This window comes from Microtus oregoni, unplaced genomic scaffold (assembly GCF_018167655.1).
Source record: "Microtus oregoni isolate MIOR12 unplaced genomic scaffold, Mior012 000019F_ref0000042, whole genome shotgun sequence".
Taxonomy (NCBI): Eukaryota; Metazoa; Chordata; class Mammalia; order Rodentia; family Cricetidae; genus Microtus; species Microtus oregoni.
This window is the reverse complement of record NW_024543078.1, coordinates 29,328,561-29,610,616: the sequence shown is the minus strand read 5'-3', so window position 1 is coordinate 29,610,616 and position 282,056 is coordinate 29,328,561. Positions and strand designations below refer to the sequence as shown.

At 44.3% G+C, this 282,056-nt stretch overlaps 4 protein-coding genes and 1 pseudogene across 14 annotated transcripts; all 5 read right to left on the bottom strand.

Moving 5' to 3' along the window:
* Positions 1-24,834: 24,834 nt before the first annotated feature.
* On the bottom strand, positions 24,835-31,898 carry Fignl1 (fidgetin like 1). 4 transcript variants are annotated; one of them, XM_041669571.1, is made up of 4 exons: positions 31,533-31,654; positions 30,255-30,418; positions 28,908-29,024; positions 24,835-27,432 (listed from the first exon to the last, which is right to left on the bottom strand). In XM_041669571.1, exon 4 carries the CDS (start codon positions 27,420-27,422, stop codon positions 25,401-25,403), a length of 2,022 nt encoding a protein of 673 aa, XP_041525505.1. In that variant the 5' UTR covers positions 27,423-27,432; positions 28,908-29,024; positions 30,255-30,418; positions 31,533-31,654; the 3' UTR covers positions 24,835-25,400. The 4 variants fall into 4 exon arrangements, with proteins under 4 accessions (XP_041525505.1, XP_041525504.1, XP_041525503.1 ...); XM_041669570.1 differs by lacking the exons at positions 28,908-29,024; positions 31,533-31,654 and adding an exon at positions 31,842-31,898; XM_041669569.1 differs by lacking the exon at positions 28,908-29,024.
* Positions 31,899-36,654: 4,756 nt separating this feature from the next.
* Positions 36,655-123,650, bottom strand: Ddc (dopa decarboxylase). 2 transcript variants are annotated; one of them, XM_041669141.1, is made up of 15 exons: positions 123,503-123,650; positions 104,315-104,523; positions 100,141-100,254; positions 97,171-97,290; positions 89,050-89,184; positions 87,638-87,781; positions 69,154-69,220; positions 60,514-60,608; positions 56,840-56,907; positions 50,863-50,939; positions 47,102-47,121; positions 44,000-44,098; positions 41,540-41,641; positions 37,932-38,149; positions 36,655-37,061 (listed from the first exon to the last, which is right to left on the bottom strand). In XM_041669141.1, exons 2-14 carry the CDS (start codon positions 104,513-104,515, stop codon positions 37,949-37,951), a joined length of 1,443 nt encoding a protein of 480 aa, XP_041525075.1. In that variant the 5' UTR covers positions 104,516-104,523; positions 123,503-123,650; the 3' UTR covers positions 36,655-37,061; positions 37,932-37,948. The 2 variants fall into 2 exon arrangements, with proteins under 2 accessions (XP_041525075.1, XP_041525076.1); XM_041669142.1 differs by lacking the exon at positions 123,503-123,650 and adding an exon at positions 115,320-115,450.
* Positions 123,651-135,844: 12,194 nt separating this feature from the next.
* On the bottom strand, positions 135,845-136,861 carry LOC121459649 (non-histone chromosomal protein HMG-14-like). The gene has a single exon (XM_041669568.1). The coding sequence runs from the start codon at positions 136,853-136,855 to the stop codon at positions 136,562-136,564; it is 294 nt and encodes a 97-aa protein (XP_041525502.1). The 5' UTR covers positions 136,856-136,861; the 3' UTR covers positions 135,845-136,561.
* Positions 136,862-145,244: 8,383 nt separating this feature from the next.
* Positions 145,245-266,683, bottom strand: Grb10 (growth factor receptor bound protein 10). Of its 7 annotated transcripts, none has more exons than XM_041669411.1 (17): positions 266,491-266,683; positions 212,661-212,739; positions 192,566-192,806; positions 188,870-188,953; positions 187,703-187,859; positions 169,328-169,484; positions 164,665-164,780; positions 163,876-163,944; positions 163,409-163,546; positions 162,670-162,780; positions 161,957-162,055; positions 152,919-152,996; positions 152,218-152,334; positions 151,453-151,519; positions 151,179-151,266; positions 148,633-148,726; positions 145,245-148,365 (listed from the first exon to the last, which is right to left on the bottom strand). In XM_041669411.1, exons 3-17 carry the CDS (start codon positions 192,778-192,780, stop codon positions 148,219-148,221), a joined length of 1,737 nt encoding a protein of 578 aa, XP_041525345.1. In that variant the 5' UTR covers positions 192,781-192,806; positions 212,661-212,739; positions 266,491-266,683; the 3' UTR covers positions 145,245-148,218. The 7 variants fall into 7 exon arrangements, with proteins under 7 accessions (XP_041525345.1, XP_041525344.1, XP_041525340.1 ...); XM_041669410.1 differs by lacking the exon at positions 266,491-266,683 and adding an exon at positions 256,043-256,139; XM_041669406.1 differs by lacking the exon at positions 266,491-266,683 and adding an exon at positions 255,339-255,827.
* Positions 266,684-281,591: 14,908 nt separating this feature from the next.
* On the bottom strand, positions 281,592-281,746 carry LOC121459926 (annotated as a pseudogene).
* Positions 281,747-282,056: the final 310 nt, after the last annotated feature.

Below are 282,056 nucleotides of genomic sequence, written 5' to 3'. Positions count from 1 at the left end.
GACTATAAGTGAGACAATGGGACCACCTCTGCAGCCCTGGCTCCATCAGGATGGTAGACGACCTCTGTCTAGCTGTGAACAAGCGATTTCCACTGGAGGCATAGAGTATCCTTTTGTACGCATTTCGTGTTTTTTCTGTAGTGAGAGAACAAATAAATTCTACAAACACTCTGTCTGCCCCATCCAGTGAAGTCCACACAAGCATAAAAGAAGCCCCGCCCTCAGAGTAGTCTGTTGTAGTCTCTCAGAGACGAGAAGGTAAGGAACACAGGCCTGGAGATGAGAAGTGTGAGTGATGGATGCACAGGAGGAGGCACAGCCATTTAGCCCTTCCCAGTATTCTGGAGGTAGAGGCAGGGGGGATCAGAAGTTGAAGGTACTTTTTGGTTCCGTAGGGAGTTCAAGGGTAGATACCTGACACACCCGGTTTCATAAAAAGAAAGAAACACACACACACACACACAAAAAAAAAAAAACTGGCTGTTACTGGATGTTGCCTTTTGCCATGGCTTCAACTAAGACACAGATCTGGGAGAAAAAGAGGTAGAGCATTGAGCAATTAGTGAGACTCAGAGGAAGTTCTCAGACAACCAAAGTGGGAACTCCATGTTCCTCCATCATTCTGGAAACTCCTGGCTCCTCCTCTGCCCCAGAACCTAAAGCAGCAACCAGCCTGGCACAACCCCCATGCAGAGGTGGGGTCAGATGTTGCTGTTGCCTCACAACACCCTCCTTTTCCCAGGCCACTCCCCTCCACCAAGCACACGGAACCAAAAGGGTTCCACCAAGCACACGGAACCACCTCTCACGGAACCAAAAGGGATTCCCATGGCCCCTAGAACAGCACTGCCTCTGGCAGCCCTGTATTCTCTATTCCACCAGTAACCTTCATCTCTTTGTTCTGGGATTAGCACACAAGAGGCCCAGCTCCTAATCAACAACAGCCCATCGGGTGTCAAGACTCCTATGTGTCCCAGAACTGGTCTCTCAGAAGCATCTCGGACCCCACCCTGCCCTACCCATATTGTTCAACTATAGCTTCGAGGGTCACTTACTGAGCATTCTGGAGCTGAAGGTATCATGGGACAACCCTCCATCCCCAGCCATGAGGCATGGGGACAGCCCTTCAGCTTGCTAAGCAGATAACCAGTCAATCCTAGTTCACTGATGACCGGTTATAATATAGCCTTGACTCTTCTGAGTCTGGACTTCCAGTTGTCTAGATAAAGGAACAATATCTCCCCACGTGGGTCTGAAACAGCTTAGACGCAGACAGAAGAATCGGGTAAGAAATCAAAATGTCCATTCTGCTACTCAGAAAAGCCAGGCTTCAAAGTGTGACCACCCTGCAAGAGGGAGGATGCCCCGCAAGATGCCAGGATGGGAGGCTCACATGGCCTACCCTCAGCACCTAATCAGTTCCCTAGGGAGAGCTTTGCCATTCTGCCTGTCTCTACAGAGACAGAAGGCCTCATGCCAGCTATCATGGGTTTCCCGAGCCAGTTTAGGTAGAACAATTTGGTCTCCATCACTGCCCTCCTGCCTCCTGAGTCTCCTTACTGCAGTCCCGCCTTTATGGGGTTCCAAAGTGATTTGTGAAAATGGGGACCTGAGCAAGTTAAGGTCCCTACCCACAGATCTGCAGGGATTCCACTGAAGTTTCAAAGCGGAGAGCAGTTTCCTCAGCTAGGAACATGAGGTGGGCTTTTCCTTAGAGGGCATTTCTCTGGGCATGCCCCCAAGAGTATGGTCTGGTCATTAAGAGCAGAATGGATTCTGGGGAAAACCAAGCCTATGTTTGAATGTTTGCATTACAGGTTAAAGGTGTGTGACAGTGGACACAGGGGCTAAATGTCCTGAGGCCCCTTTCCTTGTCACTGAAGCCTGAAGGGTTGTAAAGTTAAAATCATTAAATTTGACAAAATTTGAGAAATGGGCTGGGTCATTCAAAAACTCCTGCTTTGTCTGACATGTGTATACACTGTCCCCTCCCTCTTATTTATTCCATCTCTATGACAACCAGGCAAGCCAACAGTCCACTTGTATCCCCAGAGACCAGATAGCTGTAGTCGGGAGGCAGCAGGCCTCTCCTCACATGTAACCAGCCACACTGATGAGTTCTCCTTACCCAAGTCCTCACAATTGCCCTGGGAGGTGTGAGCCACGCCCCATTGGACAGATGAAAGACAGCACAGCAGGGCTCACCTGGGAGTCCAAGTCTTACAGGAAGGTGGTGCTGGGCAGAGGCAGAAAGGGCTGTAGGCCCTGACCCAGACCCCTTCTCCACCTGGCTCCTGTTTCATTCTGGAGTGTTCCTTTTAAGGAAAAGTGGATAAAGTCTGATGCTCTTGAGAGTCTCTCCCAGAGAGGGAGGAAAATACCTGCATCTAGAAACCTGCCTTCAAAGCAGCCCTCAGCCTGGTGCTCACCATATTTGCCCACAGGTTGCATCTGACATCAGTTTCTCAGTCTTGACCTTACTGAGAGTCACTATCCCTGAGACTTTGCCCAGAGTGGCATAGGGCCGGCACACTGACCCACAGAGCCAAGAGGAAAAGAGAAAGTGGGTAGAGCCAGAAGTGGGGAGCCAGGTCTTGCTTAATTAAGACAGCTGTGGAACATCTGTCGGTGCCAACGCACAGTGGTGTATCTGGGCAGCACTGTCCTCTCAGACTGTCATGGAAGTTGAGAGCGGTACCAGGGCTGTTCCTATGGAGTAGGAAACAACTCGGGGTCAGGGAAGAGGAACGGAAAGAGCAGGCAAAGAAAATGAAAATGACCCATGATGGAAGGAAAGCCAGTTGAGCAGGCATCCCCAGTTTTCATCTTCAAAAAAAAAAAAAAAAAAAAGAGACCGAATTACAAATCTGAGGAAGACCAAATGAGGAGCGCAGCTGAGGAAGGCCTCTGAGCCAGGTGGTAGGATGCTCCAGAGGATACCAGGTGCTAGGATACTCCAGAGGAAACCAGTTGCTAGGATGCTCCAGAGGATACCAGGTGCTAGGATGCTCCAGAGGATACCAGGTGCTAGGATGCTCCAGAGGATACCAGGTGCTAGGATGCTCCAGAAGATACCAGGTGCTAGGATGCTCCAGAGGATACCAGGTGCTAGGATGCTCCAGAGGATACCAGGTGCTAGGATGCTCCAGAGGATACCAGGTGCTAGGATGCTCCAGATGATACCAAGCAGAGAGTGTGTAGGGAGAGAGCATGTGGGCAGAGGTAGGCTCTGACCTCAGGAAGGCATCTAACAAAGATCAGGGCTTCAGCAACATGGTGCCAAATCTCAGCCGGTGCCAAGCTCTTGGCCAGATTGTCCAAAAAAGGAAGGAGAACCTTCCTGGATGTCTCCTGGCTTTTCCCACTTTCTGACAAGGCCAAGATCAGGAGCAAAGTGGACATCCTTGACCTCTGACCCTGTCTCCAATGACTACAGACCCTGCCTGTGTCTGGGGAGAGAGCTGCTTATATCAGGATGCTTCAAGCTCCACCTCAAAGAACAAGTCCGGTGGGTCCATGTAGAGCCATGAGCCCCTGGCCCATGCTCCCTTTAGCAGCAGACACTTGGCCAAGGACAGAGCAGATGGGCCCTGGAGACTCAGTGAGTCGGCACCAAGGGAAGCAGATGTGCCTACCATGGTCCCCAGACACAACCAGGAACCAGCCACAAGGGGAGGAAATTTGCATAATAGGGATAATTTGGTACCAAAACTGTCCCCTGAAGTAAACTGCATGGATCTCAGTATAGTTCACAAATTTCACTTCTTCTTTCCCATGTTTTCTCAGACTAACTAGATCTGAGGTAGAGTGTGTGACTTGTCCAAAGGTTTAGGGGTGTTGTTTCATCTTCACCATTGTCTCCCTTCATGAGTTGGTACCAAGCCTTTTCTCTCTCTACTCTGTCACTCCCTTGTGCCCAAGGTCAGCTTTTGACACTCCTGCAGAGGCCTCTCCCATGCATATGCCAAGTGAGGACAGCCTTGGGCACAACCATGTGATATTCCAGACTCACAAAGAACATTAATGGTCACTTGTCTCTTTGCTGGTATACTTGGCCAATGGGATCTCACTCTGCTGCTTCCCTAGAGCCTCCTTGAGCTTCCTCATCGACCTAATCCCTGTGGCTTTCTCTGTGCAGAGGGCGTGTGGTTTCAGGGCTCCCCACTTTCATTCCCCTTTCAGGCCCCCTCCTTTCATGGTAACACCCTTGTCCCCACCCACAGATGGGGTACAGCCTTTCTCTAGCCCTTCCAGGGACTCCCTGCTGCCCCCATAAGTTCCCATTTCTGCAAGCATCATGAGCTAATTTTTTAATATTCATTTTTATAACACCTCACAGGAAGGCGGTTGTGCATTTATAACCACTGATACTGTCACCAAATTTTGAGGTGACAAATACTCTAAAATAAAGCATTTATAGATCTGCACAGGTGCTAGCCAAAGGAAAGACTAGCCTGAGACAAATTGCCTAAGTCACCAGCAAGATGGTCAGATGGCATTAAAACTGTCCCCACCACATACACACTCTAAGCAGCCGGTATTTTATATCAAAATTTGGGAGAGAAAAACCATAAACACACTCTCTGCAGATGGTAAGGACAGGCAAGCAGAGCCTGGGACAGGAAATCAGGCCTAGAGAGCTTCTGCCTCTTCCTGGTTGGTTGATTCCAAAAGCAGAATGTGTAGTGACCTTCAGCTCCACACTAAAATGGAAGCCTTTTTTCTTGTAGCTGCTGCTGACTTAGATTGTGACTGTGGATGCAAATGAGTTAAAATGGGCTTCGTGTCTTCCATAAATTTTTTAAAAATTTAATTTAATTTAAAATAATCAGGGATACAAAAATCAAGCAGACTTTTTTATGAGTTCAACCTCATGATCTGAGGGACCATAATGGGCAGGTGGCTCTTCTTCAGGAAAAGCTCCTTCTCTCCCACATGACAGTCCTCTTCCCAATCCATCCCTTCTAAACCACCTAAGTCCCACACAATCTCACTACAAGAGCCCTGCTTGCCCCCAGAGTCTTCTCCTACTGCACTGGGTGCTACAACAAAATTCACAGCACCTGGTACTTGGAGCATCCCCAAGATACAGTCTATTTCTTTTTATTTGGGCATTCCTGGTCCTGGGCATTAAGTGCTGGACTCTCCCCATCAGACTGTGAGGTTAGAGAGGGGGAGCTGAGCTGGTTCCAGGCTTCCCAGACTCACCCCTCACAATAGTGGTATCCAGTGATGTGGGTTTTCCCAGTGTCCTAAATTCCCTGACTCCAAGACGGCTCCTGCTTAAGGTGATGATCTGGGCCCTAGCTCCTGGCTTTCCTTCTGGAAGCCCCTTCTCATCTTTGTGCTTGCTTCAGCCTTCCCCTGGGGAGAAGAGTGGATGCAGCAGCACTCACCCTGGGATCTCCAGGTGAGGCCTTTCCTTGTCCTGGCATTCAGACGCATCCTAGGACTCATCCTGAACTATGCAGTGGCCCTGAGAAAAGCAGAGAGAAGGGCCATGAGGCAGAGAAGGTAGGAGCAGCTAGCTACTGCAGGAGCAGGTGAAAGGGAGAGGCTGTCACTCAGGGATTCGGACTTTTATTTTCTAACTTAGGCAATCGTTATTACTATCAGAGAGTAGTGGTATAACGCTGTCCTGGAGCATGGTTGAGTTTCATCCCATTGACTCTGAGCAGCCCAGCCATTGACATCTCAGGACCCAAGGCCAGTGATGGAGATACCAGAGGACAACAGATCAATGCCAGAGTTTTACCAATGACTGCAAGGCTGAGTTAGGTGTCCAGAGCCAAGTCCAATGCTGTACAGACAAGACCCAGCAAGCAGTCAGGATCCACAGACAAAGTACATCTCAGCTGACTTTTGAAAAACAGGCAGCAAAAACAATGAATGATGGAGGCATAAGAGATAATTAAAACCAGAGGTGCCAACTAGAAAGGAAGACAGAAAGAAAAAGAGATAAAGAAAGGGAACAATAACAAAACAGTGACAGATGTAGGCAATGCTAATCAAATTATATCAACGATCATGCTAAGTGCCAGTAAACAAAATGCACCAATTAAAAGAAAGTCACTAGCCAGGCATAGTGGTACATACCTTTAATCCCAGCGTTTGGGAAGCAGAAGCAGATGCATCTCTGTGAGTTCAAAGCCAGCCTGGTCTAAAGTGAGTTCCAGGACAACCAGAGCTACATAGTGAGACCCTATCTCAAAAAAAAAAAAAAAGAAAGAAAGAAAGAAAAAGAAAAGAAAGAAACCAAAAATAAATAAATAAATAAATAAATAAATAAATAAATAAAAGACAGACAGACACTATCAGAATGGATCCCAACTAAGACTTGTCTACAGGTTGTCCATAGAACCTTCACAAGTATAAAAGTTTAAAAAAAATAGAGGAGAAGAAAGAAAGAAAGAAAGAAAGAAAGAAAGAAAGAAGGAAGGAAGGCAAAGATTTTTTGATTGAACAAAAAAGCATGGATGATCCGCTGCTCCCAGAAGCCATCAATTATTACATGAAATTCCCAGAGCAGGTGTGGGGTTCTTCTCTGAGTTGTTAGAAGAGCCCAAAGCCCCCCAAAAAAACAGGAAAGGCTAATCCCATTGCTTTGGTCACCCACCAGAACTAAGACCCTATGGGTAAACACACACACAAGTTGTCTATAGGACACAGAAATTAAGGTAGAACTCAGGTGACATCGCCCTCCCCATGAGCTCTTCTCTGGTGCTGGCGGCTACTATGTAGGTCGTTAGGTGAGAAAAGTCACTAATGGCTTTACCCAGCTGTGGACCCTGTGTACTACAATACCAACCTGCCAGGAAAGATGCGCGCACTGGTGTAAGAATGACCATGATTATTGCAGTGATAACCACTTTCTGGTTGGATTTGAGGCCCAGTCCATCAGAGGGAAATAGTGCCTGGTCAAAAGCCAATAGCTAAGAAGGTCATAGGCCCTAGTGAAGAACCAATTGAAGAACCAGTGAAGAACTTGATTTTATCAAATGGATCTGTTTATACCCACAGATTTTGTTTATACCTATAGAGCAGTGTTGCTGCTTTCAGTCTCGATCAGAGACTTCATTTTGCAGTGGGTGGAAGTAAAGGCAGAAATTCATAACTGGTCAAACCACTAGGAATTGTTGACTGTTGAGTTCTGAGCCTTAAAGGGGATATCTAAATCACTCCTTGGGGCTGGAGAGATGACTCCATGGTTAAGAGCATCGCCTGCTCTTCCAAAGGTCCTGAGTTTGATTCCCAGCAACCACACGGTGGCTAACAGCCAACTGTAATGAGGTCTAGTGCCCTCTTCTGGCCTACAGGCATACACACAGACAGAATATTGGATCCGTAATAAATAAATAAATATAAAAAATAATAAATAAATAAATAAATAAATAAATCACTCCTCAGTGAATACCTGTTGGGACTAATTGAGTCCTGGCTTTCAGCTGCTCTACCATGCTAGAACCTTCTAATTAAAGTTACTAGAAGCTGTGCCTAGCTTAGAGGATCAGAGGATGGGATTATCACCTGTTGGCCATTGACTGCAGTGTATTTAAGCCTACATGGTGTTAATTAAAGGAGGTCCGTGTGTTGGTCTGTCTCTGCCTGTGTCGGTCTGTCACTGCGTGTGTATTCTCAAACCTCCAGCCCCCTTTCCTGAAGCTCGTGAACTGGGTTCTAGTGCACAGAGCGTAGACACGGGGGCGCGGTGCACGGCAAATACCCTAGAAGAGGAAACACAGAGAGAACACAAGGATGGAGGGAAGTGCGGTGAAACTCTCTTCTGGGATGATGGGACTGTTGCATACTCAAACGTGCAGAAGCTGTGCTTAGCCTGAACAAGAGCTGCTCCTGACTGGGCCCGTCAACCTAACGTCTTGCAGTTGGGAGTGGCTCATAAGACCCCATCTCTCCTTGAGGAGCCATAGGCCATTAACGATTGCTAGGAGAGGAGTAGTCATGTTCCTCATTGGTGTGCCCTCTAAATTGCCCTTGCAATGTAGTTAACAATCCCCACCTGTGTCTCTGCAAGCAACCCTAATGAGATGCAGTGGGCCATGTATACGTACATAAAGGACATAAAAATAGACAGCCTTGTTGGGAAGAAAGGGTTTGGGGGAGTGAGAGAAGGATAGGAGGATAATGAGGAAAATATGATCAAAGTCCGTATTATATTTGTATGTATATAGTTGTGAATGAATAAATAATAAAGAGGAAAATGTTCAAAATATTTTAAAAGAAAATTGTTGACCTCTAACTAACAAAAGCCTATACATTAGAACATCAGAAGCTGCAGAACATCACAGAAATGTATTAGACCTTTGAGGACAGACTTAATTCAGCCCAATCGTATTAGCATGCTCATTTCTGCTGTACCTTCTTTATGTTATTAAAAACATGAACTCTCAAAAAGAGAGAAAGAAGTACGTTGTTAATTTGAAAACATAAAGAGAAAGCAGGAGTAACTCTGCTAATGTCGCATAGAGCTGACTTTGGAGTGAGGTAAGTTATTGGGAGTTAGGGGGGCAGCATATAAGGAACAAGTAGTCAACACAATTCTGAATATGGACATGCCTAGCAACAGAGCCTCGAAACACAGAATAGAAAACAAAAACGCATAAACTATTTCTTATGTCTTCAGTGAAAACTATAGGTCAGCAAGATGGCTCAGCTATTGCCAAGCCTGTGTGGAACTAAGTTCCATCCCAGGGACCTACTTAATAGAAGAAGAGAACAGTTCTTAGAAGTTGTCCTCTAACCTCTATGTGTGTGTGCGCACACACACTGAAGAAACAAGGAAAGGAAATGTTATTTTCAAATCTCTCTCTCTCTCATCTGTCTCTTTCAGTCTTCTTTTGTGTAGCCCTGGCTGTCCTGGAACTCCCTCTGTAGACCAGGCTGGCTTCGAACTCATAGAGATCTGCCTGCCTCTTCCTCCTGAGTACTGAAAATTAAAGGTGTGTGCCACTGCTGCCTGACTCAAATCTTTTTCTTAAAAAGAAGTAACAGATTCAGAAGGCCAGAAGTCACTAAAGATGTACCTAGCCTGAGAAATAAGAATGACTTAGGCAAAGAAAGATGGTGAGGAAATTTTGCAGCTTATACCGATGTGAGCCACGTAGTAGGGTTGGAGTAGGCCTACTTCCCAGGCCTGCTGACTTCAGTGGTCCTGAGCAAGACCAGAAGAGGCAGCTACCACTCAGCTGCAGAAACATCTCTCAGCATCCCAGCCAAAGATGAGCTCCTGGCCTGTACTGCAGTTGCTGGGCTGTTCTGGGTGGCACAGCCCCTGGAGTAAGGGTGGAAATGGGTGTGATCCCTGGTTTCAGGTAGTGAAACTAAGGTCAGGGAAGAAGAGAGTCTTGGTCAAGGTCACAGGGAGTCACCCTTGAGCCACATTTCCTAAAGCTCATAAGGCACAATACAAAAAAGAGGAATGAGGCCAAAAGTCTCAGGAAAAGTCATGCACTCTTGTCCCCACAATGTCCCTGTGAACGCCTAAGGAGAATAGACTGAAATTATTTACTGCAGCTTTCCACAAATGTATTTAGTCTGAGAAGTTCCTACGACAGTTTTTCCATTGTTTTCAACATGCATGTCACTCTAGGCAAGGAAACAATTTAGGTAAATGGGGCCCTGGAGGAAGAGCCCTGATCCATGACGGACCCACAACAGCCTGGTCCTAAATCCCAAGCCTGACATACACGACTGCCCTCAGGACATAAAGGTCCCAGCACAGCCTCTCCCTTTCTGGAGCACCAGGCCCCGAATCATAAATAAAGACAAGTTCTGTTCACAGGATGACTTGGTCAACGTTGGGGTAAGGTCCGGTGACTCTTAACCTACTCTATCTGTGGGCCACTTGGCATCTCTGTTCTCAAGAGGTTTAAGACATAACCGCCTCCTGTTTTCTGTTTCCATTTGTCAGCCCACAGTGAGAAGGCTAGGCTAGTCCAAAGTTGAGATTATACATATGGAAGACTCCTAAGGCTTGTTCTCCTTATGACAGGGAATAAGAGGCAGAGTGACCTATAACTGCTGTTTCTATCTGGGCAGGGACTGACTAGGTCAAAACAGATATAGGTTCTAAATATCTGAGCTGACCACAAGAAGTACTAACATACCATTTCTACAGATGTGTTCTAGTCTGCACTTAATGAGACATATCATTACATGCCCAGAGACGAGAATAAAAAAGAAAAGCACTAGCATTCGTTGAGTTGCACCAGGCTAGCAGCCATCCGTAAGGGCTTATTGTACCCACTATAAATGCGGGCTGCAAAGGCTCAGATAGGACAAGTTATTTTCCCGGAGCAGGCATCCCTGATAGGCAGGATAACGCCCTCTACAGTAACAACAACAACAAAGTAGAGTATACCAGTGCAGAGGTGGTATATGGTATTAATAACATCTCTCCAGTTACTTTCAGAGGAGAAACAGTATCAGTTGAGCGGATCAATTTCCTGTTTTCCAATTTACATTCCTTACAACTTAATGCCTCTAGTTAGGATCTGGGTTTAGTTATTAAAGTATGCAAACTCTCCAATGTAAAATCAATGATTGCAAATCCCGAATCCTCAAAACTGTTTCGCTTGGGTGGTGCCAAGCCTACTTACAATACTGTTTGAGAGGAAGTTGCGGCAGGTGAGAGCGGAGTGGGCTGGGGAAATGGAAACGTGGTGAAGAACTCTGGCTGGGTTTCTCCATGAGAAGAAATGCCCCAGAGTACCTGTGGCCTGAGACTGAGTTAGGCCACATGCTTCAGTGCTGTGTGCCCAGGTTCTAACAAACGAAGGAGGGCATGGGCCAAGAAGCAAAGGCGGGCATGCTGGTTAGTTTTTCACCAACTTGTCAGAAGCTGGAGTCATCTGGGAAGAAGGAGCCTCAATGAAGAGAATGCTCCCATCAGATTGGCCTATAAGCAAGTCTGTGGGCATTTTCTTTTTTTTTTTTTAATTTTATTTTTTTAAAGGAAAACAAACTATCTTTCTTCATTTTACATACCAATCCCAGTTCCCACTCTCTTCTCTCCTCCCATCCCCTCTACCTTTCCTCTCACTCCACTTCCATCCACCCTTCAGAGAGGGTAAGGCACATTGCTTTGGGGAAGTCCAAGGCCCTCCCTACTATATCTAGACTGAGTAAGGTATCTATCTAAAGAGAATGGGTTCCCAAAAAGCCAGTGCAAGCAGTAGGGATAAATCCTGGTGCCACTGCCAGTGGCCCCTCAGTCTGCCCCAGACATACAACTGTCACCCACATTCAGAGGGTCTAGTTTGGTCCTATGCTAGTTCCTTCCCTGTCCGGCCGGAGTTGGTGAGCTCCCATTAGCGCAGGTAAACTATTTCAGTAGGTGTCTGTGGGGCATTTTTTTTTTTTTTTTTTTTTTTTGGTTAATGGATTGATGTGAGAGGACCCCAATTGACCACGGATGGTACCATCCCTGGGCATGTGGTCCTGAGTTAGCTAAAAAAGCAAGCTGGATGAGCCACAAAGAGCAAGCCAGAAAGCAGTGTTCCTCCATGGCCACTGCTTGGGTCCTTGCCTCCAGATACCTACCTTGAGTTCTTGCCCTGACCTCTCTTACCAATGGCCTGTGATGAGGAAGTGTAAGTCAAATAAAGCCTTTCCTCCCTCAAGCTGCTTTGAGTCATGATGTTTGTCGTAGCAATAGAAAGCAAACTAATACTAACCATTCAGGTGGAATATCTTTCCATGGCCTCAGAACATCCCCAAAAGGCATATGTGTACCTTGCATGTACTGGCAACTAATTGTTAGAAAGAGAATTTTTCAGCCCTCCCTCCTATGCTTAACATAACCCTGCTAACATTACCACGTGTCAGGCTGCCCACTAGGTCCTTGGGGTGACGAAAGGTGTGGCTTCCACTAGAAGGGGGAGCTCAGATGTGATCCTCTTCTCTCTAAGGAACAAGGGTAATAGCTCCCTTGTCACGAGTTATTGTCATCAATGTCACAAAAATGCTACACTTTTCTCTGTGTTTGTCCCAGACAGATGTTCATGCTGTGACTGCATCAGCGTCCACCAGGAAGTGTTCTGATCCTCCAGATGGTATGAGACAGGGTTCACCCCTGGGCAAGGCTGTGTTAAGAAGGCAGGGCTGGCTGGAGAGACAGCTTGGTGGTTAAGAACACTGACTGCTCTTCCAGAGGTTCTAAGTTCAATTCCCAGCAACCACATGGTGGTTCACAACCATCTCTAATAGAATCTGGTGCCCTCTTCTGGCATGTAGAGCACTCATACATAAAATATAAATAAATGAAGTTTAAAAAAATACAGAGAGCTGAGAAAATCATGCCTGACAGGAGCAAACAGCAATCCTGTCTTGACTTCATGTCGGAAGATAAGGATGCTATTCGTCCAACCACTATAACACGGGGTACCAGAATGACAGGGAAGAACATTTATTTCCTTCTCCACATAGAGCTTCTTTTATAACAATGCTGTGCCTTTGACACGAACCATGTGTGCTATTTAAACTTAATTAAAATTAATTGGAAGAGAAGATCCAGCCTCTTGGCTGCAAACATTCTGGGTAATCAATAAGCTGGATTTGTCTCTGGCTATGACTGCCATCCACTCTTGAATCACACAAACAAGGGGCGCGCCCATCCATGAAGCAAGCTTGCCTTGCTCCTTGGGGTTCCCCAGTGTCTAGCATGGTGCATGGCACAGGAGGTACCTGTAGCTGTAGAGCCTGAGTTTCCTCCTGAAGAAAAGCATGCCCTCTCAGTGATTCCCCGCAGGCCATTCCTGAGCTACTGTGTGAAACTCTCACTTCTGTCTGTGAACGGACTCTTCCCTCTGCCTGGGAGGAAAATGGCATTTGCTTAAGGTCCTGTGTTTTGCCAGCGTGTTCACACTGATCCGATTCAAAGTGCTGATGATGGAGGCAACCCGGGGATAGCCCAGAGTGCTGCATCTCCCTTTAAGTCTGAGCCCTAGTGGGTTCCAGTGACCTCCAGTCCCTCCCACAAGCTAGCAACTTGCAAAACAGAAACTCTGATGGGCAGCGGGCGGAGGGTGGGATCTCCAGAAATAGGGAAGAACAGGCTACACCCTCCTGGCCAGTTCTTGCAGGATCATCCTCCTCCCAGGAGAGTAAGAGGAAAGGAAGGCAAATCACTTTCCACTTGCTTCTGCTTCTCCTAAATAAACTGCTTGCCTAATTTCCTCTGCAGCTAGAGAAATGATCCTTGTGCAAGCCACTGTTTCCACACATTCAAACCCTGTGGACCTCACTGGCCTCCCAGAGGCATTTGCATTTCCAGTCTCCCTGGGTCCCTCCTTCCCAGAAGCTTTAGCTGTCCAGGAGCTTTGTTGGAAGACAAAAATCAAGAGCAAGTCACACTGACTGCAATCAGCAGATCCTTTCACAGAGAATTCTGGCTCCACTGGGCTGTAGAGGAGGGCAGAAAGAGCTCCTAGAAGGTTCCATCTTGAGGCTCAAGCGCCCCTAGTATGGCCACAAATGCATCCCCGAATGGTGCCGGTTTCTTGGAGGTCCTGCAGCAAAAGGATTTAAGAAAGTCAAATCAGTAAAGCCTGCCTTCTAACCCAAGTCTGCACCTGGAGAGCCTGTAAGCATCGCTTCTTTCATGGTAAAAACACATCAAATACACTCAGGCTACCGAAGATTAGGACCCTTCCACCTCTGGAGGTGTGAAGGAAGTGTTCATGAAATACCTGGCAGGGAAAATGCAGTCTTGAGTGAGGTTTATCTGTTGGCTGAGGGCTGTGCTGTCAGAGAAACCTTGAACATGTGTTTGCTGAATTAGCAGGCCACTCCCTCCTTCCCACATCACCACAATCCTATCTCCTTGACCTGAAAGAGAACAATTCACTCAGACCGGATTCAAAGCACTTTTCGGCGTTTATAGAAACAACATCCAGGGAAAAGCACAGCAGCTGAAAAGCTCACATGGAATAAACACAAGGTGCATGCTGTTAGGGAGGAGGGGACCTGGGTTTTGAGCAAGTTCTCCTCTGCATCACCACCATTGAAGCAATCCTCCTGCTTCAGTCTACCAAGCAACTGCAATTACAGACACTTACAATTTCACCATAATGAAGGACAAATGTAAAAGCTAGATGGAAATCCGTGATCTTATGATCCAAGTAGAAAATACAATTAGGCCCTGTGTGGTGGTGAACACCTTTAATCCCGATACCTGGAAGGTAGAGGCAGGAGGATCTCTATGAGTTCTTGGCCAGCCTGGTGTATATAACAAGTTCCAGGCCAGCTAGGATTCCATAGTGAGACCTTGTTTTTCAAAAAGAAAAAATATAATATAATCAGAGGGAGTAATAGGCCAAAGGTAACAGAACAGAACAGGAGCTACTCCAGGTTCAAGTTTTAAGTGGGGATGGGGACAGGGTGATGAGAACAGAGGAGACGGGAGAAGGATGCCTGAAGAAGCCTTATGAAAGTCCACAAGTTTGTAAGCTAACTAAAGAATAAAATAAAATACTTTGCTAAAAAAAATCTTTCCATGATAAAAACATATTAAAGGAATTTGTGACCAGCAAGCCAGCTCTACACAGGATATCAGAAAGAATACTTAGGTTCAATAAACCCACCTCACCATCAAGTAAAAACAGTACCAAGCTGGGTGTGGTAGTGCATGCCTTTAATGCCAGCACTCAGGAAGCAGAGGCTGGTGGAGTTCTGAGTTCAAGGCCAGCCTGGTGTTTGAAGAGGTTCCAGGGTAGTCAGAGCTACTCAGAGAAACCCTGTTTTAGGGGGCAGGGAAAGGCAGTACCTTAGGGAAAAGGAATGGCAAAAGGAATTCCAAGCAAATGGAACTAAGAAACATACAGGTGCAGCTATTATAATGTTTGACGGAATGACTTCAAAGCAAATCTAGTCAGATAAGGGGGGCCACTCCACACTCCCTAAAGGAAAGACCAGCCAAGAGGATACCACGATTCTGAGCCCATAGACTTGTGCTGCTCCCAACTTTGGTTTCTTTTAGCAGTGAGTAGTGGTTAACACCGACTCTCATGACGTGTCAGAGTACCTCAGATAAGTAATTGTTAGGTTCAGCCTCCTCCATCCAGGGCTCAGGGACCATCACAGAAGAGTGGGCAGCAAGAATGTTAGAGCTGATGGGTGAAGAGAGCTGGGAAATATTGGCTCCTGGACACGCCAGGGCTGCCAAACATATCAACTAAAGCAGCTGGGGTTACCTGTGCAAGACCTACCCAAGATCAAGCCAGCAAAAATTCCAGCAAGGAAGAGACCCCCGAGGTCCCACCTTAGCGGGGGAGCTATTAGCAGCTGATGGCTGTCGGAGGTAGCAGCACGCTACAGAACGACCCCACCCACTTGCATGTGGACAGCAGAGTGGACTCAGGAGCTCTCAAAATAAAACAAGAACAAAAAAGAGTCCGTGAAGTTGAGAGGGTGCTGGGGTGAAGACCACTAGGGAGAGCTGGAGGAAAGTAACAATGGATGGATATGGTCAAAATGCATTGTTTAAATGTATAGAGATACAATTATTTTTAAAGTTTTATGAGAATTTTAAAGCATCTAAATTCACTGCTAAGATACGAAGAAACTCCCTAATCTGAGTTTTTTTTAGCAAATCAATGAACTGAAATTTTCCAACGTCCGAGTTGGAATTCCTTGCAAGGGTACCAAAACTCAAACTTTTTTCCAGGGAAGGATGTATAGACCTTCCGGAGCCTTGGCCGAGCCCTGGCGAAAATCTGAGAGGCGCTCGCCCCCTAGTGGCAACGGCAGGCAAGACCAGGAAGTCGATTTCACTGACCGTCCGAGTTTCCAGAGATCTTAAAGGTAGGGAGAGCACAGCGTCCACCACCAGGGGGCCGACACAGGGTTACCACCCGAAGTAAATGTGTTTTATCTGCGACCTTTACTTGTGGGTTGATTTTGAAACGACCTTTAGAACTCAATAGTCGTGTCTTCTGAAACCAATTCTGTATAAACTCTGATAATGCTAAGCCCACAAGGGCTATGGACACCCTCACTCTGAAGTCCAGAGGCCTCTTGTTCCCCCAACTCTCACCTATGGACAACACTGACCTCTGCTGGTCAGAGTAGGTGGAGTCGGCCTTCGGCAAGAATTTACAGCTGGCTGCTTACCACAATGCAGTCACTGGCAAGCTCCCCTGGCCAGTGACACAGACGAAGCCATGAAGAATGACAGGAAATGAAAAGATGTTAACAGATCTGAGCTCAAATTCCAAGCGAGCAAATCGTAGCTTAGGTGAGCCGTTAGAGGGTTTCACTGCTCCTCTGACTCCAGGATGGCCTTAGGGACGCTGAGACGCAGTGGTGTAGGAAATCACAGCCAGGTGCACAGAAGTCCTTCTGAAGAGTCGCTCCCTTCCAGAAGTCATTCAAATCCCTTTCGCTCTTAGCACTGCTCAGTCTGTCATATAGTTATCAAAATGAACTTCACAGTGAAGAGACCCAGAAAGTTAGGAGGAAGACAAACACCCACTTGGAGTATTGGGTACCAACACTATCTTCTGGAAGCATTTTCTTGTCATGTTACCCCGTTTACTCAGGATGGCTCTTGTGCATTTTTGAATAGGCACCTGAATTTACACTAGTCATTCTGCTCTGTTTTTACCAGTTATGTTTGTAAGCCGGAAAATCCCAATATCCATCAATGTGGATAGATTTATTTAAAAAGAAAAAGAAACAACCAAAAAAAGCTGTGATCTATCCATATCGTGGATACTATTCATCAAGAAAAATGAACTACTCTACATGCACCAACGTAGTAATTACATTCCCTTGATATGTCAAATAAGAGAGTATAGTGTCTAATTCTATTTATGAGAATTTTTTTGTAAGAGGAGAGCCACTTGTTTGTCCCAGCCACTCAGAACTGAAATAATCACACAGAAATTGTATTAATTAAATCACTGCTTGGCCCATTAGCTCTAACTTCTTATTGGCTCTTACATCTTAATTTAACCCATTTCTATTGATCTGTGTATCATCACAAGGTCGTGGCCTACCAGCAAAGTTCCAGCGTGTCTATCTCTGGCAGTGGATCCACGGCGTCTCTCTGACTCCGCCCTACTTCCATCCAGCATTCAGTTCCGTCTTCCCTGCCTACCCTATCAACAGGCCAAGGCAGTTTCTTTATTCATTAACCAAGAAAAGCAACATGGAGACAGAAGGACCTCCCACACCAAATTTTAGCAAATGCAAGCTAATATTTGGGGATTTTTTTGGCTTGAGTTTTTGTCTGTTTTTGGCCTTTTGAGACAGGGTGTCCCTGTGTAGACCAGGCTGGTCTCGAACTCACAGAGATCCACCTTCCTCTGCCTCCCGGGTGCTAGGATTAAAGGCGTGCATCACCACTGTCTAGTGCAAACTAGCATTATTTTTTTTTATTTTTTTTTTTTTTTTGGTTTTTCAAGACAGGGTTTCTCTGTGGCTTTGGAGCCTGTCCTGAAACTAGCTCTGTAGACCAGGCTGGTCTCAAATTCACAGAGATCCGCCTGCCTCTGCCTCCTGAGTGCTGGGATTAAAGGCATGCGCCACCATCGCCCGGCTCAAACTAGTATTTATTATGTTAAAGAGCAGTTCAGTAGCTGCCCGGTGTTGCTCGGAGATTGGGAGCAGTGAGTAGAATTACAAAAGAACACACAGGTGCTTCTCGGAGTGGTGATGTAAAGGTAAGCTTGACTGGATGAAGAACACGTCTCGGTGCATCTGTGAGGGCATGCCAGGGGTATACACAGGCTTGGCTGGATGAGGAGCACCTCTCGGTGCATCTGTGAGGGCATGCCAGGGGTAGACACAGAGAGGTCAATCTTCCCTGAGTGGTGCATGGAGGGGCTGGGCCAGAATGAAATGAAGGAGAGGATTAAGTCCATTGCTTTTCAAGCATTCTCTCTTTCTCTCTGTCTCTCTGTCTCTCTCTCTCTCCTTGCTCACCTCCATGAAATGACCTACTCTTTCCCACCATGTCCTCACTGCCATGACAGACTGAGACTTCTGAAACTATTTATCAAAATAAATCTTTCCAGCTCAGGTATCTGGTCACAGTGACACAAAGTCTCACTATTATGTGTGTAAATGAGCATTCAAAAAAAAAAAAATACCTGTGTCTGCAAAGCCTAATTGATTGGTTGAAACATAAATGGTGGGGGTGCTGGAGAGATGGCACAGTGGTTAAGAGCAGTAGCTGCTCTTCCAGAGGTCCTGAGTTCAATTTCCAGTAACCATATGGTGGTTCACAAACACCCATAATGAGATCTGGTGCCCTCTTCTGGCCTGCAGGCAGACATACAAGCAGAACACTGTATGCATAATAAACGATTTTTTTAAAAAAAGCATAAATGGTATAATGGTGTGAAGAACCCGGACTGTTGCTGTTTGAAGAGGCTAGGGACAATTTTTTCTAGGTGTTCTCTGGCCTACTAAATAGCTATTCCCTGCTCCCGTCTGTGTTGGGCCTAACATCCTGACACTTTTTAAAAAATTAGAGGGGGCTGGAGAAATGGCTCAGAGGTTAAGAGCATTGCCTGCTCTTTCAAAGGTCCTGAGTTCAATTCCCGGCAACCACATGGTGGCTCACAACCATCTGTAATGAGGTCTGGTGCCCTCTTCTGGCCTGCAGGCATACATGTAGAAAGAATATTGTATACATAATAAATAAATGAATATTTAAAAAAATTAGAATGTATTAACAAAACCATAGTTTTTCAGTGTTCAAAGGGTTAAGAATGTTGTCAGTTAGCATCCACTTCATGGCCTATGGCAGAGTTCTGCCCACCTTGCTATAAGCCCCTACTTGCTATAAGCTGTACCCATTAATGTATTAAAAAGTGTCTTCACAAGATCTCCTGAGTAAGTTGGGAGTGGTGTGGGGTCATGGGAGAGGACAGAAGTGGAGAGGGGAGGAAGGAAGGGGAGTGGAGAAAAAAATGTATAGCTCAATAAAAAACAATTTTAAAAACAAAGTGAAACAAACAGAAAAAGAAAAAATGTCTTGATGTGTGGCTTTCTTTGTTCTAATATTTAAAAAGTTTATGAAATTACTACCTCCTTAGAACATGGTGTTTGGGGATTTAACTCTATGTTCCCAGGCCATAGTCACTCATATTTGCCTCCAGAACAAACCATATCTTTTATTCATTTGAGGTAAAACTATTTCTTTCCTCAACTACATACATCTATTAAAAGTAATTAAATTGTACACTCTGTGTATGTGCAGTTATTGTACTTCTATTTTACCTTAAGAAAGCTGTTTTAAATTCTAAGAAGGCTGGGATTAAATTATTTTGAAACTCCCAAATATTTTTAGGAGTTCTACTCCCAATGCTACCGGATTTCTAGGCAGTCATGGTGATTATCGATACCTTTGTACCATGATCTGAAGAACTCGTAATGGACTTTAGTGGCCGTGTGGTGCATTAGGAAGTACATCCACTAAAAGGTGATGAGGCCATGTGTGTTCCGTGCTCACAAACTCTCAAGAGTTCATTCCATTGCCCAGGAGCAGGACACGGATGTCCCAGCCCTGTGGTCCTCATGCTGTCATCCACTCCCCAGGGCTGTCCAGCCCTGTCCGGCCTTCTACAGTGCTGCCGAGCCCCTAGAAAGCTCTCGCCAGAGGTGACACTTTCATCTTGGATTTCCCCTTCAAAAATAAGAGAAATAAATCTTCCATATGAATTACTGTAGGTGTATTCTATTACTGCACAAGGAAACTAAGAAACCACGATGTCCTGGGAGCTATTCAGAGGCTAACAGTGCACAGCTATGAAGCCCTCCCCAGTTCCTTTTCTCCTTACCCTATCTCCCCTTTTCCTCTCTCCAGTCCAGAGAGGCCCAGGCCTACTCCTCCATATTCCCCTCCGGCATGCCCCCTTCCCAGTCCTTAATATTTTTCTCTCTTTATCAGCATAGGGAACCTGTTTCAAATACCGTCCCAAGAAAGAGAAACTACAAAAGAAAGCTGGCTGGGCGAGGAAATAAACAACTCACTCTTCCATCTGTATAAATATTGGGCCAGAAGACTGGCTCAGCAGGTAAAGGCATTTGCCACCAAGTGTGATCCATCCCGAGGACCCACAAAGTTGACAAACTGATTCTTACAAGTCGTCCTTTCATCACCACACACATCATGGCACATGTACGCCCACGTGAACACGCACATACAATGAAATAAGTACAATAATAAAAAGTTTTTTTAAAAAAGGAAGTATTACAAATTTTAAACTTCAATATCAAGACTAAAAAGCTAGATCAAAAAGTGAGACAAGTACACATCACACACACATATCCAAACAGATGCAGATATGTGCCCACACACATGGGTATACACACAGGCATACACACACACGCATACACACACATATCCAAACAGATGCAGATATATGCCCACACACATGTATATACACACAGGCATACACACAATACACACAATGAATACATGTGCACATATATACACAAGTATATACCCACACATATATACACGCATGCGTACATACACATGCACACATATACACACGTACACATTCATCCTCATACATACGTATACATACACACACACACACACACACACACACACACACACACACACACAGGTGTCTAAGCTCCTTAGCAAATATTTCCAGTTCCAAGAGTTCTTGAATTTAAAATTGAGCATACAGAACACTTACAGAGGCATTCATTTCTTTGGGGGGGGTCTTCAAATCAGAGGCCTGTATATGTTTAACACTTGAATTTCTAGCCCTACTTGTACATTAGGATCCACAGTAAACATCTATAAATACTATAGCTTGGCCTGAGGGTGTAGCTCTGTGGGGTAGCATTAGCCAGCATGTCAGGTCCCACATTCTATCCCCAGCACCCAAACCCTAATGCTAAGAATCCATGCGAAGGCAGTTAAAGTTCAGGTTTATCAATGATTACATTTCTTTTTGCTATTTGGAAGCTGATAACCAATTCTAGAGGGCCTCATTTATCTTAAACTGATATCATTGACTCATTTTCTGGAAAACACGTTTGGTTTGTTTTTTTTTCTTTTTTACTTATTTAATAAAATGTTACAGGATTGATTTATACTTTAATTTTTCAAAATTTATGTGGATGTATCTGTAAAAATTTATGCCACCCAACTGCAAGAAGCCAGAGACCACCCAATATGGGTGCTAGGAACCAAACTCTAATCCTCCCAGAGTAGCAAGCATACTTACCACTGAGCCAGCACTCCACCCCCTTGTTGGCTTTGTCAAGTGGAGTGTTTTCTCTATAGCCTCATAAACTGCACACATTACAGGACAGCATTACATAAAGGAAGCATATCAGAGACCCCTAAACTTGCGGAGGAGTTTCAGCAGGTCCTTGAGCAATCTATTTTAAATCTACCTCTTTTTAATCTCTCTGCGCTGTAGAGGTTGCAATAAGTACACATGTCTTAATATTACTGCTCAATAAACTACAGATCATCAAGTTGGCAAGTACCATGGCCTTGTAAGGGAATCTGGGTTGGGCTCATCACCATTGCTCTTTTGACTGGGCAACAATGTCAGTTTAGTCTAATGTATTTTTTAAATGAAATTACTGACTCTACTATGAAGGGATTCATTCATTCAAAAGAGAACTGTGAACTCCATCCAGTGGTGAGCACTGATCGCCTAGGCAACGCCGGACAAGAATGGTGCAGAGGAGATTATGTGGTGCAACTGAAGGAGTACAACAGAGCCTTTGAAATCAATTATACACTAGGATCAAGCTTTTCCAAGGTCCTAGCTTGGCTAGGAAAACAGTTTTTCATTTCTTTGTATACAGCGCTGGGGTAGACAGTGTGCATTTTTTCCACTTTAATTTGGGCAAGTTGAGAGGAATAAATAATGAAGCACTGACATACTTATTTTGCATCAACTAAACTTGTCCATTAAAATAGATTTATCTGCATCATTTCCCTTAAATTGTAATAATGCCCTCGTTTTTACAGCAATTTTTGATATTCTGTGAAATTATGTCCACAGGTGCTTATCTTGCATTGGGGGTTGTGTTGTTGCTCTGGGTCAGAAGCTTGCATACAGCCAAGACATTTCTCGCAGGCGTGAGAGCTCACAGAAATCTGTATCCAAACTTGGATGAAATAGAATTTATCCACTTCTGTAGTCACAGATGTAATGTTATGCATATATGTTGCTTGCTCAAATATTCCTTTGTAAAATGGGTTTCTGAACATTCAATTTCTTAAAATGCAGATGAAATCCATCTTTGCCTCACATTTACTTTTTAAAGCCGGTTTGATTGTTTTGCTCAGTTTGGAGCTGGATGAATGACTCTCAGCTACAGATTCTGATTCTTAGGTTTACTTTAAAATACAATATTATATATGTGCAAAACATAGAGACTTTAAACCTGCTTTTTAAAAAGATTCATCTTCAGTTCAGTCAACCTTTTTCCAGCCCTATTTTCTATAGGTAATGTGAAATGTTCCTCACTTCAACCCCCACTTCTCCCTTAGGTATCAACATGCAATGCTCTAATTTTAAAAATTATTCATGCCCAATAGTTTAAAAATAACCTTGTGTGATTTCCTTTTTAAATGGAGCACATTACCATTGTGAACAATAACTGCACTGTGTGTGTAAACTCAAATACTGCTCCCCTAGAGCTGGGATTCGAGGTCTGCACCACCACTGTTGCTGCTGCATGATCTTAGAATTGGGTAAGATGCACCCAGGCTGCAGTACAGTGTTCAGTGATGGTGGCTGAGTTCTAAATGCCAGTGCCCAACTCTGTAGAAACAGCACGATGACTGGCGTGAGGCTGCTCAGAAGTCAGCCTGTTTCCATGAAGCTCAGTTCTACAGAGCAAAATCCAAATAATTTCCTGGTTAAAAGTAACAGGGTACAGTGATACAGATTCCCCAAGCTCATTTTCTTAGCTGGACAAACAACTGGATAAACAAATGTCTGGTAAAGACAGGAGACTGAACACTGGAGAAGGCCAAAGTTTTGCAGCAAGACTGCAAGTTCAAGTTCAGTAAACTGATTTGGGGTTGAATGCTTTTTGTTTTTGTTTGTTTGTTTGTTCAGTTTTGGTTTGGGGTTTTTTGGTTTATTCGTTTATTTCTTTTTTTAATTTTTCAAGACATCGTTTTTCTGTAGTTTTGGAGCCTGTCCTGGAACTAGCTCTTGTAGACCAGGCTGGTCTCGAACTCACAAAGATCTGACTGCCTCTGCCTCCCACGTGCTGGGATTAAAGGCATGCGCCACCACCGCCCAGCTTCATTTTATTTCTTTGATATCTGCCTGCCTGCTGCCTCTGGGATTACAACCATGTACCACCATGTCCAGCTTTGTTGGATGTTTTATAGAACCCTTGGATCCTTCCCTTTCCCCTCCTGGTCCTGTTTTGATCCCCACTGCCAACCCATCTTCCCACCACTTTTTTCTTGCAATGTCCTCTGGGAACAAGCAATGACCACCTCACTTTCTTTGTTTACCTATGTCTAACTCTTCCTCAGAAAGTCTGCCATGATATAAATGGACCAAAAGGAAACCGCTTTGCTTCATTATAAATACCACTGGTTGGGGGGAGGGGGTGTTTTGCTTTCATGTATGTCTGTGCACTGCCTATCCTCTTGTATCCTCAGAGGCCAGGAATCCCGATACTGGAATTACAGATGGTTATTAGCTGTCATGTGGGTGCTGGGGATCAAACCTGAGTAAGCCTTTAAAATGAAGTAGAGGCCTTACCTCTTAAAAGTTTCTAGAACCTTTCAAAATAGCACCACTATCTGGAAGCCAGTGACTGAACATATGAGCCTGGGAGGGACATTTCATACTCAAATCCTACAAGGATAAAGTATTGGATGTTAGGAGACATTTAAAGACGTTAGAAAATAAAAACTGCCGGGTAGTGGTGGTGCATGTCTTTAATCCCAACATTTAGGAGGCAGAGGCAGCTAGATCTGAGTTCAAGGCCAGCCAGGTATATGGAGCTAGTTCCAAGACAGCCAGGGTTACACAGTGAAACACTGTCTTGAAAAACCAAAAGAAAAGGAAAATAAAAATTGAAAACAGTAACTTAAGTTCTAATGAGACAATTATACATTTCACAGGGGAAACTAAAATCAAGTTTTTAAAGCAGCAATGTATAAATAAAAGGTAAATGAAAAGGATGATATATACTCTATCAAAGAGTACAAACTTTTAAAAAAAATTAGATTTTATGTATAAATAAAATTATTGAATTTCTTTGCCTGCATGTGTGCATATTCACCACGTGTGTGGATGCTGCCAGCTGAAGTCAGGAACTGGAGTTACAGATTGTTATGAGTCACCATGAAGTACAAACTTTCTAAACTCACTCACTAAAAGTGTTTCAAATTCCATTTTAAGATGCCATGTCACAAGACAAAAATATCAACTCTTGTGTTAATTAAAGCCCATCTATAACATGGGCTCCCAAACAGAAAATTACTGTAGATATGTATGATGACATGCAAAATTATGACATACTTTTAGAAAAAAAAAAAACTGGCTAACTGGGCATGGTGGCACAGATCTGTAATCACTGCAGTTAGAAGAATGAGACAGGGAGATTGCTTCATGCCAACATGGCTGCATACCAGTCAGAGGGGAAAAGAAAACAAAACGAAACAAGACTACAAAAGGAAATGCATAGTAAAATCACAGTACTGTATAAAACAAAATGAGTTGTCCCCCTCAAAGTAGTAATAAGCAAACAACTATTTTTATTCTTTTTGCTTCTGTCTTCTGAAGTTTCCACAACGAACATGTTTTACAAAACAAAATGATAACAATTTTAAAACATCTATTAGTTTTGAAAGAGGGTGAAATAATAGGCTTTAAAATGGTATCAGATAAAATATTAAGGGAGAACATTCCAGACCCCTAGAAAAAAAAACACACTGTCTCCTGTTTGGAGCAATAAGTGATACATCACTGATACCAGATTACATCTTGCTATTTCTAAACATGTTTTTATCAGTTAATTTTAATAGAAAAAAAAAACCACAAAACAGGTTACAAACCAGCACAGGTTAATGTGGCTTAGTTTCTGGTGCCTTTGCTAAGATCTTAATTAATTGTATCTAAGCCAGACCACACTAGCAATTTATTATTACCAAACTAAAGTTCTAATGTGAACTCACTTAGAAATAAATGGTCATTCTATTTAAACAAAATGAGCTTACACACCACATAACAAATGGAAGGCAAATACAAGATACTAATATAAGATATAACAATCGGGAGTTAAACTGTTATCATTCTAACCTGAGGCATAGCATTCAGGTGATACACCACAACAATGAAGTAGCACACCCGAAGCTTCCTATGCTAAAGGTAAAAGAACTGTTACTATTAGATGCCAGCTTCTCGTTTCAATTGCTGTGTTCACTTTCCACAACCAAATGTTTCATTCCAGTTTTCATAAAGCTCTAAGTCTTTTGGAGACACACTGGGTCGCACAGTTCTAAAAGCACTTTCAAAATCAACATAAGCTATTGCTCGGACTTGATCTGGGCTTATGGTAGCAATGTCAGCAGTGCACAAACTGCGAATAGGACCAAGAGAAGCCTCTCTGCAAAGCTGTGTCATATCTGCTCCAGAAAACCCATCAGACTGCTGCACCACCAGTTCAATTTCTTCATCACTAAGGCAACATTGCTCCTTGGACATGAGATTAACTACTATCTGTTTCCTGGCTGAAGGTTCTGGGAGGGGAATATAAAGTCTTTTCGCCAATCTTCTCCGGGCAGCCTCATCAATCTCTTGGGGCCGATTTGTGGCTCCCACCACAAGAATACGGTCTTCAGAACATGTAGTTGCTCCATCTAACTGAACTAAAAATTCTGTTTTTATCCTTCTAGAAGATTCATGCTCACCATCTCCTCTTTGAGACAATAGAGAATCAATTTCATCAATAAATATCACAGCTGGCTGCTGACACCTTGCAACAGCAAACAACGCACGGACCATTTTCTCCCCCTCACCTACCCACTTAGAAGTCAAAGATGAAGCAGAGATGCTGAAGAATGTCGCTCCAGACTGACTAGCAATGCACTTGCCAATCAGAGTTTTACCAGTCCCTGGAGGGCCAAAGAGAAGAATTCCTTTAGGGGGCCCTCGTAATCCAGTAAAGATATCTGGCCTCATCATGGGCCACACAACAATTTCCTTTATTGTGGCTTTTGCAAATTCTACTCCAGCAATATCTTCCCAATGTACTGGAGGCCCATGGTCCATAATTTCATTCATAATAAGCTCAATCATCTTTGGCTCCACATTCTTCAGACGGTCATCAGTGGGGTGTACTGCTGACTCTGCCCTAGTAGGCTTGCACTTCACCCTTTCATTCTGCTCATCTCCATCTTGCTTAGACACTGGAGGAACAAACTTTCCAAATATTCCTCTCGATTTCCCTGCTCCCAAAGACCTTTTCATACCACCATATGAAGATTTTGATATATGCTGGGATTTGTAGCACTTTTTTTTTTGATCTGCCCATAACTGTTCTTTTGCAGTTTTAAAGGAAGGTAAGCTATTGTCGTCCCTTTGGTCACCATCTTCTGTTTTACTAGAAACCTTTTTCGGTATTGGGTTAGAAAGCTTGTCAATGGTGCCAGAGTCAGATAAAACCTTCCTTTTTTGTGGAGTCTCACAGCCAGAAGAAAAACAAGACAGATTGGATACAGACATATTTGGTCCTGTGTTGGTTTTAGGAGAGCTGTGATTTTCATTTCTGGTATTTCCAAATAATGGTGTAGTGTGAAATGTTGCAGTGGCTGACTCACCTAAAGGAGTTGAGGAGGTGGGACAAGCCTTAGTGGTACTAGCTGTCAAAGGCAGCCGAGCACTCTGAAACCGCGAATGTCTCAGACTGCTGCCTGAGATGGCTTGAATCCTATCTGTGTCATTGGATAGAAGGTCGCCCTCTCCAGAACCTCCACAAACACTAAATTTAGAAGGCTCAGAGACAGTGGGTTCTTTACCGATGACTACTGATGATGCATCAGCAGGTTCCAGCAGAGACTCCTTCCACTTCTTTCCAGCTTGCATCATCTCCTGTACCTTACTCATTTTAAAAATATTATTTACTGACAATCCAGACTGCCACTTGTTACTGTCAGCCTGTTTAGATCCTGCCAAAGCTAAAATGCTCTCTGCATAGTTATTCAAGCCAGTTTCAACATTGTCAGAATCAATAATTGCAGAATATTTTTCTGTATACCTTTTAAACAGTTTGGTAGCACAGACCTGAGAGATCTCAGCGTTGGCCCATGCATACTGAATGTGTAGTATCTGTGCACGGTATGCATCTGCCTTCTGTCCTGGTGTACATGTGCCAGATGTAACTACAAAGTAATTCTTCTGCCAATTGTCCAATTTCACAGACCTAGAACTGGAACTCTCCATGTCAGAAATTCTGTAACACAAGACAAAATTGAAGACAAATCAGTATCAAGAAAAAAAAAAAAAAGAATAAAAAACCTCTGTTAAGAAAGGTACACTAGGCCTGGCAGTGGTGGTGCACGCCTTTAATCCCAGTACTTGGAGGCAGAGGCAGGCGGATCTCTGTAGGTTCAAGACCAGCCTGGTCTACAAGAGCTAGTTCCAGGACAGGCTCCAAAGCTACAGAGAAACCCTGTCTCGAAAAAAAGTATTTATTTACGTTTCATTTATAAAGATGTATTTGTAAAAGAAATATTTATTTAATCATATATTTCAAGTACTAATGACACAAAGATACACTGATAATAGTTTTCAAGATTAAGGACAACCTAACAATGACTTCTTAGATGTTAAAGTGTCTTATTTATAAAATAATTTTTTCTACAAAGAAAATATTTACCAGGCGGTGGTGGCACACACCTTTAATCCCAGCACTCAAGAGGCAGAGACAGGCAGATCTCTGTGAGTTCAAGGCCAGCCTGATCTACTAAGTGAGTTCCAGGACAGGCTCCAAAGCTACAGGGAAACCCTGTCTTGAAAAAAAGGAAGAAGAAAAAGAAATAAAGAAACTACTCATGGGTTTTAGCAGAAAGGACTTAAAGGTAATGAAAGAAAGGGGTTGGGAAATGTGACTCAGGTGGTAAAGTGCTTACTAACATGCCCAAATCCTTATGATTAATCACCAGTACACATATACAGGGTATAACTGCATGCCTAGACTCCTAACATTTGGGCGGTGGATTCACCACCCTCAGTTACAAAGTTTAAAGCCAAAGTCAGACAGTGGTGATGCATGCCTTTAATCCCTACTTGTGGCAGCCTAGACAACCATCAACATATGAATGGATATGTAAATACACAATGGAGATGTATGCAGCCATAAAGAAAAATAAAATCCAACCTTTACAGAAAATTGGAATCAACTAAGTCATACGCTACAGAAAATAAGCCAGACTCAGAAAGACAAATACCTCATTTTTCCTCCTGCAGAATTTAGATTTAGAAATTGTGTGTGTGTGTATGTGGTATGCATGCATTTACATCTATTTTTTCAGAACATGGAATAGAAGATGATCATGAAAGGAGGTAATCTTTAGGGAGGTGGGAAATGGGCTAATAGAACATGTAATAGGAAAGCAGAAAGGATCTACTGAGAAGGAAGGGAACCAGGGGAAAGGGTAGAGAGCAGGAGGCAGCACTGAGGGGAATATATCAGAACACAGTTTAATGATATATATATATCTATGAAGATGCCCTGATGAAGCTTTAAATCTTAAGCATGCTTTCTAAGAAAAATACTAAGCAAGTCATTTACAATTTCTGGGTCTTCAGATTTTATCTGAAGGAACCATGTGAGAATCAAATCTGTTGATCATGAAAATAATGTGGTAACTGTTATCCCTGCTGTACAAATGTAGAAACTGAGACTAACAGAATAAAAAAACTTACTAGCGAGAACTCAGCTGATTATGACCAATGTGAGAAGTCAGGTCCAAAGTTCCACATTAGATACTGTGTACTTTACCATGTACTGAATACTACTTGATGTTGTCAGTGCAGATTGAGCTGCATGAAACATAAATATGAATGATGACATATTTAATATTTTTAATGATTTATCCTGCATAAACACTTGAAACATGATGCCACAAATCTTCCAAACTTTCCCATTTCTCACAGTGTTAAAATTTAGTATTTATGCTGAGTAGTGGTGATACACGCTTTAATCACAGAACTAGAGAGGTAGAGACAGAGAGATCTCAATGAGTTCGAGGCCAGCCTGGTCTACAGAGTAAGTTCTAGGACAGCCAGAGCAACAGAGAAACTGTCTTAAGAAAAAAATTAAAACTTATGAAAGATGAACTGCAAGAACAAGCCAAACAGTCTACTAGTAAAGGAGTTTTATGCCAGGTTTTCCACAAGATATTCTCATAAACCCTTCACAGTTTTATACAAGAATCTTAGGAAAATATACAATTGGGCTGAGAGATAGCTTAGTACAAGAAGGCACCTGCTTTCAAGCCTGAAAACCTAAATTCTCAAGACTTACACAGTTTCTGAAAATAGTCCCCTGACATCCACATGCACAGTTGGGCACAAATGTGCCCCCACTCACCACTAAATAATGTAAAAACTATTTTTGTAATGTAAAATCTGCCTACACACTAGCAAGAAAAAATCTTAAGAAAACCTTTTGGTTTCCTAAGATGTATTATGATAAAGTAAAAAGACCAGCTACATTTTAAATTTACTTCCAATTTATCTGGAAGTATAGCTTAATAACCAGTACTTTTTATGTATGTGAGCTATATTTAATATAGCTCTGTGGGGGGTGAGACAGGGTTTCTCTGTGTAGCCCTGGTTGTCCTGGAACTCAACTCTGTAGACCAGGCTGGCCTTGAACTCAGAGACTTGCTTGTCTCTGCTCCCAAGGGCCATCACCACAACCTGGCTTAACATAGCTTTTTATGTCCCACAAGGCTGTGGAAAGAATTTACCACATTATAGGTAGGCATACATAAATCTTTGTTTATAATAGGAAACTTAACATCTAGTAAAACTATAACTTAAACCTAACCTAGTATCAAAACTAGAACAACAGTTCTGGGGCAAGCAGCCCTGCTTTCATCTGTTATAACCCTATTTTAATCTCCATTATACAACACCAGAAATAAGAAACTTAACAGGAGGTGACCTGGAAAATATGAAAACTAAAGTCACCAATTCTCGTCACCTCCTCAAAATTATCTCTTCCACCACCATCTTTCTAATCAATATTCATCTCCCAAGTTTTACCTCTTTTCCACTTGGTCGTGTCCTGACACTGACACAGACAACCAAAAACTGTCACCACTGCTCAATGGTCTACCACTTCCAAGTTATTTCATGGGACTGGGGATTTAGCTCGGTGGTAAAGCACTTCCCTAGCAAGCGCCAGGCCCTGGGTTCGGTCCTCAGCTCTAGAAAAAAAAAAAAGACAAAATACCAAGTTATTTCAACAAGTCTAGTCTTGGGACAACCTCTTAATTATGGTGAATGGGTAGGCATCAGAGTTGCATTTCAGTCTTCTTAACTTTTTAAATTTTCTAATTAAGCAAGCTAATTGTTCAAACTGGACAGTTGGCTTCTGCAAGCAAGAACTATTTTTTTTATTGTATTTAGATATTCTTCAGTACCTAGACCATGGCACCCACTAATATATGATTAAAGACCGAGTGCCTACTATATACCAGATATCATGTTTAACCTTTACATAACTCTAATGTATTAGTGGGAAAGTAGCAAAGGAATTTAGAGGACAGGATCTAAAGACAGAGCCTGGACATACATGTTTTTACTTTTTTAATTAATTGTATTTATTGGGAAGGGTCCAGGTCTAGGTCTGAGGGCAACTTGCAGGAACTAGGTTTTCTCTTTTCACATGGGTTCTCAAAGATCCTAGACCTCAGGTTCCCAAACTCAAAAGCTTTTATTGGCTAAGCCATGTCCCACTAAACCATTTCCCTGGCCCGCTAAGTGGATGTATGATCTGTTCTTTCAGCAGTGACTTGGAGTCTATCTCTTAAGCTATGTAGGTTTTCATTTGAAAAAAACAACAACACAAAAAACAGCAGCGTGAAACATTATTTAGCTGAGAAGTTTGTGAAATCACTGGAAGCATTAAAGAACTTAGAAATGTCAGATAAGAGATTGTGAATTAATATTCCTTTCCTTTGGAAGGTTTCCTCATAGTCATAGTGCATGGCCTGGAACCAGCTACCTAGTTACACCTGACAAATATCCCTGTTCCAAATGCTTGGAGTCAGAAGCGTATCTGATTTCCTGATATTAACACGGATATTAGGTAGGGGACTTCATTCTAAACACAAGATTCACAATATTTAGTATATATACCTTAGCCACATAACCGGAAGGTTAATTTATATATTTTAAATAATTCTGTACAGGGCTGAATGATTTAAAAAAAAAAAACTATAAGTTTGACTAAGTGTAATTTCCCCTTGTGATGTTACATTGGGCTTCGAGAAGTTCAGATGTGAGGGGAGTTTGGATTTTCGGATTAGGGAAAGTCACCTGTGTTAGCACTGCCGAAAGCACGCTACTCAACGTGAGGAAATTCGGGGGGCAAACCTGCCCCGGCCTTCCTCACAATCGTGGCGGGAGGCGGCTGCAGCCGACCTGACCCCAGGGCCGTCCCGCCCACCCGCACGTCCCTCAACCCGGGCAGCCGCCGGGAGCGAGAGCAGCGCCCTCGGCTTCGCAAGCGCCCCCCCCCCCCCCAACAACAACCGGGGCCGACAAAACGAAACAAGACACCAAAAACACGGCCGAGCCGGCGTCCACGGCCTCGGCCCGCGGCCCTGACGGAAACCAGCCGCCTACCGAGGCCCACCAGCGCTGCCTGCTCCGCCCGCAACCACCGAAAAGCGCGCCCTTCGCACTGCGCCTGCGCCGCGAGTGACGCGCTCGGCCAGCGCCGCGCCTGCGCGTAGGAATAGGGGCCGAGGGGCGCGCGCGCGCTGCGTGAGGGCGGGGCCTGGCGGCCTGGCGGTCTCTGGCCGGACCCTGTGGCGGGAATTCGGTTTTCCCGCCCGCGGTCTGGGAGGGAGGGAGGCTGATCACGCGCTATGGCGCTATGGCGCTAGTTTTTTCCAAGCACGCTATTGGCTTTCGCTTCACGTCAGGTTTCTGTCGTTCTTTTTGCAGTGCTAGATGCTGCGAAATAGACAGAGGCAGTGAGAGAGGAGGAGAACTAACTGTTAGGGATGGGGGAGAGCAGGACTCCCGCTGGGAGGCCCAGAGCACCCCCGAAATCGGGTCCGCCCGCTTCTGCGTTCTCCAGCCCTATCCAGTTCATCAGCAGCTATCAAATAATAAGTCTCGAATTCAGGCAGCTTTGGTAAAGACGACAGCCAGCGTCAGACGTAATGCCAAAATTACCAAAGCAGTTGCTGGCGGGGATCCAGTATCAACTGAATAGCTTATGTGGTTACTCATCATAGGTAGCTAAACAGATAGTGACAAGCTTGGCAGTCGCTGATGGACCGTCCCCCCTCATAAACAGCTTCGGACCCCACCTCCCATCTCCCTATTACCAGCTAAAACATCTTGCAATTTGGGTGAGGTCACTAAAGGTTAGGTTCTTAATTGATTGTTTAGGGCATAAGCCACTGGGTCAGGCTCCAAGCAGTCGGGAGCTGATTGTCAGAGAGTGGGGTGGGGGAGTGGGGGTTGCTCTTTATTTTTGTCTCTTTGTCTACAACCCTCATTGCTAAGCCCGCCTGTTTTCACTGAGAAAACTTATCTTTTCTTTCCTTCATTTTATCTCCCTCTTCAGACACTGACCAAAATCCCAGCCCTGCTCGCCCTAGGGTTCTGGGCATTTTCGCTCTGAAGACCTTCCCTACCCCTACGCAGCCGTTCCCAGGCCTGCCTTGCTGAGCCTGCTGCTCTTCTGACCTTTAACTCCCAAAGCATGGCCTTCCCTTTTCCTCTTAGCCCTCTCCCTCCTCCCAGAGGCTGCCGAGACGTCTAGATTTCTTTATTATTTTCTGCTAAGCTCAAAACTGTCTTCCAGTTTCCTACGGAGTCTGTTTTTAAATTCTTATGTTTTTTAGACCAGGAACCCTGCAAAAGGCAACATGATTCCCCGATGCAGTTTGAACCCTTATGCTATGTAAAGGCTTCCATCTTCTAAAAATTGTCTTTGTTAGAATTACAACCCAGGGCAGAGTGTGAACAAGTTTAAGGCTTAAGTTATGCAAGGAGTAAATTTGCTGAGAGCACAAACTGCTTGATAGACACTTTCTCGTGTCAGATGCTGCATGTGTATTTGTTTTGAGCAGAGAGAGAAAATGATCCCAAATAATGTGCATCCTTTTTGCCAGGGAAAATGTGTTTGGGGGGCTAGCAAGATGTCTCAGGTAAAAGTGCTTACTGTATAAGCCTGGTGGCCTTTGTTTGCACTCCAGAACCCGCGAAAACATGGAAGGAGAAAACCGGCTCCACACAGTTGTCCTTTGACCTCTTGGCACATGGGCCTTTTCTACCCATCATAGACAAACACGCATTAAGAATTTTTTTAAAAAAAAAATATGTTTATAGGCAAGTGTGAAAAAGTAGGAAAAAAGATGGTAAATAATCAAACCTGGCTCTTTCTGAGATTTCCTGAGTGTGGTTGGATTTTAGCCAACTGCTACATCTTTCCCCTCCCGGTCTACCTTGGTGAAAGAGGCCCAGGGAACATGGGGGAGGTATCCAGCCATCCCGTGGATATGCAGTCTATGGCAACCTAACGTGAATGGAACACAACAGTTCCGGTGAAGTTTTAATTAGATGGTGCTCTCCCCTACGACCAGAGGCAGGATTTTAACAAGTCTGAGTTCTAATTATATTTAATTAGCCTTTATGTTCATGAACAGAGCAGCCGCCACTCCACAAAATGAAATGAGAACCTGTACTGGGCCAAAGCAGAAGGGTGAGTTTTGTGAAGCAGGGAGGCAAGACTCTTGGAGAGGAGCGGACGGGTGGATAGCCGCTTACTTCGGGTCTCTTTGCTTCTGAGACTGAAACAGAAGGACTTAATCAAGGGGAGGTAGCTTGGGCTCCGGCTGCTGTGAATTTCCTGTGTTTGGGGAAAACATGTTTGAGCTGGCTATGGGGTACATTCCTGTAATCTTGCCCTGACTGTCCATTGCATGTCTGCTTTTGAGAACCATGCAAGTTTCTTTAAAATGATCGTTCCAGATATTCCCAGTTTATGCAAGCGACTTGTATAACTCTCAAGTGTTGTAGCACTTTTTCCACTCCTTATTACTAGTTTATGTATGGCACACACAGAGAGGTGCCCAGGAAACAGATTTCGATACCAAGGTAGTGAAAACTGTTAATATTTGGGAATTTATATGATTCATATAAAACCATAAAGCTATCCTTAGGCCAAAATGCTACCGGGCAAGTACCATGTTCCCTTAACTGCAAACTTTCTGGATAAAATGCTAGTAGGACCATTTTCCAGCTTTTGCCATCAATTGGATTCCCTAGTTAAAAGCTCAATCCTGCCTTCCCTTGGGGTCTTGTCCTTTATCCCTTTCCCGTGTTTCCCTTAAGATGATGAGGTCCCATCTGTGACATCTCCCTGTCCTTCTGCCGTGGGGTTCTCTGCATGCTGACTGGTATGTGGTCAGCCTGACTCGGATCTCTGGTTCCTGGAACGCTGCTCTTTGCTGCACTCTAGACAAGAGATGTTCCCAGACAACATCTGCCTGCTGTGTCCAGATAAGTCTAGGGCTTGCCCAACACCAAGAGCAAGTGCCTGAAATCAGCAAAGACCCGAGGCCCTACAGGCAGCATCTAGTACCAGTGCCACCAGAGGTCAGTGTGCTCTAATATGATACTGTATTGGGCACAGATTTAAATACTTGTTGACTATGGGATAGTCTTAATCCAGGCATACTGGATTCTTGTTTGTTTGTTTTTGGGTTTTTTTTTTTCAAGACAAGGTTTCTCTTTGTAGCCCTGGGTGTCTTGAACTCAGAGATCCAACTACTTCTGCTTCCCTAGTGCTGGGATTAAAGGTGTGTTGCTTTTGGTCATGATATTTCATCACAGCAATAGAAACTCTGCTATGATAGTAAATAAACTAAAACTGAGCCCTAGTTAGACAAGATTACATCCTGAGGTCTTAGACTCTGTTCCCTAAGGATTCAGACAGTTTCGGAAAGAAATACTCCAGCCTTTCAGAGAATCCCTGCCTCCCATTTGTACAACGTGTCCTCTGCCACGTGTCCCCCAACGACTTGCTCACACTAACATCTCAACCATCTTGCCCGAGTTAAAGACCATGCTGACTGGAGCTCTTCCTGCAGCAGAAGAGGGGGATGATGTCAATGGCGGCAGTAGCTCCTCTGGGACCCTTCCAGCGTACACAGGGCACACTGAGAAGTGAAAAGCAATCGTTGTAAAATGTAGGCACATCAACCTCGGCTCAGTAATTGGAGTGTTTCATACTCCTCTGATGCTTCACAGATGGTTTTGGTGGCCTCAGTATACTGTCCCTTGCCTCCACATCGGGACAAAACCAAATCTGGCTCATCTATAAACAAAGGTCTTACCCAAATAAGATAGAGAACATGCATGATAAGCACCAAGCTTTCTGAAGAACAGATTGTACCACCCTGGTACATTTACACAAATGTTAGAGGCATCAGAAATTCAGGCTATACCTGCTGCCTTACTCTTTTCTGTTGCTGTGATCAAAACTACCCTGACAAAAGCAACCTAAGGGACCCCAGGTGTGACAGGCCTGGCAGTTCGAGGATGTGGTCCATTGCGGAAGGGAAGCCAGGGTTAAAGGAGTCAACCGTGCTGCATCCAGTCTGGAAGCAGAGACCTGTGACTGCTGTGCTCAGCAAGCCATCTTCTCTTTCTGCAGTCTAGGTCTCAAGCCCAGGAAATGATGCCACCCACGTTGAAGGCAGGTCTCACCACCTCCAGTAACCCAATCAAAATAATTCCTCACTGGCATGGCCACAGGCAATCCTATCTAGAAATCCCCTCACACACAGAGGCTTGTCCCCTAGATGAGTCTAGGTCCTATCAAGTGGACACTCAATGTGGACCACCACACGTGCTAATAATCCAGGGACTCCTTTTGAATGTCATTGCCATTTCTAAATGCTTCAAAGGATGCTAATTAGTCTTGGAATAAAAACATATATGTTGGACCTAGAGAGGTGGCTAAGTAGCTAAGAGTGCACACTGCTCTTGTGGAAGACCCAAGTTTGATTTCTAACGCCCTCAATGAGGTGGCTCCCAACTACAGTCAGTTTAGCTCTAGAGGGTCCAGTGGCTTCTTCTGGCCTCCTTGAGCACTGGATGTGCTCACAAGTGCCACGTGCACACACCCACGAACTAAAAAATAAATCTACAAAAAAAATGTTTTCTAAAATCAGAGTGATTCTATATAAAGATCAGAGATTATTCAAGTAAATGCCTAGAAGCTGAGCTCATTTCTAAGCAGAACTTGAGTGTTGTTAATAAATCTGAACAGTGACTGACATATACCAGGCTTTTGTTAAACACACACTGGCTAAATGAACGTGAACAAAGGCGGCATGTTTGAAAGGGTAAGCCAAGCTCACAAGGAAGAGTCTGATACATTGTAAAACAAGATGCTTACTCAACCCAGTTAGTATTGCACATCAATTGTTTATTAAATGTTGAGTCACACAGAACAAGCTGACTGCCATTGATATAGTCTGAAGGTAAGGCCAAAGACTACCCTGGAAAATAAAACAAGCCTTGCCTGCCACCAATGACTTTCTGAACACAAAGACATCTTATTATCAACAAAAATCACAGCCAAACACAGAACAAAAGCTAGAGCCCCTGGCATCAGCTTTGCACACAGAAAACATTTCTCCCAGGATAAAACAGAAAATATGTCTTCATTGACAAGCCACTGAAAAGTCAATCGCAGGTTTCTGGTTAGTTTTGGAGACACACACGAGGCCACATATATCCATGATTTCACGAAGGCAGGGTGGTGATTGTTTTTCTCTCATTCCACTTTGAAGTGTACTGCTTTTCAACTTTTGATCTCTACAGGGGAAAAAAAATAGCACGAATTTAGCGGCTGACTTAGAAAACCAAGAGAGCAGCAGTGTAGCTCAGTGGTGGTGCACCTGCCTAGAAGGCACAAGATCCTGGTTCCATTCCCGGTACCACAAAAAAGAAAAGAAAATAATAAAAAGAAGAGACTTGTGTACTTCTAAATTGAGTACGAAGAAGGAATATGCTATCTCTGCAGTGAAACAATACAATCAATAGTTTTAACTCAAAATTTAGGCGGGGCAGTGGTAGCACACACCTTTAATCCCAGCACTTGGGAGGCAGAGGCAGACGGATCTCTGAATTTGAGGTCAGCCTGGTCTACCGCAAGAATTACAAGACAGACAGGACTACACAGAGAAACCCTGTCCTGAAAAACAAACAAACAAAATGTTTATGTTGCCAACCCAAGATGTGTAATAATAGCTATCACTATAACTGTGCTGTCTGCCACGCTCTCCCCTCTGTAAGCAGCCTGGAGACTTTGCCCTTCTTTAACATCACAATTTTGATCTTGCCTGCCCCAGTCAATCAGTCACATGACAGTCCCATTTATTGTTATCCTGTATCAAAAGCTTATTCTGATAGCTGCTTTGGTCGAAGCTGTTTGGGGGGAGTCTGAGGGGAAAGCATAGAGCATCTCTACTTCGCCGTGTGTATCGTCACAGAAGTGAATACAAATTCACTCTATGGAATCGTTACGCTTAGCATTGTTTCTGCATCTCTCGATTGAACGGTGCTACAGCTTTCTCTTCCTTGCTTTACAGTGGAGCCCAGCCCCACAGCACCGAGTGGCCAAGCTGGAACTGAGCTGGAATCCTGCGGCCAGGAGGACAGCATGTTCCTGGCATAGCTGCTTACCTGCAGCGGCTCTGCTTTCACTCCTTCTGGGCTCTCAGCACGCTGCTTGCCAGCTCTCGGATGTGTTCCCAGGCCAGCTGCACGTGGGAAGACTCCACCGTGCGAGAGCACACGGCGAAGCGTAGCACGAACTTGTCTCGGAGACGGCACGGTACCAAGTGGATTTTTTTGGCGCTGTTTATTCTTTGTAAAAGAGTTTCATTCAGCTCGTTGGAGCCCTGGGGTAATTAGAAAGCAGATCCACCATATGACACAGAGTCTGGTAGATAACAAAGAAACCATCTTTACTTTTCATTTTCTGTGTAAGAGGCCATAGAGCTTGATGACATAACTAACACAGGCTAATGGAACTTATGGGATCGCTTCTCCCTGTGACCCCATTCCTCTAGGATCTGTGTTATCAGAAATTAAACTTCCCATCCTCCAGTTTAGTTTAAGAGAGATGAAGGTCGCTAGAGGTATTGTCAGCACAAACAGGTGAACGCAAACAACAGAACCGAATAGAGACCTTGGACCCGGCAGCAGGTCTCAACAACGGAGACCCTGGAACACCACAGTCAAGCTGGTGTGCGAATATGCAAAGGACATCTGTAAGCACAGGAACAGGGGGTCAAGGATGATCTCTATACAACCTCTCTAGAAAGAAAATTGTCAACTAACTGGGGACAGAGAGGCCAGAGTCCTCCACTCCCAATGACTGACCAGAGATAAGAAGGCCTTATCAGCCAACACACAGAAAACCTTCGCTTTCCATTAGGGCCCCAAGTAGATAGGCTGGTAGCTGTTCTTTGCCTAGCCCTTCACTCCTCTGTGTATGTTGTCATGAAATGGCTCCCCACCCGCTAAGCCTTTCTGTCTAGCAAAATATAGAAGAGGGCTTGTCATGGGCTTCACTCTGGAGTTCTAAGACTCTCGCAGGGCTGGACCATTTATTCTGGACATTAAGGGTCAAGGTGTAAGAGGATGCATGGGAAGGAAAGTGTCCCCTCTACCTCAACAATGGTAGCTGAACACCTTCTGGATACAGAAAACTGCTCTTCACCTTGGATAGATTTACCCACCTCTAGCTGTGGGTCTGAGTGTGACAACCAAGAAAATCTTAAGTGTACAGTGAAGGAACTACAGGCTATTCAGACTGTTGGTGTAAGTGCCATGTCTGGACAATGGGGTCCTATTCAAGGATGATGGAGACATGAGACGATAACACAGACAACAAAAACCAAGTAGTTAGGGAAAAGTTCAGTACCATTTTCAATTGGTTTGGGTTAGACAGGACTTCCAACAAGTAGTAGCAGAAGGCAAACAGAAATGGTTAGAGAAGCAATAATGAAAAGGCAAGAGTAAGCCAAGGAAAATTAGAAGAGTCTGGCCAGGGAGAAAGGAGCAACTATGTGATTGTGAGGTCACATACTTTATGTTCAATAAGGAGCCACAGGACCAGAAATACAGCTTAGTGGCAGAGCACTTGCCTAGCACATGTGAGGCCGGGGTTCAAATCCCCGGTGACACAGAAATGGATATGGTAGAGTGGATGCTATTGTTAGCAAGCAGAGTGGTTCATGCCTGTAACCTTACCCCTTGAGAGATGAAGATGAGAGAATCAGTTCAAGATATTCCTTGACTACACAGTCATTGTGAGGGTAGCCTGGGCTACACGAGATCCTGTCTCAATGAGTAAGTAGCCACAATACATTTTGGTTGAAGCCATCAAAGATGATGAAGATTGAAAACTCAAACTGGAGAAAATAAGGACAAGCAGAAAAATTACACTGTGCAGTTATATAGGCAGAAAAGGAATAGCATTTGGCTAATGTGCTTCTTTAAGGAGAAAGGTGTAAGCCGGGAGGTGGTGGCACATGCCTTTGATCCCAGCACTAGAGAGGCAGAGGAAGGTGGATATCTGAGTTTGAGGCCAGCCTGGTCTACAGAAGCGAGTTCCAGGATAACCAGGGTTAAAAAGAGAAACCCTGTCTCGAAAAACAGAAAATGAACGGAAGGAAGGAGGGAAGAAAGGAAGGAAGAAAGAAAGAAAAGGGAAAAAGAGAAAGCAAATGTGTTATCATGGGAAGAAGACAGCAAAGAGGGTTTTGCATGTGAGGGCTGTACACACTACCAGGCAAGTAAGCAGGAGCAGAAACTGAGGTAAAGTGTATTTGGTATTAATCTTAAATTATACATACCCAGTAATAATCTCAGCCTTGACAACGTCATGTCAAGACTGAAGACAAAAGGCATTATTATATAGAGGTCTTTGGGGAAGACAAACATGCTCACAGCCCTGTAGTTAAAAGTAAATTCTACCTCAATAAAACAATTAAAATAGAAGCATCCTACAAAACTGAAAAGATCCTATAGCAACATCCTACAGCAATGAAAATAAATACCTACTTGAGGGACAAAGAAGTCAACACAATGCCGACACCAATGTTGGTAGACCTGCCACATCTCATGGTCCACATGTCAAACTCCAGGGGCATGGATACCTTGAGGCATCCCATGTGTGTAGGCTACACATCTCCCCTAGACATTCCATTTCATACTTTCAGAGAGCATGGGGCTCCACTCTACCTCTCTCATCACAACACTAGTGCTTGCTGCTTCTAGGATTTCCCAGGGTTTGGAGTTCATCTTAAACTCTAAGAATCAAGATGAGGGGAGGAGATAGGACATGGAGGTGAAGCATCATGAAACTGTTGTATCCCAGACTGCTCCTTCTTATGATTGCTGTCTAGACTCGGACAACGAGGCCTCCTGGCAAGACCTAACAGAAACTTCCAGTTGAGTGTGGTGGCATGCATCTGCAGACCTAGCCACTTGGGGGAATTGCAAGTTTCAGGTCAGCCAGAGTAACATCATGAGTTCCTTGTCTCTTATTTTTTGAAAAAAGGAGGGAGGGTGGATGGAGGCAGGGACTGTGGATGTAGCGTAGTGTAGGCTTGTCTAGTATGTGTGAAGTTCTGGGTTCCACCGTAGCACTGTAAAAAGGAGAAGAGGAAAGAGAAGAGGAAGAAAACAAAACATAAAACTGTTGGCCTATTAAAAGGCAGTTCTGTAATGGCCAGAGCATCTGGCTTCGTTTATAAGCCAGTGATGAGCAGGGGCCTTTTGAGTAACGTGGCTGTGTCAGTCTCTGCAAAGATAGCTTACTCCCTTGCCGGTCTTGGCAGGCTTCCCTCACAAAGTGAACACACAACCCAGGTGCCCCCTCTGTGCAGGAATCTTGCCGAGGTATATATAGCCAGATGACTGAGATCGTGAGGCTTGTTTATCTAACCAGTTCCCAGATGTGCTGATGCTGTGTGTCCACAGGTGACCTGGTTCCTGAGGCCACAGACAGCTCAGCAGAGGAGTACAGTTCCAGGGGTATTGGATGGACTCTTGGCCTTGGGTCAAGAGGAAAGCATCCAATCACATCTGAGGAAACTGGGCAACAAGTCCACGGAGGAGAGTCTACGGGACTGGTCAGCTAGCCAGCACCGCCTGCTAAGCACCGCGGGTCATGTTCTGTAGACCTTGGCAACTGGTATACAACTTTGTATGTGGATGTCATGAATAATAGTTTATCTCATTCAGTGGAAACAAAGATGGCTGAAATCGGCATATCATACCTTTAACCGGAAGCAGACCAGCCCAAGAATGACTTCCGTGCAGATCTCAAAGCGAGGGTCCTGCCGTACCAGAGACTCAAACTCATGAGACAGTGCCACGTGCTAGAAGCAGAGAAGGAAAACTTGCTGTCTTTCTCACCACAACTTCAGCCTAACCCTGGCCTCCCAGCACCTCAAAGGACTGTACATCTGTTATTCATTCACATCTTCTGATCACAAGCCTGTCCCCTCACCAGCATTTCTGTCCTAAACTACAAGGTACGTCACAGTTCCCTCAGAAAAACACTCATTATCTTCTGTCCACGGATCTATGTTTCCACCCCCATTTCTTAAATAATTTTATAGTAAACATCATAAGGAAGTTGTTGAAGATTTTAGAAGAAAGAAAGGCTACATCCAGTTGCCTTGCCTTCCTCGTGATAGCCTAAAATGTTGTGATCCAGGGGTTTTACTTCACTCATTTGCAGATAGTAAACCGAGACTCAGAAAGAACAAGTGTCATAACCAAGGCCTGATGGCTATGCCTTGGCTCAGATGGGACTCACAGCAGCCGCCTAAGACTGGGACGTCACTTCCGTAGCAGGTTGGGCTGTGGTCTCAGCCTGATACAATGGCTGCCATATTCAAGAGCTATGTGCTCTCTGGCGCGGTGGTGCACAGCTTTAATCATGGCACCCAGGAGACCGAAGTAGGCAGACCTCTATGAGTCTGAGGCCGACCTGGTCTACATACTGAGCCTCAGGACAACCAATGCTGCATAGTGAGACCTTATCTCCTAAATAAAAAAATAAAGTTTTGTGCTCGCATTGAACACATAAGCCTATTTAATCTCTAGATGTTTATAGAACTCGAACGCTGATTAAAACCACGTACGAACTGCAGAGAACACACTCGATCACTGTCCGTGTGCACGGCTAGCTAATTGGAACCTGCTGGCACCCAGCTCTAGCTGCCACAGGGTCGACGCTTTAGAGGAGCTGAAGCACACAAGGCTTGTTGGGACTGAAACACCCGTTGAAGCGACTGTTCCTAGTCGTCACGCCAGGGGGCACCAAAGATTCAGGACTAAAGCTGTCTTCTATTAGCTCAGGCCTAAGAAGGCCAGTTTTGACCGGTCTTCTGTCTCTTGTTAGGGCAGGATTTAGGCCTTTCCAGAAAGAGGTGTGGTGTGTTTTTAACCTGGCACAGCCTAATCTCAGCGAGTTGTCCTGAACTAAAAGTCATCGTCACCTTGGACTGATAAACCACTCTGGGACTTTTTCTCATTACACCAGTTGACTCACTAGGATCAGGGATCCTAGAAATCCGCACACACCCTCGGTTTCTAGTTCTTTCCCCCCACGTAGCCTCTCACAGTGCTCGATGCCTGCAGACATTTCCTCACAACGGTTTTTGTGATCTGACGGATGCCGATTTGTAGCACGTGACGAGCACCCTGAAAATAAGTGCTGTTCTGCACCCTTGTCACAGAAGAGGAGCCTGGAGACATTCGGCCCCTGCCTTTGGCTGCACATCTGGTGATGTAGTGGGTACTGGGACTTAAGGGGAAAGCTGTCACCACCCCAGGCTGGAAGCCACAGGCATGCTTGCCTCATCAAATTGATGCTGTGGCTTACAAAGGACTCGGCTGAAGTCAGGGGGCCCTCTGCTTCTGGCTAAACGGGTGAACAAGTCCTGGCTCATATTCAGGCCTCAGCTTCCCCAGCTGTGTGTGTGTTGGGGGAGAGGGGGGGAAGTAGGGTAGTAGGACTTGGAACCAATCAGTGGTTCCACGAAGTCGCTTAGTGCCTATCGTAGTGATCTGCATGGCTTGTTGAAACAAGCTACGTACAGCCCAGGAAGCCTCCTTGAGACTGAGGGAACTAAATCGTATCTATCTCTCCCAACCAACTCAAAAGTTCTCTTAGTTCGGCTTTTAAAAAAGTATTTATTTATTTGCTTATTTAATTTATTTTTGGGGGGCAGGGGGAGAAAAACACTGTATTCTCACTACTAGTATTGCTCAGTCAAACTTGCTGTTGACTAGATGTGCGGAAAAATAAAATAAAATTTACACAGTGGGTTTAACTAACTTCCTGGAGCTGAAAATCTGTATTCTAATGAAAGTGTCTTAGAAGACACAAAAGGCCCAGTTTGTGAATGCCCTAACCTTGAAATCCCAAACTACGCCCTGATTCCAAAATTAGGCTTTAGATGCTGTTTCAGACAACAACAGACCACATATCCCTCTGTCCCCAAAGGCCTGCGTGTGCTAGGAAACTATCTATCTCAGCTTGTATATAAAAATTCCGGTGTCTTCACGTTTAGGGAAACAGGGAAGCGCCTCACGATGGATTTCTCAGAACGTCCCCATTGTTAGGCAGTGTATGATGGCGTTTGCTCACTAAGACCCTTGAATTCATTTCTGAGTCTAAGACCATTACAACGGTACTCAGATAAACAAAGAAGGCGGTCGGTCACCTTGCGGATGTAGGCCTGCAGTCCCTTGACGCCATACATTCTGAAAACAAACCACATTTTCAGAGAGCGAAACCTCCGCCCCAGTGGGATCTGCCAGTGCTGCAGCAAAATATAAAGAACACGTCAGTGAGGGAGAGGCGTGTTAGTAGCCAGGCTCCTTTTCAACTCCTCCGTTGGCCAGTTTCTTCTGGATACGATGTTTTTAACAGAGTGCCCATTTCCCAGCCCGGATGGCAAAGACCTTGATGTGTGTGTGTTGAAGAGAGGAGAGGCAGGAACCATTTTCTCATCCTGTGGAGATGCGGACAGAAGCCCTGGTTGGGAGGGCCTGATGCTTATTAGGCTCACCAGACAGACCGAGTACACGCCAAAGAAGGTACTAGATTAAGAAATAGAAGAGAGTGGTCCTTCCCTAGGGAGCTTCCATGGGGGCAGGGGGTCATCCGGGCAGGGGGGCGGGGGTGCCAAGCCCCTTGTGTGTCTGCCTTTCTCTGCCTGGCTGCTCTGAAACTGCACTCTGAAGCAGTGTCAGCTCCTTTGTCTCCCTGACCTCTGGGAGTGACCCCAATACCCTTTCACCAAAGAAGCCTTCCTCTGCTTCTCCCAGCTCTCCCAGACGGTCAGCTGACTGGCTGTTCACACTGGCTCCTCACATTCTTCTTGATGGTGATGGATGAGGGTTGGAAATGCAATAAAAGCACGTAGGGAAGGACAGGGATGAGACACAGGCCAGTCGGGAGGACGGCCTTGCACCACTTCCTGGCTTTCTTTGAAATTCTCTACTTGAGCTTATAAAGGGCAGGCTGGAGGAGGGGAGCCCTTTGCTTCTTGTCCCTCAGCTCTGGCTCCGGCTCCCTGCTAGACTGGGAGATGCTGAGATGCTGTTCTGGTTAGGGAGAGCACTCTAAACTCCACTGCTGTCTGCCACCGGAGATACAAGTCACAGTTAGCCTCGAGTCAGGGTTTCTCGAGAAATAAAGATTGTTTTTTTTTTTTTTAAAAAAAAATACAGTTGTTTCTCCCTTAATCAGGGGGTGAGTTACAAAATCTCTCCTCTATAGATAGATGGAATTTGGGACAAGACCAAACGTATATGTGCTGTTTTTCCTAGACATTTATGCCTATGGTGTAATTCCTTTTGTTTGGTTGGCTCTTTGAGACAGAGTCACATTATGTAGCCTGGGCTGATATGGACTCACTTGGTAGGCTAAGTTGGCCTCAAACTCATAGAGATCCTCGTAGTCCTGCCTCCAGAATGCTAGGGATTAAAGGTATGCACCCTCATGCATGACTTTACTTCTTATTTTAATTCCTTACTATTGAATTTTTTCCATTTATTTATTTATTCATTCATTTATTTATTTTGAAGGCAGTAATTTGAGACAGGGTTTCTTTGTGTAGCTCTGACTGTCCTGGAACTCACTCTGTAGACCAGGCTGGCCTCACAGAGATCCACCTACTTCTGCTTCCTACGTGCTAGGATTAAAGGCCTGTGCCACCACCCACCATCTGGCTTGAACTATCTATCTTTCTCTCTCTTTTGATTTTTCAAGACAGGATTTCTCTGTGTAGCAGCCCCATTTGTTCTGGAACTAGCTCTGTAGACCAGGCTGGCCTTGAACTCACAGAGATCTGCCTGCCTCTGCCCCCCAAGTCCTGGGACTTAAGGCATGTACTACCAGTGACTGGATTGAACTATTTCTTGATGAAGGCTCTGCCTTTCCTGAGTTACTATGGAGTAGGCACACAATTGCTATGCATATAAAATAAAAATGGGACAATGAGGCCACAGGATGTGCAAAATTTGTGTTTTTTTATTCTTCTTTAAATTTTGCCTCTGCATGGTTTAAGTATCATTTGGGGAAAAGCAGAGATCTGACCCCGTGCCAAGTTCACTTAAAATAATGGAGGCTATGCTGACGATCGCTCACAGACTTGCCAAACTCCGGTTAGCGAAGATTGGGAGCTCTTTCTCAAAAGTCTGGCATTGTACTCCCACGAAGGCAATGCAAATCCAAAGCCCACGGCAGTGTCAAGATGAAGAGACTGGGAATAATCTTCCCCTCAAACTATTTTTTAATATTATTCTCAAACTATCCCTTAACTAATGCTTTCTTAAAAGGTAATTTGGATCCTAAATGAGGATGTGTACACACAGTTAAATAAGATGAACTATACCCATATCTACGCATGTCCTGGATTTTCCCCCATGGACAAGTTTCCCTGAAACTCTGTCCTGGGGGAGCTGTAATGAAGATTCCCTGGTGACCTGCACCTGCCAGCTTGCAGCTGTCACCAGAAGCGGGAAGGGTACTCTCTGTCTACGAGAGGTAATCCTGCTACCTTATTATCAGTGGCTGACATACTGCCCCAAGAATTTAGACACACTACTTCGGACAAGATGCTTTGATAATGTCCTGTGCTCACCACGCACACCCGCCTCTCCACCCAGCAAATGAGCCGGGTCATTTCTTGAGTCTGAGAAACGGCAGATGCAGAGGGCCCCTCGTGTTCCGAGAGCGGCAACAGATGCAGTGGGCCCCCTTCATGTTCCCGGCCTGCTTGGCTTCTATTCTTGGAAGGAGCCTCCCAGCATTACTTGCGGTTCCAAATTCCTTTCCAGAGTAAAGCTGGGACAACCTGGTGTTTTCAAACTCCAGAAAACATTTGTGGCAAATAAAAAAAAAAAAGGAGAAAGAAGTAAAGCGAGTCGAAGAGAGGCTGCCAAGGCGACAATCTCCTGTCCAAGAATCCGGCTCTTCCCTAACTCTGTTCTAGTACTCTTTAGGGTGATGCCCCAAGCACACCACAGAAGGCAAAAAAGAAAGGCCATGGGCTATGAGGACAGACTCTTGCAGGAGCTAACGTCAAATCTTCTTCCATTGTCTTAGAAGGCAGTTGGGGCTATGCCTTCTAAACTGGGACCTCTGATGGACTTGGCAGAGCTGCTTACCACCAAGCCACCTAATATGTCTGCTGGAGCACACTTAGGAAGTGCCTCTTGTAGACTTCCGCTCAGGAGGTGGGTTTGCAGCAACCCCCAGTAGAAACCCCCTGTCACTTGCTCAGTTTGGATTACAAAGGACAAAACCACCTACTTACCCTGTAGTCAGTGATGAGTCCTGGAGAAAAGAGAAAGACAAAGAGCTGCCTTTAGAGAGGGAGATGTTATAAGTGATGTCTTCTGGGGCAGACAAGAAACTACCCAAGGACCGGCTAAGGCCATGCTTCCTTTGTGGCTCAAGGTAACAGATTCAAGGGAAGTCCCTGAGAGCAGGATGCCCAGGGCACATTTGGAAGGCTGCATTATTAATGGCACTGGTGATACAGAAAAATGCTTCAAATAATAAGCCAGGTGGGGGGGAGGTAGTTCACGGGTGTTGGCTGGCATCTGGTTTTGTGAATATACTCTTAGTCAAATTCCTCATCCTGGACTCAGTGTCCCCAGTTGGTTATGAAAAGGTGTTTTGTACTCTGGTGCCTAGAACCCTAGATTCCACGACAGTGTGAAGAAGACCAGTGGGGAGTTACAAACCAGTGTCCTGGAGAGAGACTAGGGAGGAATGTTGAAAGGCTGTACAGCTGGGCACAATCTCCTCCACGAACACAGGCTAGGCAAAGCAGGATACAGTTTGTAAGGGTCCCTACTTTTTAGGCAATAGTCACTGCAGCATGGCCGTTTCTAATAAACCCAGCATCCACTGTGCAGGAGGATTCGCATCCTATTTACAGGGCATCTAAAGCTGTTACCTGACTTCCATCCGGCCTCAGGAATGTCTAGGTAAAAGTGGCCGTGTCGGGGGCTATGCATAACAGTCTCAGTCTATTTTCTGAATAACTCTGAGACAGAGCTTGCATTTTACACGGGGTCCTCAGCTCCCACCCCACACTCTGACCTTTTCTTCGGAGCCTCTTGTCAGTAAGGGAGCTATTAAACAAACCCAGCGGCGGTAGCGCGGTGTCAAAAATAACCCGATAGTGACTCACAAAGGCCCAAGGTACCTGGTAAGAGCTCCGTGACTCATAAGTGACAATGAAGGGATGACATTTTCCTCCTCGGAGTGTTTATGTCTGAGCCATCGGATAGAGTCCCGCTAGCACATTCGGCTACTTTAATCAAGTTGTTGTGTGAAACCAAAGGAAATTGAAAAGGTGGTTCTACCAGATGAGCCATCTCTCAAGTGCCGTCCACTCACTGGGGGGGTCGTGGTTGCCATGTGGAAAGCTTCCCTGGGTGAAAATCTGCTTCTTCGTGAGTCTGTTTCACTGGGGAGGAGTGAGGACTGGCCTCCGCGCCTGAGCTCCTTGTCCAATCACTTAGGGCCGGCAGAAGCAATGACCGACTCGCCCCTCACTCAGCAAGCTCCTATGGCTATGGCTGTATCCACACTGCGAACTGCTTAATGTGCCTCTCTAAACCCTCGTAATTTAATTCGGTGTGGGCAGCTTTTAAATGGAACATTAAAGCAATCAAATCAGGCAATGCTTAAAACTGTGAGAAATACAATATATTGACAATTGTGGTTTGAATGTCAAATGCCTCCCAAGGGCTCAGAGAGTTGACCACTTGGTCCCGAGCTGGTAGTGGTGTTTGGAGAGGTTATGGAACCTTTGGGAGGCAGAGCCTTCCTTGCTGGAGGAAGTACAAAACTGAGGGCAGGCTTTGTGGATTTATAGCATGAGCCCACTTCCTGCCCTCCCCCCACCCTGCTCCTTATGGGGGATGAAATGTGACCAGCTATCTTTCTGTTCCTGTTGAGCCTTGCCTGTTGTCAGGCCTTTTTCTCACCACCATAGACTCTCTCCCTCTGGAACTGTGAGCCACAGTTAACCCGTTTCTCTTCTAAGTTTCTTTTGTTCGTGATATGTTCTCATGGTAACAGAAAAATAACTAACACAGAAATATTTGCATTTGGAAGGCTGAGTTAGAAAATCTAATTTAGCATTGATTCTTTTCTACTTTGCAAAATGGGTCTTTATTAACACAGATTATATGTGAAAAGCCTACTTAATGAGAGCAATCATTTTCCCTTTTCCGACAACAGAAGCCAACATTTTCTGTTATATAAAAACCTCAGGCTGGAGATACAGGCTCAGTTGGTAGAGAGTTTACTTAGCATGCAAGAAAACCTAGATTTGAGCCCCAGAATCATAAACTGGGTGTGGAGACACATTTCTGTAACCCCAACTCTAGGGGGGAAGTGTAGAGGCAAGACCATCCTTGGCTACACTGTGGAGTAGAACTACTTGTCAGGGAAATCTGGACTTCCACTCTCTTGGAGCCCCTCAGACCCAAGCCTACCCTGACTCATGATTTCGTACTGGGGGCTGTGGCCTACAAGGAAGGATAATAGTCACATAGAATGTAGTACTTCATGTTTTATAAGAATTCGGCTGCGTTGTTTACCAGGGTTTGATGAGGAGACACTGGCAGAACTTCCGCTCTCTCTCTTTGTCTCAGAGAGAGAACGCTCTGCAGTACTATGGCCCCTGCTATAATTTCAGCAGATCCCAGCCTGCAGTGGTGCTATTGGGGGATGCTTCAGAGCCTCAAGAGGCAGGGCCTACCGGGCTGCATTTGGATCACTGAGGATGTACATTCAAAACGAATTGTGATCACCCACCCGTTTTTCTCTTCCTCTCCTCTCCCCTCTTCTCCCCACCTCTGACGTATGAATATGCCACAGTGTGAGCACTTTTTTTTACTATGGGATGCAATTATCTAATTATTCTTTAACAATAAAAACTCTGGAGTCAGATATGGGGTAAGAAGCTGAAAAATGAGAGAAGCAGTGGAATAGTGATCAATGATCTCTCTCTCTCTCTCTCTCTCTCTCTCTCTCTCTCTCTCTTCCTCCCTCCCTCTCCCCTCCCTCCAAAAGGAAAGGCCTGGTGACTCTCTGTAAGTCCCACCCTACTACTTCCAGTGTCTCTCTTTCTGTCCTCAGTCCCCCCAAATCTCTCTGCTTAATTTCGGTTCACTAGTTCCTAGCTCTGCCCTCTGATTCAAAGCAAATTTTATAGGCAGTTTTGAGAGCATCAGAACACAATCGAAATATCACAGAACAACTGCTTGTTCCTGCCAGGGAATGCTTCTCTCACGAAGGCCCAACTCTACGGGGCTGTCTCGGACTTGAGCTTCTAGAAATATGAGTTAAGTGCCTCAGGCATCCCACGGTCGGAACAGGAGGCTCACTTATACAGTCATCGTGGCTCAAACACCTCATTGTGCCTGCTTTCTGTCATGGTCTCTGGAAAGGACATGGCTAAATTAGAGGCCACCCCTGTAACTGTGGGCCTCCTGCTATGGCTTCTGAGAGAAGTCTGTGTGCACGTTCCCACTACTGCTCACGGCGCGCTGGTACGGACACCGAGCCTCCTTAGCCGTGGCGCCATCCGCGCCAGGCACAGAACACAGAACCAAATGCCGGAGGCCCCCCCGACTTAAGTTTTCGCCATATTTTCTCTCCATTCCCCTTCTCTACCCAGCCCTCTTCCTTGCCTCTTGTGACCGTCTTCGTGGTATTGATTGATGCTGTGGAACTCCTGTTTAGGAACGACAGCAGCCCCCTCACTATTGTGTTTTCTTTCTTGGAAGACTTGCCTGTGCCTGTACTGCGGCCGGGCCAGTGGCCGCTCTCCTCCTGTCCCTGCCCCCACCCTGTGTAACTCGATGCTTCCAGGGTGAAAAGGAGCCTCTGCTAGAGAAATGCAGCCGCTGCCCTCAGCACAGTGTAGGGGGAGCTGTGAGGGTAAACCGGGGCAGCATGGAACCCCTCAAGCCCCAAGGAAGGCGCATTGCCAACGCAGCACGCAAGAACACAAAACCCTGACCAGGCAGCAGAGGTGGACAGGCCTCTCACCTGAATCCTGATGGCTGTGCTTCAGATAAACAGGGTCCATTTTGAAGGCGCCTGTTAAGTCAGTTCTCTTTTTCACCCTGATTTGAGAGAACAAAAGAGAGGGCCTCTAAATCACATCAGGAATAAAAATATTCTAGAGACATTTGCACCCTTCCCTTTGGCTATCAGACTGTTAAGAACACCGATTGGAATTTCCCCAGGAATCTCGTGCTGGGAAAAGGAAAAGGATAGAAGCCAGGGCCAGCCAGAGGGTAACTTGTCTCCCAGAAACAGATTTCACTGAGTTCTGAGGACTTGTCAGGCCACTTTTGTAGGGGGACAGTGGAGCCAGGGCCATGATGGGCTGGACCACACATTGACCAGGGCTGCTTAGTTATGCAGATCCCTTGCTCTTTAGTTAAACCTGATTTCCATGTCAGTACCCAGAAAAGGAGGGTGGAAGTGTCGCTGGGCCTCTTTTTGTTTCTCTTCGCAGTGTGGCACACTGAAGAAATCCTTTTTTTTTCTGTTTAACATTACTATGCCTCTTAATTGGCATATTGAGGGTAGGTGGGCAAGCCTAGCTTGTTAGAACTGCCGGAGTCCAGGCTCTGGCCCTAACAACTCAGGGGACACACCTTGCCGAACAGACAGCACCACACTGGGCTCTCCACTGTACTGGCTTCCATGGTCTCCCATTTTGTATGGGGCCTTTGATTTCCAGCAATCGGTAGGGTTTCACTGTGGCTTTCTATGTGTGTATTTCAGCCCTGGTTTTTTGTTTTTTTTTTTTCTGCTATTGGTGATCAAGTCCAGGGCCTCGTTCATTCTAAGCAAGTGCTTTAATACAAACAGCTGGCTACACCACTAGCTCATCACTATGATTGGCCTTCATTTGCATTTCTGATAATGGATGGAACTGATTACTTTCTACTAAAGAGGCCTTGTGTTGGACACTGCATGTAAGCGGTACACATGTGCATCGCGCGCGCGCACACACACACAGACACAATATAAATTAATAACTAATAAACAAGGAAATAAATAAATAAATCTTTAAAAAATACAAACTTAGGGCCAGGCATAGCGTCATGTGCCTTTAGTTTTGTTCTGCAGGGGTACTGAATTTTACCTAACGCCTTTCATGAACCTGATGGGATAACTCTGTTTCTCATTTTTTTTTAGCATGACAAACGACGTTTTCAAACCTCCTAATGTTCTAACACACACACATGTTTGGGGTACACGCGGTCTGGTCCATTATGCTATTTTGTTAAGCACCACTGTGTCTTACTAACATCTGACTTAGAATTCAAACTTTTAAGTTTGCGGGTTTATCCTATGCTTTCTTTCCGGGCTTCTCACCTAAATTTGGAATTGAGCCGAAACTAACATGATGACATAAGAGACATTTGTTGTTCCCTATGAACTAACTGCATTTGTGCTTGGAACGACAACTCCCCTGATAGACCGCAGAAGGGCCAAATTTGATTGCGTTACAGACATAGTGTGCGGGTTTTCTATTTATTCTTAAGTCAGTTGTGGAGGGAAAAAAAGTTTTCGTAGGATTGTATGTGTAGCTGTGGATGTTCTTGACATGACTTCTTCATTTGTGGTGCTGGGGAAGGAATCCAGGGCCTCCATGTGCTGACGGGGAGTCGGGGTTGTTCTGGAGGGAAGTGGGGGTGGGGTGGCAGTTACTGAATCCCAGTCCTTCTTTAATTTCTATTCATCTTTCGCAAGATCGTTTATCTAAGCAGACAGAACAGCAACCCGTATCTGCCTTTGCCGGTCGTCCCTGCGGCTCTGATATGGAAGGGATGTTAAGGTCTGAGCAGATCATCTTAGACTTCCTTCCACGTGAAGGAGCCAGAGCACCAAATGAACAGTAAAAAGCTTAGGCACAAAATAATGAATTCATTAAGAGACGTATTTACTGTGCCTGTAGTGATGGCCAGATCCAGAAACTTCCATCATCTTGTCTATTTCGATATTTGAAGAAGTCAACCGAAGTATTTACATTACGTTATGGGCAAGCCGTTGGAGAAGTCTCATTGGAGGAAAGAGAGACACTGCTGTTTTAAAGATTACACACAGAGCGCAAGACAAACAAACACAGAAATCCTACCTCAAACCAAACTATATTTGCTTCTTGTTTTAGTCGAATCTTAAACCGTATCTGTAAAAAATTATTAACCTGGGACTGCTGATCCGTGTCACATTTTGCAGGGTCTGAGGGTCAGGCACCTCAGAACTCTGGTGTTCGCTTACAGGTTTCCTGACGGCCTGTGCTGTGTTTTGACAGGGCAGATCACATTACTGCAATGATATCAGGGCTAGCAAAAGATTTCTTTCTGTTTAGCAGATAGATGTTCAGGACAGTGCAAAAGACCATTGAAAAAGTTCTCAGATTTCATCCTCTGAGTGACTCCCTGTCACCACCTTACGAGGCGCCATCTTCCCCTAAAGCCCTCTGCAAACACTCAGAAGGGAGCCCCCCCTCCCCAGTATGCTCCACAGAACCCCTCCGTGAAGGCAGCTGGGCAGAGAAAGACAGGATGGGGATGTTATGTCTAGCTAGTGACCTTTTGCCTTCAGGCTGTACTTGCTGGGCTAAAATTCAGGGTCTTTTGTAGTGTTCAGAGAGAAAACACAGTCAACAACTGTTTGAACGAAAGTTGAAACAGAATGGCTGCCTAAGTCTGGCCCTCCCCTTCACCCAAACACAGCCCCTTTCTTCAGCTTCTTCTGGGCCCATGATGAATGACCCCGCTCGGTTCCCTGTGCACATCTCTGCATGGGTCTGTTAGATAACGCGCTGTTTCCTGTATCTGCTCCTCGGCGGCGGCATGCCTCGAAGCGCAGAATTCTGTCTTACTCTTTACTGGGGCCTGCGTTTTAAGACACCAGTCCCCCAGCCCTGATACAGATCGCTATGCGCCCTTTCATAAGAGAAAAACATTCCCCCCAGCGCCCCTAGCTCTCTCTACCTATCTCTCCTTCGCACTGAAGGAATCTGTTTTGCTGCACAAGCTGGTTTCAAACTCCAGGCCTGGCTGAAGTAAAGCTCTTATCTCAACTTCCTGAGTAGCTGAGATGGTAGGTGCATGCCACCACGTATTTCTGGATTAAGCCTTAAGCCCTAGCTTCCTCGCCCATAAAACAGGGAGGCAATTCCTAACCCGCAGAGCTATTGAGAGGGTGAGATAAACTGTGAAGTGCTGGAGAAAGAGCAGGCATTGCTCAGAAGGTAAAACTCTTAAGCAAAGCACCCTTATTGCAGTGACTGTCTGACGTGGGGTTGTTTGTGGCAAGCCCTCATCACTTGGAGCAAGGACCAGAGAAGAGGAGAGGAATTCTGTCCATGCAGCCTGAGAACTCTGGTGTGTGCTGCTTCTTGGCAGAAGTCTGTTATTGTCATCTAACTTGACATTGCCTTTCTTCAAGACAAGGTTTGCTTTTCTGGGAACCTCGTACTTGCCTGGGTAGCTGACTCGTAGGGCTGTGTTGAATCTGAAAGCGTGTGCCCTGCCTAGGGATACTCAGCAGTAACCCCTCCTAACGATGAGAACGACATTTTGAAAAGAAACACATGTCTAGAAAACCACCCATTTTTAAATGTAGTAGCTTATTTGAAACAAATTCAAAACCATCTTCCAACAAGATGATCTGCAACTCTTTCAACCAAATCTGAGCTAGGTGGTGGGTTTGTTCTACCTCAGGGCCTTTGCACAAACTTTTTGACTCCTGCCTGTCCTTTCCCTATTCAGAGGTCTGGTCAAATGTCACTTCCCCAAAGGGCCTTCTCCTGACCTCCCTATCATAAATAACTGACCAGGGAATGAAAGAGCCAATTCATGGTGTCCTGGGCACTTTTTCTTCCTCATGTCAGCTCCCAGGCCCTCCTCACCCAAATATCTCTCCTCATCTTTCCCTAAGAATTCCACTGATAGCATCCTAACCAAAGGCACTGAAGCCACCATTACCTCCATTTTATGTTCTGTCCCCCTCTATGTTATCTAGTTTTTTTTTTTTTAGCTTACACCAGTTATTATTTTATTTCCTGGCACTCGGTGTTTTATTCTAGAGTATAAAACAATTTTGTTCTTGCTCTAACTTCATAATGTTCAGATTCAAGTGCAACTATATTAGAACAATGAATTTTCTTCTAGCTGCAATCTGAATGTTGACTGAAGTGATTAGAAGTTGTCGGAGACTTCGTGGTCACTAGGTCACGGTGGCGACCTTAATGGAATTACCAAACACCTCTCATAAAAGATCCTAGACAACCTCCTCACCCCCTCCACTAGGGGTGGACACACTAAGAAGGAACTGTGTGTGAAGAATCGAGCCCTAAATAAGTCTGATATACCGAGTCTACTGTGGCCTTAGCCTTAGGTTTTCAACCTCCTCCACAACTGCCAGAAGTAAACTTGTTAGTAATCTACCGAGCCTGTAATATTTCGTTAGAGCAACGTAACTCTACTAACGCGCCTGTGATGGTTTGGATACGTGTGCCTCCAAAGGCCCAGAGAGACTGCTCCTCAGCCTGTGGCAGTATTTGGAGTTGGTAGAGCCTTCCAGAGAGGAGGCCTAGCTGGAAATCTTCCAATGGTAAGCTGTGCTCTTTAAGGAAATCATAGGAGCCCAGGCCCTTCCTATCTCTTTGGTGTCTTGGCTGGCTGAGGCACAAACAGTTTCTACACCATGTGTTTCCTCCGTGATATGCTGTCTCACCACAAGCCACAAGGAATGGGACCTATTGACCGTAGACTGAAATCTCTGAAACTGTAAACCCAAACCTTTGTCTTCTTTCTACGTTTATTCGCTTCAGTATTTTGTTCTAACGACAGAAGGCAGGATGGCCGAATGGGTAGAGGTGCTCCCCTACAGGCCTGGCAACCTGAGTTCAGTCCTCAGATTCCACAGGATGGCAGGAAATGGCAAACTCCTGAGTCTTGCCCTCTGACTTCTACACACAATCTAAGGCTTGTGCATGCCTGTATAAACAGACACACACACACACCATACACTAAAATTAATAAATAAAATTTGTAGAAGGTTATTAAAATCTTGGGTGAAAAGACTGTGACAAAAATGAATTTGCTTTTTATAGCTGTTAAAGGATTGCAGATAAGCTAATAAAACAATAAACCGATTATCTGGTAAACTGGGGGACTTGACATTACTTTAATTGAGTGAGAGATGGGTTCCTTCCCTTTTAAGGCAAAGTATCATCCGTTTAATTACATTATACACTAAGTAATTTTGCAAAGCAAGCATATTGAAAACGTTAACCTTACTTGTTATATGAAAGTCAAACAAAGGTTTCCCCTCTGCTTCTATGGAGTAATTAATCAATTTCTCACGCTGATTTTGTTTTGTTTTTTTTTTTTAGGAAACAAGTTTCTACTGTCCCTACATCACCTCCAGACATTATTTCTTAAAGCATCATTATGTGCTACAATATTATTTGATTTTTAAGCTTGTTTCTCTTACTTAAATATAGCCGAAGTGATTACTGCACTGTTACTAAGAATTTCCAGAGAGTTTTGAAGACATGGCCCTTTTATTTGTCCTCAGCAAGTACTTTTAAGCATTTAGGTTGTTTAAACTCAGAGCTAGTCAGAAAGACTGATGATAAAGCTAAGAATAAATACACAGAAGCAAAATAATTAAATATAAGTGCTGAAGTTCCCTTAGATTTGTTGTCCGCTCAGGAGCGATAAGTCAAACGGCAGGTCGGCTGTCTCCACTCTTCCCTCAAGCTAATCTGTTGCAACAATACATTCTAGATAAAAGTTTACAGCCGGAGTGAGGCTGAGCAAGAATTCCAACAGAGGCTCTTGAAATGGAAGTGACTGATGAACTAAGTGATTAGATATGTTTTCTCTGCTCTCACCAGGGCCCTGGATGTGTTCTGGCAGGTAGGCCCCCCCATCTCTGCAGAGCAAGGGTCACCGCGGGCAATGAGTATCTGAACAACAAAGAAACTTACCACATGGCAGAGCAGTCAAAATTCACCAACAGCCACTTGTGGGGATTAAAGTTAAAGGAATCTGCAAACTGCAGAGGAATAAGAACAAAAAAAAAAGAAAAAGAAAAGTCACCGCTCTTTAGGGATAAAGCAAGACCCTGTGCCTTCTAAGAGTTCATTACATACACTAATATCACACACGATTCCCCAGTGTGAGCGTTCAAAGCCCTGGAAATCCAGAATATTTAATTTATAAGTACAATGTCCAGAAAAGACAGATTGGGCCTGCAAATACTTTATGCACACCATTTCTTCAACCACCCAAACTAGCAAATTCCACAGAATTTATATATCATCGTGAGCCCAGGAAAGAGAAAAAAATTATAACTAAATCGACAGTGATTAGACATTCCCTTTTTTATTTAACTGAAGGCTCCTTTGCCAGCCAGACAACAAGATCCTACTTTCCACGTACTTAAGGGTTTTCTGCCTCGATTTGAAAGATGATGTCTAAGTTCCTGAATTCCTGACAGTCCCCGGTTTCTTGACTGGGGGATCACAGCTAACAGCCGCAGCCTCAGAGACCATGTTTTCAGGGCGAAAGTAGGTTTCAGCTACCGACAGCAGCTGACGGCTCCTGGGTTTCAGCTCTGCACACACAAACCCCAGAGCCTCACAAAGGCTGCTTTCTGCCTTTTCCCAAACGCAGGCCCCGGGTTCCCATGTGACTGATGAGAGGCAATGAGTCCTTCTGAATGTCAGGGATTTGGCCTCCGAGCTCAATTTAGATAGAAGCGAGGCTCAGTCTCGCCCAATTTCCTAAAGAGACATTTTTCAAACTTCCCAAGGCTTTGCAGTGGCTCCTCTTTATTTAATTCCAGGGACCCTCACGGAGGAGGCAGCAAAGCCCTAAGGGGCCTGATTGGTGTCAGCGATAGACTTGGGGCCAGCCAAGCAAGCTTCCATATGGACCCAAGCTGGAGGTGCCGATTCATTTCCTCCCAGGTTTCAGAAAAAGTAATTTTGAGAAGGAGACAGGAAATTACAGCAAGTTTCATTTGTTGATAAAAGGAAACAAAAGGTTAAAGAGGAGCATTGTTTGCTGGGGATTTTATTAGTTCCTCCGCTGGGGCTGATCTGTTTAAACTTCTTTCATTACGGTACAGTGATATTTTCCTCCCGCTGACAGAGAGGACGGCCCTTATCTGCAAGGGTCGGGCCACAGCAGGATATTGCAGCCGCTTATCTGACCACGGAGCAGCCAAGCCCTCAGCCAGGCAAGGAGAGAGCTGTACCACTAATGGAGGAAAAATTGCAGCGGCTCCTTGTCCCTATGAGTGCCACGAAAGCTGTCTCCTGTTGATAGGATCTGGCTGCGGTGCCCACCGCTGTGGTGGTCTGTCTGTCCCGCACCCCTCTGTGAAAGGCGAAACTTTGGAGTTGTCGGTTCAGGCCAAAGAAGAGCCCTGGCCGATCAGGAAACCCTAAACCTGAACTCAGCAGCCTTCGGCCTCGGCCTGACTCTGGGAAAGGAGACGCACGGCCCTTCTTCCCTCCACTAGGTTGAAGGACAAACGGGCTGAATGTCCCTTATCTGAAATGCTTTTTTATATTTAAAAGTATTTGCACGTACAGAGTGAAGCTGATTAGCCATTGGCCCCGAAACTAAACATGAAATATAAGTGTCTGTTGGTTCAGCTTGGAGGTAGTTTTACTCAGTGTTTTTAAAATGTCGATGTATGAAATGAAGCTTCACGATATGGAATTTGCCTCTTTGGCATGAGTGCTTGGAAAGTTTCGGATTTTGGACGTTGGAGTTTGGCTTTGAAATGTCCACATATCATCAAGATTAGTGTTCATTTCTGAGACCCAAACACCCACAAAGCGAGCTGTGGGACATGAAAGGGGTTTGGCATCAGAATCACAGTATCAGAACTTCCCACATGTTAACGCACCCCTCAGTCCTTGGTGGTTTCAACCTCTTTCTGCTTCCTAGGATGGATCTAAGTTTAGCATGTGAGAAACACTCAATAAGGAATTACTGGCTGCCTGTGCGAACGAGTGAGTGCCGCACAGATAGAAACCACAGCGCAATTTTGTTCATTAGCAGGAAGGCGAGAGATTATTCTCTCCAAAGATGGGACAATTTGTATTCCGTACCTTTGATGCTCGCTTTTCTGTTATTACAGTCTTATGAGAATCCAAAGTAGTAATTAGAAAATTGATGGGCAAGCCTGATGTGCAAGCAGAAAGAGGTTTAGAGGTAGTTTCCTCAAGCCCTGGTGGAAAGTAGTGAAAACATCTAATGCATGCTCACTTGCCTAAGCAGCAAACTCGTCTTAAACCCTCTAAGGGCGATTAGCACAGCCCCTCCTTAGGAGAAACCCAGGAGGAAATCCATTTTATGCGTGAGTAGAGGGTACCTGAACTGCCCAAGGTCACATGGTGATTCCAATCCAGGCTAAAGCCTGTGTGCTGATTCTGCTTCCCTTAGAAGGTGGGGTCTCAAGAAACCACGTCTTCCACGAAGAAAGCAATTTTTTCCTGGCTAAGGCACTGGCTCTTCTATTTTAATATCGCCTTCCTTGGACACACTTCTACACAAGGCCTCTTGGGGCTCTTTAGTGCATTCATCTGCTAGTTGCCAGGTAGAAAAGTTTCCTATCCTGTGGACTGCCAAACAGGAATTCTGCATGAGTCTGGAACGCTATGGGTGTTACCTGTGGTAAGTCTGCACTGATTTATGTTCTGTAGTCCTGTGGAGAGAAGAGTCCTAGCTAACTGTTTTGATTACACTTCTCAAGGAAAAGTTTCATCTGATATGAAAGGGCACATTTTGCGACTTTTCAGAAGACTCCGTGGGACACTTAAGGGCATTGGTTACTTTCTATGGGATCTTGACTAAGAAGACCGTCTTGCTCAGGTATACGAGAAGAATGTGAACAATACATCGAGCCATATTGGTGGGAATTGCAAGTTGACGGTTTGAATTATTGTTTGGGTGGGATGCGTAGAAATTTTATTTTGCTCAGAAATATTTTTTTCCATAGCTTTATAAGTCTAAGTCTAACCTATGGTACACAGCTCTGTCCAGAACTTGTAGCAACTGGGAAATAGTTGTCAGTCTCGGGAAAGCTTCAAAAGACAGACTGCGTGACTAGAATGTCCCTAGCCCCTTTCCTGAGGAAGTGTAATTTCTTTTTATTAAGTTAGTTTTCACTTTTAAAAATTATGTGTGTGTGTGGGAGGGGAGGCATGGGATAGATACATGTGACCGCAGGTGTGCACAGGCTAGAGACATCAAATCTCCTAGCATTGCAGCTATGGGAGTGGGGGTAGATGCTGGAAATCAAACTCAGGTCCTCCGAGAGAACAGTACGTACTTGGAATCACTGATTCACTTCTCCAGCTCCCTGGGGAGATGTAATTTCTAATAACCATTGCAGTTGGCTAGAAAGTAGTTTGCTAAAAGAAACCAAAGCAGTAAGAGTTTGGGTGTCCAATTCTTACAAAAGCAGAATTCACTGATAACACATTGAGGTTTTTTTTTTTTTTTGTTTTTTTTTTATGATCTTGAGTAGCAGTGCTGCTCAGTGGCTGAACACTTGCCAGGTACACAGGAGGCCCCTGGGCTTGATTCCCAGTGCAAAAAGTCAAAATAAAAGACCTTGTAAAACAGCTTAAGGCATACTCACCTCCACGCCATTGAGAAGATACCTGAACTCAGGACAGATAAAGGCACTGCCCGCATAAGCAGCATCAATGTGCAGCCAAATGCCCTCCAGGTTGCCTAATGGTCAGAAGCAAATGGTGAGATCACACTTGGACACACCCCCACCTCATGCAGAGCAAGAAATGCCTATCTAGAGTCTAGCAAACCTCTTATGTATAGCATATCAATAGTATTTGTGGGACAAATAGCTGGATCTCCAAAAGGCCCCTCCCATCAGGAGGCTGTAAAACTGATGGCAGAGATATTTGCCCAGAGAGCTGTCAGAAAGTGGTGTGTGTGTGTGGGGGGGGGGGGGGGAGGCGTAAAACTTTTATCCCATCATTTAAGAGGAGGGGTAGATCTCTGTGAGTGAGTTCAAGATCAGCCTGGTCCACAGAGCAAGTTCCAAGACAGCCAGGACTGTTGCACGGAGAAACCCTATCTTGAAAAAAACAACCAAAAAAGAAAGAAAGAAAGAAAGAAAGAAAGAAAAAACGGAAGGAAAAAAAGAAAGAAAGAAAAGAAAGCAGAGGGAAACACAAGCAACCACCCAGTAATAGAGGGCAGAGCCCAGCACATGGCACTCCTACTGTGCTTACCCCCTCAGCTGGAGTGTCTTTCCTCATTGTATTCACGGACCCTTCTCAAGGCCTCCTTTGAGAAATATCCTTCACGGAAAGTTGAACACATAATCCCTACTCTGATGGCCTTGGTTGTCAGTTTGAGCAGATATTTGGAATCACCAGGAAGACCAAGCTCTTGGCATGCCTGTGAGACCATGTCTAGGGAGCATTAACTGAGGATGCAAAGAGCCATATGTAGAAAGTGGGTGGTACCTTCCATTGTGTAGGTCTCATAGAGGAAAAACACTGTCACCTCCTTGCCTCCGATGCTGTCTCCTAGCTAGTCACTAGTTAGCTAGTCATTTATTGCTGGGGCTGTTCTCTGCTGACTTCACACTACAGTTTCCTCTCCCTTCCTCTATGGACTCAATACCAGAAACTTTCCAGGTATCTCCAAGCTTACAGCACTGAACTGGAACTCCTGAAGCATCTACGTTCTGGGTTCCTGAGCAGTGACTGAGGTCCTTGTGTCTCTTTCTACATGGTGGCAGCTGCTGTAGATAACCTAATTCATCCTATTTTTATAGCACATATATGTATATATGTGTGTATAGGATATATGTGTATGCAATCTATCAGTTCCATTCCTCTGGAGAACTCTGCAAACCCATACACTGACATTGATCTGCCTCCTCCATGCCTACCACCAAGTTAGGTAATTTATCTTACACTGTCTTAAACTACCCTTGGAGCTGCATGGTGGTGGTGCATGCCTTTAATCCCAGCACTCGGGAGGCAGAGGCAGGTGGATCTTTGTGAGTTCGAGGCCAGCCTGGTCTACAAGAGCTAGTTCCAGGACAAGCTCCAAAGCTACAGAGAAACCCTGTCTTGAAAAACCAAAAAAAAAAAAAAAACCCACAAAAACAAACAAACAAACAAACAAAAAAAAACTAACCTTGGCCCTTGTCAAAAATGGCTTATGTTTCCTAACTGAATCAGTCACTTTCATAGTCAGTTGCTATGAAAAATACCATAACAAAAGCAATTAAAAGTGTGGTGGCGGCGGCAGTGCACACCTTTAATCCCAGCACTCAGGAGGTATGGACAGGCAGATCTCTGTGAGTTCAGAGCAAGTTCCAGGACCGGCTCCATAGCTACTGAGAAACCCTGTCTTGAAAAAACAACCAAAACAAAAACAAACAAAAACAAAAGCAATTTAAGGGAAGATGGGTTTACTTGGCTTACAGTTCAAGGTAGGATAGTTCTTACAGCAGGTGTTTGAAGCAGGTCATCCTGTTTAGTCTATGATCAAACCGCAGAAAATGATGAAGACTTGTCCTCAGCTAGCTTTCTACTTTTTATGCAGTATAAGTTCCTAGCCCAGTGAATTGTGTTACCACTTTTAGGGTGGGTATTTCTACTCAGTTAACCTACTCCAGGTAATCCTCCAAAGGTCTAGCCAGAGGCTAACCTAATCTGAAAAAAGGTACAGGTGTGCCTGAAAGCTTGTCTCCTAGTGATTCTAGACCCCAACAAATTGACAGTCAACACTAACCTTCACTGCAATCATACCTAGAGGGCTTTCTCTGCAAGCATGCTCTCTCAATATGTATGTATCTTTGCTCACTGCTCTGCAGAGTCTGTCCGCACCCATCCATCCTCCTAACCTAAACTTCATTCTTTCACAAGCAAATGAAGGTAAGGGTGGTACCTATAGCTTTGAGTACACACTAGATAATACTCCTACTTTGCCTATACTATCACTTAGAAGTCAGTGAAAAAAACATAATACTGCATACCTTTAATCCTAGCACTTGGGAGGCAGAGGCAGTTGGGTCTCTGTGAGTTCGAAGCCAACCTGATCTACAATGAGAGCTCCAGGACAGTCAGGGCTATCACACAGAAAAACCAAAAGTAAAAAAAAAAAAGAAAGAAAGAAAGAAAAAAGAAGACGAAAAAGAAAAGAAACAAAAATTGGTTTTCATTGTTGCACTGCAACTTTTATACAAATTAAGACTCAAGAAATAAAGAAATCTCACATGTCTCAGGAAGTTCCTGAAACTTGTAAGATTTACAAGACCCCCTACCCCATATTATATAAACAATAATGGCTACTAGGGAAAGGAGACTGGCCAGCAATGCTGCCTACAAGCTCTGCAGGGAGCTCCAGGGTGCAGTTTCTGTGAGATATCACCCAGACTCGTGTGGGCTTCTCAGTGATGTAGCCACCCTTGAGTCATCCATGTTCCTGTGAGTAACCCCTCACCCAAACTCCCGTAAATAACCCCAATAAAGTCAATGGTTCACCAAGTTGGACTTTTGTGGGCTAATTTGGTCTTTCATTGGTTTCCTTTCTGGGATGAGTAATGCTTTCTATCTTTCTAGGAAACTCATACAACATGAAAAATAGCCCAGCCACCAAGTATAGTCATGAGGTGGGTAAGACCTAAAGGTTGAGGCTACAGAGAGAGTAGTAGGCAGCCATTCCTGCACAGGCCAAGATACTGATGTCCTTATATTTATACAAAATGATGGATCCACCACTGATTTTTTTTTCTTACATGATGACCATTATTGTGTGTGCTGCGAGGAAAAATGAGTCACTCTGAACTCTGCTGATAAAAGAGGTAAAAGACATTCCAAGGCTTTGATTCAGTTTTCTCTTCAAACTAAGACTCTTAGGAAATCAAGGTCAGATGAATTATAGGCGTTGTGACTACCACTATGCCAGAACACGGGATTTAAAAACCAAGGTATGAGGAGAAACTCAGTCATCAGAAGCAAGGGTGAAGGTGTCAGTCTCAGCAGCTGCTCACATGACCTCAGTTAGTTGGATGAAGCAAGAGACAAAGCCCTTAGGATAACACAAGACTCTCCCCAGGGAACAGCGGGATCATGACGGATGGCCATCACAGCCATTACTCAGATTAGCTGTGAAGCCAGAAGAACTCTATACTCCTTTGTAAGACAAGACATGCTGTAATTTGAATGTCCGTTAAATCAAGCTGAGGATATTACCTTTGGGAAGTGACCAGATTATCATGGTGGAATTCAGTTAACACCCTTGTAAAGGAGACACCGGAGAGACTGCCATATCTTCTACCACAGGAGCACACATAGAAGGTGCCACCCATTAGCCAGGGTATGAGCTCTCTCCGGGCATCAGATCCACCAGTGCTTTGATGCTGCATTTTCACGCACCGGGAATTTAAATAATGAATCCTGTTATTTACAGCCCCTGGGTGTGTGGACTAAAACAAGATGATTCCGTGTTTTCCAGTGGTGCTGCTTTGGTTCCACTATCTGTAGCATTTGCTTTGCTTTTTTTTTTTTTTTTTTTTTTTTTCTTAGCTCAGGTCCTCTAGCAGAGTTTCACTGATGCCACACTGTTCATGTTTAGTTCAGGTTGTTGAATGAAAGAGTAAAATCAAACAAGTTGGAAAGTCTGCATGGGCCCACAGTAAGAAACACTCATACAGCCGGGCAGTGGTGGCGCACGCATTTAATCCCAGCACTCGGGAAGCAGAGGCAGGCGGATCTTTGTGAGCTCGAGGCCAACCTGGTCTACAAGAGCTAGTTCCGGGACAGGCTCCAAAGCTACACAGAGAACCCTGTCTTGAAAAACAAACAAACAAACAAACAAAAAAGAAAGAAACAATTATACCATGGCATAGGGAAGGTAAGGGTCGGGAAGGACATTTAGGGGTCTCTTTCTCTCTCATCCCTCTGTTGCTCCCCACATATCCTCCACCCTTGAGATAAAGGTATACTGGGTAAGCCAGTGAGACCTTGAAAAGAAAGCAGGACATTCAGCTGCATTCTGGTATCTCAGAGTTTGTTTCATAGCACCCAGATGAGGGACAGCTCAGTCCGAGTCTCACCAGCTAAGGGACGAACAGCTAAGGCCACCCTACAAGGCTTTTGGTACCTTCACCATTAAACCTGGTTCAGTAGGTAGAAAAAGACACAATGGAGCACTTCAAGACTCTATCCTATGTGTCTCCTTGGCTGATTTTAATCCCTATCTTCAACCATCCCTGTGAACTAGTTCTCAGTAAGTTTTGAGTCCTCTAGCAGGAGTCCTGAAGCTGTAGCAACTGAACGGGGGTTCTCAGATGCAAGGACTACCTTGTGGAGACTGTCTTCTTCATGTGGATTAGTTCTAAACTCCAACAAAAAATAACTCTCAAATGTTCCTGAGATGCATCTATATGGAGACTGGAGAGATGACTAGGTGGTTAAGAGCTCTTCCAGAAATCCTGAGTTCCCAGCAACCCCATGGTGGCTCCCAACCATCTATAGTGGGATCTGATGCCCTCTTCAGGCATGCAGGTATTTATGCAGACAGAGCACTCATATATAAAAAGTACATAAACAAATAAAACTAAAGAAGGAAAAAGAGGAGGAGGGAGGAGAAGAAGAAGAAGAAGAAGAAGAAGAAGAAGAAGAAGAAGAAGGAAAAAGAAAGAAAGAAAGAAAGAAAGAAAGAAAGAAAGATTTCTATATGGGCTTCTCCTGGCCCTATGAGGAAGTGAGATGGGATTGACACTGCCTCTGTGTTCTACATGATTGGCTGATCCAGCCCCGTCATCCAGGCCCTTCCTACACATGTAGGAATTGTGTAGATGCAGTATGAACACACACCAGCTAGATATAGGGAGTTACATATCAGGCATATTAGCACTGAGGTCACACCACCTTTGGCTTCTGCAGCCCTTGGCTTCCTCCTCCCACTAGAACCTATTTTCTAAGAGGCCACCTCAGTTTGCAGAAGCCAGGCCAGGCTGGCCATGGTGCACAGCCTACTTACAGCCCTTCTGGCCCTCAAGATGAAGCTATGGCAGGCTGTAATACATCCCTCCCTTCCCAGTTCCCTGAGACTGCCTATCTTCCTCAGCCAGACCCCTTCCTCAGTGTCCCCAAGTGTGTACCCAGCTTCTAAGGCTCCCATCTATCCATCTGCTATAACCTAACCTCTTCTTAATTGACATCTCCTATGGCAATTGATCCATCCAAGTGAACTAATGTCACTATCATCTCTGGGGCACCATTTTCAATGGGGCTAAAAAGAGCCCGAGTTTCCTGAAGCAGAAGCTGGAAGAAAGTCATCTTCTGAGAGATGGTGAGTGGAAAACTCGGTGTTGTCGTGACTAGGTTATTGTAACCAATAGGAGAAGGCCAGCTGGGAACACAGTGCTTGGTGGTGAAGCATGCTAATTAATGATAGCTAAATAAAAGGCTGGAGAGATGGCTCAGCGGTTAAGAGCACTAACTCTTCTTCCAGAGGTCCTGAGTTCAATTCCCAGCAACCACATGGTGCCTCACAACCATTTGTAATGAGATCTGGTGCCCTCTTTTGGGATGCAGGTACACATGCAGGCAGAATACTGTATACATAATAAATAAATCTTTAAAAAAAAATAAATAAAAGGCACCGGTTTAGAGACAGTGGGTTCCAAAGGTCTTAACTATAAGACACAACCACTGGTTATTAATATTGCCCTCCAGTATGAACACTGGCCATGCATGAAAGGGCTTGGTGTTGGCCTTGTCAACACCCCCGACATTGTCCCCAGAGCAATCTCTGGGATTGAACCCAAACCAGCAAAGCACCCATCAGGCTCTGCCACAGCCCCAGACCGGCCTGACAGAGGGAGCTGCAGGACAGCAGGGCAGCCTGAGCTGTAATCACCCAGCACTGAGAGGGCTCATGGCAAGGGCCACCTGCTGGCTGTCATCTTCCTGCTCCTGTGGGGAGCCAGATTGAGTTCAGGGATAGCAGCCCTGTAGGCTCTAGCTGGCAGAAGACTTCAGTGCTTTAAATCCGATAGCCCTGGGGAATGACATCAGCCGGCTGTTGGCCAGGACATTCAGTCCTTGGCCTGACATCTGAGTCAGAGGACTTCGACTAGCTTGGCTGAGCTTGTGAAGGTCTGCAGCTAACGAGGCCCACAGTACAGCCATAGCTGGGGATGGCCAGCTAGTTCAGTGTGTTCTCAGCCTGCTGTGTGTGGCTGTCTTTAGCCAGTAATAATCACAGCTGTGCCATAGCTCATCACAGGTGGGGCCAAATTCCGAGTGAATGGCAAGGCTGTGTCTACCCCACTTTTTCATGGTTGGTGATTAGCCTCACGGTCCTGGCGGTACAAGCATGTTCCACACGGAGTCCACGCCTTTCCTACAGCCCATTGTCTGCATGAACTCCCCTGAGCTGCGCTGTGAAGGAAATACTGTTTTACCATTATGAGAGCCGTTTTTCTTTCCAATTTTTAGATAGGGGAAAATGAAGGTCAGGATTTAAGACATGCAGCTGTAAGCTATAAGCTCCTCTGCTGCTTAAGGTCATGGCCAGCCCCCACCACCACCACATCAGAGTGCCTGAGCTACCTCCATCCCTGTCTCCCGCTAGCCAGGGAATAATGACCCAGGGGAGAAGAACCCAATCCTGAGAAGAGACCACAAGCAAATGGGGTTAGGAGAGGTGGGAAACGTGCTTGGCCCACACAGGCTGACAAAGAAGCCTGATGCCAAGCAGGTGGCGTGATGTCTGGCACCAGTCAAAGGACTGAGGTCAGAGAGCTTGCTAGGGACAGCTCCACCCGAGCCTTCACATCCCCCAAGGACAGAGAGGAGTGAATTTCATGAGCTGATATATCCTTGGTGCCATAGAATGAGTTCCAAGGCCTGCTGAGTTCCCAGCGCGCACATCAAAGGTGAAACTCTAGAAACACAGGCGTTTATTCCTTTTGCAGCTAGCACAGAATTCTAGTCTCAACGGGGAAAGACAAAATGTCCTGATGAGGGAGGAAGGAGAAGAGCACGGGCTCTGGAAATTATCTGAAATGGAGCATTCTCTGCAGAAGTTTAGCTTGACAGTATTGATTTGCTAAATCAATACTAAGAGCTGCATGCTGCTTAATGTCGGGCAGTCTGAGAAATGTATCATTCCTCATGGTGGCCATTAGGGAAGCTTCGTAGAGTGTGCTTGTACACACCCGGGGTGTAGCCTATGCCATCCTAACTGGTGTTTACCCTCACTGAAAACGTTACTGCACATCACAATAATGTATTTATTTGTTTTTGTTTTATTTATTTTTTTATTGGTTTGGTTTTTTTTTTTAAGACAGGGTTTCTCTATGTAGCCCTGGATGTCCTGGATGTCGCTCTGTAGAGCAGGCTGGCCTCAAACTCAGAGATCCGCCTGCCTCTGCTGTCTTAATGCTGGGATTAAAGGTGTGCGCCACCACTGCCTGGTTTACAATAATTTACTTTCTTTAAAAAAATAAAAATTCAACAGGCAATGGTGGTGCACACACCTTTAATCCCAGCATTCGGGAGGCAGAGGCAAACAGATGTCTGTGAGTTCAAGGCCAGCCTGCTCTACAGAACAAGTACCAGGACAGGATCCAAAGCTACACAGGAGAAACCCTGTCTTAAACAACCAACAATAAGAGGAGAGAGAGAGAGAGACATAAAAATGCGCTTGTAGGGGTGGCTCACACTTTTAATCCCAGTACTCAGGAAGCAGAACCAGGTGGATCTCTGCGTTTGAGGCCAGCCTGGTCTACAGAACAAGTGCCAGGACAGCCAAGGCTACACAGAGAAACCCTGTCTAGAAAAGCCAAAAACCAAAACAAATAAAAAAGGGGGGGCATGACAAAAGACTGGATTCAAACAACACATGCCATATGAATGCCATGAACACACAGGACCTTCATGTTGGGGTAATTGCTCCAAATATTGAGGCATTTAGTTTCCTCACCATTTCCTAAGCATTATATTCCCACAAAGTACTTGGACATTTTCTCCCTTTCAAATAGTATGTTGGTATTGTTAAGCTCAGCTGTTGTGCAATTAGTTCAAACTCTGAGTTTGTAATTTAAGTCAATGGGGTTACATTATTGTAAACAGAGAATGAGGCGTGCAAATCAAGATGATTAGAATTAATGAGGAGGAGCACAGCTCGGAGTGAAAGGGTGGCTAAATCCTCTCCTCCACGGGAAGAATACTTTTCAAAAACAAACAAAAAACGAAAACAAAAACCTGAATCCGATACTTACAGATGGGTCCCACTTCTAGGAGATTGTCAAAAGAGCAGCAAGATGTGGTCCCCAGTGTAGCAACCACCTAGGAAGTAATAAAACAATCATTTTATCTCCCATGTTGCCATTTTTATAACCCAGCCCCGCTTCCACAGCCATTGCTAGTGGATAGCCCAGGCACAATGTTAATGAATGTTTATGTGGAGATGGAAACCCATGAATCTGTGTTTAATCTTTTGGTTAAAGTATTTTAGCAGAAAAAGAGAACAAACCTATGAACAACATTCTCATCTGTGGACTGGGGAGATGGCTCTGTGAAAGCAAAAGACCTGAGTTCAAATCCCTTGCTTCCAAATAAAACCTAGGCATGGCCCCGCATGCTTGTAACTCCAGCATCAGGAGACAGACACCAGTGGATACTGGGGACTTTCTAGTCAGTTGACTTGGCCAAAACAGTGGGCTTCATGTTCAGTGAGAGATCCTACCTAAAAAAAAATAATACAAGCGCTGGAGAGGGGGGTCAGCAGTTAAGAGCACTTGCTGCTCTTATAGAAGACACGGGTTTGAGTCCCAGTGATTCCCAGAACCCCCATGGCTGCTCACAATCATCCATAACTCCAGTTTCAGGGGATCCAGTGGGCACCATGGGCACCAGGCCACACATGACACACATACATATATGGAGGCAAAACATTCACATCATATTTATATATATATATATATATGTATATATATAGTGAGTGTTTTAAACATAATGTATGTGTATACATATATATGTATACTATGTGGTGTGAAAAGTCCTTCTGTATATGTGTTGCTTTTATTGGCTAATGAATAAAGAAACTGCTTGGATCTCTGACAGGGCAGAACAGAGCTAGGAAGGGAAAACTAAATTGAATGCTGGGAGAAAAAAGGCGGAGTCAGAGAGACGCCATGGAGCTGCCATGGAGCCGCCAGAGGGGAAAGACACGAGCTGCTAGTTGGAACCTTGCCGGTAGGCCACTAAGTTTGTGGTAAAATATAAAATAATAGAAATGGGTTAACCAAAGATATAAGAGCTAGCTAGCAATATGCTTACATGATTGGTAAAGCAGCGATTTAAATAATATTGTTTCTGTGTGATTATTTCAGGTCTAAGCGACCAGGAACGAATGAGCAGTCTCCCCCAACAACTATTATTCTATATACTTTTTTTGGTATTTGAGATAAATAAGAAAAATAAATAAAATTCATTGGTTCACTATTTTGGATTTTGATAATGTTCTTTCTTTGATCTGTCATGGGTTCCCAATCTAGAGTGAGTAGATGCTTGTTCAAGTGTCCCCATAAATAGTAACACACACCACACACACACACACACACACACACACACTCAACCATAAATATACACCAGTCTGAGCTCTGCCCTATGAGGCTAGGAAGTGCTGATTTTGGCGGATGAACCCACATTTGTCCTATGGTTTTCAGGGAATGGTTCCTTGAATAGAGATGAAGGAATTCAGTCATGTGAATTCCTATGTGTTACTTCATCAGCTTTACCTACTAGAGATAAGAACATAGTTCCCATAGAATCAAGAGTTTAGATATTTTCACCTATTTTTGGTGTGTGTCTGAGTGTGCGTGTATGTATACAAAGCACAGAGCAAGCACATCAGAGGTGACACACACTGAGGCCAGCTGGGGTGTGTGGACGTGTGGACCCACACATCAGAACATTGTTCAAGAGTGTGCCTCAATGTCCTTACTCTGGGACTTTTCTTATCCAGAATTCCATTGTTCTCAAAAATTTGCTTCAGGACTAGAGAGATGGCTCAGTGGTTAAGAGTACTGACTGCTCTTCCAGAGGACCTGGGTTCAATTCCCAGCACCCACATGGCAGCTAACAACTGTCTGTAACTCCAAGATCTGACACCATCACACAGAGATACATGCAGGCAAAATACCAATGTATGTAAAATATAAATAAATTATATTTTTAAAAAAATCAAAGATTTGCTTCAACCTTCAAAAGCTCCGTGAGAAAGTACTACTGGTGCTGGCCGTGACACTAAAGAGTGTTCTGAGAAAACATGGAGTACTGTGAGTCATGCAATGTGAAATAAAACCTGGAATTCACTGTAGAATCCATCCTCTCAGTACCTTGTGCTGCTGGTACCCATGGTGTTCATTTGTGTGACTGTCTCTTTTTCTAGGCCCACAATGTTCTTAAAACCAGGTCTTTACGTTGGTGGGAATTTGTACCTTGCTAGACTTGGAATGGATGCTAAAATGTATTTGCTGAACTGACACGTTCCAAATGACAAGAAAAAGTCTTGTTTATGAAAGCCAAGGGCCAGCTGGATTCATAGAGGCCCTGCTGTCGGGAGAGTGAACTTTCTCCTCAGGCTTGACGGAAACATGAAATTTCGTGCATCCTTGTGTTCAGCACACGTCAAATGTCAAGGGTGCAAAACTGTTCAAGTCTCTCCAGAAATAGTGTCACAAAAAGCTATTTGAACAAAGTTTGCACCCTTGTGTCAAGTCCCCTGCTCCAATAATATCAGCTACACCGCAGGACCCAAGTGTTACTTCGGCAGATCAGAAATTCAGGCATAGTTATCTGGAACGGCCTTTCTGTCTCCATTACACAGATGACCACCTCTCTTTGTTCTGAAAGCCAAACCTACCTCTCGGCAAGATTCTACCGTCTTGCCAGGTAACCCGGCATCTGTGGGTCACTCACCCGACTGCCTGGGCCCTGCTACTCACAGAGAGGCCTGGGTTGGTGGAGATACTTGGCACTATTTCTCCTGGGTAGTACCTTTGAGTACTACGGGGGACTGACTACCACAGACCAGAGTTTTTCTGTTCCCAGTTGTAGGAGAGAGAGGCAAGGCAGGTGCTGGCTAGTCTCTGACAGCCTCTCTATCAGTCTTCTGTATCCACAAAGATCAGCTCCTAACAGACCTGGCCTCAGGCTCAGCAGAGGCAAGCATTTAAATACAGGCTTTGCAATTATGTGTGTCTCTGGTGACTCAGCAGATGATGAAGTCACCCCCCTGAAGGTAGCTTGTTATCTTATTCACAGCCCCAGGGAAGAGGAGCCTGTTGTGCTGTGGGGTGGACTATAGGGAACACGTGCAGAAACTCCAGGACCTGTTGGAGGTGGGGGGCATGCAGCCTTTCCCTTGGTGCTCATGGGAAGTTGCAGTCAAGGCAGGCAAAGAGAAGCTGCTTTGACTAATTTTTAGAGGCTCAGGCTGCCTTTAATTATTTGGAACCTGGCTGTTTCAGAGGTAAACAGGAAGACAGCACCCTGAAGAAAGAACCTCACTGAGGCTCTTCCTTGGCTAGTGCGCATATAAATAGCATATGAATATTGGATTTGCCACTCCGTCTTTGATTCAGAAGAGGAAGGCTCTCTAGGGACATCATTGCATCAGAAAAGCAATAAAGGCTGTGAGCGGTGACACAGGCTGCTATTCTAGCTTTTAGGGGTGGAGGCAGTGACATCTCAAGTTTGAGGTCAGTTTGAACTATGTAGGAAAACCATCTCAGGGCAGGGAAGAGAGCTCAGCAAGTAAAGATTCTTGCCACCCAGCTTGATGACCTAGGCTTGGTTTCCGGGGCCCATGTGGTGGAAGGAGAGAGTTGCTTCCTTCAAGGTATCCTCTGGCCTCCACATATACAAAAAACAAGTGCCTTTCTTTCTTTCTTTCTTTCTTTCTTTCTTTCTTTCTTTCTTTCTTTTCTTCTTTCTTTCTTTCTTTACAAAAAAAACAAAAACAAAAATCAAATAAGAGAGAGAAAGAGAGCCCTGGGTATGAAGCTCAGTTGTATTGCCTTGCTGGACTGCTTACCAGGCCCCATCTTCCTCACTCACAATGTAAAATAATGGACACAGGACTTGTCCAGTGTGCAAGGTACCAGTGGGCTTCCAAGCTCTCTGTTTCCAGGCTTTCCTGGAGCCTCAGACTCCTCTAAATCTCAACCTGGTGTCTTCACTTCATGCATTCAACCTTCTCCACCCTTGCCTCATTTGTACCAGGTGAGTCACACCATGAGCCCCAGGCACACACGTGTGGCTTTTCTCTGGTATCTGTAACCTCATCCTGATATTTAACTGAATATTAAAATGACTTGCTTTAGGTACCTGAATAGCTAGGTCAGTTCATCATAGGACTTTTAAAATGCTTCATCTGTGTTATTCTGGGTAAAACTGCAGTTTCAGTAAAAAAACAGATTGACTCGAGACATTAATAGTGCGTTATCGCCTCCATTTGTGTCTCTTAGAGATGACGTGACTGCCATGGAGCAGTTGCTGAAGCTTCATCTCATTTTCTCATCTAAACACTAATTGGCCTAAGTACAATAATTTCTGCTGTTAAATTCAGACATGCTAAACATTTGCTTGTTAAAATCAGCTTTTATCTATTACTGGGTGCACAAAGAATACAGAGGATGATTTCTGCCAAATATGATTACTGCTTATCACCTGAGATGAGCTTTTGGTCAACATAAATGTTCGTTCTTTGATATGCACACAAAGTATTGATTTATTTATAATGAGCTTGAAACAACGGCGCACAAACAATCACATTCTGGAAGGAGCCTTGCTGGAGAATAAGAAATGAGTGACTGTTTTTAAGGCTTCGCTGGTGAAGTCTGGTTGCTCATCACAATGGCCTGTAATCGTCCAAGAGCGCGTGGCCAGGGACAGACCAATGGTGATACCACTAGCCACACCTTTGGGACACAGTGGTCCCGAGTGCTTGCCACAGACCCCTGTCCACTTGAACTGCGGAGGAGTTGTGAACGAGCAGGGAGATCTAAGATGGCGAGGCATCAGGGGGCTCCATGGACAGTGTTCTAATGGCTTGTCCGCGTGCCACAGAGCTACAAGTCAGCCTGTCCTAATTCTTAGAAGCCATATTAAAGCTAGCACCTGCTCTGCTCCAGGCTCTGATTACCCCGGCTCAGCAGCGCTCAGTGACGCTAACCTGATTTCAGTGTGCTCTGCAGAGCCCTAATCACATTTGTGCAGCAGGAGGGGGCAGGAGCCAGAGCAAGCCTCTATCTTCAGAGCCTGGGGCCTTTCTGCTAGTGACGGAGCCTGGGTGACCTCCTCCCCTGCTGTCCCCACCCCACCAGCCCTTTTCCCTCACGTACGTGCCTTGCGGGCATTGCCCTTTGCTGATGTTATTAGGTTGGCTTTATTGGAGAAGCAAACTATCATGAAGAAAATAGAAAGAGAGACGCTTTATTGTAGGACTCTGGTCCATGGAAGGACAGAGTCGGTGATCTTAGGCAGATCAGACTCTGCCAAATATGCCTCTTATTCTCACTAGTGGGTATCCAGCTTGAGGGGCCTGCAACTCTTGACATATACTGAAGGTTACACACCTGTAACACATGCAAATACTTCTGACCGCCACAGAGCATTAGGGAACTAAGGCAAAGCCTAGCTCCTACTCATTCTTCGTCTGGGGCAGGAGGCTGTGTCCTAGGTGAACAGTCCCAAGCTTGCACCTTGAAATAGCAAAGCATTTGCACTGTCTCAAATATCCTGTGCTCGTTCACACTGATGAATGTTGTCAGTCCTCATTCCTTTAACAAAAAAATGCAATGCACCATGAATCCCTGCCTGTCCAACCTCTAAGATATAGTTGCTATAGTGTTGCTTAGCAACAAGGCATTATTGATCCTCTTCTGCATTGATGTGAGAGTTCCTTCTGTGTGCTGTGATTACCATTAACGAATAAAGAAAACTGCTTTGGACCTATAAGAGGGCAGAACTCAGGTAGATTGGTGGGGGCGGGGGGAACTAAACTGAATTCTGGGAGAAAGAAGGGCGGAGTCAGAGAGAAGTCATGTAGCCCCATTGGAGAAAGACGCTGAAACTTTAGCCAGTAAGCCACAGGCAGGTGGTGATACACAGATTAATAGAAATGGGTAAAATTAATATGTAAGAGTTAGCCAATAAGAAGCTAGGAAACAAACAAGCGGCCTCCTTCAACATTGCATCTTCTCCTCTTGTCTGTATTTGTAGTTATCATGAAATGGTGCAAAGACCAGGCATATCTATTATCTTTGCCGTGAAAAACCATTCCAAGAGGAAACAGATGATGGTTGGTCAGATACCCTCAGGGTTGGTAAAGGTACACTGAGATACAAGCATTTGTCAAATGTTTGAATGCTTGAATGAACTGTGGCACTTTCCTTTGTGCCAGTGTGTAGGACTGGTGATATCTGTGACTTCTGTCTGCAAAACGGCGAGGTTCTTTCTCCTCGAATATTTTCTCCAGTTCGGTTCATTAAAGCACAGTTCAAAAAAATTGCATATTGTTTCTCTCTCCCCTCCTGGATGAAAATAAAATTTGACTCTACTTCCATGAACTGTGCAGTCTTCACTCCAGTGCTTGTGTTTCTCCTTATTTGGTTTCTCCAACTGAGCACACGAATACAGTTGACCCTCTGTATCTGAGGTTTGATTTGAGGTTGAGTTCTAACAACTTGACACTGCTTAGGTGGCCAAGAATCTGAGAGTAAATAGGCCACGGACCTAGGAGAAAAACCAAACACTGCTGCTCTGTGACACGAACATATCAATACAGTGAGCCCTAATGACATCCTGCTCTACTCATAGATCACTGTTTCGCTCAGTCCTCATCAGAGAAGCTTCCTCCTGCAGTAGATAGGAGCTAACACAACTGGACAGTGTGAAGAGAGTGGGAGAACTTGGGACACTCAGCTCTAAAAGGGAGGTATTCAGCCAATCCCTCCCCTATACACAAGAGAAGGCAAAAAGGTTGTAAGAGCCAGAGAGGATGAACTGCACTAAAGACACAGTGTCTTCCAGAAACAACAGGACTAATGCACATAAGAACTCACAGGCAGCATGCACAGGGCTGCACAGGGTTACACTAGACAGGGTCCCCGTACTGGGCTGGGGAAGCACACAGGAACTTCCACCCACGGCTAATGATCTAGCTCTAAATAACAACTGCTTGCAATGGGAAAATTAGTCTCACTGGGCATGCAAACCGCACTTAAGGCCAGGCATATGCGCAGCAGGAGATGGCCAGCGCAAAATCAACTCAAAAGTGTTTTTGAAGTTTTTTGTTTTGTTTTGTTTTTTTTTTTTGTCTCATCTTGCTTTATGTTGACTCTTTTTTTCTTTCTTGTACATTGTGGCTTCTAATTTTGTGGTTTGATGGTATGTGTGTGTAAGTATTTCTTGTGATCTTTCTTTGTTTCTCATTTCTTTTTTCAAATTTTATTAACAGTAGTAATTTTTTTGTTTTTTTTTTGTTTTTGTTTTTTGTTTTCAAAACAGGACTTTTCTGTAGCTTTGGTGCCTGCCCTGGTACTCCCTCTGTAGACCAGTCTGGCCTCAGACTCACAGAGATCCACCTGTCTCTGCAACCCGAGTGCTGGAAATAAAGGTGTGCATCACCACCACCTGGCCCTTCTTTTTTGTTTGTTAGCTTGTTCATTTTATTTTATTTTTGTTTTTATTATTATTATTATTTGTCTGCTTGTTTTCTTAAGAGAAACAATGTGTGGGGTTGGAAAGGTGAGGAGGTAGGGGAACTGGGAGGAGATGAGAGAGGGGAAGCCATGATTAGAATATATTGTACAAAAATAACTATTTCCAATAAGAAGAGAAATTTTAAAAGTATTAGGAAAACATCCAGAAAGTTCTAAAAAGAAACACTTTTATTTGCTGGGCATGAAGTATCGTGTGCCAAATCATGAATAAAATGATGTGTAGGCATTTGCTTTAGACATCAGAAGCCCTTAAAATACATAGGAAGACACCAAGGTTATATGCGCATAGTGTGGGCTCTCATACAAGGCACCTGAGCATCCACAGGCATCCTGGAAACAATATCCTGTGGAGAGTGAAATACATCTGTATGCATAAACCTCTCATTTCTGTACATTTTCCACAAGCCCAATGTATATATTGAATGTAAACATTTTGTTCCAAAAAAATTAAACTGAGCCCAGCACTGCAGGAAATTTGAGAGTGTGCTGGTTAGTTTTTCGTCAACTTGACACAAGCAAGGGAATAGGGAACCTCAACTGAGAAAATGCTCCTATCAAATTAGCCTGTAAGCAAGTCTGTGGGGACATTTTCTTGATTAATGTGTGATGTGAGAGGGCCAAGCTCACTATGGGAATTGCTACCTCTGGGCAGAAGGTCTGGATTGTATAAGAAAGCCGAGCACACCACGAGAACAAGCCAGCAAGCGGGATTCCTCCATGGCCTCTGTTTTCCTTCCTGCCTCCAGGTTTCTGACTTGAGATCCTGCCCTGACTTCCCTTCAAATTGACTGTGATTGGGTTGTGTAAGTTAAATAAACAGTTTCAGCCCCAAGTTGCATTTGGTCAGTGTTTATCACTGCAACAGAAAACAAAATAGGACAGGGGATATTATACACCATCTAGACAGAAATCAGAAAGGCAGAAGCAAGTTTCTTCCTATCAATCATTGCTAGGAAGAACAGACGGACTGGGGAAATCGCTCAGTTGGTAAAGTATCTGCCATGCAAGCCTGAGGATTGGAATTTGATCCCCAGCGTCCATGTAAAAAAGTTGGGCGTGGCGGTATGCGCCTGTAATCCCAGAGCTTGGGGAGGGGGTGACAACAGGTGAGAGCCTGGAGCTCACTTCATCACCTAACCTAGCTCCAAGTTCAGGGAGGAACCCTGTCTCAGAAATTCAGACGGAGAATAACCGAAAAAGATATCCAACACTGACAGCTGTTTTCCACACGTCCACACACAAGGACACTTGTACACATACTACTGCATATACATACATACATGCACACGGACATGCATACACGACACCAAACACAAACAATCAAAAAAAAAAAGACTAGAAACTCTGGTATATGTTACAACATAGAAGAACCCTGAAGACCTTATGCTAAGTGAAAAATATCTTTCATGAAAAGAGGTATTTTAAGGTACTTGAAGCAACAAAATTCATAGACACACAAAATAGAAGCGATTTCCAGGAGCTTAAGGGAGTAGGCGTTACTATTTAATGGGCACAAAATTTCAGTCTTGTGAGAAGAAAGGAATTTGATGCATTGGCAAAGGGTAATGATTGCATATATACTAATCATTTGAACATTTGTTAGTTTAGTAAGTTGCCCACGCAGGTGCAGGGTTGCACAGAAAACTTGTAATATTAGCTTCTAGAGTAAAACAATAGCAATGATTATTTTGAAAGCTCATATTTCATAACAGACACCCAGATGGTTCCTGGCCTACAGTAGTGTGACTCCAAACTTTTCAAACTCATGGCAGTGTGGCAGTGATACACAGCCGAAACCTTAGGTCTAAGGTACTAAACAGCACTGAAAAACACATTTGGAAGTGGTTGATGTATTTTATACTATGTGTGTTTCCTCTAAATCAAAATTTTAAAAAAATTGACAGAGGATAAAGTGGGGACAACATAGCAATAACAAAAGAGTAACTTTTCATGATGCCAAAGGGTCAGTTCCCCCAAGGAAACAACAGCCCTTATTGGTATGCATCCCTCAACAAAATACAGGAATTAAAAATTGATAGCCCTGTACAAAGAAACAGATGAGCCAACCCTCGCAGTTAAAGACTCTTAATACTCTTCTACCAAGAATAGATAGATCCAAGAGACAGAAATTTGATAAAGATGTACTTGAATTCGAAAAGTACCATCAATCATTTGACCTAATTAAATCTGTGAAATACTTCACATAATGATCATAGAATATCTTCTTCACATGTTTACGTGGAACATTTACTAACGCAAGCCACTTTCTGGGTCATTAAACACATCTTAATAAATTTGAAAGAATAGATATTGTACAGGATACAGTCTTAAATTACAGTGGAGTTTAATGAGAAATCAGTGACCAAAATATAGCTAGATTACACCCCAAATTCTGAATAATCATAAAACCCATTTCTAAATGTCTTAAGAAATTCTCAAAAAAATACTAAAAGGTACTTCAGCTCATAGAAAATGACACTACGATTCAAGATAATTTATCACCAAGTGAAATTGCTTAGAGAGAGAGTTATAGCACTGAATGCATCTACTTGAATAAAGAAAATCTAAAATCTATAGCCCAAGTGATCACCTTAGAAAACTAGTAAAGGAAGAAAATTAAGTGCAAAGTGAACATAAGAAAATAAAAAGAAGTGTCAATAAACCAATGAAATGGAAAATAGTAAAAAGTTGATTCTTTGAAAAGATCAATAAATATGATGGCCTTCTAGCCATGTTAGCTAAAACAAAACAGTAAAGTCACAAATTACTAATATTAAAGTGGAAACTGGAATCATCACTGCTGATCTCATTGACACTGGAATGATGATAAAGAATATGATGGGCTCTAATCTCATAGACATTAAAGGAATAATAAGAAATATCATGGGCTCAGTGTCCACAAATTTAAAGACGCAAATGAAATGCATAAATTTCTTGAGAGACTTAATGTAAATCTTACATAAAGATAAATAGATAATCTCAGTAGAGCTGCATGTATTGAAATTGTGTCTGTAGTCAGTAACTTCCAAAAAAAAAAAAAAAACATAGCCCACCATGCCCAACTGGACTCCTTGGTTGCTCCACTGATCAACGTGATAATAGCCACGAGTCTCATGATCGATATTGACAATTGAATCTAAAGTTTATAACCAAGAGTCAAAAACCTCAAAAAGAAAACAAAATTATTTTTGAACAATAATATCAGAGTTCTGATTCCACCTTAGCCAACGTACTACAAACCTGCAATAACCAAGGCAGTGTGGTCCTCTAGAAAAAGAAAGAAAAGGCCAGACCAACAAACCAGAAATAGGTCTACACATGTAAGCCAAGCGTTGACAAAGGAGGAACGGTTGTTTAATGGAGGAAGTGTAATTTTTCAACAGACGACTCTGGAACAATGGCCCTTCACAACACACACACACACACACACACACACACACACACACACCCTCAAAGGACTCTAAACACATTTTCCTTCTTTCACAAAAATCAGCTGAAAGTAGATGATAAATTTGAGGATAAAGTAGAAAACTACAAAGCTCCTAGACTGTAACTCTGGAGAAAATCTATCTGGTCATGGTGTTGAATCAGTTGGCTGGAGTTCTTTTGTTCTGTTTATACAGAAATAATGTGTAGCCAAGGAGACAACCTTCAAGTTCTGCGCGCTTTTGTTCCCCTTGGTGTTTTGCAGCCATGAGTGATGGCAGCAAGCAGGTGGGAGCAGCAGCAGGTGGTACCTTCTAGTGTTACAGTCTTCATGCATGCCTTGGATATTGGGACTCTAAGCCCTGTACGTGCTCCAGCCCTTGTGTAAGCCTAGAAAGCTGGGATTTTTCAGCCCTTGGTTGTAATTAGGGTTGAAGTTTGTGGGCAGCGGGAGAATAAGGATTTCTCAGCTCTTGACAGCAACCAGTGTCACAGATCTTGTGTAGGCCAAGGAAGTTGGGATTCCTTAACCCCATACCCTGCCCAGTGCTACGTGCTAGCCCTGGGGCATCTGAGCCCTTTGGTCCTAAAGATCTGACAGTTCTCTGGAATTCCTCTGGCAACCAGGGCCTGCAGTTTTTCTTTTCTGACACCGTCTAGTCTTTTATCCTCCTTCCGTCTCAGCTGTCCACCCTCTCCTGCCGCCCCTCTTCTTGGGCCCTTCTTCAGCCCGCCCTAGCCGCTCTCAGACTCTTCATCTGATTCTTCCTCAGCTGTCAAGCAGCTGCCTTGCCTCTTTCACAGCCCGGCCTGCCAACTGCTCAGCTGCCACTGCCACTGCCACTCTGCTGCCTCTGCCACCATTGCTGCTCTGCTCTCTCTCTCTCTCTCTCTCTCTCTCTCTCTCTCTCTCTGCCGCTCGGCCACACTGCTGGAGGAAAAAAAAACCACTGGAGAGAATTCCTTTATTAGGCCTTAATATTGCAACTCCAGGGAAGGCAGCACAGGAGAGTACATGGGAGCCGATACACTTAGTGGTCTGGAAAACCTGGGAGCACAGCCTAAAGAGAGCATTTAGGCAGACACTGCCATTTGTTTTGGCCCCGCGTAGCTTGGTCTCTTAGCACCAATCACACCACTGAGACTTCAGTGGGATCAGTCACAGCCTTGCTGTTTTACCACGAGTCACAGTAGTTCCTTTGCTAGGCCGATGTAGGTGTGGTTTCCTTTTGGCCCAAGTGAAAATGGTTGCGGGGTTATATAGAGCTCATGGAAGCATGGGATAGCAAGAAGGCTGCCACAAACGGTTTCCATCAGCCCTTGCTGGAGTAGTCGGGGCAGTCAGCTGAGGCTGGCTGTGTTGTAGTTTTCCTAGGGTGTCTGTGAAATGTTCGCCATGGCTGGTGCTAGCGTAAGGGTAACTGACCACTTGACGGACGGTTCTGTTGCAGCTAAGGCAGCAAAAGGGAGTCTAAGGCTGCTAAGTAGGGAGTCAAACCATGTCGTTTGTCTACGTGTTTAATTATTTATGAGACATGAGCATCACTAGGAGTTCTTCAGGACTTTGTCATTAACACTAACAGTGTTTGCTATTGCTGTGAGCTTTTTTTTTTTTTTTTTTATCAACAGTGTTTAACACTACTTCAGGAAGGGAAATGTCCCTCTCACCATCTTATGTATAACACCAAAGGCCTGGCCTGCAGGAAGAAAAGAATCGATAAATTGTACTTCACTGAAATTAGGTATGTTTAACCAAAGACAGAAGACACTATTCAGAGAGTATAATAACAAGCTACAGGCTGTGAGCAGACGTTTGGAAACCACCAAGTCAGTATGGAAACTTTGTGTTCTATTTTTCTTCTGGGAACCGGGGCTATGGCTGGACTGTGGAATGTCCCTCACAGGCTTATGTATTTCAACACTCGCACAGATGGTCGTACAGCTTTAGAATGTTGTAGAACATTCCGGACATGGGGCCTTGCTATGGGAAATGGGTCATTGCAGGGCAGGCCTTACGGGTTCTTGGCCAGCTCCCTTCTTGCCTGAGCTCTCTGCTTTTTGATGCTGATATGATCAAACAGCTGTCTCACATTCCAGCTGCCCTCCAAGCAGCCCCTGCTGCCATCTGATAGGCTGTGCCCCTAAAACCACGCGCCAGAATAATCCTTTCCTTCTTAGTTATTTCTGTTAGGTATTCTGTGGTAGCAGCAGCCTAAAACTGCCCTATCAAAATCAATCTGTTACTCTAATAAAAAAAAAAATCAACCCAGGTTTGACATTGGTGGTTTTTGAAGGAGAGAGTCAGTGTCTTTAAGGGTGCAACTCCTGGTATGTCAACTCTTCGCCAGTGGATGGTCTCACACCCACGGGCAGCACAGAGTAGACTCAGTGGGTTATTAAAAAAGAAAAAGAAAAAAAAAGACGTAAGTTTAGGAGTAGATAGAGATGTGGGTAGTTCTGAAAAGAATTAGGGAGAGAAATTGGGGGTTAAGATGATCAAAGTGCATTGTGCAAAAGTCTCCGGGAATTCATAAAAATTTTTATTTAAAAAAGAAAGCATTTTAAAAATCAACATAAGGGCTGGAAAGATGACTCGGTGGCGGAGAGCACATACTGTTTTTGCAGAAGTTCCAATTTCAGTTCCTAGTACCCTTTATGGGGCCGCTCACAGCCACCTGTTAATGTAGCTCCAAAGGAACTCAACACCTTCCTCGGGACTCTGGGGATACCTCTATAACCCCCATACATACACATACATACAGATCTACACACATATACACATATTCCTGCACACAGACACACACACTTTAAAAAGCCTTTAAAATTCCATCAACCATTTAGAACACGGACAAAAGAAATGGTTTCACATCTAACAAAAAAAAATGTACGGATGGCACATATCCATATGAAAAGATATTTAACACTGACAGTAATCAGAAAAAATGATTATGTCTTCAGAGATATTACCCTCCTAGATAGAACTAAAATAAAAAATGACTGCACCAAAAGGCTTGCGAGGAAGCAAAAGCACCTATTTTTTTTTCAAGCTAAATAGTGGGTATGCAAAACAAGACAGTCAGTCCAGAGAACATTTTAATTCCTTTAAAAATGTAACCCCAAAAAAATAAGACTGTTTCTCTATACAAATACCTATGCATTGATATTCACAGATATTTGATTTACAGTAGTTGGAAAATGAGAGCAAATCAAAGCATTTCTCAGTAGGTGATGGGCGAACAGGGCGTGGGTTAAACATAGCCTGGTACCAAATCTGTGGCGGAGCAGTAAAAAGGAAGACATGCGATACCTGGTGTGGGGGAGGCCACAAAGGCACATGACTGAGTTAAAAAGATGCTAATCTCGGTTTTTCACACACTATATGATCCCATTTCTATAACATTTTCAATATTGCAGACTCTTAGAACACAAACCAGATTGTGAAGATAATGGGAGACAAGAAGGCAAGAGTAAAAAAAGGAACCACAGGAAATAAGATTATTTCAGGGGGAAAAAAATTCAGTATTTTTGTTTTGGTTTGGTTTGGTTTTTTGAGACAGGGTTTTACTGTAGCTTTGGAGCCTGTTCTGGAACGAGCTCTTGTAGACCAGGCTGGCCTCGAACTCACAGAGATCTGCCTGCCTCTGCCTCCTAAGTGTTGGGATTAAAGGCATGCACCACCACCACCCAGCAAACATTTCAGTAGTTTAACTAACTGAGTAGTTGGGGATTCCATAGTTCTAAAGATACAAACACAGTAAACAAGGGCTCAAAATACCCAAGCAGGACTTTGAAAGGTGGCTGTTAAGAGAACTGGCTACTCTTCCAGAGGACTGTCGTTTGATTCCTAGCACCCACACCGAGGCTCACAGTCATCTATAACTCCGGTTTCAGGAGAACTAATACCCTCGACCACGAGGGACACTACACACAAGCGATGCACAGAGTCCATCCAAGTAAAATGCGAAATAAAATAAAAATCTTAAAAATCAAGCAAAGCAAAAGCACCCTTCTGTCATTAGGTTGTTTTTGCCAGGGTATTCTATCAGTAAAATTATCTTCCAAAAGCAAATGGCAAAGAAAGATGTTTTCATGAAAATAAAGCCAGAAGACCACATTGTCGACTCACTAGAATAAATTCTGAATGTCTTTCAAACAGAAGAAAGTAAGAAATATAAAACATATGGGTGTTAACGGGCTGATATGGTAGATTTACCTAAATTTATGTTGCTCTTGTAAAATTGCAATGTCTAGTAGACTTTAAGCACATATAGATTTAAATGTATACTAATAATCACACAAAAGGTGATGGGAAGGTATAATAAAATAATATATAACCAGCAAGATAAAAAGGAAGAGAATGGAACAACTTAAAAACACTCAATTTTTAAAATGTCAAAAAAGTCGAGAAAAAAATAAGTGAGCCAAACAGAAAACAATTACTAAGATGGTAAATAACATTTAAATCCATCAGTGATTAATTTTGGTGATTAATCGTCAGTGATTAACCAGTGGAGAACTGGGTAGCAGTTGTTACAGAGGAAGGAGGTACTTCTTAACAGCAAGCCTCCCTTAATTAAAAAGTGAGACTTCTAGTTTTTACAGCACCATTTGTTAAAGGTGCGGTCTTTTTTTTTCAGTGTGATTTTGTCTTTTTTTTTTTTTTCGAGACAGGGTTTCTCCGTAGCTTTTGGTTCCTGTCCTGGAACTAGCTCTTGTAGACCAGGCTGGCCTCGAACTCACAGAGATCCGCCCGCCTCTGCCTCCCGAGTGCTGGGATTTTTAAAGGCATGAGCCACCACCGCCCGGCTTGTCTTTTTTTTTTTTTTAAGATTTATTTATTATGTGTACAGTGTTCTGCCAGCATATATGCCTGCACAGCAGAAGAGGGCACCAGATCTCATTACAGATGGCTGTGAGCCACCATGTGGTTGCTGGGAATTGAACTCAGGACCTCTGGAAGAGCAGCCAGTGCTCTTAACCTCTGAGCCATCTCTCCAGCCTTCATGGGGGTTTTGTCTATTTAATCTTTGCCAAAATCAGGTGGTTGTAGGTGTCATCTTACCTAGAAATTTGATCTTTATTTTATACCCTGCAAAAAGATCGATTCTCAATGCACCAAAGACCTCAACGCTGTACTGAAAACATCTAAAGGGAACAATAAAAAGCATAGTTCAGGATATAGACTCAGAGACATGGACTTCTCAGGGATCCTGACTGTATAGAAAATGAGGCCAACAACTGACAAGCTGTAGAGCATGAAATTAAAAAGATTCTATGCTGCAACGGACATCGAGGGAAGGAGCAGCATAGAGAATATGGAGAAAATCTTTGCCAGCTATGCATCTTACCGAGGATCAGTGCCTAGGAATGTATAAGGGGCTAATAAACCGAAACATCAAGAAAACAAACAATCCAATTAAAAGCGGGCTAAACACGGGAGAGAGTTCTCAAATAAAGAAATACACACGGCTAAGAAATATCCTAAGCCATCAGGGAAATGCAAATTAAAACTGTTTGGGGATTTCACCTTACCCGGTCCCAATGGCCTAAATAAATAAATGACAAAAGATACTTCCGAGGCTGTGAGAAAAGGGAAACACTACTCAACTGTTAGTGGGGATACAAACTGGCGCCGTTGGGACATGGGAATCAGTATGACGTTTCTCAGAAAGCGAGAAGTAGAACTGCCTCGTGACCCAGCTACGTCATTCCAGGGCATCCGCCCACAGGGCTCTACCTCCTACTCCAGACACAATTGCTCCTCCATTTCCATCGCCTGCCGCCTCCCTCACGATGGCTAGCAAATGGGATGCGCCGCCTCTCCGTTCATCAAAGGCTAACGAAGATGCGTTTTTTACACACGGCAGAGTTTCCTTCCACTTTAAGGAAAAACGAAACTTGCAAGACCCAGAAAGATTACAGCCACATTTTCTCTCCCGTGTTTGGATCCTAGCAGCCATCTTCAGAGTTGTGTGTTTACCTTGGAGCCCTTAGAGAAGGGTAGTAGGAAGGGCCTGCTGTGGGGGACGAGGGAGAAATAAAGAGCTTAAGGCTAAGAGGTTAGCAGAACACAGGTGGTGTGAGGTGGACAGGAGCCTAATGAGACAGGGGGATTACATGGGGAGAGAGACGGGGGTGTGGTGTGAAGCACAGGCTTGGGGACGCATCACTTCACACGGAGGGTGTTTTAAAAATCCACATGGAATGCAGCCTATTTTATACGCTTACTAAAAATCATAATAATAGGGTTTGGATGTAGGCACCCTACACGAGGAGTTAAGGCGACTCCAAGAAACCCTGGGTTCCTTCCCCGTCACTGGAAACTAAAAGGGAAAAGGGGGTTCTGAATAACCTCCTGAAACCCAGATGCACACTAGAATTGCTATTAAATATGACCTATGCCTGGTTCTACCAACAGACGCGCTTCCAAAATGATCCTGGAGCCTGCATTCCTGAAGCTCCCCTGGTAACACTCTGTAGCCAGACAATATCCATAGAGCCAAAGCCATGACACTCCAATGGCTTCAAACATGACATATTAGTCCCAGGCAGAGCATAGCGCTGTGGCTACGTCAAGAACACAACAATTCTCAAACTCCAGGTGCAACCCCCTCTAGAATGCATATCTAGGCACAGAAGAGCCAGCCTGCCATTTGACTAGGTATTGATATTTTACATCGGAAGCGTAATTCCCCGTTTGCTCACAAGCCTCCCACAAAGGAACCTTCTTAGTATCAGCTGAGAGCAACAAACCCAGGCAATAAAGCCTCAAGTGGTTATTTTTTAAATGTAATCGTATTAATTTTATTCTTTGACAATTTCATGAATGTATATAACACATTCTGGTTACTTCCAAGCCCCCATTCCCTCCAATCTCCTTTCTCCCTCTGACATTCCCCCTTAGATGTCTCTTCCTTACTTTCAACATTGTTTGACTTTGTCATGTGGCCCACTGATTTTGACCGTGGTTGACTGTGTGACTGTAAGCTTCAGGGCATCCTTTGGAGTGTGAGGAGTTGTAGGTAGCTACCTGTAGGTAGCCGTGTATCTTAGTTACTTTCTGTTGCTGTGATCGAGCACCATGACCAAGCGGGAGAAGGAAGACTTGATTTGAGTTCACTGTTGCAAAAGGTTAGAGTCCAAAATGTCGGTTTGACAGCATGCAACAGGCATAGCGGCAGGGGCAGGAAGGCAAGAATTCACAGCTTGAGCCTCAAGCAATAGGCAGAGATGAACTGGAAATGGTGTAAGGCTTTTTTTCTCACAGCTCACTCCTAGTGAAAGGCTGCACCAACAAAACTCCATGTCACCAAATGGGGACCAAGTGTTCAAATGCCTGGCCCAAGAAGGGTCATTTGTCATTCAAATCACTGCAACAAGTGAAGACAATGACTACCTCTTCCTAGAACACACGCGCGCATGTACACACACACACACACACACACACACACATGCACTCACGCATGCCTTGAACTCTACCCTAGACCCACGCAAAACCCAGAGGATCCGATCCCACAGTGTCATATCCAACAAGCATTGAACTTACAAAGAATGGAATCAGGCCAGCAGCTTTGTCTTGCTCCAGGGCCTCCCGAAGGGCAGAAGCTCTCATGGAAAAGTTGCCATCCGAAGGGATTGCTTTTAACTTTACTCCACCAATTAACCCAGCTCTTTCTACAGAGGAGTGTGCCTGCAAGGAAAATAAGTAGAGCTGAGTCTGAGGGTGTGTTCCCATGGCTCTTGAGCGTGCAGAGCGCCTGACCCGGGCTCTTGATGCCCCATGAAGGTGGCAGAGTTGGTTTCTTCTCCTCCTCCTTTATGAAGTCAACTCTTTTCTGTACTGGTTTCCATCCTAGAGTCTTGCTTTTCAATCTAATGAATCAAATACTCCCAAGAGTGAAGTGTTGGCTCTCTATTGACTAAGTTTTTCATTCTTTTGTGTGATTTTAAATATATGTAGATTTAAATATGTAGCAATATGCACATCAAAGGTGGCAGGGCTGTATGATGAATGTGCAGGGCACTGGTGGCACATGTCTTTAATTCCAGCACTTAGGAGGCAGAGACAGGCAGATCTCTGAGTCTGAGGCCAGCCTGAACTACAGAGTGAGTTCCAGGACAGTCAGGGCTACACAGAGAAACTCTGCCTTGAAAAAGGAAACAAACAACAATATAAAAAAATAAACAAACCCAACAACTAGCAAGGTTAAAATGAAGAAAAATGGGTTGGAGAGATGGCTCAGAGGTTAAGAACACTGACTGCTCTTCCAGAGGTCCTGAGTTTAGTTCCCAGCAACCATATGATGGCTCACAACCATCTGTTATGAGATCTGGTGCCTTCTTCTGACCTTCAGGCATACATGGAAGCAGAATGTTGTATACCCAATACATAAATAAAATCTAAAATAAAATAAAATGAAGGAAAAGGAACAATATAAAATAGCTAATCAAAAAGTCAAGAAAATAAAGTAAGTGAGCTAAAACTACTATATTTCTGTCTGTAGAATTTTATGAGCATGATAATGAACTCCAAGTCAGTCCTCTCAAGCCACAAGTTGGACTGAGTGGTCACAGCAAGCACTCTGCTTTTATTCCTTTTGCTAATAGAAAAAAAAATAGGCTTTGAGAATGTACATGATTTACAAAGCTGGGATTTGGCATCAGGTTGGAGCCTCACTTCCAATTTTTCCACAGCGGAGCTTTAAAGGCAGGCCACAGGGGCACAGTGCAATTCCACACTGCAGAGATGGTCCGCAGCCAGTTGTGCGGGCTCACCACATGTGTACTTTATTTCTGACTGGATCTATCAAGCTCCCACGATAGAATAAGAAGTTTCACCCCTCCTGATCCCCGAGGAACTGCTCTTGGATTTGACATGATGCTAACTGTTCCTTGGATTCAGCCCCGGGGTCGGGGGGTAAGGGAGTGTTGGGCCAATGCCCACCCCAGCACACTCACCTGATCAGACGTGTAAGCGACCAGTTTTTCCATGATAGCAGCTTGTGTCAACTCTGGGGAGGCTGCCTGCAGCTGGCGGGTCACTTTGGTTCGAGCAGCCAGTAGGGCCACCAAGGTGGCTTCGCTGGCACTCCCCTGAATCCAAGAGAGAAAGGTCAAATGAAATTGGAAACTCTGCACAAGAACCTCTGTCTAAACTGTTGGAAGACATATTATTGTGTCCATAGTTTCCTTTAAAATCTGAGCCAGAAATTGCAAAATTCACTCGTTTTTGCATCTCACATCTGCAGGGGCTGGTTTAGCTCTTGTAATTAGTTTGACATTGCTTTATCCATATTATGTCCCAGCGAGCTAACATTCTGATCCTGTAGCATATACAAGACTCTGCAGGTGTTCTCTCATGGGCTCTTTAGGCCTGGTCTGGGACACACTGTCTCCACTTCCATCAGAGGAAGAGACTGATCCAGGGCACCCTGCCCAATCCCTGCTCTGTGTTCCTATGCATGTGGATGGAACAATTTGTATTTGCTTATAACATAGGAATGCATTTTCCTTGACACACGGAGGTGGACTTGGACAGTTTCTCCCAATCCTTCATGGAACAGGCTGGGTTGTGCTCTCTCACTTCCTGCACTCGACATATTGAGGCCCTAGGCCTCAGCATCTCAGAATGTACTGTATTTAGAGAAATAAGATCTTTAAAGCCAGCCATGGTCTACACGACATGATGTACACACGTGTAGTCTTAACACTAACAAGCCTGAAGTCTGAGGATAACTGTGAGTTCAAGGCTAACTTGGGTTCCAGCTAAAGCTACAGTATGAGATTGTCTCAAAAATACCCGTGAGAAAAGAAGGCTGAAAGCAAGGAAGATAAGAGGAAGGAAGGAAGGAGGGAGGGACAGAGGGGACCTTTAAAGTAATAATTGAATTTTTTGGGTAGACCCTAATCTAATCCGACTGCTGTTCTGAGAATAAAAAACTAGCCAGCAGACATGATGTACACAGGGGTAAGGCCACAAGAAGACAGAAGTGAGACGCTAGTTAACAAAAAACTCAAAACTGAACTTCAGGAAAACAATCCCGCTGTCACTCTGGTCTCGGGCTTTAGCTTCCAGGACTCAGAGGCAATGGACTTGTTGTTTCAGCCGTCTTTGCTCTGCGCTTTGTTGCGGCAGGCCTAGTGAGCCACTGCACGAAATCTCAACCACCTAGCTCAGCAAAGTAAAAAGGAATTGTACGCAATTCCTCTTTCGAGCCTGAGAGTGATCGAGAGAAATAGTCAGTGCCCATCGTGTTACCCCGTTTAAGTTGTAAGATAATCCTCTTTTTAAAGTTTTCTATCTTTGGGTGGGTTTCTGTAACATTCCCTGGACCTGCAGCTCGAGTCAGGGATGGCTAAAAGCATAGCTCCATTCGGTCTTTCCTGGTACCTCCTAGCATTTGTGCTCAGCTTCCTCGGTAGACAAATCCCAGGGGGGAAACCCATCATATTTTTGCTGATTCTGAAAGTTTATAAGAGCATGGAATTTTCCAGATAAATGTACAGCACAGTGGATTGTGCAGAAATGAAATTTTTTCTTATTAATATTTTTTCTCCTTCATCAATCATGATCTCCCCCTTTGATCTCCCAGCCACCGTTTTTACGTTCTCTTCTGAATCGACTCCTGTTCCCTGAGGAATGGGGTAGGTTTTCCAGCTAGATACGTGTGTTCCTATTTCTGCAGCAGTAACGCATGAGTTCAAATAAACAGATAGACCACGGTCTTCACCCAGCATCTGAGTGACTCACACATCCCCTTCAGGCTGTACTTTCACAAGTGGTTGTTTTGCACAGTCTCGGACCATGTCAAAGAGGCCTGGCTGACCAGACTGGCAGCTATTTCAGGAAATTCAAGCTTCTGAAGGCAGAAGCAGCATCTCCCCCTTCTCCTGTGCATCCCAGTCCTGCTTATCTCTGTCCCTCTGGCCACATTTTGTTTTTCAAAGAAAGTGGGTAGAACCCTTCTGAGAAGTGGATGGGGGTGGGAAGCGGGGGAGGTGAGGGGGCAGGAAGTAAGGGGAACTGGGATTGGTATGGAAAATGAAAAGTAAATCTCTCTATATATATTTTAAAATTTATTTATCTTATGTGCATTAATGTTTTGCTATGGGGGTGTTGGGGAAGGAGGAGGAACTGGGGTTGGTATGGAAAATGAAAAGTAAATCTCTCGCCGGGCGGTGGTGGCGCACGCCTTTAATCCCAGCACTCGGGAGGCAGAGGCAGGCGGATCTCAGTGAGTTCGAGACCAGCCTGGTCTAGAAGAGCTAGTTCCAGGACAGGCTCCAAAGCCACAGAGAAACCCTGTCTCAAAAAAAAAAAAAAAAGTAAATCTCTCTATATATATTTTAAAATTTATTTATCTTATGTGCATTAGTGTTTTGCTATGGGGCTGTCAGGTCCCCTGGAGCTGGAATTACAGGTAGTAGAGAGCTCCATATGGGTGCTGGGAATTGAACCCTGGTCCTCTGGAAGAGTAATCAGTGCTCTTAACCACTGAGCTATCTCTCCAGTCCTGAAAAGTAAATATTTTTAAGAAAAAAATTTTTTTTAAAGAGGGTAAAAAAGAAAAACCTGAAAGTAGTGGCCCACGCCTTTAATGTCAGCACTAAGGAAGCAGAGGCAAGCAGATCTCTGTGTGTTCAAGGGCAGACTGGTCTACAGAGTGAGTTCCAGAACAGCCAGAGCTACATTGTGAGACCCTGTCTGCCGTTCCATCCTCTCTTTAGAGCCCTGGACTTCTTTTGTAATGAATGATTCTGAGTGGCCATGCCACACCAGGGCAAGCCAAGCTCACTATGAGTTCAGTGGGCACTGTCCACATTCTGAGAGAAAATTCTTTATTTTGTCAACAAAAAAAAAAATGATTTAAGAAACAGCAACGAAGTCCAGTGGAAAAAAAATAATCTTTGAATTATTGAGATTATCTTGAGCACTGAACCTCAACGTGCCATTACAGATCGGTTTCGGGCACACTTGAACATCAAGGTGAGTGGCTCTGTCTCTTTCTGCAAGTGGGGATTTGCTGAGGGAAGAAAGAGAGAGCAATTGTTCTTTGTTAAGAAAGTAGTGGCTGAACATTGCGCTTCGTGGCGGAGAAGTGGGGAACTGAACAGACCTGAGCTGCATCCAGCTAAGCCCACACACTCGCTGCCTCCTTTACCTGGAACCACTTTCCCCCGCGTCTTTGTGTGGCTCACTGATGCCTTTGCTTCAGGCAGACAAAGGTTGCCATGGCAAGCCTGCTCTGAGGTGGGAGGGACCTTTTGGGCGAGTGGATGCTCAAGACTGCTGATGGTCTGAGCCGAAAGGTCCTTTCATCTTCTAGGTTTTACAAATGTCACCTCACACAGGGTAAGAAATTGGCAGCTTTTCTTCCACGAGAGCTTTCAAACCCAATTAAGAGACCCATTTTGCAGGTCTCATTTGTCCGGCCTCACAATGATGGTGTGCCTTGGGCTCAGACACCCACTGCTGCACCAATGCTAAGCTGTGATTACAGCTCTGAGGGGATCGATAAGGCAGGCTGCCTCGCGGGTTGTCACTGGGCTCCGGCTCTTTAAGGCTACACAAATTACAGACAATCAACCTGGCGAGCTGAAAAGGGCCAGCTCCCAGCAGCAAACACAAGGAAGTCTGCTTTTCCCCCTCCCCAACCCAAACTAAGTGGGTTGAACTCACAAGGGCTTTGTTGAAGCTTGGTCTGAGAGATGCCAGAATTAGTCCTAACCTAAGGCTGGAACCTTCTACAAATGAGATTGTCTTTAAAGATGGTTTAACCCACGGTAACATTCAAACCTCCACACAATGTCATAAGCAAAGAGCCTGGGCAAGTTGGCATTAACACTCCGAATCACCTTTTACACACTGTCTTTGATTAGTTTCTGCCTCTGTTTTTTTTTTCTTTTTTGCTATGAAAACTATGGTTGATAGTGCAATGAATCCTTATAACTATTTTGAGGATAAAAATTGATTATATAAAGCATAATAAATAGACTAAACACAGGTTTGTTGTGGTCATTCAATATACTTAGCTACTTGTAAAATCCTTTGAGAAGTACCAAACTAGAAGATCCATCTTTGGATACTAAAGACTCAAAAAATTAAATTGGCTTCGCCGTATGACAAGCGACCCCGAAATGCTTTCTTCTGTGGTTATGTTCTGGTCTTGGTGAATGACAGATGTGTCGCATGAAGGAAGTTGATGGTCTTGGAAGACTGTTGCCCCTTATCCTAAAGACTGTCCTCTGAAATCTTACAAGACTGAAGAGTGCAATGTGACATGAATATCTTAGGTAGTATTTACATAAATCGTGACACATCATAAAAAATTGTACAGTAATATTATTCTCAAAAAATATTTGGTCAAGAAGGGGACCAGAATGAGAGGAATAAGAAGGGATAGGTGTTGAAGAAAGGGGGTGGATAAAAATAAAGTATAATACCACGTGTATGGAAATGCCATAATGAAGCCCATTGCTTCATTTTCTAACTTAAAATGCAAATTAAGATAAAGTTTTAGAAAGTTTTAGCTGGGTGGCGGTAGCAGCACACACCTTTAATCCCAGCACTAGGGAAACAGAGGCAGATGGACGAGAGTCAGATGGATCTCTGTGAGTCTGAGGCCTGTCTGGTCTACAGAGAGAGAGTTCCAGAACAATCAGGGCTACACATAGAAATTCTGTCTTGAAAACCAAAATAAAGGGAAAGAAATATCTTGGTTTTAAATGTCTGAGGGTTTGTGAGATGGCTAGGCTGCCCTGCAAACCTGGTGACCCACATGAAGGTGGAAGGAAAAACTGACTTCACAACGTTGTCCTCTGACCTTCCCATGAGAGTCATGGCATGAGTATCCACACACACCCTACATGCACACACACAATGGTAGTAATAATAATAATAGTAATTAATAATGATAAACTAAATATTTAAACGGTGAAGATATAACAAAATAAAACATTGTGCAGAAAACGTGTATGTATCGTATCATCTCGATTTATATAACTCACAAATATAAAGATACTGGATAAGACCTAGAGAGAATTATACTCTAAAATTGTTGCTGCATTTTCCCATTTCTCCAGCGAGTGCCCATTATCCATAAATACAGAGGGCACAATAATTTTTAAAAGTGAAAAAGTGTAATCAAAACTGACATTGAAGATAGTAAATTGGCAATGTGGAAAATTACAGAGATACACAGAAAACCATAAGCAATTATTGAAAATATAGAGGAGAAAATGGCCAAAAAAGGGAGGGGGAACTATTTAAAGAGAGAGGGAGCGAGAGATTATGGAAAAGGTAGAAAAGGTACTGAGTCTGGAAATTTAAGCTCCTGAGAAGCGTGGAGGTGGCCTACTCACTAACAGGGCAGAGGGACTGCCCCAGGTAGACAGAAAGCTCGGTCATGAGGAGGGCTTACCAAATGCTAAGCTCTCAGTCGAGTGTGGAGCTACAGGGAGAGCTTGCTCTGGGGTCAGGCCGACTGTGAAGAATGAGATACTTGCCCAGAAATAAATCAGCCAGAATTCCAGGCCCTGCCTCTGCAGACAGCTCTGCTGGCCTCGGCAGCCCTGACCGGCTGTCTCTTCTCTGGACACTCTGACTTGATTGTCCTTGTCAAGGACAGCAAGTGTATCTATCCCTGGAAAACCAGGATTTCAGCATGGGAGCCTGGTGAAGTCGCCGGGGTTTCACCTAGTGGAAATGGCTCTGATTGCATTTCGGGGACTTGTGTGGTAGCCCCTTCTCAAGCGGCAGCAAAACCTGTACAAGGCCTGTTAGCCAAGGAGGTTTGGCTGCCCAGCACAACCTCTGAAAAGAAGAAAACGGTCCTCAGAAATGATAGTGGGACTTCTCTAGAACATTTCTGTCGCCATTTTTAGTCTGGCCCACAGTCTTCGTTTGTGTTTCTGTTACGGGACGGCATATATGAACATTTAGTAGAATGCTTTTAGATAGGGTCTCAAGTTGGACCAAGCTGGTGTGAACTCCCTGAGGGTGACGAGGAACTCCTGATTCTCCTACCTGAACCCCTCAGCTGTTGGTATTGCCGGCAGTCCCAGCCCACCCGACTCTAGTACTTCATTCCCTACTTGCAGGGCCTCAGCTATGGCCAAGTAACCTAATCAAGGAATGGAAAGTGGTTTGAGCCGCCGTAGTACTGCTGGCCTGCCCACAGATCTCTGCACCGAAAGAAGGAGAATTTACATTTCCCAGCCCACTCCCCTTCTCCCCCCCTCCCCCACCCCATCCCGCCCCCGAGCCCTGCTGAGTTTGACTCTCTCCTGCCTGGCCGGCCGCAAAGGCTAGGAACCCTTTCAGGGCTCTTCTGCAGACAGCGTGCAACACAACACAGACCGCATCTCCCACCACCAAGATGCCAGGCCCCTTTCCCAGGCAGTGAGCTTGTTTACCTTTCAAGCGGAAAAGGGACTCTGCTGATGTGATTAACATTAAGAACCCTGACTTGGAAAGATTATCTTGGATTATCGGAGTGGACCCAATCCTATCACACGGGTCCTTAAAAGTGGAGACCCGGTTTCACATCTGCAGTCAGAACAGGACAGGGGAAGAAAGGTCAGTGAGATGGAACACAGCTGCTTCTGGAGATGGAGATAGGAGTCACAGGCCAAGGAATTCCGGCGGGCTTTAGAGAACTTGAGGAGGTGGGGAAATGGATTTTCCCCTTGGGCTTCTAAGATGACAATCTCGATTTTAGCTCATTAAAACCTAAGTCAGACTTACAGAGCCATAGGAAAAAAAATGTGCTTGAAGCCACTAAGCTATGCGTAGCATCCTTAAGGAAAAGGTCATATGTTGGAAGGTTAAAACGCGGGGTCTTATTGAAGAGTCTCAGGACTAGAAATCGAGGGCCTTGCTTTCTATTTAGTTTGGACACACTAGACATGTGATCTTCCACAAAGACATTCTCCTGTCGGCCCCACGGTTCTCACCCATAAAATACGTGGAGCCATCACTGCTTGACCTTATACTGGGAGCTTCAGAGAAAACAATATATACATCTAAATCCTTCTTTCTAAACTTAAGAATTCTTTCTCAGCATTACAACCATGAACTTGACATGAGAAAAATGCATAAGGGGCAGTGATGAGTTAATGTAGCTCATTGTGTTACTCTAAATGTTTTTTTTTTTTAAAAAAAAAAAAAAAGCTCACATTTGCTGGGGCATGGTGGTACATTCTTTTAATACCGGCCCTTGGGAGACAGAGCAGGTGGATCAAGACCAGCCTGCTCTACATAGTGAGATCCAGGCCAGGGCTACACAGTCAGACCCTGTTTCAAAAAGGGTGGTAGGGGGAAGGAGGGAGAGCATAAATTCCAATCATTCACTCTGAAGATCCTGGCGGAATGGAAAATTCACCACGGCTGTCATTTGCATCTGTTGTGCGCCCTCATGTAAGCCTTACAGTTGTTTGCGTGAATATGGAGAATGAATTAAATGTATGCATAAACATAGCTAGAGACTTAGGTAAGCTGCTGGCTCGCAGACAAACGGCACATACAGCCAAGTAGCACATACAGACGGGGAAGCATGGCTACAGCTGTCACTCGTGGTAAAGACAGGATCCGATGGTGACAGCAAGATTTTAGGTTCTGGAATACACAGACATAAGGTCTATAATCTCCCCGCTAGAATGGTGTGGGGGGGGGGTAAGGTATCAGTTGTCCGGTGCCTCTTTTTCCTCAGTCATAAAATAGAGCACCTAATTCACAGTGCTAGGAGGAGTCAGTGTGTCTGGAGAGTGCTTAGGCGTGGTGGCCGGCCGTGGATAGCCCAACAAAAATATTCGCTGCCTATGTGGTAGTCACTGATTTATCTACCAGAAGGGCCTGTGGAGATAAGTGCTCGCCCACAGCTTGTGGAAAGCCACACCAGGATCTAAATCCAGATTCCCATCAAGTCCTTGCAGACCAGGGTGTCCCAGCTTTCCTGTTCTCTGGAAGAAAGCTAAGGGCACAGCTAGCAGCAGCAGGGGCACTGGTTTCTGTTTGCAGCTGAGGTCCTTTGTGGCGCCCACAAGCCCAGAAGGCCGCCTTCCCCACTTTCCCCGTCTTACCTGGATCACTCCTCCCCCTTCACCAGCTCCTCCAGCCAAAAAGGCCTCTGGCAACTCCAGCATCTTCCCCAGCCAATCCATCATCACTGTCTCCAGCTCTGTGCACGCTGGGCTTGCAGCCTGCGGTGGGGGTGGGGGAAAGTGAGGCCCTACGCCGCCACGGGGCAGCTGGCCTCTGCACAAAACGGTGACACGGGAGAGCATTGTTTCTTTGGTAACTTTTACTTGATCAATTTAACAAAAATTTCACTTTTGTTTTTGTCCCCCCAAATTTACTCTTGGTAGGGGGAATTAATCCCTTGGTCGCCGGTTTTTTTTCTTTTGAGCACGTCTTCCCACATTCCTTTGTTGAAACCTGAGCCCTCTCCAAGTGTGTTGAGAGGTGGGGGATGTTACGGGTCAACCAGCCTGCGTGGCTCCTTGGTCATGAACTGATGGAAAACGGGAAAACGGGTCATCTCAGGAGTGGACTAGATGGAAAAGAGGATGTTCACCCAAATTCTTGTCTGTTTCATGGAAGCCTGCCGCTGGCTGCAATCACACGGCAGGCTTCGCTGCCAGATGCCAGTAGCATGTTCTTCACACCCTCAAGTAGACTTCTAATGTTTATAAAGGATTCGGTCTACGGTATTTTGTTCTCCCTCAGCAAATGGATTGAGACAATGCTGTGTTCTCATTTCCCAGAGATCTGAAGGAGCCTTGGGGGTTAGCTCTGCCAAGAGGCCTGGAAGCAGGGCCTGGGCCTGGCAGCACTGAGAGAACTTTACAAGGAGTTCTCTGCTCTTCCTCAACTCCTTCCAGATATGACACAAGGAGCCATGGTGGGTAGCTCTCTCCGGGCCCCTTCTGACTTACCTCACTATCCCCGTCCCCTCTCCATGACAGAAGGTCTTAGGGTGTAAGCTGAGAACAGTTCTTGGCTACATCAACCTCCCCATCTCCACCACACACACAGCCATGATTCTTTAAGAACCAACGCTGAAGCAAGCAAGGTCCCAGATACTAAGGAATTTGGGGTCAACTCTGACTGAATCCCAGATTAAAATCTCCCAAACTCAGATGGACCTCAAGTGCCTGAACTCAGTCTCAGACTTAGCTTCTTTCATCCAGATTGGCGCAAGGGGACTAGCACCCTCGTGAACCTCACTCCACCATGCCTGCCTGCTGTGCACTGTGAGCTTGATCTATAATAGAATCCAGCAAGGTCTATTTGTAGACCTTCCCCTATGGTTACGAGTGAATTGTAGCATGCAGGATTGAGCCAAGGAAACAGGCATTGGCTACTTTCATCTGCTAGGTAACACCAGACAAGCTACTTGGCTTATGTAGTCTTTTAATTCCTCAGTGACTTGGTGTCTGGCCTCTGGCCTCTCATTGCACACAGGAGGTGATGCTGTACTCTTAAGTCCAGGCAAAGATGAAATGAGTCTCCACTTTCATTTGGGTCTGTACCTAAGGAGCACAAGGTGGTGACCAGAGTTGTGGCATAATTCTGGCATTACGGCACATGGAGGACTAAAAGAATTGAGGACTTTCTCACTGCTGGTCAGATGGTCATCCCCATCCTGGTGGGGTTCTACTGCAGCCAGGATAATCTGAACTCCAGGCATTTCCCGTTATGAACCACAACTATTAAATAATACAACTTCTGAGACAGGGAGGCAGGCATTTCCTTGTTCAAAGCATACGAGACCACTCCGGAGGGGCAGATAAATCAGAGGTTGTTGCTGGGTCTCCAGACAGACATGCAGAAGCAGCAGAACAATCAGTGAAACCTGCCGCTACAGCATCTAATTTCAAGCAAAGGATACCCTCAGCCTAGGCCAGGCCTGTCCCTAGGAGAAGGAGGCACCAGTTGCCTGACAGAAGAGTGATGATGAGAGGGAGGCCTTCATAACTCTTCCCATAAGCCGAGACTCCCACTTGCTCCACTCCTAGGAGCCCAGCTTGAAGGAAAGCAGGTGCCATGTGGTGAAGCAGCCGGCTCAGCTGGACTCTGCTGGCTGCTGAGAACCATGAGTTGCCCTTCCTTCCTACATCCCAAGTCCTCAGTCAACACTAGTCAATATGAGTGGGCTCTGATGCACACATCAGGAGGGCACTCTACAACTAGAGAGTCAAAGATAGTTCTAGGCTTTGGGGAACTCTTCATAGTGTGAGGAGCCCCAGAACCTAAGAGTCAATGGCATCTGCTTTGAATCTCTCCAGAAGCACACAGCTGGGACACAGAGAGCTGGAAGACCTAGGCCGGATACCTTCAGCGTAGGGAACTTTCTAAGTCTTTGCTCCATGTAGGGCGAGACCTCACACAGGGAATGCTGAAGGGCCTGCAGGCAGTCCTAAGCCTATTTCCAGACACTTTTGCTCTGCCTGCTTGCCCATCAGATAGTCTGGGCAGTAGCCTGGTGGGGGACAGATGGAATGAAACAGAGGTGGTAGCATTCTCAGACTTCAGCATGCATAGAAATCTGCTGATCTTAGGGGAATGAAGATCCAGCTTTGGGCTGCAGAAACCTTGAATCAAAATCAATTGCTTATAAAAAAAAAACCCCAAAACAGCCCTGTGCGGAATCTCTTCTCTTCTCTTCTCTTCTCTTCTCTTCTCTTCTCTTCTCTTCTCTTCTCTTCCCTTCCCTTCCCTTCCCTTCCCTTCCCTTCCCTTCCCTTCCCTTCCCCTCCCTTCCCCTTCTCTTCTCTTTTCTCTTTTCTTTCCTCCCCTCCCTTTTCTTCTCCTCCCACCCTCTCTTCCTCTCTCTCTTTCTCTTCCTTCTCCTTCTTCCCTTTCCCACTTCCCCTTCAGAATTTCTCTTCCCTTAGAAACTCCCTCCTGGGGGCCCAGACTCTACTCTCTGCAACGTGGCCCTGCTGCCTACAGGCGACAAACAGAGCCACCCGTTTCTGTCCCGTTTATAAAGGGATCACCTCCCCATGCAAGCACAGACCCCACCACAGGGTCTTGGCAATACTCACCCAGGAGAAGCCAATGCAGCCGATAGCCCCACACAGCATGTCTGCAAGCATGGCTGGGTACGAGCTAGCCGTGGGGAAGTAAGCGAAGAAATAGGGGCTGTGCCAGTGTGTTACCTGTGGGGAGGTGGAACAGTTACTCTGGGCCAGAGGAGTCAGGCTGTACCCGAGGATGCACACAGAAGACAACTTGGACAAAGCTTATCAAATGTAAACGTCCCACACTTCCCAGCTTCGCCTCATCGCCACGGTAGTGGACAGACCCCCTGTTTTGCGCTTGACTATTTTTGCTAGCCAAGATGAAGATGCTGCTTTCATAAGATATCAACTGTCATACCACATGAAGCCTCGAGGCAGGAATGATAGCAATACTGCTTCAGGTTCTTGCTGGGTGCGCTAGGCAGAGAAAGTGCTGCAACCAGACATCTGAGGTCCTGGAGTAAAAAGCTTGGCTTTCCCAAAATGGCTCTAGCAGTTGCTTTTGTTTATTTTTTATTTATTTATCTTTTTGTTTTTAATGCCCCTCTTTTTTTTTAAGAAAAAAAAAAAGGATTTCTTTAATGTGGTCCCTTCTCACTGGTAAATCAGCATCCTTAAGCGGAGCTGCTACCTCTGTCTCCCACAATGGCCACTGCCTCTCCCGCCTCCTCTAGCCCAGAGGGAGCAAACAGTTGCTCTATGCCAAGCCTGGATAAGGGGCAGAGGAAAAGCTCAGGTTGAGCAGGGAGGAGATGCCCTGATGTGGTGTTCCTGGGAATCCCGGGGATGATGGAAACCAGGGCAGTGGTGAGGACACACAGACCCGGATTGGTTTGTGGGTGGAATCTTCCCCTTCAATGTACGTGCTACAACCTTATCGCCAGCCCCAAATGACAGTATTAGGAAGCCTTGGTGAGGGACTTAGGTCATGAGAGTAGGGCTCTTGTGATGGAATTTGGGACCTTCTAAGAAAAGATCAGACTGACTATAGCTAACCATTCCTGAATCTATGGAGGGCAATGACATTGTATTTGTTTGAAAAGTTCTAACACTTCCACCCCACCCCAAACTTTAACCAAAAATGTGTAACTTTGGAACATTGAAAGTTGTTGTTCCGATTTGTCGCTGACTAAAGAAATAGTACTCAGTTCTCCAAAGTTCAAAAGGCTTATACAGTTCTGAACCAAAGATTCTGGAGAAAGGGTTTCTTCCTGATTCCCCAAATCCAGGAACTGGGTTTCTTTCTGCATTGTTAGGCAGCGAGACCATCTCTAGCTTTCTCCTCCAAATTCCAGTCAAGTAAATTCTTCTTGTTCACTGATTATAAAACAAAACTCTGCTGAGCCTTAGGATCTCTGAAATCAGTATGGTTTCTGTAAGAAGCAGCCACATGGAAACTACCCTCCGTTATCACCAGACTCCTGTGATGAGGCCATTATGCACAGTCTTAGGCTGACATTCTTTAAAATGATAGATTTATTTTTTTTAAAGGATGTGCCTGTCCTGGGGAAGAGATTTCACAAAGTGAACTGGGGGCAGAGACATAAAACAAGCACTCATTCTTCACCAGGGTCTAAGGAAAGACGATCCCTGAGAGCAGGAGGGGCTGAGATCCTGTCGCTATAGAAGCTGGGAGCTCAAATCTCTCCGTGTAAACATTGAAGTAAAGATGAAAGGAAGGGTCTGCAGGATGCGAGGAGCCTTGGATGTTAGGAGCAGGAGGAGCTATTGGGAGGAACAGGCTAAGTGTGGTGGTGGGAGAGGAGGAAGAGGAGAAGACCAGGGAGCTAGCTCCTTACCACTGGAGGGTACAGAGCTGCTTGCGATAACCTACAAAGCCCTCATCTGAGCCCAACCTCTGGGTCTTGAGAAATGTTGACGTCACCTAGTCCACGTGTTTTCTTATAACATCTGGCTAGGGTCCAACTCTCAAGAATCCCCAAAGAGTGCTAAGGTGGCACTATTGGGAGGTAGTGAGAGGCCTTTAGGTCTTTGGTGATGAGCCCTCAAAGGAGACTGGAGGTCCCCATCTGGTGGTCCCTTCCTCTTTCTCTGGGTTGCTTTCCAGCCATGAGGCGAGTAGATTTCCTCTGTCTGCCCTGTGCTTCTGCCACGATGCCCTGGCTCACCACAGGCTAAAAGCTATAAGACCAACGAGTCCTGGTTGAACTCCCAGAGCTATAAGCGAAAATGGACCTTGTCCCTGTGTGTTTGTCCTCTCAGCTGTCACGGGGTCAGAGAGCTGACTAACGCGTTGCCATTCTCCATCGTTTTTGCAAAGACGTAAACATGTCTTTTCTCAGTAAAACCGCAATATTAGACATTTACCGGCCAATATGTGGCACGAGGAACCCCGATTATGATTATAAAGATAACCAACCAGGATAGCTCATTAAAAACTGGAAGATTCCAGTAAGACGCATTACATGCCTGTCTCCAGGCCTGGGCGTGGGACAGAGCCAGAGAGGATAAAAAAAAAAAAAGTGAGAGTGAATTAAAATCAGGGTTAGCAAGAACAGGAAGGGGAGGGAGGGAGGGAAGGAGGGAGGGAGAGGCTGACAGTGAGTCTCAGAGGCTCTGGAGAACTTCACAGGCTGAGTGATGTGTTCAGCAGAGCAGGAATGGGGCCCATGAGGCTTTAGAAAGAAAAAAGAAAGAGGGAGAGGGGGGGAAAAAAAAGAATGTTCAGATAAAAACCAAAACATCTGTAGTGGTAACGTGCTTGTCTTCACGGAAATGCCTTGAGAAAGTGGAACTTGCAAGGGGCCAGCAGAGGAAGAGGCCAAAGACTGTACAAATGTATGGGGCCAGGGGGCACAGCTGGAGCCCAGGGCCTCAGTCTCTTCCAGGTACCTGGAGGGCTCCACACTGCCTATGGCTCTCTTTCCTCACTACCCGGGGCCTGGGAAGGCCAGGGTGATTCTTGACTGGAAGGACACTCCTCTGCCTTGCTCTCTATGACTAGCCAGAGCAAGCGGACTGGATAGTCCCACACCGGCTCTGCACAACTCAGAATTTTCATGTAGCTGCGGGTCAGCCACAGGGCTAGCACCAGGCTGCCTGAAACTGTTACCCGGGGAGCTAAGCCCAGGGCACACTCTTGCTCTGCCCAGGAAACACTCCTATAGTGCGCAGACCCCTATAGCTGCACATTTTGCCAGCACCAGCTCCTGTATTCCCCCGTGGCCTGCCATTTGACTGTGCCTCCTTGCACGGGCTTTGTGCTGACTGGCTTAGCTTATTTGTTCAACTTGTAGGCCAGAGTCAGAATTTTTTAATTTTACTCAGAGAACAAATGGCAGGGGAAATCTCATGAAGACGAAACTTGACAGGGGCTGTGAGAGGTGTTCTGGAACAGAGGCGCTGAGGCTGAAGACCAGCTGCCTCCCCAGAGCCTCCATCTTCTGTCTGAAAACAAGAGTGAGTACCTGCTATCTCAGCTCCCTTCCCCCTGCCCTGCAGATCACGTGTTTGTTTCTCATTTTCCCCTTAGATCTGCAGCCACCTAAGTGCTGGGGAAGGGGGCAGAGACCCAGCTCAGACTTTACACGTGATTCGGTGATCAGGGTCAGACCCATTTGGTCAGAATCCTGTTAATGAATAGGCTTTTAGGTAAATTGCTTGATGGGTAAAGCAGTGCTGTGGAGACACACCACTGAGGTTCGCTGCAGCCCTTTGATCCCTCTCTATCAAGGATGCTCAGCCATTCTGTGGCCTTGGGCAAAAGCAGTGGACACGGGCCCGTGCCCAACCAAACTGAAGAAAATGTTCCCTCGGTACATGAAAGTACCTTTGGACAGACATAAGAATGCTACAAGCGCCTTTATTTCTTTATTTAGGATAATTAATTAAACTATTTGCAATCAACCACCAGGAGCTTTTTTTTTTTCTTCATAGGATAACTAGGAACCAAGTATGGTGAAGCAAGTACTGGGTTGTGGGGGCCTTGGGAGAAAACCCTCCCCCTACCTTCGGAGCCCATGTAATTTGGATCTATCATTGACTAGCCCACGAGAACTTCACGGACCACCTAACTTCTCTAAATCTCAGTTGTCTTAGTTGAGACTGAAAAAAAAAAAGGTAGGCATTTCTCTTTAACCTATCTGCTTCCGTGACCTCATGACACTGGAACTGTAGCTTCCAGTTGTGCTATATTAGCATAAACCCAGCCGTCCTCTGACCTCATAGACATACTCACCCCTGGCATGATTATCTTCTCAATATCTTTGATTATGTCTTCATATGCTTCTGGTTCCTGGGGGGCAGCGGTGGGGATTAGGGGCCGAAGGTAGCCAGGCTCCACATCAGGGTACACTGGGCGTCTCTCAATGCCTTCCAGATAGTCAGCTATGTAATCCACCATCTCCTTCCCTCTCCTCCGGAATTCGCTCGAATCCATGTTGAAAACTGAGAAGAGAAATCAACCCACAAAATTTTACAGTCTCTGAACCGGAGGGGCAGGTCCAGGGGGCTGTGACTACATCCTAGAGACCACTCAGCAGCCCTTGCTTTCTTCCACATCTAGACGAGACAGACAGGCCACCGGATCTACCCAGGGCAGCACAATGCTGATTCCACACCTCACAAGACACTCAGTGAAGACCACACAAGCACCTTCATCGTTTTATTTATTTTTATTTCAGTAAAATGCAAGAAGCACACATTCACGGATCCTTCCAAGTTTAAAGGCAAACACTGGCCCACATTCTGCCTGTACCCTGTGTTATCATGAGAAAGAGCTTTGAGGCTCCCAGTCCCCACTCTCATCAGCTGAAATGAAGATAATAATGCCAGCCCCTGAGGAGTGGGTGAGGGCATGATCACTGTGTGAGCTCAGCCCAGAGCCCAGGACAGCATAGCCCTGGCCAAAGTTAGAGATGTTTTTTCCTGGCATCCCATGTCCTGGGGACCTACAACTTTGCCTACAACCTGCTTTTCAGAATGGCGCTTTCTTCGCATCACCCACGCCATATACACAGGCAACTATCACCAACACCACAACAACCTGAATGATGCTGGCTACCATAGCCATTTTCTCCATGGGGCTTTCTGCAGCTTGCTAGGGCTGAGGATCCCAACACTTTGGCAGTCCATTTGAAGTGTCATTTTAAACAGTGAAATCACTAAGGAAAACAGTAACAACATAAAGGATGAATCAAAATAGATCGTGAAAAGAAAAGAAAAAAAAAGAGGACTCGTATTTACATCACAGGAGCTGAAATACCAGACAGAGTATAGCCTTGTCCAACCTCAGAGGGATTGTGTGCTTCTGATGATTCACACAGGTTCCCCAGCTCTGCACTTGCTCAGCAAGGCACAGTAAACCTTAACTGAGGATTCAGATACAAGTTAGCAAGCAGGAGAATCCGAACATCTGGAATTTATGTACAATAAAAAAACAAAACGTATTTGCAAAACAAGAAAGATGGACAACCTCCCTAGAATCCTATCATCCCCAATTGTAACATGTGTCTTTCCTGAATAGTTCCTAAATTTGTGAGAGACAATTGAATGCTAAACAAAGGATACATTTCTAAATCCCTCCCTTAGTCCAGAGCTTTGTAATTGAAGATGGATTTTCCATCAGAATAAGTACTGGGGATGAGTCAAATCCATTGTGATTAGCAATGGGGCTGACCTTCATGTCATGTTCCCAGCACTTCCCCATGCTCCCCATTGTCTGGGATGGGAGGGGGGTTGGACAGATTTTGTGATGTTAAATGCGTTAGAAATGATTCATCAGACACTTTTTTAAAATGGGAAGACAGACTTTTTATTCAAGAGTATTGCATAGGGAAAAGAGTTTGACCTCAACTTTGAAACACCAGGGACAGATGGGGAATTGTAGCCAAAGGGGATTACTCAGGGCTCTCCAGAGGAGTGAAACCCACCATATACATATACTTCTAACTACAAAAGGGAGTTTATTGGATTGACTCACATGCTCAGAGGCTGTTTATTTCCACAATGGCTGTCAGCATGCTGGAGGGAGGATTGGAGAAACCAGTTGCCACTTAAGTCCAGGGAGACTCGGAACGGAGAGACCAATGATGCAGGCCCAGTCAGAGATCAAGGCCCTGAAGGGGCTTCAGGGAGTCATTGGGTGCTGGGACTTACTGAGAGGCCGAAGAAGCTGGAGTCCCATGTCCCAGGTGACTGGAACTGCAAAAGTCTATGCCTGCTGGGAGAAAGCAGTGGAGCTTCCTCCTTCCGCCTTTCTTCTGCCTTTCGATTCATCTAACCCAGCCCATTGGTGCTGCTCAGACTCAAAGCGAGTCTCCCTCAGTTCACGGATCTTGTCTAAGGTTTTCTGGTAATGCCTTTTCAGAAGAACCAAGAAATGGGCTTTCCCAATTTCCGAGGTATCTCTAACTCCAACCAAGTAACAACCAGGGACAATCATGACAGCAGCTGGTAAAAACCAGTGGGCAAGAAAAATTACTGAGAACGTGGGAGTTAGTTTTGGGGCCGGGAGGGGTAGCACGCTCCATCAGATACCAAGGGTGGAAGGAGACGAATCTGATTAGATACTAGCAATATCCGCCCAGTAGATTTAGCCGAGCTTCTTTGTCAAACTCGGTTTAAGCTGACTCTGGTTGTGTTAGGCGGTAGCTGGTTTCCAGGGACAACCTGCTTGATCAGGATTTTCCTACCTCCAGTGTTCTCCCCTAAAGGACAACACACAGGTGCAGAAGGCCCAGCCCCCATTTCAGAGTTATTGTTTGGGTAAACATTTCAGTCATGAGTGCTTGGGAGCCGATGGTGCATAAGATTTAAATTATAGCAACTAAACATCCTGGTAAATGTATTTCAATTGTGTGCCTTCCACACACTGTGACTGGGCTGTAGTTGAGGAATATTACTGTCATTACCTGCTTCCCGTTCTGTTAGTGGGAAGGTGTATGTGTGTGCGCGTGTGTACGTGTGTGTGTGTGTGTGCGTGTGTGTACGTGTGTGTGTGCATGTGTGTGTATGTGTGTGTGTGTGCGCCCGTGTGGGTATGTGTACGTGTGCATGTGTGTATGTGTGTGTGCGTGCGTGTGTGTTTGGTGGGAGTGGGGGGTGGGGGGTGGGTTTCGGGGTTGATGCTCAGGGTTAAGGGCTGACCTGCTCAGACTCAGGCTGTACACTAACACACTACATGAGTTGCTGACGCACTAAATGAAAAATTTCTGTGCCCCGATAAGCCTCTCCGCCAACGCAATAATCCAAATCAGACCAAATCAAACCGAATTAGAAAAAGCCCAGGTTTAATGAATACAAATGCTCCCGGATGGCTTTCCAGGTCCCCAGAGAAGAGATGGGAAAGGAAGATCAGAAAACTAGGAGGCAGTTTAAATATCCGGTGGGTGTGGTCTTGAGCATCTCTGGAGAGGGGTCATCATTTGGCGGGGCTTTCTCCCCAGTAGAGTCTGGACTGAGGCAACTCCGAGGGAGAGGGGACTTGGGGTGGCGCCTCCGCCAGAACACTAACCCCTGTTTTCCTTAACTGAAAACAAAAATGAAGATAATGATAGTACCGCCATAAGAATTTCATTGTGAAAATTCAATAAACACGTAGCAATAGCCTTGAACAGTGGTACGAAATGATCACTCAGGAATTGCCAGCCATAGTAGCGCCCCATAGTAGCGCCCCATAGTAGCGCCCCATAGTAGCGCCCCATAGTAGCGCCCCATAGTAGCGCCCCATAGCTTGCCTTTTCATTTTCTGAGGTTTCAGTTACTTGCAGGCAACGGCAATCAGAAAACATTACATGAAAAATAGGTAAAAATTTTATTCTGCATGACGGGATGGCATCTGGGCCTTCCTGCTCCGTGTCACCCAGCACAGGAACCATCCCTTACCACAGTGTTTCCCCACTGCATACACTACCAGCCTGCTAGCCGCTTGGTAGGTATCAGACTGTCACAACATAGCAGCTCTTTCATTCAAGTGAGCCTTGCGCTAACACAGTGGCTGCTTTGTTGCAAATTAGGTACCCTTAACTTCTTTCTGTGCCTCATTTATTAAATGAGCTTCATCCCAGGTGTGTGTGCACAGGATACATTTCTGTCCTGAGTTTCGGGTAGCCCCCCGGAGGTCTTGAACTGTATGTCTCTGTGAGTGACAGGCAACTACTGTCGGAGCTTTTCCTTGCGATTCCAAAAATCCTACCTCCGCTTCACTGCTCCTGCACATTTTCGTTTTACGTTAGAAAATCCTAAAAGTAGAAAACATTTATTTTTTTTAAAATCATTTCTTTTGGACAGATTTTTCTAGAGATATATGGCTTTAGTGTTTTTAAATTATACTGCCAAATTTCTCTGAACACATGGCTTTATCGAGTTACTCTTCTAATGGGGTGTGCGGTACAGTCTCTGAGGTTAATTTTAAACTTTACCCGTCTCATAACCATGAATGGCTCTCTTTTAATGTTGACTGTTAAAATCAAATAGTGCTCTGATGTTTCTCTGACGTTTGGATTTCTTCATTTATGAATTGCTTATTCATTATATTTTTTCCACATGGATATTAGCTTTTTTTATTTAATTGCAAGGATCCTAACATATTAAAACTTCTACCTTCGTATCTGTGATATGTTTTATGACATTTTCCTCCTTTAGGCCTGTTCTGATTTGGCATGATGACTTGCAAGAGTCAGAATAAAGAGGCCTTATAAGAGCTTTCATTTTTTTATGGCAAAATCTCACATATTTCCCTTTATGATTTAGACCTTGCATGTGATTTTTATAACCGCCTAAAAGGGACCATTTTTTTTTTTTTGCAGTCTCTGTCCTACTAAGGGGCGGGGGGTGCATGTGTTGCAGGAAGCTGAAGTCTCGAAAAGAGAAGCCGTACAAAGTCGCGAGAGCCCCTCTGCCTCTGAGAGAAGCAGGAGCCGCCGAGCCTTTCTCCTGGGAATAAGAGAGTTTTATGGACAAAGCAGGATGTGCCAGGGAGAAAACAAACAAGCAGGCCCCGACTCACTCTGAAAGGAAATATTCCTAGTCAAACTGTAATATAATACCTGGTTATTCTTCTCAAACCATCTTGTCATTTATTTGAAGATTATTTCCCACTGAAACCTTTACAGAAGGTACTTAGGGCACAGCCTCAAGAGACTCTCACGCTCATTTTGGAGCTGCCTGATATTCATGGCTCCAAGTTGGGCAAATATTAGCTGGAAGATGTAGACTGTGATAAGGGCAACGGCCTAGGCTTCTCCAGACCCCTGAAAGACTTTCTGTTGACACAACCTGATCTGTCTCGGCAGCAGCTGCACCGCGTGGCATTCGCATGGAACCCCTGTCATCGTTGGTGCATGTGTGGTGAGCCGGCCACCTCCCTGGATGTTTTATTATATCAGTGACAGTCAACACAGCTCCATACCCATGGGCGTCAGGGATATATGAACTCCCCCTGAACTCTCACAGGGCCCCCTAGTCAACCCTCCGTTAAGAAGTTATTATTATGGTTGTAATTTGCCGTTCTACCACTGTCCTTTGGTAACTGAGAATGAATGAACGAATGAATAAAATTTGGCCTTCTAAATATTTTATTTCTGTTCTATCCTATATTGGATCCTACCCTGCTTTTGTGACAACTTCCAACACCAGGTCACCAAATCTCTGGTAGAGAGAGAGTCATAGCTACTGAAGTGAGGCCCACAACCACAGCTTCATCTGGCCTTCAATTTGGGTAATTTTCACCATGCCCAGGCTATAGAGTCTCTACTCTCTGCAACTTCACTTACTGGGGTTCTCTGCCATAGGCATTTTCTCAGAGCTCCATCCAGGCCCCTGCTGACACTCTTACAAGCTGTCGGGAATAGCATAGGAATTCTGCTTCCATGGGACCTTGGTGAAGAATTTTGGCGGCAAACCTGAAGCTCACGTCCTACCACGGTGTACTCCAAGGAGCGAGCTCCTGTGTGTTCGGGGAAGGGCAGCAGAGTTCCAAGCACTTGTGCCTACATAGTCTTGCCTAGCATTTCACATTTTCCACACTTCTACCCAAGACCGTGACAAAGTGTCTCTAACAGTCTGAAGAATGACTATCTGACGCTTCACCTCACAACAGCAACGAAACGCCACGTCCCCTGAGCCTTTTTCAACTCTTAAGATGCTGGCAAAGTGGCGTGTTTCTAAAGGAACTTTGGGTGAGTATTTTTACTAGTGACTGTGTTGAACAGGAATAGTCAAAACTGGCTCAAGAGCAGCCTTGGTATGCGCCAGTGTCAGGCGACCCAAGGTCAAGGGTACTTCTTTGGTTACCATGGAGCCTCCAACCTTCAACCTTTCTAAGGTTTCCTGTCAGCTCCTGCAAAGGCAAACAGGCATGAAAGCACCACCAGGAGAGCCGTCGGCAGGATGAAAAGAGGGCACATGCTGAGTGCCCGCTGCACAGTCCACACTCAGGAAAAAAACTTTTATTAGTAATCAGGCAAGTATTGTGCAGAGGAAGGGGGGACATGTGGGAATGCCTTCCTCTCCTCTCTCCTCCCCTCTCCTTTCCTTTCGTCCCCTCCTCTCCTCTCCCCTTCCCTTCTCTCCTTTCCTTCCTTCCCTTTCTCTCTCTTCCCCTCCCCTTCTCTTTCTCTCCTTTCCTTTCCCCTCCCCTTTCCTTTTCTATTCTATTCTCTCCTCTCCTCTCCCCTCTCCTCCCCTACCTTCTCCTCCTCTCCTCTCCTCTCCTCTCCTCTCCTCTCCTCTCCTCTCCTCTCCTCTCCTTCCTTCTTACCTTCTGCAATCCAGGCTAGATTGGGACTCACTTATGTAGCCCAGGGTTGGCCTTGTACTTCTGATCTTTCTGCCTCCACTTCCCAAGTTCACAGACCACAGCCTATTATACAACACACTAGACACAAAGTTGGGTGTTTTAGTGTTTTAAGTCAAAGGAAAATCACTGAGCAGAAGTGCCTCGCCTTCTGGCTTTAGAGACCACTCTCTCAGGTTATCTCACTGCGTTTCTGCCCTACGACTCACAAACTTCCCTTTATGGGATGGAACGCCTGCTGTTCTACAGCCACCATTTTCTTTCCAGTCTTGAGAAGAGGGCTTCACTGACCACAGATGTTCTAAAAGTCAGAGCAGGGGAATATGGAGCCAGAATGTAGAGCTCAAGTCTCTGCTGGTTTGGGTCTTTCTGTGAGTGTCCTGTGTTTCTGGCCGCTGGTGATGTAGGAAGCAAAGAGGGAAGAAGAAATCATCTCCCCCCAGTCTCCTTCACAGGCATGATCCCAGTGACCTAAGTACCTCCCATTAGAGGTCTTGTCACCTGCCAATAATGCCACTCAGGGGTCCAGCATAACAAGGAGATATTGAGTGGACGCTCTGCTGTAGCAGAGAGTTTTGTCAGGATTCTTAACAAGTAAGGGTGAGGCACAGAGAGACTGACTGCTAGCAAGGTCATGTTTCAGCTGAGCTCTTGCTAGCACTGGACTCGAACCCAGAGCATCCTGGCAGCTGTTGCAAATGCCCCTTACTTGACAGTCCCTAGAAAAGTGACCTAAAAGAACATCAGAACTTGAAGCCCAACCATTTCCTGAGCCTCAGGGACAGCCATGATTCCCAAATGCCTCTCAGGGCACCTAGAATAGAAGCTTCCAAGGCATCTTAGTTGGTGAGAGGCTACGCTCATCACAAAAGGAAGCAAGAAGTTCGTGGGTTTGGGTAGCGCTCAAATGTAACCATAGTCAGGCCCTCACTTGGGTCTATTTGTGCTATTGCAGAAGAACATGGCAAACCAGGTGGCTTGCACTCCGCAAACAGTGGTTTGGCAAAGTTGCAGAAGCTAGGATTCTGAAATCATGTTTGCTTTCTGGTGAGGTGCCTTTCCCGGGCTCACACTGCTGACTTCTTGCAATGTCCTTGGACAAAGGAACAGGGGCTCACTTTAGGACCTCTGCCATCTTCCAGACTGTATCCTTTTGACCAGTGTGCCTCATAAAGCTTCACTTCCTAATACCATCAGGTCCTGCCATAAAACTTGAACATAGGCTCATGGATGATACAGGTCACGGTCCATTGAACTCTGCTTCCAATCTGTGAAACATCTACACTCCCAACTCCACGCAGAACTATAATGATGCCACAAGATGCTTAAAGTCTGCCAGGGTGCCCTACCCTTGCCCTTTGGCACACGTGACAAGGGCCACTGTTTCTTTCTCATTTCCTGTTTCATAACAACCATGCTGCATCTAAGCATTTCCCTGGCTGACGATGCATGGAGTTTAACGCTTTTCAGCCATGTTCTCACAGGGAAATACTGTTCCTAATCATATCTCCGTCACCATACTGTGCTATGCAAGTTAGAGAAACCGAGAAAAATTCATCGCATTTGTGACTTTAAAAGCAAAAAGAGACTATTGGGGACAGAGATAGAGCCTTTTTTTTTTTTCCTTTTGCGTTTTTTGCACTTTACAATTTGCTTTCTCTACACATCGGTGTGCAAAAACAGAACACAACCAAATCTGAGACCTCAGCGTTCCTTTGCTCTCATTCATCCCCACTGACCAGCTGGCGCCTGATGTAAGGTATGGGACTGCCAAGGGTCAGGTGGGGTGAATGAAGCACCACGGGGCAGGTGACACCATCAAGGGTGTCCTGGAAGGATATGAGCTCCTGCCGTGCACGGAACGGGTGTGAGTTGTACAGTTCCTTTTGCATATTATTTAATTCTTCCTAGGAAACCAACAACACCACAGAAAGCTTAGCTCTACATAAGAACAATTCAAACATGCATCTCAATTAGCTTTTCTCATCCACCCAAATTTCAAATAAAAACATCAAAGTCTTCCTGCTTTTACTCACGTGAGCTATTTTTAAAGATTTACCCAAGAAGCATCAGGTGATCTTCATTGAAAACTCCCTCCTTATTTGACAGCACCCCCAAGAGTTCTTTGCAGAAGGAACGCTCCTCCCCCACTGTTTCCCCCTCGATTCGTTCCCTCCCCCCCCTTTTTTTTTTTTGCTTTTGACCTTGAAGTCACATTAGTCGTCGATGAAAGATCACAGGCCACTTGCCTTTTCTATAGGCCAGAGACTCCTCTGACCGTGTTCCAGTGGCTGCCTCTTGGTAATTGTCTCATATTGGTTTATTGTCTTTGCAAACACAGACACCTGGCATTGTGAGTCTATTTGGTGCCCTTTGGTACCCGCTTCTGGTAGTCTCAATTTTCTCTCACGAATGAGGTCAGTGGTAAACACTGACTTCTCGGTCCCTCATTATCCCTTGTATTGCACAGTTGCTGGCCTGTCACTGTGTTGCTAAGAACCCTGTATTTCAGGCTCTCTCCCATTCGGTTCTGGGAATACATTGACATTTGGTTGGCACATTCTATTGTCCGAGAAACCAAACAAGTCAGTATTTCTTAACCTTCTGCTAAGCGCACGGAATTCACAGTATCTTATTTAATACCCAGCAACCCTGTAAGGTGAGGATTATTACGACTGCTATTACCAAAGTCACACAGCCAGCAGGAGGGCGCTGTCCTCTCACCTTCTGAAACCAGCCTCTTCCCAGTCAGCCCTTGGTCTGGATGTTCCACACTCCCTGAAGGCTGAGAAGCACAGGTGGACCCCAACAAGGTCTCCTGCCAAAACTGACCCCAAGAGCAACTGCAGGGGTCCTGCCTATGCCACTAGGGTCCTGCTTCTCCCCTCACATTGGAGATCAGAAGAGAAGCTTCAGCAAGAGGGCTGAGTCACCACACTGCCCACCCTCCTGGGTGCATCTCCATGGGAACGGGCTGGACTAACCCCGTTGTCCTTCGTTCCCTCCATTTACACAGGGCTCTACAAAACAGTGACAACGTTACCTCCCCTTCAGAAGTGTGACAGTAGCTGGCTTGCCTACACCTGCACAGATCAAAGGGGGCTTGCACACATGGACCTAGCCCAGCAGCAAGGCAAACCCAGTTCCTTCCCACCTCATGTCGCTCAGGCAGTGGAATTTTAACCTTCCTTATAAACTTGCTCTGCTTGCTTTAAAGGTACAACTGTACCCATGAGGGTCTTCCTGCCAAAATGCCTATCAATGGGACAGGATATTAGGATTGTTCTAAAATGCCGGCGAGCATTGCTTCCCCGACACTTCCTTAAACTTAACACCAGACCTAAGATGAGCTTGTAACAGTTCAGGGTAGAGCCTTCATGGTAATCAATAGCTCCAAGAGCAGGAAAAAGATCCCTGGACATTTCTCTTTGGCTGTGTGGAGGCTCAGGGAATAATTTCATTTTCTTTATCTTATTAGCACAGCCCCTGTGTGGAGGCCCACACACCATGTGCCCAAGGGGATGCTATCACAGAGAACAAGGTCTTCTCTCTCTGCGGACATCCAGATACCCCTCCCTGGTTAGTTCTTCATTATCCTGGGATATCCTGATCCAGAACTCTGCAGGCTGTGACCGAGCTTGGGGTGACCCTGAATGAAGTCTGTTTTCCTCTGGCAACCCTGAAAGTTCCAAAAGCGGCCAGCCTTCCTGAGATTGTCACTTTTGCTTTGATCCTGTTTTGGAGAGGAAACATGGTGTTTCCAAGTAAGAACTTGTGTATAAGGAGCAGAACTGGAAGCCTTTGAGGGGGAAAAAATAAAAAGGCAAGTAAGAAGTAAGAAGAAAACCCAGGTAACTTGGCTGAAGTTGCCTTGGAAACTGGAGCTAAAAGGATGCAGAGGGCAGGGAGGATGCACCCTTCCAGCGTGGTCGCCTTGCTCATTTACAACAGAGCTCCCAGATACTGTCTGTGCGTCCATTGCATGCACAGCCCTTTAAGAGCAAGGTTACTGCAACTTGTGGGAGGCTGTTGTTAGTTCTCATTCACCAGCAAAGCACACCCAGGTCTGTGACCCCAAAGCTGCCTCCTCACTTCCATCCCACAGGTATAGGAGTCTCCTGAAAACCAGTCCACTCACTTGCTACAATACTTCAACTAACAAGGGCTAGGAAGCCACCAGAAGTTCCAATTCTCTACTGGACTCATATAGAAATGATTCCAAATAGGCAGGCAGAGGCTGGTACCCTTAGCAGAAAGTTCCCTTAGCAGTCCTGCCACCTGCGATGTCAGATGCCTAAGCCTTCTCAGCCAGCAGTATCTCTGTCCCTAGAAAGACATCATGACCAAAATCAACCAGAGACGCCCACTCCGGCCCCGGGGTCGTTGTCTGGCAGAAGTGGGTGCTGGGGTCTGACCCTGAGCCATGTAGACAAAGGGCTGTACTCACAGGCAGCTGGAGTCGCCTCCTCTCTATTCGCTCTCTTGCTCTCTCTCTCTCTCCTTGGTGACAGTTAAAAGGCACAGAGGATGCGATTGCCATTTATGTAGACAAAGTGTCCGCCTCCCGAAGCCAATCAGCAGCTTTCTCCGCATTATTTACCCAGAGCCTCTCCTGCTCCTCTCTCTGTGTTCCTCCTGCTCCACAGGATGGAGCCCAGCAGGGCAGAGAGGGAACAATGGGATCTGGAGAGAGGCCCAGGAAAGGTGGGTCTTGGGTTCCCTGTCACTATGTAGGACCCAGACTAGGGACCAGTGCTCCTGGAGACTCCTAGCAATTCAAACCCTAGGCTCCATTCTAGGGGAGAGCCTGACTCAGACCCTCCTTCTTTCATGGGCACCACTGGAATGCTGCCTGACACAGGGATTGTCAGGGACTAAGATCACCAAACCTAAATCCCACTCAATTCCTTCAATGAACAGTACTGGTTCCTTTGACCAATCACCATCCAAACTATGTTGGGCTCTGTACACTTACGTTTAGTGTGTAGGGGTGAGAAGAGGCAGACCTTACATCCCGCTAATCAGTGGGACTTAAGGGTCTTATTATTATTCTAGAACAGGAGCCTGGGCCATGCAGATAAGGAAAAAATGGAAGAAGAATTATTCTGAACAGTATCACCATTCAGACATTTCTATCAGAACCACAGATACACATGCACAGAGAACACATATGTGCATAGAGAACACACATATGTTCAGAGAGTACACACCCAGAGATACGTGCACACCCAGAGATACGCACACACAGAGAGCAAAGCACACATATATGCATAGAGGGTACCCACACGTTTACAAAGGGCACACTCATGCACATATTGCACACACACACATCAATAGAGTATACACACAGCCAGAGAGAGCAGACACATGCACAGAGAACAAACACACACAATTAGCACACACGTTGCATACAGGGTACCCACATGTGTACAGAGGACACACGTATGCATAGAGGGCACACATATTAACAGCGAACACATCCATCGGCACAGAGAACACATATATGCATAGACAATACACACATGTAGAGAGAGCACACTCATGTATAGAAGGTATCCACACATGCACAAAGGTCACATACCTATAAACAGAGAACATATATACACATGCTCAGAGAGCACACATACAGGAGCACATGCAAATGTGCATGCATGTGTGTCCACCAATACAAATGTATACATGCAGCCACTATGCTCATGCATGTGTACACATGCAATGGACATGTATGCAGGCACATGCATACACTGACATATACACACATATACAGTTACACATATAACACACACGCACCATGTTCAAGGTTTGTATACAGTCCAGAATCAGAGATTCTCCAAGGAGAACTGATCATCCGTGGTGTGGCCCTAGCAGGATCTCTTCACAGACACCTTTGGGACAGAGGCAGTGGCTTCCAGGACAGCAGAATGTACCAGAGGTGAGGGCGATGTAGCAGGGTGAGCCAGCACATGGTTGTCGGCCATAGTTGAGGAACCCTGACCCTCAGCGCAAGCAGCTTTCTCTATTACCAGTGCAGACGGCAGACATGCCCACAATGGAGGATGTAAGGAGATTAGGTCCATCTGCACAGAGGGAGCTCCCCAGCACCTGGTGCCATCATTAGTGGAGCCTAGCTGAATGGGCAGGAGACTGGCAGCACCCCCACCCCCGCCCTCGTTACCGAGACTATTGGAGAGAGCCACAGTGAGGTGGGAAAGGCAGTCACCAAGTTGAACAGATATCCTCAGACTGACGCCTCCCCAACACAGTCTCACTGTTGCCCATATTGTTATGAGGAAGAAGGGTCCCTGATCAGGGAGGACTGGCCAGGAGCAAGGGGACAGGAAAGATGACTACACACACTGGACTCTAGGAAGATCAGACCCATGGGAAGACACAGAGCTCTACCTGGAGCAGGGTCCTGAGAAAAACTGACTGCGTACAAGAAGCCCGTGACCCCGGGCACAAGTGTCTGGAGATGATGTCCGTGGGCAAAGGGAAATCCTCTGTTTAATGGAGACTTTCCCTGGTAGCACTTGGCATTTTAAGGCTTCTGTTCTAGACTTTTCTTGTAGATTCCCTGAGCCTCACAACACCTTTCTCTACCAGATGATGGGGAAACAATCTCAGAGAGGTTGGGGTACTTGCTGATGATTACAGAGCTGCAGACATTTGAGGAAATAGGCATTTTAGCTTCCTTTAAATACATGTATGGAAACATTACCCCAATATCATCATCATTATTTGGGCGGGGGTTCAAGACAGGGTTTCTCTGTATAATCTTGACTGTCCTGGAACTCACTCTGTAGACCAGGCTGGTCTCAAGCACACAGAGATCCGCCTGCCTCTGCCTCCTGAGTGCTGGAATTAAAGGCGTGTGCCACCACTGCCCTGCTTACCCTGACATTATATAAAATGTTTCTATTCTTAAATATCAGTCAACAGTGCCGGGTGGTGGCAGCTGCCCATGTTTTTAATCCCAGTATTTGGGATGCACAGGCCGGTGAATTTCTTTGAGTTTGAGGTCAGCCTGGTCTACAGAGTGAGTTCCAGGACAGTCAAGGCTACACAGAGAAACCCTGATTCGACTCCCGTCCCCCGACAAACTTCATTCAACAAAATAAGATCGGCGATGGCAAAGCCTGGGAAGAGGATGGGGACATCCAGACAGCACAGGGACCATGCTTATGCGCTTGAAGGGCATGTGGGCCCTCAGAAGTTTGAAGCAGAATGGGAAGGTGTCTCAGGTTCATGTGTAGAAACTCCCTGAGCAGCTTTCAGGGAGAAAACCGGAGGTTGGACAGGCACCTCTGAGATGTAAGACTTATTAAAAAAGAGTCGGAGGGAAAAAAAGACCCGAGGAGGCCTGGGAAGGGCCTGACGTATGCAGTCCGACCAGGAGGCCGCAGGTCCTGGGCTGAAATTTGCTCTGACCACCTGTGAGGGAGAGTTGCGCTTTTTGCGCCACAGTGAAGCGGATAGGTCAACATTTACAACAGAAGCAAACCAAGAGGAACGGAGCCAACAAAAGCCGGCAGAAACTCCGCGGGGCTGTGGAGAAACACACAGGAAGGTGAGACTAAATGGAAACGAACCGGTGCTGAACAGGAACCGCCAAGGTTATAAATACTTGATTCTTCTCTAACAGGCGAACAGTCTCAATGCCCCCGTAATAAAAACCCAACACATGTCTCGGGCTCTGAAATAGAAGTGGAAAAGCGGAAGTCTAAGAAAGGCCAGTGGAGTTCTGAGAAGGAAGCTCCTGATGGCAGCAAGGTGGGGGCTGGGGATGGCGGCAGCGTGGGGGGCGGGGAGGGGGGAGGGGAGGAGGGGCTGCAGTCTCCAGACTCACAAACACAGTGGTGCCGTGTGCAGTGTATGGAATGAGGTCTGCAGGGTGCAAATAGACTCATGGGCAGCTAAATAGAGTAGAAATTCCAGAAGGGAGAAAACAGAGCCCTGAGTGTGGAAAATTGACAGGTGCACATTGCAGACCAAAATGGAAAGGGCGGGGTAGTAGACGCTGCCACGGCGACAACTGTGCTCCACTTGGAAGGACGTGACTCTGGATGCTTTCCTCGCTGCATCCTGACGGGTAGGGGCAGCGTCTAAAAGAAACCGAGGGGCATGTCTTTCATGATATTGGAGCAAAAGGACTTCTTAAATGGTTTACTTTTCCAGCTAACCATAAAAGATGAACAGATTTGATCCCCCCCCCCCCCCCCCTTCTAGTACTTCAAACTGCAAGAGCTAGAAACTAGAGGGAGGCTTTGGAGGCATCTTCCTGACTGTAGGTGAGCAACTATGAATAAAAAATAAGAACCGGCCAGGAGGTGGTGGCAAGCAGAGGCAGGTGGAGCTCTCTGAGTTCAAGGCCAGCCTGGTTTATAGAGTGAGTTCCAGGACAACCAGGGCTACATAGAGAAACCCTGTCTCGGAAAACCAAAAAGAAAAAAAGGAGGAGGAGGAGGAGGAGGAGGAGGAGGAGGAGGAGGAGGAGGAGGAGGGAAGGGAAAAAAGGAAGGAAAGGAAAGCACAAATCATTATAGAAAAGCAAGCCTTTGTGAGACATAGAATCCAGGATTCTCATGAGCATGGGGATACAACCTTGTGGTTGGTAATCAGAGAAAAGACTATTTATTAGAAACAGTTAGGGTTGAGACTGTTTTATAAGGAAACCTATGTCTTGACCACTTATGTATGCTCTCTTTAAAATTTTAATATCTTGCTTATTAATTCAGGTGGATTTCCAGGTCGACAGTCATCCCTCCTTTGAGTGTAACAGGTTCATGCCTCCCTGGCCTTTCCTGTCAGTGTTTTCTGGCCTCCCTTTGCTGCATGCTCCAGCGGGCCCTGGAGCTCTCAACAATACACGCATGTAGGGAGAGCACACATATGTATAAAAGGTACCCACACATATGGTACCTTCTATATGTAAGCACAAAGGTCACATACATGTACACACAGTGCAACCAAGGCTATTGGACAGACGTATGCTCAATCTAGTTTACATCAAAGCCATGTAAATATGTCCCCCATGAAACACAATGTTAGTGTAAAACTACAATTGAATCGCATTAAAAGGATCTGTTTTTCCTCCATTGTGGTAGTGATATACTTTTTACCTTTTGAGATATGGCAACCAGAACACTTAAAATTGGAAATTACTCATGTGCCTGGGCCTGAAAACACTTATTCCTAAATACTATGGTTTAAAAGCACTTAGCATGCAGCCTGGTCCTACTGACTTTGAAAGGAACGCCTCTAACATTTTTGCTGTTAATTATAACTGGGAATTCAGTATTGGATTTTCTTCTGTTCATATTCTTATAATAAAGGCTTTAGTTATTCAACTTTTATATCGGAAAGCCATAGAGCATTCCTTACCCAAACTGTAGGTGTGATGAGTAACAAGCGGTTTGGATCTGGGGTGTCCCCCAGAGGTCACTGGCTGAGCCCCGGGCACCCCTCACCTACATCCTGCCACTGTCAATGGTGCTGTTTGGAGGTGGTGGAAGCTTAAGGGTTTAACCTACTTGAAACTGGGTCATTGGGAAGGTGCCCTTGAAGGGGATATTGGGTCCTCTTCTTTTCTTTTGTACCTGGCTCTGAGGTGAAGGGATTAGATTTCAGGGACATATGAGAGAACTGAAGGTTCCATACATGTCCAATAAACTCGTGGGTTCTTCAGCTGTGGATTTGACTGTCTATGGGTCAGAAATGAGTTTTAAAATTTTATCTACACTGAACACATACATTTTTTTCTTGTCATTATCTCTGTACAATCAAGTATTAAGAACTGCTCACATTGTATTAGGTATCATATGTAATCTAGAGAGGACTCACAAGTATAGGAGTACCTGTAGGTTAGAAGCTGAATAGGCCAACCAGCTTTTAAAAGGCACTTGAAAATTCATGGGTAACCAGTGGTTGTCGTGTATGCCTTTAATCCCAGGCAGGCAGATCTTTGAGGTTCAGGCCAACCTGGTCTATAGAGTGAGTTCCTGGACAGTCAGAGCTACAGAGAAATCCTGTCATGGAGAAAAAAAAACAAAGAAAAGAAAGACAGGAAGGAAGAAAGGAAAGGAAGGAGAGAGAGCGAGAGAGCGAGAAAGGCTTGGGAGGTGGTGGCACACGCCTGTAATCCCAGTACTTGGGAGGCAGAGGCAGGCGGATCTCTCTGAGTTCCAGGCCAACCTAGTCTACAGAACAAGTTCCAGGACAGTCTCCAAAGCTCAGAGAAACTCTGTCTCGAAACAACAACATCAACAACAAAACAAAAAGAAAGAAAGGAGGAAAGAAAATGAATTCATGGGTGTTGGCATCGTCAGGGTTCCAAAATCCATCTCTCATGGGTGTAGAAATAATTATAAGTAGTAATGACATGCTGGAATTTTCTGTTCTGGTGGACTATTTATAATTTCTCCCTATAATTGCATTAAGGTTTCTTGTATGTATTTGAACTTCTATGTGTTTAGAACTGTACTATACTCTTTTTTTCCCCCTATTTTTATTAATTATTTGGAAATTCTGCAGTACACATCAATCACACTTCTCATCCTCCCCTGGTCCATCCTCATAACCTGTACTCCTCCCAAAACACAAACAAAGAGAAAAACATCAACCAAAAGCCACAAAGTCCAATCTGTGCTGCCCATAAACTCACTGGAGCATGGTCAAACGCCCAGTGGCCAGCACTTTAAAGAATACTGAGTGCCCCTCCTTCTGGAAGCCATCAACTGTGAAGAGCTACACTTCAGCATCTTTACCACAGCTTTTAAGGGCTCTCTTCAATAACCCTGTCTGTCTGTTTAGGACTGTTTCTTTTTGTATTATACTCTTGACGGAGCGGAATGTCATTTGATTTACAGATACACCACAATTACTGAGTGGATTACTCAAAGAACTTTATTCAAATTTGAAAATCTCCTTTTCTTCCTCAGCCCCCCGCCAAGGGGGTGTCCTTCAGGCTGGAGACCCTTCTGAGGTAGCTCAGAGTTCTGTGAGGGGATTATCTCAGATCTGGGAGCATGAGCCCTCTGAGGTTTATGAGTAGACCCACCTGAGGATGACGGTTAGCCCTCATCGCTCTGGTGGCACCAGTCCCGTACTGCGTGCTATCTTGAAAGCCCCGAACTGTTCACTCAAATCTGGTCCTGCGCTTCTGGCTTTCCAGATGGGCTCTGGCTTCACCCCTGCACTTCCCACTCTCTCTACTCTCATCTCACTCTCCTACCCACAACCCTACCTTTCCTGTCTCATCTCTCTGCATGGCATAGCTTGATTCTTAAAAAAAAACATTTATTGCTTCCTTCTTATGCTTCTATGACACTTCTTCCTAAAGCTTTTATGCAGTCCAAGTATAGTAAAATTACAGTGATTAACTAGAAGAGCTTGTATTGAAAACAGAGAATAAATTCAAAATATAGTTGGTCACGGATTCCACAGAGAAGACAGCTAGATTTCATCAGTGAAGAACGCACACCGGCAGGGTTTTGACTTTCGAATGCTGATGTTTTCCTTTTAGATGGAACATTGGTGATGATTTTTCATCTTTGGTTCTCCCATAAGTAATAAATCACATACATGTTTAATATTTAAGGGACTCTGAGGAACCTTCATATGAAGCCACTATAGTATCTGGGCCCCAGAAACTGCTTCAAAACACATCTTTCCCTGAATGACAGAGCAGAACATGCCAGGCTACGAAGTGAAAGTAATTGCTGTTCTGATCCCATCACATTCGCTGTAAGAAAGATCGCATGCCTTCTTCCTTGCCTCTTCTGTCTTAGTCTGTGCACCGGGAAGATGGAGCATAACATAAATTCTGTTTTTTATGAAGACCAGGACAAGCCAAACACACAGCACTTGTTTTTACTCGTACAGATGCAGACCATGATTTCTTTCCGTGGATTCTACTTTTCTTCCTCCCTGTCTTCTCTCTCTTTCTTTTTTAAGACCAGGCTGGCCTCAAGCTCACAGAGATCTGCCTGCTTCTGTCTCCCGAGTGCTGGAATTAAAAGTGTATGCCACCACTTTCTGGGGGGGATTCTACTTTTCAAGGAGAACTGGAACCAGTGATGTAAATTAAAATGTCTAGTAAATTAAAGTATTGAAAAAAGAGAGCCCCTTAGAGAACCACAGACACTGTTCAGGTAAGAAAGATTTCATATTTATAAATCATCTCCCATGCATGTGATGAGCTCATTCAGAACAGAGTGTTTAATCTTCACAGGAACTTGGCAAGGCAGGTTCCACCAACACCCCCATTTCCCGGGTGAGGAGGCCTAGGGGAGTGAACGCCTGATGTCCCCTTAGTGTGTATTCTCCTGTGAAGGAGACTCCTTGTCTCCTTCATCTGCTACCGAACAGCCAACTGAAGTTACTGTGGCCCCACGGCGTGTGAGTTCCAGCAGAGTCTGTGTGTATACACACATGTGCAACCTGCTCTGTAGTCACAATAGGGACCAAAAGGTTTGCCAAGGCTTCAGCGCAAGAGGAAGCATTTTGTCATCAGTAGTCCCCATTCTCAGGAGAGCTATCCTTTCAGCGCACATCCAGTAGCGCGGAGCCCAAGAGCCACAATGGACACGGCGCCTTTTCAGCAACTAGAGTCGGACAAAATAGGACACTTACTTGCTGAGGGTTTGGATTCCTTGCGGCTCCACTCTGCCGTTAGAGCCTGCCCTGCTTTGCGAACTGAGGCGAGGGTGGCAACTCAGCTGGGAACGTGGTGCTTGGGCAGTTACTATCTTTGCAGCTTGGCACCGATGCGTTTCTTCGTCCTTGCATTTTAGCCCCGTATTCTGGTTAAACATTAATTGCAAGTGGTATAAAGGTCAAGGCAGTCTAAAGAAAGCCGCACACACGCTTGGGGGTTGGGGTGCAGTTCTTATTTGGACTCCTAAGAAAGGTTATCGGGTGAGCCTGATTTACAACAAGCCCTGACAACTTGGGTCTTTCTTAATGAATAACCCTACCATCCATGCTGTCCTACATTGCCTCAGTTTCGTGTTGTTAGCCCCGGTAGGTGATTCCATAACTCCAAGTCCTGTGCCTGGAAAAGGTTGTCCTACAAAAGGTTCTTCCCTCTGCCCAGAGCCTTTAAATTGCCTGGATATCTCCGGGGTCTCTAGAGCTGGACCAGGCAGAACCCATCTGCTTGCCTTCTATCCCAACTCATTGACACTTGTGATACAGGGAACAGTATAATGATTGAGATTTTGATTAATTTCAGGAAATCCAAGCTGACAGAGTTTCACTGGTGCATAAAGGAGAGCCAAGGAAGTGTCATTAAGGAGGCACATGGGGAAAGCCCACAGAGCACTAAGTGCTGGCCTTCCAGGCAGGTCGCCAACTTGGGCCACTGGGAACAAAGAACAGAATGGGTGTGAGATTGTGTGCAGCAACTGGGAAAGGAATGGACACAGGCAGCTGAAGACAGAATGGCTGTCACCCGAGGTAGCTGCCACAGACTAGGGGCTGGGTAGAGCTGTTTGTACTCCACACTAGGGACAGGAATGGTGGTGGGAGTGGGTTTGGACCCAAGGATTCATATTGTCAGAACTGGGACCTGGGAGAGGATCCGGTTGACACTGAGAAGACTCCAGTTCCCTCCAAGAATCACTGGAGGAAAGACAGGGGGAATAAATAAAGGGGGAAAAACATGGCAAGGCAGTTGCACAGGGACCTGTCATAAGAGGCCCCATCCTTCACGTCTTTGCTCAGGCCTGAGAAGTGAAAATTCTCAGCAAGGGAAGCGTGAGGGGAGGAGTCCTGGTGGGAACCAGTGTCTGCATCCAAGCCCTTCCAGGCCTCAAAAAAAGCCAAGCCCAGAGACCACCCACGGCGAGCCTTGTAAGCCACCTTCTGTGCATCCCTCAACAGCAATGGAAGACACTGGAGTTCTCTAGAAAGCAGTTCCCTGGCTTACTTATGTTTAACCTCACTATGGCTCGTGTGTGGAATCCAGAGGCAAGAGAGGGTAGAGTGGGATTGTCTCTGCTTTCCTGAGGGGAGGAATGTTCCGAAAAGCAGGAGGAACTAGAGGATTCCCTGGGGAGAGAAGAAGGTTGAGATAAGGCAGACGGGTCTGAGACATGCATGTGCATAGGTATGCATGCGAGCACTTGTACATACATCAGGTAGCTTCTTGGGAAGAAGAAGGAACTGTAGAGATGGATTCTGGGCATTAAACCCAAAGGCAATAGCTTGTAGTTATGGACTAACAGAACATGGCAGATGAGACCAGTTTGGGCTCAGGATAGATGGAGGACACTAAGCATTCACTTTGGGAATTAAATTTCCGATACCTTCTTCTTATCTAAGAGTAAATATCCGGTACATCTTTCAGTGTCTGAGCTTAAATTTCAGAAGAGGTGTCTGCACAGGAAATCAAGTTATGAGTGGGGAGGATTTGGCAGGAAGCAATAAGAAGCGCATGACTTGAGCAATAAGAGCTGAAGCAATAAGAACACAGAGCTTAAAAAAAGTTGCTCCTCAAAATAATAATCTCAGCTCCTGCATAAGCTGGGTCCTTGCATGAACCTATCACTCCAATTCTGATGGGAGTGGAACAGGAGATCACTGGGGTAGTCTGAGTGTGATGGTTCCAGAATCAGGAGCTCCGACGTCCAGGGGCAGATGATGGGCGTCAAGCTAAAGCAGAGAGAGAAACTCGTTGCAGTTAACCTTGTGGGTTATGTGGCACCTTGGTGAGGATGGACACTCCTTTTATACATTGTGTTATTTCACAATTTCATGATTGTAACCTAGGCACATGATTCCTTTCCCAGCTAACTTCTTCTTCCCTCCTACCCTGAAAAGCCTCCCTCCTCCCTATCAGTCTCTTTTCCCTGTTTAGATGTTTCTGTTCGGCTTAGTGTTTCATGGGTTTAATCCGGGCCATTTATACGATCTTGAGTTTGGAAGGAGCTAACCATCAGAGCCTGGCCTCGCCAGTGGTATACAGCTAGATGTGATGTCTCCCTCTCTTAGAATCTGTGGTTGCCAATAGAAAGGCAGAACCTGCGGTAGGGCCCCAGGAGTTTTTCCCTCTCTGTACTGACTGCTAGAGAGCCCAACTTCTGTGGATCCGATGCTAATTCTACCCAGCTGCTGTGAGTTCATGGCTGTTAGGGCTGTGTCATGCTTAGGAAGCGGTGTTTGGAAGCCTCCCTCTCCTATCCTCTGGGCTCTCACAGTCTTTCTGTCTCTTTTCCTGCAATGTTCCCTAAATTCAAAGGAGTGGTGTAAATGTGGCTTCAACTATCCTTTATTCTCAGTGTGTTATACAGCCATGGGTCCTTGCATTTACCTCTGTTCTTTCTCTCTCTCTCTCTCTCTCTCTCTCTCTCTCTCTCTCACACACACACACACACACACACACACACACACACACACACAGGCTTCTCCATTTAAGGTTGAGAGAATCAATCATGTCTCTGGTGTGTATAAACAGATACTATGCCAATTAAGCTAAGCAGCCATCTTAGGTTACCATCCCACAAGGTCTAAGACCTCTTTAGTCATGGGTTCTGGACCAGGTTTACAATATTAGGCATGGATTCTCTCATCTATAGCAAGCCCCAAATCCACTTAGGGAGCAGTGGTTGTTACATCCATAATAGTCATGCCACAATTGAAGTGATAGGCATATCTTGCCTGGAAGGTTGGTATTATAATTTGTTGAGTTCTCAGCTGGGCCCAACTCTTGGTGCTTTTCCTGGCACAGGAGCCCTGAGTAGCACCATATGGAGCCATGAGAGCCAACCAGAACGGAGAGTTCTTCTAGCCTGGTTCCAACTTGGTTTCTCTACATCTTGCATCTGAAGTGTACGCTGTCTACAGTAGTAAAGGCTCATAAAATAGTTCTGGTGGGAAATGCAGCTGAATTGTAAGAGCTTATTTTGAGGGTTATCTCTGACTAATAACTCCTCTGGTGTTTCACACTTGGTCTTAGGCTTTTTGTTTCATGGTCCGTTACTTCTAGCACCTGTATTGTCACGTCTTGCTGGGCATCTGTCTTCCTACTCTCTTGTGTTTTACCAGAGAGAAAGTTATGGAGTGATTTTCTCATCCCCCTTTGTCCAGTTTGACCCTCTTTCTGTTCTCTCACTGCTTCCATCCCTCACCATTCTACCTGTTTGAGCCTTCCCATTCCCAATGTGTTCCTTCTTGGCCCTTATTTAAACTGTGTGGTACTGTGGTCCTTAGAAATAACGCTGTACCGGTTATCTGGGCAGTGCTTCCACTCACACGGACACACAGAAATACCATGTCAGCACCATTGACAGAATGGAGAGCAGGAAGGGAGCTATCTTGGCATTGTAGGATGTTCGGCCACATCTGGACTTTGTTCACTAGGTACCACTCATCCTCACTGTGACAACCGTAAGTGTCTCCGTGCATTGCTCATGTTTTCTGGTGGCAACATGATCATGGCTGAGAACCGTTGATGTAATGCGACCTTGAGGTGACCCAGGGAAGCAAGAGATAGCACCCGCCACAATGGATGCTGCTCCTCAGATGGGGTGAGTGGGCTTTTGGCCATCAGGGACAGCGCTGTGTGTGTTGCAGGAGCAAGGTTGGGAGCGTGGACTTGACTGAGAGAGATGGTTTCAGGGCGGAAGGATGGGCCGCCCTACAGTACCAACCCTGTGGCTGAAAACATAGAGGAGGAATGCCAAGGGAATCCAGTATTCCTAGAAAAGCTACCCCAATGAAGACTGGATAAGAATATGAACTCAGTTGTTCTTGCAGAGAAAATTGAAAATTGTAATGTATTTATTCTACTTTTGCATGAGTGGCGAGTGCAAGCATGTATGTACCTTGGTGGCAGTCAGAGTTCAACCCTGGGTGCCAGTCTCTGTCCTCCATTTTCAAACAGGGTCTCTCTATAGTTTGCTGGTATGCATGCCATGCTATTTGGCCTGGGAGCTTCCAGGTATGTCTCTACCTTCTGTCTTACAGTTGGAACCCTGGGATTCCAGATGCAAATCACAGGGCCTGGCAAACACGACCTCACTGATACATCTTCCTAGTCCTTACAGAGAAAAGTTTAAAGTTAATAAAACCCATCTTACCTCCCCTTTGCTTTTGGATTTTCTTCTAGGAGTTTTATAATTTTGCACTTGGACTTGAAGTCTGTGAGGCATTGTGAATTAATTTTGAAAATAGTGTGAGGTCTCAGAACTACGTCTTTGCTTACTGGCTGATTGCATGTGGCTGTGCATCTGTCCTAGCACTGCCCAATGCAAAGGCTGCTCCCTTGGTGGCATTATCTTGGCTCCTTTGTCAACAGCCAGCAGGCTATGTTTGCATGGGTATGTTTCTGGGCTGCACATTCTACTTCATACAGTGTTTTACAAATTGATGGCCTTAGCTTATCAGTGGGCCATATCATCAGTTTTGAAGGTCTTAAGATGAGCCTTTTTTAAAAACAGGAACAAAATTGAATAGAAAAGAAGGAATATTGCACCTACTAGTGAGAATATCCTTTTCTGAAACTCAGTTTCAAGTGCATGCGTTTATGTGCACCCCATGTCACAACATATAACATCTTCCTTACTGTAACAAAAACCTCCAGAACACCGAACACTGGTGACACTGCCCTCACGCCCCACCCTGCTTTCTCTCTGGGTCTCATAGTCTAGGCTGGCCTGAGCTCGCTTTAGAACTGCTGCTCTTGCCCCCTCTACCTCTGAAGTGCTAGGATTGATTCTAAGCGTGAGCCTCCATGCCCAGTTAAGAAGCGGTCTCTGTCTATAGATGCAGAGGAGCCCAGGATTTGTCCAATATGAAAATTAGGTTTAAACAGTAACTACAGAAAGCTAGAGGAGGCAACTCCCATAGGCGGCCTGGCTGCTCCTATGATTATCAATTTTTACTTTTATGAAAATTTCATATACGAGCCACACTGTCAAATTCATAGCCTTGTCTATAATTAATATTGAGATAGACAGACCAACAGACCAACATGTTGCCCGTGTGTACATGTGTTTAGGGTTGATGGCTCAGGCTTGAGAAACCTAGATCATTGTTGTCCTCTCCTGAGGAACAACCATTGATGGCCTATAGCTCTTCATCTATGTGTAGGGCATTATGAAATTCCCCCTGTACGTGTTGGCATGTTGACCTGTGTGCTCTTGTGTAGACCCTGGGCTGGTGATTATATTGCTGAGAAGAGAATTCCTTGTCTTCCGGCAGTCCCCTGGCTCCTACTATCTTCTCTCCCCCTGTTTCATGTTTCCTGAGTCTAAGGTGTAGGGGTCGATGTCCCAGTTGGGCTTAGTTACCCTGGGTCTCTTATTCACTGCATTTCGACAGTTGTAGATCTCTGTAATAGCCTCTGTCTTCTGAGATGAAGGAAGAGAGTTGTACTCATCTATGGATGTAAGGATACGTATTTGGATAGCAGGTTACCTACATTCATTTAACAAATTGGTAGGAGTAGGATCTCCTTTAGGGTCTATGACCACACAAGGCTGTGGGTTCTTGGTTGCACTTATAGTACCAGGCATGTGTACCTTCCCAATGAGCAGGTTTTTTGTTCAATTAGATAGCTGTTGGTAAATGCCAATGTGTAAATCCCACTCTTGCACTGTTGGGAATACCTTGTCATGATGGATGAGGGTCATCTATTTGTTACTTTTATTGGTTAATAAAGAAACTGCCTTGGCCCTTTACCTTCTAACTTGAATCCGTGGTGATCTGATAAGACACAGGCGGACTCTGATATTTTTTTGTATCTGTGGAGGTTTCCTTTATTTCCGAGTATGTGGTCAATTTTCAAGAAGGTTCCATGAGCTGCAGAGAAGAAGGTATATTCTTTCCTATTTGGGTGGAGTGTTCTATAGATGTCTGTTAAGTCCATTTGCTTCATTACCTCCAATAATTCTCTTAATTCTCTATTAGGTTTCTGTCTGATTGACTTGAATTAATTGTAGTGGGGCAATCTGCTCTCAGAGTGGCGCACGGGTCCCCGCCGCTTGCATCTGCACTGCGCAGATCCCTGCCTGCTTATGTCTGCACCGTGCTGGTCCCCACCACTTCGGTTATGGGGTTTCTTAAAAGCAGCCTGGTCCAGGAAAGATCTTAACCTGCGTCTGTCTGGAGTAGGAGAATCATGGTGACTCTCTGCCTTGGCCCTTTAATAGGACAGAAAATTAGGTAGGCGGAATAAACCAAACAAAATGCTGGGAGGAAGAAGGCAGGGAGCCAGATGCCATGGGGCCAGCCGCCAGGTCAGACATGCTGAATCCTTCCTGGTAAGCCACCACCTTGTGGTGCTACACAGATTATTAAAAATGGTTTAAGCAAGATATGAGAGTTAGCCAGTAAGAGGCTGGAGCTAATGGGCCAAACAGTGTTTAAAAGAATACAGCTTCCATGTAATTATTTTGGGTAAAGCTAGCCATGTGGGAGCCGGCTGCAGCCTGCCGCTCCTCATCACTACATTGTCAGACTAGTCAGTGTTGTTGGGTAGCACTGATGATAACTCTTCTCCTGCAGCTGCCTGTTCCCATCTTCTGATATTAGGAGTGCCAACCCCCAGGTCCATTAGTACTAACTGGATTTTGTTTCAAGTCCTGTCACCTAAGTATTTAGCATCTTTACTAATAGGGACTTATCTTTAAATTTGGGGAGACACTGTGTTGGTTAACTTGACACAAACTAGAGTCATCTGCAAAGAGGACCTCAATTGAGAAAAAGCCTTTATGAGACTGGACTGTAGGCAAGCCTGTATGGTATTTTTTTGATTGATGATTGAGGTGGGAGGGCCCAGACCACTGTGAGCAGGTGGTCCTGTGTTATGAGAAGAAAGCAAACTGAGCTAGCTAGGAGTAAGCCTGTACACAGTTTTCCTCCACGTGGCCTGGGCTTCATTTCCTGCCTCCAGGTTCCTACCTGAGTTCCTCTTCATGCTGGATGACAAGCTGTAAGCTGAGATAACCCTTTCCTCCCCAGGTTGCTTGTGATCATGGTGTTTCTCACAGCACCAGAAAGCAAATTAAGTAGTCACAAAGAGCATTCACAGTAGCCTATATTGTTTTTTTTTTGGGGGGGGGTCTCTTGGACTCCCTTATCAAACTATTCTAAGGGAGGTATCCCTTACCTGGTTCTGGGATCCTGGAGAGAATACTACTCCTCAGTGTGGGGTAATTTCATTTATACACAGACGTGTATATGTATTTTTCATATATTAATTTTTAAGTAAGTTTATAAAACAATAAATCTCGCTATGGGTGTGAGCGCATGCGTGCGCATATGCGCTCGTGCGGCTAATTAAATCGCTTCTTGTATCCCCTCCCCCTCCTTCGCCTTGTCACAGCACCCTGGCCCCATTCTTTACCTCTCTAGAGCTCCTTCTTCCTGCCTCCCCAGTAGTTCTTTTCTGAATGCAAGGGGCTCAGTAAAGAAAATAGCCGCTCTGTGGGCAGAAAAGGGAAAAGTTTATTCCACAGTACCAAGGCTGTCTACCTGAGAGAATCAAGAGGGGGATAATCTCCAGGGTTACGAGGGAATGGGTACCTGAGAGAAAAGGGAGCCTGTGAGGTGGAGTGGGGCTTTGAAGTGTCTAACAAGTACCTGTGAGTACTTTGAACTATATAACAAGTACACCCAGGGGGCTTACAAGCCAGCACACACCTTGATGTGTTGAGAGGCGCCACAGGCCTGTGTTAATGGAGAGCCATACTTCCCTTTTGCTTTCGATAAGAAGAATGACTCCTTTTGGCAAGTGAGAACCAGTTTCACAAGTTCCTGAGGAATGCTGGCTTTTGTCTAACCACCAGAATTTGGGGGAAAACTGGGGTTTCCTTCAGACCCGACAATGTCTACTCCAGCTTCTACAGTAACTTCAAGTTTATAAAGTCAAGCCTAAAACTTTAGAGCTAGGTGTCACAAATAAGAGATACCATGTGGCATTTGACTTTTCTGGGTTTGGGTTACCTCACTTAATATATTTTTCAGTTCCATCCCTTTCTTTACAGATTTCACGGTTTCAGTTTTCGTTAGCACTGCATGTATGTACTACTTTTTCATTACCAATTCATCAGCTGACGGACATCTAAGCTGCTCTAGTTACTAGCTATTGTGAACAGAGTAGCAATGAATACAGTTGGGAAGTATTGTTATAATAGGATTTTGAGGCATATAGTAAGGAGTTAAAAAGATGGATCATACGGTACATCTACTTTTGGCTTTTTTGAGACCGCTTCACAGTGATTTCCATAGTGGCTACACTTGTTTGTAATCCCATCAATGGTAAAACAGAGTTCCCTGTAGCCACTCAGCGCTTTCTGTCCATTGTTCCCTTCCTTCCTTCCTTCCTTCCTTCCTTCTTTCCTCCCTTCTTTACTTTTTTCTTTCCTCCCTCCCTTCCTTCCTTTCTTTCTTCCTTTCTTTTTTTCCACTAAGGATGTTGAACACTGTTAGAGATATTTCTTAGCTATTTTTATTTTCCCACTTGAAAACTCTATCTACAGTCCATTTTGACTGGATCATTTGTTTTTTAAATTCTTTGGTTTTTTTTTATTGTGTGTATTTTGAATATTAATTCTCTATTGAATGTATAACTGATAAAGATTCCCTCCACTCTGTGGAATTCCTCTTCATTTGATTGACTGTTTTATTTGCTGTACAGAAATTTTTTATTTTTATGAGGTCCCACCCATCAATTCGTGTCACTAATTCTTAAGTGAATGGCGTCCTATTTAGAAAGTCCTTTTATTTCTATATCCTGTAGGTTACTTCCTGTTTTAGGCTTTTACACTAAGACCTTTGATCTATTTGGAGTTTATTTATTTATTTTTTTTTTTTGTGCAGGGTGAGAGATGAGGGTCTAATTTTATTCTCCCACATATGGGCATTGAGTTTTCTGAGTACCATACATTGAAGATTCTGTCTTTTTTCCAGTGTATATTTTTGGTATCTTTGTTGAATTATTAGGGCTGTCATTCTGTGTACTTATGTTAGGGTCCTCCCTTTTGTCCCATTGATTTACATGTCTGTTTTTGTGCCAATACCATGCTGTTTTTATTGTTATGGTTTTGTAATATAACTTGAAATCTGGTGTAGCCATCCCTGTTTTTGCTCAGGATTGTTTTGGCTACCCAGGGCCTTTTGTGCTTCCATATGAGCTTTAGGGTTTGTGTTTTCCTCTCCTTGAGGAATAGAGTGCGATTTTTTTTTTAAATTAGAATTGTATTGCATCTATAAATTGCTTCTGGCAAAAACGATCATTTCAGTGTTAGTTCTCCTAACCCCTGACCATGGGAGGCTTCTCCATTTCTCACATCTTCCTCCGTTTCTTTCCTCAGAGACTTTAAATTACCACTGTGAAAGCCTTTCACGTCACAGATTTTTATTTCATGTCTTTAGATATTTATTTTTTTAAAAGATTTATTTTAGTTTTAATCATGGAGTAGGGAGTATGTGTGTAGGTGTTTGTGTGTGAGTGCAGGAGCCCATGGAGACTAGAGGCATTGGATCCCTTAGGGATGGAGTTACAGGCAGTTGTGAGCTGCCTGTCAGGTGCTGGGAATCAGGTTGAATTCTCTGGGAGAAGAAAACCTTCTAACCGCTGAGCCATCTTTCCAATCCCTGATCTTTTCTTCTCCCTCTTCCTCCTCCTCCTTCTCCTCCTCTTCTTCTCTCTTTTGAGGCTAATGTGAATGGGAGTGTTTCCTTGATCTTTTTCTCAGAGTGTTTGTTGTTCACTTATAGAAATGCTACTGGTTTTTCTAAGTTGATCTTGTATCTTGCCACTTTTCTGCCACTTCTAGATGTTTGCTGGTGGAATCTTTGAGTTCTCTTATGTACCATATCAGATCATCTGCAAATAGAGAGATAATTTGGCTTTTTTTTTTTCTTATTTGTATCTCTAAGAAAAATGAGGTAGAGAAGCAGATAGACTCAATTCCAACAGGCCGAGGCTGCTTTATCAGAACAGTAAGGGGCTGCAACCATTCTGTGGAATGAGGGTAAGCACATTTAGAAGGGCTGGGGCACATGTACGAAAACTACCAGGAAGTTGTGGCTAATGTTTTGTGGTTTGACTGGGAGTTATTTTTGCATCTCTCACACTTGAAAGAGGCTAGTGAGATAAACTGGCCGATCTACCTCAACTAACAAGACAGAAGCACCACTATTCCCTGCCCTAAATAACTATTGAATCATGTAGAATGAAACCTGCTCTAACTTATTTAATGCTAATTAATTGATTAATATCTGTAACTAGAGGTTTCTCATCCTGCCTGGTCCCACAGCTGCTTTTAAAATAATCACTCAGAGGCTTAATATTAATTACATATTGTTTGGCCTATTAGCTCAGGCTTATTATTAACTAGTTCTTACAACTTAAATTAATCCATTTTTATTATTCTATATTTTACCACCAGGCTTGTGGCTTATTATTATCAGCTGCTGGTGTCTCCCTGACTCTGCCTTCCTTACCCACTTCTTTCTGCTTGAATTTTCTTCCTAGCTATATTCTTCCTGACTATTGGCCAAATCAACTTCTTTGTTAACCAAAGGTAATAAGGCATATTCACAGCATATAGAAGGGCATCCCACATAATTATAATCTGCCCTTTTCTGCCTAATTAAAAAGGAGTGTTTTAACTTTTTGTTTTTTGTTTTTTGTTGTGTTTTTGTTTTTGATTTTACGAGGCAAGTTTAGCAGTCATTTTCCAGTGGGTCCTGCATGTCTAATTTATGCAGCATATTGTCAAGCAGTTCAGACAAGTGCAGTTTCTTCCCCAAATGCCTAGCCTTGCCATATTGAAAGCAAACTTCATAGGGAACTTCTTCAATGCCTATTATCCTCTTGAAGTAATTGGTACTGCCAGGAGTAGACCTCTCTCACTGTCAAGAAAAGTTTAAATTCTTAAAACATTTTAAATGCCATATTCTGTAGGTCTGTAAAGTGTTTGAAGACTACCTATCAATCATAAATATATCTTTGTATACCTAGAAAACCTAACTAATGTGTCTATAAATTTAACTATTAAAGATGACTATTAATTTGTATTTCTTAACTATATATTACATTTTTAAATGAGCTGCATAAACATAATACCTTAAACAAGAGTAGAACTAAATATACAGTATAACAAAATTGACCTTAAATTTGTATCAATAAACCAAAATCTATACCAATGTAAAGTACTTTGAGATTAACAATTGTTTTTGGTTTAAAGTAGATTTAATAATCTACCTTTTTTCATCATTTCTATATCATATCCCCCTTTTTTCTGTAGAAAGAGATTTACTATTACCATTAACCACTTATAACCAATCCCCTTTAAATGAAAACAGACATTCATAAATAATATTTTTGGAATTTGGCCTTAATTTATGCTACTTTCTGCTGATTCAGAGTGCTGGTAGTCTTATAGGGATCCTGAGAAAAGTTAGAATTAAGGTCAAGTCTTGGCTGTAGTAGTCTGTGAGGCTGCATCATTTCAGCCAGTTGCTTGAAGATGTTCTGGATATTGGATCACATGGGCCACCATTCCCAATGATACCTCTCAGGGTTCTTGCTTGATCAAATCATATTACCCCGGAAGGAATCCATAACTTTTCATCTTCTGTGTAAACAAAAGCAAAACCTCTTTCCCAAAGCAACATATCCTTAGACCCAAGTTTGAAGCCAAGATACCTTTATGTTGGTTTAGCTTAGAAGCCCCCACAATGAAATGTCTTTCTGTAGTTAGCTCATTAACAGTCAAAAAAAATTAGAGATAACGCAATAGTATGCATAATCTAGACACTGTGAACATTCCATCTTTTTTGGCTTATTATTTTTTACTTTTACTGTCTCTTTAAAGACTTTATTTTTATTTTTTAAAACTTTTTTTTATAACTACCTATACCCTTTTCCTCTCTTTCTCTCCCAAGCCTACATACATTTTTTTTTTTTTTTTTAACGCTTTCACAACGGAGATTTTATTGGTTGAGGAGTAAAGTACACAGACATTTCAATCCTTAAAACATGTACCCAAACTCTGAGGAGTCATACATTGTGTTCTCGTACCCAAAAGAGCCATGTGTTGTTTCTCTTTGAACTTATTCCAAGTGATGTTCCACCCCAAGTCTTCCCCAAGACCTCACATAATAATTAGCTGCTCACAATCCTCAACTCCACTGACTCACCATTGTATGCCACGCACAGGACACAATCTCAAGTTCAATGTTTCACAGCACATTGTTATACTTGTTAGGAAAATGGACTGCTATAGGCAGACAGTCCTGACAGGGTAAGGACCAAGGAGTGGGTTTTTAGCCAACAGTTCTACAAAACACGACACCGGATATAACGGAAAATATTCCAGGGACACAAACGCACGACCGAGACTCCAAATTACCACTTAGTATATGCTTTGTGTTGTAGGATATAAAACTAGCCCCCTCTACGGAATGTTATGGTGACCCCCGAGACAGTCACAGCCTCTCTTGATTCAGTATCCTGCTATTTTCTGGTTGTACCAAAAAATAAACAACCAGCAAGTGATTTAACCTCTTAAAAAAATCATTTACACTTAAAAAATGGGATGAGGCAGGATTTCTCCCCACCTTTTAAAAATGTTTCTAGAGCTACTAAAAAACTCGCATTTACAAAATAGTTGATAAAAATATTCCTCTGGATTGTACAAGAAGGGAGGCGGGGACACTGACAGACATGATGGATGGTTAGTCGGACTTGGCTTCTTTCTCTTCTCCTTCAGAGGCTGTACTCTGGTTCTCGGTCTCTCCGTTCTCTGCGGGCAGATCCGTGGTTTGCTGGTCGGCCACTTCAGCTTGTTTGCCCTTTGCTCCCCGCTTCCCTTTTGCTTGCACTTTTTTATCCGATGATTTATCCTTTCCCGTGGCCTTTTTCGGCTTCGCGTCCACCTTGGCAGGGGCGGGCTTGGCCGACAGCCTCGCGGAGCGGCGCTTGGGCTCCGTCTTCGCCGCTCCATCCGCGCTAACCTTCCTCTTGGGCATCTTGGCGGCGCTCCTACATACATTTTTTAAAAATACACTATGACCCATTTAGAGGTTCTTTTTTTTTTTTCTTCTGAATCTGTCTTTATGGTGTACCTATAATCATTTTTTGATCACTGTTTTAAACTGGTAAGCAGGCCTGGCTAGAATTAAAGTGCCTACTTTGGCTGTTGGTTCTGCCCTACTTGACGTTTTATCATGGTGGAGGTAGCAACAAACTTCATGCTTACTCCCTTCTCCCAATACTGCCATTAGGTAGTGTGCAATGGGCCCACAAACTTTTTTGTCTGTATGAGTATGAGCTAAATCCATCACACAGTACAGGTTGATTAGTCTTTTTGTATCAAGGCCTGTGTGAGATTATGGAAACACACCATGCTGCTTAGCTCATGGTGGCTGGTGACTGACTCTATATTGCAGGCAGCTATTGGGAGACATATCTCTATATGATGGTCAGCACGAGAGACTAGGAATCCCAGTGCAGCTCTGTTTCTGTGCATTTAGAAAAATTTTAAAACTTTCTCTGGCCCTATGGAAATTTGAGAGCCTCATACTGGTATGCCATTTGTAATTGGAGGTTTCTCCTCCTGCCTGGTCCTGCAGCTCCTTTTAAAATAACCACTCAGAGACTTAATACTAATTACAAACTATTTGGCCTATTAGCTCAGGCTTATTGTTAATTAGCTCTTACAACTTAAATTAACCTATTTTTATTATTCTATATTTTTACCACGAGGGTTGTGGCTTGTTACTTCACATTTTGCTTTCCCAGAAGTGACTGGCATCTCCCCAACTCTACTTTTTCTTCCCTAGACCCTCCTGCCTCTCTTCTTGGATTTCCTGCCTAGCTATATTCTGCCTGGCTATTGACTAAATCAGCTTCTTTATTAATCAATAGTAACAAGACATAGTCACAGCATATAAAAGGGCATCCCACATAAAATGTCATTCTGCCATGTAGTCACATCAAATGCATTTGTCAAGACAAGGCCATCTTTTAAGAAGTTCTGCCAACCAACCTTTTTCTCTCACTCCTCCAGTTGTATCAGTTGACTTTGTACAGGCCAGTGTGATCTATACTGAGACAATCCATGCTCCAGAAAGCCCCATTGATGGCAATGCTTGGGGAGTGGTGCCTAGCTTGAAGAATATAAAATTTACACTTTTGATCTCTGGCTCACGCTTGCTTCTTGACAGGCTGATATTTAGTTTAAAAGAATGTGCTTTTTTTTTTTTCTATTTTGTGTTTTTTTTTTTCATTTCTTCTCTGAGGTTATTGGGGTGGAGATCAGGTTCAAACAATTGAATTTTACATACAATATACACCTATGTTGTGACTGTCAACTGAATGTTGGCATTCAGTTGTTAGCAGAGAGTAAAAAGACCAAACTGAGAACTGACAGTAGGCTGTTCATTAAAATGTGGATTAATCTGACCCAGCCATGCATCTTACCCATAGGATGTGATCAGCTGATGGATCAGTCCTCAAATCTAGAGTGAAGCTTTGCAGAAATAGATTAGCAACCTGAAAGGGCATGGTAGGGGCAGATTCTCAAAGGGATCACTGCTCACTCTATCCCCTGTTACCACTTCTGTTCTCCAGTCTCTCACTTACTCTAGTGCCTTTTACTTGAACCTTTGATGATGACAAATTTACTTTCTCTGTACTCTCCGCAAGGGCTACTATCTACTTATTGCAACTTGAAACTTAAAACTCAGGAATCCCTGAGGCTAAAACTTTCCTTTTCTATATTAGATTCTTTTTGGACCGGGGACAGGATATTTCTTGGCTTTGATCTCATAATCTTGTGTCTTAGAGAGATGAGTACAGGGGAACACTACTACGATGTCTTTAATAATTAGTTATGTGTGTATTGTGTGTATATGTATGGTGTGCATGGAGGTGTGTGTTTATAATGTGTGTGTGTGTGTGTGTGTGTGTGTGCGCACACGTGTGTATCCATGGTGCATGGGTAGATATCAGAGGACAAAGGCAGGGGTTGGGTCTTACCTCCCAGCTTCTTTGGAGGCAGAGTCTCTCCTGTTTTTATTGTCTTGTATTTTATTTGGAGGCATTAATTCTCCTTTGGTTCTCACCTGGCACCTTGTTTTTGAAGTAGAGTGTTTCTTGTTCTAACCTTCCAACTTATTTTCAGGTAGTTTTTCTTGTAGTTCTCACCTTCTGTCTTGTTTCTGAGGCAGAGTGTCATCTGTTCTTGTTTGACACCTTGTTTTCAAGTAGTCTATATTCCAAGCTAGGTGGCTCACAGGCTTCAAGTGATACTCTTGTCTCCTCTTCTCAACTCACCATAGAAGTGTTCAATCTGTAGATGGGTACTGGGCACTACCTTTAAAACAGTGGTTCTAGGGGTCAGAACTGAGTTCATCAGACTTGCACAGCAAGCACTTTGACTCATGAAGCCATCCCTTAACATTTTATTCTGCACCCTTCACAGACACAGTGTATATGTGAGAAAGCACACAATGCTATTCCTGTTCATCTATGGGGGATTGGTTACAATATGTCCTATAGATAAAAAATATCTGTACATTCCCAAATCTGTAAACTCTCAGGTCCTATATACCAAATGGCATCATATCTACATATAACCTAAATATAAACTCTTGTAAACTTTATGTTTTCAATAGGACACTCATATTGCCTGATGCAATATAAAAGTTGTGTAATAATTGTTTTACATGTTGTTCAGGGAATAAGGAAAAGGGAGGCTGTAAATATCCAACATCTATATAACCTCTGTGAACCTCACTAGAGAGTTCACATTGGCAGCAATGCAACAGTTTCAGTTCGGTTTTACTTAAATCTATGGAGAGCAGCGGATTTCAAAGGTCTGGCTATAATTCCATCAGAGATTTTGTTACTAAGAGAATTGGCCATAGCTTTTATTTCAAACAACAAGCCTCCAACATGACATCTGATTAATATGCAATGGAAAAACCAAGTTAAAAAATGTCTTTTGGTTATAAAATTATTGGACAGCATTTCAGGAGAGTCATCTGGAAGGGAAGGGCTGAATCAATGAGATGATCAGTTATAATGGCCTCTGTGCCTGGCTCTTGAACTCTCCACACAGTCCTTTGTCACAGGACTTGCTCATTTAGTTTGTGTACCAACATCAAGGAGCAGTTGAGGGGGCAGCAAAGAGTTGAATGGACACAAGTGCCAAAGGGTTTGGGAAAAACAGATGATGTAAGCAGAAGGTAAACGTGATCCAACATACGAACAATTGTGCTCTTTAAAACCAAAATAAGGGGTGAAGAATATAATTCATTGGTAGAGTGCCTACCTAGCATGCATGAGGTCCTGGGTTTAATCCCTAGTACCATTTAAGAAAAAAATAATAATAACAAACTAAAACAAACGAACAAAAAAACCCAGATGTCATACATGAACTAGTCCCAGGAATCAAACCTTTAGTTTGAAGACTTGCACTGTGTTCCAGAAAGAAAAAAAAAATGATGCCAATCTATTAGAAAAGGACAGCTATATTCACTGCCTTTTCTGAAGATTGTCTTTCATGGTTCCTCAAAGCTATTTTTCTTTTTCTTTCTTTTTTTTTTTGTTTGTTTTTTTCGAGACAGGGTTTCTCTGTGGTTTTGGAGCCTGTCCTGGAGCTAGCTCTTGTAGACCAGGCTGGTCTCGAACTCACTGAGATCCGTCTGCCTCTGCCTCCCGAGTGCTGGGATTAAAGGCGTGCGCCACCATCGCACGGCTATTTTTCTTGAAGATGCCATCTGGGGCTGGGTTGAGATTGGTGGCATGTCTCTCTTTTGTCAGCCTGATAGCAACCCCACCTCTGTGGTAGATGGAGGGATGACACATAAGACCTGTGTTGGTTAAGCTTCTCTTTCTCACCAACTAGACTTATCTGAGCAGAGGGAACTTCAATGGAGAAAATGCCTCCATTGGATTGACTTGTAGACAAGCCTGTGGGGTTTTTTCTTGATTGATGATTGACGTGGGAGGGCCACATTGTAGCGTGGGTGGTGCCGTCCCAGGTCAGGTGGTCCTGAGTGATTTAAGACAGCAAACCAAACAAGTCAAGGTGAGCAAGCTAGTAACTGGCACTCCCCCATGGTTTCTCCTTTAGTTCTTGCCCCAGTTGCCCCTCATGATGGACTGTGAGCTGTAAACTAAAATAATCCCTGTTCTTCCCAAGTTGCTTTTGGTCATGTAAGGTGATTTTTGTTTGTTTTTTGTATTTTATTTTTTTTTGAGACAGGGTTTCTCTGTGCAACAGCTGGAGCTGTCCTGGACCTCCCTTTGTAGACCAGGCTGGTCTCAAAGTCACAGAGATCTGTTCGCCTCTGCCTCCCAAGTGCTAGGATTAAGGGCATGTACCACCATGCCTGGCTATGCACGTTGGGCCCCCGGTGTTATTATCACACCAATGGACACCAGGAGTATGGACTGTTGCTATGACAGAACTGACCATGCTTTTCTTTTGGACGAGGGTAGGCGATTGTGGAAGTGTTCAGAACTTTGGCCTGGAAAAGCCATTGAGTTCTCTGAGCTTGCTGAGCAGTTGTGAAAGCTTAGAAGACGATGTTCTCAAAAGGATAATGGCTTGTGAAGCCTTCTAGAGGTAGCGTGAGAGTCTCTCAAAGACTTAGCAGGGCCGTTCATGTGATCGATCTACAGTAAGAATCTGTGATATCTGCTCAGCAGGATCTGAAGGATCACCATGATCAACAAGAGACCAGCACCACTGCGGCCAACCCTTTGTTTTACTGCAGTAGGTCTCAACCTTCCTAATGCTGCAAGCCCTTAAGACAGTTCCTCATGTTGTGGTGACCCCCAGCCATTAGATTGTTTCTGTGGTTACTTCATAACTGTAATTTTGCAACTGTTATGAATTGTAATGTAAACACCTGATATGCAGGATATCTAATATGTGACCCCTGTAAAAGGGTCTTTTGTCCCCCAAATGGGTCACGACCCACAGGTTGAGAACCACTTCTTTACTAGGACAGTTGATGCTGGTCAGCTGGAGCTGAGAAAATCCGCTGTGGTTAAGAGGAGACCAATATCACTGAAGTGAAATCTGGCCGTATTTCTTCAGGGTTAACACATGGAAGTTGGGATCTAGAGAGTACCAAGGCCGTATCTCATGTTGGCAGCTGAACTTGGTCATGTGTAGGAGTCCCCTAGGTACTACTGATTTTGAAGCCATGAAGGGCCATAGAGAACAGCTGAGTCTTAGCATTGTGAGAGACCAGGAGAGGTTACTGGGAAGGTGTGTCCCAGATGCGGGATTTTGAGCTACAAGATTTAATTTACATTGTTGAATTTTGATTTTGCTTTGATTGTTTCTGTGTTCTGGTTCTTCCCTTGTGGAATAAGAGTTTGTACCTTATTTTTTATTTTACAGGAAACTGCTGTTGAGCGTTTGGACTTTTTAAGAGGCAGTGTTTGTTTTTTGTATTTTTTTTTAAAGAGAACTTTGACTTTTAAAGCATTGAAGTCTTTATAAAATTATGCTTTGTTTTATCTTGTGATATTAACATGGATTCTTGGGGACAAACAAGAAGGTAAAGTTTATGGTGTAATAGTGATGTGGTGGGTGTCAGGGTGACGAGGAGTCACAATTGTGTTGGTTAATATTTCATCAGTTGGACACAAAACCATAACTGAGAAAATGCACCCATCAGACTGGCCTGCAGGCAAGCCGATGAACGTTTTCTTTATTTCTGTGGGCGGTGTCATTCACGGGCAAGTGGTTCTGGAGTGTGTAAGAAAGCAAACCGAGTAAGCCAGGAGGAGCAAGACAGTGAGCAGTGTTCCTTCATGGCTTTGGATTCAGTTCCTGCCCTGATTTCCCTTTATCGTGGACCATAGTTGTAGAATGAAATAAACCCTTTCTTCCCCAAGTGTCTTTCGCTTCTAGTGTTTTATCACGGTAACAGAAACAAATTAAGACAAAGCCCAACGGTGCCAGTTCCACATTTTCCGTTGTTTCTAATCTTTAAGAGTGAAGTCTAAGTGCCAAGGGGCAAAGTGATATCCATGAGTTTCCTACTTTAAAAGCAAATATTGTTTTTACCATTTAATAAACTTTCCTTTATCATTAACTATATATAGTAGTCCTTCTTAGTGGCTTTGCTTCATTTTTTTTTTTTGAGACAAGGTTTCTCTGTGTAGCCCTGGCTGCTCTGGAACTCACTCTGCAGACCAGGCAGGCCTGAAACTCACAGATTCACCTGCCTCTGTCTCCAAGTGGTGGGATCAAAGGCACGCGTCACCATTGCCAGCTCCTTCTTAGTATTTTAATCGTCATTGAAAACATGTATTTTTGAAACAATCTCATATAATCCAAGTTGGCTTCTGGATTGTAAGTCACTATGTTGCTAAGGCTAGCTTTGAGACTTCTGATCCTCCTGCTTTCGCCTCCCAAGTGTTGGTATTATAAGTCTGTGCACCTGTGTCTGGCACAGAAGATGTATCTAAAGTACTTATGATATAGTGAAATCAAGATTCAGGTTGTGCTCTGGGCATTTTTTTTTTTCCCCTGTGTACTCTGTTTGGCTTCTGTCATCCTATCTGGAGTGACCAAAGTACATTTGAAACTCTGGTCTGGTGGCCCTCACCCACCCTCATTATCATAGACTCGTGAGGGGCCACAGGGCTGTGTCATGGTATGTCATGATGAGGTGGGGTGTTGTCTGTTTCTGTGAGGGGCTCTTGTAGCAACCACAGATGCGCATTGTGTGAGTATGAGTCTGGGATGCACCTCAAGGTCTAAAGTAGACGTTGGTTATTCTTCCTTGATCACTCTCTAATTCACTGAAACAGTGTCTCTCATAGGACCCAGGGCCCACCAATTCTGGCTAGGCTGGCTAGCCAGCTTGTTCCAGTGATTCTCTAATTGCCTTAGGAACGCTGGGATTACGGAGCTGCCACACTTGCTGGGTTTTTATGTGGGTTCGAGAGATCCAAACTCTGGTCCTCCAAGTGCTTTACCCACGAGTCATCCCCATAGCCCCAAGGACTCATGTCACTGCAGCTGACAACATCCACTTTCTCTAAGTGGGCTGTAGGTAGAGACTGCTCATTTGTTTCCCAGCCTATTAGCTCAGGCTTCTTATTCACTAACTCTTACATCTTAAATTAACACATTTCTATTAATCTGTGTGTCAGCACGAGGCTGTGGCCTACAGGTAAGGATCTGGTGTCTGTCTCCTCCTATGGAGGGATCATTAGCTGCTGAAGGAGACAGAAGCCAGATCCTTATCAGTACGCCATAGTCTCGTACCGATACAGATTAAAAGAAATGGGTTAAGATGTAAGAATTAGTGAATAAGAAGCCTGAGCTAATAGGCCAAGCAGTGTTGTAATTAATATAGTTTCTGTGTGATTATTCGGGACTGGGCTGCTATGAAACGAGCGAGCAGTCTCTGCCTACAGTGAGTGACTGGGGTAGGTTGTGGAGGAAGCATGAAGTCAGCAAGTGACCCTCCAGAGCCCACGGGTGGGGACCTTCAGTCATGTGAAGGCTTAGGACAGCAGTGGCAGAGTGCATCATTTTTTTTTAATGTGTCAGTTTCTCTCAAAAATATTGTTTTGTGTCTGAATGTTTTGCCCATATGTATGCCTGTATACTGTGAGTATGCCTGGTGCCTGAGGCAGCCAGAAAAAGCGCCATCAGAGTCCCTGAACTGTAGTTAACAGGCAGTTGTGAGCTCCCACGTGAATGTTGGAATATAACTGGAAGAGCAGCTGCACTCTTAATTGCTGAGCAATCTTTATAGCCCCCTCAATTTCTTACTTGACAACCTGGGTCCTTGATGCTTTAATGCCTTGTCAGATGTGTGTCGTGTTTTGATTTGGAGGTGACTGTTAAGCTTTTGTGGATACGTGACTCTCTGAAACCTTCTAAAGTCCACCATGCCTTGTGTATGATCACAGTCGTAGGTGTACAGATGGACAGGAACTTCCGTGTTCCTTTGCACCTGGAGACCAGAGGTTAACCTTGGGTGCTATTCACTTTATTTTGTGAGACCAATTCCTTGATTTGATCCAGAACTCACCAATTAGGCTACGCTGACTGACCAGCAAGTCCAGCAAGCCCAGGAGCCCCGACTTTCCCTCCAGCACTGGGATTACAAGTGTGTGCTACTACTGACTTTCCTGTGGGTTCTGAGGACTGAAACCATCGTGTGTGGCAAGCGCTTTCCCCACCAAGCCATCTCTCCAGCCCAGGCCTGTCTTTTTTTTTTTGTCTTGTGGGGAGGAGGGACAGGGAGAGGTCGGCGATCTGAAACCTGGTTCTCTTACATTCACAGCGAGCACTCTGAGCCACTGAGCTACCCACCCCAAGCCTAGTCTTCAGATATGGGCGCAAATAAAAAGACAACAGAAAATGAAGAACACTGTATTAATGTTTATTTCTAATAACAAGAAACAGAACATCAGTCCCTTATTTGTACAAAAATACCTGAAAGTTTACAATTAGGTTCACGAGCCAAAGAGCTATGTAGCACAAAGTGAGGCAAAGCACGCGGGGTAAAGGTTTTGTCTGTTAATTAACACCCTCTGCATTCCCTGAAAACGTTTACATGTCAGGTCACTTTCTGGTCACTGCGGTTTGCACTATGACATCACAAATCTACGGTGAGCTGCTGATGCTCACGGAGGCGCAGCGATCCGGCAGACTGTCAGGTACTTAAGTGCAGAAAGGAGAAGACAAAACATCTAAGCTGAGGCACATATTTCTTCAAAGTTTAAGCAAACAAAAAAAAAAAAGAAGAAAAAACACGTTCAGAAACTCTAACACCTAATAATATAACAGAGCCTATCTATTGAAACTCTAAAAACCCAAAGCATTTGGCATTTTCCTTCTCAACTTAGTCCAGGTGGCTACACGGAGTTCTCATTTAGAAAGGAAAATCACAGGCAGAGATTACAAAGTCAAACAGGCTCCAAAACAACCCTGAGCTGTCCCCTTTACATTCATGTCAATTAAATACAAAAATAAAAGTCAAATGTCCTTCAGTCTCTGGCTAGGGGGGCTGGGTACCCACTACCCCAGGGACTAGCTGTTTCAGGTGGAATTCCCAGCTGCCTGTGCAAAGGCTGGCGAGCTCGGGGCCACTGAAGTCTGCTACACTCAAGGCGGGTTGCAGCCTTCGACAATTCACTTCGGCTAGGGAAGTACAAAATACTACGTCAAACCAGCTACATACAAAATTGTGAACCAGAGTCAAGCCTATACTTTCCTTTTAAATAAAATGCATACTTATAAATATGAGATACACGTCCTAGCTGACTACTGTAGAGGCAAAAGAGAAAAAGATTATGCACTGTGGGGACTGGTCTGTGTAAACTGGAGAAAGAAACCCTAGAGTTGTTTGCTGTCTGTTTTGTAAAGTTCTGACCTTAAGTCAGCAAAAAAGAAATGAGTACGGTAAAACTGAAATGTCCGTTATCTGTCCCAAAGGGGAAGATCAGTGGAAACCTGCTGCCAGGCATGAACTTGAGAATTATCTCATTGTCAACTGAATGATTAACTAGCTGCGAAAGAAAGAGAAATGCAATTGAGCATTTATGCTTACGAAAATGTCTTACTAAAAAAAAAAGATAAAAGATAGATAAAAAGTTAAAAAGTAAAAAGAAAAAAAAATTCTTCATTTGTTGTAATAAACATCGCGTGGAAACACGGGTTGCGTGGTCTGTGAACTACAGTGTTTCTATAACTGTGGACCAGCTTGCAGCTGACTCGTTTTTACAAAGCACTGACACATCTATCTTCCACCATGCCGTCAACCGCAGGGCAATCAGGGGTGCTCCCTGGGGAGCACTCCAGTGAGTCGGGACTGGCAATCTAGTGGCTAGCTCAGGTTCAAAGGACCATTCAGGGGTGGTGTCAGGCAAGGAAACCTGTTCACCACGGTTGTCTGTGTGTTTCTCACGGGAGTCCTGTCTGCTACCCTCATGCCTGATAAATCATTAAGGGGACAACAGAGGGTCCTCCAAAGGGTTCAGGGGACCCATTGACAACTCCAGCCACCTTCTGACTCCTCTCTTGGAGGAGGAAGCAAACATCATGCTGCTAAAAACTGTTCAATGTTCACAACCACTGTGAGGTACTTCTCGCCCTAAGCCAGTAGAGGCAGAACCTCTGCATACCCTGCTCCTGCTGGCTTAGGGGGTTTTCAGTAGGGCGCAGGGGTCATCAAGCAAAGACTCAAAGCCAGCCTATGCCAGTGCCCTCTGCAGTGTTTCCTTATCTTTATCCATAGACGCTCAGATTGACAGAGCACAAGGCCAACAAGTTGACATTTTCTCTTTAAATCCTTTAACCCCACGATCCCACCCCACCCTGGTGGGAGAACTGAAATGACTGAGGCTACTGCAGAGGGTAAAGGCAGCAATTATTCTACAACAGTGGGTGGCTGTGAAAACGTGAGGCACAGGGCACCCCAGATGGACTATGTGGCATCCACAATGAATACCAATGTGTTCCAAGAAGGCGTGCTGACATCAGTTTAAAGCTGAGGTCATGCAGCTGTGCTGTGCTGGGGGAACAGCGAGTTTTCCAAAGTAACGAGGTCTCCTGCACTGTGGAGAACAAGATACACGAATAAGAAATGACCAAACACCAGCACAACAACGATGGTAACCAGACTGTGGGAGCTTGACGGAGTCCACAAAACATGCTTGGTGTCACCCACAGTCGACACCTTTGATTTGATTATTTTATTTTATTTTTTTTTTAAAAAAAAGCTTTTCAAGTATGATGGGGAGGACTGGGGTATCTATAATGTAGGAGCCAAATCCACACTGTGGCAACCTGTGGTAAGCAGGATGCCCTCAACAAAACTTTGGGGACCCATTTTTTTTTTTTCCAAGCTGAAATCTGCCAATTCAAAATTCTTTGTCTCATCTGGGTTGCAAAGCCACATCCCCTCCTACCATAGGCTGAGCACAACATTGACAACGAAGAAGGAGTGCAAAAAAGTGATACAAAAAAAGTAAACATCGCGGTTTCAATTGTCAAGATTATTCCAGGGCAAGAGTTCATTTCCAATTACTTCTCTGCGGTTCTCACCCTACGTGGCCTAATCAAGAATCGTCATTCCAGTTTCTCCCCGCACTTGCACTGGATCTCAACCCTCCCCCAATTTAAATGGCTGACGCAGAGGGAGGTGGTCCTGCTGGATCCGCAGCGGCAAATCTTTGTGAAGTCCAAATAACGAATTGATGTTGGTCGGTTGGCACCGATCGAAAAGCCATGTTGTTCTGAGTCCTTAGGTGGGAGTAGGTGTGTGTTCTCCCCCTCATGCAGGCGTCTCCTCTCCGTTCCAGTGTTGCTGCCTCCAGCCTCTGAGAGAGGGCAAGGAGGTCATAAGGCCACGCGGATGCAGTGGTGCTTCAGCTTGCAGGGCAGAACACCTTTGTTGAGCTGGTAGAAGTCGACCAGCTGGATCAGGTCGGAGAACTTGGTGTTCCCATCATCCAGAGTGAAGAAGGTCTGCCCATCATCCTCGCACTGCAGAGACACAGGAAATACTTGCCACGTTAGAGGAGGAGGTGACCTTGGGGGACAACCCATGGCCTGTGGTCAGGAGCCAATTTGCCTGCTCATGGTTTTGTTCCTGAGAGCCACACACACAAATGTGGCAAGGTAGGTCAGAAAACACGGTGGGTAGGGCTGTCTGCCACACTATCTATAGTTTGTTATATTCTAGTTGGGACTGCAACTTCCATTAGGAATGGAAGCAAAAAGAAGGACTGGTTTGAAGGGATCAGTACTTACGGGCAAGATCTGGAAGTTTTTAATCTTCTGGTGGTGGCACAGAGTCAGTACAAATGCCTTTGGATTACTCTGGCTGTCACGGAGCAGGAACAGCCTGTGGAGTGGGAAACCAGCAATTGATTATCGATTTTTCTAAACCCAAGTGTATTTCCCATGTATGAGTATGCATGTATACACAGGCACATCAGCTAGACCTGCTGATAAAAATGGGCTTACAGCCATGACACTTTGGTGTTTGGGCACCTGAGTGGTTTTCAGTGGCAACAGCATCCAGAAGGAAGTTGACAATGTCGTTTGACATTGAAAGGAAACTACAAAGACAAAGGTGAAATGTCCTATGTTAGAGGGTTAGAAAGTGCTCGCAGTCCAACAGGAACATGCCAAAATTACCCAAAGAAGAGAAGATTTTCCTTAGAGAAGTGACCTAGTGAGTGGTGGAAGACTCACCACACCCTTCCCTCCTGGCAAGGAAGAAGAGCTTCTGTGGGAGCTAAGGGGATGTGACCTTGAAAAGAAGCAATATTTCCCGCTTCCTAACACTTCACAAGAGGTGAAATATCAGCTGAGGGGACAGGAACCAGACTGAGACCATCTTCATCATGTATCAGACCATCACTATGGGGACAGAGCTAACGGACTTCAGATATCTCCCATCGTTTCCTGTGTACTCCTGCCCTAGATATGCGAGCCAGTTCTAGCCAAGAGATGCTGGCTTTGGAATAAGTCCAGCCACCACTGGTCAGGTCTGGCTTCTGCTCACAACAGGAGATACAAGGAAGGCAGATACAGCACCTAAGGTTGTGGATTTTCCCCCTTTGTTGTAAAGCACACAAGGAGGGGCACGCTAAAAAATTTAAATCTGTGACAACTGTATCAGTGTTTGCTTCCTGGTTCTCATGATACCACTGTGGTTAGGTAAAACCACACAGAGCTTCCATTCAGGAATTACTAGGAATAAAAGGACATCAAGCTATAATTAATTTACTTTTAAATGTTAAAAAAAAAGGGGAAACAGTGACAGACTAAAAGTGCTGTCCTATTATCACTAGAATCGTGGGTAGAGCTACACAGCAGAATTGAGTGAATTCTTCTTGTAACTTTTCTACAACTTCCAAACAATCACAAAATAAAATGTAACAGAACAGCACAAAGAGGCCTAACAATGGTGCTCTCCAACCTTGGAGTGCAAGAGGCCTAACAATGGTGCTCTCCAACCTTGGAGTGCAAGAGGTAGTCCACACACTAGGAAGGAAGAAAAGCAAGTTTCCAAGTTCTGCTTGGCGCTATGAAGAGGAAATGTCATGAGATATTAGACCAAACTACTGCCGTTAGTGCTGTCACCAGCTTGCTGAGTGTAATGTTAGACTAGAAAGTATTTAAATAGGACCGGGGAATCCACACTTGAAACACATTTGTTAACTTCTCAGTGCCTTTAGAATGCAAATATCCAGAATTTGTACATTCTGGGAAACACCAATCAGCATGTTACTCCATGGCTTGGTGTGGCCAGACTTACAGGGAGAGCGTTATCTTGGACTCAAGATATGTAACATGTTTCTCTTGTATGTGGAATCCAGACTTAACAATGTATTTTTATCTTTATCTATGGTGGTCACATGGAATCAATGCAAGCAGAAGGGGACCTATTTGGGGGCAGGAGAGGGACCACTGGGAGACAAGGGACAAAGAAAGGCAAGAAGGGCAAATATGGAAAAAGTACAATGGCAGACATGAAATAAAACTCCATAACAAAGCCCTTTGTTTTGCAAACCACATTTGTCTGGCGTGGGGGTGGTGGTGGCATCGCTATGGGTGCCATTGCTGTGGAACATGTTCACTGTAGGCAGGATGACATGCTTACTCACTCACTCACAGAAATCTGGGAGCGTGGAGTGTTCCTGTCTCAGTCATTTATCTACCTACCATTTCTATCTGTAGATAGGGAGCAAGGGCAGGATGAAGGCAAAGGTGAACACTTGCCCTGGGCTGCGAGGGGCCACTGGGATGATAGCAGCGGTGATAGAGTTTGCACCCTGTGGTCCAAAGTCTCTTGCTGGCCCTGGTTACCCTGTGACAGCTATGATATGAGTGTTTGTAGGTCACCTGCTACAACCATGCTTCCAGTCACTCTGATCAATGGCTGCCACCATCCGCTATACACACACGAGTGAAGCCAACCTCTGTTGCCCTGCCCAGCTTTGTAGAGACAACCAACTTGAGAAGCAAGCCTCTTGAGGTCTAAGTCATAACAACCTTAGTAAAAGCCAATTTTATAAAGTGTATAAATAAAAAGGTGTTGGTTCTTTCTTTCTTTCTTTCTTTCTTTTTTTTACTATTTGTTTACTGCCTTAGAAAGAAAAAAAAATAACTAGCCTTGTCCTTTTCTATTTGAGGGGTAAAGGGCACATCTGGATACATCCAGGACAGGAGAATTCAGAGTCATCTCTGCCCTTAACTTGGCAAGGCCAGCATACTCTGAGTTGGCTTCTGCAGGGAACTGTGAGCACTCAATAAGTCGTAGCTTCGATCAGCGGGAGTTTCCTTACCCGTCCACGAGACCTTGTTGCTTGATGATCCTGTGGGACTCCTCACGGGAGATACGTCCATGAAACCAATGCTGAGTTCTGTGAATCACTGTGGGGAAGATGGAGGCAGACAGAGGGTAAGACCTGGCTCCCCTGCAGACAGACCCCAAGAGCCAGCCAACTCTAGTCAACCTGAATCTCAGCTCTAGCAGCACCGTGCAGAGCTCAGAGAGGTTGAGAGAGCAGGGCTCTTCTTTGCCTTTCCATCCAATACAAAGTGATTAGCAGTGCTTACCCGAATTCAGGGTAGAAGGATGAAGGGGGCTTTGGCTGCTTAGAATATTCATCCTTGTGCTTCGCTTCTGCAAAAGAGATGTCTACTTTAGCAAAGATAAGAGACTGATGTACCAAGTCATCCACTGCCCAGGACAGGATGATTGAGCAGTGTCCCCAAACACTCAGACTCTGACTATGGAGAATGAAGAGTTTCTTGGCCAAAATGGTAAAGCAAATGCATTTTGGTTATGTCTAGCCAACCGTGCAGTGAGGCTTCAACGTGTTTCTTACTCTGACTTCCTATGATGTAAATCCTGGAAAGTCAGCAGAGCAGCACAGGCTACTGCGTTAAACCCTGGCAGTTGTCAGAGCACTGTTCTCCAGGGTTCCTGTGCTGAAGACTTTTGCCCTTTTCCTACACTATGGCTGCAGGACTGGGAATGTCTTCGAAGCAGAGCCCTGGGCAGGTGTTCTGCACATGGTCTTTAAATTTCAGGGAAACCTGAGCTGGGAGATAATCTTCCCATCTGCAGATTCAGCACCGGAGCTTAGTGCGAGAACTGTTCCCTGCGGAGCCCTCCACAAACAGCCACTAGTAATTCATCAGCAGGAGCTGCTCAGAACAGAGTGGTGTGGAAGGCCAACAGCAGGGAGGGCTCCCAGGGCAGCCACTTCCTGTACTTACTCTCATAACTCCCTCTCACCAGGACCAGAAGAGCCCTTCTGGCAAAACCTGGATGTTTGTGTGTAACCAGTTTCACCCAGACTGGGGCTAGTGCCTTACCCGCCAGGCATGGCCCTCTTCCAGGGCAGCGCTCTGAGCTTCAGCCGGATTATCGATCACTCTTCCGGTCTGTCCAGAAAAATCCATTGCCACCAGAGAATTCTCAGAAACGCTGCGCTGTAAGACAAAGGCCACAGACAATAAGATACAAAGAAATCAGTCAGGGCAGCATGCTGGAGACCACCCCATGAAACAATCATAAAGACACTGGGAAGGGAGCTATAGAGTTCCCTGTTTCAGGCGGAAAACTCAGTGATTTAAGTGGGACCAGGCTAAAAATGGCAAAAATGGCTTTGGGCTTGGTTTAAAAAGATGGGAAGGAAGGGAGGTTGGTTGATCTGTCCCCAACTCCTTACTGTAGACCATGCTTGGAGCAGTAGTTCTGGGAAGCAAACATTAGACTCTTCTATGACATGGCTTGCTCTCACTTGCTCCTGGGAATAGTACCAGAGGACCTTTAAGATCACATTGGTAATATAGTGCATGTCTGTACTTTTAGAGAGCAGGAGTTGGTTATATTCTTAATATCCTCAAAAGAGAATGACTTCAGCATCCATGCATCCCATGACTTAAAGGAACAAAAGCTAGTAGGTAAGACGGCTCCCTGAGAGCTGGAAGTGGCTGTTGATGTTTTCGCAACAAGTTAGGTGTGCTACAAAGAGGTTCCCATAGCTCTTGACTGTCGAAAGTCCTCTACTTACCACAGGGGTGTTGAAAGGAGAGAGCAAAGCCTTCCTCTGCTGAGGGATGCGATAGTTTTGGTACAGGAGCATTCCATACTGAAGAGGAAAGACTAGTGTCAGTACCAGCACCCGAGAGCTCCCACAGCCCCAGCCCACAGCAAACCCCACAGCTGGGAGGGCAGTGTTGATACACAAGAGTCGACTACTCTCTGCCAAAGGCCCCCCATGAGCGTAACACGCTGAAGATGGCGTGCTTCTCTTCTGTTCTGCCTCAGAACTTGTGTCCTGGAAGAGAGGGGGCGCTGACTGGTCTGGGACTGTTGGAGTGGGAAACAAACAGGGCAGCAACACATATGATGGTACCAAGATCAAGAATCATTACCTTTCCTGATTTCTGCATGAGTCAAGTACTATACTAAGTGGTCTACTTCATTGACTATTCCCCATTTTTATGATTAGCCTCACTTTACTGATAATGGAACTGAAACACAAAGAAATGAAGCAAGTGATCCAAGGCCATGAGAAAGCAAGAATTCACGACTTAAGTGCACATAGCCAGTTCTAATGCCAGTCTCCAGAAGACAGAGGTCTCACATGCTTTGGACAGCCCAAACAATACTCCCAAACTATTGATTCAAAACACCAAACTGGAAAGTTGACAGAGAGGGGGGGGGGGGGGGACAAGAGCGAGCACCAGGAAAAAGAAGGAACTTTTGGAAGTGGTCACATCATCTTCTTGTCCTTGTTTCACGGGAGACAAACCCTCTTGCAGCTCTTGGTCCTATAGTAAACACTCCTTCCTAAAGCACAAACATGTATCACAAGACAAAACTATTTCCCATGAGTGTAAGTGCACTCCTGTGAGAGGAGAAGACAGGAAGACAAGTCAGGACAAAGGTTTGAAGTTAAAAACCACCAAGAATTCCCCCATATTGTTGAGAAAAAGAGTTAAGAATACATAAACCAGATGCATCATGAGAAAACTGCTAAAGACAAAAACAAAAACAGAGACAAGGAGAAAACATCAGTACCAAAACAGATAACTGACATTTTTATATAAATGATGAACTCCAAAGGACAGCGGAATGGTGAGGATGAAGAAGTAACTGCTACTAATGAGCTGTTCCTTCAGTAAGAGAGGCAAGACTAAGAGTTTCTTTGGTCCACACTGCAAGGATTGCTAAGAGCTGAGTTCTTTTAGTCCCACAGAGAAGAATGCATGTTTGGGGAAAAAATTATAGTGTACCTAAGCAGATGATTAAAATAAAAATTGGGTATATAAATTCCAGCAGCAGCGCACTTGAGGGGTTTAATATACAGAGAATGGTTATTCACAACAAGGACATTTCAGACGGCTGGTGGGGGAAATGGAGAAAGCTCTTATGTCAGCCTGACTGGTGAAAGGACTAAATTACACGGCTTTAGTAAGTCAAAAAGATGCATGTTGTGGCGCTGTGGTAGCCACTGGAAAACAGAAAAATCAATGGATGAGAAACAGGCATACAGGGAAAACATAAATGGAAATAGTTAATGTAAAAGAAAAGCTATGCAAACACTAATCAGATCAACTGTGGCAGTAACGCTAATGTTAGACGAGTAAGACCTTAGGGCAGAGCAGCATCACTGGAAACAACAAACCATGTTTCACCATGACACAGACTGAGAAACCTGTCAGATGTAAACAGCGTAAACTTCTGAGCACCTACTAATGCGTACACTTAAACTCAGTCCTTCCTGTCAGGGGAATTGGTTCTGGATGGAACACACTACAAATAACAAAACAGCTAGTATTTGCACAGAACCTATGTACCTCTTCCTACAGACTGCACTACAGTCTAGTGCCTTCTATCACTCTCTACCTCATCTTTTGAGGTGGAGCCTCTCTCACTGAACCTGGAGCTTGTCGTTTGGGCTAGAGTAGCTAGCAAGCAAGCCCCTGGGAACAGCCTGTCTCCCCCACTCCCTAGCACTGTTGTTATATGCATACCACCTGCTCAGCTCTTTATGTGCGTGCTGGGGCAGTGAAACTCAGGTTCTTAGACTAGCACAGCAAAAACTTTACATACCTCCCCAATTCTAAAATCTAATTTTATTAAAGAGCATTTCTCATCTATTTTGGCTGGTTCTGAGAATGTGGAGCCTGTGGCTAGGCAAGGCCTACTGTATACATACAAGTACATGCTTGTGTGTGGTCTCTGTGTGTATGTACATGTGTGGGGTGCTGTCTTCCTTAAGCATGTTTTGAGACAGGGTTTCCCATGGACCAATCAGTAGCCCCAGGAATCTTCCTTTTTCTTTCCCTAGCATTGGGGTTACAGAAGCGTACTGCTTCAACTGGCTGTTGCTGGTGATGGGGAATTGAATTCAGGTCCTTATATTTTCATGGCAAGGACTTTACAACTGAGCCATCTTGCTAGTCAAGCAAATACGGGTTTCTGTGTCTGTGTAGATAATGGAGAGCTGAAAATAAGTGGTTAAGCTTGCATCAGCTTCTGAGAGATGACCTTTTAGTCATTAGAATGGCCTGTCATATTATATATAAGTGCTTAACTGGTGGGGCCATGGGCCAGACCACAAAGCTTATGTTGAATGTGATTCATGCTGGGCCTGGGGCCATGCTAGGGACTAAGGCCAGCCACATAAGTGATAGGTCTATATGGCCAACAATGCATGGAAATTGGGGTGTACAATAAGGCTCGAGTGAGCTTCCCCAGTCAGTAATGCTCTGAGTGTGTTATCATACATTTTTGTTAGCAGATGCTAGTACGGTGTACCTGACTCCTCTCTTCTGGATTACTTTCAAGCTATTCACTCATATCTACTCCTTTCCGGATACGAGCTTTGCTGAATTTGTAGCCCTAGTTCATTAAGGATGGGGAGGGGTCTATTGAGGGTCTTCCGAACCTGCCTACATGTCTCTCCCCATAACATACAGTGACACACCTAGTAAATCTAAAATCTATCTATAATGTTCTAAAATCAAATCTTTTGAGTAACAATATAGCGTCTCAAGTAGAAATCCAACGTTTAATTTTGTGTGATAGATCACAGTTAAAACCCAGGCAAGAATATAAAATTACATCAGGCTGTGTATAAAATATATGCATGAAACAAATGCATTTCATGTTTAGACATAGGTCCTATCCCCAGGTCATCTCATCATGTTTATGTAAATATTCCTGTGTCACAAAATCCACAGTACTTCTTGTCCCAAGTATTTCTGAGAAGGGTCATTTAATCTGGAATGACCCAAATTTGGGAGTATGTTACATATATATATATATATATATATATATATATATATATATATATATATATTTCTCTTTTAGTACCTTTGATCTTTATTTGGCTCAACTTGAGTGTCTTTTCAGAATATCTTCAAGGAGACACTTAGATCAGTGACTTTAAGATTTTACTCCGTTTATTTCCTTTTTAAAAACATGCATTTAGCATTAAAATTTTGCCTCTCTTAGCCAGACAGTGGTGAAGTTCACCTTCAATTCCAGCACTTAGGAGACAGAAGCAGCTAGATTTCTGTGAGTACAAGGCTAGCCTGGTCTATAGAACTAGTTCCAGGACAGCAAGGGCTGTTACACAGAGAAACCCTGTCTCGAAAAACCAAAAATTTTCTTCAGAAGTTTTACGTAATTGTAACTTGTGGAAATTTTATAATTACTCATGTGACATATCTTTTCATTTTCTTTTATATTCTATCTTCGATCTATGAATTATTTTAAATAGATCATCCCTATAAGTAGGTATTATGCATAAAATTATACTTTATTTGCATGGTATTTTATGATTTTTATCTCAATTACTAAGGAAGTACACTGTTTTCATATTTACTGTTTGTAGTTAAAAGACTATAAATTTACATTGTCTCTACTTAAAAATACAAAGACCTACATGGTAGTACTTGCATTCACACAAAGTCTTGAAATTGTTAAGCCATTAGCCATTTATGCACCAGCTGTCTACAGAGTTACTTTCTTTCATTTCCTTTTTTATTTTAGTTGACTGGGCTTTAAAGATACGTGTATAGTCCAATTAATGGTATTTCCTTTGTAATTCCTTCTATTGCTTCAGAAGCAAAAGAAAGTATGACCTAACAATGTTTCCTGCTTCACTGCAGTGTAGACTCTCACTTCCTATTCACATCAAATTAAAAGTGACTCTCCTCAACAGTAAAGGATTAAGGTAACAGTGGACTGTTTTGTTTCTTTGTATAGAGAGACAACAGCCATGTCTCCACATTCAGAACTTGCCATGAAGAAATGTCCTTCTGGGCTGAGGCGATGCCTCAGTGAGTAAAGGTGCTTGTCACTAAGCCTGAATTTGGTCCCCAGAACCCACACGGTGGAAGGAGAGCACCGATTCCCCCAAGTTGTCCTCTGACCTCCACACACATGCCCACACACATTCCCCTAAAGAAACTAATTAATAAATTAACATAATAAAGAGCCATAAGCATCAATAAAGTTCACAGGAGTTTAACATTACAAATGGGGTTGAGTTTGGGGATCTAATGAAAGGAATCCATTTGCTTTGTGAACCCATTGTGTATTGACAGATTCCCTTTATTACCTAGTTTTCATTCTGGCCATTAACCCTGGAAGACCCAGCATGTTGAATAAAAGGACAGGTCCCTCTCTAGTACCGTAGTGAGATGTGTAGGTTCTCAAGCGAGGTGGTAGGCAAGTTTACTGCTTTATGTGGAGATAACAAAAAGGTTTAGAGTTGTGGTTGAAGAACCCTTCAAAAACTACAGCTCAACTCCAGGAATACAAGAAAACTTAAAAGAGGTGTTTTCTTTTTTAACAGGGAGGGAGCTGTAATCACATGGGAGCACACCCTATTTAGCATAGATGTTAATGAAAAGGAATCTATTAAGTCCAACTAGGCTCAGTCTTCCTGGGGTCCTGTAATTTGATGGCCCATGCCCCTGGATCAGAAGTGGCATAGGCCATTATAGGCTTGAGCATCTAACTGGCGAAGTGAGACAGTACTCTTATCCTTTCTTCTGGCCATGGGAACCCAGGCTGACTCCCTCTGTCAAGTTCTAACAGGCCAAGGGTAGGAGTAAGTCTTTGCTGTTACAAGCTACTAAGATTGGGGGAATGCCTGCCATCTATAATATTCTAATAAAATACATTTAAAAGAAAATCAGGCCTTTTTTTTTTCTGTTTGTCATACTGGGGAGTTACAGATTTTGCTGTGAAATGGGGAGGAATTCTGCTATGAAAATCTTTGAGAACCACTTGATTTGACTTTTTTAGGGCAAGAATGCAAGGAAAAGCCTAAATCCAGAATGTTTACATTCCATATATGACAAAGAAATAAATTTGGGGCAGGTGGGGAAAAAAAGCCCCAATTGCCTAAGATTTATCAAATTAGATAACTAACGTTGACACACAAAAATTGACCCAAAGCTTCCATTTGGTCTCAATAATATTTTATAAAACAAAGGGTATTTTAACATCAATAGGTAATTAATCACAACCATAGGTAAAAACCATAATCTCAGACTGAAGGATTACAAATGGATCCACTCTCACTATGAACACAACTGGCTTCAGGTCAAACTTGTCCCACTGGTTTTATGGTTGCATTTTTGCCATGAGGAGAAGCTGTCTCCTCCAGTAACCAAGGACTCCTGTGTGGGACCCTAGGTCTAAGTCTCAGCATCTAAAGGAGAACCTGGGAGGGAGTATTTGCACAAGGGACATCTAGAGAGGAAAGGCTGAGAGCATTGGGACACCCCAGTCCTTTTATGATTCCTGGTGTTATGCCCTCCCTGGCATGCCTATGCTCCACGAGGCGAGGCTTCTCTGACCTCGTTCCACCGAGCGCCATCTTTTGCCCTGTATGCCCTTCTCACTGCTGCGATGACTTTGATTCCTTTATTTAGCTGCTACACAGTGCTGCAGTGAATTTCTTCTTTGTTTCCAATGTGCTAGTCCTACTGTCAAAGTACTTTTTCTAGGAGGCTCCTTGTGCCTCTTGGTGGTCTGCTGTCTTGCTGAACATGAACCTAATTGCCTTTTCAGGGTGGGGCAATTTAAAACCAAAGCAACCACAATGACAGGCTCTTGTGCTGACACAGCACGACATTGTGTGGAGGGAATTTTTACGTCAGTTTAAGAAACTTTTCTAAAAGGAGGGAGAACAGGAGAAGTAGGTAACTGTTACAACTTTCTAACACTCTGGCACAGTCCTGTGTCCAAGAAACGACTCAATGATGTGACAGAAAAGGATGCAGAGCACAAGCCGACTCCATGTTCTGCACTGTCCACTAAGTAGATCGAACGCTGAGCACAGCAATGCCTTTAGCAATTAGGCTTTCTTCCTTTTTCAAAGGAAAGCATATCTATGAAAGCACTTACAGATATAAGATCATCCTTGGTTAACTTTAAATAACAAAGTTTTCCTTCTTGAAGCCACAGGATCACAACATGATATAAACTACTGTCTCAACACTGCTAGCACCGAGTCCATGTCCACTAATCAGAAATGGTAACAAGACAGGGCTAAGGAGGGTGGGAGGTGACTTCACATGATGATTCAGGATTCCAGGGTCTCTATGTTCACCAGGTGATAAAACAAGGAAAACTCTGTGTTGAATTCATTTTTTCCAGATGGAAAAATAAAGCCTATGTCTAGCAAGCAAGAGGCTCAAGGGCCTGTTCTTGCATTACAGACCAAGACCTTAACACTAATCCTGAGAAGATACAGTCTGACATTTTGTTATCTGTGCTACAGCAAGTCTGTAATCTTTAGTTCGAAGTCCCCAATTGGTGGCTTTCCCCAACAGCCCAAGGGAGACTCTGGCATCACCAGGACACATGGAGTCCATAAGGAAGCATGGCCTCAAGCAAAGAGAGAGAGTGCACATGGGTGCCAATCCCCGTTCAGGCAGGAGGATCAGCCAGGTCCTGCTTAAGTTACAGAGAAACCCTAAGCCCAGCCTGGGCACTCTACTGAGTGAGACTCTGCCTAAAAATGTGTACAAAGAGGCCTGAGGATAGACCTCACTGGTAGGGTGCTTGCCTAGCAAAAGATAGACAGACAGGTAGGAGGAATGGACAGAGGCAAACCCACACACAGAGCCAGAAGCACAAGTGGTAAACTGGCATTTTCAAGAGCCTTTATTATATCCTGAGGGCCTAGAAGTCCTTGTCTTCAATTAGGGTTTGGGATTATGGGTCCTGCCTCATCTTGCTTTCTACAGCCTGCTGCTCACATCTAAGAAGAGCCTTGGGGGAAGTTATTAGGTATAAGAAACAGGTGAGGTTCTAGGTTTCCTATGGTTTGGAACTTCCTGTTCTGAAGGCAGTATGAGGCTGTATTGCCATGACCTGCCCAACCTTGTCTTCCAATTTTAACTATGACAACTTCTACCAGGAGAATACATGGAGAGAAGAAACAGTTTGGGGTATGGTAGGCAACAATCACACAGCTGTCCATCCACATCCTATGGTCTGCTTAGGAATGACAATGAGTTATGATAGAAGCAGAAAAAAATTCTACTATAACCTCATTGGAGACTGGCTACTCCTAAGTATGGCACTGCCTCCTGCAAGAAGTGCCCTTAAAGATGTATCCCGAGACCTTTGGAATCTGTGGATCACTGGATCAAATGATACTTGTAAGTAGCTGGGGCACTAGAACTCAATGCAGAATCAAATCTATCCAAAATACCGGGGAGGCTGAGACAGAAAGATATTTCGAGTTTAAGGCCAGCATGGGCCACATACAAACCCTGTATCAAAACAACAAACCAAACCAAAACAAAACAGGAAGTGGACATGCAACTGCCCAGGGCTCTCGGGGAGGGCGGCAAAGCACAGTACTTAGGAAGTGAGCTCAGGAGCCAGAATGCTGCTCTCAACCTGGCTCTGCCACACCCCAGCGGCCATCCCTCCAGCCTCAGTGTTGTTACCTGTGAATGAGACAATCATGACACAAAGCGCTGTGAGGACAAGAGGTTGGGCGCAGAGGCACGCACGTTCAGAACAGGCTAATGGTGTCATGTTAGCATTACCATGGTGTCAGAGCTCCTGATTTGCACTCAGTGGGTGCTGTCCCAGTCACTTCTGCCTGGGATTAGCTATGTCACAGTACCTTAGAACTTAAGACTACTGATTGGATTATGTATTGCCAGTTTAATAAAATACATTGTTTTATAGTGTACAATACCATTTTTCTATTTCTTTTGTTGCCTTCTTTAAAGATACACATTTTCAGGTTAAAAAAAAAACAAAACAAAAACCCAGACCTACAGAGAAATACAAAGGTTCGTCTCTAGCATCTGTCGCTACTTTCGTAGTGGGGTTATCTCTCAGCAACCTTTCTTTTTCCTGTACCAAAGAGTCAAAAACATATTTTGACTTTGCCTCTTTCTCCTACCCAGAAATGGAGGACATCCTAATATTGATATACACTTGGTTTTTACTTAGTAGTTTTTCTAAAACTGAGACCATTCTTTATTAATTTTTTTTTTAAAAGAAAGGGTCTCTGTATAAAATCTAAGCTGTCCTCAAACTCAACAATCTTCCTGCCTCCACTTCCAATTGCTGGTATTCTAGGTATGTGCACCACACCTAGAAATCTCATTATTTTAACATATAAAAAGTATTCCTTTCAGGGCTGGCTTACATTCCGTTACTTTGATGATAGCTTACATTCCGTTACTTTGATGATAGACTTTACATTGGCTTAAAACTGAGGACTGTCTACTGTGGGGTATTTTTTAAATTCTGGATGCTCAGAGGACATTTGGAAACATCTAGAGGCATTCTTGGCTGCCTCCACTGATTGGGGGCATCTTGTGGGCAGAGATCTATAATGCTAACAAAGAATACATTTCCACAAACACTTGACACTGCTCAGTTAGGAAACCTGGCTCCGAGATCTTAAGTAGAAGAATGTACAGCTACACTTGCTACGTCAATTCTATTGAGTTCATGATAGGAACAACATAGTGTTTTTGTGCCAGGATGGACCCACATCCAGTTGTTCTGTGTGAGATGCAGCCACTGCAGCCTCGGGTCACATACCTTGAGGAGTCTGAAGGCTGTCATCCAGCAAGTACGGATCTGCTCATCCTCAGCACAGAGCAGACGCAGCTCCTTCATCTCAATTTTTGCTTTGTTTGGCTAGAGGAGAAATGAAAACACCACCAGTGCAAAAGTGAGCAAATATACACCCAGTGTAGTGAGTGATAAATCAACACCGCCACAATCTCACCAAGAGGAAAAGAACAAGGCTTGGCCAAGGAGTGTGTGTGTTATGTACAATGGTGTGTGAGGGTTTATTACGAATGCATGTTTGTGCCTGTGTACATGAGTACATGTCCACATCTGTGTGTCTGGACTACAGGCACACATATATATCCACGTGCAGTGCTCCCATATACACACATAGAGGGTTGTCAGTATTGCGGTCAGTCCTCACGACCAGACACCCACACAGACAGTGTCAGTTCATTTAGTGGCTACAGATAATCAGGTGTCAGGTCAGGAGTTGCCTCTCTTCATTGCTTCTCCTTACTACGACCAGGTGAAAGCTGCAGCCAGGAGGCCAACAGCTACCTGGCCTTAAGTTACCAAGTCCACTGAGTACTTCCTAGAGCATAGACTACTCAAAAACCACCCAATCCGAAGCACACAGTAAAGCCAGTGTAAAAACTACGTCAGCAACCAGATAGTGGGCAGAAGAATCCTCTGCATGGTTCCCAGCCCCAGCCTAAGGGCAGCATCCCGTGGATTACCTTGATGCACATCCCATGGTCATTAGGTGCATTGTACTGCTTCTTTCCAGCAATCAGGTAGAAGATGCTGCTTTCCTCCAGGTCAGCCAGCAGCTGCAGGTGTCTGGGTTCCTGCAAACAGCAGTCAAGCCAAGTGTGAGGTCACATTTTTAGTCTATCGTGCTAAAAGCTCATTTTAAAGTCTGTAGTCACTTTGCAACTCTCATCTTTCCATTGGTCATACACATGAAAACTTAAATGACAGCATGTAATCCTAACAAAAAACAGAAGCTAAAAATGTCAGCTACATGTTGTAACGGATTCACTTTATTTTGTATGAACTATGTAGTTTTTAAATTTGCTCCAGCAAAGACAAAACCATATTTTGCTCCTGAATACAGGACAACAACAATTCAGCATCTATCCTACGGCCAGCCTGGAACCGAGTTCAAGATTAAGAAAACCAAATATATCCCTGCACTGACTCAATCAGCCAGGAGGGTCTAGGCTCAACCAGTAGGGATCCATGCCTGGGCATCCCAGAGGTGCAGGGCTGATGGGATGAAGGAGCTGCGGTGTGTACTGCCATTCAGTTTCCGACAGACCACATTACTGATCCCTTTGTGTATAGCCATATATAAACTGCTCATTAGTAAGTTATCACTAGCATGAAAGAGGTTCGGGTGCATTTAAAAATTAAGCCCAAGTTCACAATAAGCATACCCAGAACAGGACGAAATGAAATATTTTAAAACTTTACCTTTGAAGTCCCCTTGGTGGAGTAATAGAGGCCAGATCTGCGCAGGCACACATACAGTTTCTTCCAAGACTTTCTTCCAAGCTCCTTCACCTGCAGGAACCCTTGAATCTCAGGGCAGCTGCTGGAGTTCAGAAAATTCTACGGAGGAACAAATTTTTAAAATTAGGGAATATACACACAAAATAATGAAAGCAGTTATATATAATATATAATATTACATATTATATATTATATATAGCTGACATTTCACGAATACTTTGGGTGGGGTGTTAGGCAAAATTTTCTTCCTTCAAACTTCTTGAAATCTCAGCAAAATTAGTATTGAAACAGAGATAAGCAAATGGCTTTCACAAGGGGGTGGACATAATGTTAAAAGTTTCCTTAGAAGATGGAGGATTTCAAGAATCCGTTCCTTATTTCAAATTTGCAACAAGTCTATTTCAGTAAGAAGAGGTTTTGCTTAGTACCTGCAGAAGCTGGGCCTGACTGCCATTGGACTGCTGGCACCAAGTGACCATCTGATCCGGGAAGAAGTTCTGAGAGAGAGGGGAGAAAACAAGCTTATTATAGACAGCAGACCTGCCAATGTTAAAAATTTTTCAGGTATGATCACAATCATTTGTATGTTAAACAACAGCCCTTCTCATTCTTTTATCAAAGCCTGCACAACATCAGTATCAAAAGAAAATCACAACCACAAAATAAATAACAACAAAGTGACCGCAGTTGTACAAAAAGCTTACTGGGCTGAATTACCCAGAAACCATTACTTTTCTTTCTTTTCACTAAACCAGTGGAATTATCACAATCGCAAGTGGATAGTGATCTCCCTGAGCTGACTGTCAGTCTGCCTGGTGACTCAGGACAAAACCAAAGGCTCAGATGTCACGAAATATGCTTTGCTACTATGTCACATGACCTCCCCCCCCCACCTAAAAAAAGAAATGGGGGGGAAAAAACCCAACAAAACACCAAGGAGTTGATGCCAATCACTGATTGCTGTTCATTCCAACATACAATCAAGAGAGTATCTGGTATTTGCAATGATTAATGAGTAGTTCTTCTGCTGAATATTGGATCAATATGTTCTAGTGTGACCATCTCTACTCTCTGAGGAAGGAGACAGTCTCCTTCACCAGTCTTAATGACTTAGTTATGATGGCATTGTACGTGAGGCCTCTTTCACTAAGTAGCGTTCTATTCAACCCAAGTACAAATTCCAAGAGCCACAATGTTAACCCCAAAAGGAGACTTACCACTGGGTTCTTAAAGAACTCGTACTTCGCATAATTCTTTCTGAATAAGAATTTGCTTTCACTTGGCATGGTACTCTCTACTTGGACCACAATCTCATGGTCCTCCAGGCACCTCTCTGTGGGGAGAAACATCACATGTGAGCTGAGACAGAAACTTCAGGGCAATTTTACAAGGCCGAAACCTGTTCTTTAAGCACCGAGAATGAAGAGTATGTCAGGAATGACACTAAATTTAAGCCTCTTTTTACCAGGCTGACGGATATCTAAAAGAGGTCTTAAAATCCAATAAAAAGCAAAATTTAGGTTAGTACTGGCAAGTATATATTTCTTTTGCACTTGGAATCAACACAACATTGATGAGAGAAGCACAAATGATTTTTCCCCCATGCTACAAAATTTCAACTCTTGCAGCAAATTAACTAACACAACCTGGAAAACACCCAAAAGCAAAGAAAAGGCAAAGACCCCAGGCAAGGAGGCCTTGCAAGAGACAGGGTGTTAAGACCAGGGGAGCTGTGGACAGGACACTATAAGCACTGAGATGTACAGAGCACTCGTCTTTCATACCTAGCCGTTAGCACTGGCTCTACCACGGAATGTGTGCATCAGCTGGATTTGTGTGAAGGCAAAGAAAAGAAGGTTCTCCACACAGATAACTTGCTGTGCATGGTGTCCAGGTGCGTGCACACACGTGCATACATACCTCTTAGCATAGCTTATGTAAGGGTCTAGAAAGGATGGTTAGTCCCCTCTCCGAACCTCTCCTTATGTGGAGCATGGCAAGTGAACTCAGCCTGCTCCCCGCTGATAGGAATAACATGTTCAGAGAAGCTGTGGAATGGAGATCACAGCTCCTCCCACAGAGCTTCTGGAAAGCCATAATGGAGGTGGTAGTGACAGAGAGCTAACTACATCAGACAATGGAATAAACTGTATCAGTAAGTCCACCCCAGGCTTAGTGTGTGACCTGATGCCAGCCAGGCATACACAGATTAAGTGAACACAGGGGTTATATCTTAGATCTCCAACGCCTCTCATGTTGCCAGAGCTGAGTCTCAGCTGGGAAAGAAGGGAGACGCTTAGGAAAAAGGCACTTTGAGTTAAAAAGTCTCAGAATTGGGAGAAAGAATTTCTGTCCAAAGAGGAGAACTGTGGCCATGCGCCTTTCTCTGTGAGGACCCCTTTGTTACAAAGAGCACATTCTGGGCTGATGCATCTTTGGCCTTCATTTTTATACTGTAAGAAGGGGACATTTTGGTAGAAACATATTTAAAACCAGAATTTGTCCCCATGGCAATACAAAGCTCACAGCACATGAAAAGCCATGCTTGCTGCAAACCTAGAATAGTTTCCATTTACCTCTATCTGGGAGAATTCTCCCTGTAACACACGAACGCTTATGTTTACACAAGGGTTATATTTCCTCAAGACATATGCGAACAACCACACACAACTTAGGCATTGACTAAAACTGTGATGCGTGGTTTAAAAAAACAGTCAGGCTTAAGTTCATTCATTTTAAACAGACTTTCTTCGTCTAAAAACAGATCAGTGAATTCCATTAGGAGTTTTACTCAGAGAAAATATTCTAAACAAACTTAAAAACAAAACTCAACAACCCCATAACCTGTGGGTGGTTGTTTTACAGAATAAATTACTTTTCCATTTAAAATACAGAGTAAAAAGGGAGGTAGCAGCCGCCTAAGTAAGGATGCAGTGGCTCGCTCTAAATCAAAATGTGTGGTGCTTTCCAAAGAGCTCCGAGGAGCACAAAGGACCCTGTGGGGGAGCTTCCAGCTAAGACCAACGCTGTGGTCTCTACAGCTCTGACCCCCAACAGAAGCTCTCTGGGAGAACTCCTGGGCAAGCTGCACACATCCTGCACGTACACAGGGGGGAGGGCCTGATGCCCGGGGAAGGAGCAGGGGAAACTGGGCCCCACTGTGGTTTCAGGTAACCAGTGACTACTGAGCTGGTCTATGCAGCCCTAAATGATCACGCTCCCCTCCCCCGACAGTCTGGTGACCCCCAGAGGGGCCTCATTGTGACTCTTCATGCAAACCAGCTGCAGTGTCAACTCCTGCTTCCTTCCGCAGTAAGCTGGGAACAGTGGAGAAGCCCTGCTAAACCTTTCCTCCGGCTGCCGTAGAAGGCCTCTAGGCACAGCTGTGGCCTACAACTTGTTACCATCAAGGGCCTGCCTGTGAACTTCCTGCTGTTCCAGGGGTTCTGAGTAAAACTGGACCAATACTTTTCTTTAGGATATTCCTAAACTACTCTGTGTTCAAGCGGAGGAAGTGGAGACTCCTCAAAGGCCATTTGTTGTTTTTCAAATATCTGCAATGATATTCAGCATCTGTATCAATACCTCACTCTGACAGAAAGGCTTGAGCATCAGACAACTCAAAGAGAAAACTGTACCTCTTTGCTTTTAAAGTGCATAGCTACTTAGAGCCTCGGCAGAAACTCGGCCATCCTAGACGGCATGGAGAGATCGTGCAGAACAGAGCACAGAACAAGGCTCTCAGTACAGCCTTTCATTTGGCTCAGCCCCTCCCACCTGGTAGAAAGTCTCAGGCCTCCAGCTTGACTGCTGGGAATCATGGCACCAGGCGAGGAAGGGTGCCCAAGCCTCCTCGACGCCAAGTCAGTCAGCAGCTTTCTTTCTATCTGTATATTTTAATGGGGAAAAGATATCACTCTGCGTTTTCAAATGAATGGCCAGGGAGCTATGGAAGGAACACCAAGCCAGGGTAGGCTCCTTCTGGTCACTGAGGACCAAAAGGCACTCTTTAGGTGTCCATGTCCAAGGCACTGCCATACCTGACTCGAACAAACACAAAGCTCCCTATCCCTGGACTCTTCCTGCTCGATGCTTGCAACGTGTCAGGGCCTGAATGTGAGAGCCCTGGAACCAAACGACCCCACGCTGCAATCCCATGCTCAAGTGCAGGGGATGAAGCGCCAAAATACTGTTTTGCACATTTAAAAGTGTATTTTGTAAAATTTCTTTATGCGCTGTCTCTGTGGGAAACTTTCCTGGAGGAAGGGGAGAGTCTAGAGATTCGCAGCTCACACACTTGAACAGATGGGAATTCTCCATCTACCCTATGCTAGCACACTTGCTGGCCTTAATCACTGACTGTCCCCACACACCAAGGCTAAAGAATTTCCAGCAGGGAGGCCTTATAGGAAGTGCTGTCCATCAGAAGTTTCCAGTATTTCAGCTGCTAAGATCAGCACAGTAGCATTGTTTGGAAAAACCTTAATCTGAGAACACATATAAACCAAAAATATCAGAATGCTATCTGCTAGCTTCATGCCCCCAATCGTAACAGTTTTGTGTTGTAATCTGTTTTAGAATCTGCCTGAAAGACTTGCACTTATAGTTTCCCTTTTATGTGTCCTCCTCCCTAATAAGAAGACTCAATATAGAATTGCCTAAGAGAGTCGTTTCCACGGAGACAGCAATACCCAGGAATGTGGGGCAGGGTGGTTCCACACTGAGCAGAGGTGAGGCCCCACTCTTTAGGCCAGGACCCAAAAAACACACCCTAGAGCAACATCCATTACAAAGAGCCTCCCACAAGTCTGTGGTTCACTCATCCACAGCAGGGCAGGTTAACGCTGGGACATGAACAGGGCTTTCTGAGAAGAACCACAGAGCACCGCGTCTTTCCACCGGTGGGACCCTGACAAGAGACTGCTGTGGGACTGTGGCAGAAATAGGATTTCCTTTTAAAGAGCTACAAAGCTGTGTTTTGTTGTTGTTGTTGTTTTAAAATTAAATGGTAGGTTTGAATAAAACAACACACACACACTTCACGCGGAGAGAAATACGAGAACTGGGAAGGCAGAAATGGAGCCTGTGTTGGGGTTGTTCACCTCAAGACGGTGAATCTAAAAAACTTTAAAAACTCACAGAATCCTCCCTAAAATCCAGCCCATTTGGTAAACGTGCTTCACTTAGTCCCTAACAAGGGAAGGAGCTGGTGTGGAAAAGAAACCTTTAAACAAAAGTCTGAGATGAATCAATCGAACAAAAATAAATAAATAAATTAAAAAAAATGTATAAAACTATAAAATGCACCTCAGCAAGTTCTGGAAATAGTACATGTTTTCAAATATTTTATGATATAATATGCGCTCTTGTTCCTAGGCAAGATACAGATATATACATGCCTGTGTGCAGTGCAAGCGTTGCCTCAGAAAGCTGCCAAGCAAGCACTGTGAGAGCCCTTTATAATGTATCTGCCTCTCCGTGGCTACCCTAGGGAACCATGGCTCCCTTCTGTCTATGAACAGGCTGAGCTGTTCTGAGATGGGGAGCTGTAACCCAGTTGGCCGATGGGCTCCAAGCACCCCTAGGCTCTGGAAGAAGAACCAAGTCCTAGAGAATCTATCACCTATGCTGAGCCTTTGGGGAAGTTACTGCTGTGAGCACCCAAGGTGAGATTCTCAGAGTATCAGAGGGTGAGGACTGGGAAGGAGGGAGAGTGAAATTGAGGAGAAAGCAAGGGCCAGAAGGAATGCCGAGCAGCTTACTACCACCTCCCATGTGGCAGGAGATGGAGACACATTTACATCTGGCTGTGGCATGCCCATTTGATTACACACTGAGGTCCCCAGGTGCTGTTCCCAAGCCAGGCGACCTGTCCCCTACCTAATCCCAGTTGGGGGTGGTGCTCCACCAGAGTCCAGCTGTTGTCATCCACACAGTGACTCTTGTAAACCAGCAGCTGGCACAGGTCCCTGGCTGTCATGTCTGTTAGAATCTCCACCACTTTGCTTGTCCCATCTTCACTAAAGACTTTGACATCCTGCAACACACAAAAGGGACAAGCACAGATGAAACAACTTTGCATTTACAAGAAAAAAAAAAGACAAGATAAAACACAAGTTAAAAACATTAGTGTTTCAACACATGGACAAGTGGTCTCTCGGGCTCCACAGATGTAGGTCAAGGGCTATGGGGCTCCCTTCCCTCTCTTTGGAAGGACCGGGAATCTCATAGGCATAGACAGCACACAGCCAAGCCACCAGCCTGGCTTAGAGAATCACAGAACTCTCTCAAACACTATAGTGGTTCCAGGTTGGACAGTTTACACTTGTACAAATGCAACAAATGTCTGAGATGATCCTCCTCCTCCCCTAAACTGTGATGACCCACCTCCTCCCCTAAACTGTGATGACCCCTTTCTCTCTATTCCCAGAGTCCAAATGGCCTGCAGCTCTTTTTCTCTCGACATCCTTCCTAGTTCCTGAAGCCCAGGAGGAAGTTGAGATAAATAGATAGACCGATGGAAAGGGGTACAGAAGAAGACAGTCATGAAATTGTTTGGCTCTTCTCCTAAAATACTGAAAACAAGCTACAGTTTCCAGGTCCTATTCAGATCTACGGAAACCAAGTAGTTCCTAGGGAAAAAAAAAAGCATAGCAGAAATTTCAGAGATTAAAAATGGTCCCTGCTCCATTGACAGGGATGCAGTCTTCAAGGGATGTATTTAAACAGACAAAAACAACCACCACAACAAAACCCTCCACAACAAAGCGCTACCAAGACTCTTCCCTTGATAGCATGGGAACAGCAGTTGGAGGGAGAAGGTGGTAGTTTAAACTGCGAATGACTACTGTCTGGTAGTTTGTTCCTGGTGTTTTCCTACCTTCCCTGGAAGGTCAGGCTCACGGTCCAGCAAGGGCTTTGCCCTGATCAAGGCTGCTCCTGTCCGCCTGCCATCTTACTTGTCCCTGAGGGAGGAATCCAACCACTCCAACAGCCAAACTGTGCCCTTCCCCGGACTGATGTAACCACCCCATGGGTCTTAAGGCTGATGACAATGGTGACAACATCAACAGCACACAACATGATCGGCAGCAGAAATCCCTGGACAGCGAAACAGCAACAGGCCACTAGGCTCGAGAACGTGCATCTTTTGGGTTCAGACCAAACTCCCGGTAATCTCTGTCCCCAACTGCGGCCATCAGCGGCAACTTCAGTGCTGAGTCTGCCATAGACAACCTGCTTCTGGTAGCCCTGTTCTCTGCCTCAGTTCATGTGCTTAGAAGGATGGCTCTATGGAAGGGAGTCAATGGCAGCACTGGGGAGGGGACTGTGGCCCCAGGGCTAGGAGCTACGCCCACTTCACAGAGCAGAGAAGGGTCCTACCAGTGAAGGCTGGGGAGAAAGAGGTCATATTCCTCAGGCTTGGAACTCCCAGATGGGGGTGGGGATGCTTCAGGGGTGTCAGGCAGGATACTTCTCTATGTGAGACAAGCTGGGGGAACCCAGAGGGCCTCTCTATTCCTGCCGCTCCCTGACTCAGAAAAATACCAGGATTTGCTTTCAAACCCACTTTCACTTTTAAAGAAAAATACCCCTCCCTCTTCTGGAATTTCTGTCTCACTCAGTGAAAGTTTGCCTCTCCCAGCAAAGCAGAAGCCTACACAGGGCTCACATGACTGACTCAGTCTAGGAACTAACACTTAATTCAAATCAAGAAAATATGTCTGTGGTCTCTAGGCAGGAACATTCTTTCTAAAATGCTTTAACATAAAAGAAACAGAAATTTGGAAAGTAGAAATGCATTTGATATTCTGGTTTGCAGTGTGCAGGGCCTCCTGAGTCTGTGAAGCTTTCCACTCCCCGGATCAGCCTCCTAATGCTCTTCCTTTCCTAAGCTTCGAAACATTTATGTGGTTACAGCAAACACTGTCTCCTCCAGGAAAGTTATGTGGCGGTGAAGTATGTGTTTCATGTCTCCCCAAGTCCACTCGCCACTCTTCCTGCCCAGATCAGCCGTGGCTCCACGTTTCAAAGTCTGTTTTGAGCCCACTGCATTTTTCTTTAAACTCCCTCTTTTTCCCCTCAGATGCTCCACAGCCCGCGGGCCTCCCCCCCGCCATCTATATATAGTCTGGCCAGTACAAGCTAACACGTACTCTGTCACAAGTTTATCTCCACGTCTTTGAGATTCCCACAAAAAGCTGGGTTGGCAGGACAGGGCAGTATGTGATGGGCAAAAAAAAAAAAAAAAAGGCTGAGACTTTCTCCCCTCCCCCTGAACCCCAAAGCCTGTGAAAGAGAACAGACAGAAAAGCACACACCTCCCGTTATAGACTCTAACTGACACACCATTCTTTGGCTATTTCCCCAAACTCCACAGGGCCTGCTGCCCGCAAGCCAAACAACCTCCAAGACAGAACTCTGGAAAAACCATTACACATACCAGCAGTGTTGATCTGGGTAAATGTTGGAAACTACAGAAGGGACGTTTTGTAGCAAATATATAAGGCACAAAGCGAATGCTGTGTGCGGCTCCAACCTCCTTCCACAGGATCTTTCAAAGGAGGGTTCTAGATGGAGCATTTTGTGCCACACTGTCATCTGCCCCCTTAGCAGACCTCTGAGCTGTGCTGGCGCTCATTAAGGAATCAAGTAAGGGTTGTATATTTCATAGGTCTGTGCAAGAACTTGGGCCAAGAGCTCCTGGGAGCAGCCTGGGTCTCTGAGGCACACTGAATGCTCTCATTTCTTAACCAGGGTGAACACAGAAGGTTCTCTCAAGGAGATCAAGGTTCTGGGCCCCCAGCAACTCACATTTCAGCAGCAGGGTAGGAGCCATAGCTCTGGCAGTTATTTTCCATGGGCAAACTGTCCAGGGCACACGGGAATCTGTGCAGGACTAGGAGGCAGGGAAGCTGGAGACCCACAGTTCTACCCTGACACAGCCAGCTATCTGCCCAAGATTTATTTTCTGTATCTGAACCATGGGGCACTGTTTTGTCAATGAGTGGAATACACAAAGTCTGATGCTCCACGTATGCAACTTTGGCACTGGCAAGAAGTTTTGGTATGGCAGTGGGGACTGGCTCTAGGCGGTAACTCTGGAGTCAGAGGTAGCCACAAATCCTTTCCTGATTTACTCAACTTTTCCGAGTCTCAGTTTCTCCATCTGTGAAGTGGGAACCCGTGAGGGACAGCAGCATCACAGTTTGGGTATGAAACTGGCTCCTCAGATGTCTCTTTGAAAATCTTACAGTCATCTTTGTCCATAGACCCACGATGAGTAGGTTGGGCCAGCTGAAAGCCTGGAGGCAACTTAGTAGACAGATGGGGAGGGCTCTAAATGCCTGTTCCCCAGCATTCTTAGTTCTTAGAAAGCAGACCTCAACTGGTTAAGATGCAATGGAAAAGTATCACAAAGAAAACGACCAAATAGTTAATTGCTTTAAAAATAAATGGTATGAAAGAGAACAGGCACAATTACGTCAACAACCTGAAACTCTCTTTTAGAGAAGGATGGGGGAGGGAGTGCTTTTTTGCTGGATTGGCCCACTACACACTCTGCTGTAAGGGTCCTGATGAGGTAATAAAACGTTCCATTGTTCCCAGACTTTCTGTTGTCATTTCCTATACATTCACCATATAGAGGAAGGAACAAAGGCCCCTTTCTTTGCAGGAAAAAGGGAAGGTGTTTAAGAACAAGAGGTGCTGAGGCACATCTGCTCCGTGGCCCCAAGCTACAGTCTGGGATGCCTGGCTTTTTGTCTTCGTGGTCCCCAGCAGGTGGACAGTACAGGGTCTTTGGGCTGCCCTGCTCTCAGCCTTGGCACACACTCTCACCACAGCTTCCTGTACTAGTCAGACCTTGCTGCTGCTGCTGGCTGGGGACTAAGGAATCTTGTTACTGAATTCAAAAGATCTTCTGACTTTGGCAGTGAAACTGTGCCAGAGGCTCACCTTATAAAAATAGAAAACAGGACACTCGACGCTCTGTGCCTCCCTGGCCCCCCTCACCAGCTGTCTGCAGTGCGAGATTTCCCCATGTAGACGGCCTGGTCCCTGGGGTGTGCAGGCTGATGGCCCAGCATCACTAAGGTCCGCTCTTCCCAGACGTGGCACAGTAACTGCGACAGTGGTGGGTGTCTGAAAGCAGAAGCTCTGGGACCCTGAGCTGTCCTCATCATCTCCGTCTAAATAACTCCTTAGATCAAAGGACCTTGTAGAGTGTAAGATAGAATTGTTGCTACTCTAGACACCTCACTTCTGGAGAGGCTGGCTGCAATCAGAGGACCAGAAGAAGCATGCTTTCGTGAAAGGCAAGCACGGGTGTCTCTGCAGTGACTTTTATTCTGAAACTGCAGGATCTAGACGGGCAAAGGCGGAAAAGTCAGCAGGAGGAAAGCTAGCCTCAAGGCAGACATTAAATCAGTCTCCTCAGAATAATGTCTGGAGGCAGCAGGGCTTCCCCAGTGACAATAGTCAATCCCAGGGAAAGGGTTTGGACCTAGGGCTCTCTGACCTAGCTGGTCTTTTCTTCCTTTACCAACCAGCTGCCTCTCAGCACCTCGTATCCTTCCTGCTACAGAAGCTCCAATATTTTTGAGTTGAGACGTCCTTAATACCCACAAATAGAGGAATAGAAGGGAGCTTGATGCCTAGGAGTTAAATAGCAACCAACTTAACTCTACTTTGGAAAGTCTGTGATTCACAGAATCTTATCAGCCTCACTTTTCAGTAAGATTTATAGATATTTAAAGTCCTTGAGAACTCCTTACAAATCAAACCGTTCTATCACTAAAAATAGTTCTCAAACTTGACAGGCTTCTGCAGTAGTGGCTCAGACTTCTCTACAGGGAAGGGCCTCTCACCAGCCAGGGCTGCCCCTGCACCAGTTCTACTTCAACAGAAAGGCCTTTACTTACTGCATATGCACGTTTGACTCACCTGAGACGCATAAAGCCTGCTATTTTGACAAAACCAACTTTCATAAACTGGCACCCTGTCATATCAAGTAAAACTGAAAGCAGCTTAGGAAAAATTTACTAGTGAATCAAAGAGGAGTGAAAAGGCAAGGCCTCCTTGCTCCCAGTCAAGGGATTCTGTTCAAGGCCCCCGGAGCTGCTTGGAACAAAGGATAGTACTATAAGCTACATGTGTTTTTCTATAACTGTGAGCCTATGATGAAGTTTAGTTACAGACATGGCTGAAATTAACAGCTTAAAATAACAAACAACACAGCTCATAATAAAATAAAACAATTCTGAGGATGTACTGTGGTAAAAGTTATTCGAACAAGGCATTGCTATCAAAATATTTGATTTATTCTTACCTTTTCAGTTAAAGAAAGTATTTTACAGCTTCTCTTTGTCCTTCCAGAGTGGCCATCATCACTAATATTGGGCTTTAGAGCTCTTAAGTATCAAAGGCTGCTTGAACTCAAGCATCGTGATACCACAACATACAGTTACATGTAAGAATATGTACATAGGAACATATCTATACAATACCAATATGTACACACATATATAAATACATTTCTATAAAGATGATGGATAAGGGCACATACATAGGTCAGCTTTATATAGAAATGACGTGACTCCCGTATCAAACTGGAAAAATACAGTAAGGAACAAAGGGGAAACAAACTGCTAATCACTGGCAGTTCGCAGACTCATTGGGACAGCATTCTTCTGCACAGATATTTATAAATAGAAACCCTGACAGAATTGTAATCATACTGCACACACACTTTTAAGCTGGGCTGTGCAGCTTCGCGTTACATCATAAACACCTCGCCATGTCATCATGCTTCTTCGTTGCTTTAGCGCTCACAAGCATCAAAGAAGCAGAATTCTCCCACGCTGCCCAAGGCCCCCCGCCTCAGCTTTTCATTCTTATTATAGAATTCTTTAAGATTATCTTCAAATATATATCTTAGTACATATGTTTATTTTCTTAAGATAAATTGCTAGATACCAAGCCTTGTTAAAATATCTTTCTACTAGGTTTAAACATTTCCCAAGAACTTAGTCTGCCAGACATTTCGGGCAAAATGCTCAAGTTGTTGAGGAACAAGTAAAATTGTGGACAAATCCATCTGTCATCTCCAGATTTTCAGTTTTCCCAATTTCCTAGGTAGATAGTTCCCCTGGTGCCAACTCCTTCCACCCACAACAGTAGAAACTGTGGGACAGCATAGCCTTTCAGTCCCTATGTCCTAGATCTGTTCCTAGGCACTGCTACCTGCTTCATGTGTCGACCCCCCGACTGGGTGTTCCTAGCAGTAAAACAGGATGGTCCTACAGGCTCAAGTGCCACACAGGGCAGTGAATGAAAGTAGCTAACAAAGAGTTTGCCCTCAGCAAATGATTCCTGACAGAGTCAGCTGAGTGCCAACAGGCCACCATATACTGAGAGACAACATAGTGCATTCATGATGCCACACCCTCGCAGACCACGGTGTTTCCAGTACTAAAATTCAGGCAACCCAAGCAAAACTTGTCATTGAGGACACCATTGACAACTTCTGGCCTGCTGGGCAGATGTGTTTGTAGGACAAGCAAGTAAGAAATTCAAACCAAGAAATAGCAGCATGTGTGCTAGGTCCTTTAAACCAAGGGATAAAGGTTCTGTTGAACAGAACCTCAGAAAGGGATGAGGACCTGAAACCAACGGTGTATCTCTTAGCCCTTTCTTCCAACTGCTTGGTGTTCTCAGAGTCAAAGAGCTTTCCAGGACAGATATGAAAGCAAATGACACTGCCTTGAACCTCTTGGTTTGTCCCTCTGTTCCAGTCAGGCTCAGTAAACATCTTCTAGGGTTTCTTGAAACTACAGAAACAACTAATCAACATGATGGATTGTCTGGTCCTCTGCCTTCATATCCTGGGCCACTGTCGCCCCAGAGTCCCAGGGATGTGAGGCCAGTGGTAGGAATTTAAAACCAGACTGCAACAAATCACAGACCCAGGCCAGGGGCCAGTCCCACCAAACCACATGCCTTCACATTTCATTCCAAGGGACAGACTGTATTTGACACTATTTATAAAATGACTTTTATATATATGTGCATATACTCATAAAACCATAAATCATTTAGCCCAGCAATGACACTATTAGGAATCTATTCACCCCATCTATTAAGTGACCAAAGACATATGTAAAAGATGGTCACTTCAACTTTGTTTATTACAATAATAAGGATGGAATTACAAACAGTGAAAATGTTAATCAGAGGGGTAATCAGTTAAAAATGAATCCTGATACCTCTGTGTGGCACAACACACAGAAATGCATATCAATTCTACGAACACCATATGTGGATACTGTCCACACTGCTCACCTCTGGAAATGAGACTGCACTTAGGAGAGACTAGTCTCATCTTTAACAATTGTGATGAAATACCCACAAAAGTAACTTAGGGGAGTAAGGGTTTATGTCAGCTCACAGTTCCAGATTATGGTGCAGTGGCAGGAGCTTGAGGCAGCTGGTCACACTACATCCAGAATCAGGAACAGAGAGCAAAGATGAATGCGACTTAGTGTCTAAGCACACAGTAAAGAGAAGATAATCCCCCAGAGGTCCATCTCCTAGGCAATTCTAGGGTTTGTCAGGCTGAGAAGTAACACTAGCCATTACAGCCATAACCATACCCTCCCCTACTTGAAGAAAAGTTTCCCATGTAGCCCAGGCTGACCTTAAACTCACTATGTAGCCAAAGATGATCATGAAATTTCTGATTCTCCTGTTTCTACTTCCTGAGTGCTGAATGATAGGCATATATCATCCACATGGGTTTTATGTAACACCCTGCAGGGATCAAACCCAGGGCTTCATGGATGCTAGGCAAGCATTCTGCCAATTGAGCTACATGCCCAGCCCCATATACCTTCTGTCAGTGTTTGTTTAACTCTTTGCCTTTAATGTGAAAATTTATTGTTTCCGAAATTTTAAAACACCTGCTGTACTGTTGCTGTTCATTTTTCTCTGGTCTCCTGGCTGGACACAGATGGAAGTTATATGAAAAGAGCTAGACTCTGGCGGATTCCTTTTATCTGAGGTTCTTTTCCCATGAGTAGGTGGCTCTTAAAAGACACACAGATCATTCCTAAGTGTCATGTACAAAGAAAGCCTTATCACGCTGGGCTGCCTGCTGTGGGTTCCATTCCCACCCTGCCAGGGCAGAGAGGGGAGGGGTGCTTTGGCAGAAGCAGTGCCTGGCTCCTTCACTGGGCCTGGCCAATGTCAGCAGCACAGACATCTCTACAAAGGTGACAGGGTGGTGCATGGGGGGCGGGGATACGTCTATGAATGGAAGACAGTTCTTTGCAACTGATAGTACAATTCTAGTACAGCTGCTTTTATTAATAACCTCAGCAAAACCAAGTGAGTAAGAAATCATTTAACAACTTTCAACTGCTAGACTGCAACTTTGCCTAAAGTTGTGGCACCCACTCACAATATTTTTATAATTTAGCAATCCCATCAAAGTAATCAGAAATACACAGCTACATGTAAGATATATAATATTTTCAAAAATGGGGATATTTTTAAATTGTAGTTATCACACATAGTATGGAATAAACGTAAAATGTAATTTATAATTTTATAAAAAGACTTGAGTTGGACTGGGTGGAACTCTGCACGTTATTTCGGGTTCGTCTGCACGGGCTGAGGTGAGATGTGCATGGTAAAACTCATTCCCTCAGCTGATCCTCCCCAAGGACCCATTAAGAGCCAGGCATGAAGGTTCTAGGGATCTGGCCCTTCGACAAATGTCTTTGGAGTTATGGATCTTCACTTAACTGGGGGACACAGATGACCAACACAGAGGCAGAAGCCAAGGTGTCAGATACCAGAAGCTAAAGAGATGATTTCAGGAAAGGGGAAGAGGAAAGAAGCAGGGAGCACGTGGGCATTTACCCCAAATGTGAAATCACTATGCAAAAGGTGCCACCCTCTGTTTTCAAGGTGTCACTCGGGTTCTGGGTGGGGACCTCTTTTGGGAAGGTAGCAGAAGGTAGAGGCTAGCTGAGCTGGAGGTTTTGATAATATCCCTGGCAAGAAAAATAACTTGGATTTGAGTCCTGGAAGAAAATAATATAGAGACTATCTAGTTCTGGTATGGGACACCAGAAATTCAAAGATGTGGTTCTTGTAGATATGGAGAACTTTGATGGCATGCTCTGGAGATTTCTGTCACCTTGTGTGTACACAGAGCATATTTTTAGTTTTAAACAGAGGGCTTTTTGTTCTTTTTGGATTAGCATCTTATTTTGTAATAATTTCACACTTGCACAAAATTTTTTAGTAGTTCAGATTTTCTGCATGTTCTTCATCAGGGTTCCGCAAACAGCAACATCTGGCCCCATTTACTCGCTCACATTTCCATTCTCTTCTGTCTACTTGGGTCTATTAAACAGACTGTGTGACTTTTAGAACATTCTTACCTAACTGTAGTTCAATGATCAGAAGCCGGAAATTATCAGTGGCCCATGCCATCATCTAATTTACAGACCCCACTTGGACAGAGCTACACTCCCTGCCAGGGCTCGTATTCCCTAAAGGGTAGATTTTGTTTTCTGGGACTTTCCTACAAACTGGAAAGCTCTGGAGAGCTATGGCTGCTCAGTAGAACATGTCCAGGCTTCACTTCAGGGCAGCTGTGCCACTAGAGAGAAAGCTGAGACCCCTTTGGGTTGCCAGGTCTGAAGGGCCAATATGCTGTTCTGTGTCCCACTCCTACAAGTGTCTACTGGGACCACTTGCTCAAGACTTCCTGTCCTGCACTCAAGTGACTATTCTTCTCTGCTCTTCAAGCTGCCTCCTTATAATAGGTCACCTTCACTCTTTAGTCCTTTTATTGGGGGACATATTTAGAAACCTAAAGCTACAAGAAAGGATCAACTGTCTTACTGTTACAGTTTGAATGAGTAGCCCCAGAAGGCCCACGTGTCCAGGAGTTGGTCCCTAGGCTGATGAAATTAGGGTAATGGAAGCTCTGCGTGGCTCTTCAGTCACTGTGGGCATGCCCTTCAAGGAGACATTGTGGCACTCTGTGTTTTGGTTGCTACATCTTGAGGTGAAGACTACTCTGCTATGTGCTTCTGCCATGATGCGCCTCTCTTGCCAGCAGCACCTCCATCCCAAGGAGGGCCACTTGATTTTAGACCAGAACCTCCATAACTCTGAGTCAAAATAACCTTTTTCTCTTTACAAATTGCCACCTCAGGTAGATTTTGCTGAAATGATGGCAAGCTAACACATTTACTGTTCTTGCACTGTTGTGCGATGGCTAAGTAGTCAGGACTCAGATCACGGTCATATTTCTACTCCAAAGTTAAATGAAAAAGAAAACAATGTTGCTTCTCTTTTCTTTAAGTATTTATGATATTCCTGCCACTGATCGGGTTCCTTTCCGGTGCTCGGTGGAGGAACTAGGGACGGTGTAAACCCAAACACTTCCAGGGAACAAAAGCTGAGGAATGCACTACTCATATAAACGAATCCAAGATGCCAGGACAGCATAAAATCGTTAGGACCTGCTGCTTCCATGCAGCGCGGATGACTGCTGATGAACTCACAAGGAGAAAAGGACTGTGAGGTGAGGTGAAGACAAACAGCCAGTCATTTGCATGTAGCTCTCTAGAGAAGCAGGAGACATGGAATTATCAACCTTTCCAGCTGAGGTCAACATCTGGGTTCTCTTTCCTAGAAATGAGGAGACTTGGCACCCATGGCTACGGGAGGATGTTTACCAAATTCCCCCGCTGAAGGCACTCAAAACACCCTTACTTGCTTCTCTCCAGGGATTCGCTATCATTTTTACATTTGCTATGAGTCCACTCAGGCTGGTTAAGAGACTGAGGTGGGTGGAAGTCTGGGAGATGGGTAAAAGGACGTGGAAGACAGGAGGATGTAGGAGCTATGCAGGACATATACAGCCGGCTGGGCAGCTGCATCTAGGCGGGGCAAAAAGAAGCCTCACAGGACAGGCGAAGTCACTCAGCCCAGCAATGCAGTTTTGTATGCAGATTAATACTCCCCACAAGAGCAAAAAGGGTAAGATTTAATGTAATGGTGGTAAACACCTCATGGTCTGTCTCATGGAAGGGTCTTGGTAATGGTGGTGAACACTTCCTCATGGAAGTATCTCAGCCAAGACAAAAAGCTATGAGACTTTTTCACTTTGCAATTTCATGAGATACCTTTGTTCTAAACTAGGAGGAACCACCAGAGGTGTGGACTGTGGGAAGATACCCATCTCTCAGTTGCTCATAGGCCAAGTGTGGCCTACCTGAAATGTTTGTGACTTTGAGTTACTTTAGTCAGGGGAGTATTTGCGTATACACAATGAGGTTACCTGGGGAGGAGACCCAAATCTAAATGTAAAATTTATGCTTCATGAGTGGACTAATCTTTAGACTGAAGGTTATATAATAAAACAATAATTTTAATGTTAATAGTTTAAATATGTAGCCTAGGTTGAATCTTCCATTTTTGGCATCATGTCAGAATTTGGAGCATTTCAGATTTCACTTTTGGATGAGAGAAGCTTAGCTTGCATTTCTGAAGAGCAGACATTCACAGGCTGTGGACATAACGGGGAACTCTTGCAGGGGGAACTGTGGATTCTAATACAAACACAAGGAAGATGACAAACCAAGCCATCATGGAAGGTACGCTAGCTTGTTTTCTGATGTTGCAATGACACACTGACCAAAAGCAACTTGGTAGGAAAAGGGCTATTTGACTTCTGGCTTCCAGATCTCAGCCTATTGTTGTGGGAGGGAAACGGCTAGTTCACTTGGCTAGCTTTCCTTATACAGCTTTTTGCCTAGGGACAGAGCTGCCCAGCCATGGACTGGGCCCTTCTCCATCAATCATCAGTCAGGACAATCTCTCACAGACATGGCCACGGGCCAATCTGATCTGGGCAATCTCTGAACTGAACCTCCCTTCAGAGGACTCTGGGCTGTGTCAAGCTGACAGCTGGAGCTAACTAGGACAGAAGCTAATCAGGTAAGAGGTTCACTAGCTGGCCACTTTCCCATTTTCTAATGAAATTTAAAGTCGAAACATCAAGTAAGAATTTGCAAATCAATTTTCCCAGGAAAATGCTTTCTGGTTCCCAGCAGACCAAGAAGCTCTTTTTGGAATCACCAATGCCCGGGACCCTTGCTGGGCCCTGATTCTGCAGAAGGATCTTATCGTGCTGGTCCATATGTAGGCAAAGCACAGACTCACTCCCGCGGCTAGAGTACGGTGGTTCTTTCCACAAAAAGATAAAAAGTTAAAGGCTCATGTTTGCAGTACTCTTTCAAGATAAGAGAGATCTGAGGCTGTAGTAATCAGTCCGGCTTCTCAAATTTATAGAATTTATATAAGATATTTATAGTGCAGAGAAACACTAGGCTGGGATTTCACATGAGATTCCTGGGATGATTTCCTGTCTCATTTTTAGCCAAGCACATGGTCTGCTCCAGGTCACGACTCCCTGCTGTGATTGCATCATTTGTTCAGAGGCGAACAGAGACATGAAGGTACCATCACGTCGTCCAGGCAGTAGGGATTATTCTCTGGCTCCAGGGGCCATAATGCTCAGCGTTCTGAGGACTTAGCAACACCACCAATCAACTGTGACAGTCATGGCCGCCCTCATGATTTTATCTTGGGCAATTCAGCCCCATATCCAGAATAGGCTCAGTAGGAATGGTTTCTATGTAAGTATTTTTAAAATATAGAATATTTAATAAATATTTAAAAGATCTGAAGTGTTTTTCTCTTTTTTAAACTTCAAAAGTCTCTAGATTAACTTGAGTTTTCCTAACTAACTTTTTTGGGTCCTCTAAAACCAAGCAGGAAATGTGAACTCCCAAGAATGTGGGAGAAAATACAAGATTTCCCTAACTATGGAGTTATGTGTTTTCCAACCCAGAGCCCTGCACTAGACAAATGCTGTACCACAAAGCTAAATCCTCAGCCTCAGATGGTGTTCTTTGCCTGGTTGCCTTTGGTAAATTCATAGATGTTCCTAGTAAAATCCTAGCTATATCAACATTCAGTTTGCTCAGAGGTGTTTTTGCCACGTGGGACTTATTGTGGCACCTTGTTTGCACAAAGGCTTACAAGTGTGTGGCCTTAGATATGAATTCTGTTCTTTTGACACTTTAGTTACTGACTGTGCAAGGCCTCCTTGCCCTTTAAGGACCTCATCTGACATTTGAGCAAGCCTCTGGTGGTCTATTCTATTCCACAGGAGATGAGGATGAAGCAAACACCCATAGCGGCAGCTGTGGCATTAGGTATTTATTAAATATAGAAGCAGCTGTCCTGTGCCTACACTTTCCTATGTGCTGAATTAATTTCACAAGTGGTCTGAGAGGCTAGGATCAAAGATGTTGGCCCTCTTTGACAGACAGGAAACTGAGGCCTTCGGAGGTGCTGTTGCTCAGAAGCGACCACTAGTCCTGTCCTAATGCATGAAGTGAGGGCTCACCCTCCACACACTAGGCCAGCAGGCCACCAGGCAGGGCCTCCCTGGAGAGCTGTGAGTGAGCAGCAGGTCAGAGGAAAAAGGGATGGGTGTGCCCAACAAAGGATTTTATTTTTAAATGGGATAAGCTGATGATGTATGTCTTATGCTAGGCTGTCGTGAGATGCTGGCATTGTTTCTGTCTCACTGGGGATGGGCATCCCTGTCTCTGCTCCAAACCTGCTATAGCCCAGGACTTCTTTAAGCAGCCATAATCTGCCTCATGAGGGGTCCCAGAACTAAAGCTAAACCTCAGTGAGGTCTAGGTCCTGCTATTTCTGATCCCAGAAGGTACCAGAAAAAGACGACACAACGAACCACAGAGACACTAAGAGCAGGAGGACTAGGGAATGTGTGGTTGAGGCTCTTGGGGAATGATGATAAACTACCCTTCACATGGTGGTCAGGGTTAGATTTGCCCACTACACTAAGCCGGACACAGTGAATGGCAGCTAAAGCCTCAGAAGACCCCACTTTGGTCATTAGAAAACGCAGAAGTGGAATCCTATGTAAGGCTATTAATTTAGTTCCAGAAAATTAATTTTTAAACTTAAGCAAAGAAAAAAGAACTGATTGGAGTTGAGACAATATTTATGCCCCATTAATGATGGGGCACAATATGAGACTAATTGTGTTTAAACAGCAAATGGAAAAATATGCTCTAACGAGTCATTATGTGGTCACAGGAAACTCCACTGGCTGAAAGGAAGAGAAGCCGGCCATTGCTGAGCTTGTTAGGAACTCAGAAAAGGTCCTGGCTACAGCACTACCTAGCATAAATCAGATGAGCTCTGAATTCCTTTGATCCCCCATCTATCTCAGCAGACTTGAATAGTACAAGCCAGTCACATCTCTATTCATCAGGAGACCTCATATAGTCAGTTCCTCAGTTTCCCCTTTTACCACTACACGTGTCCAAGCACCTGGCTCACCGACTGTGGTGGAAAGGTTGCTGCTGAATGACAGTCCCAACTTTGGTCACACTAGCACCAGCTGCAGAGACAGTGTGCAAGTTCCACAACACAGAACAAGGCCAGGGCAGCTTCGGCTTTCTGCCCCAGATATTCTATCCCATGAAAGTTAAGTGTCCTCATGAAGGAAGCCAGCCAGGTTTGGCTTTCTGCAGCTAAATATATCCTGACAGTGGCTGAGACAGCTTGGAAATCCATAAATCCAGCAGCCATGTTACGACCGCTGTCATCTGCAACTATGGCAGCCTTCAGTGATATGGGTCTCTTATGCCCCTCCAAACAACGGTCTGTCACCAGGCTGCTGAGTCCACAGCACCCTAGACAAGCTGTACTCAGGACAGTGGGTGTCTGGAGATGGTAATAAGCTGGGTTTAGACCGCCCTACACTACCATCACAGTCCCGTGCAGAGCCTGGGAGCACGGAAGCTGTCAAGCCCTAACTGGTGAAGGGACAAAGTACCATAGCGGGTTTGGGTTTCAACATGGTAATCTCCAATTGTAAGCATTCACTCTTGGTCATTTTCAGTGTCCCCAAGTCAAAGGATCAGAGGTACTTATGGGAAGCACTGTCTGCCATCCATGAAGATGACCTAGGTGAACTGAAGACTCCTGTGGCATAGCATCTGCCAAAACTTCAGCCATAGCACAGCCACTATCCTGGTGGCTGATGTGCCCTCTGGGATCCCCCATAATAATGCAGATTGGTCTTTGTTGTTTAGTATGTGGCCATTGTGACTGACTCAAGGAGTTGTCCCAATGAGGGGGTCCACTCACACCCTCATCTTCTAAGGAACAGGCACTTAGGGAGTCTGCTGTCTTTGATAAGCAACCAGTCTACCCCTAGCAGTGTTGGGGTCTAAACATCTATGACTAGCCACTCTTGCCACACTAAGCAGCCACTGAAAAATCCCTTGGGCAGGAAAGTCAAAGGAAGTGGAGGAAAGCCACTTCCTCACCTACACAGGACTTAAGCATGCTTTGCTCTAAAGGCAAGAATGATTTTCATTTCCCGACTGTTATTTAACAGCTCTACCTTTTTTTTCTGAGCATCCCTGCGGCTCTGTACTTTTTCAAGAGCTCTACATTGCCTTCTTTTCCTACCATTTTTCCAGAAAATGAGGCAACTTTTCCCAGGCAGGATAAACTGAAAATACTGTCTATTTTATGATGCTTTAGAATGCCTGGTTGGGCTCTGCTCCCAACACTATGTCCTTTGACTGCATAAGAAATGGAAAATAAATAAGCAATAAGAAGTGGGACCCAAATGGAACTCAAGCAATACTATCACCCCCAGAACTTGCAGCTAACAGCAGACTCAGGACTCATGGTTCAGCAGGTACCCACTGGTAGCCTGGTACTCACTCCCAGAAGGCACCGCAGAACTTTCATGAGGCTCAAGTTCACAAAGATGATTAACAGCCCTTCTCCCAGGTGAAAACATCATCCCAACCCCACAGTCATACACACAGCCCTAGTTAAACTTGGTGGGTCACAAAACAAGACAGAGACATGACAAGGAGATCTGCAGGAAGAGGAGAAGATGGAGTGGATGGTAGAGGGAGGAGGATGAGAGTCATCAGGATGCATTATATACATGCCTAAAAAATTTAAGGAACAAATCCAGTTAATAAGACAACAAAAACCCCAGTTATGGGGGGGAAGCATGCCACTTTCTTCAGTGGTGTAGCCACTAATAAGTTGTCCATGTGCAGTAAATAACCTTGACCCTTAATGATACTCAATGGGTCAGAATAAAAACAAGAAGGTTGGTGAGCTAGCTCTGCAGGTAAAGGTGCCTGTGATCCAGTCTGAGGAACTGAGTTTGATCCACAGAATCCACCTGAGAGAAGAGAACTGAGTCCTTCACATTGCCCTTGGATGTCCACACTCACTGTATGTAGTACATATGAGCCCCCACTAACTAAATAAATTTAATAAAAAAAATTAACAACCAAGCCATGAAAGTAGGATGGGGCTTTTGGGGAAGATTAAAGAAGGTAATGAGGGATAATGATCAAAATACACAATTTACTTACACGAGGTTATCAAAGAATAAATGCAAAATGAAAACAGCCACGAAGAACAACGGCCTTCCACAAGTGAGAAACACCCTCCCTGCTCCCACTGGTCCCAGTCGGCTTGAGGAATCTGACGACAAACACGCCAGTGCACTGTTCTCATGAGGAGCCAGTTCTGATCCCAAGAAAAACACAAGCAGGCAAAATTCCCGGGTTTCCTTATTCTTACAAATTTGGACAATCGGTGGGGAGGAGGCTCATTTTCTTGCCAGCCAAGGCGAGGGCCAGACAGTACTTTTGTGGTCTACTTCAGGACAGGAAACTTGTAAACAACCTCGGGGACAAACCATACACGCTCATCAGGATCCTTACTCAAGGCAGAAGGTCACCAGGGAGGTAGACAGCCCAGATGCACTTCAGCATGTGACCATGTGCGGAAGCCAAGACAGTGCTGGCTCCCAGACAAGGAACACTGACCTCACCTTCTAAGTCTGACAGTGCTGTAATGTGGGCGGCTTGAGAGGCGCTCAGGGGGAGCAGTGTTCTAAAGCCAGCGGATATTAGAACAGAGCCTGGTGCTGTGTGCCACCAGACTACAGAGATCGGGGCTCGCTGGCTCCCTGTGCCAGGGAACAGTGGAGGTGGGCAAGCAGGAAAGCACAGAACCCTTTAAACTGCGGTTTGTTTGGAAGAAGCCTGTGACAAATCTGGGCCCGGAAGGCAGGTCAGACACAAGTCTATGCTGATACCGGCCTCAGTTTCCCCCAAGGTAGGAGACAGGGACACTTGAACTGAATTCCCAGGGCCGACCTGAGTAGTAGTGAGCACGGCAGCAGCACAAGTGCAGCTCAGCACAGAAAGTTGCTGTCTCTGTTAAGAGTCACTCCCTTCCCATACTGCAGGAGGATGCGGTGTCCTGCAGAGCCCCAGGCCATCTTGTCCCCAGCCCACAGCTCAGGGAGTCTGAGCCGCCAAGATTCCCTTTGTCAGTGTCTCTGATAAGCTGAGTGGCTGTCACTGGGCAGTTTCTCACACGGGGGCAATAACTGGATCTCTACTTCACAGTACCACTTCAAAAGAGAAACTTAAGTTTTAAAAGGGCAGTAATTATCTCCTGGGTCAAGTGGCCATTCTTTGGCTGTGAGCAGGCCACATTCAAAGTTCAGATCTCAAGATGGAAACTCTGACTGTATCCTGTACCAAAGAGGAGGTTCACAGGAAGGCCCGGCCATGCCATAGCAGAAGGGCTGGATAACCAGGATGACCTGGTTGCACGATTTCTTTTAAAGAGCTAAACTCTTCTGCAAGCATCAAATCACTAATTAATAAACAAATTAATTAATAAACAATTAATAAACAAAACAAAACACTCAGTTAGGTATCTCTGAAACACAGTGATGCATTCCTCAGCCTGGTAAGAGGCTAAAGACACTTGGATATCAAGTTTGGTCCTCCAGGACCCACATAGTGGAAGGAGAGAACCGACCCCTGAGAACTGTCCTCTGACTCCACACATGCCCCAAGGCACACATGCTGCCTCTCAGAAATTAATAAGTGAAATTATACAAATCTGTGCCCTACGTACAAATCACTCCTACCTTAGTGAGTTGAATTTTGACCAATCAATTAAGAGAGACAAAAGCTCAGTATTAACCCACAGGAGCAATCTCAGAAATTTCCACCTTTCTCTGCAAAGAAATGCACCACTGTGTTGCAACTAAGGCCCACTCACCTGCTTGGTAGGGGGCTGGCTTGGAGGAGGAGGTAAGGAGCTCGGAGGAGCAGCAGCCGGAGGAGGGCTCCCAGCCCCCCCACAGAGCTCCGGGAATGGGTTAGGGATAGCTGGAAGAGATGAAGTTCTGAATTGTTGGTCTTCCTCCTGAAGACGCCTGCAAGGAAGGAGGCAAACACGGGTTAACATGTGCCACCCCAATGCATCTTAGCACAGCTGCTGCTGCATCTATGCCCCAGAGAAAGGAAATGTAGATTTCTGTAGATGCTCGCTTGCATACTCGTGTTCATGACAGCATTATTCACAATGGACAAAACTGGGAAGTAACCCACCTGTCCAGCCATGAATGAATAGAATAGCAAAATGTGGTGCATCCTTTTGGTGAAGTATGTAGCCTTAAAAAGAGAATTATCCAAAAAATAAAGGCAAGATATTCTGACATACACTATAAATTGAGTGAACTTTAAGAAAATTATGCTGAGAAATAATACAGGAACAGAAGGACATATACTGAAAGATCCCACTTGTGGAGGGCATTCAAGTTAGTAGAATTCAGAAAACGGAGTGGTAGTTTCCAGGGGCAGAGGAGAGAAGGGGAGCTGCAGAGGAGAGAAGGGGAGCTGCAGAAGAGAGGGGAGCTGCTAGTTAGTGAGTAGTTTCTGTTCTGTAACATGAAAATATTGCAGAGAATGGCCATCAATTCTGAGTGTTCAGATACTTTATTTATTCATTTAACTTTTTTTTAAAGACAGGGTTTCTCATGTAGCCTTGGCTATCCTGGAACTCTCTTTGTAGACCAGGCTGGCCGCGAACTCACAGAGATCTGCCTGTTTCTGCCTCCTGAGTGCTAGAATTAAAGGCATGTGCCACTGCCGTCAGCGACACTTTAAAAGTGTCTACTACACTACCTATATTTTGCTGCTCGGTTCATGATGCTCTGTTGGTCATTTGTTCAACATGTACCCCATATGTAAAAAGGTTTTGTGAGTAAGGCAGCTTCATGAGAACAGGACTTGGCGGTCTTTGAAATAAACACATATCTAATCCTAGAGGAGGGTTCACGTTTCCTCATCTGAGCTGTGGAAATGATCAAGCTGTACAGAAAGGTGGTTAGTACTAAACTGGAAATCAACGTTTCATGGAGCTATCTTCTCGGAGTGTCCTTACCGATTCAACATTTCCTCTGTACTCCTTGGCACTTCTCCAGGGTCACCTCTCCTTCCTTTCCTCCTTTGAAAAATCCAAAGCTCACTTGAGACACCATAAGGAAATGGAGGATGAAGTGGGTATAATCATGAAAATAGCACAGAAACGAAGTTCAAAGTCAAAGCTAGAACGATGCAAAATGCCCAGTGCTTTTCTTTGTAGAGTCTTGCTAGTGACTTCCTGACCACATTTCCTAGGGTTTCTTGGAGAAACATTTCATTCCACCCACCCACTCACTCACATATCCATCTATCTATCCACTCACTCTCCCACCCCCCACCCCCCCTCCCATCCACCCCCCTCCCCTTCCCATCCACCCACTCTCCCACCCACCCCCCCTTCCACCCACCCACATGCAAGGGGACATGATCAGTATGTAGAGCCTTTTTTTTCAGGAGAGACAAAATCTGGTCCACTCATGGTGTACTAGGCAGGCCTGGTCCTCCTCTTATTTAAGCATGCCTTTTGTATATTATCTTCAAATAATTTTTGAATATTTTTTATAATCGGATAAGATCTTTGGTCCATGAGCCTTTTTGGGAGAACCACTACTTGAAAATTCACTATGTGACCATTGGCCTTACCAACCAATGTCTAACTTCAAAGGAAGATCTATCTAGCCATTTTGTGTGGACTGGGAAATGACTTGCTGACTTTTAAGAGACCAGATCTCCTGAGGCAGGAAGGACATCTGTGTTGGGAAGCATGGGAAAGTCGTTCCTATACCGGCTTGATGACGTGGCAGAAGGCTTATTTTTACTGCTAACAAATCCTCTCTTCCTGTAACAGCCGCAGCCTCAGCATCTTTGATCTACAGAACCAGACAGGGCTGTTTCTGATGGCCCAGCAGCTCACAAAAGTCTCCTTCTTTATTAGGGTGTTTTGAAAATTTATAATTAAAATTTTTAACTTCATTAATTTTTTTTAAAATGCTATAATATTTCACAGATACTGCCCAGAAGCAAAATTAAGAAGCATTATGCAAAGATGAAAGCAGTATCTGTCACAGAGGGCCACATGAAAGGAGTATGCGCCTGAGGCTACACACAAAAGTGTCTGAGGAGAGCAACTGAAATTCAGGGATGTCAAGATGGCTACAAAAGTGCCAGGACCTGGGAGGTGGAGGTGGCCGTGTTTCTAAAACCTTGCCTGGATCATGCACCCGAGAAGTCTCACTTCCTTGCTTGAGCCTTCTCCTGCTCCATCAATTAGCCTGTGGCAACCCATCCCATAGTGTGCACTCAGCACCCATCATGACATTCTAGGGTAGCGGTTTTCAACCTGTGGGTCATGTCAGACATCCTGCATATCAAATATTTACATTATGATTCATAAAAGTAGCAAAATTACAGTTACGAAGTAGCAATAGAACTGGGGTCACCACAACATGAGGAGCTGTATTAAAGGATAGCAGTGTCAGGAAGGCTGAGTACCACTGCTCCAGGGAAGGCTTTCTTATGTAGGCTGGAGAGCAAACCCTCCCTTCCCTGCCTATCTCTGCTGTGAGCCTGGGCTTTGAGAATGACCCAAAAGGACAAACTCAGAGGACTTGGGTGAGAATGACTCCGGTTGATAAGAGAGAAACTTTACGGAGCCCAGTGCTCATTGCTCAACAGATGTGTCACTTTACAGAGCATGGTCAATCCTGTTCTCACCATTTAAAACAAGTCTCACTTGGTGGCAAGAGAAAAGGTCTCACATGCATCCAAGAGAGTAGTAAGCAGCAGGCAAGGAGGTGCCTGTCACTTTGCAATAGTCACTGCTGCCGTCTTACTGCTCAGAGGCACCACTGAAATCAGAGATGGCAAGTTTAGCTAGAACCTGAAGCTGAAATGTTGCAGGCAACAAATGAATTCTCATCAGAAGCCAGGTTCTCTGGCATTACCCTCCTCCTGACCCACCCTTGGGCCCTTCCTCCTCTGGGTTGTAAGAAGGCTCCTTTATGCTGGGGCACTCTCAAGGCTGCCAGTAGACCCTTGAACCTAGGAAAAACTCACAAAGAAATGAAACAGAAGTGGGTGAGAAGGTCAGTTCACCCATGAATATATATAACAAAATGCAGAAATTCTGAGAGGCAGCTGATTAGGAGCCCAGCACAGCTCACCACCTCCTAGGACAGAGGACCCACTTAGGGGGAGATGGTTACTGAGGCTGACGAAAACATAAACTGTCAGACCAGAAAACCCTTTTAGAAGTTTCTGGAAGCAAGGGGGAGTAGAACATTCCAGAATAGGCAGTGTTGAGAAAGTACAGCCACTAGAACTCCATCCGGACAAAGGCTGGGCAGTAATCCCAGCACAGTCCACTGAACACACATCTGTGAATTCCCAGAGAGGCAGGAGAGGCTTGTACTAAGAGCTCATCATCCCTGCTTGGTCATGCACGCCTGAAACTCATGGAGTCCTGAGACTAGGCCAGGCAAAGACAGTGAAGCTCAGGAGTTATCCTTCCTCAACCTTGGGGTTTCATAAACCAGAGGTGGCTACAGGACTCTCTGAACACTCTAATTTCCCTCCTGGTTTTTGGTTGATACAAACCCAGCCGCTCTACCACTCTTCCCTGTTCTCTTGGTCCATACAAAAGTCATACACTTAATCAACAGGGCCACTTCTTGTTCAGCAGTACCTGCAACTAACTGCATCCTTCTTCACATTGGGACCCCATCACCTACAGGCCTGCGGGCTCTTCTGACAGCTTTCCCACCAGTGCATTCTCTGCCGCCATGTTGACCTCTGCCTCCTGCCCCACTGTGCTCAAAGCCAGAACTGTACTGCCCAAACCAAAATGTATCCTCTCTTGTATGTTCTAAACCATCCTCTGTCCAGTTGCTGGGAGAGGTACAGAAGCCTTTTAGAGTCCGCTCTTTGCTTCCACTTCCCTTCTCATTAGCTTGAACTCAGCTCGGAGACCTGCCACCTCCCAGGAAGTTAGTTCCCTCAAGGTCCCAGGGCTCTCTTCTTGCCAGCACAGATAGGCTTTCCTGTTAGATCCCCCAGGGATAAGGCCAGAACAGAACCATGACTGGGGTTTGGAATCGTCCATTTTTGACTAGGCCCTGGAGGACACTGCAGCTGGTCTACAGATTGAAGAACAGGAACTTGGTCATGGTGTCTGCTGTGAAGCAGGAGCTCGGGAAAATGTACAGCTGCTAAGCGAGGCAGCCAGTTCACTCCAAATGCTGCAGTGTTGCATAGCATACCCAGGGCCACTGAGAGCTGCACTTTTAGTTCCTCGAGGCCAGCTGGCATAGGCATGATTTGAAATTTTTGATGATATACCCACAGGCTGTCAAAAGTAGCCTGACATATCACAACACCTGTTCTACTTGCTTCCTTCTCTCTTATCACATTGGTAGGACCAACTCATGTGACTTCTTCCGTTATTGTTATAATTGTTAGGTTTTACCATTAACTATTGCTGTATATCTTACTGTGTCGAATTTATAAGCCAGAATTCACCATTGGTCTGTATGTGTAGGAAAACTATAGTAAAGAGAGGACTCAAGACCATGCTTTGGCTCAAGGGTTATGGCTCAGTTTCCTCAAATTATTGGGAGACAACCGTATTTCCTCCTGGGAGAAACCCATTTAACTTGATTTAAAAACCATTCCCCATCACCGTTTCGGGCTCAGAGAGTAGTATCTGTGCAGACAGTACCTTCTCTGGGCCCACCTGATAGGAAGAATATGCACAGGTTGGGAACGCTGCACTTTCTGCCTCGGGGATGCCTGCGGCTGCAGGCTCCGAGAGCTCGAGGCTGCTGGTTGGTTGCTGGCATGCTGGCCATTCTGAAGAAGGGGCACAGTGTCAGTGTCGGACTGCATGTTGCAAGCTGAGTTAAGGCTTTCCAAGGACGAGTTAATATCGTTCATTAGCAGTTGAAGCCCAAAACCATGCTCTGCATAAAAAAAAAAGAAAACAAAACAAGAGAAGAAAGAAATGTCAATGAGGGTATAGAGTTCTACCAGGATGCTCATCTTTGGCTGACCAGGCCCTGTAACCAAATAATATTTAAAAAATACTATGAAATCATACTATTACTTATTAATTAATACAATAAATATAAATCCATGTATATACAGATACAGTTTAAAATGACCTTATCCTACTTGGACTGACAATGTTCCTTGTAAAAGCTAGAGAATATTTAACAAAAACCCTAGCACCAGGTAGGAGAAACCCGCTTTGAGTTGTCAGTCAGGGGAGTTCAAGACACCCTCAAAACAATATAGGCTATTGCAGTTGCTCTTGGTGGCACTTTAGAGGTTGAAGTTAAGTTCCTATGCTAAAGAGACCATTCAGTTTAGACACAAGACCTGGAGTATCCAAGCTGGATCACACTTGAAAGTCTGTTCCCTGAGGATTCATCATACCAAAGTGTCAGAAAAGCTATCAAAGAAGACAGTGACCAACAGTCTTACCCAGAAGTAGCACCCATTAATGTAACAACAATGTCCAGCATTGGTGTGGGAGAGTGGTCTGTATTCTGTTAATTATATTTTAAATAAGTGCTGATTGGCCAGTGGCCAGGCAGGAAGTAGAGGCGGGACAACCAGACAGGAAGTAGAGGCGGGTCAATGAGAACAGGAGAATTCTGGGAAGGAGGAAGCCCATTCCTCAGCAGTTGTGACACATCCACAGAAGAAGCAAGATGTGACTGCCTCACTGAAAAAGGTACTGAGCCATATGGCTAGCATAGACAAGAATAATGGGCTAATATAAGTTATAAGAGTTAATAAAAAGCCTGAGCTAATGAGCCAATCAGTTTATAACTAATGTAGACCTCTGTGTGATTTCTTTGGGACTTAATGATTATGGGAACTGGGCAGGGCAGAAAACCACAGACAACACATGACAATATATAACAGTGCAATAGTGGTACCCATATCTTGGTGGCAACCAACAGTTTCTCTAACTTTACTTAAGGCCTGCTCAACAGGATGAAATCATGCCTAGTACTAGAAATGTACCCAATTTCTCAGGACTAGTGACATCATGGATCTTAGAGGAAAATATTTTATCATCACTTTATCAAATCAGCACACTTTCTTATTACATCCTACTAATCTTTATACCCATAGATAACTGTAGCTCTCACCTCTTTGTAACAGATGGAGACTATTACAGAAAGCCTGTCTAGTCAAAATATAGAGAACAACTGATTATGGGGCACTCAGTCCCTATGAATACATGTACAATATAACTCTTGTACTTAAGGGAACATGGAGGAAGAAGGGGCGAAAAGACGGTAAGAGTCAGAATACCAGGAAGTCTGCTATGAAACAGTGTTTCCTAAAGTTGTCAACTGTGGCTACAAGTCACAGACTGTAAGATGTTCACTCTAACAGGTCAGGACTCCTAAGCATTGCAAAAAAAAATAAATAAATAAATAAAAAAAAATAAAAAAAAAGGCATTTGTGAATTTGCTTATCATGCTCAGCTTTCTCCTACAACTTTCTATTCAAAGCCTCTTCAAGTCTAACACAGAGTTAACAATATATCCATCCCCTAGGGGACTGTGAGGGTGAAATTAAGTATAATTTGTTTTATAATAGTCTGATACGGAATAAGTAGCTCAATTTTATTTATTTATTTTTAATCATGAAAACAACACAAAGCAGGCAACTGGTCTGCCAACTGAGGAAGCGGGTTTGAGAAAGTCACTTGCTTTTTTTTTCTGGATCACATAAGTAGCAGAGAACATCTTGGATTTGAAAATAAATTTAGATGTTTGACTAGGACTATGAGCAATAAATGGGCTCAAAGATCTTTCTAGAATACCAGGTCCTCTCTAGCCCCTCTACTCCTCACACTCATGTGGCAGGTTGGGCAAGTAGTTCTTTGGTAGAGTGCTTATCTGGAAGATCCGTGCAGCAGGATTTTGTTCCTCAGCACTATAATGTCTTAGGTGGCCTTTCTTGGGTGCCTCTTGTTTTTCAAGACAAAGGATGTGACCACAAAAGATAGTAAAGGCCACCAGAGGATATCTGGTATGATATAGGGAATGGGAAGAAACTGTGCATTGTAAGAATTAGTATCTTTTGGGGAGGTGAGGAGACAGGGCACAATTGTGGGAATATCTGGGCAGAAGCGGAAGAACTTTGGATCCCCCTGGCTTGTAGCTGCAGGAGAGACCCTGATGGGAACTGCATAGTGGAAACAACACATAGGCAGTTTATGTTCCAAGGTCAATAGGAGATACAAGACAGCAGGCTTCTGAAAATAATGGTGATGAGCCCTTGTTGTCTGACTTGGTGTAGTCACTACAGGAATAAGAACAGAGGCAATGTGCAAGAGATGCTGTCAAGGAGGGAACTTGGCTATGGACCCAAGAAAGAAGTATTGAGGTTGACACAAGGACTCAGACTGTCAGTGAAATCTAGGAACTATATACAGGGAGAAGGGAAAGAGGAGGAAGAGGATGTTGATATAGTACAGGTTTTGGATGGTTAGTTATGAACCCTATTGCCAGATAGTAAATGGGCAGAAGGGCTGAATTGGTAATAATCCCTGTAAAACTAAGACATCACAAAGGGGATTGCTGAGAGCCATAAGACAGCACTTGCTCAGCTAGGATTTGACTGGCTAATAAAAATTCAAGACTCTAGTTGACTGGCTAACAAAAATTCAAGACTCTAGTCGACTGGCTAACAAAAATTCAAGACTCTAGTGGGGCAGTTAGGGGTTACACCTGCAGGTCCCTTTGTACTCTAAAAGGATATGCCTCTTAAGAAAGCCCTCGCCTAAATTCCATTAGAGTAGCATTTGATCAAGACACCAAAGGAGGGAAGCTGAGGACGCTAAGGGGACGACTTCAGTGGGAAGAGACGTTACCATAGGGTTCACAAGTCTGAGACTCCAGGAGAGCTCTATAATACATGCTTCCCGACATATATATACTCAGGTGTAGTTGATATACTAACTGTGCTTTAGTCTAAGCTCTCCGAACAATTAAGTATTCATGTTTCCATCCACAGCTGAGTGTTGCTACCTTGATGGGCCATTAAGAATCAACACTGGGTGAAACAAAGTTTACTATACTAATAGTGGTGGTGGTGGTGGTGGTGGTGGGGAGCAGGCCAGCCCAATTTCACTGATGGGAATCCCGTGTGAACTGCTACACACATAGCTACTTCCTAAGTGTTTAGACAGGAGAGCTTATAAGACTCTGGGCCCCATTCTACTGCTCTGGTCCTACTGAAACCCAACAGCAGCATGGTTCCTGCTCTAACAGGGCTCCCAGCTTCTGAGAAAACGAAATGGCTTGGTTCACGCTGGCAGATTTTCATTTGTAGCTATTTTTCCCTGAGCTTGCTGCAAGCCTTTGGCTGTGCCGACCCCTGGTGGCAGTCCCTGGTGTCTCCTGTCCTTTTTATTTCTTTTATTTTTTGATCAACAGGTAAATTCCTGGGTTGGTTGTCTTCAGTAAAGCCAAAGTCAAAGCAATTCTGACATTTTACAAATATTATTCATATAAAGCAGGAAGATAATAGGAGAGACAATAATGTCTAGATTACTATCTTCTCCTCTGAAGTGGCAACTTCTTTAACTGAATACACTTTATTGGGTGGTCTTTGAAAGAATACCAGGCTAACCTGATAACACCCAGTTACTAGGTTACAATCTTCAACAATCAAATACAGCTATAATACTCAGATTTTTCAAACCTTCCGTAGTCTTTAGAATGAAAATAAATTTCAAAGTTCAAAAATGGCTTACTCTACAGCCATTGTTCCTATGAGAACAATTACTAACTTAAATATTTAGATTTAAAAAAAAATTACTGTGAAAGGATTTTATTTAAATTTCCCAGAATTCTAATGTAGACTAAAAATTAAATCTTCCAAACTTTTTTTAAGTAGTCGATTGCTCATAGAGTAAGATATACTGAAATCATGTTAGTTCTTTTTCTTTCCCCACTGACCTGTCTCACATTCAGTTCTTGCTAATATTATATAAGTTTGTATTTTTCTCAGTAAGGACCTAGTGTGCTAAAATGTTTTGGCATCCTGTGACCTAGTGGATCTCCAATAACCCGTTTGTGAAAAGCTTTCTGCCAGTGAACGGAAGTGGGAGAATGAGGCACACTGATGTTTCTGGAAATGAGCATTCAGACTGTCTATTCAATGTCAACCTGAGGAAACACCATTTTGCACAAGGGCACCTCCTTCAGAGAGAAAAGGAGGGAAGAAAAGAAATGTCTTTATATATACAATTTTACCTCAGACCAATTTGTAAGAGTGTATTTCCCGAACGAACAGGGCTGCCAATCAAACCCTTAGTGGTAGCTGTATCCCTTCGCTAAAAAGCCCGGTCTCAACTGGGCATGGACTTTGCCCCACATATTTGAGGTCATCTGCTCTTAGGTTCACATCTCTTCTTGCTTCACTGTCATTAGCAAACTCAAGGCTAGTTCTGTTTGGAAATGCATATAAATTCAGGCAAATAAATTCTCATTTGGTTCATAAGCCATAACTGGCAAAAGTCTCTCCCAAGTCAGGTGAGGGGTGCTGATCCGGGAATGACAAAAAGAGGGGAGAGGTGTGAGCCGAGGAGAGTTTCACTCCCGGGCGCACCTTAGCACCTTAACGAAGAACACACTTCTTGGTTCACAGCACCATCTAGTGTCTTTTTTACGCGAACTGGAGATTAACGGTGGTTCCGGGTTTCCTTCACTAAATTGTCTCCTTAAAGGCGTCTGATCTGCACTATGCATATATGAAGTATCCATTATGGTGGTCCCTTCTTCACACACCCTCTCCAGCACTCAGTGCCTGCCTTATTTGCGCTTTTGATTTTACAGGGAACGTATATTTGTTAGGAAACGATGAGCTGTAGGCAAACTTGTGTGTCTGAATGACAGTGACTGAGTCTCTGAGAAGAGAAATTTAAACAGTATTCTATCTGAAAAGTTTCTGACTCTTCATTTCAGACCATGTCATTGCTGCCAGTTTCCCAGGCTTGAGATCTTTATTAAAAAAGTCATCTAAGCCCCCTCAGGCACGGTCAGAGGCTGCATGTATTTGTTCTCTTTGATTGTGTGATCAGCAACACTTGGTTAACTGAACATACTACTCTATGTCATCCCAGCTACAGGATCATGTTCTTTTCTAAGCACCCTCTGTTTCTCATAGTTTTTTTTCCCAATTCAGTAAAAAAAAAAATCAGTATATCTGCTACTTTGTGTTTTATGATTTGTTACTTTATGGCAACTGCTTAAAAAGTTTGAAGACAGAAATGAATATCAACATTCCTTCAAAACACATTTGAATCTAAAAACAATGACCTTAGGAACAAAACTTCATTGTTAAAAAATAGTTTTTGGTATTGAGCAACTATCACAGTTCATTCTCCAATCTGAAAGGGTGGAAATCAATCTACTAAATATGGCACAAATGTTAGAATGGAAAGCTAGAGCTCACTAATATTTTATTGTTAAGAATCTTCAGTAACTAGATGAAAGATGTTAAAATTCACTTTGGCCTTCCTATGTTTCACTTTTTAAAAAAATAGATGAAGGCCTTTTCCATGGATTAAAAAAAATCACAGCAAAATTATTTGAGATAACAAAATCCATGCATCTACATTGAACATGTACAGATGATTTTTGACATCCCTCTAAAACAACACAGAATAGCTTATATTATTTACATAGAATTAAGTGTTTATAAACAAGCTAGCAGTAATCTACATGGGGAAATGTTCCTATTTTATAGGCAAACCCAACACCACTTTGCACGTGGAACTCAAGCATGTGTGGCTTAGTTTCTTTGGGATCGGGAAGTCTGTCTACACCAATGGGAGGAACTACACACACCAAAAAAAAAAGTGAAGGGAGGATCTGCAGGGAGCACTGCAACTCAACACTCCTAGGAGCAGCTCAGATACTCCTCGGTGGATAGATGGAGGAACCACGGGACAACTACACAGAGTAGTATTCATCCCCAAAGGAAAAGGTGGTACAGTGAAAACAGCAGTCACATACACAAAAAGTAGTTAAGGATCCAACCCCACTCCATGAGGTACCTAAAGTAGCCACATCCACAGAGAGGGCAGTGAGGTGGCCAGGGTCTTGGGGCAGAGAGTAAGAGCTGGTATTTGTGGGTTCAGAGTGGCAACTGATGGAGTTCTGTGGCTGGAGCTGGGTAATGGCTTTTCTGTCTGTCTGTCTGTCTGTCTGTCTCTCTCCTTCCTTCCTTCCTTTTTTTTTTTTTTTTTTGAGACATTGTCTGGGTACCTATCTCAGTTTCCCATGTACTGGGAATACAGGCATGCAAACTCACACACAGCTCTACGTGTTCCTAGATTTTTAAAAAACAATAAAAAAAAGCAATTTAAAAGTTAGACTTGTAGATACCCTCAAATACGGTCAGTTAAAGCCTTTATAGTACTACTTTGCTAGGGTAACACTCTGCCAGAATGGAGCCAGCCATGTTCCATGCTCAGACATCATAGACAGCCTGATGTTACCTTGATCTCTTAGATTCTGTTCACTCATACCCCAGAGCTCACCTGTTCTAGGCTTTTTAATCCCACCTGATTCGTGTGGGGAGCACACCCCTAAAATCACTTCATCTCTAATTGAGAGCCACTTTCACTACCGTTTTCTTCTCAACCTGCCCAGCACTGCCTATTGAATCATGCCTCATTCCATGACCAGACGGAGGCAAGACAGACACGAATGTTACTCTTGGTGGTTAGCATAGAGCTGGGCTCAACATGCAAGCCAGACTGTAGAACGACCTAAGAAGACATAAGCTTGGCTTGGGAGAAATGCCATGAATTATTGAATTTAAGGTAAAGAAGAAAGAACCCGAGTCAGAAGGTAAGACAAGAATAGGAAAACTCTGAGTCAGATGAGTCTCAGTAAATAGGGAGGATGGACTAGGGTGTCTGAGACCGGCTTTGTGGGAACTTCCCCAGGTTGTACCAAGAGCACTGGGAAATGCTGTCTGTTTCTTAAGTGAGTTGCAGTAAGCCTGGGGTCCTCTCCTCGGGAGAATGAATCTTCAGTACAAATTTAATGTTTATTCACTACTCAGGAGAGTGGCAGGAAGCGGTTGCTCAACGTGGTGACATTACAATAATGTGTGCAAAGCTTTACGGACAATGGGGCCCTAATAAACAGAACTAAGAGAACAGAAAGTGTGTCTACTCCATAGACAGTTGGGGTCCACAATACCCTGGGGGCACCTAGTGCTATGGGCTAAAGTCTAGGGCAACTCACAAAGTTGAAGGCAGATCACTTGGTGGCTGGGCAACTACACACTATCTCCACCCTCTAAAAACAACTACAAAAACTAGTAAGAAAATGATTAATTGCTTTATACTTTGATTCCAGTGAGATTTATTTTTAAAACTGTGTTTCAGGGAACTGTACAATAATTCCATTTAAAAAAAATAAGGAAAGCTACTTATTTTACTCAATGATTCCATTCATTAAAACTAAAAAACTGGCACCCAGTGTTCAATGACCATCCCACAGCAAAGTGTGTAGTATCCTTCCTCAGATTTTATAGTATCCTCCCACAATGTACAAGGAAGCACCTGGGAATTACTAAGTCTCTTCCCAGTTCTTTAAGATGACTTGGATTCTGCACCAAAGACTCAAGCAACACAGAAAAGGAATTTTCCACTACTAAAATGTTTTGGCCTGCCAAATGAGAATCAAAGACCGGAGCTGCAAATTACATTCTAAAAGCACAGATTCAGCCATGCAATTTCCATTTTTACTTTCAGAAGATACCTTGTATGTGTGCATTGCCTACAAAATAACACTCAGAAAGGAGAAAAGATAAATTGTATCTCTCTCAATCTTTCTTAGCAATTTGATCTGCTTCTTTTCAACCTTCTAATTTCAATTTCTACTTTTTTCTATTACATCATAAATCAGGCAGAAGCCTGAGTACAAGAAACTATATAAATAACTTGTCACTTTAGAAGGTTCCCATTTTCCATCAACCCTAAAAATATTAGTCTAAAAACACTGGACTTGAAAAAGGAAAATCAAGGTGATGGTCCAAAAGTCTGTCACCCATGGGTATTGAGCTCTCAAAGAGTCAATGTTATAAAACCAAATGAGACACTAGGGAATCTTTATCATTATATTAAACAGGAACACTGTACATTCATGAACTTAACTCTATAAATTCAAAATCTATTCACCTATCCTACACTGCCTTGTTCTATATTTGGGTACAAATTACCTACCCGACATCATTTAAGGCACTATAATACAAATGGTGATAAACAGAAAAGCTCCCTGTCGCCACACTGTTCATAAAGCATTCTGTATTTTTAAATGTTTACTGCAAAGGGTAATCTTTTGAGAAGGATATGTTTACCCTGACTTAAACATTATAAAATGGATATATGTATTAAAACATTGTATGGTGCCCATAAACATGTGTAATACTTATGTCAGTAAAAAATATCCCTGCCACCAAATATAATGAAGACTTATGCAACAAACTTTGGAAAAGTGTTACAATGCTAAATATAAAGTAGCAGGGAAGGATATGAAACTTTCTTTAACAACTTCTGGAAAAGTTATTCCTTCTATGAAGTTAAAACCTATTCCAGTTTAAGTGACACTGAACAGGGGAGCAGGGAATAGTGTGTCCTGTAGGAATGTGAGCATGGGCTCCCAACTGAGAGGGGTCAGCTCAAGAAGGGATGGTTCTTGGCTCCCTCTTAGGGGGGAAGTGGGAAGGTACGGCAGGCTTGTGTCCTCAGATGAAGGGATTCTTGGCAGAGTGAAGTTCCTGGTCTATAAACACACTCCAGAGGCCAGCGCTCCTCCCAGCATGGGTCTGCTCAGTGCTTAAGAGAGAGCAGTTGACGCCACCTCTGTTTACAGACAAGGCAGTCGTAGAAAGGGCACTCAACTCTCAGAAGAGCCTCAGCCCTAAGGCATCAGAGGTGGAAAGTCATTCCAGGAGAACCCTGAACCAAAAAGCCCAGGAGACAGAAGCTGGCTTCTGGGACAGAGACCAGGCTGCAGCTTCACCAGGACAGCACACTCAGTCCAGGGCTGGACAGAGTAGAACATCTAGCGCCACCTTCTCATGTTCCCACAATGCAGGAATACTTGGGGTTCTGTGGGTAAATATATGCTCCTGGAGTGCACCTGGAGGAATGAACCCCAGTCTCTAGGGCTGAGCTCAGGGAATAGTAGAGATGAGTTCCTGCTGAGGTCTGAATATTTGCGTGTCTTGAAACTCCAGATGCTGTTGTTGGTGGATGGGACCTCTGGTAGGTAAGTGATTAGGTCAGGAGGGCCATGTACTGGGAAAGGGATTAATAGCATTGGCCCTACCTACTGACAGCAAACAGCCAGAAGGCAGCAAAAAGGAAGATACTGCACCTGCAGAGGCCTCCATCATGAACTTCTAGTCTTCAGGTGAGGACAATAAGATTCCTGTTATTTATATGCCACTCAAGCAGTGGAACTGGGTTCTAACATTCTGAAAGGGTTAGGACAGTTACTAATCGAATGGCTGTGATTTTCATAGGAGCTTTTTTACATTATGAGAAATTCATACACAAGACTAAGTAGCCATCTCCCTCAGAGTCAGAGTACGACAGACCTGTATCTTGATGGATGGAACAAGTTCCACAGAGACCTCATAGACTAGACACACAGGGAACAACATGTTACTCTCTCTCTGCACTTATCTAAAGGGTTGCAGCTAGTAATGAGAACACTTTAGAGTTATCACTTGCTCATTACCTACAAGGGGCTATGTCCTATGTGGCACATCTCACAGGTCAGGCTATTTTCCTAACTGTTTCTAATACTCCTACCAAACCAGTCAAGTATTCATTTTTCTAACTTTTTTTTTTCCCCAAGTAGAGAAAACTGGGCTGAGCCATGCAGTTACCCCAATGGAGACTGATGAATACCCTATGATTGTATGGATGAGAAATGTCCCCTCACAGGCTCAAATATTTGAACATTTGGTGGTATCAATGTTGAGGGGGTGTGGCCTTGCTAGAGGGATTTTATCACCAGGAGTGGGCTTTGAGGTTTTATAGCCTCCCTCCACTTTCAGCTTGTTCTCTGCTTCCTATGTTTTTCCGGAAATGTGACCTTCTCTGCTTCCTGCTCTGGCTGTCTGCTGCCATTCCTCCCCTACCATGATGGACTCTCTCCTGGAACCATAAGCCAAAATAAAGCTGTAAGCAGTTTTGGTTATGGCATTTCTAAGTCAAAAATTGGACATAATACCTCTTTATATGTTAATAACTTTCATTAGTTCCTTTATCATCCAACTTGGATTTTAATTTTTTATTTCTCTATCTCCCTTTGTCACGAAACTTGAGTTTCTAGAAGACTAGAAGTAAGTTCTTTCACCTTTGCCTTATCACCCAACATTAAGTCTGCACACAGTAGGGTCTGAATGGTAGCTGAGTAAACAGACAATAAGTTTTCCACTAGTCAAGTTGTAGTCTTCTGGGAAGTCAAGCACCCAGGTAGAGCTGTCAACTCTGTGGTCAGCTACATCTCCACTCTTCCATTCTTTAGAAAAGCCCCACAGGGTAGTCCACCAGGTTGATAAATGTCAACTCTTCTAGTTGTCCTTCCATTAGTAGCCAGAATAAAGGGAGTACCCATTCACTATGTAAGCTACCCTAACAGAATGTATGAGCTAAGCAACAGATTTTTCGTTATTTAACAAAAAGTATATTTGGCTACATTTAAAAATGAGCCAAAAAAGATGAGTTAAGGACCTGTGTGCTAACTTCATCTTGTAGAACTATTATATCAAATCCTTTCAAAATTAAAAAAAAAATAACCACAAAATTGAATCTACAGTCACACAGGCACTAGTGAGCAGTCATGCACATGCTAAGTGGTGAAGTAGAAAATGAGGCAACCAGTAGATGCTGGCCTCTGGTCCCTACTGACTGATGATCCTGCAAACAATTTCTAACTCCACTCAAACATCTCTGTGAGTCACTGTAGACCAGCATGCATCAGTGTCTTAGAGAAAGGGTTCATAGTGGAGCAAATGTGACCCATGCTAACAGAAGTGACTTTAGAGCCTCCCCACAACTGTTTCTGAATGTCAGGGGGCTTTCGCCTTTTCCTGAAAACCTCTATGTAAGTCCTCCTGGCTTTCAGATAGAATTTTTATAAGCAGAAAAAAATCATTCCCATATCATTCTCTTTACCTCAATACAGAGAGAGGGTATTAATACTAGTTAATTGTAGCTGTAGTGTTGGGCTTTTTTTTTTTGTCTCTCACTTTTATTAAGATCTGAGAATAAAGAAAAACCAGCCTACAATTCACAATCCCAGAGAACCTGGACAACAATGAGGACCCTAAGAGAGACATACATGGATTTAATCTACATGAGAAGTAGAAAAAGACAAGATCTCTTGAGTGAATTGGGAGCATGGGGATCATGGGAAAGGGCAGAAGGGGAGGGAGAGCGGAGAAAAATATAGAGCTCAATAAAAAAACAATAAAAAAGGAAAAAAATCTGAGAATAATGTGATGGACAATAATACTGGATTTTTGGAGAGCTTTTATTTTCTACCTAGAAGAAATCTGAAGATTTTCTTTTATCACTGATGATAATTAAGTGAAAAGATTATTTATTTTTAAATGGTTTCCTGCTCAATTTGAAAGGGACTTTACTGGACAAAATGATCCACACTACATGATTGATAAGTTAGAATAGTGTGTGTGAGGCTCACTGCTGCATCCCCTGGGAGCTGCCCCCCCCTCCCCATGTTTCACAGGGTCTTGGTAAGCAATAGACGCTTGTATAATGAAGGAAGAAGGAATGAATGAATAGAAGTCACAGGAGAACTACTCAGCAAGCAAGCAGAATGAAAAGCAAACCTGCCAGGGGGACAGAAAGAGTTGCTGGGATAAAGCCCTCTACTGAACCTTGAGTATCCTGACAGCTAAAGGAGACATGAAACATTAATGGAGCCCAATTATCTGCTCAAAGGGACCAGACAAAAGAGTGGCGTGAACTGGCAGAGCATCAGCAAAGCAAGGCCCAGAATAGCCGAGACTTGAAAAATGGCAAAGGATGACAATGGCTTTTTCAGTTCTGCTCCAAATAAGGACCAGGAGGAAGAGGTCGGCTGCTTGCTTGACACTAGCCAAAGACAGAGAATGCAAGCTCCTCAATGCCTTTTTGTTCCCATCTTCCTTATGAAGATAAATGATCTTCAAAGTGGGAAGGAGGGAAGAAGCACAATTAATGGGAACCCAGTGTTCACTGTGCAGAGGTGACAGTAGGAATGGCATCTTCTCAGCTGCTCCCAAGCCCATGGTCAAAATCTCAGTATGAGACACAAAAAAACCCCCGAAGAATCACAAATGAAGGGAAATAGTGGATAAGGACAAAGTTCCAACGTGAAGGCCATAAAGAAGAGAGGCGCAAAAGACTCAGAGAGGATGGAATCTACCAGCCTTGGTTCAAGTCTAGCTATGGCCTTCAAAAGGGTGGGATCTGGACATTGCTCCTACCTTAGGCCTCTTTCTTTTCTATAAATATGGCCTTAGTAACAATCCCTACCACATAGACTAGTGAAATGGATTTGATGAACTAAAATATGAAGTGAAAGTTTTCACTATTTCTAGAACCTATTTTTTTTTTTTAGAATACAGAAGTCACATAGACACTTAAGTAGAAGACAGAGCTAAAAAATTCTGTCAAATCTAACAGCTTATAATCCCTCATGCTATCTGATACTATGGAATAGTCATTGTGATGTATAAATATCATTATCTGGTATAGCAAGAACTGTTTCTCTTTCCACAGTGCAGGACTGTAGACACTAGAGAGTTTGCGGGGAAAGAACTAGAGATGGTTCTTCTAAGCTTTCATAGTTTGACTCCAACAAAGGTGCTTAGGTCTTTACATGGAAGTAAGGAAAACTCTGGCAATTCTACTCATTCCTAAGTATAAACCCACAAGGCTTGAAATCTAGAGATTTAGACACTCACATGGTGACAAGAACCAAAGGTGGAAGAAAATCAAATAAATGTCTATCCAGAGGCAAATGGAAGTCAACATAGCAGAATACTATTTAGTAATATAAGATATGGGGCAATAATATAAGCTAACATAGACAAACCTTGAAGTTCAGAAAGACAGTATATGGGCTAGAGGTTACAAGAGGTAGGATTTATTGCTTAATTGGCTCAGAGTTTCTGTGGAGTGTTAAAGTTTTGGAAACAGATAATGATGATGGTGTACAACACTGTGAATAAAATTGAATCACACACTTACGATGGTTAGAACAATAAACTTTATATATTTTCTTCCACAATGAAGAAGTAGTTCTTTGAAATAGTTGAGTGTACCTTTAAGTATTAGAAAATGAGCCATTTTCAAAGGAAAGTGTGGCCCTTCCTGTTGGTGCAAAGAAATAAATACATGGAGTGTTTTTAGCAACTGCCACATAAAAATAAGCAGCTTATGTTAGGAATGAGATAATCAAACAGGAACGACAAATCCTCTTTGCCAGAGAGAAGTAGGAGGTCAAGGAAAGGCACAGCTAATCTTCAACTCTATATATCAGGCCCCTTGTAAGGGACTGGCCGGCAACTCTGGGTACCACGTACATGCAACCCTAAAGTCTATCAGAAATTAGTAAGCAAGAAGGAACAGCACAGTATCTTGGTTCTACTCAGCCAAATATTCCAAGAAGGCTTCTTAAAAATAACCTCATACGTTGAACTTGGTTCTGGGTGAGGAGTGGGAAGAGAAGATGGTGGTTTGGGGGAAAGCACTGGGAAGGCCCCCTACATGCTCCTGTGGGCTCAATGCTTGCCTGGAGACAGGCTGATCCACTCTCTCCCAGGAAGGGAATGGCCTTTGTACTGCACTGCCAGAGAGCTGCACTCCCCAGGCCTGCTCACCACAGACTCCCAAGTGCTGTGTGTGTGCCAAGAGGGAAGATGAACATTGCACTTGGACACACTTGAAAGAGGGACTGTGCCCTTGTGTTCCCTGAAACCTCCCTCAGAGCATCAGCTTCCTTGATTTCCACTCAGTTGGTTTCCTTAGTTTTCATGTGAAATGAGTGTCCAGAATCAGAAGGAAGACTGCATGCTCGATGTTTCTGCAAACTGCCTGTCCAGGCTCATGACTACCTTTGTTATTTGACATTGTCCTTTTTATTTATAAGAATTATACCTTTCTTTAAACAGAAGACAATAATGTTGTGCATGTTACATGCATTGCATGCCCACCTCCCTGGGCTGAAGTACCACTCAGTGTTTCATGACATTTGGTATATTTATACAGAAATGCATTTATATGCAAGCTTACCATTTTCCTTTAGGGTTATTTGAGTAACAAGAATAAATGAGAAGTGAGAGTCTTCATGCTTTCAGGCTACAATTCTTTACTAAGACATTGCATAACTCCTCCCCCAACACTTTTTGTTACTTAATTGGCCTCAACTTAACTACAGGATAGAATGCATCATGGGATTCATCTTCTTAACCAATTACAGGTACAGTTAGTTGTGGTTGTAGGCATTTCCTTTCTGCCACAACTTTTCTCTGTTGTACTTAGTTTTGCATGGATCATTTCTAGATGTCTGCTCTAGTGCTACCTCTACCTGCCTTGAATGAGCCACATCGCGTCCTTTCTGTTAAGAACCCTTGCTATCTGACCATAACACAGCCACCTATCAACTTCATTCTTCAGGTTTCTCCTGGCCATTATCGTCTTGCTCTTCTAGCTAAAGTTAGGAAACTTTTGTCACGGCAACCCAAAACTCTGCTGGGAATTTCATGGCATCCACAACTAAGGCAAAGATAAATTTGGGAAGATGTAATCATCTTCCCTGCTATACATCGTCTCATCCATCAGCACAAAATCTGCTTCTCCTCTATGGCATTAGACTCTAGTGGTTTCACACAGCAGCTGGTAATCTTGTTGAATTCACTCATCCTGGGTATCTTATAATTTTTACTACTCTTATACTTGGGATTTCTTTCTATACTGTATTTTATTCTTGTTTCCTATTGATAAACAGGAATACTATTATATTTTTACTGGTTCTGGATTGTTTTGAAACAAATTATATAGCTGAGGCTCCTTTAAACTTATTATCCTCTTGCTTTCAACTATCTAGTGATGGATTTTAGCCATGTGTCACCATCCTTGGCACATGCTTTTAAGTATAACTCTTTTTTTCCCTTAAAATGCACATTGCTGTTTAGCCTGCATGTACGTCTGTATGAGGGAATTGGATCCATTGGAACTTGAGTTACAGACGGTTGTGAGCTGCCATGTTGGTGCTCAGAACTGAACTCAGATCCTCTGGAAGAATGGTCAATGCTCTTAACCACTGAGCTATCTCTCCAGTCCCTTAAGTATAACTCTTAATCATGTTAAAAGTTTCCCACTATTCGAAACATGATTTTTTCTTTGGATAATCACATTTGCAGCTAAGTGAAGGGCTTCTTTCTTCTTATGTTTACAGGCTTAACACATAGTGGCTCAGATCTTGACTGATTCTGGGTTATCCAGGACACAACTATTATTTCCTCATGCGTTAATTCTTTTTTTCTGTGATCAAATGCTTGAAAAGAACCAACTTACAAGAGGAAGAGCTTACTGAGGCTTATTGCATGAAGGGACAATCTACCATGGCTGGTGGCAGGAGCAAAGAATGTTCAAGAAGTCGGACTCTTCTATCATACTTCAAGGCCTGCTCCCAGTAACCTATTTTCTCTTGTGAGGCGTTGCCTTTAGAGGTCCCACATCCTCCAAAATAGCACCACCATCTATGGCCAACTATTCAAATACAGACGCCCATGGGAAGCACTTCACACTCAAATCACAGCTCCAATGTAGGACAAATGCTGTGGCTTTCTGACTGTCCACTTGAAGGAAATATGGAGGCTATTTTGTAACTCTGTTGGTCAGTTCTCTACTATAATGAGTGGGGACGAGTACTAAATACTCTTTTTTTCTGCCTATATATTATCACTTGCTTTCCCTTTAGTCTTGTAACATGTTTGCTGTATTCACCCCAGCTTATGATAATAAAATCATCTCTGCATTACTATAGCTAACCCAACTTGGGTAGAATATTTAAGACTCAACTAAAGAATCTGATTAACTATTGAGTTATTTATACTTTAAAAATATGTTAACATGTGAAACAGGCCTATAATTTTGACTTCTGGTACTATCTCAAATATAAACCTGTTTTCCGTGGAAACCGTTCTTGTGCCTATCTCTCTGAAACAATCTGCATAGACAGACATTACTTGTTCCTCCAAGATTTTGTAATATTCACCTGTAAAACTCTTCTTGAAGGAAGAGTCTTGATCATTGGCTCCATTTCCTCAACAGTTATTTAAGATTTTTCTATTTTAGGTATTAGGTTTGAGCTCAGTGGTGGAGCATTTGCCTGGTATGCCCAGGGCCCTAGAGGCTCAACCACAAGCACTACATATAAACAAAGATTTATCTATTTCAAGAGCAGATATGCTTTGACACCACTGCAATACATTCCCTCTATTTCCACATTTACAGTTCAAGGTTTTCTCCCTTTTAAACCTCTATCCTGTACTAACATGGGTTGCTCTCACACGTCTGGGCACTGTGTTATATTCTTTATGTATTTATTAACACAAAGGACTAGCTTTGGCTTCATTATTGTCTGTTGCTCTATTCTTATTTCAACGAGTTTCTATTTTAGTCTTTCTAATTTCTTTCTTTGAAATTCTTAGATGTATTCAATTCACACTCTTCTAGTTTCAATGACTCTTCTTTCTGGAGCACATTAGTTAAGATCTGCACACCACGTTAGCTGTATGGCAGACTAACTAGCTGCCATGCAGTCACGTTCATTCCATTCTAAATGACTGGGATTCCCACCGTGCAGGTCATGAGTGAAATTAGGGTGTGTTTTAAAGTGTCTACAAACATGTTTACATGCTTTGTTTTGAACTTTTTGTGTTGACGTTTGATTTAATCACACTAGGTCAAAGAACAAGGCTTGCATGAAATGATTGCTTAAAATTTACTGCAACTTTCCATAGATGGTCAACTTTTCAAAAAATGCTACAGGTTCAGAGAAGAGTCTACAGTGTCTGGTGGGCAGGTTTGGGGGTGAATCTCAAATGTGAGTCTGTGAATACTGATATGGATATATTTTTTTCTTCTTTTCTATATGACATTGTTTGATTTTTAAAAAAATGTATTCTTGTTTTTCCCAGTAAGTCAGAAACTATAGATATGTGCTCTTTTAGTGAGTACTGTCAACTTGTAGCTGCACTTAAAATCTTCAAACGGACTATTAAGTTTGCCTTTTCTTACGGTCACAAGTTATTCCATATTTTATTTCTCAAAACTAGAGCCTTTTCACATTTGACTCACAGTCCCCAAAGACTCCCAATATGTGAATATGTGGTGTTCACTTTGTTCCCATTTCAACCATTTGCATGGCCCTGAACTCAACACCATGCTAGTTTCTCTCCATTGCACCATTTCCTGTTTGCCATGCTTTCCTCAGTGCTCATATTCTCCTTTCCTGAAGTACCACTTTTAAATACTAAAAATCAAAACCAGGGTCTGTGCCAGCTAAGTAAGAGCTCTACCACCGGGTTATGATGTTTCTCTAGCTCTGAATATTCTCTGAATGAGGCTGACCAGTAACTTGTTTTCTGAAGAACCAGTTGAAAAATTTCTACTGTGTCTTTACTAGGAAGGCTACACTGGTATAAAACTCTAGATGGATAGTTATCTTTCCCTCAGTGCTTTGAAAGTAAATCATATTATCTGACATTTATTGTGCCTAAGTTGGTTATCAGTGTCATGGTGTGTTAGGACATCTATTTCTTCCCTTCAGAACTTTCTTGGCTTCCATTACTTTGAACTAATCTCTATTTGTCTTTGTTGGTTCTATGGCTGTACTGCCATGTTTTCTTTTGGTTTTTCTTTGTTTTTTCCTGTGTTACATGCTATGGGAAAAGAAGGACTAACAACAGCCAATGTCACAGGCGTGCTTAAAGGGAAAAACTCTCTCAGGGCAATAAGCCGTCGAATTCAATATAAAAACGTGGTTCTTTTCCATTGAAGCTCTGTTTCAGATGCTGTGACACAGTGGAGTCCTAGCTTCCACTGGCTGCTATATAAGAGACATGAAGAGCTCTCTTTAGGGGGCCAGCTCTGCCCACTGTCTACATGGCAGTTGAGAGTAAAATGTAAAGATAATAGATAAGAGGTAAGCTTTTAAGAATTCTTTTAGATTGATTGCTAATTTTATGATAAAAGGGTTAAGCACAGACTTCTGTTTGAACATCTCAACCTCGTGAGCTCATTCATCAGCGGCACAGTGTGCTGAGTCAAACCAGCCTTCACAAACAGGTACTTTTTCATTTACATTATCTCACTGGAAAATTTTCTGAAGTGTGAGCCTGAGTTTGTTTGTCAAAGACAATCCTGGCTCTTTTATGAGCTGCCTAATGCTTGAGAAAACACTTATTTGATTACATGGTACACTTCAGTGTTTACTTTTTTGCTAAATGTCATCCTCATTTTCATTAAACAATTTACAACATTCTGATTACTCCAATTACCAGCTCAAAAACATATGGTTTCTTGACTTACACTTACTTACCTGGAGCCCAGCAATGGCCAGGTGAGTTTCCCCAGACCCACATCAAGGTCAGTGGCTTCATTCTTGATCAGAATTTCCATTTCTTAGATCTAACTTACCAAATTACTTTCATATTCATTTACAGACATTGTCTTCTTCCCCATAGACACCCTCTCAGAAATTTAACAATATAGAAGGAACAAGAAAAGGGAAAAGAAAAAAAAGGGGAGGAGAGATGCCTAGAGTACATGCATATAAAACTAGCATAACTGAAAATACAAAATTACCCAAATATAAAGGATTCTGCTGTGGAGTTACTCAACAGAAAACCCAGCAGTTCCCAGGGTGAAAGGACACTCAGAAGGTAAAAGAGAGGCTCCTTCTGTGGAGGGACCCCAACAGGCAATGGCCAGTTGCATTTAGGTAGAACTCGGTGCCCTAGCAAAGTAAGAGGTGAATCCCAGCTAATTCACACAAATCATAATTTAACCTTTGATTCACTGAAGTTTGCTCATTGAAAGGAAATATGTAATGATATATATGCTGGATTTTATTGGTCTGAAGAGAAAAAGAGGGTGCTAGAATCTTATTTTCTTGATGGCAAGAAGATTTTAAAGTATATAGCTGGATTTCTGTATCCCCAGGATTCACATTTATATATTGAACCAAGCATAGATCAAAAATACTGGGAAAAAAATTTCACCTATATTAAACGGATACATGTTTTATCCCCCATGTAATGGTGTCCCCAAACAACACAGTGTGACAAGTGTTTCAAAAGTGTCATACTAGAGAATGATAAGCATTTTAACAAGGATGTACAGTGCATGGTATGAGCACAGGCTCCAGGTTTTATCACTTTTAATTTTTTCTTTTTTTTTAATAACAAGGTTTCTCTGTGGTTTTGGAGCCTGTTCTTTTGGAACTAGCTCTTGTAGACCAGGCTGGCCTTGAACTCACAGAGATTCGCCTGACTCTGCCTCCCAAGTGCTGGGATTAAAGGTGTGTGCCACCATTGCCTGGCGGTTTTAGTACACTTGATACTGACTCAGTCCCTTTCACACTGTCCTATATACAGGGTACCCTGGAGCCTCATGGGCACCAAGGACCACTACGAAGTTCTCACAGAGCTGCACAGTTACAGTCAGTTCTTACCTGGTTGGCTTCTCGATTGAGATGAAAACCCAGTCCGGGCTAGGTTTTGTGGTTTAGAAGATGACTGCCCCACTTTGTCCTAAAAAAAAAAAAAAAAAGACAACAGAGTGAAAGGAGGAATTGCACCCACCACCAATTTCTCTCTTGCTCAGTTCCTTCTTAAATGACAGGTAGAAACGTGCTGTGGAAGGGAAACCAACCATGGCAAACGGTGATCTGTTGTCAAGGGAGCTAGCAGGGGCTCCTTTTTTTTTTTTTGTTGTAGATTTCCCCGAAAAGTAATTTAAAAAGGACAACTGCTGACCGTTCAGCTTGGGCAATGAATGTCAATAATCAACACTCTATCGAGCACATGGCACTTTCTAGAATTGCTGGGTAAGCAATCTTGGACTTCCTGGGTCAGAACAATCCAGTCAGGGACCATAAGGTGTTCCTTGCCAACAGAGGCTGAGGAGCGCAGCGCAGGTCGAATAAAGACAATGTTTTAGGCAGAAATTAAAACAGCAGATCCAAAATTTTAGAAAAAAAAAATCTTCAGAGAAACATCTTAAGCCAATGAAAGAAACATTACAATATGGGTAGGAATATGCCACTTTATATCCGCACGCTTACAAAAAAGTGACTAAATCTTGGTAATAAGATGTTAACTACCTCTTACAAATCTGCAAAATCTGTGAACATTTTGAAATCACATACTACTTCTGTAATTAGAAAGGTTTTGAACTGTGCCAAAAGAACAGTGTGTTCATTTAAGTATACTTAATAAAAATATATAGTCACAAGCAGAGCACAGATTTCTTTCACTTACAGTGGGATCATGCCCCACTAAATTCATCATAAACACACAATATCTGAGGTGAATAGGGCATTGAGCACACCCAACCGACGCCACGTTGTGCTAGGGACATGGCAGACTATGGAGTACTTCTTGTTTCTCTGTGACCATGAGGCTCAACACTGCATGAACTATGACACATACTCACTGCCCTGCATAGCAAGACAGCATCATACGACGGTATTAGTCCAGAAAAAGATTCAAGTTGAAAATTCAAAATCCCTGTGCTGAATGCATATTGCTTTTACACAATCATAACGTCAAAAACTTTCTAAGCAAAACAATCATAGATTGGGGAATGATCATCTACAATTGATAAACCTATTGTACAAATAACAACTGTACCTATTCATTGTTTCAAGAATGCCAAGCTACTGTAGCATGAGAATCTTACTCTGCTAGTGTCAAGGATATTTTAGAATATACAGTTGGCCTTCTGTGCTTTTGCTTATGACTCCATGTATTCAACCAACTAAACTGAAAATGTTAGGAAAACATGCTTTGGTATGTAACTATGAGTAAATAAAAAACTTATAATTTCTCCAGTAGGCAGCATCTTGTTTCAAAAGGAAATAATGGATTACTGCAAGGTCTGTTGGGTTTCTCGGAATCTGACCACAGGTAACAAGTTGCTTATAGGACTGTGGCACCGTCAATAATATCAATAGGAAAGGTGATGAAAAATAGAGAAGTTATACTAGTCCAATTTTGTTAAATTTCTTTAAGTTACTCTTTAATATTTGCTTTATCCTGTGGTGTTTCTATGTATTTCTTCATAGAACTAGAGCTGAACTCGTGGTTTAAATAAGAAGCTTGCTACTCTATTAAATTCACTGAGCAAATCTCAGTAGCACATCTCAAATGCAAGCCTGGCAAGCTTGAGTTCTTGCTCTTCCGGGCAGGGTGCAGCTTCACATCACCATTTCCAGTGCACCAGGGCTGTCCATAGAGGAGGACATGGAAAGCTGGCTCAACACCCCTCACTCAGTCCTTCCTGCCAAATCACCTCACGGTCTAGGAAGAGCACATTGCTTTCGCAAAGGTGTCGGAGTGGTGGGGCATGGGTCTGCAGCCATACTTCACATCAGTGTGTAAAAGGAAGAGCTAAGGTAAGATCCACACTGGGCTTCAGAACACTGCCGTGTGTGTGTGTGTGTGTGTGTGTGTGTGTGTGCAAGAGAGTGCCTTGAGGAAGAGATACCAAAGGCCAGCTCATCAAAGGCACTCACAAACATACTTCAAAGGAAGAAAAGTTGCCTCCATACTTTCTCCAAGGAAAACCCACTGAAATCAAAACAAAATCCCAAGAACTGACGCCTACCTCCTTCCCCTCAAAAGAAATTATTTTAGAATTTGTTAAAATATGAAGAAAAAATATAAGATAAACCCCACTCTAATCACATACCAAAGTATTTAGCCTATCTGTATCCCAAAGATTATTTTTTAAAAAAGAAACATAACATATGTATACAGATAAAATGTCTGCATTACTTGCAGAGAATGTATGTTTTTGGAATCACAAGGACAATATGATCCTAGTTGTTAAAGAAGGGATATACAAATCATATTTAAGTAATCTCTGGCATAGTTTGGTCAACACATGTAACCACCATTAGATGAATCTCTTCAGAGATATAGCATTCCTCGCCGCATAGATATTAATTTATTTGCCCAGTGTTCTGCTGATGAATATATAGACTTCTGTGAATACTTAAATCCAACTTGTATCTAAGATGTCCCACTAAGGCCCATCTGTTGAAAGGGAGGAATCTGGTAACAGGAGAAAGAGAGAGATGTTACAGATGTCATCTGACCAAATGGTATTAGCCAGTTTTCTTTAATATAGCAAACACCAGAGATAACAATCTTAACTTACTAAGAGAAAAGGTTTATTTTTTTATTTTTTTATTTTTTTTGAGGAAAGGTTTTAATCTGATTCAGTTGTCAAGGTTCAGTCTACAACTGGTTGGCTTCAATGTATCTGGGTACCTAGTGTCAACAGCAGGGAGTACATGGTGATCAGCTTACCTCATGGTCAAGGTTTTTGAGAAAATAGAAAGAGAGCCAGAGACAGAGAAGCCCTCTTCTTGAGGGCAGGCCCCCAGAGACTTAACCATCCCACCTGACCTCTCAAAGGTTCCACTACCTCCCAATAGTGCCACCCTGGAAAGCAAACCCTTAACATGAACCTTAGTTCAATAAATAACTTGCAAACGACAGCACTATTTGTTACCCAATCCTTGTTTTGCCTGCTCTAGGTTGCTGTGCACACACATACACGAATGCACACACGCATGCAAACATACACCTTCTTTTAAGCCCCTACTCATCAGTTCCGCACATCTGTATGCTCTTGGGCTGACACCCTGCATTTTCCACTTGCACAGCCTGCCAACAGGTTTTATCATCAGCAGAGTATTTCCTTTCTTGCTTCTTTTACATGAACATCTTAGTCATTTTCTTCCAAGCAAACTTGAGCCAGGAAAGATTTAATACAGGTTTAGAAAAGTCACAGAACACATAGCTTCATTCAGTATAGACTGTATGTCTGCTAGAAGCTATACCATACAACCCAGGTATGTAGGGACCTCAATCAGTTAGCTTTGTATAACCACACTTTAAGATGTTTATACAGTGATAACATTACCTAAGAATTCATTTCTTAAAACGTATCCATGATATGAGTTTAACTTTTAAAGTTTGCTTAAAATATTAAAATGTCTCATCTGAAATATATCTTTGAATGAGTGTTTCTATCACTCATGGAAATACCACTATTGGACCATTAGCCTGGAAGCAGTTCACAAGGATGCTAGGAAACATTCATCAAGATATACAAGCCTACCATTTCTAAGACTGGAAGGGTCTGGGTTCTCATGTCACAGATCTCGAATAGTTTTGATTAAATATATCCGTTCACAATGGACATGGCCCTACCTGATAGCATCTAGCTACATCCTACGAATACTTAAGTCTGAGGCTCATTCATACACTCAACACACCATTTTCCCCGAGACGTCTCAGAAATCACAAGCGAACAGGGCTATATAGACATACTTTCTTAGAACTAGGAAGAAAAAAGATATACCATGTTGTTAAATGTTTGAGACAGAAAATTATTATTTGGTATAAGTATGCAACCAAATATTACATAGGACTTGACCTAAACATTATTTGTAGTTTATCTACAGCTTCGCTAGGGAGTCTCTACTTTTATCTGACAACATTCATGTATGTCTCAAGCACTGTTTAAAATGTGATGCAGTCACGAAATCCCACGAAGAAGTGCATGTGTTTGTAAAATCCCCAGATGAAAAAATAGAAAGTCATCTTTTAAAATTAAATAGGTTAGAGCTTCAGACAAGAATTCTGTTCCCCCCTCGAGAAGTCAAAAAGACTTGACTCAAAATGAGTGACCCTTAGCTGAAATGCCTGGGACCAACAGTTTTTCCTTTCTTTTCTTTTCTTTTTTTTTTGAGACTGTATGCATGGATATATTGATAGATCGTAGGGATCAATTCAGGTCTAAACATGAATTCAGTTATGTTTCATACATGCCTTTTCCTCACAGCATCCTTAATGCAATACTTTTAATTGTATGCAGGTTCAGGGAGTAGATTTGACAATTGTGGCCTTATGTTTTGCTTGTTTGTTTGTTTTTTTCCCCTAAAGTCTTTAATTTTAGAATAGCTCAGGTTTCAGGATTTTCAATTGGGAACAGCCAACCTGTGTATTAAAAATCATGGCATTTGTAAAATGAAATCAACCCCACCCCCAAAGGCAGCCGAGTAAAGTTACCTACTGACTGTGGCATTGACACCCAGAAGGTCAAGAGCAAATGTCTGCCCGCCATTCCGAGGCAAACAATGTCATGCTGCCAGGAGCAAGGGAATGAACAGCGAGGCCAGACTAAAGGTTTCCTCTTCAGGTTAGTTTCTGTTTATCTGTGTGTCTGCTTCCTAGCCTCCTGGCCTCCACGAAGATAGAACTGGGCAGGGGAAAGAGAGGGTGGCCTTGTGGTCACTGCCTCCCTCATGAGCAGGAGGCCCGGTTAATAGCAAATACTTTTCAGACTATGGTTCTTAATTACTATGCTGTCTGCCTCCAGAAAAAGGTGGGAGGGTTGGGAGTGTGTTCCAAAAGTTCTTTACCTGAAACCATCAAGGGCACTTTCTTAGTTAGTGCTGGACCTTCTCAGATCCATGTGGTTTTGGAAGTACTTGCTCAAGTCCAAGTCTGCCCTGCCAAGCAGATCGAAGTAGAAACATGCCTTTGTGAAAACAGGAAAAGCCCACCCTCTCTTGGGTGGCCCAATCTGGGACACTGCACTAAATGATGAAATGGGACTCACACAAAACACTGAAATTGGTGAAAAGAGACAGTGAAGATGGTCAGCTCCCTTCTGTCTCTGCATTAAGAGAGTAAGATGGTGCCTGGGTTGCATGATCACATCCCTGGGCCTTTAATTTCACAAAATGGTGGCCAACAGAGCAAGGTAAGCCAGGGAGGGATAAGGGCTGGTTGGGGTTGTTGTCTTGATTGACTATGTTTCATAAACCATATATCAGCTTGCTGTGTGAAAGCTCCTTAGCGATTCTTGTTGGTCAAAGCCTGGGGCCAACCTTCTCTCCTCTTGACTGTTCTCAGCTTCTTCAATAACCCTCTCCCTTCCGCTCCAGCACACTCCTGAGATCCTGGTCTCATAAGCAAGCATTTAACTTCTTCCACTCTATTGATCAAGAGCCCAGGTGTTTCAAAGCTTGGGGAAGTGACCTGGGGAAGGAGGACATGTGTCAGGGGTGGGTGTGGAACCCAATTCAGGGGAAAGGCCAGTATCTACTATGCACTGACCACCTACCTACTTGCTGTCATCCCTCAATAATGTCTTGGTTTAAAACCAACCTTTGACCATCTTCCCACTTGGGGACATCTGTTGAGATGGTACACCATCTCACCATGATGGAGTCCTCACCAGAGTCTTCACAAGGTGATTCTTCTGAAGAGAGTACATGAACTCCCGTAGTGTTGGGTTTTAATTGTGTTATTATAAATGCAGTCAAAGTTGTGAGAAGATTTAAACTGAGAGGCAGGGGTGGGGGAAACAAAGGGACTTTGCCCAGTTGTGCAGTACATAATCCATGAGTGTGAGCTCATGAGTTCTCAACAGTAGAAGATGTCACTGTACCTATTTTCCCGAAAGTGCCTGAAGTATCACACAACGTGGTGAAAGCTGTAATCGGCACTCTTAACTTCTCTTCCAGTAAGATGTACAAAATCAGACCTCCCAATGACTAGAACACTAACTAAGAATGATCTGGTGGTATGCTTTTGCCCCACATGGTCCTGCCTGCTTAGATGCCACACTTTATAACCATGTAAAGGCAAAGGAAGGGAGAGCAAAGACATGTCAATCCAGCATAAAGCCCAGCCAGAACAGTTTCCAAGAGTCTGAAGGAGAGAAGAAAAGCTCAGCATGCCAGCTGTCTCTATCAAGGAGTGAGGGCAATACTTTTTATCTGTAATGGTGCCAATTACACTTTTTGCTTATGATACTATTTATATAAGCTGCTGAGTCTATCATGAAAACGTTTTTATCATTTCTGGCCAGACTTCAAAAAACTTGTCTCATATATGCATATACATGAATATATACGTGACAAAAAGGTAAGCATGTGTGTGTGCACGTGCTCAAGTTTTCACTTTAATCTTCCCACTAACCTAAATTCGTTAACTAGGCACAGAAAAGCCCTAGTATCCCACATTTGGCATTTCTGCAACATAACTACCTCCAAAGGAGACTATTTTAGACATCAGCAAAAGCAACTTTGGATTGCTTAACTTTAACACCTCTTCTGCTATGTTACTCACACACACATCAGATTGAGTTATTCATGGTAGAGTTTGTCAATGTTTCATATTTTAAACACCTACACTGAGAAGTTACATAGCATACACTTCCTCTGTTGGACGTGTACAATCTAGTGAGTACTGCTATCAAGACAGAGCGTACAACCCTCACCAGGTTCTAATTTTAGAATATTTCCATCACCCTCCAAAGAAATCTCATGTCCGGGGCCTGTCAATCTTGACAAATGGTTTTCCCAAAATAAAATGTCTTTGCCAAGTCAGTTTTATTCCTGGTTTTAGATCCGGTATTCCCATATCAAGGAGGCAGCTTGGCCTTAAGGTGAAGGACACTGGCTCTAGAATTTCTGCAGATGAGCAGTTATGTGACCTTGGGGAAGACTCCACAACCTAAATCATGCCCATAAGAGCTCCTCAAAGCAAATGTCAGCAGCTGCTTTCACTACAATCACTGGTGTGCCATGTCTCCCTCCTCTACTTCTTGCTTCTCCAGCACCACCTCTCCAGAAATACCGCCATCACCACTTGAGTTCACTTCTTCCTCCACCTTCTCCACCACCACCACCACCACCACCACCACCACCACTACCACCACCACCACCACCACCACCACCAGTTTCTCTCACTGTTCCTCTTTTTTCACCATTTCTATTTCTTCCACTACTCCCTCTACTTGCGTCAGTTTCTACCTAGCCTTCCTGTTATCAACTAGCAACTGCATTCTACCTCCTCAGCTTCCACAACTTCCAATGAACTCCATTCCCACCTCTCTCCTCTACTAGTTTAAACAGTTAATCCACAGCTGCCATGTGTTTTCTCTCTACCTACCATCACTGCCTACACATCCTCATCTTTAACAAACCACTTCTCCCAAGAAAAGACAACTGAAAGGACACCAGAACTTACACCTCAATTACACAAGGCTAGTTTTGTCAGAAGCATCACCAGGGAGCACCTTAGTCTTCTGTGAGTTCTATAACTTCAGCAGCAACTGGAAACTCTACTTGTAGAATCTCTACCCACATCCCATAACTATCCAATCAGGAAGACTATCAGCCTTTAAAGGATATAAGACTATCAGTCAAGGAATAAATTGGGGCATGAACATATTGGAAAACAACATATTTCTAAATTGAATAAAAATATTTTGATTCTGACCTCAAGAAATTCTGGCCCCATGACTTAAAAAAGTTTTGGAAAAGGGAGAAATTCCAGGTTTTACTCTCTGAATATTTTCCCCTATCACTTTCCTCTCCTCTGTCACAGAAAATTATTACATATAATGAGTTCCAGGGAGCCTCAAAGAAGCAGGCTAAAAGGTCACAAAGAGGCTCAGTCCTTTGGAGCTCAAGAATCACCCAGCTACACATCCACTCGCAGACCCCCAAATAAAGAGGAGTAGGCACTAGCTAATAAAAATGCAATGTGGCCAGTTAGCAAGTACAGAGTTCAAACTTGGAAAAACAACACTGGACATTCTGGTCTGCTAGTTTCAGGGACAATCCCTAAGCACCTCAGAGATTCAGCTGCCTTGTCTTAAACAGGAATCGCCACGGAGGAACTGCCATCAAAATGAACCTAGACTCTCCAGTTCCATGCTTTGTATGTTCTCTCTTGGCTCCCTAACTCCTGTAACATCTATACTAAGGCCAGAGTCTGAAGCACACTTTAGAACAATTAACTGGATGGAGCTGCCTTCAGAGTACAGTACCAACCAAGTCCACAGCAGGCATACAATATGCCTATACTCTGCCCCTACTTTAGCAGAAGGAAGGCATGCACCCCTTCCCTGAACTTGCTCAACAATAATCTCAGAACTTGGAAAGGGCCCTCACTGTCCTGACTGACCGGGAAAAGGCCCCAGGGTTGAGTGTGATGTAATCCTTGGTAGTGGTTCTTCCTCATCTCTAAGTCCCTGTAGAGGGCAGAGGGCCAAGGGTAAATGGCAGCTCATGGCCAAGAACCCAGAGGCAGAATGGTATTGGTCCAGAGCTCCAGCCTAGATCCCCATAGCATATCTAGACTAGGTGTGAATGCTCCTCAAAGGACAGGTGTGAGATGGAGCATGCTGGAGTTCAAGGGGGTAATGGTTCAGGGTGACACTCTTTAAAATCTTTGTGGTTTGAATATGAACCATTCCACCGTACCCCTAGGCTTATGGCTCTCTTTAGGAAGGTTAGGGGACCGTTAGGATAATGGAGCCTTGATGGAGGAAGTATGTCACTGGAGGCTGGCTTTGAGCTTTAAAAGCCAGTACCACTTCCTATTGTTTCTCTCTCAGTTTCCTAACTGTGGGTGAAATGACCATTCTGCTTCCTGATCACCAGGCAGACTCTGCTCCTGCTGCCCTGCCTTCCCTGCTGCGATGGACTGTATCCCTTTGAACTGTAAACCAAACCTTTCTCTCATCAACTGCTTTTGTCAGAGCATTTTATCAAAGCAACAGAAAGGACCTGATATAAAATCCACTCTGCCTTTGAGTAAAGCATGAAGCTAATATGAAAAGGATCATATAGGTTAAATCAGAGCACAACAAAACTCAGTCCTTTTGTCAAAGGGTGCCTTCTTTCTGTAAGGCAGCTTGCCTTAATATTATGAAGGATGATTGGGACACAAGAAGGTCACTTCATCCTTATTGTGACAGGGATAAAATATTTATGAACTACTAGTGTGGCAAACTAAATAATGTAAGTTAACACTTCACTGTACAGGCCATTTCCTCTTCTGGAAAACAGGATCAGTAAATTCCCTTTCAGTTCTACAACTGGACTAGTACATTTTATAAAAATATTCCTGAGGCTCTATTAGACCCATGGTGAAAAACGTCTTATGAACTGGGTACTGTAGTGCATACCTATAATTTCAATACTAGAGACGCTGAGGCAGGATCACAAGTTGATAGCCAGCCTGGTAGCTCCAACATAGTTGGAGCCTGTCTCAAAAAAGTCCTAGGAAGGTGAGAACAATGGCCTGAGCTGCATTGCCTATACAGACTTCTTTCAAGCTTCAGTGGCCATTAGAAGAAATTTGTGGAGACCAACCCCAAGTATGAGTCCTACCATGCCCTCCTGCTATGTGGGAAGACGGAAGGTAGCTCAGCGTTGTCTTTACTGTCTTCAACGGCATCCTGGATAGTTGAACTATTAAACCTCACCAACCCAGATTGAGTAAGAAGTTGACATCTTCATGTTTCCATCTACTTATCCTGGCTCAGTAAGTCCTGAAAAGCCTAAGAACCCCAGTTTTCATTTGTAGACTAATGTAGATAGTAGCGCCTATACTTATGCCTATTCCAAAGGGTTTGTTGGGAAGGCAGTCACAATACACAAGCCAGTTTCTCTGGCTATCCCGGAGGAGATGGTCTCCAACTCTTTCATAGCTTAATATGAACTGGGGGAGAGGTGGTAGTGGGCGAGGGTCCACAGGGAAAAACATGGAGGCCTTCACTGTTCTGTTTAATAAGCTGTGTACATACTCTTCCATGCCTGAATAGCAGTTATAAATGGCAACAAACTGTCTATTCATAGGGCCACTCTAGCTTCAAACAGACAGCAAGGAGGAAGAGCCAGCTGGCCGCCATCACAGAAGCCCAGCTGCCAGGTTGTGCACTTCTAATACTGTCAACAAATGGAACGACACTTGCAAGAGAAGATGGAGGACGGTGGGAGTAAGTATATGCACACATAGATATGGTGTGTGTGTACATGTGGTACACTTACACTAATTATGGATACAGGTCACCTGTAGCTACCATAGGCCCTTGCCTTTTCCACTATTAAAGTTGTAAAACATTTCTCTACCCAGAGAGTTTCTTTCTGAAATATGAACTGATTCCACTCTAGGACATCCATGGCAGTCTTGCTTGCCTGCTTACTTGTTGCTAGCTAGTTTCAAAATGTCTTCCTTCTCCATCCATAGTTTAAGAATGGGGTTCAAAGGCTAATGGGCCCTTAGCTACATATCTGATAACCTTGCTCTGAGACCAGTGTACGGGAAGAACCTGGGAGTCCACGGCCATGTTTTTGGTGGACAGGATCAAGCTGCTCAATATGGAAGAGTTGAGAACAAAGGAGGTCATATCTCAATTTCCCAGGACACTGCCTCCTCTGTCATTCCTGAGGAGCCCAGTGGAGGGGTAAGGATGAGATCTCTCCTGCTCGAACATTTCCAGCTCAAGAGACCAAGTTCTAGGATGCAAGTTGTGGGAATTTCCAAGTTGAAACCCAGTGGTTCAAACACCTAAGTTCCTATGGGAGCAAGGAAGAAGACACGATGGATATGAAAAGGGGTGGGAAGTGGAGCCTCAGTTTTTCAAAGTTGAGCACTTTTGTGACCAGAGTGAGGGTTAAGTAACACAGGAGGAGATACTGAAAAGAGGCCGGTGTGGGGAGTAAGATGGATGGGATCCACATACTTCTTTTTTTTAAAAATATCTACTGGCCTGATCCTGGATTCTATCAACACCCTTCCAATGGTCACCAAGCTGAAAACCAGTCACCCTTAGACCCTTTCTTATATATAGTCTAATCAAGGCTGTCTTCTCACGACCGCTGGGGCTTTCTGCGCTTAGCTTGTGCTGTCACATTGCAAACACCCCCGACTGTAGAACCAAGAAGTGACCATCCTGGGTCCCGGTCCCATGAGAGTCAGTCAGCATCCAGCCCAGAGGCGTAGGATGTAATCTCGTTGTAAACAAATCAAAAAGTAGCCATAGGGCTTTAGAGTTGGTAGCCGTTTCAGCTCCATTTGTGTGCTCCTATGCCAGTCACATGGGGCCTTTTCACTGCATGTGTGAATCTCTTCATGCTTATTGTATTCTTTTCTCTCTCTAAACAAGTAATGCTTTTGCTGTGCTTCCTGTCTGGGATGTGGCCTGTGCACTAACTCTAAAGCCAAACACTTAAATAGGAAATTTAAATAAACTCATGTTGAAATTATTCCGCTTTAGTAAAAGGAGTAATTTAGGGTCCCTCTTAAAATGTATCATTTCAAAATAATCTGTTGCCAACTGCCTAATTTTTTATCAATCAATATATAATTATTTCCTATTTAGAACATATCATTTTTCTTTGTCTGGTTATTCAAAGCACTGACAGTAATTATCCAGGCATTTTCCCCACTTCTGTATCTGAGTGAGTGAGGATGGTTTACAGTACCCGAACCCAGGCAGTGAGATTGTCAAAATAAACCAAAATAAACACATGCTTCATCCAGGTGCCAGAGAAGAAGGGATGCCCCAATCCACTGAAGTGTCACAAACTGTTAACAAAGATGCCATGTGTATTGCTTGCCACACTTGAAGAATTATAGCACAGTAAAGGTACCCAACCAGGAATCTATTTTAAACTTTCTCGGAATACAGAAATCACTGCAGGCCTCTGTGCACAGCTGGCTCTGCCCATCACCAAGAGCCAGCCACTGCCCACCTTCCTGAGCTGGGAACAGGCCTGGGTTGGGGCCCCCAGAGTGCAGAGCCCAGGCTGGTTGTACATAGAACTCAGGGTGTACGTGCAGAAGGAGGAACTGGCCAGTACTCCTGTCCACGTCCTCAATAGGATATTTTTAATTCCTCTTTACCCATCTGAGGTAAAGATAGATCCCAGAGGATTAAGCTGTTTCTCTAGATTCTCTGACATTCACCATGACACATGCTAAAAGTCCACATTCTGACTCTGTGAAGGTGGAAAAATAGACATATCTCTGCAAATATCAAGAGCCTAAGATTAATGGAAAGATGATTGGTATGTGATTGGTATGTTGGCAATAAAGGACATTCATACAAAATTTACTTTTCTTCCAGCAAAGTTCAAAAGAGATAAGATAAACGGTAACCGGTAAACACACTGAGTCAGGAAAAACGCCAAACCAACCTCTCTTCTCTGACAAGAGGAAAGCTGCAGTGAAGCAACAGCATCTTTGTTAACAATGGCTCAAAAGTTTCATTTCTCCATCCATAGTCAACTTGGGTCTTTTCTCATCGTCATGCCCTTGGGAGGACATTGGACCTCATGTGTCACCTCACTCATCAGGGCTTTTAGGAGTACGGTTCCCTTGCTCTGTAACCCCTACATTTTCTTAAGTATTAAGCTTAAGCAGCAAGCACACTGATATTTCCAGAATGGGTCACCACTATGAAAAGTTTTTAATCAGTCCCTCACTGTCCAAAGCATAGCAACAACAAATGTTCTGGCCAGGGCTGGGGGTGCATGCCTCTCAGGAGGCAGAGTCAGGAGCATCTCTGGATTCAAGGCTAGCCTGATCTACACAGGTAGTTCCAGGCCAGCCAGGGTTACATAATAAGGCTGTATGAAGAAGGAGGTCCTTCAGAAACACTAGGAGAGGATACAAGAATGTTCTAGAATCCATATGGCTAATAAGTAAAATGCATATTGTTATAAATGTCTTGGGCGAGTGCCATAGTCATGACTAAATTATCTTTTGAACAGTGCTGTCTTCTTAAGTTTGGCTTTGAACTTACAGATTTCTCTAAATAACATGTTGATTCTGAATATCATCCCGATTTTACCACATGGTTTCTGTGTATTTTTTTCTCTTTGTGCCTAATCCTGTGATGGGTTCTCTGTACATGCTGTAATATCTATTGTATTCAGAGAAGCGGAGACCTGTGCATGTTGGCATGCTGACTAACTTCTAAGCATTTCCTCTGACCCCTGTGATAACTATTACACTGTTGTCCTCCTCAACAGAGGAACAGGGAAGGTGTTTGATTTCATCAAGACAAGAAAGAGAACTACGAAGTACCAAATTTAAAGGTAGAGACTCGGCTTTGTATGCGAAACGAGTCATCTTCTGCTTTGATAGCTTCCTGCCCTACAACTCAATTACTACCTCCACCACTCAAGCAGAAAGCAGAAAGATGCATGCAACAATTTTGGAGCTTCTGTATGTATAAAAAATTCACCTATCAGTGACTCATTGACTCAATTATATATCTGATCCAAGCCACAGCTATTAGTGAACACAGCTAGAATTAGAAAATTATTTGTATATTGAAGATTTTAAGAAGATTTTTTTTCTCTATAAAACCCTGGAGATTTATCTAATTGCTGTAATTGCAGATTGCTCAAGACTGGAACCCACTGTAAATCATCCTGTTTTCTGAGAAATTCTGGAACTGTCATCTAATTTTCCAGGAACACTGAATACATACTGCCAAGTCTTGCTGCTGGATTTTTATAAGAGTAGACAGTGCCTTCAAAAGCCACTGAACAGCACTGAGCATGTCCTTAGAGTATGACAGAGGAGAGCAGAGAATGGCCAGCACTGGTGCGTCCTGGTGTCCTGGCTCCTAGCGAAGCAGCCTTGGGCACAGCAGCATCAAGGACAAACACCCAGCAAGTCTACAAAGTAAGGCATTGATTGGAGTCTGTGCCGCTGCCATTTCTGTATGTACCAGCAGGAAATGGAAAACGCCAGGGGGAGGTGATTGAAAAGTAAGAGAGTCTTTGTGTTTTTACCCTTCCCTGGGCCATTATTTGGCCCTCAAAGTCTATCCTGTACCCTGCTGACAATGACACTAGTAAAATAACCGGGAGAGCTTCTCCCTTGGGATGCCATACTCTTGAGCTTCCTGCTCTGTTCTTTTTGGAAGAGGGGATGAAGGGCCACACAGCATGTAGAGAGAAGGGCTGCAGTATGAGCCTAAACAAGCCAAAGCTAATCACATGACAATCAGGCCTGTGACCCATGGATGTAGCACAGAGCTTCAATCAGCCACAGCCTCTTTAAGAACAAGAAAACCAGTATGTACGAGGCAGAGGGAACTGAATTTCTGCGCAAGAGGTCACCCACTAAAGAGACGCGTAGGTTGCCGCCAACCTTCACAGTTGGCTACAGTTTTCATCTCCTTTCCTGGCATGTAACTGATTTTGGCTTTATATCAGATTCAATGATTAGAATGAATGGTATTCCTAATCTTCAACTTTCTCTATAGATTTGCTCCACTTCGAGAGAAAAAAAATGAAAAAGATTTCACTCCGCAGCCATGGCACTGTAGGCAATTTCTCATCACTAGCTAAAGAGACTTCACAGACTAAGAGAGAAGAAACACATTCAAAGAAGTGCAAAAATCTGATCAAGGCCAGTATATGAAAGAACTTCAGAACCAAGGGCTCCACCAAGTAGAGGGATGATGGCCCAAGAGAGATGGTACAAGTACTTGAAGTGATGTGAGTACTGAGAAGCATAAGTCAAGAGTCACTGCTCAAATATAAAGAGTCAAGGACCAACTGTCAAGACTCTATGCCCCTAGAGAGCAAAGCAAAAATTGAAGGACAGTAAAGATGAAAACTTTCTGGAAGCTCAGGGCGAGAACCTGGAGAGACGGAAGGCCACCAGGAAGAGAAAGCCAAGCTGGGGAAAGGAACCCAGATGAGACAGGCTGCCAGCAACCAAGCCAAGAAGCCACCTCAGAGAATTCACAGATGAAACAGAGAAAATCTTCATAACTTGTACGGCAGTGATTACTATGACATAAAAATCAATGGAACAGGTAACAAAAGGGGAAAATCATTAGGAAACTTGTATGTGTTAAAGGATATCACAAACAGAATGAACGAACAATCCAGAGTTGGGGCAAAATATCTGCAAATTCTTTATGTGGCATTAGGACCCAAAGCACATGAAAGGGGAGAGAGGGAGGAGGGGGGAGAGAGAATGAATTATTAGCAAGTGTTGGTGAGGATGTGGACAGATTGGAGACCTTCTGCACTGTGAGCATGAATATAAAATGTGGTTGCTGTTGTCTGTAACCCCACAAAAAGTAAAAGAGTGAATTAATATATAAAATATACCATGCTCATAGACACTGAGGAAAAGTTTTATAGGCCAGCAGATTTACAGAAAATTAGTTTCTTTAATGACACCAGGCTTTCTCATTAACAGCTGTGGAGTGACTATTCACGTGTGCAAATAACTGAGGCCCATTTGTCTTCCTTGATTGGAGGGCCTATTGGCCAATTTGTCTTGCTGTCTTGATTTCATGTGTCCACTTAATGTTAAAACCTTCTTTGCAGACTGTCATTATAAATAATGTATGACAGTCTGTTGATCTATGCTGAGTGGTGACCTCATAAGTACCTAAATAATCATCATTATAAAGTTTATTTTTCTTTATTAAACTATAGCTCTAAAATACAGTCAAGACAAAGTCAAGAGTTGGATGATACTAGAGTCAATATTTATACTTCTAGATCCCACAGATGAACTTGAATATGCCTTTGTTCTTCTGATATTAGGTTTTATTTTCCTAAGGGTCATTCATACCAATTAAATTATTTTCATAAACTTAATAACATTGTACTGAGTAACACTTTATGAAAAGCATGTTGGGTGCTCTTCACTGGCCTCTGGAGACTGGCACAATGCAGGTGACATTTAAGCCCTAGCTATGACAGCTAACTGAAAACCCTGTTCAGGGTGGACTTGAACCATGGAGGGTACATACTCCCACCCTATTGTTGGTCAAGCTGACAAACCAAAGCAAGCAGATGACTAAAGGACACTCTGTCACCAAGCCAAATTTACCTCAATTGTCTTTTAAGACCTTTGGCAGTATGCTCACTGTATGGTAAAAATCTGTGTGATGCAAGTTTTCTCTTCTATTTTAGAAGTTTGTCTTGATCAACCCTTGATTTTAAAGCATGGTTGAGGGCTTTTGGCCCACAGTCTGAAAACAGGGTCCTGGTTTGTGACAGTGATGCTTGTTCCTCCACATCTACAAGTCCAAAGACTGGCCCCCGAATTCCCAGGCCGTATCTAGCACACAGGGATGACAGATCTACTAGACTTGCTATTCTTTCTCCTCTCTTGATTGGCTTGGGCCCTCAGCTTGCTTCATGCTGTTCCCTGTCAACACTATGGCCATCACGAGGGCCTCTTCCTTTCTCTGATCTACTCTTTTAGAAAACATGCCACATCTGCTTAAGTACAACTAGCAAGGAGAAACTGAGGTCGGAAGGGAATCAAATAAATATACACTGTTTGAACATAATAGTATTTTACATATTATGTTCTTACTTAAAAAGTTTTTTAAAAGTAAAAAAAACCCAGCTGCTTGCAAAAGGGAGGAAGTGATCATATATGCTTGGAGGTAGGCTCAGAAGAGACCTGGTGTGACCTTCCTCGTCATGCCCTGAGAGGCACACAGTAATGGGGTTTCAGTAATTTTCTGACTAATAGCTATGTTTGGTCTGCTTTATTTTTGTCTTTTTGTTTTGTTTCTGGTAGCCCAGGGTGCCCTTAAATTTGTGATGGAGCCACATGGTTGTGATAACTCAACTGTTGATTCTCCTGTCTCTACTCCCAAAGTACTATGGATTGCAGGCTTATGCTAGCACACCCAGCTTTAAATAGTGTAATTGCTGAAGGCAGCTTAAGTAATACAGTTTAACTTAAAAATTAAAAAGAAGTTTAAGTCTTAAATTAATACCACAAAAAGGTTATACCTTCCATAAAAGCTTGGAAATTCTATTCTTTATGAAGAGAATTGAGTAATGTTCATGATCTATTAAGATAATCACATTCAGAACAAACAACAGAACATTTGCATTCTCAATCTTAATGAAAGGATAAAACGAAATGAATACTTTAAACATCAAAGGGAAAACAGAGAACAGACAAATGAAGAAACATTTAAAGCTGAGACAATTTATGATAGAAGATAGATGGCTTGTGGCAATGAATGTCAACTGCCCAATTATCTCCTGTTCAGGACTTTATTCACAAATATTCTAATACTGAAAAAAATGTTTGAGAAAAGTTTTAAAGAGAAAGAAATAGAACAGAGACTTACAAAAACCAAGTGGGAATGTAGAATAATTTAGGAAGGCACACGGAAAAGCCAAGAAAAACTAATTCAAATTTTAAAATGACACACCAATAATAGTTAACACTGTAACTTATAAGAAAAGATACATTACACCTTTATCCTTCCTTACAAAGTTCAAAACTCATTACTGGAGAGATGGCTTAGAGGTTAAGAACACTGACTGGTCTAACAGGACAGTCTTGGTTTCTACCAAGCACCTGGAGGTTTCCATCCACCTGTAACTTCAGTCCCAGGGTGTGTTCCAGCTCCCTCTTCTGCCCACAGAAGTGGGCATTGCATAAACATGGTATACATACATACATGCAGACAAACCATTCATAGTGAAGTTAAAAAATTTTTTATTAAAAAAAAATGAAGTACATGAAGTTTTAAGAATGAGGTGGAGTGTTGTGGTGCATGCCTTTATTTCAGCTCTCAGGAAGCAGAGACAGGAGGATCTCTGTGAGTTTGAGGCCAGCCTGGCCTACATAGCAAGTTATAAGCCAATCCTGGCTACTTATAGACACTGATCTTAAAAAATATGTAAGAGGAACAAAAGTAGAATGAGTATTATACTTCAACAAAAGGTCAACAAATAAATAAAACAAACAAACAAACAAAAAAACCTGCCATGATAACATCCACAAGGAGAAACTGAGAAAAAAAATACCTGTTGGGTACTTAGCTCATGCTGCAGGGGAGTGGAAAAAAGTCTCTTCAGCCTGAACTTTTGTTTATGACAATTTTTTTCTTAAAAAACATATACTAAAAATAAGAATAAATTAAAACTCTTAAAATAGGAAATAGTGAAGATGAACTTGAGTATAACCTATCTCCATTTCCATTATACAAAAAGCCATGGAATTGGCTACTGCAGGTTTTCAAGAGAGCCCAAGTGGTGTGCGTGTGTGTGTGCACTGACTTGTGGATTTCTCTTCTCTGAGCACAGCCTCCGCTACCATCTTAACCGAGAAGCTGTGATTACTCAAGAGAGACCCTCAAGATCAAGCCTGTTTATTTTCTTTTTCTTTGGGATAGTAGCCCAAACCCGGGCATGCTTTTCTGACATTCTGGACTTTTCCACTCATTCTCTCAAGTTTTCTCTACCACCTTAACCCCTTCCTACCACACAGCTGCTTGTGTCTCCACGGCGGAATGTGATGGCCTAACTCAAGTGCTGTAGCTTTCCCTTTTCTTCCTTTCCAACTCTCACTTTCTGGCTGCTTCTGAGCTGCACAGCTGGTCTGTCCTTGAGCCTCCTTCCGAGACCATTTCTAAATTCCTTATTAACATGACTAAGAACACAAAAGAGGGAACCCCAGTTCTACTGGTAACACCAATACAAAGTGTCTTCATTACAATTTTTCTTCCCAAACTACAGACTTTTTCAGTCTTCTGTCTTACTTTTGTTCCTGATTTGTAATATAAACCTGGCTAAAAGCAGAAAGCAATAACCACCGTCATAGCCTGAATGCTGGACTATCTTGAAATTTCCTCTGCTATATTAGTCTATTAAGGTCACCTCTCACAAAGTTTCAGTGTATGAACAAACTTAACCATGTTCTCTGCCTCAATGTCAATGGCCTCTAGTCCGGTTCCCACAAGAAATCCATCCACATGAACACAAGAGTTACTGGCTATATCACATTAGTCTTCTAATCGCCCACTGGAATTGCCCATTAAACTTTGCTTACAACAATCTTGGGCTTATTTAGCTACATTTCCAATCATCTCTAACCTCTCTCAAGTCAGTTCTGAAAGCGAAGATCCCATTTCTCTAGCCCGAGTTTCCTATATTAAGACCTTTTCGGTGCTGTGACCATGAAACTGGAGGAAAAAAAAAATCACTTAAAGGAAAATGTAGCCGAGCTAGTACCTTGTATCATGGTGGCCAAGAAGCAGATAAGAAGGCCAGCGTTATCTGACTTTCTTTTCTTTTTTTTAGTGCATTCAAGTACCAAGTTTGTGGGATGAGCTCCCCATATTCATTTTTGTATTACGCATGGCTGTTCTCATGCTACAGTGACCGTCACATAGTCACTGACACGATGGCCTATGAAAAGATTTTTCAACACCCCTCTTAGCAGAACACATGGAATGGCCCCGCTTTGGTTGTTCACTCTACATGTTATGTCTCCGGGTCTAGGAAGGGAAGGACTCATCCTTTCTTGCTCTGAACTTCTCTACGTGTGATCACTCGATCCTCACCGCTTCCTTCCCTTGGATCTTGAATAACTGTGTGCATTGCCCATATCAAGAAGGATATGTGAAGTCTCCATGTCTTCCCAGGGACAAAACTCATTGTAATGCACAGAGCTCAGGAGCCCAAATCGCAGTCTCTCAAGACCATAACACCTCCAATGGCGTTCTTTCCCAGCGCTTATAACTTGCACGACAGTCTCTGTAGCGCTTCCACCTACCATGGCCTGGCAATCTCCTAGGTTCATACCTATAAGTTTTAAATGTGGTCTTCCTCAAGGTTTCGTGTGTGGGATTCTACACTGGAAAGATGAGAACTGGTATAAACAGGAACTTTGTTTTAAAATAGTTACAATGTGTACAGTAAGTCAGGGAAAGATTCCAAAGCATTTAGAGATTTTAGTGGTCTTGTCTCTCTAGGTCACTGGTGGTGGGCGAGGCTGGGGAAGGATGAGGAATCCTCTTCAAGGCAGAAATAGCAGGTACAGAATTTAAACTCCAAAGTTGGCTGAGGCACATGGTCTTGATGGAAAAAGAGCAAAGCACAGCATAAGTCTGGAGAAAGTTCCCACATGCTTCCAAATCCACAAAACAGACAAGGCTTTACAGTAAAATAAGTTTGGGTTTGATACAAAGCCAAAGGCTTGGCTCTCCCTAATATGTCTTCAAGCCTTTAATCTAGCAAGGCAGCTCTCTAAAGCAAGGTGAAAGGAAGCGCTTTTTCCATGATTTAACTTCCCTCCCATGCTTTATGCTTTCTTTCCCTCCTCCTTCAACCTTGGCCCTCTACTCTCTCTCTTCATACCTTTCCTATACAGAAGAGTTGGCTGGGTCAGTGGGGTGGAGAACCTATTGTGAGCATTCTGCCCATTCAGACTCACCACAAATATGTGAGCTGGGAAGTTAGTGGGGCAAGACAGGTCCCCATCTTATAGGGTCATGCTGGTTCTTGTGTAGAGGACATATTGTAGAGGACAGGGACAGGGGAAAAGGCTGAGGCATCAGCTGAATCCTTTGCCTAGACCCCAGAGGATGCAGCTTGAGCATAAAGATCTCCTATCAGCTGGAAGATACATGGGAAGAGTCTAATGTTGGATATGAACACTCAAGAGGGCATTTCTGCTGAGAAGTATAGGGAAAGTTTGGAAAACGGTAGAAATGGTGAGTCATTCTCAGTCTAGGTACCTCACTTAGCAAAACCCCAACTGATGTGATTTTTCAGCTCCCTGCATATTAATATTAGTAATATTCTCTTTTCAATGGATGTGGTTTCTTTATCAGACTTTGAGGTAAAACAATCTGGTCACATGGGAGAGGTTGGCAGTTGTGTATAAAAATCAATCTCTCCAGGGCACATGTGCTTGGTGCTCTGTGTGGCAGTGATGGAAGAGACATGGTAGAACCTTCATGAGCTAGGCCCAGGGGTAAATATTTAGGTTCTGAAAGTACTGCTTTTCTGGTAAGAGTCTGGAAGGTTAGAAGGCCAGGAGAAACACAAATGGCAGATGTCTGGCTCATGAGGTATCAGAGGAAACAAAGATTTTATTGGGAGGTGAGAAAGAGGCCATATTGCTGGTATGGCAAAACAAAACAAAACAAAACAATAACAACAAAAAAGAACTTGGCTACATTCTTCCCCTGTCCTGAGAACTTGTTTCAGGATGAATTTAAAAGCAGTAGATGAATTTCTTTAGCAGAGGAAATTGCAACCTGTGGCATGTTTAGCAGTCACTCTTGGTATTCACACCCAGGGAGGAACAGCAACAAGTAGAACAAAAAGAAGTTTAAAAAACTGTGAAGTTTGGTGAGGGAAGTATGCGAGCAAGCTTAAAATTTCAACAAAGAGAGGGGAGATGACAAAGTATCTTCACTGAAACAACAGGAAAGCTACCTGAAGGCAAGATCCTGCCCATAAAATCTCTAACTGGAGAAAGCCTAAACCCAGACCTGCCACTGCAGGGACTTCCTGCTCAACTGTGACTGTTTAGGGGACATCCAGGCCAGCACAGAGCCTGCTGCAACTGTGCTGTAAGGGGACTAGGCTCCATTTAGAGATGGCAGGACAAAGGGGCAGTGCCATCCTCATGGCCCTATCTTTTCAGGCATAAAAATTAAGTTGTTCCATGATTTTGGAGAGCATCGGATGCCACGCAATGAGTGCCAATGTTGCAGTCCCTACAAAGAGGCCCTGAGAGGCCATGATGTGAAGGTAAACATCCAAGTTTTAGCGAAGACCTCCAAGATACTGGAGATGCTGAGACCATAGGATACCTGCTAAGGCAACTTACAAGAACCAATGAGGTAGAGCCAGCTTAAGAGATGTTATTGTAGTACAGGCAGCAGAACTGGAGTGGTGGAGCTACCTAGTCATTTGGAGTTGACTCCATCAAGACTCAGATGCTAGACATGGAGCTCAACGATTTGGTGTTTGCCTTACTGGTTTTGTTTTGGTTGATCTTTGTTTGCTACCCCCCATTCCTCCCTTTTAACGTAGAATTGTTTACTTTGTACCACTGTATAATGGAAATATGCGATTTGTTTAATTTTGGGGGCATACTCAATCAAGACCCAGTACTGAGTCTGGCACTATTAGATGCTATAAGGACTATCCAAGTTGGATCAAATTTGCATCTTGAAATGGACATGAACCTACAGGAGGCAGGAGCAAAGTATTATTACTTGATTGTGAAATGTTCCCAACAGGCTCATGAAGCCACTGTTTGAGAACATTGTGGAACCTTTAGGGCATGAAGTCTCACTGGGGAAAGGAGGCCACTGGAGGTAAGTCAATTCTACTTCTTCCTGACCGTGGATGTGATGTGACCAGTCAGCTTCCTGCACCTGTTGTCCCATGCCTCCCCATGATGAAGGAGTAAGTCCCTCAGAACCATAAACTATATTAAGTCCTTCTTCCCTTAGATCATTTGCTGTCAAACAACAAAAGTAACTAAAACAATGAGCAAGAACAAATAAGTAGATTTTAATGAGCATTGTGGCTGTGAAATCTGTTGTTATGTATGCATAAAGAGCTGGGATTGTGAAAGCTTCTGGCTTTTGCCAACTGAGAAATACAAGTTTGTCTTATATATGTTTCTGCCTAACGATACTTTAAAACAACAATAATAAAATATCTGATGACAACTAGGCCATAGTACAAACATTGGTTTCCAGTATAGAATCCTTGTCTGACTTCCACCGGGATGCATGTTTCGTACTTCTGCAAGTATATCTGTGACTGACCACAAAGGTCTACAAAATAATAGATCTGGGAGCTTCAGCAAGTAGTCTAAAGTACAAACAAAGAAACCTCAAATATTAAGTATCAAGAGTGTCTAGCTTCTGAATGTCTTGGTACTGCCATCTTTCCACAGAAGGATATCTATTGACATGTGTCAATCTGTGGGTGACCAAACAGACCGCTACCTTGCACATATGAAGTACAGCACGTTTGAACTGGTGTGCTACTGCTAAACTTATTAGCCTTATCTGGTCTCTGTACCCATTATAACTGTTACTCTACTCCGTGTTGTTATCTACTTCCCAACACACCACTCCCAACATGTGTACATGTTCCAAGGACCAGAGCACACTTTATGACATCAGAAGCTACAGAGATTGTGCCTGTGCTGAGACTGCTAGATTCTGATCTCTGTGACTTATCTTAAATGCCACATTAACTGCTTCTTGACTTGCGCTACACTGTCCTACTGTAATACGGGCCTTGGCACTGCTTAGAAACAGTAAGATCAAGCCTTACGTCTAATGATCTGACCCTACAGTGCCAGAAATGTACCAATAACCATGAATATTTCAATATGATTTCATTCTCTGGAGAAATTCTTGGTTTATAGACCCACTGGCAGTGACCAAAATTAAAGCACCATGATTTCATGATTAGCAATAAGATCTTTCTTCAGTTCTGATTGGTGTAATAAGTGAGAATTAACCATTTGTTTCTGAACCCAGAGAACAATAGTAAAGAGATGGGTCAGCAAATCGAGAAGAAACAGAGACTGACAAACTACCAGGCTTTCAAAGATCACTCAGCTATGGTCCTTCCATTTCAGAAAAGTGCTCCAGCTTTTTAAATACCCATAGATTTGACTTCTAGAAGGTACGTGAGAATTCTGTCAATTATTTTCAATTTTTGGCTGAATCTCATAAGAGCCCAATAACAAATCCCTAAACATCGACCTAAAATGCACCAGCTATGTGGGAATGAAAATGTTTAAATAGGAAACTAAAAACCAAAGTAGGACTGGTTATAGCGGTGGTGCGTGCCTGAAATTCCAGCACTAGGGAGGCGAAGTAGGAAGACCATGAGTTTGAGGCCAATCTGGGCAACATAGCAAAACCCATTGGAAAAAACGGGGAAAAGCCAAAGTAGAAGTTTCTAATTCTGCCAAGATGGCGCAGTGCCGTTCCTCTTAGGCCCTCCTACTATTACTACAAGTCCTAACTCTAAGCAGCAAAGGAAGACCTAAGGAAGTGGCAGGAAGAGGGCAGGTTTCCTTGGACCTCCGACATAGCGAGCACCTCAGACGAGGTACTGGGCAACACCAAACCAGAACTGCTGGAGGATTTCAGGAAAGAAAGCCTGTTTCACTGACCACAGGAACAGTATGTAAGAGGGTGCCCAACAGAACCAGGTTTTTTTTTTTTTAACAGTACCTGCTAGCCAGGCACTGATGGAAAAAGATGGTCCCCTACCACTAATTTTAGAGAGACACTGGGCGTAGTATTCCACTCACTCCCAGATTCTGACATGGCTTAAACAGTAAAAAACAGGAAAAGTGAGACCAAATCCACTAGCAGTTTCAAATGCACTCAAGCATACCTAATCCAATCAGTCTAGTGTCAGGTGAGACCCCCTTAACAAATGGGCTCAGGGATATTGAGGGATTCTGGTGGTATCCCGGTTGGGCTGGTACTGTCTAGAGACTACCATCTTCTCCTACAGCCATTTCCTCATCATACTGTCTTAGCCAGGATTTAGGATGAAATGTAGAGCCAGAAGTATAGGCATGCCATCATTAACTGGTTTTCCTAAAGTCTAACATTTCCAACCCTAGACTTAGCCTTAAAGAAATACAATAGTCAGAGCTATCCCAGCAAGTTTAGTGTAGATGGGGAGGCGCTTCAGACCACAAGCTCTCGCTCAGCCAGTGAGGCTCACATTTGACAGTTATGGGAGGTGTGCAAGCTGGGCATAGTAGTACATACGTATAATTCAAGAAGCAGGAACAGGAAAAAAAAAAATCAAGAGAACAAGGGTATCTTTGCCTATATAATAAGTTCAAGGCTAGTTTGAGCTCAATAGATGGTCTCATAAACAACCTCTCTGGAAAAAAAAAATCTTACAGCTAAAAAAGCCTAGAAATTACTTCCTTGGGGCAATGTTTGGTGGGCCACACCCTAGTCACTACTCACTGACACCTGTGAGGACTCAAAGTTGTCAATAAGGTTCAGGGTGTGTTACTGGAAGAATGCTTCCTTAGTGCATGTGAGGTCCACGGTTCAATCCCCAATACCAGAAAAACAAAATAAAATAAACATGGCAATGGCTATCTACAGACCCAGCTCTTGGAACCCAGATGAAAGGTGGGGCCTGCCACAGCACAAGGCCTTTCCTGCCAGGAGGCCCCATTACTTAAGCTGCTATTGATAACCACATTTCAAGTCAGAAAGGCCAACTGTGAAATGAGTCTTCATTTCCATGCCATGTCCACATCAAGCAGTCCTGATCAGGCTATTGGAATGCAGAGGCTTTGAGGAAGAGCTCCATTTGAATGATGTAACCAGAAAAGAAAAACACAGGAGATGCAACTTGGTCAGATGATCCCAGTGGAACCAGGAGTGGTTAGAGATGGCCTTCTGCCTATTTCAGATGTGTCTCTTCAGCCCTGCAAAGGCATGCCAGAAACAAAAATAGACCTACACCTCAAGGAACCTCAGTGTTGCTCACAATAAATTCTTGTTGTGGAGAAAGACTCTCTGGTAATATTAACGGGCAGAGAGGTTCAAGGGGGGGGGCGCTTTTACTGCTGGATGTCACAGCACCAGTTCTGGCCACCAACTTAGGATCATCCTCTCTAGGTGTATACCAGCAGGCACTACAGGCACTGCAGGCACTCTCCATAATGAACAGTTGAAAGCTAAGACATCACTTTCTAACCATTCCCTGGGATCTCACCAAATCCTTAACACCTATACTCATCTGTGCCATGAGGAAGATATGGACCTCTGTCCTGAAAAATCCAGTCTGTCCCACCACACAATCTATCCACCCGGATAGCAATTCAGAACATTCTTGGATTGGCATGGATGGGAGGTGGTGTGTTCCTTAGATCCTTCCCATCACCTCTGTCCCAGGACCCAAAGATTTATGAAGAACTTTGGACTCTCAAGCTTGAATATTATCTGTCTGGAGAGAAACAAGAAAAGTCTATCCATGCTCTTGCAGGATTTAGGACACTTTATGTAAAGTAATTCAACAGCTCCCCATGAGGCTACACTTGGAAGGAAGGGAAACCATCCCAGAATAATCTATCAAGGGCTGCGGATACCAGCAAAGGCAACTGATGGAGTCTAGTTCGCTGGCCCCACATGAGCCCCTCCAACATGGCTCCTCCCTGTAATGGGACAACCTGTGTTTCTAAGACCTTCATATGTTGAAGTCTTAACCCTAATACTTTAAAGTATAACTGTCTTTGGAGATGGGTCATAGAGGGGTAACTAAGTTAAAATGAGGTCATGAGGGTGGCCCTGGTCCAATATGACTCATGTCACGCCCTTAAAAGAGGAGGTTAAAACATAGACATACAAAGAGGAACAAGTGTGTGAAGACAGAGAGAAGACTACGCAGAGAAGCCAAGAGGAAAGAGAAGCCTTAGGAGACACCAACCCACCAATTCATAATAGACTTCCAGCCTCCATTACTGTGATACAAAACAAAAATCTGCAGTTGGGTCTTCCCATCAGCTCCAAAATCAGAAAATCCAAGCAGTCATTATCAAACATGCTATGAACACGTATAGATTAGAATGCTCAATCTGAACACACTCAGGACTAAGAAGTGCTGAAGATATAAAAGAATATTTCTTCTCCCAAGAAGATTGTTTGACTTTCCAAGAACAAAACATGAAAGTAAATCCAGACAAGAAGTAGGTCTCCACTGTCATGTCTACTAATTTTAGGGACGAGTACCTAAATATACCAGTGGCTTCCAGCTCACTGCCTGGGTGTCTCCCTTATTCGAAAAGCAAGTGACCTTCAAGGATATAGAGCATAGAACTCTGCCCTCCTAAGAGGCAAAAGTTTACCCAAAATTTAAGTTTTGAGCTTGGTTCAAATTTCGTGTCACTTTCAGAGTCCCCCTAGGCTACATTCATACTCTTGACCTACTCCAAAGAGTAGAAATATGCCTGTTTCTCAGATCAGGTACCAGTTCGTGACGTGGGTAGAGTTCTTGGGGACTCTTGGCTCAAAGAACATTGAGTGGCCCATGAGCTTTCTTACAGGAGGGATATAGAACAGGAAGGCCTATAGTCTGATGTCTAGCCTCCATGATTTGCTCAGATTTACATATTCAAGTCTTGTGTGCCATTTACATATTCAAGCATTGTGTGCCAAATAGCCTAAGGTCTTATTCTGAGCATGGGAAAGCAGTGACAAACCCTTTCCCTGAAGCAGATTCATCCTTCTCCTAAACCAGGAGTCCTTTGCAGGACACTGTGTTGATAAAAGCCCATCTCGCTGTGTATCTTAATCAACTGTACTAAGATACCACTGTATTTCAATATTTCTACGTGATGCAAACAGTAACTAACTTGGTAGAGTGGTTGTTAGCATAGAGCAAGGGTGTAAACAGAGACTCATTCAAGGCTGCTGCATTTCCACTGGTCTATCTATGATGTATGTGCTCTGAACAGGCAAACTCAATGAAGGATAGATCAACAAACTTTTCCTAATTGTTAAGGGTGAAAATAAGACCCTTGCTACCTCTTACTTGTCAGCCAGTTCTCCTCGCCATGTTGTTAGAAATCCAGGCATGGGACTCACAGAGCCCTAGTTTGTCTCCTGACATTACCCTGACTCAGCAGGCTACATCTGGGCAAATTATTTGCCTCACTGAGCTTCAGTGTCCCTAGTTACAAAACAAATATGAAGTAGAATCTTCCTTATAGGATTTTTGTGAGGATTAATACACATAAAGACTGAGGACAAGCTCTAATCATAAGTAAACATTAAATAAATACCTGCTGTTACCATCTGTGACATAGAAAATGGTCCCCCATTATCAGATAAAAAGTTGCTAGCTTTGAGATGGCCCTGAAAAACAGATTTAAAGCCGCTAGAAGGACAGCTCATGGAGCACGTCTAATTCTCATACTCGGAGATTTCCGCCCCCACTGGATCTAACCTGTTCCTGGATTCTGGTAGAATGCCCCAGAGTTACTTCCCAATGCCGATGCCACACATGTGCCTTCAGATTTAGAGACTTGCTGTGGGAGCACAGCAAGTTAATCTCGAAGGTAAAATTAAAAAATTTAGGAAGCTCACCACATCAATTATTTTTGTCTAGTTTCAAGAAAATAGATGTTAAACTTTGTATTTGGAAAAACAAACAAAACACTTTTTAAGTCTTACAAAATGAACTGAGTAATACACAACCTACCACAATGACCTCAGGGTTGATCCATAGTCACAGAGCCTATACAAACACCTCTTTTGGGCACTGCTTACTATGACCCCAGACAGCACCTACGGCAGGCTCTGGTAATGTTCTAAAGCACACCACCATGTCATGGTCATGGGCTGACCTTGACCATCCTGTGGGAGACAAGCACCTACTAAGTTCAGATGAAATTCCTTTATCTATCTTCCTTTTGGTCAAGAAAACATGCTCTCATGCAGCTGTATAGTTAGACAGCGCAAAAATTTAAGATCTTACTAAGGAGATACTAACCTGGACAAAACAGATGTCTTAGCTTACTCCAAGATTTTCCAGAAACAAGGTACTTCTTGATTCTTGTTTGGTATCTTTGGTATCTTCCAAAAATTCCTGAGCTAACATAAAGTGTTCCCTGTCTAGCTTTCACACACTAAATATTTAGAGTAATAACAGTGACTATTTAGACACGCAACAAATTCCAACTTTCACAACAAAGATATTCAACCTGGTTGGCCACAGGGAAGCCTAGGCTTTTTGAAAGGGGACAGAATAGATTTTAAAAAGCAAATTCCAAATTGGAAAGATACCAGAGACTACTGTGTTTTCACAAAGTAAGGTACTTAATAGGATAGCTTAAGAACTATATGAATAAATAGGAATGGGAGAAAAGGTAAATTTCTAAAAAGCAATCACAAAATGTCAGAATGCTATGGACAGAACATATGGGCAGTTTCAAAGTGTATCAACAATTAAATACAGGAGATACAGTATAGTTCAGTGGTGGTGCCGTTAACCAGCCTGTGTAGGGCCCTGAATTTGAAAACCAGCATCTTGAAAATAAAGAGAAGAAATATGGGCAGAAACTCTATTAGTAAAATACCTGTTGTGCAAGGATGAGGGTCTGGATTGGGGCCCCGGAACCCATGTACAGCGTCAAGAATGCGAACCACAGATTCAGTGAGAGATCTTGTCTCAAAAAATAAAAGGTGAAGTACATGTATGTATGTGTGTGGTATATTAACAAGTATGTGTTCGTCTGTGTATATATATATGTATATGTGGGAAACAGGTCAATGTCAGAAGTCTTTATCAATTGCTCTCTATCTTACTTTTGGAGGAAGGGCTTCTCACTGTCGTGGTATGAATGAAAATTGTCCCCCATAGGCTCACGTATTTGTATATTTGGTGCGCAACTGGTATCCCTGTGTTGGAGGTTATGGATGTAGAGTTTTGATGGAGTAAAAAAGTCATGAGGGTAGGGGTTTAAGAGTTTATAGCCTTGTTCCATTTCACTCTCCTGGTTTCCTATCTGCCATCTGCTTCAATGACTTCCTCAGCACCATTATGGACTCTCCCTCTAGAACCATTGGCCAAAACAAACTCTTTTAGAGAAGAACAGAAAAGTAACTAATAACACTCACTGGATTTGGAACTTGCCAGTTCATCTAGATTGGCTGGCCAGCAAGAACCAGGAAGCCTCCTGCCTCCCTAACACTGGGATTACCCATGGGTATGGCCATGACTGTTTTTTACGTAAGTGTTGAAGATCCAACCTAGTCTTGCAGAGCAAGCATTTTACTGACTGAGTCATGTCCCTAGCCTCATTATTATTATTTTAAAAGAAAAATATGGTTAAAAGAAAAGTCAAAAATCCAAAGCACACTGGCAAAAGGGAAAAAAGTATCCTCTGCTTGCTTGAAGATTTTGGTGCTAAAGTATGAAACAATACACACCCTTAACATTATACATGGTATATACTAGAAACTTCCAGCAGACAACACACACACACACACACACACACACACACACACACACACACACACAAAGGGGAAAAAAAGAGCAAAACAAGGCCATTTCTATTACACCAAAGGCAAAAAGCCCACCCATCACGAAACCTAACTATCCCAGGGGCCAAAGATCACATGATGAAATCATAAACAGAAACGCAAAGGGAATACTGAATAGGAAAAGAGATTTTGAAAAAAAATAATCATTGTTATTTACAGATGAAATGGACGATCAATTAGAACCAAGGTAAACATTCAATAAGATTGCAATCTGGCAGCAGGCTGCAACCACTTTCTTTCTATATCTCACTAGCAACAGGGTAATTAGAAAATCTGATGGTAAAAATTGTTCCATTCACAAAAGCATTAAAATAACATACTCCAGACAGAAATAGATATAAGATTCTTGGAGAAGAATGGAAGGCTTTCATGGAGGAACCTCAAAGAGCAGATGTAGAAACATACTCCCTTGGTTGGAGGAAACTACTCCTATTACTATTCCTATGGGACAGGGCAACGCAGCTCAATTCACACCTAGTCTTCAGAGAGTTAGTTTCCTTGCTGAAGAGACATTCATGTACACAGAACACATAGAAGACTTTGAACAACCTAAACTGACCTGCTGAAATCCTCACCTCTTCAATTCTGTTCACCTACTGGGCACCTACCAAAGTGCACCAAGAGCCCTCCTCCATTCCTACATGCCTTTCACCCAACCCACCAGCCTAACAAAGTTCAGCTATAAAAGCAACTAAGAGCTATCCATTCTACCTCTACTGCTGCCAGCAGCGGCTGGCTTCTCTCAGACATAGAAACTTATTTCATCCCTCAGCATCCTAATAACCAGCCCATCCCCCAGCACTGCAGAGCTCATGAGTTAAGTACCAGCCAAATGCCATCCCTACCCATCTTCTGCTGAGATATCAAAATATCTGAGCCTAGATAATTTATAAATAGAAGTTTATTTGCTCATGGTTCTAGATGCTGCCAAGTCCAAGTGCATGGCCCTGACATCTGCTTGGCATCTGGCAAAGGCCTTCTTGGTTCATCAGAACATGGTGGAAGCATCACACGGTGAAACAAAACATACGCTAGCCTGCATCTAACCTCTTTTTCTTCTTCTTCTTCTTCTTCTTCTTCTTCTTCTTCTTCTTCTTCTTCTTCTTCTTCTTCCTCTTCCTCTTCCTCTTCCTCCTCCTCCTCCTCCTCCTCCTCCTCCTCCTCCTCCTCCTCCTCCTCCTCTTCTTCTTCTTCTTCTTCTTCTTCTTCTTCTTCTTAATTCCCTAATACCATCATGGGAATCTTATTTCTCACCTAACTCTTACTACCCATTCAAAGGACTCAGACCTCTAGAGACTACTGACATACGAACTTGGAAATTTAGTTCTCAACAAGCATGCAAAGGGAAAATTCAAATCACAATCCTTATTGTACTCTGAATTCACCTAAATGTTCAATGGAAGTTGAACACTCCATGGTGTTCCTGCCTCTACTTCAGGCTGCCTAAAAATGGATAGCCCTCAATTGACTAGCCTTGCCTATCAGCCTCCAGGCATGCCTGTTCCCATAGCCTTGGAATATTCTGTCCTCCAAAATACTTCCAACCATCTACCTTTACTGCCTAAAACCTCTCAGTGCAGAAGCAAAGCTTCTATCTGCCTCAACCTGTTCCATTGCTCCCTGTGATATGGACCCAGCCTACAAACTCCTAACCCATTCCACAGCAGGTCTGGTGCTTAGCCTTCTCACTTCCTCTTCCTTATCCTCCAAAAGCACGTTTATTGCTGCTGTTTTTCCCTTGTGGACTCATTTTGTGGTGATTTCTTCATTAAAAAGCAACTTCAAGACCAGGACTACTACTCTATGTCTTAGGACAGTACTAAAAGAATACATTTTAAAAAGGCCCCCGGAAGGGTCTAATCCAGTGTACTAGTCTAAGGCACTCTTAGAAGGTGGGTAGCCTTCTAAGTATGCAACAGAAGAGGCACAGTGCCAAGGAGTCTCTGGTCTTTGACAGGCAGCCATGGAAGTGGCTGGGAAGCCAACCTCTATAGGCAAAGGAGGTAACCTCTCTGTCTTGATTTCCTTCCCTCAACACTAAAATGAGAAGACAACAGTCTCAAAATGTGAACAAAGTAGCTGAAAGGTGCTTCACGTTGGTTGGTAGAGGCAACCAAGTGGAAGGGGTGGTAAAGGCTGAGGAGAAGAAATAAGAGGGCATCATGTTTATAAAAGAGCACCATGACAAACTGGTGTGTGGTCACATCTACAATTCAAAGACACCCCCCGCCAACACTGGCCACTACACAGAAGAGACAACAGGCAGAAATGGGAATCTTACTTTGCCAACCTGTAGGCTGCAAGTTTCAAAATACGGACCAGGGGTGACTTATCTAAGACTTAAAATCCTGAGAAGTACGAGGGGTTTTAGTCAAGGTTCAAACTAGTGGTCTTTATTCTTCTGTCTTGCCAGCCTTCTCTTGTGAAGGGCAGGAAGGGCCCCATCTGCTTCTGCCCTTGAGTGGCTCTCCCTCCCTCCTCACACCTCAACACAATGGGCCTATTAAGTGCTTCAGGCCAAGTCACATGAACACTGACTACACAGACCCTGCTCTGTGTGTTGCTTCCAGAAACCCGGAAGAACTTAGCCCTCTATTTTCTTGTCTTTTTTGTTCATCCTTTTCCTCCCTTTGTTTTTTTTTTTTCACTAAAGGAGATGTATTTTAAAAAGAAAAGCCCAGAGAGGGAAAGTGATGAAGGGCAGCACTGAAAGCAGCTACAGCTCGAGAGGCAGCAGAGCAGGTGGCGGGATAAGATGGTTCCTCTTTCCATCTGTCTGTCTCCTGTTCCTTCTCCTCAGGGGGCATATCTCTGGAAAGATGGGAGTCAGAGCTCTCTAGGTACTTTATCAGCTTACTATCAACACTGGCCATGTCACCCCACATTCCTCAAAGTCCAGCAACCTTTAGCGACACTGCTATTTTAAACTTTATCACATCTTTCCATCCAGCATATTCCACAAGCAACTGGAATGGACAATAACAGGTTTTCAGAACCAAGTATATACATGCCAGTGTGAGGAAATCTTGTCTCTCAAGGGATCAAGATTTCAGCAAAGACAATGGGAAAAAAGAAAACAATTATTAGTGACTCTGAAATGCAGTCTAGTAGACTGATCAAGGTCTGATAAAATGTAAGGAATACACATAATAACTAAATTCACTTCACTTAACAATGTAACCTATTTGTATTATGTTTCCAAAAATTGGCAGCTGTTTAGAAAAAAACTACTAATAATCTTTCAGTTCGTCTTTGCTGCTCAGATGTTGCAGTAGCCTATCGAGTTTTACTGCCTTGAAGACCAGCCGTGTGAGGAAGAAAATCTAGAGACAAGAAGGGTAAGCTGTGAGCCCTTCTATTCTTTGTCCCACAGTTCCAAAGGTGACACCCATTTTCCTCTTCTGGATTGGATCTAGCAGGGAATGAGTAAGGTTACTAAGATGGTAGTTGTGATTATATTAGGCTTTGGAATTCACTATTCTCTCATTACTGATTTAATTAATCATTATTAATCATTGAATTAATACTTTCTGGGTGCTCATGACATTCTCAGGCTTAATAGCCTTGGTTCTGTCTCTAATATGGGTCCTAACTTTGCTTCCTTAAGCCTAGGGACACAAACCACAAGCAGTGTCACCAACTCTTATCATTGCTCAAGACCCAAGAATGAAGAGTTCGGAAAGACAAACAGGTTGTGGCGTGCACGGTCAGCCATTACTTTGATCAGTTCTGCAAAAACTGCATGTAAGCAAGTGTTTGAATATGTCCTGACTGAGCTTATCCTCAGGGGTATGGAAGGGGACCTTAAGCTGCTGACCTTTGCACTTCAGGCAACAAAGCCCTCTGATGGGATGTACCACAGCTATCTCTGTGGCCCTGAAAGCCGGCAACAGACAAGAGTCATTAAGGAAAATCTGTTTTCTCGGGAACACCCTTCCTTCTAGACCCCTTACAATCTTGCATGTACCCCACTACCCCCTGGTCATCCCACCACTGCCAAGCAGCTCTACTTTGCTCTTAAGTACTTTTGGATGGCATGGGAATGATACTAGCAAGAGGGACTGAAGACAGTGCTTGTCAGTAGACCTTTTCAGATCAGAGTTCACGGCACATGTTCAACAAACAAGGGACAAGGTACAAACAGCTCCCTGAGTTCACTGTGTCAAGCCCCCAGACATGAGTAAGGTAGAGCTTCTGCACCCCTCAGGTACAACCCTGTCTGGTCCCATTCACTTTTGTTACATGGTTGATGAAAACTGGTCACTTCAACCAGTTCCTCTTGAGGTGAGAAATGGCTTGGGTCATCAACACTTCCAGGCTGCTCCTTTATCTTTACCCATGGACACAACAGAAACACGGGAACCCTGAGAAACTCAGCGCTTCACACTTAGTGACCAGGCAGATATTGCTAAAGCTGCAGTCGACACTGTAGACCTAGATGCCTCAATGAACAGGCAGGTTCTGGTAAGGTATTGTAGTGACCAAGACCCCATTAGGTCTTCAGGTTCCTGCAGCACCCCATACTCCTTGGAGCACACATGATAGGCCTCATACACTGCAACAAGAACCCTCCAGGACTCAGGAGGAGTAATTACATTTAAGAGACTACAATGAAATCTTCTTGCTTCTCTCTCAGTTTTGCCTACGTGGAGGTTGAATGTTCTGGATTCACAGGGCATGTGATTGACAATCCAGCTTCTTTCTTCTACACTAGGCACTAAAAGGACTTGAAAAATGGCCAGCAGTGTCTCTCTTCAGATTAAAAGAAATAATAATCCATTTCCATAAGTGACAGTATACTTATATTGTTTTAAAGGGAGGGACAGCACTAAAATATATTTGCTTTGATGTCTCAAATGTCAAGTACTGGCAGATATAGCTCATTTGGTAGTGTGTCTACTTACCATGGATAACCCTGAATTTATTACCCAGCACTGCTCAAAAACTCTGGGTATGGTATTGCATGTAATACTAGCACTCTGGAGACAGAGGCAGAAAGAACAGAGATTTAGGGGTATTCTTAACTAAATAGCAAGATTTACCTGTAAACAAGAAGTGAGGTATGAATATCAACACATATAACCATTTACCCACAGTTCTTCAGGCTCCTTAGTCATTTTTAAGGACCAATGGGTCTAAAACGTCTAAAAATATTTTTTACATACAATGTCCACTGTCTCTATAGCCCCCAAACCTGAAGTAGCTCCCCTGAAAACCAAGACCTCACCCTTCTGGACAAGTCACACACATCGGGAGAAACAGGAGGAAAATGTCACACTTCCAGTATTTCCAGTTTCCAAGAAAATTGTAGCCTTGCCTCTAGGTGAAACGCAGCCCAGATAACTGACAGCCTCTTAGGGGTGGACAACACCCCGAGGTAGCCAGAGCTCATCCATCTTCCCTTTGTCTATGTGAACTCAGAGGCTAAGCTCAAAAACATTCATTGGAATCCCAAATTAGATCTTCCTAGCTACAGAGGAGCAGCACTGCTCAGCTTATACTGACACAAACTATCCGTGTCCATCTGTTCCAAATGTGTGACGTTAAGAGGCCAGAATTTGCTGCCTGGGAGGAATGAACCGTGAGGCTCCAGTGAACAACTGTGCATCCCAGGCCTCCCAATGGGTTGGAACATCCAACCACGTTCTGCCTGTGGTCAGGCCACCACATCCGGGACTGAGCATAGCTCTTCAAGGATCTATTTCTGACCTGGGAACATGAGGCACTTTCCAAATGGGGCAAGGGCCTCATCACACCTCTTACTTTTCCTGAGGATTTGGTATAGTACAGTATAGAATGTTCTCCCCTGAAAGGCTAGAGTTGGCCCTGAGAGAGGGTTACCAACTCAACCTAATTTTAACGTCGTATGGATCTGATGGTAAATGAAGAGTGGTTAAGAGACTTGATGGCGGTGTGCATGTTCAGACAATCTTACTTGCCGCCATGGTTATCTCCATGGCCTCAGAAATGGAAAAAAGATTAGAGTAAGGAATGTTGTGAATCATGGCACACGAGTTCCAAAGTGACAAACACCCAACAAAACAATTTACAGGGACCCACGGGACTATCAACCCCTATGGATTCTTCCTTGAAAACTATCGGAGTGGGGGACTGAAGAGCTTCTACCCAATATTGTGCTAGTATTGTGAAAAGCCCACAGTGATGCCACACTCAATAGTGAAGAGTGAAAGCATGTCCTCTGAGACAGAGAACAAGACACGTCCTCCCCTTTGCTACTTTTATGTAGCACAGTTTAGTTCCAAAGTACTAGTCAGAACAAGCAAGAGAAAAAGTAGTGACAAAAACAACAAAGGCACCTAACTGTAAAGACAGAAGTGATGTTCCCTATCTCCCAAGAGCTGCGATTTAAGTTGCAACCCAAAAATTTTGGGGCATACATTTGGACCACTGTGGTGCACTTATCTACAAAAATACTAATTGTAATTAAGTTGAATACTTTGAATGGGTAAATTTCATGGTGTGTAAATTATACCTCAGTAAGTGTGACTGTGTAAAAATGAAGGGAAGAGAACATTACAAAAGGCTACTGTCATGAAGTAATAGGCAAAACAGGGAGTTCTATGTCTCACAACTTCAAGCCAGCGTAATTGCTCCTCCCCTCAGAGTATCACAGTACTTTGTAGCACAGTGAGTTTTCTGGAAAGCACAAGCCACAAAGAACCTGTATTAGCCCACTGTTTCTAAGCTTCCTGTGCCATGAACCTTCAGGAAAGCACAAAGTTGCCCAATATCTCAACATGACCAGGATGATTCTCGATAAAAAGGTGACAAGGAATGGGGCCCAAAGTCCAATGGGCTCTATTATTACATTCATTGAGCAACTTGAATAGGCATGAATACAAGAATTCAGTAGGGCTTTTATTATCCAGGGAAGTATTTTGGTGTGAGAATTTTTTAAAGGTAGCACTAAAAAGGGGTGGAGTGGATCAATAAATACAGAATGTAGGGTCACATGCACAAGTAAGATGAAAGCTAATTTTATGTCATTTTCCCTAAGACGGTTAACAATGAGACAATTTAGACCTACCTACCTTTCAGGATACAGCAAACCTCATGACAGAAGACAGGGAAAGAGCGCAGTCTGCAGCTTCACTAGGACATCTTTGTTGTCGTGGTTGACACTGTGAAAGGCCCTTTCTGGTCCTTACCTGTTTCTAAGAGGTGAAGGCATGGGCCCCTGGAGAAGCAAGGTGTTAAGCATACAAGTGTTAAGCAAGCTACTCAGTGGTAGAGTGCTTGGGTAACGCGCCCAAGACCTGCGTTCAATCCTCCCAGGCATGGCAACGAAGACAGAGAAAGGCAACTAGTTTCCTAAGCCATTCAAGATTCAAAAGATTCCAAGAATTGCACTGTTCCAAATGAAGGAAGAGCTACTTCACAAAACCTACAGGAATGCAAATGTCCAGCAGGACACTCCAAATATTTATAACTGAAAAACTGACTTATAATTGAGCACATGTAAGAGTGTTACTTATGACAATATCGGACTAGTCACAGCAAAATTTTGGTAAATATTCCAAGGTTAATAGCACTATTAATGATAGTTCTTAACGACTGAAGTACCCTTAACAGAAAATTTCTAGAGAAAAAAAAACACGGGAGGAACCACACTAAGGCCTTACTGCACAAAGCCTGGTTGGTCACTTTGCAAACGCATAGATGTCAAGCAATGCCAGTCAGAAAATCAGACCTGGGCCCCACACCACACCTACTGCAGATTTTAGCAGGGTTCCGAGAGACTTATGCATGCCAACCTTAAGGAGTACTACTCTCAAAAGCGAAACAGTGTTAAATATTAACAGTTAACAGTATTAACATTTAACTCGTCAGAACTGAAACCTGCGAGCTCCCTTCAAGACAATAAATAAATATTAATAGCGAGCCCCCCCTCCTTTCTCATAGCTTTAATTTCTGTGGTTTCAGCTACTTGTGGTGAACCAACATCTGACATTAAATGTAAAATTCCAGAAATAAGTAAACTGTGCCTAATTTACAAATAAAATTCTACCATAGATATGAATAGTGCTGCCATAGTTTAGTTCTAAATGTCTTTCAAAAAAAAAAAAAAACCCCACATGTTAAAAGAGTTGATCTTTACCTTGGAGCTACAGAAGATGGCTGCATCCTTTAAGACGTGGCGGGGGGGGGGCGCTATAGGGAGTTTAGCCTTTGAAGGGGCTCTGAAATGTTCACAGGGTGAACACTTTACTCTGGGACACATTCCCCTCACCATGGTGTACTATGTTGGCACAGGCCCAAAACAATGGAGACAAGCAACTATGGAAAAAAACCTCTGAATCCATGAGCTAAAATGAGGCTTTTTTTTTTCTTTTACTGATTTCCCCCAAGTATTTGCAAAGTGCAACAGAAAGTGACTAACTTGCTTCCTCTGGGGACCCTGGGGTACACTCCTATGGATGAGAGGGACTCCTGGGCTGCTCTGCTTTCCTGGTGAGTCACCCTGACTGTCCCTGGACTCTTTTCTTACCGCTTCACTTTGACTTCATGATCCCATCACTTTCTTTTCTCTTACATTTGTGATAGCCACTGTGACAAAAGTCGGCCACAGCAACTCCCGAGACGAAGGGTTTATTCTTGGCTTATGGCTTGAGAGGGTACCGTCCATCACTGCAGGGAAGGCACAGTGGAAGAACAGCACCATGCTGTAAGAGCGCAAGGCAGCTGGTTACATTACAGCAAGAAGTAGAGAAAACTGCATTGGGAACCAGGTCTACACACTAAGCCATAACCTACTTCTTCTGTTTCCTGAAGGTCCCACAATCTCCCAGTGCAATGGCATCAGTAGGGGACCATGTGCTCAAACACAGGAGCCAAATTATAGCCATTAGTTTCAACCTAGGTTGGGGAGAACAGACTGATTCCTCAAGCATCTGTTGAATGTGACAGGAGAGGGTCCTGTTAAAAGACATCAGGGCACTCCTTGCAGTTCTCACCCCACCTACGTACTAACCCACTGCTTGAGCTTCTATCAGCCATCACGGCCATGGCTGGTGAACACAAACAGCTCCTGGCCTAGCACCAAAATGGAGAGAAATCATGTGTAGGTGACTTAAAGTCCCATTTATACCATCAGGATTTTCTTTCCTCTCTGATATCAGGTTTCCGTCTGAAGCATCCTGACTTCACCCCTGGTACTACTTCCTGATGCCCGCAGGCAGCTTTTCAGACTAGGAATATTCCTAAAACAAGTCCCAGCTCAAAGAAGCAGGAAGGCGGAACCCCCCCCCCCCCCCAAAATGTCAATCAGCCACTTCCCTATGTGAACTCCTCCTTTTCTTACTATTTAACTCCCACCCGCCTCAAGGGGAACAAAGTCGATTTAATTGGAAACAAGGAAGGAGAATATGCTATTGAAAAAAAATTTCAAACCTCCATAGGAAGGGTTCAGGAACTGATGGCTTCAGGAATAAGGCAAAACATTGGGTCAATGGGTCGATGCCATCTGTATACACAATTCTTAACATATAGCAGCTTGAAAGCTTAAAAATACTGTACTTGAACAGCATTTAACACACCCACCTACAGAGCATCACTGCAATTCAGTACACTATAGGATGTTAGCTTCATTTTCTCACGGCTGACTAGGAGCCATGCTTGCTGCCTCAGTCCAGAAGCATGAGAGAATATTACATACAGCACATCACTAACCCAGGAAAAAAAAATCAAAATTCAAAGCAGGCTTTCTACTGAATGCATAGATTACACCATAAAGTTGAAAACTTTTTAAGTCTGGGTTAGGAATGATAAACACAATACTTACTTATGAAATTCTCAAAAAAAAAATTAAACTAAAAAATTGAGCCCAACTCTCATGTCCTGGACCCTCTGTCGTGCATTCTATGGATTACAAACAAACGCAGACTATCAAAACAAATTTGGACACGATGAGTGACCGCACCAACTGTCAGATTTGCCTTTCAGTGCCCTGCACTGGTTGAAGCTGGAATCCTGGGGCCTAGGCCAACTCCTTTTTTTAAATATGATGAAATAGAGAACAAGATGGCTCATACAAAGGCCTCTTATGACACACTCTCCCAGACCTCCCAGAGTCCAAAGGGCTCCGACTGCTTCCACACCACCCCTCATTTTGCTGTTGTCCCTCTAGTTAGGCAGTAACTCCACCAAATGAAGGTTGCCAACCTTTTGCCCTAGTACCCCAAACCCCACGTGGTTACAAGGCTCAGACACAGCATCTCTCCTCCAGCTTCACGTTCATTAAGAACCAATGATGGGGGCTGGTGAGATGATTCATCAAATAAAGGCACTTGCATTCAAACACAGTAACCCGAGTTCAATCCCCAGGTCCCACACAGCAAAAGAAGAGGACTTACCATTGTCCTGTGACAACCACACATGGTCTGTGCACGAGTGCCCCACCCCCATAAATAAACTCCATAAATTTAAAAACAGTTTTGAAAGAATTTCCAATGGGTCTCACAGTGATGGTGGATTCCGTTCTCAAATCCAGCAAGAACCAAGTTGTGTCTGAAGATATGTGCTCCAATGCCATACCCTGGGCCTCCCCCTATCCTGTCACCTTGGGCATCATTAGACCTCAGTCTCTCAAGTGTGTGTGTGTGTGTGTGTGTGTGTGTGTGTGTGTGACCGTGCTAGTCCAAGAAAGCTTCCTAAGACATTCTTTCTAAGTCACCAGTATGAAACTGTCTGGTTTTTGTGGGACCACAAGGGTTGAAAGTCAGTGAATTCAGACTGTCGCCTAAATGTCACCTAATTCTAAAATTCAAAAGATGCACTGTTCTCTGAAATTTTAGAAGCCCAGTTCTGGGTGGTAATTACATGATGCGAGGAGAGTGGCTGGGGATGGAAATCCTTAAGAGAGGGTTTAGAAGCAAAAATAACTCACATTTTAATTCTACCAATCTGGCACTTCTCCCACCCCTTCAAACTGGTAGTGAAATTGCCATTAACTCCATCTGCCACCTTCTTCCAACCGTTAGTGCACAATTCTCAACCCTGCCAGGCAGGATCTATCATTCCGTTTTCTAGTCCAGATAAAGGGAGGGGCGAGAAGCGCAACAGGAATTCAGCCCTAAGTCCACACAGGGACCCCACACCTACCCCACAATTAAGCGCATAGTTGTGTGGAACCCGAAATGCGAAGTGTCACTTACCACCTTTCTTCTCAGGGCTGATGGAAAGAAAAAATCCCGACAATCCCACCCCCCCAGCCTACCATCACCCCCATCCTCACCCCATTTGCTAAATACAGAGGGATACAAGGGAATGGCATAGGGCCATTACCAAAATCAACCAGCCAAACAAATCCCAGCCCAGCCAACACTGCTGAAAGAAAGAAAACAAAACAAAACAAAAAAACCAACAGGAACATGCAAGAAATAAATGCCGAGTCCAAGCGCCCTGGCTTACCAACAGGTCAAAATCCCTGCAGTCATTCACTGCGTTCCAGATTCAGACAGAACGAAAATGAAAAACACTCACTTTTTACCCACTGGTCCAGGAATGAAACTATTTGCTAATACAGACAGCAATGTCCCCAGCCAGTAGCTGCCTGAGTGAATGTTCCGTCCAGTCCTCTTATCAATACACTGGCAGCGGCTCCCGCCATCAACAGAAAAATGGCAGCTGATGAGAAGGGCAGTCAAAATGTAAACAGGTGATCTGACTGTCTGAAGATCTACGTCAAGGAGTAACGAAGAGCTGCTACGGTCATGTGGACAATTTGTTGAATTCAATTAAAAACATAAAACCGACGACAAAATCTCTATCACTCAATTTTAACTAATTGCTATTTTCTTTCAGTGAAATAAGAGGTTTTACAGATAAAGATACACAGTGAGAAAGTGTATTTATCCCAAGCTCCTATACTATACTACACTACACTAGACTACTCTCCACCGTGGTTTAAAAGAGGACCAGGCTGATCTTAGATCCTATTTTTAACAGAGAAAAAAGGTCCAGTTACCCCAGATGCTCGTGTCTGCTCACAGACCAAGCTGGTTCGTACAACCACTGCCCACCACTTGGCTGCGAGCAGATGCTACGTCTCCACGTTCCAGTCACAGGTTTACGTGGGTACAGTTACTACTTGTTACATAATACTTTTAAAAATCGAGATTAAAAATGGTTACATAAGACTATCCTACAGCTATGGTCCACCCAAGCTCGCGCGATCCCTGACCGTAGGCGAGCCGGTAAGCGAGCCGTCAAGCGAGCCAGCAGCTAGCAGCGCAACAGCGCACCGAGCCCGCGGTCATTCGTGCTCGCAAGCTCGCTGGAGCTGCTCACCACTCGGACCTTTGCAGATCTCGGGAGGCGAACCCTTTCCAAACGACCACCGTTACTTCAGCATGTCTCCTTGTACCCCCAGACCCCGGAACGTTGCGGATGACGGAGACCACCTGCGTACCTGGAGAGCCGGCCGGCTAGCACAGCCTTCACCACACGGGGTCGCTGCGTGCGCGCTACCGGCTGGCGGACAGCTCGCGAACCCGGCAGTGCCCAGCGCGTGGACAGCGCTCCGCATGGACAGCGCTCGGCCGCGCGGCTCGCTCGGGTTCGCCACGGCTCCACCCCAGCTAAGGGCCTACAGGGCAGGAGGAGGACTCCGGGGCCTGAGAAGCGCAGAGGCCGGCCAGGCATGCGCCGACAAGCGGCAACATGCGCTTGCCGCGCCGATACGCGGCAACACGCGTGCCGACACACGAGCTACACGCGCCAACACAAGCCCGACAGGCACTAACACAAACCAACACAGCCGATAAGCTCTTGTGTAAACCAACAGGAAGGGCCGGCAAGCTCAGATAAGAATGATCGCGGCCGGCAGGGCGCCAGCACGCGCCGACACAAGCCGGCACGCGCCAACACAAACCGGCACGCGCCGACACCCGACACGCGCCGGCACGCGCCGGCACGCGCCGACAGGAGCCGGCACGCGCCGACAGGAGCCGGCACGCGCCAACAAGGCTGACACGCGCCCACACGCACAGACACACACACAGACACACGCCGACACGGGCCAACACGCTAAGCCAAGCAACGTAACCTCCCAGGAGGCCAACCCGGCAAGGGTGCCGTACCTCCCCGCCCCCGAACATGCCCGCCTGGACCCACCCCCATCTTTGCACAGGTGCTGGGAGGCTTGTTCAGCCGCGCCGGTCCCTGGTCCTCTACCGCTCTCCACAGCTTCCAGGGGACTGACTGAGCACCCCTGACGACCGGGAGGACGAGGGACGCGGCTGGTCCTTGCGCACTACGGGAACCCCAGGACCAAACCCATGTGACTCAGCCACGCCCCGAGGCCCAGCGGGGGCCCTCTGCTGCCCAATCCCCGGATCCCTGGTTCTCATGGCAACCCTGAAGAACCTCTTGCTCCCAGCTTCTCATCCTCCCCTCCCCCACATCTCTTTGCTGTGATGGGCAAGAACAGGAACGCCGCCCACAGATCTCATAACGCCAAAAGATCACCATGTCCACCAGTTAAACCACAAACAGAGCTCAGAAATGATGGTGAGCCCACCAGAGGTCAGCAAAGCCACCAGCAACACCATTTTCCTGACCTGCAAAGGAGGGGAATTCTGATTGACTATAGCCAGTCAACCTCAATATACAGAATCATTTTCATCTCAAATCCTTCCTCAAAATGTCAAAGTAAAAATACCAGAAAGGGAGAGGCTCCTTCTGGAAACAACAAACACACCATTATTATAGCTCGGTGAGAAAATGTGTATAAAGAGTTAGCAAAGAAAATATTCTGTAGCAAGCATCTGCTATGTACTAATCTCTCTCTCTCTCTCACACACACACACACACACCACACCACACACACGCGCACACAGCTGCAACAAAGGAAGCAACAGTAAGCTTAGGAAATACTTAATGGTTTTACACACACGCATGCATCATACAAACACACACACGTACACACAGCCTCGGGAGGCTGGTTCTAGAACCCTACAGGTATCAAAATCCACAGATGCTCAAGTCCCCTCTATAAAATAATTTTTTAGATATAGCCTATGAACATCTTCCCCCATGTACTCTAAATCATCGCTAGATTTATATTGTCTGACACAATATAAATACCTATAAATAGTAGCTATAGTATATTAAATATATAGTATAGTATACTTAAACACAATGCCATGAAAAAAGTCTGAGCATGTTCAACAGACTAGCAATTTTTCGGAATATTTTTGACTCAGCGTTAACTCAATTTGTGGACACAGAACCCACAAATATAGAGCACCAAATACACAACACACACACATATATACACACACTCAGATTCATAATAAGAAAGCAAAAGAGAAGGTTGGGAGAGATTGTGAATCTTATCACGGTAACAGACCTAGGAAGCAGATTTTACACTCCCCTCTAACAGAGAACAGATAGAAATTGTAGATGCCAATAAAAACAGTGGCATTCAACAGATTTGGAAACTGAGGTATCCTAAATGGTATACATCTGCAAAGGGAGCAGGAATCTTTGAGAACCCCATCTAGCCACTCTCTGAGGCAAGACAGAAAAGGTGCACCGAGGTAAGCAGCCTTGGAGATCAGCTCAGGTCCCTAAGAACTACTGAAGGGGGGGGGGGGGAACGACGGGGATGACGGATGAAAGATACTCTCTAGGGAGCACAGACTTCAAGGTAGTAGCGCTATAGAATTTTTTTTACTGTAAAGTCAATCAAACAAAAGCAGGTTTGAGGCAGTTCTAAGAGTGGCCACCAGCAGTGCTAAGCCCAAATCAAAGACAACAAGCCCTTCAGTCTGGCCAGCTCTATAAAGTGTGCTATTCCACACTGGCTATGGCCTGAAAATTTAATTTTGACTAGGTACTTCTTTAGTGGAGGTGCTGAGCAAAGCAAACACCATTTAGGCACAAGATGACAATAGTCAACCTTGTGATTGTAGAGATCAGAAAACACACTTCAGCTCATGCCTAGAGAGGGAAAATCTGGATTTCAGGATTATGTTCAGTCTGGACAGTCAACTCACATAGGTGGCTTAGGTGTCCCCTAGCCTCCCTGCTTAGGTGCGCAAAGCCAGGCGGGGATCGGGGGATATTCTTTTGCTTGGACCATGACACTTACCTTGCAGCCTCCTGGCCTAGAAGAGCAGGTCACAAAGGACAAGGAATGAGTCTCACTCTCCTTGATCAAGGAAAAAAAAAAAAAAGGAAAGGGGAAATGGCCCAATGATGAGTGAGGGGGAATCCAGAGAAGTCAGGCCTGTGCCTTCTAACCTACTGGAAACCTGATTATGCTCAGTTATGATATCAAAGTTAGTGGATAAGAAGGAACTGACTTATCAAATGCCTAAGAGCAGAAATCTAATTGGAAAAGAGATGAAATCTGACATACTCAGCAAAAGTAAAAAAAAAAAAATCTCAGAAGTTAGCACCATTACTTCTGCAGACAGAGGAAGGGCAGATTCCAAAGCAAGAAGCACTGGCCAACTTAAGGAAGTGAGACCTCTCAGCTCCCTCCTCAATAGATTACCAGAAGCAGGAGGGCAAATCATTGGAAGGGGTTAGCAGACTTAGGCAAGCCTTTGCTCCTAGACTAGCACAATGAATGAGCCCAGTGAAAGATCCCAAGCACCATTCCCTAGAGAGCTATGGAGAATTCCGAAGACACGGGCATCAGGGGTGCCTCACATACTGGGCTCAACTAAAGCCACCATTCATACTGGGTTCCACAGGCTTCATAGTCACATGCTTCTCAAGGGGAAGAACAGAAAGGGCCTCAGAGGTCCATACAATGCCTCTAAAACGGGAAAGGGAATCCTATGGCAGGAACAGAAATCACTCCAGCGTTCCAGGAGTGAGCTATGGGCCTCAGCCTCCCTGGGACCTGTCCACCATTGTACCTAACCATCACTGCTCCAGAACTTCTTCCTCCACTCCCTTGGTATACTGCAGCATGCGTGAGAGCCACTGCCCGGTCTACTCAGTCCCTAGAGGCGTCGGTGGAGCAATAGTCGGCCAACAGCAAGAGGTACCAATGAGAGAGACAACCCTGCACCCCAGCTTTCCCAGATTCATTGTCAGTCCAAGTCAGCACCATACTGCTGTTGCTCTCAGCTCCACTCAGGTTCACGGTGGCTCATTAGGGCCCCTGCTTCTTACCCATCTCTCCAGGCTCACACTACTTCGCATGAAAAGTCAGATACAAAGTCAAATAAAACAATATAAAGATTTAAATTAGAAGAAACTATGCAGAAAAGAAGTTTTATTTCTAAATGAGATAACAAGATATTACACAATGGCGCTAGAATACTATGCTATTTTAAAAGAACATTTGCCAGCTCTGGGTACCAAGGTATCAACATAGGTGAGCCACCTAAAACAAATCTATTACTCTACTGTGGGATGCAGTACCATGGTAGATGCTGGGGAGAGGGGCCAGCATGGTAGATCATATAGAAAAGCCATATTCCCTGCCTTCAAGTACACCTGAAACTAAAACCTACTGCAAAAACACAATCAGAGAGGGCTGGGGATATAGCTATTGTCCAGCATATCTAAGTCCTTAATTCGATTCCCAATACAACAAATAAAAGAAAAAATTAAGAGGTCCTTCAAAGTTAAAAATGAAAATACAAACAAAAGCTAATAGAAAAGTTAAAGCTAAAATTAAGGATATCATCCCAAACCTAAAGTCACACAACAGATAAGGAATTAATAAGAGAGTACTTACCTCTCATTAACGAAACCTTGGGTTCAGTCACTAGAGATCAAGTCCAGAAGGCTAAGAAAACCAAATAAATACCACTCTTGGAAAATAAAGGCAATTGATACAACTTGAAAAAAAAAGTTGCTTCCAGCTTGAAAGAGTCCTCAACTTACCCTGTTTGAGGTATGCAGATTTTACCAGGTTACATCTCCAAAGAAACCCAGCAAAGAGAATCCCTTAAAGTTACCAGACACAACAAGAACTTAGCCAAACCACCACCATCCCCCAAAACAAACACTTTGGTATTCTTTCATTAAAAAAAAAAAAAGAATCAAATGAGCTTCATTCTCAGCTTCTGGCTGCCCTAAAACAGTAGCTGGGTTCAACTCTTGGAGGGAAAACTAACTGACATTGAGAAATTCATTAAACAAACAGGGCTAGAATAAGGACATTTCACACATACAATGTATCCTGTTTGAGAATCACTGATGTAGAGTGCCTTCCACTAGATTTAATAAACCAAGAAATTAAAAAAAAAAAGGTGCCAGATCCATAAGAAAAGCAAAAGCCATGTTAAGAATGATTTAGGAGGAAGACACAGGATTGGCTGTGTGCAATGTGCAGGGAGCCTTCAGTGACAGTAGGCATGGGCATAGGTATCTATGAGACTGCTTGCATAAAAAAAAAAAAGGGAGAGATCACTCACCTATTGCAGCTGAAACCTGCCATGTGTGATGTCTGGGAAAAATGGAGGTGATAATGACATAAAAAACACCTAGGCAAAATGAACTGCAGCAACAAAGTAAAATGTCCTATGAGTTTAGAACAAAGTTTCCACTGTAGACTACACTGGCAGACATGTGAGTGGCACTTGAGGAATTGTCCCCACTCGGCCTACTCTTCATCTGGCCAAAAGAAACAGTGAGGGAACCAGGTACTCAGGACAGAGCAAGGCAAAATCCTCACCTTCTACAGCAAAGGAAACTGCAAACTTGAGCTGCGGGGGGCTGGGGGAAGGTGACAAGGGATTTCTTTGTACCATTTAGCCTGTTTGTGAAGGGAAGCGTGGGGGCTGGAGCTACGTCTAGCTTTGAATAATACTTTAACTCTTTGCTTAAACAACTAGTAGCTTATCTATCATTCTGATAAAGAAAAAAAAAACCTCACTGATCTGATAACAGAGGAATGGAGCCTGTGTCCCTCCACACAGTAATCCAGGGCGCCAGGTGACAGAGCCCCAGCCTGAGTCCACTTGCAGCCCCGCAGGCTAGAGAAGAGTCAGGCACAACCTGCTATCTTGGGCTGATCCAGCAAGGGAGAGAGGCACTGCTTTTATCACCTCCCCCCTCCTCCTGTGCTCAACCACCACAATAAGGGGGTGCACACAGCACAGGGCAGAGTGTTCCCAACTCTCCAGGAACACCCTGGAATGATTTCTGTAAGGGCCACACGATTTCCACTGAAAGAGAGCAAGCAGCTCCCTAGAACTGGCAACCTGCAGGCTCTCAGGGAAATGCACACCACAGCTTATGCTGGCCCCTGAGGCACCAAAGTGGAAAGATGGGCACTACAGGCTTTGGGTGAAGCCAGTCCACAGAGACACTCGAGGCTCCACATTCACCTGGCTCCACCTCCCACCCAACACCCCAACACAAAGACCTCCTTGGTAGCAGTACTTCTAAGAAGGCCCCAGATTCAGGGCTGGGCATTGTCCTCAGTCATGAGGCTACTGTGCAAACATCTAAATTTAACAGTTGCTCCACTCATGGTAGCTTTTGGTTATTCTAAGTTTCCTGGAGCAGAGAATCCTAAAAGTATTGCTACAGCTTTTAAATTTGGTACGCAAGGGATTATTTATTTGTTGATTTGGCTTTGGATTTTAGAATATTTATACACAGATGAGCCATGAGATATCTTAGGGATGAGACACAAGTCTACATGTAAAATGAATTTTTTTATTATATACTGTATGCACATGGCCTGAAGATAATTTTAAACAACACTTTTAATAATGCCACGCCTAAAATAAATTTCACAGGGTAGAAATGAATGTTCATTTGTTACAGTATTAAGTTGCCGCCCAAAAACTTTCAGATTTGTGATTTCTGATTTTTAGATTATGGGTGGTCCTCCAGTATTATATAAAAAAACAACTTTTATACTGAGGAGCACCTTGGTTGGAAACTTGCTCATGAACTCCCAGAGATGGTACTTTGGAAATATTAAAGTAAGTTCTAGGGCTCTTGCTCCATGATAGAGCACATGTTTAACACGTACAAGGCCCTGAGTTTGATCCCCAGCACTTTGAGAGAAAAGATAAAAAAGTCAAAAGTCCCTACAAATCACAAAAGTGAAGGCAGTTTGTGACAAGTCACCTCTCAGCCTTCCTGTTTCATGTCCCTGTGGGCTCCCAAGGGGCAGGAGAAGAAGAGAGGAAAGGCCTGCAGGTATCCAGCATGGTTTTCCTATTGTCAGAGGCTTAGGCAGAGCCAGCAGAGAGGAAGAGAGCATACCTGATCACACTGGACCAGCCAAAGAGCCATTTACTTTGCAGCTCTACCTGCTCTGGAAGAGCAAGCGAGAATCCCAGGCCTCCAACTGAGCATTAGCTGTGGTGACAATGATGGCAGGGTGATAAGGACCAACAGAGCTCTTTCTGTGCCATGTGCTTTAGGAGCGTCTTGTTAATGGCAGTTACCCAGGCCTAATTACTTGGCTCAAAACCCTGCAAGGAAGTCAGTGAGGGGTGGGGCTGCCCACCAGCACAGCCCTGGAATGGGGCTGCAGCCACTCCCCAGGGGACGTGGTCAGCATGTCCAGGATAAGTGTACGTGCTCATTTCAGTCCCGGCTGGGATAAAAAGCCTCTATGGAGTCCAGACGCAAATCTTTAGACTCTGAAGACAAATGTCGCAGGCTTCCTGTGCCTGCAAACCTGAGACTCCTTTATACACCAACTTTCAGCCATCTGAGCGTGTACCTTGTGAGTTTGAGCTATTCCACAAAGTTCCACTCTGCAAATAACTGTTAACTTGTTCAGACTCACAAAGGTAGCAAGTTGTGGAACCAAGAGACACAAAGGAATTGCTGGTCAAGCAAATCATAAAGAAGTGCTACAGAGAGAAAGGCAATTCCTCTAAGCATGTACTTCTATTGCCCCAGTAGATGTGGGCAACAAGAAGTCCTGTTTTGCAGGGCTCAGATCAAATAACCAGCGCCTCTAATTTAGGATCTTAACAATCAAAGAAAAGTCTTTCCAAAATCTAATGAGAAGTAAATGGCTAAAAATAAAGAATATTCTAACACAGGGAGCTTTGAAAAGGAAACCTCCTAATTGTACACCTCCAAAGGAGAAAACAGGGGCACCCATTTCTACCTCTGAGATGCTTTCTGAGAACTCTAGAAAAAAGCTTTCTGTGGTTGATATCTCAAAGGACAATCATGCCATTTTCATTTCATTTTTATAAATGAGCTATCCATCTGCCTTTTCATTAGTGTGCAAACCCTGAAGAATACACCCCAAATCCCAGAGCACCTATTTGCCAAGCTCTACCAGGTAACTTGGCTGCCTCATCCCCCCCCCCAATCTCCCATATTTCTGAACCTGATTTTACAAGAAAATAATGACTGCAATAGCACACTCTGTGGGATGCAGCCAAAACAGTGCTTACAGGGAGACACCTAGCTTTAAATCCTGCATTAAAAAACGAGGTCTAAAATCTGGGCTCTAGGGTTTTATATAACGAAATTTTTAAAAAATTAAGAATTTCTATGGCTTTCGGATGAAACTAAAGGCACAACAGATGCCTTTGTTGAAGCGGAGTTCAGTTTCTGAACACTGTAACGTCTGTGACTTCGACGGAACTTCGAAGCCCAAAAGCCAAAAAAAGGGGAGAAAAATAAACTTCTACAGGCAAATGAAAAATAAAACGATGGGTAAAAACCACCACCCCTCAAAAAAAAAAAAGAAAGAAAAGAACCCCCCCCAAAAAAAAAATCAAGAACAGCTTCACTAACGGAAAAGATTTATTTAAATTTGAACATGTGACCAACTACCTAAATGAAAAGCAAGTCAGATTTTTTCCTCCCAAACAGCTCCATTACTGCTGTAGGTTTCTGTGAGGGGAATTTCTGCAGGGAGGAGGATTTGGCGCTGGAGTTAAAGCCAAGGCCTCATCATGGCTCTCCACTGAGCTGCTTCGCCTGCCCTCCATGTTGTTTTAACGGACTGAGAAACAGACACTGGATTATATACAGGCTTCCGTCCCATGAAGGTGCCAGGGCTGAAATCTCCGGCAGTTAGGGCTAAGTCTTTATAGATGGCCAATCTCACCCTGCAAGCACATAGTTGCAAATACACCTGGCTATCCTGTGCTTTCTCACACATTGAACAAAATTTTAAGCAATTCTCTAAATTTTAATTCTCTAAATTATAAAATATTAGTTTTTTTTAAGGATAAGCTAACCAAGATATTTGTAGAGCTCTAAAATGAGCTAAAAGCACATGGATGCCTTGGTTCAACCAAAGTTTGGCTTCCAAACTCTGCAAAGCTGGCCCAGCGGGTTCAGCAACGTCCTAAGTTTTGAGCTGGATTTTTGGTTCTGACTTTGTTCTTGCTGCCCAGTAGAGGTTGACTGGTCAGGGACAGCTGCTCTGGCTTCCAACCATAGCAGTAACCACCATACAAAGTCCTGGACAATTAGCCACCAAAAATCGGCCCTGCTTTCTGGTTTCCTGGTCCACCAACAAAATCCACTTTGACCAACCCAACCCAACCTCAAAAGCAATACAGGCCACAAGTAATGTGCAAGAAGTGAGTTGAGTGGTACACAGTTTTTTTAAAAAATTTTTTTAATTATACACAGTTACCATATCAAACTCATGATTTCATGAACATTGAAGTTTCTTCTCAAAATAAATGAGCGTGCAAGTGTAAAAAAAAATAAACAGTGATAATTGCTTGGCCTACGTGGCATTAATCTTGGAAGGCTGGAAGCAACTGGACTAAGAAACTAGGCCCCGGCCTCCATTTGCTGTGCTGTGTGTCGGGCAGGGTGTCCCTCTTCCAGAAGTGGACGTGCTTTTGCAGACGGGAAAAGCTCAGGAGGTCTCTAAGAGCTTTGTCCTTTGTTAGCTGGTATGGCTTCAGGCACACCAGTTAACCTCCTGAGCCTTGGTTTCCAGACCTGTAAAATGGGGACCGTGGGGGCTTACGCGACCAAGTGGCTAAAAAGCAACAGGGCTTTTGAAAGTGCCCTGTAAACTGCGAAATGCTACCTAAGTATCAGCGGCTCCGCGTCTCAGTTACTGCAATGCCTGCTGGGCTGGAACTCTGTCCTCAAATTCCCTCCCTGAAATGTGCGGACTGGCCCGTGCAGCCCTCCTTTAAATGTTCCCAGTAAAACTCAAAAAAAAAAAAAGTTATGTTCGAGTCATCCTAAAGTTTTGATTTTTAACACAAAAATTCGGTAGGCGAGAATCATTCCTGGGAGCACATTTGATCGCAGTGCTGTAGGTTTAGGAAAAAAAAAAAAAGAAAAAGAAAAAAAAAAGAAAGAAAAACTCTCAGGATTCTCCATCCATCGCCTTACACAATTCCCTCTGCTGCAGAAATCCAGAACTTGAGGTCCACTTCGGTAAAATACGAACCTCACTAAAGTGTAAGCCCCAGCGTGTGCCACTGGGGAGCTAACGACTGGAGTTCTGGTAAAGCAGAGCGAAACGTTAAATTGAGCACCATTTCTGAAACTCAGGGGCTCCAAATGGCTGAATCAGCATTTTCTGAAACAAAGTCTTCTGGGCCTGGCCTTTTAAACAGCCGCAAAGAGAAAGTTGTGCAATAACACATATTTACTCACGAATGCTACTTGTTTGGGACTTTTTCTTTGCATCTCTTGAATGAAAGAGTTACAAGAAAAGAGTTTTTCAAAAACATCCTAAAGAACCAGGGCCTTGTAAAAATCACCTGTGGCTCCCCTACTTTACCCAGTTTCGGTCAAAGCAAACGAAAAGAAGTTCGCGGGGTTTCTTCTAATGCCAAGAAAAGGCAAATACAATTTTAAAAAGTAAAGAATACCCTAATTTCCATAACGCCCATGCTGCAGGCCCTCGCCAGGCAGGCGTTTGGAGAGGCAATCAGCAAAGGCGGAGAGTTGCATCAGAAATTTCCTTCTGCAAACGGTACCGCTCTTATCACGTTTCCACCGCTGGCGGGCTGCTAGTTCGCGAGCCCTCAAAACTTGGTGTTAGGCCCCAGCGACGGGTAGCGGGGCCACTACGAGAACCAAAGAAAGAAAGGGGTGGGGGTGGGGGGGAGGGCAAGATCGTCGGTCCGCGGCTGGGCCGCGCTCGCTCGGGACTTGGGAGTGTCTGGCACCGCTGCCCGGCCCGCCAGGCGCGCACGGCGAGGCTCGGGGCGCAGCAGGAGCACCCGCCGCTCCAGCGGAGCCTGGGCGCCCACCCTCCAGGGCGGTGGCCCCCGGGAGCGGGCGGCCCCTGAAGCGCGGCCTTGACCGCAGCCCCCGCCCCAGCCCCCGAGCCGCCGCCGTCTGACAAGACGGTTCAAGAATGCGCTGCCCGGGCCCCGCACCTCCCCCCAGGGTCTGGAGCGCAGGGGAGCGCCCCGCGGGGGCGCCCGGACCATGCACCCCGCCGTCCCGTCCCGTCCCGCCATCCCACGCCGCCCGCCGCGCGGGCCTGGGGCGCCGCAGCCCCCAGCCCCGAGGCGACGCCCTTCCGCCCGCCGCGCCTCGCGGGGCCCCGCGTCCCGAGCCGCGGGCGGCCAGAGCGCAGACAATGACGGCGCGGGGACCCGCCCGGCCGCCGGGCCCCGCGAGGCGCGGACCACAAAGTAACTTGCCGCGGCTCCCCGCCCAACTCCTACCTGCCGCGCTGCTCCTCGCCGCCTCCGCGTGGCCGCCGGCCACACTCCGCACGCTCCTCTACGGGGTACCCGAAGGCAAAGACGGACACTGGACGGTCCCGGTCGCTGTGCGCGTGAGGGTGCGCGGAAAGTTCGTGCTCCCGTGGGTCTCGGAACGCGAATCCCGCCCGCCACTAGCCGCAGCGCCCTTCCCTTCCTGCCGCCTCCCGGCCTCCCCACCCCCTCGATGGGCTTTAAACTCTCGGGGCCCCGCCCGCCCTCCCCGCCTCCGCCGCCGCCTCCGCCTCCGCCTCCTCCCCCGGCCGCTTTTCCTGCTCCTCCTCCCGCCGCCGCCCGGACCGCTCGGCGGCCGCCAGCGCGGGAGGAGCCGCGGCCTGGGCGCAGGGCGTGGCGCGGGGGGCGCGGGCCCAGCGGCCGCGGGGCTGGCGTGGCGCGATGCTCCCGCCCGGGCCAGCGCGCGCCCACCATGTTCCCCGCCCGCGGGACCCCCGGCGCCACGCCACCGCCCGGGTGCGCGGCCGCGCCGGCGGAAGAGCGACCGGACCTGTCCCGAGGGCCACTCGTAAGCGAATTGTTCGAAACTCAGAAAGTACTCCCCAACCGCACAGTTCCAATTCTTCCCGGGCTGAGGCCGCCCGACACCGTCGTGGGCAGTCCCGGTCCCGGAGATGGAAACTCGGGCTTGCTCACGGCGGGTCGGGTCCGAGCCTCACCTTTCTCAGCCTCAGTTTCGCCAGCTGCGTGTGAGTAGCCGAAGGAGGGAAGCCTGAGAGGCCCTTCATTGTTTTCTTGAGGCAGCCGAGCGAGCCTCGTGTCCTTTACCTCTGAAGTGGGGGCCCTCGTGAAAGTAATGGCCAGACGGGCCGTACCCGGCTTCTAAAGTGACCGCTGAAAAGGCAACGGGGTTAATGGGAATCAGCCCCGTCGAAAAAATTCTTAATATCTGGGTTATGTCGGTTTCTTAGTACAGATAGGGTACCAATAATTACACCTTTTTCTTGGGTCTTGGCGTTGTAAAAGCAGCTCCAACCGTAAATCACCGTCGTTGAGAAGACACGTGGTGTGAAACATTCATGAGTCCTACTTCTCCCTCACCCTGGCCTCTGAGGTTGTTCCTGGAACAACTGTAGAGAATAAAAAGACTAAATCTCTAAGAAGTAACTTTCAGAAGGTCGAGGCGCTGGGAGTGAGCACAGGGCAAGGATTTGAAAGTTGTGTGTGTCGTCCCAACGCTCCTTTTGAGCACCGTTTTGTACCTCTTGCTTCTAACAGTGGTTTTTCCGACCTCAGACTGATGTAATCAATGAAAAGTTTTCCCTTTCCTATAACTGAACACTCAGTCTTGTTTCTGGCCATTGGTCCAAACTCAGAAACCCACAACATCCAGAGAAAATGATGTGAATAAATCTTGGATTTCTGGGGAAAGGAACACAAGAACTCTTTTGTAGACAAAGGATTCCAAAGCAAACCGAAGCAGAGGAAACTGGGCTAAACTTTCTCCCGAGTTGATTTGCTTCAACCTGCAGTTTTCCTGCAGGCTCTCGCACGTGATCCATACTGCCCCAGACACAAAGCCTGGCAGGTCATAGAACTTTTACAGATGTTTGAAAGTTTTTTTACAGATGTTTGAAAGTTTTTTTTTTTACATGCTTTCGCAATACTTTTTTTTTCCCCTCTTGAATCGATTTGTTGGTAAGTTCCAAACACCATGGACCCTTCAGCCCTCTGTACGTGGATGTAGCCTTCCCAAGAATAGAGATGTTGCCTTATGTAACCACCATACTTTTCTGAGATTCACAGATTTATTTTATAAGAAAGATCTAGCTAATTTAGGCGCAGATTCTAATTTTGTCAGTTTATCTGATAAGTTAGAGCTTTCTTTTTTCCTTACAAGAGTAGTGCAGTGATCTAGGCAAAAAGTTCAATTTTGTTGTCCCGAAACATCTGTGTTTTCAGGCATTATATCTCACTCGAATGGCATGTCAATAAATATCAAGCATTTTCTTGTCGGTGTCAAAGCCTGGACAGGCCCTCATTCCCACATTTCCTGGTTCTCCGTAGAACTCAGCAGGCAGGACGCACACAGCACCTTTCTGAACCAAGGTTACGGCCTTAACAGTTCTTGCTGTGGCTCTGGGGCTACAGTTAGCCCCAGAGGGGACGTCCTGGCCAATTCTGTGGGCAGACTACCTTAGTACCTTTCTCATCTCCAGACTCCCAGTGTCCCCTGCCCACATTTTCCCTCACAGAACTGTGACAGACACACATGTTATAAGGCTTTGCCGTCTACAAATGAGCCTGGAGAACCCAGCCTCCTGGGGTAAGACTTTGTGGCTCACAAACTTCCCACAGTGGTGCTATATAAAGCAGACTTGGTTGTCGAGACAAGAAACAGGATTCTCTAGTAGGGAGGAATTCCATTATCCAAACATGAGCTTCAGGAGGCTCGTTCAGCTGAAAGTAGAGAATCTGATAGACTCTAATTTTAAATTAGTAATGAATTGATTAACATCTGTCTCCCTTGCTGATTGTAGGAATAGTGTCAGTGGTAACGATGTACCTTTTTGCTAGTGTTCTGCCAGAAAGGGGTGGGGGAGTACCCTGGCCCAAAGAGGGAACTAAGTGGAAGAAATCATTGGAAAAAATCATAGACAAATGAATGTCTCTGTAGTGTAAATGAACGGAGTAACGGAGTGATCTCTCAGCCCCAGGCATCGTCTCAAATGTTGCCGGTAGCTTTGGCAGAGGGAAAGCGTGGAGGGCAAATGGCATCCCGACAGATGCTAGTTATGCCGCTCCGTCCCTACTGCACATGGTGCATTCTGGCATAGCTTAGAAGGCAGAGCTGGAAACCAGAGACCAGCCAGTCTGAGGACAGTCCAACAGAACACCCTGGTGGGTCAGCGAGTGATCTGCAGTCAGAATGAAATCACAGTGTCTTATGATTTGTATATGAAATGCCATTTACAGACTTGTCTTTCTTATAGGCTCCTGTACTGAGCACTGATCTTCAGCAGTGGAGCTCTATTCAGGAGGCGCTGGACACTCAACAAGTAGAACCTGGACGGATTCAGAAGTAGGTCTCTTGAAACAGAACTTTAAAGGTAGTATACCTGGTTCTCACTTCATCCGCTTTTTTCGTTTCTGATCTCCATTAAGAGGAGCTTGCATGCCTTCCCTGCTATAATGGATAGAATTCTTTGAAGCCATGAACCCAAAACCAAAAAACCCAAACTAAATTAAAAAAAAACTTTCCCTTGTTTTTCTAAAGTGTTTTAAAATATAGGGACCCAAATTCTGACATAGTGGCTGCCCCGGGACCCCAGGAGAATATTTACACTACTGGTTCCTACATCCATCTAGGTGGCACAGCAATCACCTTCATAGGTTGTTCCTGCTTCAGGATCCTCCTGCCTCAGTGTCTGTGGCGCTGAGGTTACAGACATGAGTCTCAAGGCCCAGCTTGATCTGCATTTTTAACCTACTACCATGTATACTTGCACATGAGTAGTCCAAATGGGTCAACTCTTTGAACCATTTAAGCCAGAGAGTTAAAGCTTCCCCCAGACTCTACAGAAGAATGATCTGGTGGCATTCAGAGTTTTTCTGGCTGTGGCTGTGGCAGTGACCCCATAGAGTCCTAAAATCTCAGACTTGGAAGGTGAGGCAAAGAGGAAACTAAAATGGTCCTTAGGCCCAGGGAGAAGCATGTATCTCAGAACTGTGCCAGGAGAAACCTTGGCTCCTTTGGGGAGAAGTACCCAGTAGATACATTTGGTCATAGGATACAGGAGCTGCAGCTGGAGGATGGGAGGGTAAGGTTGAGTCAGGAGAGTCGAGGCGGGAGGGGTAAGGAGTACCTTACTCATCAGGTTTAGGCATTTGCACATAACCTAAGGACACTAGAAGATCATGACTTCCCCAGCGATCCTGACTTTTTTGATCCCCAACAGATCAGGACCAAGAAGTCCATTTCCTAGGTAGGTTAGTTGGTGGGCAGAGTGGTGAGCTGAGCATTCAGATGCTACACCTGGGATTATGAACTTGGAGTATTGGTAGAAGTCAGGACAAAGGACACCAGGTGAGGACCATGGAGGGGGGCTTGGTAGACCCAAACAGAGCCTCCAATTCCTGTCTTCCGGTCCGGCTTGGGATAGTATGGCATTCTTTGGGCTACCTATTTAATTCTGTTTTCTGACATCTTAATAGAAACTCTCCTTTTTAAAAACAGCTGGAATCAGAAGAACTTTTCAAAGCAAAACAAGGGCTCACTGGAAAATATTCCTTGAATTTCACCTATTGAAATAATTTGCTGACTTCACTCTTTTTTTTTTTTAAAGTACGTGTTGTTGAGTTTAGAATGGTACACAGTTGTGTAACCAGTAAAGACACTGGACAGTATTGACCCCGAAAGGTTGCTTCATACCCCACCCTTGCAGTCAACACCCACCCTACCCCACCCCCTGGGCCCCACATCAGGCAACCACCCACCTGCTGTGTGACCTTGTGGTTTTGCTGGGGGAGATGCACCGACAGTGTAGAAAGTAACTCAGTACAATGTAGTTGGTGTTCACCTGTGTTGTTTCCCAAATTTGTACCATGCTCCTTTTAAATGCAGAGCAGGATCCCACCATATGGGTGTGTGTAAATTTGTTCACCCCTTCGCTGGTGAGGAGAAATGTGGGTCAGTCTCAGTTTTAGGCAGTTATGAATAAAATTACTAGAATTCTTTGTGAGAGGCTTTTTGTGGAAACACAAGTTTTCGTTTCCCTCGGGTAAACAGTGAGGCAAAGCAGAAAGGTCCTGCGGTATGCGTTATCAGAAGCTGCCAAATTATGTTCAAAGTAATTATACCACTTGCATTTGCACCAAAACTCATGACTGTCCCAGTGACTCCACGTCCTCCAGACGTGTTCATCAGTCATCTCAGTTGTAGCCGTCCATAGTAGCGTGTAGTGGTATGTCTTTCCTGATTTTAGTTTGCATTCTTATCATAGTTAGTATGTTAAGCACTTTCTCGTGTACTTACTTGCTGTGTCTGTCCATAATTTTGTGAGGTGTCTGCTCAAATCATGTTTCTTTTGGGCTGTTTTCATATTATTAAGTTTTAGAGTTTCTTTAATATGGATGCATGCTTTGCTTATTCTCTCTCTGTCTCCTCTCTCTCTGTCTCTCTGTCTCTGTCTCTCTGTCTCTCTCCTTTCTCTCCTTTCTCTCTCTCTCATTCTTTCTCCCCCTCCCACTGTTTCAAGAATCAAAAGGAAGGTTTTGTATTTTGGAGGATAAGTTAACAATTTATTGTTCATGGCTTGTTTTTCGAGTCCTGTTTAAGAAACTCTTGCCTCACTCGATACAGAAACTTTTTAGGAGTTCTTTAGTTCTAGCTCTTACATTTACATTATAAGCCAATTTAACTTGTTTTTTGACGGGTGGTTTGAAGGAATTAGATGATACCAGGTGCTTTTAGAAAATCCCATCTGACTTCTCTACAGATTGGGAAGAATAGCTGAGACGGGGAAGGTCAACAGTGTGTTACATTCTCACATGGCAATCATGGTCTAAAGCTTGGTGGCTGAGGTAACTTCACCCACACATCGATCCACAGAGGAGCATACATGTAAACACCAAGCTGCTTTAAGGAAGAGCTGTAACCTTTCAGCTGGAGGCCAGTGCTTCTGCCGCAGAGGCCAGGTAACAGGATTAAGGTTCAGTCAGCCAGGCTCTATGTCTTCAGGGCAAGGCTCTAAGGATGCCTCTGAAGGATTCCACTGAGCTCTGTTTTTGGAGGTTTAGTTTTCCATATAAAAGTGGAGATCACAGATATTTGCCCTTTTGATTCTTCAGGGCATGGAAGACATCATAGACACCACAGGGCAACCCGCACAAGACCTGATGCAGACAGGTGAAGGATGCAAGGAGAGCTCATAATCCAGGCCACTTAGGAAGATTTCACCATGATAGAGTCTAGGGCAGGGTTGCCCCACAAGACATCTTGATCCAAGTTGGAAAACCGAGCATCCGTTTACATGATTTGGACCACAAGGTTCCTCAGTCCAAATCCTAGGCACTTCCAGTTTTGCCTGAACAACTTCAGGGTGCTGGCTTCATCTTAATGCTTGTCCGCAGTAATACAGACATGGCTCCAAAACAGTTACACTAGTAATTGTGTCCAAGGAACCAAGGGGACATTTCTCCTGTGCGCATGCTGGAAGCCTCTAGGAAATTTCATCTTACACCTTGTCTGGAACAAGGTCCCAGCCTTGTAGAAAGGTATGATGAGAGCATACAGCATTTTAAACTCTGACACAGCAGGACGTGATGGTCAGAGAGTACATTGCTGGTAACTAGACAACCAGAAGGACCTAAACAAACATGTTTGGCCCTTACAGATATTAAAATCCAGGGCCCCATTATAGTTAAAGGTAATAGTCTAATGAAATTATACTTGGTGTTAGAATGTGAGGGCTAGCATGCAATTATAAGCTCTGGGGTATGCTTAGTTGTGTCTCTAAAATGGGAGGTCCTTTTTAGCCTCAAAAAAACTTAGCCCCTTATTTCAATTATGAGTTAATTAACTACTAATGTCATACAAACTTTGCTTAATGAAATATATTTTCATCCAATGCATTTCATGGTTTTAATAATGTAAGTTTCAGGGCTAACAGAAGGACCCCCAAATAAGGGTAAAATTACTTAAGTAGTAAAAAATTATGCAGAGCTAAAAGGAATTTAATATAAGCATACCTTCCGCAGTGTGCCAGGCAGTGAGGAAGAGTGTGTTTGTAAAGTGAGAACTTGCAATCAGTGTCAAAATTCTTAATACCAGAAACGCCTGTTAGACAGTATAGACTCAGTGAGAGGATTCATCTCTCTGCAAAACAGAGAGGATAAGCCCTGGAAACATGCTTGCTAAAAGGCAGCGTAGTTAGACTTAGACCCATGAGCTGTCCTCTCAGGTGGAGAGCAGTGCTCTGAGGGTCTGTGTCCTTTGGGGACCTTGTGCCCTCTATTGGTCAGGGATCATGTTGGTCGTACAGCAAATTATGCTTCACAGTCATGGGTATGTTCTTGCTCCTTCATTCGTGTGTAGGTGTAACTCAAGGTCCTTATGACTGACCGTCTATCCGAATCAAAGATCTATGGACTGTATATGAAAGATTTTTTTTCTAGGAAAAGTTGTGTTTTCTCGTTTTCTATGTAATTTTTATTCTTTCTTCTCCTTTTCCCTTTTTATTCCCCAAACAAGCATCTTTTAAGCATCTGCTTCATCATATACTTAGACATATGTTTCTTGTATGTACACCCTGATTCTGTGTGCATGTCTCAGTTAATACTTACTGTACATTACAGTCTTAGTTTATAGCCCAGGAAGCTAGCTCAGAGAAACGAGATGTCTCAAGACTACTTAATTGCAAGCTACTGTGACCTGTTTGACTATCTTTGCACCTACCCATCTTTTTTCTCTACTCAGAGCTGTCTCTCTTGTCATTTCCTTGCCATTTTATTATTTTATTTTAAAATCAGCTATTTCAACAAATTACCTCACAGGGTATCTTTTGTGTGTAATTCTGCAATTAGATTTTAGTATCATTAATATTTCCCTCTACAGAAAAAGTATTCTTGTTTACTTTCGGGTGATACAGTGTGTCCTGGATCCAAGGTGGGGAAAAGGGACAGTCATAGAAAGAAAACATTAAGTTCATTATTGAGCAGGGTTCTAACTTGTCTCTCCTGCACCTCTTGATTTCTTGCTTTTGGAGAATTTGAGGACTTGGCTATGAATGCCATCTTGGGAATTCTGACCTCTCAGAGCTTAGAGACATCCACAGGTTGGGAACTGTACCCTGTTAGGTAGCTTGAAAAGCCATTCAAAATGCTATGGAAGGAGGAGGGCAGTGGATGTGTAGCTAAGCAATGTATTAAAGAGTCCAGAAGAGGGACCTGTCCTACAAATGGGCCTTGAGACACCAGGTATCATTCAAAACTATAACGTAGGTCATGTGGATGCAGCCAGCTAGTAAGGGGAGCAATTTATTTATGGACTGACCTTTAGATCATGGCTTCGAGCCCTAGACCAAAATAAGACAGGGTCCTTATCAGGGGGACACGGGGCTAGGAGATCAAGATTAATTTACGGAGAAGATAGGTACCAACCACCGAGACGTGACTGACTTCCAGAACAGAAAGGGTCTCCTTCCGTTTACTCTTAGGTCAAGCTGAACCCCTATATCACAGGGGTTGTTGATGGAGGCAAGAGATGGCCAAGTGGGAAGAAAGTGGAACCAATAGGAAAGCCTTCACTACATAACATCATTGGCCTTGGAACTGACAACTTCAGTTGCCAAGCATGGATGAAATGCTGACATTGGGCAAGCTTCTTGGGTAGGCAGGTAGGATGCAGTATTTACATTCTTCTCAAGACCTCGGGAATGTTGTGGCAAGATTCTGATTCAGGGACTGGGATATCCAGAACAGAGGTGCCGCAGCAGACCTCTCACAGGGAGAACTGCATGGACACTCTGGACCACCAAGGGACCCCATGCATTTGAGTAGTCTATCTAGAGTTCAAGGAGACTGTGGAACTCTGTAGATTGTTTGGCACAAACAGCAATTATCAGGTGCTCCTGCTAGAGCTACCATCTCTGTGTCCATAAGCTGGAGTCACTGAGAATTTCTGCAACAAGCCCATCACTCTTGAAGAAAACTCATCTGGGTATCATGGAGATGCTCCTGTTGGGGCTACATGTTCTATCCTGGAAAAGGCCTTGTGCTTTGGTGTTAGATGAAAATAGGTCCAAACTGACTTCGTATGAGTTGAGCTTGAGCAAATTCTCCAGGCTTACTGATGCAATTTCCTCAGGATAAGTCTTACTTAATTGGGTTGTTCTGATGGGTTTGTGTATTTTTACGTGGTGATGTCCCTAATTATTCAATAACATAATATAGCATAAACCACTCATACTAAATCACATATAACAATGTGTGTCCAGGACTGTGGATCACAAGACAGAGCAGCAAGCATGACTACGTACCTCTTACTTAGATTAGTTATTTTTTCCTTCTGTGTGACAAAATTCCTGACATAATAGGTTAATGAAGAAAGGGCTTGTTTTGAGTTGTGGTTTCAGGAGGACATTGTTCTTCATTGAGAAGAACGTATGGGAGAGTGGCACCCAATGAGTGCACCCATTGCTTTTCCCATCATGGCAGTTCAGGATGCTGGGAATTAGAACAGAGGCAGTGTGGGAGAAACTCTCCATGACCCATCTCCATTCACTAGACCTCACGATCTTCCCAAACGGCTCTACCAACTGGGAATCGTGAGTTTCAAACTGTACCATACCCCCAATGCGTGAGTCTGTCAGTGGAAGGGAATACCTGAGGCTGGGTAATTTCCTAGAGAAAAGAAGTTTATTCAGTGCAGAGTTCTGTAGGGGAAAGGGTGTTGCGTGGCATCAGCACACTCTAGCAAGGACCTCAAGCAGCAGTGTCAGAATAGCAGTTTAAATGAATGGAAGTGGCCGAGCTCACATGACTGTGTTTACTGTTTCCGTGAGAGCCCCCTGGTGAGAACTAACAGCATTTCTGGGACCTACCTTAATCCTTTTGGTGCTTCTGGTGACTTCCCATTAGGTTCCACCTCGGAAAGGGACTGCCACATCGAGGAGCAAGCCTTCATTCAGCCCATCAATCCTGAGAGGACAGACCACATTTAAATGACTTCCAGGGGCCAGCAAGGAAACTAAGTAGGTAAAGACCGTGTGAAGCATGATGACCCGAGCTCAAGCCCCTGGCACCACAGGGTAGGAGGAGAGAACTGACATATGAAGGGTGTCCTCCTCTGACCACTGCACACATGCTGTGGCGTGTCTGGCATGTCCATGAATAAATAAATGTGAAAACATTAAATTGCTTTCAAACCATCACACGTGTTCAACCAGAACCCCCAGGGTATGGTCTTAGACACCACGCATTAAGAGTTCTCAGTTGCAATGTCGAGAGTACTAAGTTAGTAGGACAGGTGACTTTCTAAAGTGCCTCCTCACATGATGCCAGGACTATGGCAGCTACTCACAGGCAGTGGGGGTTTTATCACGGCTATCATCTGGAGGCACACAAGTCAGCCCAATCTTGTCTAGCCTCTTGGTGTGTACCAGTCCTGCGTGTTTGTCTCCTGTGGCCTGGGGAAATAGCAATTCCAGCTTCCTAAGGCAGTGTCTTGGGATTCATGAATATAAGTATCTGCAATTCTCAGTGTGCCTGCCTAGCATCCATCAGGAAATGCTGGGGACTAGTGTGATCTGTTCTCATCAAAAGTCATGTTGAAACTTAATTTTAGATGGAAGAAAAGCCAGAAGACCATCAGTGTCTCCGTTATCTACCACCTGTCCTGTCCTGATATGAGTGTCCCTGCTCTGCCACACACTGTCTGCCACAATGGACTGAACACGCTGATGTCATGATTGAGGTAGGTCTCTTCTCACTTAAATGGCTTCTGTCAGGCATTTCTCAGAACAATGACCAAAATAAGTGATATAATTAGGGACAGGTTAGTTGAAGAGTTGAAGAATGGGCTACCCGTCCCTCCCCCCCAAAAAAGTAAGCTTCTCCCCTCCTTGGGCTCTCTTATTTCCGTTCTTTCATGTGATCTCTCTCCCTCTCACCCTTTCCCTCCTCACTGTCAGATACCACCTGATGTGTGATGCAACCAGAGGCCCTTAACAAATATTGACCTTCTAGTCATCAGAACCGTGGGGCAGACACTCTCTTCTCCAGACACTACCCGGTGGAAGAGATTTTTGTTAGAGCACTGACAAATTTCTCGGGCCATTATTGTCTGTGATCACCCTGCCAGGAAGGGAACCTGACCTGTCAGGCACTCCGTCGTTTTCTTGTAGGGGAATAGGAGACTCAGAGCAACAGACTGCTCAGTCAGATGACAGTGTCCAAAGAATGCATACCTGAATCTCCTGCATGGTCCGGGACACCCTGTCCCCGTCCCGCCCTGTTCCAGGGACGGCTGCTTTGAAGGGCTGAGTGGGTGGCCTTCAGGGTGAGCTTTGAGCTGGGCTGCCTGATCCCCTCTTTATCTCAGAAGCACTCTCCAGCCCTTCCTGGATGTGAGCATCCAGCCCCGATGACAAACAGAAAGTTGAGCAGCAAGTGGGGGAAATCCGTGGTGGCTTTGTTCCAAAGCAAGACAGTAGAAAGCAGTGCCGTGTGGCTCAGAGCATCTCTTTCTATAACCATTCATAGAAAGATAAATCTCCCTCATATTCGCAAGTTGACAGGAAGAGGTAAAAAAATACTTGAAATGTCAACTATTTATATAACCTTTGGCCTTTTCCCAATACTGCGATGTGTATGCTTCCATCTCCACACAAGAGCAGTGAGTTTCCTGTTTTGTTTTGGTTTCGGCAGCCTCCAGGCACCCCTTTCGATGAATTGGCACCCTCCACATGCTTGTCTGTTGGGCATTTGGCCTGTTTCCAGTTTTTGACTGCTATGAATAGCTTTGCAATAAACATCCGTGGGCAAGCTGTGTATTTTTTTTTTCTCTTCTGAAAAACATACCCCCCTAGAACCCTGATAGTTTGCTGTCCTCCTTCTAGTAGAGTCAGGAAAAGATGATTCTCTCAAGTTACCTCAGAGTCTAACTTTGTGCGTAAGGCTTTTGACATAAAGGTCTCATCACCAAACATCTGCCTGTGGCATAGGGCAGAGCTTGGTGTTCCTGGTGGACCATGTGCCGCTGGTGATGCTTTGCTTCTCCAACCCCTTCTCCTGGTGGCTGGTCCTGCTCACACGTGTGAGATGTCCCTTATACCTAGCTTTCCCCAGGACGTTACGTCCCCTTGCATACTGACCACTCAGTTTCCCCACAGTTACAGTGTCCATTTCCAGCAGGCTCCATGTTTACATGCCAGAGTTAATGTTCCTAAACAAAACCATCTCTTTAGAGTTAATATACCTAAACAAGGTTCTCTCCTTAGATGGCTAACCCAGATTTCATACAAGGCTAGGTTGTAAGGTAGAGCCTCCAATGAGACAGTAAGGGCTGTATCCTAAATGGAAGTGAATTTAGTTTACTCTTAGTTCCAAATGGAATCTCACAGGCCACTCTCAAGTCCTAGTGACTATTATGGCTTAAATATGAAATACCCTTCATGACTTATATCTTGGCTGCCTTATAGCTTGTGGTACTATTTTGTAGGCTTTGGGTATTGAGAAACTCTGGTAGTAGGCAGCTAGGGCTGTGCTTTTGAAGATTATACCTGTCCCTGGTTCTGGTCTCATGAGCTATGTTGTACTTCTTCCTAAGTCCATCATGGTATGAAGAGACTACCACACCTGACCTCCCTCTACCATGAACTCTGCTCTGTCTTGCTTGCCATGATGGGCTGTGTCCTCTGAGACCGTGGGTCCTTCCTCGCTTAAGTTGTTTCTTTCCAGTATTATGGTCATAGCATAGCAACACATATGTAACAGGTGCATTGACTTAGAGCCAGCATCCTGCTCTCTGCAGGTGCTAACGGATCAGTGATTGCATCAACCTCACCTGGGTTCCTCCATGCTTGTAGAGCAAGGTGGGCAGGGGACTGTGGAAGGAGAGTCCTAACACCCTGCTTTTGCATCAAACACAGATTGAGCATGGAAAATCTATCACAAACTCTGTAATTCCACCATAGCATTCTCTCATGTCATGTATTAGTCACTATAGAGATGAAAGTGACACAGGTTCTTGGCCTGACTCTTCAATCCCTGTATCACAGATGTGACAGACAGTAGGTCAGCCTAAAGCAGGACTTTGTGGGGAGATGGGGAGTGATTAGTTCGAAGGACATCTACCTGAGATACCTATGAAAGGAAAGAAAGGGAGCAGGGTTGGATGGTAGAGAAGTTGAAGGGCAAGTAAGCCAAAAGGGGAGCAGTCAGCCCCACAGGGGACTCTCGCCCTAACACCACTCTTCCATTGTCTAGACACTGAATAGTGCTGCTTCCAGCAGAGAACTTGGCATAGGATTAGCCTTGAAGTTCTAGTGGGTGCAGTCTGTCACCTCCATATGCAACGGCTGGGAGAACCAGCTCTGTCAGGTTAACAAGAAAGGTGGGACGGGTACCAGGCTCTCCGGCACTTGCATGCTGTAACAAAATGCTTGAACCTGGCTACTTTACAAAGAAAGTGTTGACCTTATAGCTTTGGAGACTTAAAGTTCAGGATTCTACAACCCCATATTTAGTCTCTGGTAAGAGCCTCCTTGGGGGTGTCACATGATAGCAAATGGCATCTTGCAGGGTGGGGGCCAGTTGATGACACAGTGAGACAGAAAGCCGGACAACAGGGGAAGAAACCATGTCCATGAGTACTCACCTGTACCATGAACCCGTGAAGGATAAACAGCACTCATCCTTTCTAAGGACAGTACCCCCAGTTACCTAATTACCTCCCTGCCCCTTAAAGGGTCTATCCACCTCTTCACATTGCCACATTAGGAACCAGACTTCCTACATAAACCTTTGGGGGACACACTGGAACCATATCCAAACCATAGCACACCTTAGTCAGCTGTTACTCAGCCTGCACTAGTATATGAACTTGAAGGCATTTACACAACCACTGGATGCACAGCCAACACACTCAGCAGTGTTTCCACAAGAGGTATGTCATTGGAAGGCATGCTGAGGTTTGTCGAATCCAATACTACTAACTGGTGGGAATTGATATAGAGTTCTCTGTGGGACTCTTCCATCTTATATAAGTATTGAATTATTCTGTAGCAAGGATCTATCTGTAAGTTCCATGCTGTTTCCTCTGTCTGCTTCAGTGTCTTTGATAGATGGCCTCCCAGGCACCCCAACCTCAGGGCAGGCTGACCACTTCCACAATTCATAAACCACTTCTCAGTCTAGGACTTCCTGTTATAGGTCATTCATGTCAGTGACGAAAAGCCTCAAAATTCACTCTTGAAATGGGGGTCCACACACAGGTATAGCCGATGAGCCCCCTACCCCCACGCCACCTGTCTCTCCCCAAGTCTGTTAAGCTTAGTAAACTCATACAACCTAATAAAATTCCACAGATTTCGTGACTTACATAAGGGGCATTTATTTTCTCACAATGAAGGAGGCTGAACATGTTAGTCAGGGTGCCAGGCATTACTGGTTCCTCCTGTGATATTTTCCCTTGACTTGGAAATGGCCATCTACTGAGAGAACTACAGGGTCTTCCTTCCTTATGGGTCATTGTCCTAATCTCTTATGATGACACTAATCTTATTGGACAAGGTCCTGCTACTGTCCCCGTCTATCTTCCTCATCTGTTTTGAAGGACCTCTGTCCAAATTTGTCACATTAAGATTAGAGCTTTGGCATGTGCAATTTGGAGACAGAATTTAGCCATGGATACTCCCAGTCCAGTGCTTCCATGCATATCCCCTTTGAATGGTGGGCTTCAGACTGACCAAAGCTCATGTTTTTCTCTTTCTTTTTACATGGTTCCTTTTTGTTGTTGCTGCTGAGAATTTCATACAACAATATCTCACTCTTTGCACCTTCTATGCTCTCCATATTCCCTCTAAAATTCATGCTCTCTTCTTTTCTGATTTTGTGCATGTATGTATGCTTGTGCATGTGTGTATAAATGGGACTTGATTTTATATGTGTTGTGTTTAGGGCTGACCGTATGGGATTGGATAACCTCTTACAGGGCTTGCTCCTGGAGAGAGAGAAAAGGAAGGGGAGGGAGAGAGAAAGAGTGAGTGTGTGGCAGAGAGACGGGGTGGTAGTGAAGATATCTCATTCTTATCTATCCCATAATTTCTCTGGAGCCACATCACTTCCTCATCCCCTGACAACTACCATCAACACATCCTCTGAACTCCAGACTTCCATTCTCAACCTTCAGACTGTACCGCCAGTGTTCCCTGCACCTATGTCAAGTTCATCATCATGATCGGAGGACCTAACCTACTTCTTTGTTCTTGTTTCTCATGTAGAACCTGGGACAAGACAGAGAACACAACTTTTCCAAGCCATGGAGTAGAGAAAGGTTTCTCAGTGTGTGCTCTACAGACTGGCAGCATCCACACCTCTTTTTGGTGGTAGAGCATAAATACTCTCTACTACTACAAATTATGCAGCTGACTTTCCGGTATTTGGAGAAATCGTGGGTTAGCATACCTGGAGTGCAATGGATGAGCCTCACCTTAGGAAAATCACCCTCATGATCATGAGATCTCCCCTGCCAGGTAAGTATGTATCCACACCTCTAGCAAACTTTCTAGAAATGCGTATTCTCAGGAACCACCCAGGTATATAGAATCAGGCATTCTAGGGCTTGTAGCTGTGATCTGCTTGAATGGGTTCTGACATGCTGGCCTGAGGAAAAAAAAACAAGATTTGGGCTTCAACCTAGATACTACTGGGCCTGCCTGGCCCCATAGTGTCGAGGTTGCCTATATTTGTGCCATTAACAGTGCAGTGAATCCAGGTTAGAGTCTGTCTTCTCCTCTGAGCTTTGGGGACCTTGATTCAGTCTTATTTACTTTACAAACTAACACGTACAC

What these genes read in the sequence shown, in the direction of transcription:
- Fignl1 (XM_041669570.1), bottom strand. Translation starts at nt 27,422, where the DNA reads ATGGAGAGTTCCAGTTCTAGGTCTGTGAAATTGGACAATTGGCAGAAG.
- Ddc (XM_041669141.1), bottom strand. Translation starts at nt 104,515, where the DNA reads ATGGATTCGAGCGAATTCCGGAGGAGAGGGAAGGAGATGGTGGATTAC. An exon ending in TCGCTTACACGTCTGATCAG is followed by an intron (nt 87,782 to 89,049) that starts GTGAGTGTGCTG and finishes TTTTCCTTGCAG; the next exon opens with GCACACTCCTCTGTAGAAAG. An exon ending in TGCAGGCCTACATCCGCAAG is followed by an intron (nt 41,642 to 43,999) that starts GTGACCGACCGC and finishes CTCTGCTTCTAG; the next exon opens with CACGTGGCACTGTCTCATGA.
- LOC121459649 (XM_041669568.1), bottom strand. Translation starts at nt 136,855, where the DNA reads ATGCCCAAGAGGAAGGTTAGCGCGGATGGAGCGGCGAAGACGGAGCCC.
- Grb10 (XM_041669406.1), bottom strand. Translation starts at nt 255,455, where the DNA reads ATGCGGAGCGCTGTCCACGCGCTGGGCACTGCCGGGTTCGCGAGCTGT. An exon ending in CCACCCCCAACTGGGATTAG is followed by an intron (nt 164,781 to 169,327) that starts GTAGGGGACAGG and finishes TTCTCCCCACAG; the next exon opens with AGAGGTGCCTGGAGGACCAT. An exon ending in AAGAGGGCCATGCCTGGCGG is followed by an intron (nt 151,520 to 152,217) that starts GTAAGGCACTAG and finishes TCTCTTTTGCAG; the next exon opens with AAGCGAAGCACAAGGATGAA.